Consider the following 233,600-nt stretch of genomic DNA (forward strand, 5'->3'; position numbering starts at 1 on the left):
ATAGTAAAATGATATGATATGTTCCAAAACTTTGTCAGTGGTTAATGAGAACTTGTCTTGAAGTGACGAAATTGAAACATCTTTAATTCAGGGTAAAGCGACGCCTTGTGAGGCGCTGTCAAAGGCTTAGTACAGACTAAATAGGAAGATAGAAGTCCTGCAAAGCCGAGTATAGTCAATTCTCGCTTGTCGTTCTCGAACTAGCCCCTAGTAGGTCTCCATCATTTATAAGTATAGGTTGTGTCATACTTATGGAGCATATCTTATTAACTTTTGGTATTATGTTATTAATCTGGGGAGACAATGGGTGGGGGTGAATCATAGACAGGAGTGCCAAGGTTCAAAATCAGTAAAGATTTACCTTCGATATCCTTAATCATTTTACTCTACAAATATAACAATCACTAAATGTAATAGTGGGGCTCTATTTCGGCCGTATTTGTGTGTGTCTGTTGTTACACCCCAGGGTGCCGCAATCCTAGTTTGCAAACTAAAGCAAACGTGTTCAACATTTATTTGTTGTATTAATTCGAATTAATCAGTTTTAAAGCACACATCTTTCACGCGCACCGATCCAACTATATAGAAATACGAGTCTGATTAATTAAGCTACAGTCAAAAACTGAACAATTATTATGCACATCGTTTAAGTGTATGTCTGCCAAAATACAAAAATAAATCCGAAAATATTCAAAGTTTGAAGTGCAAATCAACGGCACATCACTCGAAGGAACTATCTGTCAACGACGTTTTTCACTGCTACTCCAGTCTACGCTTGACACTATCCTTTAGGGCATGTACTTGCAACAGGGGTTTAATCACAAGACATTTCGAGCTCACCAACAATGCAGAACCTTGGTGTCTCAACTCAAAACTATTTTATATTAAGAAAATCCCGTCAGCCATTTTCTATTTATTTTTAATCCGAAATCGTAATGTTAATCTCTAACATTACATTCAATTCAAATCTAGCTCTCAAATTCACCATTTTATATTCTCAAATTAAGGTACGCGATTTTTCCAAAACCCCTTGGGCGTACTTTGGGAAATTTGGGTTTAATTGCGTAGTTAAAGCAATTGTTACAATTAGACATTTTACATCACAAACGGGTTTCGAGAAAAGGGAGCTCTTACTTTCATGAATGAAATCGTATAGAATCTGTTGTCGTAAAAACTTATCCTTTTCAAATAATTATGGCGAACAGAAACAAAATGAGCTTTTAGCCTTTTAATTATTCGGGGTGGAACAGATGAAAAGAAGAACACTTATTTCGAGAAAAATGTCGCTTGACTACTCCTAAAGTGAGATCCATCATTCTTATGTGTCGTATTTCTGACATTTATCATACATTCAGTACAGGTGTTCTTTATGTGTGTTGTTACACCCATTATGACTTTTAAACTTCAATTTGAATTCGAGTCTTCGTTGTTCTTGATTTTATCTCTTTGTTCCGAAAGGCCGCATTTATACCCGGTTTTGCTGTAAAATGTCTAATCATAACAATTGTTTGAACTACGCAATTAAAACCAATTTTCCCATATCAATTAAACTTAATTTCAAACTGCATTACACCAAGAGTTAATAATATGTTAGCTCCCTATAAGTTACTCAGGCTCCATAGGCGTAATGTATCCAGCGATTTCTTCTCATTTGGCCCGCGCGGGAAAAAAATCCGAATGTTGCGCTCTCTCTTGTCGAAAAAAAACCCCGCTCGTACGGCTCCTCGACCAAGGGAGTGTTTTAGTCGTGACTGTTTATGTTTTAACAATTTAACATTAAATCATGGCGTTTGTGTCAGTTCTGAGACAAAAAATGCAGGAACTCAATGCAATTTGCCGATATTGATAAAGAATACTAAAAATATGAGTTCTTATTGTGACTTGAAACCAGAAAATTATACAACTGAGCTAAATCTAATCCACTGATCTAGTCTTAACTGTTTTTTAACCGAGGCTAGTGAGCGAAATATTCGGCTGCTTAAATATCTCCGATATCATTGGCTAGCTTCCACTACACGCGCTTCCGGGGAGAAACCGGAAAGAAGAATAAATAAGATTTTCGTTCACGTGGCGCGTCGCATATAATTGGGAAGCCGGCGGCGCGGGAGAAAATGCTGGAATATAAAAATGAATTGCCTGAGTACCTTATAGGGAGCTAACATATTATTAACTCATGATTACACATAATAATTTCTAGCCCTTTTGGGGTTTGAAAAAGTGTCGTGAAGGATTGTGTTTAAATTCAGTTTTTTAAGGACTGCGAAGCAAAACTTGTTTTTGCGTAATTAGTCTATAATTAATCAAAGAAGATAATTAAACGCTTTTCGTTTACCTGTACAAATAAAGCCATTCACTAAATGTCCCGCTTTTTACCTCTCCGAGTGACGTATGTCACGGAGAGGTTTTGTTTTGGGCATAGTTGGGTGTGTTGTTACACTTCAGGGTACCGCGTTCGCAGTTTTGGACACAAATATCTACTTCTTGGCTTCCCACACCATCATCTTCTGGTTGTTGTTTATTCCAGATTGACACGGTAGATACGATTGATTTTTCATAATATGTGAATTACTAAGAGCAAAAGTATATAGATATAAATACAAAAAAGTGCACTTCGTTGAAACTTTCTCGCGCTGTGTAATATGAGAAGCCCTCCTTTATCCCAGAATAGTGTCGACCCCCTCTGCATATGATCACCTTTACCGACCGGAACACAGGGAACAAGCCGTGAGTAGGCTCGTAAAGTAGCAGATGCTAGCTCTAGCACCAAAAATTAATGTTTGGATCGCCAGTATTATGCACTACATTCTATAAACCTATGATGTCAAGAAGCTATTCCTGGTTTGATTAGTTCCTGTTTGAGGTTGAGCAGAGGGTAGTTTGCTTCTTAATTTACATGTCGCCTAGAGCCAAATTGTTAATGAAGTGTATTTTTTGTTTTCAAACTTGTATACTTTTGCTAAAAAGAACAGCAGGGCTTATATATTTCAATCCTACTATAACTTCGAGTAACTTCTTTGTATCGGAAGGATGGGACACTCGTGTAAGAGAAGCGTCTCTGAAACGAAGTTTGATATCCCCAAGGTGCCGACTGCCCCGTGTCCACTATTGGTGATTTGACCCCATCAACCCTTCCGTCACCTCCAAAGTAAAAATCGTTTCCTTACCCCTGTTCATAACCAATTACGAGGAATCTTTCCGCACTTGGCTCGTACACTATTACAATTAAAGTATGTAATTTTCATTCTAATTAGGCATATCGTAAAGACGTTTTGCTAGAATACGAAAGAAGATTCCAAAAAATGAATCGAAGAAAGGTAGACGATGACAACGTCTTCAATCAAGGGAACGCCGTCTACTTTGGCACCGTTCATCATTTGGAATTTATGTGCCTTCACGGTTACAAAGCGGGGAAAGACTTGCATTACGGTAGAGATCCTTTCGGCCAGTACGCCGTTGCTTTCCTAGTGTCCAAGGCGGCTTCGAATAGATTGAAAGACTTGATCAATCTGAGGTAAGAGACCATGTTATCGGTAAAATCATTTGCTGACATTTTCTTTACGCGACAGAATATTGAACTATTGGGAGTCTGGACATGATATCAGAGCCAACTTTCTGTTGAGCAAGAACGCCTGCTCAAAATACTTGAAAACGAAGCAGGGCTTAGCGTTTTCGAAGACGTCTCTTGATGATTTTGGAGCGATATTTCTCGTGTACATCTCTTCAATGGCCATTTCCTTTTTGGTAATGCTCGTGGAGCTACAACATGCTTTCAACAACTAACATCCGGAACGGAGTTCTTGAACTGAGTAACAATAGCATGAACTAAAAATTTTATTCTGAAATCGACTCTCCCTGTTGAAATTACGAAAAAAGGAAAAAATATTGGTTGTAATTTGTTGGGTAAAACCGTAACATACTTGTTACAATTTAAAATTTGTTTTCTACTGAAATAGAAGGCCTAAGACCGTGTTTTTCAAACACACGTTCTTGTGTCGTGAGACTTTTAGATCAACTTTTAATGTTACGTCAAAAAATTGATAAAATGTATTACTCTCAAACATGCCACAAGGTAGCTCATTATGTCAGTGCTGGATAACAAATAATTATGGACACACAGTCTCTAAATAGTCTAGTGAGGGTTTTTTAACACAGGCTATAACATTCATATTTTCACCACCATATATCGGTCGTTACAGCAGCAAAGTGAAATATAGAAAAGGTTTAAATTATAGCTCTCTCAACTTTAAACGAATAAATATAAGGTTTAAATATACTTATAATAGGACTAAAGATGTCACTTTGGGAAATAGTGAGGTAGAGTTATAATCCAGTCTCCTTTTCGCCCACTATTAAAAAAGGCCTCCCTCCTACCCTACCTATCGACATTTCAAAGTATATTCATTTAATATGGAAGTCTCTAGCTTAATGAACTAATCGTGTTATAATTAGAGCCATATTGTAATGTTTTAAATAGCTATGATTATATGAGACAAATTCCTTTTATTAAACATATCGTTTTTGAGTTACTTAAAAATACTGTTCTAGTAGACAAAGACATAAAAGTAAACGAAAAGCGGAAAAATGGATACTTTTGAAAACTTGATTACAATTTTCAATTATTTAAAAAAATAACTGCATTAGTTGTTTTTAATCCAAATTCCATTTTCCGGAAATATTTTATGATTAAATGATAACATAGAAGTTTCAGTGAAAACAGTTAATTGGCAGTTTGTTATTAGTATTTTTTAACGAATTTTCCACTAAATTAAGCGGAATTGTTTTTACAGTTCCTTGAAACGAGCTTTACCAAATTTGTTTTGAATAGAGGGACACCGCCAAAGATTGCGATTTTCAGTAATTCTCGCAATGCCATGTGATATGAACTTCTGACTAATGAAAGTGAAAGCTTTATAGATTGTACATATCGTATATTAAATAGTATTTATTTTGAAAATAACCCATCCAGCAAAAGCACGAGAAAAACACAGTTATATAGATAATAGTAACTAAGAATAGTCCTTTTCGAAAAATTGGAATCACGTGCGTATGAAGTAAATAAACCTGAGCGCGTGAGGCCTTTATCAATGAAATCAGGTTAGTTATATTATTTCAAATGTAAAACGAACTTTTAATTTGCCTAACTACGCAAACGATTGTAGCCATATGTCCAGTCACCCAGGATTCGTTACGTTTTATTCGGAAAGGCCTATTTCTTAACATGTACGGTAAGAAGTTTTACACGATTCAATACCGTTAACACAGGATTGAGATCTTTCAAACTGTTTTAATTCATAACACAAAACTTCACATGTAAAACTTAACGTGTCAAGATGCAGTTTTAAGTTATTATTGTTGTACCTTTTTAATTACCTAAATGTGGTTGTAATTGCTTCTGTGTAGGATTAATAAACATTTATGTAACGTAACGAAAATAAGTATGACCCTCGATTCAACAGACTTATGAAGGTATTTTTGCGGCAGCTTAGGCCTGCATGTTTTTTTGTTTTTCGCACACGACATCAAGAAGACGATTGCAAAGTTTACTCTATACGGAAAATTTGACGAGGGAAAAGCCACTCTGTAAAAAATTCTCTGAGGGTGTACGGTGGGAAGCGTATTACGCGGTATAACGCGTAAATACACTCGGGACTACTTTTAAAATTTTAATTTCATTATTAGAACGGATTGTAGGCATATTGCCGGAATTTACGGCATTAAAACCTCCAAAGAGGTAATACCGCGGAATACGCTAGTACCTAATCCCTCGAAAGACGTTCGGTGCTCGCGTCGTGCGGTTTTGCTGTCATTCGCCTAGGAGTCAAGCTATCACGGAGATTCAATATTAAATACTGTGGGACCATCGTATTTTCAGCTTGACAGGTTACTGAGAATCAAGGAAGGACATATCACCGCTGAAAAGAAGACCCACTCTCAGGGGTATCATATATTATGGACGTAAGAAGCCTCGTATTTTTAGCTGAGAATAAACTAAGGTGAGATTACATCTTTAAGCAGCGCCCGCTAACACGGGAACCTTTATTATGTACGGGGAACCTCGTATTTCCATTGGCGATTGAATAGCGGTGAGCGGCCGCAGTGATTATTTTTCTGTTGTTTACCCTTCAGAATCATTAGTGTGGTTTAGTAAGCAAAAGCTTAGAGCTGAATATCAAATCTTAACTGAATTTCCTACTTAGATTTAAATATTAATTTTCCAAGCTAACTATAATAATAAAGGCTTAAAGCCGATTGAATTATGGGTGTTAGTCTTAGTGAAAAAGTAGCTTCGTGAACCTTTATCGTAAATATCAAAGCTAAAATTTTCTACTTATATTCAAATATTAATTTTTCAAGGTAAGTATATTTTTTTGTGATCTAAGTGAGACCATTTTTCATATTATATTCTTTTATTAATAGCTCCATAAAAGGTTTCGTCAAGTGTTGTTTATTTACTGCTTTAAGATGAATTTTAACTTGACCATTCATGACGATGGTCAAGCACAACTGTAAGTGTCCTTTGCCCAACGTTGACTGAGCCGCTTCGTCGCATTATCTTTCATTATCACATATAATGGTAACTTAAACCTTGGATACACTGTTAGAAAAAAAGGGGTTTTATGGGTGTTCGGAAATACCTTTAGTTGTTTATATACTCTTTAACTAATATGGTATTTTCTCCGTAAAAAAGGTGCTAGTTGAATATTTTAAGGTATTTTTTAAGGAAATGGTGATGCACTGGTACAGACTGTTAAAAAAGTCTTTGCGCGTTGCATTTTTCGCACATATTTTACTATATTTCAAAAACTATTCAAGCTATTGCTCTGGAATAAAGTGCGATATAAAAGTTTTGCACTTCTCTTTTATATTCTACCCGCTCCACAGTTGTCCTTTGCATACTTATACCGGAAGCCGGAAATGTCAAAATAATCAACTTTGAAATTATTGGATTCTCGAGGGTATAAATGCGATTTTCGGATTCCTTGGGGTCGGTTCATATTTGAAAAGTTTTCACCTAATTCAATTCGGATGAATAGGTCATGAGTAATCAGCTTTTATTCAAAATATGGCAAACTTGGTTAGAGTGGCGATAAGTCATAATCGAGTATCAAATCTTTGTCGTAATAATGCTTTTTAGATGTTATGGCACTTTATGCGTATATATATGATTGGTCTTGTGGCGCAATACTTTGAAACATATCAGACGTTCATTAAAGGGATGGAGAAGTGGAAAATTAAGTTATTTTTTATTGGTTCTTCTACAAGACCAATCTGGTTAGTGAAACATCCAGGAAATAACACCGAACGATTTTTGAACGACAATTAGTTTGAAATTTCCGACCAATCGCGTAGTGCCCTGCCTTTTTATCAACAATTTTCTCTTGGCACGCTCCGTGTTGAATAAATTTATCGCGAGACTAGAAAAAATTTGCGCGATGTGAAAATTGTGGCGCGAGACACGGAGCGTGTCACGAGAATTTTGTTAACAAAAAGGCAGGGCGTTACGCGATTGGTCGGAGTTCCTTTTTTGAAATTATTCATAAAAACTTAACCTAATTTGAATATTAAAATCAATGGGAGGTATTTCCTCAATTTTTCATTATGCATACTGGTCTCATGATTAGTTGAAGAATGGATAAAAAACACTTTAATTTCCACTTCCCGCTCCCTTTTAGAGGAAACTCGCGTCTTTTGAATCGGAGAAGCGGTTTGAAAATAATGTTATTTGGGCCATGATATCGTAATATTTAGAACTCATATTAATTACGTCTAGGTCTTTAGCCCGACTCATTGCAGCCTAGTGAAAATGTCAATCATGATGGCATATGCGCTTCACGAGATCCCTTCAAATAGACAAATTCGACTATTCCATATAAGGAATAACTTCAGAGGAGATGGCTTCTATGCTAGGAACGTTCGCTACGCGATTGAGCTTCGGTAAACGGAGCCTGGGGTTGCCAATAGCCTCCCGCGTTAAGCGCAAATTTCAGGCCATTGAAAGATTTTTATTTTAGAAGCAGAAATAGGGAACAGAGTAATCTGGGCGCGCGTCAAAGTCCCGGACCCCCTTCCTCGGGACGGTAGGATAAAGAAGAGGCGGATCATAGCGACAGAGGTAAAAAGAAATTACGTATTTTTCGCCGTCCCAGTCAGCAAGTCATAAAAACCTACTTTAAGTGAGCCAATCTGAAATTTTAAACTTTTTATTACGTGTTCGAGGGAGGGGCTCTATACTGGGCTCTGAGTCGGACTGAATTAACGCTAACCGTTCTCTATTCCTACCTCTAAAATTAAATCTATCTCTGTTGAGGCTTAATAATAAAGCCGACCGCAACCAAAGCATAGGCAAAGGCGTATTTCACAACTTACGTTCAAAGCTACCGTAGAAAAAGCCTAAAATTAAATGAAAAAAATTAATGCCGATAACAATGATCACAACTGAAAATAACAGCTAACAGCTAAAACGAACCCGAACGGTAAACACTTGAAGTTGGTCTCTCTGCGCTGCTGGTCCGCTACTCCTTTCGTTTATTTTCAATGGCAAAAATACTAACTTTGGGAGGTATTGGGATATTAGGCCATTTTGTGTTTTATGATTTTATTGTGTAGGAAAGAAAACGACCCTGATTAAAGAAACTTTGGATAATTTTTAATATTTAGTTAAAAGTTGAAATTTATTTATAAAATTTGGACGAACATTTTTGAATAAAAAGACTTCCTTTGAGTTTCAAATTGAAGAATGTTCGTCTGCTTTATTATACATATCTATATAAGTCGAAGTCCTGACTGACTGACTGGTTATGAACGCCTGAAATTTTGCTGGAACGTTACTCCTAAACAACAAGCGAACTTTTTTCAATCCGCCGCCATTTTAAAAAATGTAGGCCAGAAATGAAAACAGTCTTCAACTAATAACCTTAGCCCATTTCAACCGATGTCTTTTCTATTTAGAAAACTGGTTCTTTACAGCCTATAGACGGGATTTATGGCTTTTCTGGTTCGATTGGACGCCATATTTAAAATAGCGACTAGGAATGAAAAAAAAACCCTTACGGAATAATGTGTGCGCGTTTCAAACGATTTCATTAAAGTTTAGTATACTGGTTATACAGACGGACTTTATAACCCTTGGGGCTCAGTTTCCAACAATTTTTTCAAATGTCCAGTTGAAAAATGTCCCGATGGGCAACGCCGGGTCCTTTTGGTGTTAGTAAATATAATAGATTTTAACATTCTGCTCATTTTCTCCAATATGCCACCAATTTCAGATTACAAAGTATTATATTAACGCAATCATTTATGTTGGTTTCTACCACCGCAGTAATAGACCATTCCTGTACTGCCAAAGAAGCAGTAAACAGAACAGGGGTCGGGCCGCCTTATTAGGCTATAGTTCCCTCGCGCCAAGAAGCACCGCAAGCGGCAGTGTAGGTCGACTAGCCTCCAGCGTGTAGCGAAAGCGAGCTTTACATGGTGTTGCCTCTTGGTGCGAGGGAACTCTCATCATATGGCGGCCCATCCCTGTGCGTTGATCCTTCGGCAAGTATATAATGGAATGGTCAATTGATCCCTATGTGTTCCTTAATAATAGTTTTTGTCGATCGAAAACATTTCTTCGATGAATACGAAGGTTGAAATAGAAAGACCAATTAGCCACAAGATTAGAGATCCACTGACAACTTTGATTGTCAAAGGGGACAATTCCTCCGGAGGTCTTCTCCATTTCGACATCTCATAAATGATTTTCTTCGGTATTGACTTAAAGTGGATAAAGTTGCGCTCCATAATATTCATGACCCTTTAAATGTTAAAATTAAATATTGGTTCACGATTTAAAAACGGAGTATGTATCTTAAGAGAGCCACTTTTAGAAATATTCATCTCGAAGCTCGGAGAGGCTTCTAATGTGAATTTCCGTGTAGCTTATAAATTTCTGATGTAATTTAATCTGTCTGAAAAGCACTTACGATCTGATGACCAATTCCTTGATATCTTGCCTGACACGGATGGACTTCATGTAAATGAAAAAAATTCTCTCCGGTAACTGTGTTCTCCAATGTAAAACTCCAACTTGTCCTTTTTGCGACAATAGTGTTCTGTCTTCATCAAATCATGCAGTTCATCTTTGGTAGTTAAGCCGAACCACGCCTTATTCTCGATGGGCCGATCGTATTCGCAATTATACACTTCAACGGAGTCTTCCGCCATTATGTTCTTCATGCAGATTCTCATTTCAGGATCTAAATATTTGAACGCGTTCGTGGGCTGGAACGGGAAATCATTAATCACATTTTAAATTATCTTGGTTTCTTTTCTTTTGTCTAACTGGTAATTCCGTGTTGCAAAAAAATGTCATCTCAGAGAAGTATGAATCAAAGGACAGATATATCCGTCTAGTCGTCATGTTTAAAACATCATTCAAGCTGTCAACTACCAAATATTCTTTGAAAGAGAAATTTGTTTTCATGTGCCCGGACATTTCGAAGGACAAATGAAGGGTTCCGAGTAGCCATGAACCGCACAAAATTATCCAAGGTAGGTTCTTAGAATGTCTGTTGAAAGCTGAAAATCCATATCGTCATATTGTAAAAACATTGCATTAATCATTCAACACATATTATTACGTTTTGCAAAAAATGTGGAAATAATTTCCAAAAGCAACAGAACCATTTCAGAAACTTGAAATGCTGTTCCCCTTTTGAAGTCACTCTTATCCTTGGTTTTCCACATCAAGAAACAAAAGAGAAAAATAGCGGATAGGAGAAGAATACCTGCCTGTTTCAATTAAACTTGTTGTAATTTAATACTTTTCAATCAAAAAATAGAAAATCTGATAGAAAAACGCTTTGAACGACGAATTCGAGTGTTCCCATGGAGCATGTATCCTTAAGATACAGGAACCATGGTGCCCCAATTTTCAAAACTCGGTTACGAAAATAATGTTTTTGGAAAACATTCAAAGTAATAATAATCGGGAACTAGCTACTTTCGACTCAATTTAGAACGCATATTTGGTGGCAAAGCTTTTTTCGCCTAGTGGGGAATGCATGAAACGTAGAATTTATACTAATCGTTACCTTCACTTTTAAAGCATTACCTTTAATGTTTTTACAATTAAATCGTTGAAGAAAAAATGTTAATTTTACTAACTTTCCAGTCTATCATTAGGAACTGCAGACTTGTGGTTTCTTTTATGACTGGATTAGAAATAGTGATGGCTTCTTCATAGTCAAAGAAAATTGGCTCGCTTATTCGAGTTTTCGAATACCGGTTTTCTAAAACTCTGCCAAGAGCTAGAGTTCTTCTGTCAATGTGTAAAATCTGAACAAAACATGTATGCACTTTTTAATAGTAATTTTCGGGTAAATAGATTTTTTGTTCGGTATTTTTAATTTATTTGTTGCTTTGTACTTACGTTGTCCGAGAGATTGGCATACTCCTTTACTGTTAAATCTCTGCATGCCTCAGTCTTGTTAAGGATTAAGTTATTTACCAATTCAGAATTTTCCTAACAGAAAATATCCTCAAACTTGGCATATTATCGCTTACACGAAACACGAGTTTAATCCTGTTGAGGCTTGTTTTATACCAAAATTGCAACTCAAAAGCCAGTTTTAAGTGGAACTTTGGTGCAAAAAAGCGTCCTAAAACCTAAAATATTACTAAAAGTACTTACAACGAATTTATGGGTTCTATCTCCAAATTTGCAACCGCATAAACAAATGAAGTTCCTAATTGAAAATATTCAGTTTTCTTTAAAATATTACTTTTTAAACAGTTTAGCACCTTTATATATAGGTTCATATTATTACCTAGCTCTTAAATAGTCGATAATAAATTCTCTCTCTTCAACGTAATACTTCATCTTCAGAGAATAGTTTGTAATCAGAATTCCAATGAATGTTCTGTCCACTCGTAAATTGATTGAGTTAGATTGCTAAACACTTAAATTAGCAAAAGTATTTGAACTATTCGCAGTTGTATTAATTTCTGATATTTCTAAATCATAGTAGTTTTCTGTGCGATGACCCTATTTGAAAGTAGTATTGATTGATAAAGCTTTTTAATTTTTGCAATATTATTTTAAAAGCAACTGTTAGGGGTTCTTCCCTTTTCGTGATTTATGGGTACTAGTCTATTAAAGGTATTAAAGAGTTAAGGGTTTTGATTTAACAAATTTTAAAGCAATAAAAAAACTGCTTTTACCATCAAAAATCACTAAACTACACACTGCAGGTCAGCTCCAAATCTCCCAAACTCGTCGCAATTTCATTGGACTACGTGTCAAATCTTTGAGAGTGCATTTAGGTTAGCAACAGTCCGGTTAAATTTATATCTTTGCAACACGTTTAACAATCATTAAATGGATTGCACTTAATCCCCGAGCCAAAGTGCGTATGAAATTTCGATCAATATCATACTGTTTTAAGTACCAAATAAAACTAGGCTAGTGCTTATATGATGTAAAACAAGAAATCGATGAAAAGTATACTTGATAAACATCTAGGCTCAGAAAAACCGTAAAACATTTGACACTGTTATTGACAGGTTGGGTTTTTGTTATTCTTGTTTTGAGTCTTAAATGTAAAAATTGACGTGTGGAAAATGGTTAAATTCCATTTAAAAGTCATTCGGTAACGTGGTTTATGGAATGGGTTCAGCTCATAGGTTGAATTTTTTTATCAACGAAAATTTGTACAAAATCTTGGAGTTTTCAGATTTGTACGAAATTTAAATGATTGATTATATGTCAGGAAGTTTTTATAATGAGATAAAACTAAATTCTACATTCACAGTTGTTAGTAAAATCGTTAAAATTATACGTAATATCTTCGAGAAAACATAGAAATAAGTTAATTTGAAAAACACTTAAATGATATATTTATATCGAATACATGCTTGAGATCAAAATTGTTATTGTTTCTATCACCCAATTGTGGAATTGTTCAAAACAATTGTTTCATGTATTTAAATGAATATGGTGCAACATCTTTTAAAAGGCAAAAGGCCAGATTCGAAACTGTTAATAATGAATTATAATGTTTCTTGATCAGTTCGTATCCCTTATCTCAGCAGCCATCGAATCTTTGCAGATCTATAAATTGTGAATTGATTTTCAATAGAAATGATTCACAGAATTTAGAGCACGACCAAATATTTAATTCTAACATTCAAATCCGCCGCCATTTTAAAATAATAAGGAATAGCGTTCGCCCATTTCAACCGTTTTTTCTCCGATATAGAACACTGATGTCCTATATCCCATTGACTGTCATTGTGGATTTTCGCGTTCGATGTGCCACCATGTTTTAAAATGGCGACCAGAAAAGTAAAAAAATACCTTTATGGAATAATTGTTTCACTAAAATTTAGCATACTGGTTCGCTACGTCTTAATTTCTATGTTTAATTAACCGCCATCTTGTAAAATGGCGGTCTGATCCATTACCCGATGGGAAACAAAATTTTTTTGCTGATAGTATAGTTTCTATCACAGCAGTAAAAATATTTGAATTCCACTGCGTCTCTTAGTAATAATTTTTGTTGATCGAAAAAAATTCTCCGATGAATACGATGGTTGAAATAGAAAGACCAATTAGCCACAAGATTAGAGATCCACTGACAACTTTGATTGTCAAAGGTGATAATTCCTCCGGAGGTCGTCTCCATCTTGACATCTCATAAATGATTTTCTTCGGTATTGATTTAAAGTGGATAAAGTTGCGCTCCATAATATTCATGACCCTGTGAATGTTAAAAATAAATACTGTTTCACGCTTTAACCATGATTTCTGCATCTGGAGAAGCAGTTAGCGAGCCATTTTTGGCCCTCGTGAAAGTTAAGCTGGGAGAGGCTTCTGATGTGAACTTCGGTGGGGCTCATTCTAGAGGGCCGGCCCTTCTAGATAAGATTCCACACCCTCCCGTAATGCTAAATGAAAATTCACAGATTTTCGCCGATTTTCCCATAGGAATAACATGGGGTTTTTGGTGCTCCAGCACATCGAATCATTTAAAAACTAAAGCGAAGTTACGTTTCGGAATACTTTTAAATTAACAAGTAACTATTCAAGGTGTGCCTTTTTCAAGTTTCATCCAAATTAATTAAGTCTAAGTATGTTAATTTAATTAAAAATGCAAGTACCTCAAAAGATTACCCTACAGCAGACGACGCTAATTGCTCTACAGTAGACGACGCTAAATTGACATTTCACCGCCTTGAAACTTTAACTGGATATTTTTCAATAACTATAACACTAAAGTTTTTAAAAACTTCACTGGTGGGTCTAATTTTTGTGTCTCGGTTGAAATTCTTTAATTAAGATACCTTCTTTTATTTATATTTTAGATGTTAGTTTCGACCAAAGCTTAAGTTGCCTTACTTAGGCAGATTAGTGAGTCCATGGATTAACTAACGCTATCCCTTAGTTAATCCATGGTGAGTATAATACAATGGGTGATTGTATAAGCTTGAATGATAGATGGATCAGTGTTGGAAATAAGGATTTTTTTAAAACTGGACCAGTGGCCTAGGTATTTTAATTAAAATAACTGGCCACGGCGCCACCCAGCTTGGGCAATATGGCGGTAGCCATGGGTAAATACTAGTTTAAAAATTGCCTGGACCAGTTTAAAAGCCAAATTGGAAGGAGTCAGTGGTCCTCGGAATACTTTCAATTTAACAAGTAACTATTCAAGGCGTGCCTTTTTCAGGTTTCATCAAAGTTAATTAAGTCTAAGTATGTTAATTTAATTAAAAATGCAAGTAATTCAAAAGATTACTCTACAGCAGACGACGCTAAATGCTCATTACTCTATAATTATATGTATTGCGTTCAAGTTGACAGCGGTAGGGAAGGCTGGAAAGGCGAGCATCTCTACAGGCTTCACTCTCCATTAATATTGTTGGACAAACAAAAAGTAAAAATGTCAGACAATAATTTAGAAAAATGTTTTAATATTGAATAAGGCTAAACTCAGATTAAATATGGGGTCAACAAAGCTTTAGTTATAACTTAAGGTTTGATTATGGATAAAACCACAGAATTTTAACTGTTGATTTCTTTAAATTATATGAAAACGATAATATTAAAGTTTTAGTGTCCTTTCTCTTTTGACGATAAAGAGGAGTTAAAAACTGACTTACTGGGGAGATGAAATGGAAACGGCATGGATATTTTGTTCTGACCCCTTAGGAAAAATTGAGGGGAGGCTGTCAATTTGGTTAACCATATTCTTCCCCTTAATTCATAAGGGTTTTTAGTGAAATAAATCAAATTGTTTTTATGAAGAATTGCAACAAACTTTGGAACAATATTCTCAAGTCTAATCATTGTAAGAACGTCATTTATTCAGGGAGTAATAAGCATACGTTAGAGCAAATATATGACAAATATGAAGGCTCACTGATTTTTGAAAAAAATCTCGAAAATTCAAAAAGGATGAAGTCGCTTTACCGTCCGAAAACAGAACTATTTCAAGACGTTGAAGACTTCTAGAGAACCTGTCGGCCAACTGTTGTCGAATATCTTAAAAAGTGTAGACGGAGTACTGTCGCATATCAGTTCGTAATTGAGGAGTGTCGAAACTCAATCTAGTCGGAGTAGGGTCGTATTGAAACACTTAAAATCAGGATATGGGCGACATTAAATAGTGCACTTCGCCGACTGCCTCATTTCTAGCCTATATATTGGGATAGGATCCGAGATCGTGTTACGAAGTTCTCTTCATTGAACAAAATTGAAACTCTTTACAGTAGAGTCGGGTCATTGTCGGATAACAACTCTTCATTGAAGAGTGCCAAACCCCTTAAAAGTGTAGTTAGAGTACGGTCGGATAACAACACTATATCCGGATATCGACTACTTTAAATAGTTAACTAACCGGACTGCCTGATTAAGAGCCCGAACCAAGTCCCTGCTGACTTTGATTACAATGGTCGGCCAACAAGTCCTTTTAATGTCCGAAAACTCGGAACACTTATCCAACACCTGGACCTTTTACCTACTACGACGACTGTAAATAGTTAGCTAACCCGACTGCCCGATTAAGAGCCCGAACCAAGTACCTGCTGACTTTTATTACAATGGTCGGCCAACAAGTCCTTGTGTCGGACCTTTTACCTACTACGACGACTTTAAATAGTTAACTAACCCGACTGCCCGATTAAGAGCCCGAACCAAGTACCTGGTGACTTTGATTACAATGGTCGGCCAACAAGTCCTTTTAATGTCCGAAAACTCGGAACACTTATCCGACACCTGGACCTTTTACCGACTACATTCTGGAGCATTTGTGCTACTGGGGAATAGACGATGCTAATTTGCCATTTCACCGCCTTGAAACTTTAACTTGATATTTTTCAATAAATATAACACTATATTTATTAAAAACTTCACTGGCAGGTCTAATTTTCGTTTAATTATCTGTCTCGGTTGAAATTCTTTACTTAATATACCTTTTTAATTTATATTTTAGATGTTTCTTTCGACCAAGGCTAAAGTTGCCTAACTTAGGCAGACTATTGAGTAAGTCCATAGATTAACTAACGCTATCCGTTAGTTAATCCATGGTGAGTCTATGCAATGGGTGATTGTAAAAGCTTTGAAGGACATATTTAAGGGTAACCAGAGTCCAGACATTAATTCAAATATTTTAATTATCCACTTCTTTAGTTTAGCAGACGCCTACCAATGGTGAGTTAATTTACCACTAGCCTATCAATGGTGAATTAAGTTACCAATCGCCTACCAAATTATTTAAACTTTCCCATAAAATTATGACTGACACTTGGTTTGAGCCAATATGCTCACGAACATCTTACTGAATCCTCGAATGAATGACGTTATAGAGGCAAAAAATTATTTTATAATAGATTAAAGACTGAAGGAACAGATATTATATAAAAAGGACTTGGTTTGCCCAAGCCTTGAAAACAAAACGATAAGAGTTTTTTCCAGTTGACTGAAGCGCGGATATTTTTTTTCCCATATAATTTTAAAGACAATCCGTATTTTACTACTCTTCAGAATTTAATTCAATCTCCTGATTTTACTGGTAATGGATTTATTTCCTATAAATTAATTGAAATAAAAAATTACTTATCTCAGATTTTTCAACAATTCCAGTTTCCTAAAACATTTTATCATGAAATTTATTTTTAAGTAATATCGTGTAAATTTAATCTAATTGACACATTCTTTTCTAATTTCTAAGGATTTTCCTCTCGAAAGGTTTCAAACCCAAGAAGTTTTCATAAACACGAACTTTTCTATTTCGTACCTCAAGGTTAAACAATATAAAATATTGGATCTTATGGATTACATGACTATTCAACTGTAATTAACCCAGGTCTCTTGAAAATAAATATTCTTTGGCTACTAAAGTTTGATTTCTAGTCATCTTTGACCCCCCAACTACAAAAACTCTATTTTAATTCATGTGTGCTTTACTCTCTTTGTTTCACCATTATGATGAATTATCTAAGCTATCCCATGTTGCTTTATGCAACTCAACCAACACTTCTATAATCTTCCCTAAACCATCCAATAATTGTGCCAGTGCATAAAGAAGAAACAAAACCCTTTATCAAATATATTAAAGGTTATAAAAGTCCTCCCTTTTGAAGTCGAATAGACCGCTTATAATGTTTTTAATGAGAGAATTATTTGAAAGTTAAACCCCTTCTCCCTTGAAAAAAAAATTAAATTTCATGATAAAATTTTTAGGAAAATCCAATTGTTGTTGAAAAATCTGAGATAAGTTATTTTTTATTTCAATTAATTTATAGGAAATAAATCCATTACCAGTAAAATCAGGAGACTGAATTAAATTCTAAAGAGTAGTAAAATACGGATTGTCTTTAAAATTATATGGAAAAAAAATATCCGCGCTTCAGTCAACTGGAAAAACTCTTATCATTTTGTTTTTTAGGCTTGGGCAAACCAAGTCCTTTTAATATAATAATTAAAGGACCATCTAGGTTACAGTTGTAGTTTTACCCCCGTAATTGAAACCATTACTATGAAGCTCCAACATTTCAATTATAAATGGCCCTAAATATTCGTCAAGAATACCAGGCTTAGACTCTCCACAAAGTACCCCTACAGGAAAAACACTCCCCACTATACCATTTGAGAAACAAAAAACACCGACTAAAATAGGCCAGAAGTCAATATTTGAGCTTTTGTAGAAGGGTAAATGTTGAAGTTTTAAAAACTGAACGCAATTATAAGTAACAAAAATAACGTTTATTATTACATCGCCAAAACATTTCTGAGAACGGAGAAAGAGCAAATTTTAGTTTATATACATGTATTAAAAAACTATTAGTTATAAAAAATAATAACATCAAGATCTATATGTTACATAATTAATCATAAAAAATAATAAAGGCAAACATAATTTTTTTCATAGCAACACTGTTTAGTTTTCTATAATCAATACAAAACCGATAGGGTTTTCCCCGTTTTTTTGATCAACTAAAACTACGGGCGAAGCCCAAGGAGATATGGAGGGTCCAATGATTCCGTCATCTAACATTTCCCTAACATCTTTTTCAATTATTTTTTTTTCTTCTGATCGTTAACGCGATAGGGTTGAGATTTTATGGGCGGACTATTTCCCGTGTGAATCTCGTGGAAGACTAGTCCTGTTCTTCGTACTTTATCCGAAAATAATTCAGGGAATTTTAATAATAGGGATTCTTATTAAAGACGTTGATCATCAGAATTAGGGGCTGCGGAAACCGCGTCCCTAATACTATTTACAATCTCCTTTTCTATTGGATCCTTTTCAGATGGAATTGAAAAAGGGATCTTTAGGTTACCCACTAAACATTGTGATGATTCGAAACCTAATTTGACCCTACTTTCTTCAAGAGAATCTTGTCAAAATATAAAATCACTAGTCAGGGAAGGAACAATAGAAAATTGAAATTTAAATTGTTTTTCAAGTCCATTAGACTTAAGAGAAAACTCTAATACATGAGAACCTTTCGTAAAAGTATAGCGGCCATCGCCCCAAATTATACAATCTAATTGGTCATCTTCAGGTAATTCTGAAGAGTTTCTAAATTTACAAATTTTTGCCATTGATCTAGACTAATAAAAGAAGCATCTGGCCCACTATCTAACTTGACGTGAACTGTCGCGTGTTCAAAAGTGACAGGGATAGTAACTTTTTTTTCTAATGTTGTTAATTTCAATAAGAACTGCAACTTCATGGATTAAATTTTATGTTTATTTAAAATTTAAAACTTTGGGAGCTTTCGGACCGCGGTCCTTCCTCAGCCAATTTTTAAAATGAACTATACAACATCCGCAAAGACAGCTTGGTGTCTTGTGAGCAGACGGCGGCTATAGTGAGGGAGTCGTGATAAGAAAAGTATACAATGACTAGGATAATGTTAACACAATAATAATAATGTTAATACCAATGAAAATTCTTAAGTAAAAATAATTGAAAGAATAACAAAATACGGGGATGCATCGGGGTTTAAATCATGTTGTTAAAATGTTCAGAGAGTTGGATACGAAACAGAGATTTGTTGGTAATGGCAAAAATGCTAGGGACAAGGAGTTCCAGTCATTAATTACAATATTGGAAACATGGGTCTGCCGAAAGGTGGTTAGGGCTCATGGTTTGACCAATTTTTGAGAGTGACCACGGGTATTTGCGCTCGTATTTCTGGTAAAAAAGAGGGAGAAGTCAATGTCGAGGTGACCGTTGATAAGGTTATGGACAAGACATAAGTTGTTAATTTTATGTCGTATGTGGACCGGGTCAATATTAAGTAAAGAGAGGCGTTGGGGTGCAGGAGAGGAACTGTGTTTGTTGGGAAGCTTAGTGTAAGCGTTTTGTGCCCTTTGTAAGGCATTAAGATCCAATTTAAGATGGGGAGACCAAATTGGGGAGCAAAAATCGAATATGGGGAGGACCAGAGAGTTGTATAATGTTTTGATAAGGGGTAAGGACCGGAAATTTAGGTTGCGGCGACTTTTGAACACTGGGTTGACATTTTGAGAAGGGGGTCTATTAGGATGCCTAGATCACGTTCGCAAAGAGACTTAGTTAAGGGAGCCGAATTAATGGAGTAATCGAAAGAGGGGTTCCTGCGGCCAAGGTGGAGTATCTTACACTTGCTAATATTAAAACTGAGCCCATGAGATGAGCCCCACCTAACGATAGCATCAAGGTCAGCCTGGAGGGCATCGCGATCAGCTGGAACACTAACCCGACGATAAAGTTTCGCGTCATCGGCAAAGAGGATCAGGGAAGAATTTTGGACTACTGATGGCATTGAGTTTATTAAGATGTTAAAGAGGAGTGGACCGAGTATAGAACCCTGAGGCACGCCCTGTTCTATATGTTTCCAAGCGGTAGTGACTCCTTGGAGGACTACACGCTGTTTACGGCCAGCAAGGTAGTGGGAAAGCCACTTAAACGCATTACCTACAATACCTGCTGAGTGAAGGGCAGCGAGAATGGCCGAATGGGGGAGGGAATCAAAAGTTTTAGTGAAATCTAGGTAAAGGACATCAACTGATTGACCAGAATCTAGCCAAGTTGTCCAATCGTTCGTGGCTAAGAGTAGGTTAGTTAAACAAGACCGACGAGGGAGAAAGCCATGTTTGGCTGGGGAAAAGAATTTATTAATCTCAAGGAAGGATCTTAATTGTCGGTGGACTAACTGTTCGCATACTTTGGATATCTGATTTAGAGTGCTTATGGGCCGATAATTGGATGGGTCAGCACGCGAGCCTTTTTTATGAATCGGCGTTAAATTCGCTTCCTTTCATATAGCCGGTACGGTGCACGAGGCAAAAGACTGGGATATGAGAAGGTGGATGGGTACAACTAGAAGGGGAGCTAGCATCTTCAAAAGATTGGGGTGGAGACCATCAGAACCAGGGGACTTATTGACATTTAAGTGAGAGAGGAGATGATGAATCTCAGGTAGGTCGCAAATGAAATGGTTGAAGGTATTGGGCGGATCAACGACAGAGGGAGGTACCAAGAGCAGTGGAGGGGTAAGTGGTGAGAGTTGCACAGTGGCCTCGAGCCAAGTGTTTAATAAGGACGCACTGTCTTGGATTGTGGTAGTGAGTGAAGCGTCAGGGAGCTTAAGTTGAAGGATATTGAAGCGAAACTTACGAAAACTATTGATGTGGGAATAAAAAGCTCTAGGGTTGGTACTAAACAGTGTCGTGAGTGAGGTTTCATAGCGTCGTCGAGTATTACGATAATGAGTCGTGTGGGCGTTGCGAGCATTGTTATAGTCTTGCCGAAGTCGAGCGAGGGTGGAGGATGGGGCTAACTTAGACTTAGCCTTGCACAAGCGGTGCCAGGCCTTCTTTTTGAAATTAAGACTAGCTTGAGTACGTTGGGCAATGGAGAGAGTGGCACGAGGTTTGGTGAGTGGAGAAAAGGAGCGTATACCAGTTTGCAGCAGGGCAAGGAGGGCGGAATAATTAGTATCAGGGTCACCTTGACTGAGCACTACTGACCAGTCGATGGTAGATAAAAAGTTACTAAACCGAACATAATCAGTTTTGAGGAAGTTAGGTTTAGGGACGTGGGTAGGCTTGGAGGCTGATAGGGCAACGTTAAATAGAATGGTGCCGTGGTCACTCGTACCTATGGGTGGTAACAATGATGGAGAATGAGCCACATTTGGGTCAGTTAGAAAGATTAGGTCCAGGGTATTATCTACACAACGAGCACCCCCGTCGCGCGTAGAAAAATTAACAATTTGTGTCAATGATGATCCACTGAGAGAAATGCTATCTTATGCTCTACCAAAAACTCACAGACTTTTAATTCTGCTCGTTTCACCGCATTAGACATATTTGGTTTAAAAAGAGTGACCACAGTTTGGCTTGCAGACCTTATATCCTTAATTTTCTGTGTATGCGTCTTACTTATCCTGTGGCTTTTAATAACATGAATTTGGACCAATACTTATGATACGTACTGAGCATTTAGCTTTCCTGGACGGAAGGGGTGGTGGGCTCAAGTCACCTCCGGCGGACACGGAGAAGTCGCCTCTAAGAAGCTTGACTTACACGTGTGCCCCACCCTCCCGATAGTATTGCTAAAGCTTATATTTTTCATCTCGACAGTACGTTAAATTATAAGTGTGTCGAGTTTTAGCTTTGGTAGCTGATTTCCAATATAATGGAAGGTCAATCGTATCTACCTTGTCTATCGGGAATAGACAACAACCAGAAGACGTTGGTGTTAGAAGCAAATGTTTTTAAATGCAGATGAAGGAATGGCGTCTAGAAAAAGAGTATTGATTTCAAGTGGAAAGACAACGTAGTGAAAAACAATTTACCTAATTTTTGTGATTGAACTGTGAATACGCTCTGGAAGAGGCGAACTCGATTGCATTCATTTTCGTACTGCGAACGCGGAGCTCTGAGGTGTATAACCAGACACAAACACACACACAGTTACGGCCGAAACACCATCTCTCCATGACATACGTCACTCGGAGATATAAAGAGCTAGACATTTAGTGCTTTGCATGGCTATATTTGTAGAGCTAAGGAATAACGAATAAATTATCTTCTTTGATTAATTACAGATTAATATAATGGTTCTGAGTTGGGAAGGAGCCCTATTATCTTGTGCTTAAACCCCTGCTCCAAGTACATGATTAAAGGATAGTGTCAAGCGTAGAATACAGTAGGGCAATGCAAAAGAGTCGTTGACAGGCAATTCTTTCAAGCGATGTTCCGTTGATTTGCAGTTCAAACTTCTAAAATTTTCGTTGCCTTGGCTTAAAAACGGATAAATTCGAGTATTTATACAACAATTAAATCATCTTGGATTTATGCACTAACGTTTAGAATACGAGAAACCTGGGAATTCTTGACTATGATACATATCGTTAGTCACCCCAAGGTTAGTAACATAATATTTATACCCGCAAATAATCCTGGCGGACATAGTAGTCATTCTGGAAAACAATACGCATGTTGGGGTATTTGAAGATATCATCGAGAAAATTTATGTTGCGATCAATGTCCACCGTCAGTTTTGTCGACAGGTTCGCTTTGAAGACTTCCGTCAAAATGAAGCAGCCGACGAAGTAGGTGGCCAATATAACCTTCTTGGCGGCTTCGTACGTGTTCCCCAAAAGTCTGGAGGATAATTGGGGAAACAATCATGAACTCTATGAGGAATGCTTGAAACTTTGCACAATGATGGATAACAGAAGTCCACACCCCCTCGAAGTACTAATATGTAACGGTTCCTACCTTGGCCGTCTTCAGCGAGGAAACTTTGTTCTCACCCCCGTTTTTCGACTAGTTTTGGGAAATCATTTTCCGCCCGGTTCAAGTCGGACTTGGCGGCAAAAATATTTTTCAGGGGTTTTTTTTTCGCGAACCGGATGATGTCAGGTAGGAACTCGATACGTTCCCACTTCTACCGTTTCCTCTTGCCATTACTACAAAAGAGGGTATAAAGGTAGAGAAAAGCTTGGCGGGAGAGTTCCTCAAGTGCCTTGTTTTTCCCTGTGTATAAAATAATAAATTTTGGACTTGGGTCAGTTTTCATTTACTGTTACCACTCGATTTTTCAATATGTCTCTCGTTTTCCCATGATTTAACTAACGGACGAAAAGAGGTTTTGTCGTCGTTTTTTTTCAAAATCTACTGGGTCCGAAACCCTAATATCTTGGCTTGCATCAGCGCCACCTTCTTGGAAATCTCCGTTGTCACTTTTTTTACAACCTGTCAATTCTCAAGTTCGCAAAACGCAAAGTACACAAGATGGCTCCGGCCATATAAACGTTTTGCCTGGCTTGCTAAATATTGTATGTTGACCCCGGCCTATATACTTTACGGGTTTTTTTTTTCATTCTAATGTGAAATATTTCTCTCCAATTATGAATATAATCTAGCTGGATTTTGGGTAATAGATTTTTGAAACAAGTAAATAACAAACTTCTGTCCTATGAACTGGAACAATTTTGTTGATATTTTTGTTGCAAACTTAATATTTGTGGGATAATAGATGTGTTTGGGTACTAAAACTAATCAGTTATTTCACGCAACAAGAGCTCGAGTTTCGTTTTATTCATGAATTCCATACTTCTGTTATCGTTGAGTTGTTGATTTAATTTTGTAATTATTTTTGAGCAATTCAAATGAATACATTCATAGTAACGTTATTTAAACCTTCAATACCTTTTTATTTATAGTTGAGCAGCATAGTTTTTAGAATGATATCTTAATTTAAGTATGTTGTCAGTTTGTAAATCTCGTTAATTGAATTCCCCCTTTCCCACAGAGAAGGTCTGAAATTTAAATAATGTGGCTGAGACTGGAGGTGTCAACGTTTAGTGAAAGACTCAATGGGCATTTAAAAAACTGGGATACATTTAAATTCAAATTCCAAATCATAGTTAAACACTTTTTGTTTGATACGTTGATATTAACGTAATCAATACTGGAATTCATATGTTAATTTCATTTGACATTAGTCAGAGTTTCGTTTTGTTCATGCATTTCATACTTCTGTTACCGTTGAGTTCTTAATTTAATTTTGTAATTATCGTTGAGCAATTCAAATGGAGCCATAAATTTTTCAAATAAACTTTAATTAAACCATGAGTATGTGGATTGCGTTTGTTATTAATGTTATGTCCGGAATTAAGTTACATTTAAACACCTGACTAATCTATCTAACACGATCGGCCGTTAAGCCTTAGACCTTGCCATGGGCAGACGACAATCTAGACTTAGTTTACTTTGCAGGGTATTTATGACAACTCTTTTTGCCCTCTATTGGATCTCTCAACACTATCGTTAAATTTATTACTTAAATAATTTATTTTTGAAATATAATAATCATATTAGCTTTTTATAATTAAATGTAAATGAGTATGTTTCATTGATTTAAATTACATTGCTAAAAATTATTAGGGGCGCGCCAGGCAGCCTAGGCTCTCTCCTCTGCCGATTGCAATATTCAGCTGCAGCTAATTGGCGCGCGTCGGCGAGGGGGCGGGTCCAGATCTTACCTCTCTCTTCCCTTGACTCTAGCTTAACTCAAACTATCTACTAAGCGACTGTGGCTGCTGTCTAGGGCAGGCGTCTTCACTGACGTCAAGTAAGGATCATAAGGTCGCGGGATCGGTTCCCGGTGTGGCATAAAAGTTATTTTTTTTAAATAAAATGCGTTACGCCACCTACGTGGTCTAGAGTGAACTAAGGGTGAAATTTGAATTGAAAATTCGTGGGAAATTCGAAATTCAAAATGTTCATTTATGACGAAGCTAATCAGGTCTAAACAAATCCAGTCCGCCGACCAGCCAACAGAGGTCGGAACAATCGTTTTCCAGCTCTAAAGAGTGGCAACACGAAAACGAAACACTCCCCTAGGGATAATGTTTTTCACTTGGGTCCGCCACTATCGCAAGGCTCAGTCATAGGCGAAAATTTGTGTTTCGGAGCTAGCGTTGCAGTGTCTGTACGGGCTGAAGAGGGTATGGGGTAAAACATTACTTTGGTACTCCGGTTCTGAACTGATGGACTCCTGTAAATTAGGGTATTTCTAATTATAATTTAAGATTGGAGCCCACCTCGTACTCGTTTGTGAAAGTTGTGAAAAGCTTTCAAAAGTTCCAATGAAGTTGCCAAAACTTCGTTGCAGTGCGAAAGGCATCCCGCGAAAATATACGTAATATCAAAAGTATATTGATACAAAAACTAAAAGTAAACTTCATTAACAATTCCCTGCCTATGGATGTAGACGACATGTAAACTGAGAAGAAAACTGCCCTTCGCTCAGCCGCCTACAGGAACTAACCAATTAGGTTAATTTTTGGTACTAGAGCTAGCATCTGCTACTTTATGAGCCTGTTCACGGCTTGTTACCTGTGCCACGGTCGGGAAGGTAATCAAACGCAGAGGGGGTCGACACTATTCTGGAATAAAGGAGGGCTTCTCATATTACACGGCGCGAGCAAGTTTTAATGAAGTGTAAAGCTAGATTCCCACTCGACCGAAAAAATACGGCGGAAATCTCACAACCGATGGAAGAAAATTTAACTTACGCCGGCGTCCGGCGGTAGACCGTTCACACTATGACTGAGTTTGGCGGTAGATATTTTTGTGTCACGTGAGAGATTTGAGTGGTTTCCACAACATCTATTTCGGACTCTGCATTGGTATCTTTGTCCATTTGTCGCTTTGATCGTACAAGATGGGATATTTTCTAACCCCTCAATATTGTCTTCCTTATTGACATCTAATCTCTCTTTACTTTCATTTTTGTTTCTTGGTGGCATGTTTCCGATAAGCCTTGGTTAACCACAAAAAAATGGCGGCTATCAATCTAACTCGCGTATGCGTGCGCTCTTGAAATTTATGACGTTGTCAGTGGGGTAATTTCATTGGCTGAGACACCGGCGTAACGCCGAACACGACCGAAAAAATAGAACACAACTTACGCCCGGCCGAACGGAAATTCCGTCGGGCTCGGCGTAAAGATTTTTCGGTCGAACCCCATTCTGCCGGGTTTCCGTCGTGTTTTCCGTCGAGTGGGAATCTAGCTTTACATTTTGCTTACTAGTACTTAAACCGAAATGTTATAAGGAACCGGTCGTTTTTTTAGTACTATCTGTCTATATCTATGTAAGTAGCTGACTAAATCGTAATCAATGCTCAGATCAAACCTCTTTAGTCGAAGTCCGAAAATGTTTTAGTAGGCACGCACTAAGAAAGATTTTGTTCAATCCGGGGCCATCTTGAAAAAATGGCGGCTAGAAATGTAATAACAAAGTTTCTTTATTAAATAATGGCCGCCCGTTTGAAACTATTACACTAATACACTGCACTGGTTCCCTTTATACTTTAGACGGGCTATTTGGTTTTTCAGGTTCAATTTGCCCCAACATTTAGAATCTCGCCGAGAAAAATAATAAAATGTGCAACGCCCGGTGTTTTATATATTTAACAAAGTGTTGCTTCGTTTGTTATCAAACATATTTCCAAAGTGCGTGGTTGAGTCAGCGAACTCCAGGTAGTAAGTCTTTTAAGAACGAGCCATAACGTTTTAACTTTGTGATGCACCCTCAATTAAGCATAGTTTCATTGAAGACAAAAGTTGAAAGACCAAAATAAATATCTCCGTAATCTACCCAATTAACAGGTTTTTCTTAAATATGGTTGATATTAATTATTTGAATCGTCATAAAATTGCCCTAATTCTACTCGGTCGTTTTAAGATACATTATTCGTAAAATCATTTTATACCTGTATTGTCGTTTGACTTCTAGTCAACAAATTTTTAACTTTAGTTGTAATTTTAGTGTACAAAATGCGATTGATTCACAGTCAATGGTAAGAAAAGCCGCTACTACGTTAACATTTTTTTGGAAAGCTTGTCGCAAATGAGTTAGTTTGGCTCCAATCTCAAGTTAATTAGAAATACCCTTAATTATCACTGGGCAAAGTTTCTAGCTTTTGATTGACTTGGGTTAAATTGTCATTATTCTCTAGCCTACAAGTTGTCGGAGACCCCGACAAGGAAACGGTGTACTCTCGGTAACAATCGCTTGGCAATCGTCAAGAAATTGAACAAGAAGAGAAAGAGAACAACCATCGTCCACACCTTCGAAAGACAGTGGTTTTAATATAAGAAGTCTCTTAAAGATAAAACGTGTACGCACCTTCGGCAGAAAGACTTCAATGATTCCACTCAGTGATAATTGGTACTCGGGTTTTTGGAAATAAGACAACATTTTATGTTCGTAGAACAGAAACGGGTGGCTAAAAGTAAAATTAAACTTTTCCATAGGAGCTAAATTCGCAGACCTCACAGGTATCATAGTAAATAAAACATCTCCTTTCTAAAACAGGGTAAGAAGCAAATTAAATTGTATTCTTCCTTTGTCAGTTCCTCCCTGCTCGACTAAAACCGTTCTAGTCCGAATTTATGACTTACCGTCTTACGCATAATATCGCTGGGAATGAACGTTACGTTAGTACTGCCAAAAAATATTCAACACTTAACCGAAACGCCTGTAAGCTCTTAACATATTCGAAATTTACCGGCCTTTCGTATATCCTATGAATTCTTCCAAGAGTTGACTTCCCAGAACGTACTTTCTCGTGTCAAAAGTTCTTTTCTTAAAGTCATACGAGTACTAAAATAAGACTTTCAATTTATTTTGGAGCTCAAGTCGCCAACAAAGTTAATGAGGTCGTCACGAGTAGATCTTATCGAAGCACGAGAAACAACGCGACCCTTACAAAAATCTTCTTAAGAGCTCTAACGGATTTTCTTTGGAACCCTACGGAGCCCTTGGGGTAATTTTCTAATGAAACGATTTCCAAAGAATTCCTTGAAATTTCCTAAAGAAATCTTGAGATAAATTTCCAAAGATGGTCTAGGGTTTGTTTTCCAAAGAAATTCTTTAGAAATTCTTGAGATAAATATCCAAAGAAGGTTTAGAGTTTATTTTCCAAAAGAAATTATTTAGGAATTCTAGAGATAAATTTCAAAAGAAGGTCTAGGGTTTATTTCCCTAGACATTCTTGTGATAAATTTCCAAAAAACGACTATGGAATATTTTCTAGGCCTGTGCGAGTACTCGAATGAAGGCGAGTACTCGACTCGAGACTCGAAAATCAAAATTTTAGGACTTGAAAATTATTTCGAGTCCTTAAAAATCTGCACAATTGGATTCGAGTAGGACTCGAACCGAAACTTCACGCCTTATCAAATCGAAAAACATTTACTTTGTGACCCGGAATTTTAAGTAGAGTGCCGCATCTAGTGGGCTTTAATCGATTTAAAGTTTAGAATAGACAGGTGGTTGGACAAAAATTTCACTTTAGCTAACCAGAACCAAAATTTAAAATTGTTGTTACTGCGCGTCATTTTCGTCGTGAGATTTATACTTTGTGAGTAAAATTTATTATAATTCTTGTATTATTAATTATGTAAAATTAAACTAAGTAAATTAATACTTTGTGAGTAAAATTTATTATAATTCTTGTATTATTAATTATGTAAAATTAAACCAAGTAAATTAAATAAAGTTAGTATTAATAAAATTAATTTAATAGGACTCGAGTGGGACTTGATATAATTTACCAGGACTCGAGTGGGACTTGATATAATTTACCACGACTCGACACTGGACTTGAAACCTAGTTCTTTCGCTGTCTTAAGGACTCGAGGACTCCAATTAAAAGACTCGACTCGCGATTCTATAAGAGCTTTTTTAAGGACTCGAGACTCGACTCGAACCCTAAAAAAATGGACTCGCACAGGCCTAATATTTTCCAACGAAATTCTTAAGGAGTCCTTGAGATAAGTTTCCAAAGAAGTTCTAGGGCTAATTTCCCAAAGAAATTCGATTGGAATTCTAGAGATAAATTTCCAAAGATGGTCAAGGGTTTATTTTACAATGAGATTCGTTAAGAATTCTAGAGATGAATTTCAAAGGGCCAGATATATTTGCAGCTATGCTTTACATCTCAAAATATTTTTACCCAAATTGTTTAGCTAAAGTTTTCCTACATATTAAGACATTGACTTGATGGCTAAAACATTAAAAAAGTTTCACTAAGGCTTGTCTCGTAAAAATCCGTGAGGTGTTTATGCAAAGGAAAAATTAGATTAAAAGAAAAATACTCTTAATTAAAATCGTGACGTTTAGATTGGCAGTCGAAACTTTCGCTTTTGAAAAGTAAAATTAACTTGAAATTAATTCTTTTGTGACATGTTTTACCTTTATTTCGAGCGTAATTAGAGTCCAAATTAAATATTTTTAAAAAATATTGTAGATAAAATTAGGTTAAACGCGTTTCTGGTACTCAAAAAACTCTCAGGGAAAATACATCATTAAATTTAACAACGACGTCTGTATCTACTGCTTGGTCATTGAAGCGTCCAAAACCGACTTAGTACTCCATAGGTTTGCAAAAGGTTAAAATTTTGCCGTTTTTGGATGTTTTTAGGTCGATTAAATATCTGACTTTATAAACAGTTTCGCACTGCAAGCGAGAACTCGGCAGCAGGGATGGATAATTTGCACTCAAAACCAATGAAGTACTGCTTGCCTCTTTTGGCCAAACCCTTAACATATTTGATTAATCTATCCTTTGCAAGTGGAGTATATCCTGGTAAACTAAAAAGGACTATCATAATCCCTATACATAAAAAAGGAAATCCACATGATGTTAGTAATTATCGACCTATTTCACTGCTCTCTTTCGTGGCTAAGATATTCGACAAAGCGTACTTTAACAGACTTAAAGATTTCTGTATAAAATTCAAACTACTGAGTGATAGACAATATGGCTTCCGTGCAAACAGAGGAACTATAGACGCAATCGCAAGCTCATACAATCAGATCCTCAACTCACTAGACGCGGGGAACAAATGCCTCGGATTATTTCTGGAGATTGGATAGAGAGCTATCTTACCAATAGACAATGTCATACAAGAGTGGGAAAGACTCTATCCTCTGACCGTACTTTGCTGGCCGGAGTACCACAAGGGTCGGTTATCTCTCCACTCTTATTTAATTTGTATATTAACGACCTAACCTCCATTACTGAACCAAGTTCAATTTTTCTATATGCTGATGATGCCCTATTATTATATTCGGGTAAATGCGTCAATGACATTGTCGAATCAACCAATACAAGCTTAGCTAAAATTTACACCTGGTTGCTACTAAATGGATTAGAACTCAACACAGACAAAACGGAATATATCATATTCTCGAACAACAGCAACGACAAAAACACTTACGAAAAGGTTACTATTAATAATCGTATTCTTAAACGAGTCACAAATTACAAATATTTGGGGATTTGGCTAAATGAAAACTTAAAATGGAATATTCAAGTCGACATGGTATGTAAGGGACTAGCTAAAGCCTGTGGACTAATACATCACTGCAAAAACTTAGTCCCGAGAGCTACATTATTTGAAATTTACTACTCCTTATTTTACTTAACCCTTACATACGGTATATCCATCTGGGGTTGGACTACTAATCATAACATTAAGAGAATATAAATTATCCAAAAACGCACCATAAGAAATATTTATGATGTTCCTTTCCTTGCTCATACGGAACCTCTCTTCGAAAAGTCTCGTCTGCTAAAAATAAGCGAAGTAGTAAACTTCGTAACACTAACGTTATTATATAGAGATTTATTAACGAATTCCTTCTTTACGATCAGAGCTAACAAATCGTTTATACTAGATCTAAAGACACACTTAGTGTAAGCAAGTGTAACACCTCGAAAAAATTAAATTCCGTGTTTTATATGGGTCCGATGTTGTTTAACACCCTTCCCCAAGAAATACGAGCTTTGGATAATATAAACTATTCAAATTCAAACTAAAAGAACTTTTATTATTAAAACTGATAAGAATTTAAATTGGGACCTCCTAGATAATAAACCCTTTATGATAATAACCCTTTTCAATTTGGATTAGCTGTTTAAGATTTAATTAATCGAAATAATATAATAGGCTCAACTTTTTTGATTTAAGCTTTGTTTTTATTATTAGTTTGTTTTTACATTAATTTATTTATTAATTTATTATCAGTTTTAACCACTAAAATATTATTATCTGTTTTGTTATTAAAACCTATGCGAAGCAGGGCTAAAAAGTCGCTAGTTGACTTAGGCCCTTATGAAATCGCTAATGTAATCATGAATTGAAAATAAATAAACTTTAAAACATTTACTTTTATTGTTATCATAAAAAGAAATTCAAACAACGACACACTAATTATGAAGTTGTTACGTATAGCTGAGGTTTAGTCAAAAGTAAACGGTGTCAATGTATTAACAAGTTGGGAAAGCCAAAATATTACCTCTCCGAGTGGATATGACTATCACTACCCCTTAAACAACCTAAATATATGCATCTATCGCTTTTTTTAATTCTTTGCAAGTGCAGGAATTCAATTTTAAAATAGTCAATTGTTCAAGCCTTTTCAATATCTCTCAATTGCTGTGGAAACTCTACTCTCTCGCTATACCTCAACCGTATTCTAAGTCTACCAGTATGATTTGTAACATTTGTCCATATCAAAGCTGAATCATACCTCGCCACACAAAAAGCAAATCTCCCCAAAACATGGAAGCCACAACCCAATCACACATAAGCTAGGCTCCCACTTAACCAAAATAATTATTAAACAGTTAAATACTCACAAAGATTGGCAAAATCAATCTCCTTCAGTAATACGTAGCGCTTAAATATATTATTTTCCGAACAAAATTAATCGAGCAAATTTAACGCTTAACTTCTTCTCTTGAAATTCTATCAAAGAGTGATTCAACTGTTTAAAAAAAGGTTTTTTTCGCAAATTGGGCGCTATCATATCAACCGCAATTCCGTCATATTTAAAAAATATACATTGCCAACACTTTTTTAGACACAATAGTGGAAGTTTTAGTCTCATTTAGAACATGTAAAACAATTATCTCATCTACAAATAGCTTACACATGTCTTTTTTACCAATACCTAGCCGTTTGGATTTTTCTAAAGCAATCCTAGCACCAAAATATTTTTTGATACAAAATAAATGTTCTATATTCTTCATTTTTGAAAATATATTTTTAAGCGTTTATAATGATTACTCTCTACACCTACACTAATCTTACACAAACAAGGAGTATAAATCCACTAGTGGAAGCGGTGTTTTTATTGAAAATATATATTTTTAAGCGTTTATCATGATTACGCTCTACAGCTACACTAATCTTACACAAACAAGGAGTACTATAAACCCACTACTGGAAGCGGTATTTTTATTCAAACGTAAAACAATTTCGCTTAAGTTTATCATCTCTAGACATCGGTAAAAATGTCTCTATCACTCCTAGGTAACTGTATGCAAAGGATTTTACGGCATTGTAACTCAAATTCATCTGATTATGTTTTAACAAGGTTAAATCTAACTGGGAGTAAGATGAAAGGAGTAGAAGCTTATCTGTCTTAGGAAGTATGAAATTTTATCTTCTCAGTTCGTTAAATCATAAGTTTATAACGAAAAAACGCGGAAGGGGAAACCGAGCAGACAAAAGCGATTTTTGGGGGTAGAAGGTTAAGAGCGCCATCTGTCGTCCGTGCCAAAGTTGAACTTCCTCTCGAAACGCAATGAGAAAGTGCATAAAATAATGCCATCAGCTATTTAACTGCGTCGATATATTTAACGACTTGACCCATGACATGCCCTTAACACTGGCTTCTATGAATCCTATTTATTCTTGGATGCTAGGAAACTTGGTAGACGTAACAGTCTGTACCAAGTACTCAAGCATCCTTCAATAAACGCCTGGCAACATTGTGGTACGCATGGTACAACTAAAATATAGGATGTGTATTTATCTTTCGACTCACTCAATCGCTTCAACACTTACAGAGAGACGAAGTATTGAAATCCATATTATGTAGTGAAATTAAAGGTTGCGTTTACGCTATATATAAATGTAGTAAAGCTGAATTAAAAAGTAAACACCAAATTTGAAATGTTAATATCAAAAGATGTTCTTGGAATATTGAGATGAAACAGAGCTTTATAGCTACACAACTACTAAAAGAATCGTAATGCCGAAAATTATTTAAAATATTTCCATTTAATATTCTGCAAAAAGGAAATGTTATCGTTTTGTAAGAGATCTTATCATCCTACTCGCTTTATATTAACTTTGATATGCGTGTAGTGTTTCGATTCAGATGTAATCTTCATTACTCGTTCTATATAAACTCTCACTTGTGTCACTTCAAAGAAATAAGTTTATCTTAAATAATTAATTAAATATAAATGATATTAATTATTTTAATCGCCAGTAAATAACTTTAAAAATAGTTAAATGCTTAAAATAAAGTTGTTCCTATTATCTTTCGAAACTTTGCTAATATTGACGTTCAAAGTGAAGGGTACCCCTCTTGCCCGCTTTCTTCAAATTTCGGGGTATATATACGATTCGTTTCCATTATAATAGATAGATAAAAACGCATTCGCGTGAACCGATGGTGGAAGCCCTGCCATTGGGAGGCTAGACGTTTCTCGTAACCCTAGCCGATCGCCGCGTATATCTTGAAACCAATAATAGATAAAAACGCATTCGCGTGAACCGATGGTGGAAGCCTTGCCATTGGGAGGCTAGACGTTTCTCGTAACCCTAGCCGATCGCCGCGTATATCTTGAAACCAAACGATGACGAAGGAAAAGAAGCCAGAATGGACAAAGACCTGAAGATGGTGGTGCATAGAAGCTAGTGTCAATGTGGAATTGACGAAGAACAGAAGATGGTGGTGCATAGAAGCTGGTGTCAATGTGGAATTGACGAAGAACAGAAGATGGTGGTGCATAGAAGCTGGTGTAAATGTGGAATTGACGAAGAACAGAAGATGGTGGTGCATAGAAGCTGGTGTCAAGGTGAAATTGACGAAGAACAGAAGTTGGTGGTGCTTGGAAGCAAGCACGTACAGACTAGTGTCCATGTGGGATGGACAAAGACTAGCAGATTGTGGTCCTTAGAAGCCAGTTAGTAAAGACTGGTGTTGGTAGATCAATGACCAAATTTCCGTGAATCGCGAACGCGTTCCGGAAATGGGGTATTTGTTTGCTCCGATTTGTAAACTGCGAACGCGGTCACGTGGGGTCTGACAGACAGACAGACACACAGACACACAGACAGACACGGCCGGTGTAATACCTCTCCGTGACATACGTCACTCGGAGAGGTAAAAATGTACAGTCGAGGGGTTATCACTTGAATAATCAGGTGTGGAAAACCGAAGAAATCGATTATTTGATTTCTAGAATTCTTTGAAACTCATCAGTCATTACAATCATTTTTGTGGATAATCACTGGAAATCAAATAAAATCTTGAAAAAATCCGAAATAATCACATGATTTACTAGTAATCATTTGTAATCACCTCGGTATTCACACATAATCAATCGAGGAGTTCGAAAATCCAAAATAAAAATCGTAAACAGTTGAAATAGAAATGAGTGCATTCATCGCAATCCACGAAGAATGCAGTGGTAATCATGGCATTCACCAAAAAATCACCGGAATTCATTGTACATTAAACAGAAATCTGAAATCTGGAGTAACAAAATTTTGGCGAATGACTAGCTCCTAGGGTACAGTTGAGAACACAATACCACGAAAAATCTCCATTGTTTTCGTGTATTTTGCATTAAAAACGGTGCGAAATTTCTAAAGTCCATTCCACCAGAAATCAAAAAACTGAACATAAGATTCCAAAAAGGTACACTTTGAAAATCGGTGATAGGAATCTCAGGCTCAATTCTTTCGCATCTTGTACATATTCCTTTCCAGCATGAAGAACTTCTCGGTGACCAAAGAAAACGTTTCTGTTTACGAGTTCCAGTTGTCGAGTTTCCATTATTCGTGAAACGCTATCAACAAGTAAATGCTTATTAAAAACAAGTTGGGAAACCAATAAAAAGCTCTCCTAGTCGAGACGCAATTGAAAGGTTTTTCTTAAATAGTTAAATAGATATAATTGTCTTTAATTATTTTAATCGTCATTAATTTACCTTAATTATAGTTAAATCGTTCTAATAAACTTTATTTCTGAAATAATTTTAAACATAGCTATGGTTGACGTATGAATTCAAGCTTAGACCTCGAACAATTTTGGGAAATTTAGGGTATAAAAGATGATTGATTCACAATTAATGATAAGGAAACCCGCAATAACATGAACCTTGGGTGGAAGCAAGGATTATTTAAAATGTCTAAGGATAAAACGCAGAGGGGGAAATATCGAAGGTAGATGTTCCAAACGGCACTTAGCAGGCACAATCGGCAAACCGGAAAGACATTTATTTGAAGCGTCAACACGTGATCGGGTTCTTGAAAGTTTTGTCTCTATCGTGCTCTAGCAGATCTACTCAAACCTTGCCTATTAAACTAAATTAGTGTAAACTCACCTCATATATTCTTGAACTGAATGTTTGCTTTAATCAAGGATTATCTTCAAATAATATTAATAAACTTTTAGCTTTGGTCTTGTCTATTATTAAAATTAAATTATGATTTTAGGACCTCATCTCATTCTTGAACCTTGAACTAAATGTTCTTAACGACCGTTAACAGTTCGAACAAAAACTATACAGCATGCTTTCGAAAACTACCTTTCTTTCGTCTTTGCTTTCGCGATAATAAGATAGGTGGCGCCAAATCGCTATTTGTTTTCCGTTTGACGCACCAAAACAGTAGGTGGAGAAGTGAGGGATGAGTTAAAATTTCGGATTAACTAGAGAACATTCCCTTACTATAGAGATCTGTGTGTGCGTTTTGTCCTTAGACATTTTAAATAATCCTTGGTGGAAGCCTTGCCATTGCGAGGCTAGACGTTTCTCGTAACCCTAGCCGATCGCCGCGTACTTCCTCATCCTAACGATGGGAGTAGAAGGCAAAAATTGCATCCTGCGAACCCGTTTACTCCGTCAGACACACACACAGACAAGTCGAGTGCAATAGAGAGCTTTCAGATGGGATAGTAGTACGTCACACCCTCCCAAGTCTTACCGCTGTTTTGGTAGCCATATCGGGTTTTCTCAGCTTCATTCCTGCTTTAATCCCACCAATATGGCGGCGTGAATTATGTCAGCTCCTCCTCCTCCAACTGAAGGCTCTCTATTTCTCTCCCTGACGACATCGTCACTTGAAGGGGTAACTAGGAGCGCAATATCCGGACCGCATTAGCAGAAAGCAGGAATTTATTCATTTAACATGAATATATATTTGCATTGACTAGTTAAACTACATATTCAGGGATGAGAGGGGCTTAGTTTGCGTGACGTCAGAGAATTTCCGGCGGTTTGTTGTTAAATCCAGAAGTTTATGACTTCTTATCCTGGGAAGTATTGGACACTAAGGCTTTATATAGTATCCATCCCTGCTAGTCAAAATTGTTTATGGCAATCGTAAAAGAGGGTCGAAAGTTTCCTCCCCACTAAGAAAACGATCTAATCTACTGAAAAAAATCCCATGCCGAGAGGCTGTGGCACTCAAACTGTGGGGTGTGGTCAAAACGTCTTCAGCGCCAATCGTTGAAAAGCCGTCTGTCTAGAACTCTATGAAAATCCATTGCAATCCGATACCGGAATTTCTAGCAAACTCTATTAAAACAGCTGTTCTTGTCACCGTTTCTTATTCGTTACCTCAAACCACAGGACACACCTTAAAGTTTCGTTACTTGCCCGCTGCTGGCGCGCAAATCGGCCTGCCAGCTCAAAATTTGAGAAATGCCGTAGGTGGCGCGGTGATCGGACCTAATAAGAAGTTGGCTAACAGAGATGGTTCCGGATATGGTTAGAGTCCAATGCTTCCCAGGATAAGAAGTCATAAACTTCTGTTAAAGCTAAAGGTCTTTTCACGCGAAAGGATATTTATGATTGTAAATTGATCAACTACCGCATTAATTTTACCTGCAACAGCAGGACAAGAAACCAGCATCATCAATTCCTATGATTTCAGATGTTGGTAGTTAATTTTCAACGTTTCATTTTCTCTTTGGCCAAGGCTTAGCACTTTGCCAACAGTTTTCAGTTTTAGATTAGGAAAAAAATTGCACGCACTTCTTACAATTTCCTTTAAAAGTTCAATATCACCTTCGGACATCGTGCTGAGATATTTATTCACGTATCGGCGATCATTTTTAATATTCAGTTGACGAAGTTTGTTAAACGTAACCGAAAATAATATCCCTCATACAATTTTCTTAAACTGGTCGTCTGCTGTTCGAACTTGCAGGTGCCTCGATTTTGATTGGCTACCGTGATGACGTTAAATGCGTGTGTAATAGAAAGGTCCCTCCCATCCCTGAATAACATGATAGAAAGGCAAATGATACACATTTGTCATTCAGAAAGCAATATTGGATTCTACTCCATTATCAACGTAGGGGTTACGAGAAACATCTAGCCTCCCAATGGCAGGGCTTCCGCTGAAGGTTCACGCAATTGTACTATTTCTTATCCCTTATCGGCTAACTTATATATCCTAAATTTCCCAAGAGGCATACGCAAGTATTCAAACGTCAACAATAGCTATGTTTAAAATTATTTTGAGAATAACGTTCCTTAGCACTACTTAACCAGAACTAAGGTAAATTACTGACAATTAAAATTATTAATATCGATTATATATATTTAATTATTTAAGAAAACTTCTTGACTATGTAAGCGATAGCCCTCGTCTTCATTCCGTGACGTTTATTTTGGTTTCCCAAATAGTTTTTAAATAGCAGTAACGCGTGAAGCAGTACTTTACACTAAAGATTGATCTTGAACTTACATATAGTTCAGATTTTCACGAACCTTCACCGGCAGTTTTTTGTTGAATAATATGTGCATATTAACTATGTTGTAATCGATTTTTCCTACGTGTAACAACCTTTTATGTTTAGCCAAAAACTGCAGCATACTTCCGGAGTAAGAAATCAATTTGGATCTTTGGATAAAATATAACAGACTTTAAATTGTAGGTATATTTCTGCGCTGACGATCTATCAACATAATGTCCGTTTAAATCCATTCTCTTTCGAAGCTTAATGTATCTTGCATCTGGTGATTTCTTCAATAAATGAATTATTCAAATTTGCTAAAGAAAGTTCTAGTACTTTTGTAATGTTACTCTTAATGATCATACCTTCACCGTGTTCTGAAACGGTCCGTTATAGATATAAGGCACAACATCGGGTTTTCTCAACAAATCTTCAAAGCTGTTAACATAATCTGAATTAGTAATGACCAGTTCTAACTTCACGGAATAATAAAAGTACGAAATTAGAACAAAAGACGCCAAAGTCCACGATCCAAGCAAAATCCGCGTTGAAAATCTCCGTCCCGAAACCGATAAGTCCGCTAAAATAACTAGAATAAAGTCAATCAATTAAAACAAAGTTACATCGACAGACAAGTTACCATGTCAAACTAAAATCAAAGTGTCTTACTAAATGCCATTTCAATTTTGCATTTACCTTCTTAATGGCGGATGTTAAAGTGTCCCAAAATAATATGGAAAAGAAAAAAGCTAGCAGACGATAAGGTCTTGGAGGAAGAGTCAGACGATACAATGTAAACAAGCAAAATGGCCACTAGGTCTCATTTCGCTAAGCCTTGGGACTAATGTTAATTTTTTTGCATCTATTTAAAAGCAGAGTTTAATAAAATAGTTAAAAATCGGAACAATAAAGATTTGCACGCATGCCAATGTTAGTGTACCGAGCTCTTAAGTGAATGTCAACACTAGGCCTATGATAAGTACTACTTCAGTGTTAGGACAACAGCCTGTGGTTACCACAAGTGCTTATCCTTCCACTAATCCATTTGCTAATATACCACCCATTTCAAACATTTCCTCAGTGTTAGGCCAACCAACAACCTCTGGTCCTTCACACTTTGTTCCTCAAGGAACTTTACCAGTAGCGGGTCGGGGTTCTGTAGCTTCCTATGGACCTTTAAATTCCACCCCTATTAATACATTTTTGCCTGTTCTGGCACCAGATCCATCATATGCCATGTTAAGCGCTAAGCTTACTGAATTAACAGACTTAGTATCTACTTATGTAGCTTCTAGTGCCACAAACAATTTGAATGCTACTGCAGCTTCAAACATCTCACATGGTGCTAGGGTATTAAAACCAGATTTTTGATTTAATGGTAATTGTGAAGAAGCTGCCAATTTCCTGTATCAATTAGACGGCTTCCAATGGCTACATTCTTTAAATGACATTGATCTTTTAAGATTAGTGCCTAATGGTGGATGGAGCACGAGTATGGTATCGGCAGGAGAGGATGGAAGAGGAAATGTCTTACTTAATTTTAAGTTATGATTTCAGGCTTACTTTATGTTCGAAGATAAACAACGGTTTATGACGACGGAAAAAATTACTACTAAACAAAGTCAGGATGAAAGTGTGGTTTCATTTATTGAAAGCATGCAAATTATGAATTTTGCTTTACGTAATCCTTTCAGGGAGTTGGAATTACTTCACTTGGTAGAAGAAAACTTACGTCCTGACATTAGTTTGTATTTACAAAGAAATTATAATACCATTTCTGAGCTAAGCTTACATGCTCAGACAGTAGAATCAAGACTGAGGGCTTGTAAATCTTGGGTAGCGTCTAATTATTCTAGAAGTGGTAGTTCCCGAAGTATGTCTGCCACTAGTCAGAGTACCCAAGCCACGTCTAATAGCTCTACTAAGCTAGTATGTCATAAATGTGGGAAGGCGGGACATATTAGACCTAATTGTCCGCATTCGAGGAGAAACAAGCCTGCTTCATTCTAAAACCAAGGCACCGCAACCTAGTAAGAAGAAAAGGGGAAACTAGATAGCAAGGAGGATAGTAAAGGGTCCCTTTCTTCCAATTTTAAAATCCCTCCTAATTCTTTTATGTTAGCTTCTTCTAGCGTTAACCTTCATACTAATTTATCATTTGCCTTGCCTTTAAACTTTCCCCATACTAGACTTATACTAGCTAGAGTAGACCAGGGTTCTGATACTAGTTTTATATCAACTAAGGCATACTCAGACATCCTTATGGACCTTCATGACACAGACCCTGATACATATACACAAAACACCGAAGATTGCATCTTTTTCCCAAACGGGCAGTACTTCTTTACTAGTGGTAGTGTAGAATTAGAATTCACTATTTGTGGGACTTCATTCAAATACTATTTTCACATTGTCCCTGATCTGTTCTGTGAGATCATTTTAGGCGCGGATTTCCTTATGAGAAATTTAGCTATCATAGACTTCCCTAGTGTAACGGTAACTTTGTTTGGTAAACACTTTTCCTTGTTTTACCAGCACCACCGATCTCAATTGGTACCATTGAATCGGCTAGTGAACAGCAAGACATTAGTCCTGCAGTAGCGGAAAGTACTATGACACCAATACAAATCCAGGAACTAAAACAGTTATTGTTGAAGTTTCCTGCGGTAACTACAGCTAAGCCTGGTCGAACTCACATGACTACACATACTAGAGATACAGGAGACAGTAAGCCTATAAGTACTCTTGCCTATAGATGCACAGAAGCAAAAAGAGCAATCACTAAGGAACATATAGACAAAATGTTGAAGGCAGGACAAATACGTCCTTCCCGAAGCCCCTGGTCCTCCGGAATTTGCCTCGTACCTAAAAAGGAAGGTGGATGGAGATTCTGTATTGATTACAGACCTCTTAATAAGGTTACTAAACCTGATCCCTATCCTCTTCCTAAGGTCGAAGACATTTTGTTAGGCCTAAATAAGCCAAGGTACATAACTTCGTTAGATTTAATGAGTGGGTACTTTCAGGTTCTTATGGGTCCTGATAGTATTTGCAAGACTGCCTTTGCTTCCCCTTTGGGAAAGTACGAATTTGTGGTGATGACCTTCGGCTTGTGCAATGCACCCACCACTTTCCAAAAACTTATGGATGAGGTGTTTAGGGACAAATCTAAATTTACTATATTTGTTTATTTAGATGATCTTATTGTTACTTCCCGTACTTGGAAAGAGCACCTTAATGCCTTAGAATATGTTTTTAGACAATTAAACAAGGCTGGTCTTACTCTCAACTTAACGAAGTGTCACTTTGCTAAACCGTCTACATTAATTTTAGGTCATGTAATAGATAGCACAGGTATACATGTAAACCCGGCTAAAACCATAGCTATTAAGCAGTTTCCTAGACCAACAGATGTTAAGTCTCTGTCGCGTTTCTTAGGCTGTTAAGTCTCTGTCGCGTTTCTTAGGCTTTACGGGATGGCATAGTAGGTTTGTACCCCATTATGCGGAGATAGTAGCTTCTTTGTACCGTCTTAAGCGTAAGATCATCCAATAGGTCTGGAGTGAGCAATGTGAAGAAGCCTTCTTAAAATTAAAAGCAGCTATAATACATGCTAATGAGCATCCTGTTTACCATTATGATCCCAGTAAACATACGTACCTAACCACAGATGCTAGCAACATTGGTTTGGGCGCTATGCTTAGTCAAAAAGAGGGAAAGGTAGAATATCCTTTATCTTACGCTTCTACCCTGCTTAATGCAGCGGAAAAGAATTATTCCACATATGAGAAAGAATGTTTAGCTATATTTTGGGCTATTAATCGATTTAAGCATTTCTTAGATGGGAAGGACTTCACAGTGATCACTGATCATAAAGCTTTACAATGGCTTTATACACGCACTGACCCTTCATATCGCATATTACGTTGGATTATGTATCTGAAGACTTATAAATTTAAGGTAGAATATCGTAAGGGCGTAGAAAACGTGGTCGCGGACGCGTTGTCCAGAGATATTCCTCCCGAAGGCTATGTGTTAGGAGCGATACTTAGGCCTAGACCTAATCAGAACGCTATTCCTCCTCCATTGCCTCCTCTCATGGATACCTTTAATTTAGCGGATATTGCGCGTGAACAGGCATTGCATCTCTCCATTCAAACTTTAAAGACGGACTTAGAGACTAACGATAGGGTCAATCCCCTATTCGAAGTTATTGATGGTTTAGTCTATAGGAGACGGTATGGTAACATGCTACGTAAAATATACCTGCCTACTAGCTTGAGACCTCAAGCCTTGAACCGATTCCATACACATATGACTGCGGGACATAGAGGTAGAGATAGCACTTATGAACGTGTTAGATTCAGATTCTATTGGCCTACACTACGTATGGATGTCGCCTTATTTGTTGCCACTTGTCTCATGTGTCAGCAATATAAGGGACGTAACCGAAAAACACCCGGTTTAATGCATTCCACCGTTGTAGCACAACCTTGGGATTTAGTAGGCGTAGATATCTTGGGTCCCTTACCACTAAGTCCTACGCATAATCGCTATATTTTAGTGTATGTGGATTACTACACACGCTATGTGCAACTAATTCCATTAAAGAACATCACAGCTGAGACAGTCAGTAAGACTCTCAAAAGTCTTATACTGCGTTGGGGAGCCCCTAAGGCTATGCTTTCTGACAATGGGACGCAGTTTGTGTCCCGGGTTTGGAAAGATATGTGAGCGCTCTTCAACATTACTTGCACCTACACTACCCCCTATCACCCTCAAACAAACGCTACAGAAAAAAAAGAGTCACAAAATCCATAGGCATTATGCTAGGTGTTTATGTAGGTAACGAACACCGCCATTGGGATCGAAATCTTGATCTCTTAGAGTTTTCTCTTAACACTACACCTCATGAAACGACAGGGCGCAAACCGTTCTATTTAAATCATGGTAGAGAAGCTCGCTTACCCTGGGAAATAGCTTTGGAGCCTTTTCATCCTCCTGATTTAACCCAGGTTGGAGATAATTTAGAGACTAGAGTTGCCCATTACAGGAGATGTTCAAGCCGTTAGGACTCACATAGATCGTATGCAAGCTAAACAACGATACTATTATAATCAGCGTAGGGAGGATTGGGACTTAGATGTAGGCATGTTTGTATGGAAAACCACACACCCCCTGTCCCATGGTGCTTCTTATTACTCAGCTAAGTTAGCTCCCAAATGGGATGGACCTTATCGCGTCATCGAACGGTTGGATGAATTACGCTACGTGCTGGAGGAAGTGGCTACTGGTAAACGATCGTTGGAAAATATAGCTCATCTTAAGCTATATAGGACAACCGATCAGTTCTTGCCGTCATCTACACAAGAACCCGACCAGGAAGATCCGCCTTCAGGAGCATTGCACCCGACTGACCCAGAACCTGATTCAGAAGGCATTCCTGATGAGCCAACACTTCCACAAGAGTCGTCTCATACCAGTCCACGATGTTACACTTTAAGAGACTTGGCCTGTGCTAGTCCTAGCCCTCCTCGTCCAACTGCTCCAGCGAAGACGCCTTCAGCACAACTTCGTCCACGTGCCAAGGCCCACACTGGTCCTTACGACGATCATGGTCCTGTTTCAGCACAGCCTGTTCGGCACCACAGTATGTTCCACCACCGGATCTGGGAGGACCTGCCCGGATTACACCCATCAGACTGAAACGAAAACGTCCTGCCACTTCTTCGTCGACTACTTCAACGGAATGGGAAGTTCCCTCTCCCAAGTTGGCTCAAGTTGGTAGTGTTTCTGATATATCGGAAGCCTTGGACGTTGCTAATGAAGATCCTGCACCTGAGGAAGACGTCTCGGCACCTGTCGCAGCGTCTACCTCTCAGCTTCTTCTACAACATCCTTTCCTTACTGCTCGAAACATCCGACCGTTTCGACATGGTTACACCAGAGAAGTAGTGCAGCGGCGGATAGTTCCGCCCGGTGGTCCGGAGCGAGATACATACTATTATGCACCTCAGCCTCACCGGATCAAGTTAAGATCACGGAACGACGTGGCGAAGTATCTACGGAGATTCCCGAACCCTCAACTAGCCATTGAGGACTTTGACTATTCAAGAAGAGCGATTTATGCGCCTCCTTGGGAAATAACCAGGATGGCTCGTTAAATTGCCTTTCTTACTTCCATTTTTTTATTACTTCCTTTTTTTCTACTTTAGGATGGACTACAGCTTCGCGTTAAAGATGGATGGATCCTTTCATCCATATTAAGCGTCCAGTAGGGATTAGGAATGTCCTTTTTTAATGTGTGGGGGGGATGTAGCGGATAGCTACATTTGGGCTTTCACAAACAACTTAATAACATTATAGACTTACCCATTCAGGCACCAAATTATATGAACTTAACCCTAGGCCTATATCCATCTCTAGCTAGAGGGAGCTCTATTGCACTACTTGAGCGCCTCCTTGTCTAGATAGGCGGAACTAGAGATAAGGGAAAGTATATATAGCCTGATCAGCCCCAAGAACTGAGTAGTAGTTGTTAGTTAGTTAGTCCGTAGAGGTACTTAGTCAAGAAGCTAGTCAGTGGAACTCCTATTCAACAACCCGAGTGGCTAACACCTGTCACCAGCAGCAAGATAGACAGTCGACTCTCCGACCCTCTAACGGTTTAAGTTCGAATTAGTGAATTCCCGCGCTTCTCACTCAAGTCGCGTACCGTTTCAATAAGCACAAAACACCAGTTCACATGGCTCTTAATATTTCTGTAACGGACATTCCCTACTGGCGCTTCCCAATTTAAGTACTCTACATTGTAAATAGTCATTATCATATTACTAAAGTCAACAAACCCCTAAATTAATAATTATTTTTGTACCACAATACAAACTTAACCATAACCTGGTCAATAAAGAGATAGAATTTATGGCACCTAACTTTGTCTCATTATTTCTTACCCTGCGAACCTCAGCTTTTAAGCGAATCGGTTACAAGGTTAGCAAAGGTAGAGTAAATAAAGAAGATTATCAGCCACTTTAATTTTTAGAAATATAAACGGGAAGATAATAAATCATAATTTTTAAGGGTGCAATAGTTTATAGAATTACAGTAATGGTTAAAAATATATAATTTGCAATGAAATTTAATAGCTTATTTTTCTAACCGACTTATAGTTTCATGGTTTGATGGCGCTGTACGCAGAAACTTAAGGAACGCGGCTATTAGTTTGCGCAATTCATCCAACATCCAAAGTTCCAAGACAGGGTTGATCTTCAATCTGGGGCTCTGGGGTGATAGAAACTTTTAAATTGACATGTAGTTAAGCGCATTAAACTTTAAAAAATATCAACACCATGCCACCGGAAGTTACTGGATGTACTTTAGATGAGAGGCAGTATAAATTCTTATCTTTGGCCCATTAATGGCATTAAAGATTCCTTAAAGTTATTAATTCCAAGGTAAATGAAAATGAGTAATGACTCGTTTATTTATTTTTTAAATAGCCACTAATTATTAATAAAATATTCGTTGTTTGAACCATGAGTCAGTTTGAAACTATATACCACAAGATTTGACCTATATAAATTTTAGCTATACAATAGGCCTACCAACAAAAAGTTCAGTTGAATTTTCCCGAAGAGCAAGTCACTATTTAATAATTCACCAAATTTACCTTCCTCAACTTCTGAACAATAAAAGATTAGTTTGAAAAGAGAGTTAGCGGACTTCAAACATTGACAACAGCAACTAAGCTATTTTGGGTGGATAACTGGCTAGTTTATAATCATATTATTTTGTGGGTTATGTGTAATTTTAAAGATTAAGATTGAGGGGAGATCAGTGGGATTAAGATTAAAATCATCACGTCAAATTATCGAAATCACGTAAAGTAAGGAATTTGTTCTGCAGTAGTTCACGATTTGTAGGCTAGCCCCTGCAGTTTTTTCCCCGGAGTTCAATTTGATATAGCGTTACTGCCGTTAGGTCCATTGACAAGATAACAATCGGACCTGTGGTACATATACTCTGTTCCAGCTTCGGTTGTCAGAACGCGTAAAGTTAGGTCTCTTTGTTGGAAGTAGTTAGGTCTCTATTTGGAAGTAGTTAGGGGTAATCTAAATCGTAGTTTTGTTACAGCAGACAAAAGCATTTTAAATCTCGATATTTTAAATACTGAAAACCTGTATTTTTTCGTCTTTTGTCACTACGCACAAAGCTACGTTTCGGAGAACTGGCTTTGCGTGTCCCGACAACCGAAGCTGGACAGAGTATTTATTGAATAAGCTACCTTTGTAGATAGTGAGAGACTGAGAGTTGCATGCCTCTAAGCGTGGAAACTAATTGAAATTTCTTCACGCACATCCTTTAACCATTTAAAAAAGAAGAAAAGTTGATTGAAGAGGGGAAAATACGAGCTAAAAGGGTATGCAAGTAACTTGTGGAACGCTTTAAACCTCTATGAAATTAAAATATTAGTACAATATTTGTAAAACGCTTTGCTTGAAACGAAACTTGGGAGAAACAGCAATTATTGTGAAGATGGTCCTTAATCGATATTAAAGTGGTTTGTTTGTTTGATCTTCATGCACAGTCAAGCTTCCTAATGGAATTTGACCAAACTAGAACACTACATTGTTGATATCAGTTAAAACTAGGGGAAGTTTTTGAACTGACTTAGTTTCTAAAAGGATTACGTCAAGATAAACAAAAGTGGCTGAACATCAAGCTCACAATTAATAAGATGAAATTCCATGAATTATAAGATTAATAAGTTGATACTTAATATTTAAATTTGAAATTTTATGCTTAATATTTAAATTTGTAATTTTATTCTTAATATTTAAATTTCAAATTTTATGCTTAATATTTAAATTTGGAATTTTATGCTTAATATTTAAATTTGTAACTTTATGTTTAATATTTAAATTTGAAATTTTATGCTTAATATATACCGAATTTTAAAGCTTAATACTAAAATGTTTAACTAAATTCACATATTGGCCTAGGTTTAATAATTTCATAACGGCAGAACGTTAGTAAGTACAATCAGTAGAAAGACCATAATTAAAATGACTACATACTATTGCTTAATAAATTGAGAATGTTCGGTAATCAACATCGATTCAACAAAATTCAAATCTCTCAAAGAAACATATTTCTTTGGTGGAATAACACCATTTACTGATAGTATCTCGTATTTGTATTTTAAAAAAAGAGCTTACCTATCATAACTTCTTTCCTAGTGAAAGAAGCCTTAAAACCTTCTGCGGGCTGTTCACATCACGCTTGAAAAAAAAACTTCCCTTCATTGGCAATGCCTATTCCCTGCCTGACCCAAAACTTTCCTACTTTGTCAATGTGCCTTCCCAAAAAAAGAAGGTAAACATCCTTCTCGAGCTAGTTGCCTTCTTTAATTCGGAATAGTAAGCGCTGCCATCAAAGAGGGTTACTGAACGTACTCAAGTACTTAAATGTCATGAGCAGATGATGGACCACACAAAGATACCACAATCTTGCAAGCAACAAAATCGAAGGCCTGAGGAATACCTTTCATTGACACCTTGGGAATTAAAGGAGCAACCATCGATTCAATGGGTGTCAATGGCTCAGAATCAGGTGTTCCCCATCCAGTTTTACAGGACTACCACATTATTTTTGCCACCTTCTTGCGAACCTCACTCTTTAAGGTGCTCCACTTTTTTAATTACTTGAGAAGTTAGGTATTGATGGTGGACTTCATTTACCCGATTTTTTACTTCTTGCCACATACTTCTCTCTTAGGGCGTCTTTCCAAAGTCATTGACCACCAATGAGCGTACGGCGTCCAACTGAGTAAGTAAGGTGTCTAACTCATCTAACAAATCACGGGGGCTAGTTGTTCTTTAACAACTATAAAATCCATCGTTTCTGAACCTATTTAATATCGTCCTGTAAAAAAATTCCTATACTTTTAAGTTTGTCCAATATTGTTTAAACAAAAATTTACCAAGTTATTAAAAACTGTCATGGGCCGTATTTTCAGGGTGAAAAGACAATTGCAAACTTGGCTCTATTGGAAACATGACATGATACTACAATGGGTTCTGAAAATCAGCTAGAGATTAGGTTATAAATTTAGAAGCAATGTTTTAATTTACTTGTGTGGTTACTTGAATCCTTAACTACAGAATTTAGTCTCTGAATCGTTGGTTAATTTTTTTGGTTTGAAAGGTTTTAACAGTTTTTATAAGCTTACAGAAATCGATATGTGAAAATCCAAGTTAAAAGCCATAAATATGGATGAGACACAAAAATGGGATTACAGTGAATGTGCTCAGTGATAAATTATTTCAATCGGTTTAACAAAAGAAGTTTTTATATCTTATGTGGGCGTCCAAGGTTAGCTTAACTTTGTCCAGAGTTAGCCTATGGTGTCAATAGTGGTTTTCAAAGTTAGACAGACTGTGTCCAATGTAAAACAAAAGTTTTCGTGAGTTGGTTAGACTGATGCTCATTGTATAGAAAGACACATTTTTTTTGCTAGAGAAGGTAGAAGCTTGAAACTTGATTTGTTTTAAAGAAAAATATTGGGTTTGCAGTAACGAGTGCTAAAATCTATTTGCAATAACCCAGAAGCATCTTGCGAAGGCTATTTGTAAAGTGTCCAACGTTAGAATTATTAACCCATACTTATGTTTTTACTGAAAGCGAAAGCATTGGAAAAGGCGCGAAATCTAAAGCTCGTCTAAAACTATGGAGTGAAATACTGAATGACCCTTACCAAAAAAGTGAGTCATTTTAGTATAAGGTGAGTCACAACCAGGGATCAAGGATTTTTAAGCCTTTTTTACGTCTCATTCTCGTCTTAAAAAACACATAAATATCTGAAGACTAAAAGGAGTTTAGTTTAAAATTCATATTTGACTCGAAAAGGGAGCTTCCTTTTTCGAGACTTATAAGTGATAAGATTTAGATTTAAACAAGGCTGAAAAGATAGGACTTCTTGAGAGATTCGTTTTAGACTAGTATAAAACCCGTATTAGACTCGGATAGGGAGCTTCATTTTTCAAGACTTGTAAGTGATTAGATTTAGGTTTAAACAAGGCTAAAAGATAAGACTTCTAACGAGATTCGTTTTAGGGTAGTTTAAGACAGGAAAAAACGGGCTTTTTTGTGAGACTCAATTAGGATTTGTTTCAAATTTGAAAATTCTTTAGGGTTTCCTTTTGGAATTAATTATGAGACTGTGCATGTGTATAATTTTTATTTTGCATTTTGATATACCATAAGATAAATTTACTTCATCATCTTTGAAATATTAACATTTGCGAATTATTAGTTTCCCTCTGTAAAATTACAGGGTTCAAATATGTATTGAGTTTGTTTAATTATAATGTTATAACAAATTTCAACGAGATTTTCAACGGGCACACCCGGTACAGCCAATATATCAGAATCATTTAAAACCTTTGTAATATACGGATTTGTCTGATTTGATAATGCACCAGTTGAGAACGTCGTGTCGCAGCAGTATTTTTGTACCACTGCGAAATATTTTGGTTGGCAAGTGCACTGAAGTTCATATAAACATTGTGGAATATGCTTAGTAAAAATTTCAATTCGGCCAAAACTTAGGTTATTTTCCTCTATGAAGGAGATGACCGTGCAATTATGTCTTTTTTCTCTGCTGTAGTTTTCGCAATATTAGAGCAGGTTATCTTTCTTTAACCTCAGGAATGTTTCATAAACATGAATTTTATCCACAACCTTGGATAAACTCTCTTGAACATATTGCAGTCTTAAATTTCTAGCGTATGTCCCAATAGAAAAAATATTTTCGGAAATCTGTTCAAGAATATTTCCAATTTTCCTCCCAGTAGCCCACATATCGTGGCAAAATGAAGAAATACTGGAATTCGGATCAAGTTTCTCCAAAAGCAATGGAATAATTAGTATTGTGCTAATTGAGTTGGCTATCTGTGTTTCCGAAGATCGCGTACCATGAACAAACTTAAGGATAGTTCCATTTAGGTCTTCGAATGAAAAGCAGCTTGTCACCCACAGGGGTCCAAAGTGTTTCACTGGTTCAACTAAATGGAGTAGTTGGTGTAAATTTGCGGACATATGACGCTTTCCATAAAGTGTTTCAAATTTCATGACATATTGAATCAGTAGATTTTTTGAGAGTAATAGTTCCTCTTCATATATACGTACTTTGTTTAAAATATGTACTGCTAAAACCAGGTGAAGAAAATGCTCAAAATATATTAGTGGCAATACGTCAAACAACAAGGGTACAGAATAATAAAAAAAAACCAATTGCGCCATTCGGTAGCTTTCCAATATTTGTTTTCTTCCATTGATCTGGGGACCCTTTAATAATAGTATTAATAATAATAATACTTTATTTAGTAACAGACGTTACAGGCAACCACAGAAGGCCTAGGCCTGTAAAGTGTGGTTCATTAGAGAGAAAGCTCTTCTCAATGAATACCAGTGAGGATTTTCCTCAAGGATGTTAAAATCCATTCTACATGGATTAAAAACGCAACATCTACTTCTTGTTTGATCCACCCCATTTGTTAAAAACCACCAGAAACTGTTTATTTACTAGTGAGCAGTTCTGCAAAGTTCGACTGATGTATAAAAATAGGTAAGATATAGTTTGGAAACCAGAGAGAGACGTTTTTGAAAATGAGAGACTAAAACCGGTGAATTTGAGAAAGGCTCATAAACTCACTGGCGACCACATTTATTTGAACTCTTATAGTAAAATGAAGGTGCGAGTCAAGTTTTGAGTGAAACAGTTGCTAACGCAATCAGCGAAAAATTTGGAAATGAATATAGTGAAACAGTGAAATTCTTAAGAACCTTTGATATTTTCGACACATCTAATTTCCAAGAAGCGTACTTTAAAAGAAAACCAAACAAAAGACCATTTAAATCTGTCCATGACCAATGGTTTCAGGTACGACTTGCATAAAGCTTCTTGCGCTTGCCAATCAGAATACTAATATTATACTTTCTTCCGTAGTGGTTGGAGGAAGATTTTTTGGTTATTTAGAAGAATGGGAAGGGGACGTACAAAATAGGCTGGGAAAATTCAAACCAGAAGAGAGAAAGAAAATGTTGCTTTCATCTGAAACATTATCAGGCTTGAGGCAAAGTAGTAAGATATCTAAGGATTTCACAAGTTGCGATGAAATAAAAAATAATTATTTTAGCGAAAGCTATCATTGACATAATTAGGTTTCTGTTGGGCAAGAAAGCTAGTTTTGTACTAACAGCTAACTTCAATCAAGACCCACTGGAAGTAGAGTTTTCTCGGCATCGCGCAGCCTGTGGGAGAATTGATAACCCCACAGTTGATGCGTTGAGTAATAACAGGGAAACCTTGCACATGTTGAAAAACGTTTTCAAACCCACAACACTACTGGAAATACGACTATTGGAAAAGATGACTCTTAAATATAACCACTTTAATAAATATTTTAGAAGCAGTTACGGCAAAATATAATAAATGGTATACTCTTGGAAATGCATAGGTTAAAACATCTCTAAAGTTCTATTTCATTTGATATGTAAATGAATAAGCATAGGTACTTATTTGGTACACCTGCCATTAGTTTCTTGAAGAATTCTTTTTCTCTGCCTGGCTTTAGAATCGGATTTTGACTTAATATTCTTTATTCTCAATTTAGCTTTAAATTCCTCTTTTAGTTTCTTCGGGTGCCCATTAGCTACTGTATTAATGAAATATTTGAGGTCGTGGTCAAAAAGTACTTTGTTTTAATCTAAAACACATCCTTTAACGCAGAAATTGTCCCAACTATCCATAATTTCAGAGTCTGCTTTGATCGCTTCTTTTAGCCCACATACACGATTTTCCATAAAGTTTTTCCCATAGAAAATGACAACGTGTCGGTAAATTAAAACGAAAAAATTATAAACTTCTTCAGTAGGGTATAACAGGCCTCCCCTGTCTTGGGCTTCAAACCAAGATTTTAACTTCGAAGGTACGTTTTCTTCGATCGTGTACATTTGCTTCACAATCAATCTTCCTTCTGTCGATTTTCTCATTAATTGTCGCAAAACCGCTCCAATGACATACATCAGCCTGCCAGGTTATTCATCCGCAGATGCATCAATAGCAATTTTTAATAATTAAGATTTCTTTTGCCTAGCTTCAACGATGAATTTTTTAAGGGCATTGATGCCACAGAATCTCCGATTTTCTTTGAGGTATTTATAGCCCTATTGAACAGTGAGGTACAAAATTTCAATGTATATAACTACCTTGTGAATGGAACAAACTTGGAACATTTCTTTAAGGGCTGTCACTCAAAAAATACCAAATTAAGCCTATATGGATGTTATTCAAAATAGGAAGAAACAGTTTAAAGTTTGCAAAGACGCGGAAGAAATAATAAATTGATTAAGAACAACTCACAGTTGCGTGTTTTAACGATTTTAAAACTCTGGTGGTTTTTTGTTGGCAATGAATTAAATTCATCATCTCCTTGGCAACTTTATCCTCTTTCGTCTGAGTCAAAATGGGCTGAATCATTTTTTTAAGTTCATTTAAATCTCTTTCATGAAGACTCGCAATCCACGCAAACATTTTTTTGGCAACATCTGTATGGTTCATAACTCGAAGTTCGAAATTTTTATTTCAGCTTTAACTTCTTTTAGGATCCCATTAAAGGCCGCATTAAAGTCTTGTACTAAAAAAGAAATGTTTTCTAAATTAAATAGTTTATATATATATTTAAATTTAAATAAGTAACAGAACTTGGAATCATATGAGGCCGTAAAACCTTTTGCTTCCACTTAGGTTTATCGTGTTTTTCAACGCTGAAATAATAACGCGAATTTCGGCAAAACTTAAATTCGTTCTTTCTGAAAATATATTTTGTCAATAGTACTGTGCTTTTGAGCTTTGCGGTTTGGACACGGTCTCAATACGCCCAGAAAGGACATTATCACTTAAGTTTATAATAGCTCTGTCCAGTTCTTCATCACATAACAAATCTTCATCCTCCAATTCGCTAAAATTTACATCATTAAATTCGTTTTCGTCTATATAAAAGAAAATCAATACATCAAAGATTTTCACATAAATAAATGCAGGCAACTGTAGCAATCCTTTTAGATATAATTTTACTTTAACAAGCACTTATTTAAATTGAAAATAAAGTCGATATTCACTTTCAACACCCTCAAATTAGTCAGAATCAATATAATTTGTACGTCGAAAATGTTTTTGTTCAATCGCGTTAAATTAGCTTTAATTTGTGCTTTTAAGCAATAGTCCTTTATTTCGTAACTGAATCGCCCGCGGTAAAGTCGTTACATATTTTATTGTTACTTACAAGGAGAAGGATCATCATAGACACTTAGGTCACTCTCATCTACATGTAAAAATCGATCTTATAAATTAAAATTGGCATTAATTCTAGGCCTATATCAGAAGATTCGTTTACAATATCTTGTTAGGAAATAGTATTTATTGAAAATGTGCTTGAGGCCAAAACGCCTAAGACATCATAGGTATTTACTGTGGCCCACATGCCTGAATTATTATTCAAAACTAATAGAAATATTTATTGTTTTTAAAAAATTACAAATTCTTTGTTGCTAATGTTTTTGAAAGACGGTGTCAGTCGCCGGGAGTGAGCATTGTTTTTAAAATTACAAAAGGTTGACATATTATTTTCTGGTATCAGGACCTTTTGCAATCTTGACTTCAACGAAGAGGATGGCACGGCTGCAGAACAAGTAAACATATTAATATGAAATACTACGTAACCTTAACTAAATACCATCATAAACCGGATTAATATTAGTAGATATTATCTTCTATTGCCTCTTGAAACCCAAAATGAGGATACTTCCCCAGCCCTGACCGAGCACGATCCCCAGCCCCCACCAACAAGATCTATTTCTAGTGGAAAGTGCCAGTTGACCGGTGGCAAGAACCAGTTCACCGGTGATAAGAGAAGCATCGCCAGTGACAAGAGCCAGTACATCGAAAACGACTTCAAAAAAGCGTAAAGATTCAGTTGAATCTAAAGATAATGTTGATGAACCTGCTTTAGAACAACAACGTTTTATTGTTTAATGCTTAACCCATGCGCAAATAATCAAGTCCGTTTTTGACTTTTTCTGTGTACTATTATATTATATATTTAGAACATACGGTAATGAAAACTTCCCGAGGTCGTGTTTTATTATCATCTTGTTGCATAGTCATCAAATGGTGGCGTTTCCAAGGCAGAAAAATGCATTTAAAACGCTTTCATTAAAAAACGAAATTATAGAAACTAAACTACTTATTATTTTTTGGGTCGCTTAATTCGACAAATAGCGTCGTTTGAATTGTATAGACCAAACACACGGTTGGGCTAAATCCATTTAAAACAATCGCAGGACTCGGTATAATGGAATTCTGAGCAATCGGAATATACCACTCAAATGTTTTAAGTACTGATCATAATTTTAAAAAACTAATTTGTTTAATCTTCGGGTTATATAAGGAATTCAATATATTTAATCAAACAAGTACCCTCGAAACTAATAGGCTCGTGATAGTGGCCACATCATACCTTACTTGACAGGAATGACGAAAATTTGTGTGAACAGCCCCTAAACATGATTGTATTGTTCTGGTTCTAACAAGAACGGAGTCGGGTTTTAGTTTAAAACGTAATGTTTATTACTCGCGGTCACAGAAAACTCTGATCGTTTATTACAGTTTTGGTTTATTAAGAAACCCCGTATTTTTAGGCCAAAGGTTTTTTATCATCTATTTTAACTAACCCCTTTATGAGTCTTTCTTTAGAGAGCTAGATAACATTGGTTTTTTAGCTATCGCTACATCTTCCCTTTTCAGTTAAGGTGGGTTTACATTAATATACATGATTGTTACACTAACATCAGTTTGACAGTTTAGAACAGCATAATTAATCTATCTGGACTTTTCCGGTGGCGCTGTGACCTTCTAACTATCGGATCTCTAGACTTCAAGTTCGGTGAATCCAAACGACCATCTTTTGACGAGGTGACGACTCTGGAGCCCGTTTGATTGTCGGGTTCGGGCATTGGTCTTGAAGTCGAACCCCCTGGAGCTGTGGCTGGATTTGGATGGCTTGACAACCCTGAGACTGTTGCCGCTTTGGGAGACCTTGGCGTTGAATATCTGGCTTTTGGACATCTGTATATTAGCGATTCATCTCCTGTGTTGTAATCGGTGTTTCTACTCGGCCTTCTTTCATTCGGTTCGTTTCTGTTGTTGCGAAACGATTCCTTGACCAATCTCAGATGTCTTCGGTTTCTACGCCATCTTCCTCCTTCCTCTAGCTCGACTTCGTATGATCTGGGTGCTACTTCACGTATCACTTGACCTTTCCTCCTCCAGACTCCGTGCTGATCCAGTATTCGCACTACACTTCCTGGAAGAAGTTTAGTTAGTTCTTTTCCTCGCTCCTGTTGTTTTTTCTTTGTCGGTCTGTTGCTTTGAGTTTCTCTATCTACCCTGGGTAGCCTTGTTCTAAGCACTCTACCCATTAGCAGTTCTGCTGGAGACTTGCCATGTTCAAGTGGGGTGTTTCTAAAGCTCAATAGTCCCAGATGAAAGTCTTCTTCGGAATTTATGGCTTTCTTTAGAAGTCGTTTCGCGATTTGTACTCCTTTTTCCGCTAGTCCGTTGTCTTCATTTACTCTGAACTCTTCCGGTTCTTCGGATAGATTTGGCTCTTCAGGTTTCACCATGTCTTCATTTACTTCGTAGATGAGTCTCACTAACCCCAGATTCACGCAAGTTTCTCGACTCAGTATTGGTCTCTCCCCATGACCAACCAGGATCATTTCAGTTGTCACCTTCGACGATTTTACTAAAGCTACTACTCGTATTGCGCCGAAAGTCTCGATTTTACTACCTCCATAGGCGCTGAGTCTAACAGCCGATCGCGTCACGGGTCTCGGAGACATCTTCTCGTAGTAACGTAGTGGCAACAGGTTCGTTTGAGCTCCTGTGTCTAACTTGTAGGGTAATGTGACTCCATTTACCTTGATTGGGACCACCCAATCAGCCGCGCTCTGTCGTGCCTCGACGGCGTCGATTATGAATTCCTCTTCACTGTCTGTCTCGCGCTGCACCTCATCGACCTCTGTTGCATTACAGGCTACGGCAAAATGATTCCGTCCTTCGCACCTGTTGCAGATCTTCCCATACGCCGGACATCTCCTTCGCTCATGTCTCCTTTTGCAGCGTTGGCAGTCGACCATATTGACCTCAGACTTCCGACTTCTCTGTCGACGACTGGCAGCCTCGTTAGGCTTGCTGTGTTTTCCTTGTCTGTGTCCACAGTGACCTTGACTTCTTGTGATGGCGTCGACGGTTTCTGCCTTGGACCCATCAGACCAGTGTTGCATTTGTACTAACATGGTTTCCGTTGCCTGACATAATTGTATGGCACGCTGCAATGTGAGGTTTTCTTCCGCTAAAAGCGTCCGTCGGATTTTGAGATCCTTGGAACCGTAGACGATTTGATCGCGGATGAGCGAGTCCTCCAGTTGCCCAAAGTTACATGACTTCGCCTTGAGGCGCAGGTCAACAACGTACTGTTCGACGGTCTCTTCTTTCTTCTACATTCTTTCGCGAAACACCAGCCTCTCGTAGGTTTCGTTCTTTTTGGGAGTGCAATAAGTCTCGAACTTGGCTACCACGTTGTCATAGGTTTTGGGAACGGCGACTGTGAAGACAAACGTGTTGAAAACGTCAATAGCTTCTTGTCCTGCAGCATGCAGCAACAAGGAGAGCTTCTGTCCGTCCGACCGGCCAGCGCTTGGAGCCGTGGCAACTTCGAAGAGTTCGAACCTTTGCCGAAATACACGCCATGCCGTGTCCGCATTGCCGGACAAGTGAAGTTCCGGCGGTGGTCTTAAACCTTCCATTGTATCCGATAAAGCTCGTTCGCGAAGACGTGAGTCACGATTCTGACACCATGTATTGTTCTGGTTCTAACAAGAACGGAGACGGGTTTTAGTTTAAAACGTAATGTTTATTACTCGCGGTCACAGAAAACTCTGATCGTTTATTACAGTTTTGGTTTATTAAGAAACCTCGTATTTTTAGGCCAAAGGTTTTTTATCATCTATTTTAACTAACCCCTTTATGAGTCTTTCTTTAGAGAGCTAGATAACATTGGTTTTTTTAGCTATCGCTACAATGATGCCTTTAAAAACAGCGCTAAAATTATTATCCGTAACCTCTGAATAGCCCTTATTTCCAATCCTGTCTAAAATTTTAATTGAGTAGTTCCTCGACACGTTACCTCACCAACTATGTTATTGTTGTTGAGGAGGGTACGCGCCCTAGCACCGATGCCAAAGGCATATTGTGCATCCTCATATTCAGGCCTTGAATAGGCCCGTAGCTGCGGCGTAGCGAAGAATTCGCTCCACCATAATAGAGGAGACCCTCGAGGGTTCCAAAGTATGTGAATCAAAATATTCTAGTCTAAGCGAGGCGAAGCAGTCGCACTCGCAAAGTACGTGAGCGGATGTTTCTTCCTTATCCTGACACGACCTACAGAGAGGGTCGTCGGCAAAACCCATCAGATGGAGGTGCCTATTAAGCCGACAGTGCCCGGTCAAAAGACCGGTGGCCAGCCTAATATCCCATCTGCTGAGCGAAATTAGGTCTCTGGCACGAGACCTGCAGGGACCATTGACAAAAGGTTTAGTCTGTCTCTGGCCCTCCATGTTATGCCAGAGCTGGTTTTGTATGACAGTCAACCTGTCATGCAGACACCATTTGACGTGCCTGTAGGGGATGGGGACGGCCGGCTCCGGCCCCAAGAGCTTGACCTCCGCACCCCTTTTCGCAAATCTATCGGCTTGCTCATTGCCATGATATCCGCTATGCCCTGGCACCCAGTACAACAGAACCCTGTTGCAGGATGCCAGTCGCGCTAGCAGATCAAGGCAGCTGCGCACCAGTTGAGAGGTAATCTGACACTGGTTCAGCGCGTTCAGGGCGGCCTGACTGTCAGAATAAATTCTCACAGTCCGTCCGGTTTACCCTTTGTTAATGCAGTAATCTGCGCAATAATAGATCGCGGCAATTTCCGCCTGGAACACACTAGCGAAGGTACCCAGGCAAGCAGAAAAGCCGACCCTTGTGGTTTGGCAGTAGTAGCCGGCGCCAGCGCCGGAATCGGTCTTGGAACCATCGGTGAACCAAATAGTTTCACCCCCAGTGCCAAGAGGTAGCAGGTTAGTCCACTCTGTCCGACTGGGAAAGTAGATGCTGAAAGGCTTAGTGAAATCAAAACTGGTAACGGTTTTGTCAGAGCACATCGTAAGCGACGGCTCAAGTGCGGCGCACTCCCGAAAGAGCTTCGTATGGCTGTAATCCCAAAGTCTTGGAACCCAGCAGCCACTAATGTTGAGCCTGTAGGCTCCCATGACAGCCTCCCCTTCAATGAAGAGATGAAGAGGAAGCATGTCAAGGAGCACCTCCAGGGAAGCAGTTCGGGTCGATCTCATGGCCCCCGTAACACCAATGCAGGCAAGCCTTTGAAGCTTGCGCAAGGCAGCCTGCAGCATCTTAAGCCGGACCCTTGTCCACCAGACAAGTGCCCCGTAAGATAGTATGGGTCTGATGATCCCAGTATAGAGCCAGTGTACAGCCAGTGTACAGCCTTGGGGTTGAGGCCCCAAGTCTAGCCGACAGAGCTCCCGGTCCTCCAGAAGAGCATCTTGGCCTTCTTAATACACCGATCAAGATGCGGCTTCCATGTGAGTCTGCAATCAAAGGTCACCCCCACGTATTTCACCTCGGGGGACTTTGTCAGGACCTGGCCAAAGAAAGAGATATCATTGAACAGATCCTTAGTATTCTTCCTCGTAAAAGGAACAAGGACAGTTTTATCAGGATTAACGGTGAAATTAACCGCCTGACACCATTGCTCCACGCTAGAGAGAGCAGAACTCATAAGCGCGGTAACAGTATCCGGGAACTTCCCGGTAAAGCCTATCGCTACATCGTCCGCATACCCGAAGAAGCTACAGCCCCCAGCACCCCCGAGCCTCCCCAAGAGTTCGTCCACCACCAGGCACCACAACAGGAGGGAGAGCACTCCACCCTGAGGGCAGCCCCTGCTGGTAGTCACCCCTAGAGAGTCCCCAAGGAGGGACGCCAACACCTCGCGGTCGGTAAGCATGGACTTGATCCAGCGGCCAAGAGTGTCGCTGATGCCAAATCTCTTGACAGCTTCAGTAATAACCGAGCTAGAGACCTTGTCAAAGGCCCCCTCAATATCGAGGAAGACGGCCAGTGAGATTTCCTGAAACTCGAATGCCCTATCCAGGCCGTCTCAGTGGATTTGCCTTTTTGGCAGGCAAATTGTGAAGAAGAGAGAAGAGTTACCGAAAGTACCTCGTTGCTAATGTACCTGTCCACCAGCTTCTCCAGAATTTTGAGGAAGAAGGCGGTCAGGCATATGGGCCTAAATGCCTTCGCCTCGGGCTTGGGAATAAAGATGACCCTAGAGCGTTTCTAGTCACGAGGTATGTGACCGAGAGCAATGCAGAGTCTGTAGATCTTGCAAAGCGGAGAGGCGATGTGGTCTAAGCCCTCCTGCAAAAGCAGAGGGAAGACCCCATCGGGTCCCGGAGACTTGTAGGGCTCAAAACAGTTGACAGCCCACCGAAGCTTGGGAATCGTGACAACCTGTCTGGCTACAAGCCAGTCTTCAATCTTAGCCCTGTCCCGGACAAGGTAGAGAGAGTCGGGGTTTGTTGGATTGATTAAAGTAGAGTCAGGAAAATGGACCTCCAGCAGGTGCTTGAGAGTCTCAGCCCCAGACTTAGTGTACACACCCTCCTGCAGATTAATACTATTAAGCCGATGTGTGTTGTCGTCCGCTAGGATATTCATGACCCTGTGGAAACTTGCTCACAGAAGGTCCGCCAGGAGTCCTTCTTAGCAGCTCTAATGGCCCTGTTGTAGGTGTTAAGGGACTGCCTGTATCCAGCCCAGTCACCCGTGCGCTTGGTTTTGTTAAAGAGCCTGCGCGTGCATTTACGAAGCCGGCTGAGATCCGCGTTCCACCAAGGGACAAGCCTCGAGCGTTTGACGGTCTTAAGTGGGCAGTTCCGGTGGAATGACTCCATAATGGAGCACTGTAAGTCACCAGCAGCCCTATCAAGATCCTTAGGTGAAGTAAGTTTAGGAGTGTGACCCCTTCCGTAGCGTAGGATTAGGTCTTCCCTATAGCCGGCCAATTGGTCCGTTTTGGATTGCGTATCTCCGTCCCCGCCGGGACAGAGGTAGTCGCGACAGTAAAGCAGATGTGCCTATGATCCGACAGAGACGGCTCATTAGACACATGCCAGTTAGACACGGAAGACACGAGGTTTTCCGTGGCTATCGTGAGGTCAATGACCTCCCTTCTATTAGAAGTAACAAAAGTAGGTTCATTGTTTTGATTAAGAATATGGGGTTTACAACCAACTAAATATTCTAGTAAATCATCACCTCTCCTGTTGCAGTCAGAACTGCCCCACGTGATGTGATGAGCATTGGCGTCGCAGCCAATGATTAGTTTGTACCCTCTCTTTTCACATTGATCGACCAAATTGATCACCTCAATTGTCCGGAGAGTCCGCGTCGTGGGCAGAGTATGCAGAGGCAGCCGTGATAGTCAACTTGGCATGCCCAGTGGCCAGGACTAGCTTCAAGGCCGCCGTGTCCTGGGACGTGTACAGCGGTAGAGAGATACAGCAAAGATCCCTCCGAACCAGAATACACGCCCTAGGTCTAGCAGCAGTTTGGTCATAAAATAGTGACCCCGCCGCGTCAAGACCGAGGATTTTGCCATGGCAAATCCACGGTTCTTGTATGAGGGCCAGATCAAGACCCTCTATAGCGAACCTCTTGCAGAGTACCGCAGAGGCCGCCTTACTATGGTGCAGATTGATTTGAATTGCACGTAGCGTCCCCATGGTCCTTAAGAGAGGGGTTCAGAAGGGACCTAGCTACACCTCATCGGTCCCGAGAGGGCTACTGGCACCTCCCCTCCCGACAGGCAAGTTCCCAGTTCTAGATCCTCCCCCTCACCAGGACCACTAGAACGCACATCGGCCGGATCCCGAAGGGTCCCATCCGATTCTTCCAGTAGGGTGGACTCATCCATGGAAGAACAAGCTTCCGAATGAGCCACCCCTTCCCCTTCTGTGCCTAGAGAAACACCAGTGAGCTCCACAGCGAGATCCCCCATCTCGCTAGTCCCACACCCCTGCCGTAGACTCGGCTACAGTGGTTTTGGTGGTTTCCGTGTTCTGAAGGAGTTTGAAGGAACCCTTGTCCACTCCAGTAAAGCCCACGAAACCAGCTTTCTTAATGGCTTCCAATGAGGAGCCATCAATGAGCAGTACCCAGTAACGTACGGCCCTGTCCACGTACGTCCGGATACATTTCCAACGTTCAGTAGCAAAACCTGCATTAAGGGCCTTTAGGCGCCGAAACAGCACCGCCGGCTCTTTGGTGATCTGGTCCTTGGTGCGAAACATTACCTTAAACGGCTTAGGGAGTTCGCTAGCTCTCATTACTGAGAGCACCGCATCCCCCACCACCGAGTAGGATAAGTTGTCCTTCAACCATTGCCCAGTGAACGAATCCTCACAGGAGTATACTGGGGCCCCGGTCGTCAGGCTAAAGTTCGCAAGGCGCGGTAGAGGGCTCCCCGAAGGGATCCCATCCAGCGCCCCTAGAATCGACTTCTGAATTGGGCGCACGTCTTCCTCCGTGATGACCGCCTTCGGATAGCCTTTTTTGACAATGGCCATCTTTTCTGAGCTGACGGCGTCACTATAGGACTTAGCCTTTTTCGACGCCACCTGCGAGATTCTGGGTGAGGGAGTCGAATCCTCCGCTCTGGGCCTCTTCATTGGATTGTCACGAGCCGCCGCAACCCAGCGGGGGTGGAGACCGTTTCAGACCCCGATTTGACCTTTTGCTGAGCAATCTCTCGTTTGAGACGACGACGCACGGTACGTTTCGAGGGCTTGCCAGACACACGCACCGATGAATCGGCACGAGCCGTATAAAGTGGTGTCAGTGAGGGTTCTGCCCTGAGCAGACCCCTGCACCAAAGTGCCCTTTAGTCTAGATTCCTTTTAAAAACACCAATGAAAAATTTCCATGAGTTAAAATTATCATGCATGCATAGCCCTCGACGAGCTACCTATCTAACCTAAAGTAATATACTCATAATCTTACCTAACCTTAACCTAGCTCGAAACTTTAACATTATCCCTAGAAAAATAATACCCCAAATTTAAAAATATTTAGTCAAAAGGTTTGAAAAACTTGGGTCTTTATTTCATAGAGGTGCATAGTTTTCCCTTACTTTCCCTTCCAGTGTTCGATCCACTGTCTGTCGTGTTCTATATACTAGCTTTTGGCCCCGGGATATTACAATTATATCCATAAGAAAATAATATATAGCTCCCTATAGCGAGTTATATAATTTTTTTTTACGTAAATGTTTTATGGTAAGGAGTACGGGTAATCATTTTTAGGGTGGGACATCAAGGGGGCTATCTACCCAGATTTTCTTAATGAAAAATAATTTTAGCACTCTAACTATAGGGCATGCGTTACGGTTAATCGTTTTACCACAATTAAAGGCTAAGCATCGTGGGGCTGGCTAATCACTCAAGTTTCCTGTTTGCGTCATACTATTACAATTAATTTAGTAAGGATTATGAGTAATCATTTTAGTTTTGTTAAAGGCTTCGATTCGAGGGGCTACTCTCTCATCTTTTCTGTTTCTGTGTCGAACTATTATAATTATAACAGTAATTAATTAATTGAAGTAAAGATCGTGGGTAATCATTTAAAAAAATTAAAGATCGCGCATCGAGAGGCTATTCAGTCAAAATATTCTGTACGTCTTTTAAGGGTCAGGCATTTGTTACTGGTAAAAGATACCTGAAGGATATTTTTTTCATGATGTAACATGGCTGCCAGAATTCTTGGAGCTTCCACTCCTTGGTTCTGGCAGGGCATATCTAGCCTCCATGTCACAAGCCACTCCCCCTTCCTCACATGTGATCTAGGATAATTTTAGTTTTGCTAATCAGTTCTGTTTATGATTTCTCCTAAGACGGATCGACTTTTGTATACCAGTTCGGTTACGGGTTTATCCCTATATCAGTTAACTGAAATAAAATTGTTGTTGAATTTGGATTAAACTGTAAGTTGTCCTTATTTTTACCTCTCCGAGTGACGATGACGTCACGGAGAGGTTTTACACTGGACGTGTCTGTGTGTGTGTGTTGCAATGTGTTTTCGGTTATGTATCATGGCAAATACAATTATTAAAGGATTTCCTTCTAATTCCGTATTTTTCATGACCATGAATGACGCGTAAAAGTTTCCGACCTCGAAAGTTGTTTCATATGATATAATTTGCTCCAAGTACGGATCTTCGGCGGAAGCTTTTAACAGTCTTTCAGCAAGGGTTAAAACTTCTGGTACGCTTAGTATGACGTAAAATTCGTCCAAAACAAGGCGTTCGTAAAAAAATAGTTTCTAAATGGAACAAACAATAAGTAAGTGAAATTCCCGTCTTTCTTAAAGATCGCGAGAGCCAGATTTTGGTCAAAACGACCAATGTAACAATAACAGAAATGTATTTAATTTTTCTTCTTTTCACTTTAAAGGAATATCACCTAACTTGCGAAGTTCTTTTACTTACCTTCATCCATTGTCAGAGAGACCAATTTTAGTAAAACAAGAAAATTTGTCAAACACAAAATCTCGGGAAAGCACAAGCTACAGAGTATAACGACGGACAACGCCCTGGAATTAGACTATCCAAAGACTATATGGTCATTCTTCTTAATCATAGGTACCAGTTTTCTATATCATTAGTCTTACAGGTGTTGCCTTTGTTCTTTAACCAATTAGAGTTCTTCAAAAGTGAAACTAGGTGTGAGGTATAGTGTTAGGAGGATCAAAATGATTCGGACACTAATCGTGTAATTAATAGCATCCTTTTCCGATGGCCCTTCAAGCAAGCCAACTTTCATTCAAATCACTAATAAATAACCAGTAAATTATTTCTGTGAAATTAGTGATGTCTAAGTTTGACCAACATAAAGGCTATACATCACACCCTATTTCATGTTTTAGACGCAATGACCGTCTCTATAAAATGAAATAGGGCGTGAGATATGGCCTTTGAATGGAAACTTGGCAAGCGGTTTTGTATTAACTGCTGTAACCCGGTAGTTTCCGTCTTTCTTGCATGGTCCTCCTGTCGAAGGTGGTGGAAAAAGCGCAGTTTTTCGTCCGTCATTTCTTTCCAATTTCCAACAAAAGCGACGTTAATTAGCCATGTCTTATTATTATAACGACCGAAAGCGGCGAAGGTTATCGAGCTATTCCGATGACAATTATCATGTGAATCGTAAGTGAAATAATTTCAATTTCAATAATTAGATAGGCCTTGGTAGTTGCCTCGTGGTCGTCCGGCTCTAGCACAGCACTCTGAAGACTTCCGTTAATGTATATTGTTGGGGTGAATATTTTGAAAATGGTTAACTATAGTTGCTCAAACTGCGGTTCAGACTTTCAAACCCACTATAGAATTTTTTTTCGGACTAATTTGATTTTTGAGACATTTAATGGAACTTCGTACTTTGACAAACCCAAGTTAATAAATCAATGACGTGTAGAGAAACCAACACACAGGGGCAAGGCCGCCATTGGGGTATCGTAGGGTTTATACCTCACGCCAAGAAGCACCACCAGAAGGAGCCCGAGTTACCAACTCTCTTGAGGCATGCCAGCTGGCGCACTACCTCAGACGGTGCTTTCTGGTGTGAGGAGAACTCTGCAAAATACTAATAAGTACGAAAAGCGTGGGATTTCAAGGGAAAAAAATTTAATGCTTATCGAAAAGAGGTTAAAAATTATGCGAAGTTAAAGTAGGGAGCCCAGCGGAGAAATGGCCTAGCATGACGCATAACTAAATAAAAATAAGGCGACGGCATTAGCTAACTTGAAAGAGCCATAGCACAATGATATTCTATTCTCCATTAAAGGGTGGATGGAAAGGAAAATAGTGATTTTCTATATTAATGTTAGAACAATTACTATAAAAATAAATACAAAAACCATAGGTTTTTCCTATTTACCCTCCCTTTAAGAGAAAGGATTTTGTGAGTCGTAAAACTGGATGTATTAATTAATATAAATTAATTTGTTTTAGGAAGATTTAGAGGGAGATTGCCGATGAAATGGAAAGTTCCAGTAAGGAAAAATCGTATTGCCATTCCTCATGCCAGAGGTGGATTAGGGGAAGTTATGAACGAGCCAGAGGGCTCACTGTGGGGGCATTTCATTTACGAGAGAGAGAGGAAGAGGAACGGCTGGGTGGGTTAAAATTTCTCCCCTCTATCAACGGAGTAAGATTAAGGTCTCTACCTGGTGGATGTTAAGAGAAGTAACACGGGAAGTTGAGAAAATGGCCTCCGAAGTCAAGCTTGAAAACTCTTCGCGACCTATTTTGAGTATTAACAGCTCTAAAAGTTATGAAGAAGCATCAACTCAATGTAATTTTTATTTAATGGTCAAACAAAATATGAGAAATAAGTCTGTAGGTTGTAACATAGATAAAAAACGACAAAAAGTAACGAAAAATCGGAAAAGATAGCTAACCCTTTGTCTCGCTTTAAATCAGTTTCAACCCAGTGCTTGACTTTAATAAACCCCGTCACAATACCACCAAAGAGATCTGATGTTAAACGGAAAGGTATTTCGACTGCTGACAAATCAACCAACGTCGACAGTAAAGTATTCAAGAATGTATCCACTTCAACAGAATCAGTGGTAGTTGGGACATTGCTTTGCGATACTTCAAAGCTGATTAATTTTTATTATCACGAAGAATTAAATTACGAAGTAAGTTAATTAGTCCTCGTTTTTGGGTTTGGGCTTTGGGCTTTGGCATTAAATTCAGTTTTTCTAGTGCACATTGCAAATACTTATGATTCGATTATTTAGGTTAAATGTGACAGTCGTTCTCAACCAATTTTAAAAGTCTGGGGAAAAATGCTATTGGACTGATTAATGAGGAATATAAAATAGAACCATTGGAGTTAGTGATTTCGGAAGGTGGGCAATGTAACCTTTACATCCTATTCAAAGCTGTGCAAAAATACGAACTCAAAACGGAGAATCAGGCATTCAACATGGAAAACCTAAGAAATTTACTTGACATTATATCAGGTCGAATTGGTCATACATTTTGCCCAGGTGTTAACGGAGATAAAATTGAAAGTGAAACTAGTTCCGCAAATATTGTTCTGCCAAAAGGTTTAAAAACCTTAAAGTACCCTTTTATGAGATACCAAGCAATTAGGTGTGAAATTTTTTATCAGCATAATTTTAACAACATTTCTAAACATCCTAAAAGCAAGCAGTGTCATTTTTGTGCTGTCATAACAAATCAAATTTTGAAAAGCAAGAAAAGAATGGCCTGTGAAACTGCTACTCGAAAATACAAGCGCCAAAGGATTAATAGTAACTATCCGATTAAATTTCTAATGCCTAAAAGCAAACAACAACGGCTGTCAAGGGTTCAAAAAGTAAGATTTAATTTGAAACGAAAGATTTCTAGCCTGGAGAACGAATTACAAATTCGGCAATTAGAATTATCCGATCCGTATTCTCATGAAATGTCTCAAATTGCTGATAAAATAAATCAAGAATTTAAAGACGATTTGGACAAAACCTTGGACTCAACAGATGGCTTTACAAAACGCCTCTTAAAGGAATCATGGGAACGAGATTCTCTTTTATAACACATGGCTGAACAAAAGGATTTTATGTTGGATCAGGCGAATTCTTTGAGTACCAAGAGAAAGAAGAAATGGAGTGCCATAACTTTGAGAATTGCCCTAGCCGTATATTGCCGTAGCCCAGCAGCTTACAAAGCTTTACGTGGTTTTAAAATTTTTAGTCTCTCTTGTGAGTCAAGTCTCAAACAGAAAACAAATAAATTAAACCTAAAACCAGGGGTTCAAGAACAGATTCTTGCCGCCGAGCAAAGGAAATATTGTCTTTTCAAGGAGGAGAAAGAATTAAGGGGTGAACCTGTACCTATGTGGGAGGGTATTTTAGTGATGGATGAAGTTAAAGTCATCAAAAAAGTAATGTGGAATTCCAAAAGCCACGAATTCGTAGGCTACGCAATGAATGAAGATGACTATAGTCAGCTTACCGATATATATAAAGCTGTCTCACCTATATCGCCCTCACCAACCCAATACGGTTTACAATTTTTATGGCGTGACTTGACCTCTGGATATGACGTAATTGGCCCTTATTTTACGTCAGCATACCATTTTGAACAAAAATTATTAGTTGTTTGTTTATACGATACTATAGAAGCTTTTCACATTTACGGTTTCAAGACAATGGCGATCGTATGTGATGGAGCCAGTGAAAACCTAGCGTTAATAAAACTTACAATGGGTGTTACTGGGGATTTTGGATTCGAACTCAAAGAAGAAAATTCAGCCGTGCTTTGAGAACCCCTTTTCCCAAGAGCAGAGGAAAATTCACTGGATTATATGCCCCTCACACCAGTTGAAAAATGTTATTGGTCAACTGTATCCATCGAGAACCGATGGACCAAAGGACTTTTCAAGGAATAACATTTACTTTGGGTGACGACATCTAGAGCTAGTAAGAGAAAGGGACAAAGAGAGGACCAGAGCCAGTCAGTTGCGTAGAGCGCGACGTTTGCTAGATAGTTATTTAGAAAGACATGCTTGGACCAAGCTGAATGTACAACCATCAAGAGAAATGCAACAAGAAGATGTGTTATGCGAATTATTTGAACATGCAATGGGTTATAAAGGAACAACCCAGAGTCGAGAGAGTGCAATGCAAACTTATAAGTTCCTACGAGCGTAAAAATCAACTTTTTGAAAATGGCTTTTTAACTGGAAAACGCATCGATGGTGGAAGCTCCCCAGTAATGGAATCAATTCTCCAAGGTTATAAATACTTTGAAGACTGGATTTTAAAAATTTTACACACAGATCCAGAATACAATTTTAATACTCCAAGGCAAGAATAATTTATTTCTTGGTAAACGTGGAATTTGTTAAGATTGGTAGTTCTTGGTTTTAAAAATTTGGTAAAGGATTTCTTTGAACGTTTTCCCAGTTACTTTTTATCGCCCGTTAGAATAAACGATAGCGCAATAGAAAGCCTTTTTTCTCAAATAAATATGCCACAGGTGGTAAAATTACTTCCTTGAGCTATGTATCTGGACTTAAAGCTAGGCTAACACGACGCAATGTGCATGGAAACCACCTTTGGAATAAAGATTACCGAGATCAAATGCTCTGTGAAAGAGATTATGAGTTTTAGAAAGTTAACTTAGAAGTTTAAGTGAGAAAAGCGCAAGTGATGCCACTAACCCGACTTGTTTTTTAACATAAAAGCACCAAATTGCCGAACATATTTTAAACATACTCTGAAAAAAGTGAAGCATTATCATTCAATTACTAAATAAGATTTCTATACTACTTTAAATCAAATGCCTTGACTAAATATGAATATTCTTTTGTTTTAAGGAAAAAGTATTACCTTTTTTTACCTACTCAAATAACGTTTTCATCATAAAAAAAGGATAACATAAATAATTTTCAAAAATTTAGAGTTTGTAACCAATTATGTTAGAAAAAATACAAATAATAAATGAATAGAATCGCTACTTTTTTATTTTTGCTTTAACATACTTAAGATTGTAAATTTATCAGGAACCTTTTTATGACTAACATTTGAAAAAATTTTAAGGTAGGGTGTTAATATACAAAATCGTGGAATACTTTGGCTTTCCTTTTTCGATGATTTCGCTTGACCTGATTGCATTTGTTATCATGAGAAATACCAGATTTTATACTTTTGGCATTCAATGAGTTATCACATTTACTAACGCCTGAGAAGGAGCCACTAGGGCTATTATCACGTTTAGGTACGGAGAAGAAGGATCCACTTAGGCCATTATTACATTTAAAGATGGCTGTGGTGGAGCCACTAGGATCATTATCACATTTTGAGATGACTGTGGAGGACCCATTAGGATCATTATCACATTTAGAGACGACTGTGGTGGACCCACTAGGGCCATTATCACATTTAGAGACGGCTGTGGAGGACTCATTGCAAATAATTGGAGAATACGATCCACGTTGACTTTGGTTGTCAGCGATGTTATTAATATTTTAGAAAATTCTTGGCTTTTTCATGCTAGAAGACTTGGTTTCAGGATTCACAAAGAGCTCTGCAGAAACTGATGTGGCAGGATAAATTCGTCTTCTTTTTGGAGGTCGTTTGACTGAAATGGGGGACGTCAGTACGGCGCAGCTTTCTGTAGTTTGGTTAATTTTGCATTTTTTAGCTACTTTTCCCTTAAAACTGGAAGTTTCGGAAGACTGATCGCCTTGGAATACTTCTGTTGCTTTGGGTTCTTTCCGTGTAATAGTTTTCATTTCCCCTTTTTCAGTAATCTTCTCTACTTTGGACAACTTTTCACTTTTTTTTTCGCCGTAACCTTTTTAGGCTCCTTCTTGTTTTTGGATTTTTTATCTTTTGAAGAATACAATTGATCCCGTAGTGTGTGTCCTCCCTTACCAGTTATCTTGTGACTAGAAAAGATCTCCTGAATGCGAGCGTGAACCATTTTACGAGGCAATCTTTATAGAAATGTTCTAAGTCAAAATTATCCATAGGTGTAGTTTGTGGAATCACATCGTAAAATAATTTCTTTTGGTCTTCCGTTTGGAGAAATTTGAAAGCTTCATCTGCACATTTCTATTAAATAACATAGGTAGTTTTTAAAATTAATGTTTGAGTTTTTACTCTTCTTACCTTGATCATTTTGGTCCCATATTTTGATAAGTCATTTTGGTTAGCAAGATTATCTTTATTAGTTGCCTAATAAATAGTAAAAAGCATTTCTTTGGAAAGCATAATTTCCCATTATCGCAATTTTTAATTTTTAATGGTAAATCCCTCTCTTTTTCCTCTACATTCATCCTCAGAAAGCTGACGCATTTCAACAATTTATGATATGCTAGCTTTTGTTTAGGGCTGATATTTACGGCTCTTTTCCATTTTTTCTTTCCTTTTCTCAGGGTACTCCCGTAAATTTCACCCATTGTTCCACCACCTAGCAAATATAGGCCAGCCGCCGTATTCTGCAGGCTTAGCCTTCCGCGCCCACTTGGATTCCCGTCGCTCATTGGTCCATAAAGGAACTGGATTCTGGCTTCTTATTGGCGGGTTAGGTTTCGACTTTCAAGACGAAATTGAATTGCGGATGTCCACCAAATTTGAAATACGGTTTTTCGAAGGGTAAATGGTTCAGCGTCATAAACCGGTTAACTAACCGGTGCTTTTGCTTTAGTTTCTGATGCTGAACGTAGCAGACTACACTTCATCATTGTTAATGGTGACTTGGGGAGTAGTACGGTTAATATTTGCGAAGTAAGGATGCCTATTTGAAGGAGGGCGATTTACTTATCGTCGCATAGGACGGGTATGTTTTTATTTAATTTATTGCAAATTATTTGTACCAATATTGTTAACTAAAAGTAAACGTAAATTTCTAGTGTAAAGCGTTTCAGCTCGTGATCGAAAATTACTTCAACCAAGGCTTAGATGTAAATTATATAATAAGGACTTGGTTTGCCCAAGCCTTAAAAACAAAATGATAAGAGTTTTTCTAGTTGACTGAAGCGCGGATATTTTTTTTACATATAACTTTAAAGACAATACGAATTTTACTACTCTTTAGAATTTAATTCAATCACCTGATTTTACTGGTAATGGATTTATTTCCTATAAATTAATTGAAATAAAAAATTACTTATCTCAGATTTTTCAACAACAATTCTATTTTCCTAAAACAGTCTATCTATCTCGATAACGGGTAACACGACGCAAGATGCAGAGGGCAGTGCAGCGTCCGTGAGCATGGATCGAGTGGGCTATGCCCTGCCTGGCCAAGTCAGCTGACTTAGGTAAAATATTTATTACTTCTATGCGATTTAATTCTAGACATTCTTGAACGAATCATCTTGTAAACATTTTATAAGACAGGCTTCTGCCGCTGGGTTTTTTTCTGAGCCAAATTTGCTTTTTAAATTTAAGAAAAATTAATTTCAACTTTTTTTTCCTCTCTTCAGAAATTTAATAATGATAGTGTGTTACATATTTATCCAAAATTTATATTTATTAATTAACACACTGTACATCGCCTTAATTTGTAATTTCGCGCTTGGAAGAGGCTGAATTAAAAATATTGATTTGGTGACAGGGTTTAGTGATCGTGTGATTTAATTATTCAGTTATATTACCATTAATTTAAACCAACATAGTGGTTATCGGTGGCACCAAATATAATCTGCACAGTTATCGTTGGAAAAAGGGCCATTGTTTACTGTTTTGAGGTTATGTTAGAATAAGCACTAAATAATTAAAATTTAAATTGTTAACCTATAAGAATTATTGGAAAAGCGTCATTTAAAAATAGTGTATGATTTGGTGACAGGGTTTTGTGATAGTGTGATTGAATCTATCATTTATTTTACCAGTAAAAAACGTATCTTCGTAGCGGTAACTGTTGGCTGGTGGCAACAGTCAAAAACCAGGGAACGAACCCTTGTGCGTCTTTTGCATTAATCTACTTTAAACAACAAAAATTGATTTAATTTAAACAAATTACCTAATTAGCGGCTATCGTGGGCCGATGGCACCAGGTGAAACACCTTAAAACGTACGCTACACGGCCAATTGGTCTCTAGTCTCTACATACAATCAGCTGTATTTAAATAAATTTTGACCGAGGCTTAGTGAAATCAGTCAATTTAAAAATTATCGGCTAAATCCTAAATTTAAATTCTTTTGTATTAAATTATAATAAGGTTTAACTTACGAAATTAAAATAAAATGAGGACGAATTAACCCCTTCTTTTATGTGAAAAGTTAAAAAATTCGCCTTAAGCTCGGCATAGCCACACGCGTTGTCTAAACAAAAATCTTCGCTCAGTCGCTCTATTAGCGGTAAAACAGCGTAAGTCCAACAGTACGTTTCTCTATGATTTTAGCTAGGATTAAACCACGTAAGTCCAACAGAATAAAAGGTTGTAAGTTTAAGTATGTGCTTAAAATACAAAAAGTAATACTTAATATTAATTGTTTTCAATAAAACTTTGAAAGGCACCAGAAAAATGTTCAACCTTTCATTTAAAACCATTTTCAGACTTATCGAATAAATAGTCTTCAAAAAATGCTCGAGTCAATTTGGCCATAACAGCAAACATTTCCCATGTTATTCCTATGGGAAAATTTCCCTTTTTTTGCCAAAATGTCTTAATTTTTTTATGAAAATGAAAACCACCCTTAGCAACTTTATTTTCTATGAAGAAAACTAATAGAGGGATCTCTTTGAAATTTTAACCACATATTAAGGGTCCGAATTTTAGTTCAGTGGAAGTTTTTCAAAGCAGTAACCATGATAGGAAAAAAGATACATCGAATCAAAAAACCACCCTTATACATTAAACGCAGTATGAGGTCTTATCTAAGAGAGCAACCGCTCTCTCAGAATTTTCATTATATACCTTATTTTTCCATAATACCTTTTTCGAAATCATTTAATACCCGCACTGTGAGACAACTAATGGAATACGTTCATGGGTACTAAAAAGGTCCCGGAGGTATTTTATTGTACCTTCAAAATACCTCTTTTTTAACAGTGTACCACTTCGAGACTATAGAAATCTCCCACTGGCTATTTGGGAGTTAAAATGTATGCTTAATCAAAAAAATGGAATTGCCGGGTGAACCGACTCCTCGAACTGCTTTGAGACTTATGAGATTTCATTCTGTCTTATCTTTGAAGATAAAAATGTGTTTAGTAGATAAATGAAAAGGGAGAGTGAAGATATTTTAATTTTTTTATTGTTTAGTATATAAATGAAAAGAGTGAAAAAAATTAATCCTCTTCAGGATCGGCCAATATCTGGGTCATAATCTCATCAAGATTGATTTGTTTTTGTAACTTGTCTGTCTCGATGATGGGCTTCTCCCTCCTTTTCTTTTTAGATCTCTCTGAACCTGTAGACTGAGGTCTTTTCCTCTGGCTGGCGGAACCTAATTCAGGGACAAACGAAGGTTCGGTTATAATCTCGACCCCTCGGATTTCGTGTGTAGGGGGGACTATTTCCGTCTCGCCGTCCACCGGCAACGGGATTTTCTCCACTGTACTGTCCTAGTCCACCTGTCATAACCTAGTTCTACTCAATGTATAATACTCCATGTTCCTATCTATCTTTAAAATGTTTATTACTCCATCTTATATTCAAGCAGACGCGATCAATAGTTTTGGTCAGGATGACGACGTTGTACAAATCCATTGTTATTAAATTTAAGTGTTCATTACCGGAGTCTATTAATCCATAGAAATACAAGTACACCAAAATCACGACGGTGCTCTCGTTTCTTCTTGGGAATGTATCATCTAATCTCAAGTCTGAATAACTTTAATCTACCTCGCTCTATTGACTATTGTTCACATCACCAAGGCTTAGCTGTCAGCTCTACCCACCGTTGCAACTAGAAATGGCCGATACCAGGCTTAACCCGATACCGATCGATACCGGTACAAATTATGAACCGATACCGATCGATACCGGTACAAATTATGAACCGATACCGATATTTACTCACTATGATCCAAAACCCGATGGTATCGGTTCATCCCTAGAGTAGTAGGCGCGTACTAAGAAAGATTTTCGCTTATTAGTTGTTAGATAAACTGAATTCAGGTACTTTTTATATAAATGAGAACTCGTCACGATTGAAATTAATAGAAATGAGATATTATCACCATCATTACGTTACTAAAAGACCTAAAAATGTCATGTAGCGCAATATGACGCATTTTAAACGAGTATCGGTATCGAACCAACCGATCCGATACTATCGGGAAACCTCGAGTATCGGTGCCGATACCGATATGGTATCGGTACCGGTTCATCCCTAGTTGCAACCGTTTGTTTTTATTAACCTACCATGGCATTATCTTTACCGCCAATTCTACCGTTTGATCTTCCCACCGATAATAACAACCTCAACGCCGCTTGGACCAAATGGTGCCCCCGATTTGAGAACTATCTTCTTGCTTCGGGAGTCAAGGATTCAGCTCGACAGAAAGCTCTTTTGCTACAATGTGTGGGTTATCCTGTCCAGGATATATTCTATGCGTTACCTGGCAGTGCTACAACAGTTGATTATCAAGATTCTAAAGCTTTGTTAACCAATCACTTTGCACCAAAACAAAACATCGACTACGAAATCTTCATGTTTCGAGAAGCAAAGCAAGAAGTAGCAACAGAGAATATAGATGCCTATCACGTTCGACTACGTACATTATCACAATTCTGCGCTTTTGATGATGTTGAATTGGAAATCAAACGCCATATCGTTCAAACCTGTCATTCAAAAAAGTTACGACGTGCCACATTACAGGATCCTTCCATCGACTTAGATAAGTTGGTACAAATGGCTCGCTTAATGGAAACGTCGAAAAGTCAAGCCACTACCATAGAGAGCACCAATCATCTACCATCGGCACCAACCACCATTTCTTATCTTAAGAACTCGACCGCAAAACACGCCTCAACTAATCTTTTCACCAAACGTGACGTATTCAATTCTCAACAATCACAATGTGGCTTATGTGTGCTCTTTTCATTGTCTCTTTGGCGGAAGCATCATTGGGTGCGATAGAGGTAGACGCGGGCTTTACGGAAAGCGACACAGATGGTAGTTTGATTTTGATACTTCGGCCAAACAGTCTAGTGGATGGAGGCTGTCCAGTAGAGCAATGAGGGGCGATACCATAATTGCGCAGAAAGCAAGTCAAAGCCTCCTTCTAATCTTGCCCACTGATTTCCGCAGCACGGATTGCTTTAGATAATGAGGCCATGAACCTTTCAGCTTTACCATTGGCTTGGAACCAGATTGGAGTAATTCGGCGGTGTCGAATGCCCAGATTGGTTAGGTAAGCGGTAAAGGCGTGAGCCTGAAACGGAGGTCCATTGTCAGATTTCAGCACGTCTGGTATGCCCAAAACAGAAAATATTTTGTCCAAAACCCGGACATTGACCTCAACGGAGGTTGACGAGATGATCTCGGCCAGTGGAAATCTCGAAAATTCATCCATAACTGCTAAGAGATATTGATCATTCTTAAAGGGTACGAGGTGATCAACGGCAAGTTCCGACCAAGGTCCTTTCGGTAAAGGGGTCATTCTTAGAGGTTCGGAGGATGAGTGAGGTGTGACTGCGAGGCAGGGTGTGGAGGATTTAATCACTTTCTCGACGCAGGCATCCATTTTAGGAAACCAAACTTTGGTTCGTAAGAGTTGCTTCGTCTTAACAATTCCTAGATGTCACTCGTGCGCGATAGCTATAACACGATTTTGTAAAGCGGCCGGGACGTAGATGCGATGATCCTTTAAGATCACACCGTCAATTACTGATAACTCGTGTTTGATTTGAGAGAAGGCCTTGAGAACGTCCCGGTCAACTTCAGACGGATGAATGTGCCAGTTATCCGTAATCAAGCGTTGGATGACGCGTGGTAACGTAGAATCTGCTTTGGATTCTTGCACGAGTTCCTCATAGGTGACGGCTTTCGGTATAGCCTGACGTAGTATCATGCATAAGTGATCTTCGGTGGCAGGTGAGAGCGGGAGGTACAGTACAAGTGTTTGGTGTCAAAGTGGCGATGGGGTGATGTGATAAGTAATCGGCGGAATTACGTTTGCCGGGCTTATACTCTAGTGATATGGCATAAGGCATCAGCCTTAAATTCCATCTTTCGATTCTAGCTGACGTTTTAGCTTTTGGGTTGCCTAACAGCGTCAGGAGAGGTAGGTGGTCTGTAATGACTTTAAACGCTGAGCCATAAAGGTACAGGTGATAATGTTCGCAACTCCACACAACGGCGAGCGCTTCTCGTTCCGTTTGCGAGTATCTTGATTCTACATCAGTGAGAGATTTACTTGCAAAGGAGATGATGTAAAGATTTCCCTTCGAGTCCAATTGCGATAAAATGGCGCCAAGGCCGGTGGGGCTGGCATCCACGTAAACAACGGTTTGCTTGGCGGGATCAAAGTATGAAAGACTGAAGTCTTCGGAGAGCTGAGCTTTTAAGGTTGCCAAGGCTGTCTCCTGATCGGTACCCAATGCCATGGGACATCTTTCTTAGTGAGAGCCCGTAGTTGAGATAGGACGGTCAGAACGATAGGGGTTTCATTTGAAGGACCGCTTAACTTGGGGAACCCAGAGTCTCGACTTTTCCCACGGTGTCACCGATAGATTTCGAAAGAAAGAGGTCAAGTTAGATACTTTCCGTAACGCTCTGATTTTCGAATCCCGATATTTTGGTTAAAATCTTAATTGGTTGACCATTTACAACAGTATCTCTTGGAAACCACAGAAATACGTACTTACGGGCAGAAATCAATATATCACGTTCATCAATTTCTCTGCGTTTACAAGTTCCGCATGCCATCATTCTTTGTCTCATATTTTCGACTAATAGTTTCCTATCAATTTTAGCGAGGTTTGGCAATGGAAGAGTGAAGATGTAGCTTTGGATAATGTTTCCGGAATTTTTTTCAAGGTGACAACTGGGTCATTTGGTAACATTTTGCGACTTTGTAAATAATAGTTCTTTCGCTAGTTTTGGCAATAGAAACCATAATAATTCACTAGCATCTTTTTGTAGGTTTTGGGTAAAAGGCAGACCAACAGTCGTTCGCAAATTGAAACCATCGTCATAAGAGCTCGTATTGGAATTTTCAACATGCTCAATAGTGTTACGAAGGCAAGTCAAAATAGGTTTATCGATCAATGATCCTTTATGCCCTTTAATTGTGTTTCTCAATTCCGGAATCAGTAACGGCAATTGTAAAACGTTACTCCACCTCCATTTTCAAATCCCTTCAAGGGAAAAATGTCTATACTCGGATTTTTTAGCCATATCGTAGTATACGATAGGCTCTTAGTTTGACCCGAGCCGTAGTAGTAGTAGTAGTAGTAGTAGTAGTAGTAGTAGTAGTAGTAGTAAGCCTAGTACTTGTGGCCGGAGTTTTCGCTTTCGTTATCGTCAGATTTTAGCTTAAAAGGAACTTTATATTACCACAACCATAAGTTTATAAGATATGGTCCCTAAGTATGTCACTACCCATACTTCGTAATGTTAGAGGCTGAATGAGAGCTAGTTCAAGAACGACGTGAGAATTGACTACAGTCGGTTTTGCAGTCCATCCTCCTCTTTAGTCTGTACTAAGCCTTTGACAAGGCCTCACTACGCGTCGCTTTACAAGAATTTATGACGTTTCACCTACGTCACTTCATGACAAGCCCTCAGTAACGAGTGACACACTTATGAAACATATCTTATAAACTTATGCCACAACCCACCCATTGGGGTAACTGGGCTCGGTTAGAGATTTAATTTTAATTAAAAGTTTTTCAGGTCAGACCCGGGAATCGAACCCGGGTCGCTGGCGCAATAGACAGATATTCTACCATTGAACCACAGAGACTTGATAAGAACCCCGAGTTTTTTATTATTTATTTTTATCTCTAAAATGTCGGGGTGATGTGGGGTGGGGTACCTCTTAATCTGTGGGGTCGGATACTTTTGAATTTTAATCTGTGGGGTCGGATACTTTTGAATTTTAATCTGTGGGGTCGGATACTTTTGAATTTTAATCTGTGGGGTCGGATACTTTTGAATTTTAATCTGTGGGGTCGGATACTTTTGAATTTTAATCTGTGGGGTCGGATACTTTTGAATTTTAATCTGTGGGGTCGGATACTTATGAATTTGTATGTTTGGGGTTTTTATATTTATTTTCTTTCTATTTATGTGCTAATTAAATAGATAACGATTTTCCCCTTTTCCTACCGCGCTCCTCATGTGTTTCGTTCTCGTTCGGTAGCTATCATCATCTATGTTATGTTTGACTGGAACGTTTTGGCGGTTAATTCAAATGTGGGTTTAGATAGAGCTAACATAGTGTTAAAAGAGCGTTATGCGTTTGATCATTTTAGCATTGCTAAAGGTAATTCGAGGGGATAATAACTAAAATGCGTAATCACTATAACTAAACTTTCTCTTTCAAAAGTTTCTGGGCATAAGTCCTTGTTAGAAATTTATAATATGCGATAAGTGTGAATCGGCATAAGTCTATGTTGTAAACTCATCGAGGGGATTATCACTAAAACTATCTGTTCTTCGATTCGCCGGAATATTAGAATTACAGCATAAGTAAATTTATTCGCTTATAATTTTATCACTGTTTAGAGTAGAGGGGACTCTGATTTTATGCACGGTACATCATTTAAGCATTGAAAAAGATAGCGCTATTCACTCATTAGGGTAAGGTATAGAGGGGTTATCCACTCATTAGGGTAGGGTATAGAGGGGCTGTTCACTCGTACGATATGGCTACTATTACGAGCCCTTGGGCCGTCTTGTTTGGTCTTTCTTTAGCCGTTTCATCAGATCTCCCTCCTTCAACTTCTAAAATACTCCTCGACGTCGGCCTTTTTGTACCTCTCTTTCCTTCGGACCCGACTATTTCTATAAGTGGCAGATCAAGTCTGTGTTTTTGACACAGCCTTTTATACTCCACGATGGCCCGTCCATCTGCAAAAGACAATCCGTATTTTACTACTCTTTAGAATTTATCTCAATCTCCTGATTTTACTGGTAATGGACTTATTTCCTATAAATTAATTGAAATAAAAAATTACTTATCTCAGATTTTTCAACAACAATTCCATTTTCGTAAAATTTTATCATGAAAAATCTGAGATAAGTAATTTTTTATTTCAATTAATTTATAGGAAATAAATCCATTACCAGTAAAATCAGGAGATTGAATTAAATTCTAAAGAGTAGTAAAACACGGATTGTCTTTAAAATTATTTAGAAAAATAAAATATCCAAGCTTCAGTCAACTGGACAAAACTCTTATCGTTTTGTTTCTTAGGCTTGGGCAAACCAAGTCCTATTTTATATAATATCTGTTCCTTCAGTCTGCATTTGTATTAATCTATTATAAAACAATTTTTTGCCTGAAATGCGAAATTTTTCACTTCTAGGACGAGGTTAAAAATGGTTCTACACTTCTACTAATTCTTATAAGATACGGCTCACAATTCGTTTTAGAACCCGAGCTTTATAGTCAACTTCAAAACCAACATCCTGCCACGATTTTTAAACTATCAAAGCCGTATCTTTTACAGTCCACTTTACGATTGCCATAATCAATGATATTGCGTTCACTGCCCTTGTACGTTACAGTGAGTGGCACCGTGGCCAGTTATTTTAATTAAAATACCTAGGCCACAGGTCCAGTTTTAAAAAAAATCCTTATTTCCAACACTGATCCATCTATCCTTTAAGCTTTTACAATCACCCATTGCATAGACTCACTCAATAGTCTGCCTAAGCATGGATTTATAATACAAGCTTACGCTTCCTTGATATTTCACTCACCTTAAAACGCGCACAACATTTATTCCTCGTCTGAAATAGTACCAGCCTGGCAAGCGCGTTTGTGACGTAGAATTTGAGGCAAATTCAGAGGGGAGTTAAAGTTTTTCACGTGATCGAGTAGTAATTTTTAATAGCGCGCGCGAAATTATTTTTAGAAAAGCGCGCGCGCACGCGCGCCGAAAGAAAAAGTTTGCCTCAATTTCTACGTCATCAGGCCCCCCCAGTCCCCACCCGCGCGAATTTTTATGACATAAATGTGTTTAAAATCAAAATGCCCTACTTAAGGCTACAGTGAAATATCCATGAAGCGTTAGCTTCTATTATAAATCCATGGCCTAAGTAAGGCAACTTAAGCCTTGGTCGAAACTAACATCTAAAATATAAATTAACAAGTTGGGAAAACCAAAATATTACCTCTCCGTGTCGAGAAGATTATATAAACTTAAGTATCCAATGAAAACGTCGACCTTTTTGCCCTCATCCTTTCCCGCGCTTTGCACTTCCGCATTTCATCCTTACTCTCAACATTTTCTTCCTCCATTTTACATACAAAAATGAAATACTCACAAAAAGAAGTGGCAAAAACCTGCTGGCTCTTTACAACCACTTAATTTGACTTAATATCCAATTTCCAACAACAATAATATACCGGTAGTTTAATTGACAACCTACTAGCATCGAAATTCTCATTAAGAATGGCTCCCGCGGGTAAAAAAGGCCAATTTTCAACTAGGTGGGCGTTATCTCATTAGATTTGAAAAATATCATTTGTCTTTTTTACCAATGCCTAACCGTTTGGATTTTTTAAAGCAATCTTAGTATCAAAAAATAAATGTTTTATATTATTATTAAGAATAAAACAAGAGGATAAAAAAGGTCTGTCCTCTCGTATTTTTTAAGCTTTTATCATGATTACTCTATACAACAGTAACAAGGAGTATAAACCCATTAGTGGAAGCAGTATTTTTTTTCGAAACAATTTCGCTTATGTTTATCCTCTCTAGACTTCGCTAAAAACGTATTACTCCTACGTAAAATATTAATAGACAGGCAAGGATTCATACCGTTAAAGAAGGAGCGCAATATTATCCATATTTTCATTTCATATACAGAGAAAAGAAATTATTATGTTTCTGAGAGGAGCTTCCCATTTTTGTTGTTGTTTTGAAAAATATATCGCAATGCACGGGCCTTGATAGATAAAGGAGGCAATGAATGAAATATATCACAATGCACGCGCCTTGATAGATATAGGAGGCAATGAATGAAATATATCACAATGCACGGGCCTTGAAAGATATAGGAGGCAATGAAGGAAATATATCGCATGCACGGGCCTTGGTAGATATAGGAGGCAATGATACTCTCTCTCTTTGCACGAGAGGTTTATCTTTAATAATTAAATAAATATAATTATTTTTAATTATTTTAATCTTCAAAAATTAACATTAATAATAGTTAAATTGTTTAAAATAAAGTTATACCTATTATCATCTCAAACTTGGCTAATATTGACGTTTAAAGGGAAGGGTACCCCTCTTGCCCGCTTTCTTCAGATTTTGGGGTATATATACGATTCTTTTCCATTATAATAGTAAGGAAAAAGCGCACTTGCGAAAACCTTTGGTGGCGATCCCACCTTAGGGAGGCTAGACGTTTCTCGTAACCCTAGCTGATCGCCGCGTATATCCTAAAACCAAACGATGATAATGGAGTAGAAGCCAATGATACAGATTGGTGTATATGTGGAATAGACGGAAGACCAGTGGATGGTGGTGTTAGAAGCCAATGATACAGATTGGTGTCTATGTGGAGTAGACGGAAGACCAGTGGATGGTGGTGTTTAGGAGCCAGTATGTACAGACTGGTGTCCAAGTGGGATGGACAAAGACCAGCAGAAGATGGTGGTGATTAGAAGCCAGTGTGTACAGACTGGTGTTCGTGTGGGATGGACAAAGACCAGAAGATGGTGGTGTGAGAACTCAAGTAGAGGAGCTATTTCCGTGACTGTGAAAGCAGTTCGGAAATGGCGAACACGTTTGCTCCGATACGCAAACTGCGAACGCGGTCACGTGGGTGTAACAACGGACAGACAGACACACAGACAGACACACACATACACACACAGACAGACAAACAGATACGGCCGTTACAGAACCTCTCCTGGACTACGTCACACGGAGAGGTAAAAAGGTATCTTAAGTATAGAATAAAAGTTATACCTATTATCATCTCAAACTTTGCTAATATTGACGTTTAAAGGGAAGGGTACCCCTCTTGCCCGCTTTCTTCAGATTTTGGGGTATATATACGATTCTTTTCCATTATAATAGTAAGGAAAAAGCGCACTTGCGAAAACCTTTGGTGGCGATCCCACCTTAGGGAGGCTAGACGTTTCTCGTAACCCTAGCTGATCGCCGCGTATATCCTAAAACCAAACGATGATAATGGAGTAGAAGCCAATGATACAGATTGGTGTATATGTGGAATAGACGGAAGACCAGTGGATGGTGGTGTTAGAAGCCAATGATACAGATTGGTGTCTATGTGGAGTAGACGGAAGACCAGTGGATGGTGGTGTTTAGGAGCCAGTATGTACAGACTGGTGTCCAAGTGGGATGGACAAAGACCAGCAGAAGATGGTGGTGATTAGAAGCCAGTGTGTACAGACTGGTGTTCGTGTGGGATGGACAAAGACCAGAAGATGGTGGTGTGAGAACTCAAGTAGAGGAGCTATTTCCGTGACTGTGAAAGCAGTTCGGAAATGGCGAACACGTTTGCTCCGATACGCAAACTGCGAACGCGGTCACGTGGGTGTAACAACGGACAGACAGACACACAGACAGACACACAGACACACACACAGACAGACAAACAGATACGGCCGTTACAGAACCTCTCCTGGACTACGTCACACGGAGAGGTAAAAAGGTATCTTAAGTATAGAATTTCAACCGAGACACATAATTAAACGAAAATTAGACCCGCCAGAGAAATTTTTAATAAATATAGTGTTATTTATATTGAAAAATATCAAGTTAAAGTTTCAAGGCAGTGAAATGGCAAATTAGCGTCGTCTACTGTAGAGTAATGAACAACTAGCGTCGTCTGCTGTAGAATAATCTTTTGAGGTACTTACATTTTTAATTAAATTAACTTACTTAGACTTAATTAATTTTGATGAAACTTGAAAAAGGCACACCTTGAATAGTTACTTGTTAATTTGAAAGTATTCCGAAACGTAACTTCGCTTTAGTTTTTAAACGATTCGATGTGCTGGAGCACCAAAAACCCCATGTTACTCCTATGGGAAAATCGGCAAAAATCTGTGAATTTTCATTTAACATTACGGGAGGTTGTGGGATCTTATCTAAAAGGGCCTACCGGCCCTCTAGAAAACTGACTAAGGATTTTAATGAATTCATCAACTTTTAAGACTCTTGACGACACTGAGCGCGGTTACATGGAAGCTTGAAAGCCGGTTTAAGGAAAGGCGGAGTAAAAGTGCGTTTGGGCAAAAGCGCTTTTAAAAAGATGTTTACTGTTACATGCGCGCTCTTAAGAAATCCCGGGAAATTTTCCGTTTTTCACACCTATATTTCTTCGGGGGGACGATTTTACTTTAGAAGTAGCTCTGTTGTCAGTCTGTTTCCTAGCTGTAGTTGCTTACAGTTGTGTTATTTTTCCTAATCGTAAAACATGGATGAATTAATTCAAATTTACGTAAAAGTGTTACTATTAGCAACCAATTTCATTTGTTAACTAAAATGAGAAGGAAAATCATGCTTGATCAAATTTTGAAACAAAGGGGGTCCGTTGTCAAGAGAATTTTAGAAATCGGCATTTTACCCACTTACGATTTTTCTTAATGAGTTCGATAAGCTCTGCTGAAATATCGAGTATATTGTTTCGTCAAAAGAAACAAAAGAGATTTTGGATGAAAATACGAAGTGGTGATTGGTGGAACCGCATTATCAATATTAACTTTGATGATGATGATTGGGTAGAAAACTTCCGCATGTCTAAAGAAAGCTTTGATCAGTTGTGTGATAAAGTGTGCGAAGGAATGAAACCATCAGAGTATTACGTGAGAGAACCCATTCCAGTGAGAAAACGTATTGGGATTGCTGTTTTCAAGCTAGCAAGCTGTTGTGAATTTCGAGTGGTTGCCAATCTTTTCGGAGTTCATAAGGCGAATGTTTTAAAAATATTTAGCATGTTTTGCCTGTTGATATCGCGCGAAATGCTATCGGAATTTATATCTTTCCCTAATGAGGAAGAAGCGATTCAAATTGCACGAGAGTAAGAATTGCTGTATGCAATCCCGCAAGTCTACGGTGCCATTGAAGGAACGCATATACCTATAACGGCTCCAGAGGAAGGACACAGGTACTGCTTAATTCGAGGGGCTAATCACTCTCGGATTCCGTGTACACCGATTACGGATTGCGCGTAATCATTTTAGCACTGTCAAAGGCAGGGATTTTAAAGATTGCGCGTAATCATTTTAGCACTGTCAAAGGCAGGGATTTTAAAGATTACGCGTAATCACTTTAGTACTGTCAAAGGCAGGGATTTTAAAGATTACGCGTAATCACTTTAGTACTGTCAAAGGTAGGGATTTTAAAGATTACGCGTAATCACTTTAGTACTGTCAAAGGCAGGGATTTTAAAGATTACGCGTAATCACTTTAGTACTGACAAAGGCAGGGATTTTAAAAATTACGCGTAATCACTTTAGTACTGTCAAAGGGAGGGATTTTAAAGATTACGCGTAATCACTTTAGTACTGTCAAAGGTACAGCGTGTACACCGATTACGCTAAGTGACTGGCCCCTCGGCTTAATTGAAAATTTATCCAACATTTGCACCTCAAAAAAATGTTTCTTCAACTTTCAGGGATTTCATAAACAGAAAACAGTATGCATCGTATGTTTTGCAAGCAGTCGTGGATAATAGATTACGGTACATTTATTTCTGATTTCCATCCCCCAATAATTTTTTTCTTAAGAAGTACTAGGCGTAATTAAATGTGATTTTACGAATTAAGAATTCGAAATATTAGCTGTAAATTGCCAGGTAGTGCCCATGATGCCCAAGTTTTGAAAGAATCTGAACTTTTCAAACAATCTCATCTCTTACCAAAGGTTTGTAATTTTAAATATCTTATAAATATATTAGAGGATTTGATAAATAAACGAATATTAAAAGATGGGTCGAAAGGTTGCCGCAGTAGACCGAAAGGAAGATACGAGGGGGTAGCCACTTAAAAAATCAGGTGTTCGAATAGCGAAAACTTTCGATAGACCAACATATATGTTGGTTAAATCTGATATAACTAGCTTTAGTTCATTAATATTTTAATATTCATTGAATCAGTTACTAAAACTGGCTATTTTTGCCATTTTTCTAGACTACCCGATTAATTAAGAGGTAAACGTTCCATTAATGATTTTGGGCGATCCAGCATACCCGTTGCTACCCTGGTTAATGAAAGCGTTTAAAAACGATGCTTCTTTAACAAAAGAGCATGAGTCGTTCAATGTGTATATGAGTTCTGCTCGCATGACAGTGGAAACTACATTCGGCAGACTAAAAGGAAGATGGAGGATGGTGATGAAAAGAATGGATGTGCATTATTCTCTGGCTCTTGACGTAATCGCCACGTGTTGTGCCCTTCACAATTTTGTGGAAGGATTGAAAAAGGATAAATTTCAACCAAGATGGCTTGATGAAATTGCAGAAATTGAAAAAAAGGTTTACCCTCAGCCCAAATGTACAGATGTCACTGCAGAAAACACTAATGCAATTCCTAGGATGTCTGGCTTTCACCCAGAAGGCCCGGGTTCGATTCCCGGTATCGGAGACTGTGATTTGAACCGCTTTTAAAGAATAAATTTAAAGACACATTTATAGGAATAATATCTAGGGTTTGCTCAAACCAGTCCGATATGGTCAAGTGGCTAGGATATCTGGCGCTCACCCTGGAGGCCCGGGTTCGATTCCCGGTAAAGGAGCGAGTGCTTTTGTACCGGTTTTGAAGAATAGACTTAAGGATTTAGGTTTATGAATAGAATGAAGACTGGGTTAAGCAAGTCCGATATGGTCTAATGGCTAGGATATCTGGCTTTCACCCAGAAGGCCCGGGTTCGATTCCCGGTAAAGGAGCGAGTGCTTTTGTAACGTTTTTGAAGAATAAACTTAAGGATATAAGTTTATGAATAGAATTAAGACTTGGTTGAGCAAGTCCGATATGGTCTTGTGGGTAGGATACCTGGCTTTCACCCAGAAGGCCCGGGTTCGATTCCCGGTATCGGAGACTGTGCTTTTTACCGCTTTTAAAGAAAAAAATTAAAGACACATTTATAGGAATAATATCTAGGGTTTGCTCAAACCAGTCCGATATGGTCTAGTGGCTAGGATATCTGGCTCTCACCCAGAAGGCCCGGGTTCGATTCCCGGTATGGGAGCGAGTGCTTTTGTACCGTTTTTGAAGAATGAATTTAAAGACACATTTATAGGAATAATATCTAGGGTTTGCTCAAACCAGTCCGAAATGATCTAATGGCTAGGATGTCTAGCTCTCACCCAGAAAGCCCGGGTTCGATTCCCGGTATCGAAGCGAGTGCTTTTGTACCGTTTTTGAAGAATAAATTTAAAGACACATATATAGGAATAATATCTAGGGTTTGCTCAAACCAGTCCGATATGATCTAATGGCTAGGATATCTGGCTTTCACCCAGAAGGCGCGGGTTCGATTCCCGGTATCGGAGACAGTGCTTTTGTACCGCTTTTAAAGAATAAAATTAAAGACACATTTATAGGAATAATATCTAGGGTTTGCTCAAACCAGTCCGATATGGTCTAGTGGCTAGGATATCTGGCTCTCACCCAGAAGGCCCGGGTTCGATTCCCGGAATCGGAGCGAGTGCATTTGTACCGTTTTGAAGAAAATATAAGACACATTTATAGGAATAATATCTAGGGTTTGCTCAAACCAGTCCAATATGATCTAATGGCTAGGATATCTGGCTTTCACCCAGAAGGCCCGGGTTCGATTCCCGGTATCGGAGACAGTGCTTTTGTACCGCTTTTAAAGAATAGACTTAAAGACACTTTTATAGGATTAATATTTAGGGTTTGCTCAAACCAGTCCGAGATGGTCTAGTGGCTAGGGTATCTGGCTTTCACCCAGAAGGCCCGGGTTCGAATCCCGGTATCGGAGCGAGTGCTTTTGTAACATTTTTGAAGAATAAATTTAAAGACACATTTATAGGAATAATATCTAGGGTTTGCTCAAACCAGTCCGATATGATCTAATGGGTAGGATATCTGGCTCTCACCCAGAAGGCCCGGGTTCGATTCCCGGTATCGGAGCGAGTGCATTTGTACCGTTTTTGAAGAAAATATAAGACACATTTATAGGAATAATATCTAGGGTTTGCTCAAACCAGTCCGATATGATCTAATGGGTAGGATATCTGGCTTTCACCCAGAAGGCCCGGGTTCGATTCCCGGTATCGGAGACAGTGCTTTTGTACCGCTTTTAAAGAATAAAATTAAAGACACATTTATAGGAATAATATCTAGGGTTTGCTCAAACCAATCCGATATGGTCAAGTGGCTAGGATATCTGGCTCTCACCTAGAAAGCCCGGGTTCGACTCCCGGTATCGGAGCGAGTGCTTTTGTACCGTTTTTGAAGAATAAATTTAAAGACACATTTAGAGGAATAATATCTAGGGTTTGCTCAAACAAGTCCGATATGAGCTAATGGCTAGGATATCTGGTTCTCACCCAGAAGGCCCGGGTTCGATTCCCGGTATCGGAGCAGGTGCTTTTGTACCGTTTTTGAAGAAAAATTTAAAGACACATTTATAGGAATAATATCTAGGGTTTGCTCAAACCAGTCCGATATGATCTAATGGCTAGGATATCTGGCTTTCACCCAGAAGGCCCGGGTTCGATTCTCGGTATCGGAGACAGTGCTTTTGTACCGCTTTTAAAGAATAAAATTAAAGACACATTTATAGGAATAATATCTAGGGTTCGCTCAAACAAGTCCGATATGATCTAATGGCTAGGATATCTGGTTCTCACCCAGAAGGCCCGGGTTCGATTCCTGGTATCGGAGCAGGTGCTTTTGTACCGTTTTTGAAGAAAAATTTAAAGACACATTTATAGGAATAATATCTAGGGTTTGCTCAAACCAGTCCGATATGATCTAATGGCTAGGATATCTGGCTTTCACCCAGAAGACCCGGGTTCGATTCCCGGTATCGGAGACAGTGCTTTTGTACCGCTTTTAAAGAATAAAATTAAAGACACATTTATAGGAATAATATCTAGAGTTTGCTCAAACCAGTCCGATATGGTCTATTGGCTAGGATATCTGGCTCTCACCTAGAAGGCCTGGGTTCGATTCCCGATATCGGAGCGAGTGCTTTTGTACCGTTTTTGAAGAATAAACTTAAGGATATAGGTTTATATTTAGAATTAAGATTTGGTTAAGCTAGTGCAATATGATCTAATGGCTAGGATATCTGGCTTTCACCCAGAAGGCCCGGGTTCGATTCCCGGTATCGGAGACAGTGCTTTTGTACCGCTTTTCAAGAATAGACTTAAAGACACATTTATAGGAATAATATTGAGGGTTTGCTCAAACCGGTCCGAGATGGTCTAGTGGATAGGGTATCTGGCTTTCACCCAGAAGGCCCGGGTTCGATTCCTGGTATCGGAGCAAGTGCTTTTGTACCGTTTTTGAAGCATAAATTTAAAGACACATTTATAGGAATAATATCTGGGGTTTGCTCAAACCAGTCCGATATGGTATAGTGGCTAGGATATCTGGCTGTCACGCAGAAGGCCCGGGTTTGATTCCCGGTATCGGAGACAGTGCTTTTGTACCGCTTTTAAAGAATAAAATTAAAGACACATTTATAGGAATAATATCTAGGGTTTGCTCAAACCAGTCCGATATGGCCTAGTGGCTAGGATATCTGGCTCTCACCCAGAAGGCCCGAGTTCTATTCCCGGTTTCGGAGCGAGTGCTTTTGAACCGTTTTTGAAGAATAAATTTAAAGAAACATTTATAGGATAATATCTAGGGTTTGCTCAAACCAGTCCGAAATGATCTAAAGGCTAGGATATCTGGCTCTCACCCAGAAGGCCCGGGTTCGATTCCCGGTATCGGAGCGAGTGCTTTTGTACCGTTTTTGAAGAATAAATTTAAAGACACATTTATAGGATAATATCTAGGGTTTGCCCAAACCAGTCCGATATGATCTAATGGCTAGGATATCTGGCTTTCAGCCAGAAGGCCCGGGTTCGATTCCCGGTATCGGAGCGAGTGCTTTTGTACCGATTTTAAAGAATAAATTTAAAGACACATTTATAGGAATAATATCTAGGGTTTGCTCAAACCAGTCCGATATGGTCTCATGGCTCTCACCCAGAAGGCCCGGGTTCGATTCCCGGTATCGGAGACTGTGCTTTGTACCGCTTTTAAAGAAAAAATTTAAAATTTAAAGACACATTTATAGGAATAATATCTAGGGTTTGCACAAACCAGTCCGATATGGTCTAGTGTCTAGTATATCTGGCTCTCACCCACAAGGCCCGGGTTCGATTCCCGGTAAAGGAGCGAGTGCTTTTGTACCAGTTTTGAATAGACTTAAGGATATAGGTTTATGAATAGAAATAAGACTTGGTTGAGCAAGTCCGATATAGTCTAGTGGCTAGGATATCTGGCTCTCACCCAAAAGGCCCCGGTTCGATTCCCGGTATCGGAGCGAGTGCTTTTGTACCGTTTTTGAAGAATAAACTTAAGGATATAGGTTTATATTTAGAATTAAGATTTGGTTAAGCTAGTGCAATATGGTCTAGTGGCAAGGATATCTGGCTTTCACCCAGAAGGCCCGGGTACGATTCCCGGTATCGGAGACAGTGCTTTTGTACCGCTTTTCAAGAATAGACTTAAAGACACATTTATAGGAATAATATTGAGGGTTTGCTCAAACCGGTCCGAGATGGTCTAGTGGATAGGGTATCTGGCTCTCACCTAGAAAGCCCGGGTTCGACTCCCGGTATCGGAGCGAGTGCTTTTGTACCGTTTTTGAAGAATAAATTTAAAGACACATTTAGAGGAATAATATCTAGGGTTTGCTCAAACAAGTCCGATATGAGCTAATGGCTAGGATATCTGGTTCTCACCCAGAAGGCCCGGGTTCGATTCCCGGTATCGGAGCAGGTGCTTTTGTACCGTTTTTGAAGAAAAATTTAAAGACACATTTATAGGAATAATATCTAGGGTTTGCTCAAACCAGTCCGATATGATCTAATGGCTAGGATATCTGGCTTTCACCCAGAAGGCCCGGGTTCGATTCTCGGTATCGGAGACAGTGCTTTTGTACCGCTTTTAAAGAATAAAATTAAAGACACATTTATAGGAATAATATCTAGGGTTCGCTCAAACAAGTCCGATATGATCTAATGGCTAGGATATCTGGTTCTCACCCAGAAGGCCCGGGTTCGATTCCTGGTATCGGAGCAGGTGCTTTTGTACCGTTTTTGAAGAAAAATTTAAAGACACATTTATAGGAATAATATCTAGGGTTTGCTCAAACCAGTCCGATATGATCTAATGGCTAGGATATCTGGCTTTCACCCAGAAGACCCGGGTTCGATTCCCGGTATCGGAGACAGTGCTTTTGTACCGCTTTTAAAGAATAAAATTAAAGACACATTTATAGGAATAATATCTAGAGTTTGCTCAAACCAGTCCGATATGGTCTATTGGCTAGGATATCTGGCTCTCACCTAGAAGGCCTGGGTTCGATTCCCGATATCGGAGCGAGTGCTTTTGTACCGTTTTTGAAGAATAAACTTAAGGATATAGGTTTATATTTAGAATTAAGATTTGGTTAAGCTAGTGCAATATGATCTAATGGCTAGGATATCTGGCTTTCACCCAGAAGGCCCGGGTTCGATTCCCGGTATCGGAGACAGTGCTTTTGTACCGCTTTTCAAGAATAGACTTAAAGACACATTTATAGGAATAATATTGAGGGTTTGCTCAAACCGGTCCGAGATGGTCTAGTGGATAGGGTATCTGGCTTTCACCCAGAAGGCCCGGGTTCGATTCCTGGTATCGGAGCAAGTGCTTTTGTACCGTTTTTGAAGCATAAATTTAAAGACACATTTATAGGAATAATATCTGGGGTTTGCTCAAACCAGTCCGATATGGTATAGTGGCTAGGATATCTGGCTGTCACGCAGAAGGCCCGGGTTTGATTCCCGGTATCGGAGACAGTGCTTTTGTACCGCTTTTAAAGAATAAAATTAAAGACACATTTATAGGAATAATATCTAGGGTTTGCTCAAACCAGTCCGATATGGCCTAGTGGCTAGGATATCTGGCTCTCACCCAGAAGGCCCGAGTTCTATTCCCGGTTTCGGAGCGAGTGCTTTTGAACCGTTTTTGAAGAATAAATTTAAAGAAAAATTTATAGGATAATATCTAGGGTTTGCTCAAACCAGTCCGAAATGATCTAAAGGCTAGGATATCTGGCTCTCACCCAGAAGGCCCGGGTTCGATTCCCGGTATCGGAGCGAGTGCTTTTGTACCGTTTTTGAAGAATAAATTTAAAGACACATTTATAGGATAATATCTAGGGTTTGCCCAAACCAGTCCGATATGATCTAATGGCTAGGATATCTGGCTTTCAGCCAGAAGGCCCGGGTTCGATTCCCGGTATCGGAGCGAGTGCTTTTGTACCGATTTTAAAGAATAAATTTAAAGACACATTTATAGGAATAATATCTAGGGTTTGCTCAAACCAGTCCGATATGGTCTCATGGCTCTCACCCAGAAGGCCCGGGTTCGATTCCCGGTATCGGAGACTGTGCTTTGTACCGCTTTTAAAGAAAAAATTTAAAATTTAAAGACACATTTATAGGAATAATATCTAGGGTTTGCACAAACCAGTCCGATATGGTCTAGTGTCTAGTATATCTGGCTCTCACCCACAAGGCCCGGGTTCGATTCCCGGTAAAGGAGCGAGTGCTTTTGTACCAGTTTTGAATAGACTTAAGGATATAGGTTTATGAATAGAAATAAGACTTGGTTGAGCAAGTCCGATATAGTCTAGTGGCTAGGATATCTGGCTCTCACCCAAAAGGCCCCGGTTCGATTCCCGGTATCGGAGCGAGTGCTTTTGTACCGTTTTTGAAGAATAAACTTAAGGATATAGGTTTATATTTAGAATTAAGATTTGGTTAAGCTAGTGCAATATGGTCTAGTGGCAAGGATATCTGGCTTTCACCCAGAAGGCCCGGGTACGATTCCCGGTATCGGAGACAGTGCTTTTGTACCGCTTTTCAAGAATAGACTTAAAGACACATTTATAGGAATAATATTGAGGGTTTGCTCAAACCGGTCCGAGATGGTCTAGTGGATAGGGTATCTGGCTTTCACCCGGAAGGCCCGGGTTCGATTCCCGGTATCGGAGCGAGTGCTTTTGTACCGTTTTTGAAGAATAAATTTAAAGACACATTTATAGGAATTATATCTAGGGTTTGCTGAAACCAGTCCGATATGGTCTAGTGGCTAGGATATCTGGCTCTCACCCAGAAGGCCCGGGTTCGATTCCCGGTATCGGAGCGAGTGCTTTTGTACCGTTTTTGAAGAATAAATTTAAAGACACATTTATAGGAATAATATCTAGGGTTTGCTCAAACCAGTCCGAAATGATCTAATGGCTAGGATATCTGGCTCTCACCCGGAAGGCCCGGGTTCGATTCCCGGTATCGGAGCGAGTGCTTTTGTACCGTTTTTGAAGAATAAATTTAAAGACACATTTATAGGAATAATATCTAGGGTTTGCTCAAACCAGTCCGATATGATCTAATGGCTAGGATATCTGGCTCTCACCTAGAAGGCCCGGATTCGATTCCCGATATCGGAGCGAGTGCTTTTGTACCGGTTTTGAAGAATAGACTTAAGGATATAGGTTAATCAATAGAATTAAGACTTGGTTAAGCAAGTCCGATATGGTTTAGTGGCTAGGATATCTGGCTCTCACCCAGAAGGCCCGGGTTCGATTCCCGGTATCGGAGACTGTGCTTTGTACCGCTTTTAAAGAAAAAATTTAAAGACACATTTATAGGAATAATATCTAGGGTTTGCACAAACCAGTCCGATATGGTCTAGTGTCTAGTATATCTGGCTCTCACCCAGAAAGCGCGGGTTCGATTCCCGGTATCGGAGCGAGTGCTTTTGTACCGTTTTTGAAGAATAAATTTAAAGACACATTTATAGGAATAATATCTAGGGTTTGCTCAAACCAGTCCGAAATGATCTAATGGCTAGGATATCTGGCTCTCACCCAGAAGGCCCGGGTTCGATTCCCGGTATCGGAGCGAGTGCTTTTGTACCGTTTTTGAAGAATAAATTTAAAGACACATTTATAGGAATATTATCTAGGGTTTGCTCAAACCAGTCCGATATGATCTAATGGCTAGGATATCTGGCTTTCAGCCAGAAGGCCCGGGTTCGATTCCCGGTATCGGAGCGAGTGCTTTTGTACCGATTTTAAAGAATAAATTTAAAGACACATTTATAGGAATAATATCTAGGGTTTGCACAAACCAGTCCGAAATGATCTAATGGCTAGGATATCTGGCTCTCACCCAGAAGGCCCGGGTTCGATTCCCAGTATCGGAGCGAGTGCTTTTGTACCGTTTTTGAAGAATGAATTTAAAGACACATTTATAGGAATAATATCTAGGGTTTGCTCAAACCAGTCCGATATGATCTAATGGCTAGGATATCTGGCTCTCACCTAGAAGGCCCGGGTTCGATTCCCGATATCGGAGCGAGTGCTTTTGTACCGGTTTTGAAGAATAGACTTAAGGATATAGGTTAATCAATAGAATTAAGACTTGGTTAAGCAAGTCCGATATGGTTTAGTGGCTAGGATATCTGGCTCTCACCCAGAAGGCCCGGGTTCGATTCCCGGTATCGGAGACTGTGCTTTGTACCGCTTTTAAAGAAAAAATTTAAAGACACATTTATAGGAATAATATCTAGGGTTTGCACAAACCAGTCCGATATGGTCTAGTGTCTAGTATATCTGGCTCTCACCCAGAAAGCGCGGGTTCGATTCCCGGTATCGGAGCGAGTGCTTTTGTACCGTTTTTGAAGAATAAATTTAAAGACACATTTATAGGAATAATATCTAGGGTTTGCTCAAACCAGTCCGAAATGATCTAATGGCTAGGATATCTGGCTCTCACCCAGAAGGCCCGGGTTCGATTCCCGGTATCGGAGCGAGTGCTTTTGTACCGTTTTTGAAGAATAAATTTAAAGACACGTTTATAGGAATATTATCTAGGGTTTGCTCAAACCAGTCCGATATGATCTAATGGCTAGGATATCTGGCTTTCAGCCAGAAGGCCCGGGTTCGATTCCCGGTATCGGAGCGAGTGCTTTTGTACCGATTTTAAAGAATAAATTTAAAGACACATTTATAGGAATAATATCTAGGGTTTGCACAAACCAGTCCGAAATGATCTAATGGCTAGGATATCTGGCTCTCACCGAGAAGGCCCGGGTTCGATTCCCGGTATCGGAGCGAGTGCTTTTGTACCGTTTTTGAAGAATGAATTTAAAGACACATTTATAGGAATAATATCTAGGGTTTGCTCAAACCAGTCCGATATGGTCTAATGGCTCTCACCCAGAAGGCCCGGGTTCGATTCCCGGTATCGGAGACTGTGCTTTGTACCATTTTTAAAGAAAAAATTTAAAATTTAAAGACACATTTATAGGAATAATATCTAGGGTTTGCACAAACCAGTCCGATATGGTCTAGTGTCTGGTATATCTGGCTCTCACCCACAAGGCCCGGGTTCGATTCCCGGTAAAGGAGCGAGTGCTTTTGTACCGGTTTTGAAGAATAGACTTAAGGATATAGGTTTATGAATAGAAATAAGACTTGGTTGAGCAAGTCCGATATAGTCTAGTGGCTAGGATATCTGGCTCTCACCCAAAAGGCCCCGGTTCGATTCCCGGTATCGGAGCGAGTGCTTTTGTACCGTTTTTGAAGAATAAACATAAGGATATAGGTTTATATTTAGAATTAAGATTTGGTTAAGCTAGTGCAATATGGTCTAGTGGCTAGGATATCTGGTTTTCACCCAGAAGACCCGGGTTCGATTCACGGTATCGGAGACTGTGATTTGTACCGATTTTAAAGAATAAATTTAAAGACACATTTATAGGAAAAATATCTAGGGTTTGCTCAAAACAGTCCGATATGATCTAATGGCTAGGATATCTGGCTTTCACCCAGAAGGCCCGGGTTCGATTCCCGGTATCGGAGACAGTGCTTTTGTACCGTTTTTGAAGAATAAACTTAAGGATATAGGTTTATATTTAGAATTAAGATTTGGTTAAGCTAGTGCAATATGGTCTAGTGGCAAGGATATCTGGCTTTCACCCAGAAGGCCCGGGTTCGATTTCCGGTATCGGAGACAGTGCTTTTGTACCGCTTTTCAAGAATAGACTTAAAGACACATTTATAGGAATAATATTGAGGGTTTGCTGAAACCGGTCCGATATGGTCTAGTGGCTAGGATATCTGGCTCTCACCCAGAAGGCCCGGGTTCGATTCCCGGTATCGGAGCGAGTGCTTTTGTACCGTTTTTGAAGAATAAATTTAAAGACACATTTATAGGAATAATATCTAGGGTTTGCTCAAACCAGTCCGAAATGATCTAATGGCTAGGATATCTGGCTCTCACCCGGAAGGCCCGGGTTCGATTCCCGGTATCGGAGCGAGTGCTTTTGTACCGTTTTTGAAGAATAAATTTAAAGACACATTTATAGGAATAATATCTAGGGTTTGCTCAAACCAGTCCGATATGATCTAATGGCTAGGATATCTGGCTCTCACCTAGAAGGCCCGGGTTCGATTCCCGATATCGGAGCGAGTGCTTTTGTACCGGTTTTGAAGAATAGACTTAAGGATATAGGTTAATTAATAGAATTAAGACTTGGTTAAGCAAGTCCGATATGGTTTAGTGGCTAGGATATCTGGCTCTCACCCAGAAGGCCCGCGTTCGATTCCCGGTATCGGAGCGAGTGCTTTTGTACCGTTTTTGAAGAATAAATTGAAAGACACATTTATAGGAATAATATCTAGGGTTTGCACAAACCAGTCCGATATGGTCTAGTGTCTAGTATATCTGGCTCTCACCCAGAAAGCGCGGGTTCGATTCCCGGTATCGGAGCGAGTGCTTTTGTACCGTTTTTGAAGAATAAATTTAAAGACACATTTATAGGAATAATATCTAGGGTTTGCTCAAACCAGTCCGAAATGATCTAATGGCTAGGATATCTGGCTCTCACCCAGAAGGCCCGGGTTCGATTCCCGGTATCGGAGCGAGTGCTTTTGTACCGTTTTTGAAGAATAAATTTAAAGACACGTTTATAGGAATATTATCTAGGGTTTGCTCAAACCAGTCCGATATGATCTAATGGCTAGGATATCTGGCTTTCAGCCAGAAGGCCCGGGTTCGATTCCCGGTATCGGAGCGAGTGCTTTTGTACCGATTTTAAAGAATAAATTTAAAGACACATTTATAGGAATAATATCTAGGGTTTGCACAAACCAGTCCGAAATGATCTAATGGCTAGGATATCTGGCTCTCACCGAGAAGGCCCGGGTTCGATTCCCGGTATCGGAGCGAGTGCTTTTGTACCGTTTTTGAAGAATGAATTTAAAGACACATTTATAGGAATAATATCTAGGGTTTGCTCAAACCAGTCCGATATGGTCTAATGGCTCTCACCCAGAAGGCCCGGGTTCGATTCCCGGTATCGGAGACTGTGCTTTGTACCATTTTTAAAGAAAAAATTTAAAATTTAAAGACACATTTATAGGAATAATATCTAGGGTTTGCACAAACCAGTCCGATATGGTCTAGTGTCTGGTATATCTGGCTCTCACCCACAAGGCCCGGGTTCGATTCCCGGTAAAGGAGCGAGTGCTTTTGTACCGGTTTTGAAGAATAGACTTAAGGATATAGGTTTATGAATAGAAATAAGACTTGGTTGAGCAAGTCCGATATAGTCTAGTGGCTAGGATATCTGGCTCTCACCCAAAAGGCCCCGGTTCGATTCCCGGTATCGGAGCGAGTGCTTTTGTACCGTTTTTGAAGAATAAACATAAGGATATAGGTTTATATTTAGAATTAAGATTTGGTTAAGCTAGTGCAATATGGTCTAGTGGCTAGGATATCTGGCTTTCACCCAGAAGACCCGGGTTCGATTCCCGGTATCGGAGACTGTGATTTGTACCGATTTTAAAGAATAAATTTAAAGACACATTTATAGGAAAAATATCTAGGGTTTGCTCAAAACAGTCCGATATGATCTAATGGCTAGGATATCTGGCTTTCACCCAGAAGGCCCGGGTTCGATTCCCGGTATCGGAGACAGTGCTTTTGTACCGTTTTTGAAGAATAAACTTAAGGATATAGGTTTATATTTAGAATTAAGATTTGGTTAAGCTAGTGCAATATGGTCTAGTGGCAAGGATATCTGGCTTTCACCCAGAAGGCCCGGGTTCGATTTCCGGTATCGGAGACAGTGCTTTTGTACCGCTTTTCAAGAATAGACTTAAAGACACATTTATAGGAATAATATTGAGGGTTTGCTGAAACCGGTCCGATATGGTCTAGTGGCTAGGATATCTGGCTCTCACCCAGAAGGCCCGGGTTCGATTCCCGGTATCGGAGCGAGTGCTTTTGTACCGTTTTTGAAGAATAAATTTAAAGACACATTTATAGGAATAATATCTAGGGTTTGCTCAAACCAGTCCGAAATGATCTAATGGCTAGGATATCTGGCTCTCACCCGGAAGGCCCGGGTTCGATTCCCGGTATCGGAGCGAGTGCTTTTGTACCGTTTTTGAAGAATAAATTTAAAGACACATTTATAGGAATAATATCTAGGGTTTGCTCAAACCAGTCCGATATGATCTAATGGCTAGGATATCTGGCTCTCACCTAGAAGGCCCGGGTTCGATTCCCGATATCGGAGCGAGTGCTTTTGTACCGGTTTTGAAGAATAGACTTAAGGATATAGGTTAATTAATAGAATTAAGACTTGGTTAAGCAAGTCCGATATGGTTTAGTGGCTAGGATATCTGGCTCTCACCCAGAAGGCCCGCGTTCGATTCCCGGTATCGGAGCGAGTGCTTTTGTACCGTTTTTGAAGAATAAATTGAAAGACACATTTATAGGAATAATATCTAGGGTTTGCACAAACCAGTCCGATATGGTCTAGTGTCTAGTATATCTGGCTCTCACCCAGAAAGCCCGGGTTCGATTCCCGGTATCGGAGCGAGTGCTTTTGTACCGTTTTTGAAGAATAAATTTAAAGACACATTTATAGGAATAATATCTAGGGTTTGCTCAAACCAGTCCGAAATGATCTAATGGCTAGGATATCTGGCTCTAACCCAGAAGGCCCGGGTTCGATTCCCGGTATCGGAGCGAGTGCTTTTGTACCGATTTTAAAGAATAAATTTAAAGACACATTTATAGGAATAATATCTAGGGTTTGCTCAAACCAGTCCGATATGGTCTAATGGCTAGGATATCTGGCTCTCACCTAGAAGGCCCGGGTTCGATTCCCGATATCGGAGCGAGTGCTTTTGTACCGGTTTTGAAGAATAGACTTAAGGATATAGGTTAATCAATAGAATTAAGACTTGGTTAAGCAAGTCCGATATGGTTTAGTGGCTAGGATATCTGGCTCTCACCCAGAAGGCCCGGGTTCGATTCCCGGTATCGGAGACTGTGCTTTGTACCGCTTTTAAAGAAAAAATTTAAAGACACATTTATAGGAATAATATCTAGGGTTTGCACAAACCAGTCCGATATGGTCTAGTGTCTAGTATATCTGGCTCTCACCCACAAGGCCCGGGTTCGATTCCCGGTAAAGGAGCGAGTGCTTTTGTACCGGTTTTGAAGAATAGACTTAAGGATATAGGTTTATGAATAGAAATAAGACTTGGTTGAGCAAGTGCGATATGGTCTAGTGGCTGGGATATCTGGCTCTCACCCAAAAGGCCCAGGTTCGATTCCCGGTATCGGAGCGAGTGCTTTTGTACCGTTTTTGAAGAATAAATTTAAAGACACATTTAGAGGAATAATATCTAGGGTTTGCTCAAACCAGTCCGATATGATCTAATGGCTAGTTTATCTGGCTTTCACCCAGAAGGCCCGGGTTCGATTCTCGGTATCGGAGACAGTGCTTTTGTACCGCTTTTAAAGAATAAAATTAAAGACACATTTATAGGAATAATATCTAGGCTTTGCTCAAACCAGTCCGATATGGTCTAGTGGCTAGGATATCTGGCTCTCACCCAAAAGGCCCCGGTTCGATTCCCGGTATCGGAGCGAGTGCTTTTGTACCGTTTTTGAAGAATAAACTTAAGGATATAGGTTTATATTTAGAATTAAGATTTGGTTAAGCTAGTGCAATATGGTCTAGTGGCTAGGATATCTGGCTTTCACCCAGAAGGCCCGGGTTCGATTCCCGGTATCGGAGACTGTGATTTGTACCGATTTTAAAGAATAAATTTAAAGACACATTTATAGGAATAATATCTAGGGTTTGCTCAAACCAGACCGATATGGTCTAGTGGCTAGGATATCTGGCTCTCACCCAGAAGGCCCGGGTTCGATTCCCGGTATCGGAGCGAGTGCTTTTGTACCGTTTTTGAAGAATAAATTTAAAGACACATTTATAGGAATAATATCTAGGGTTTGCTCAAACCAGTCCGAAATGATCTAATGGCTAGGATATCTGGCTCTCACCCGGAAGGCCCGGGTTCGATTCCCGGTATCTGAGCGAGTGCTTTTGTACCGTTTTTGAAGAATAAATTTAAAGACACATTTATAGGAATAATATCTAGGGTTTGCGCAAACCAGTCCGATATGATCTAATGGCTAGGATATCTGGCTTTCACCCTGAAGGCCCGGGTTCGATTCCCGGAATCGGAGACAGTGCTTTTGTACCGCTTTTAAAGAATAAAATTAAAGACACATTTATAGGAATAATATCTAGGGTTTGCTCAACCAATCCGATATGGTCTAGTGGCTAGGATATCTGGCTCTCACCCAGAAAGCCCGGGTTCGATTCCCGGTATCGGAGCGAGTGCTCTTGTACCGTTTTTGAAGAATAAATTTAAAGACACATTTATAGGAATAATATCTAGGGTTTGCTCAAACCAGTCCGATATGATCTAATGGCTAGAATATCTGGCTCTCACCCAGAAGGCCCGGGTTCGATTCCCGGTATCGGAGCGAGTGCTTTTGTACCGTTTTTGAAGAATAAATTTAAAGACACATTTATAGGAATAATATCTAGGGTTTGCTCAAACCAGTCCGAAATGATCTAATGGCTAGGATATCTGGCTCTAACCCAGAAGGCCCGGGTTCGATTCCCGGTATCGGAGCGAGTGCTTTTGTACCGATTTTAAAGAATAAATTTAAAGACACATTTATAGGAATAATATCTAGGGTTTGCTCAAACCAGTCCGATATGGTCTAATGTCTAGGATATCTGGCTCTCACCTAGAAGGCCCGGGTTCGATTCCCGATATCGGAGCGAGTGCTTTTGTACCGGTTTTGAAGAATAGACTTAAGGATATAGGTTAATCAATAGAATTAAGACTTGGTTAAGCAAGTCCGATATGGTTTAGTGGCTAGGATATCTGGCTCTCACCCAGAAGGCCCGGGTTCGATTCCCGGTATCGGAGACTGTGCTTTGTACCGCTTTTAAAGAAAAAATTTAAAGACACATTTATAGGAATAATATCTAGGGTTTGCACAAACCAGTCCGATATGGTCTAGTGTCTAGTATATCTGGCTCTCACCCACAAGGCCCGGGTTCGATTCCCGGTAAAGGAGCGAGTGCTTTTGTACCGGTTTTGAAGAATAGACTTAAGGATATAGGTTTATGAATAGAAATAAGACTTGGTTGAGCAAGTGCGATATGGTCTAGTGGCTGGGATATCTGGCTCTCACCCAAAAGGCCCAGGTTCGATTCCCGGTATCGGAGCGAGTGCTTTTGTACCGTTTTTGAAGAATAAATTTAAAGACACATTTAGAGGAATAATATCTAGGGTTTGCTCAAACCAGTCCGATATGATCTAATGGCTAGGATATCTGGCTTTCACCCAGAAGGCCCGGGTTCGATTCTCGGTATCGGAGACAGTGCTTTTGTACCGCTTTTAAAGAATAAAATTAAAGACACATTTATAGGAATAATATCTAGGGTTTGCTCAAACCAGTCCGATATGGTCTAGTGGCTAGGATATCTGGCTCTCACCCAAAAGGCCCCGGTTCGATTCCCGGTATCGGAGCGAGTGCTTTTGTACCGTTTTTGAAGAATAAACTTAAGGATATAGGTTTATATTTAGAATTAAGATTTGGTTAAGCTAGTGCAATATGGTCTAGTGGCTAGGATATCTGGCTTTCACCCAGAAGGCCGGGTTCGATTCCCGGTATCGGAGACTGTGATTTGTACCGATTTTAAAGAATAAATTTAAAGACACATTTATAGGAATAATATCTAGGGTTTGCTCAAACCAGACCGATATGGTCTAGTGGCTAGGATATCTGGCTCTCACCCAGAAGGCCCGGGTTCGATTCCCGGTATCGGAGCGAGTGCTTTTGTACCGTTTTTGAAGAATAAACTTAAAGACACATTTATAGGAATAATATCTAGGGTTTGCTCAAACCAGTCCGAAATGATCTAATGGCAAGGATATCTGGCTCTCACCCGGAAGGCCCGGGTTCGATTCCCGGTATCTGAGCGAGTGCTTTTGTACCGTTTTTGAAGAATAAATTTAAAGACACATTTATAGGAATAATATCTAGGGTTTGCGCAAACCGGTCCGATATGATCTAATGGCTAGGATATCTGGCTTTCACCCTGAAGGCCCGGGTTCGATTCCCGGTATCGGAGACAGTGCTTTTGTATCGCTTTTAAAGAATAAAATTAAAGACACATTTATAGGAATAATATCTAGGGTTTGCTCAACCAATCCGATATGGTCTAGTGGCTAGGATATCTGGCTCTCACCCAGAAAGCCCGGGTTCGATTCCCGGTATCGGAGCGAGTGCTCTTGTACCGTTTTTGAAGAATAAATTTAAAGACACATTTATAGGAATAATATCTAGGGTTTGCTCAAACCAGTCCGATATGATCTAATGGCTAGAATATCTGGCTCTCACCCAGAAGGCCCGGGTTCGATTCCCGGTATCGGAGCGAGTGCTTTTGTACCGTTTTTGAAGAATAAATTTAAAGACACATTTATAGGAATAATATCTAGGGTTTGCTCAAACCAGTCCGAAATGATCTAATGGCTAGGATATCTGGCTCTAACCCAGAAGGCCCGGGTTCGATTCCCGGTATCGGAGCGAGTGCTTTTGTACCGATTTTAAAGAATAAATTTAAAGACACATTTATAGGAATAATATCTAGGGTTTGCTCAAACCAGTCCGATATGGTCTAATGTCTAGGATATCTGGCTCTCACCTAGAAGGCCCGGGTTCGATTCCCGATATCGGAGCGAGTGCTTTTGTACCGGTTTTGAAGAATAGACTTAAGGATATAGGTTAATCAATAGAATTAAGACTTGGTTAAGCAAGTCCGATATGGTTTAGTGGCTAGGATATCTGGCTCTCACCCAGAAGGCCCGGGTTCGATTCCCGGTATCGGAGACTGTGCTTTGTACCGCTTTTAAAGAAAAAATTTAAAGACACATTTATAGGAATAATATCTAGGGTTTGCACAAACCAGTCCGATATGGTCTAGTGTCTAGTATATCTGGCTCTCACCCACAAGGCCCGGGTTCGATTCCCGGTAAAGGAGCGAGTGCTTTTGTACCGGTTTTGAAGAATAGACTTAAGGATATAGGTTTATGAATAGAAATAAGACTTGGTTGAGCAAGTGCGATATGGTCTAGTGGCTGGGATATCTGGCTCTCACCCAAAAGGCCCAGGTTCGATTCCCGGTATCGGAGCGAGTGCTTTTGTACCGTTTTTGAAGAATAAATTTAAAGACACATTTAGAGGAATAATATCTAGGGTTTGCTCAAACCAGTCCGATATGGTCTAGTGGCTAGGATATCTGGCTCTCACCCAAAAGGCCCCGGTTCGATTCCCGGTATCGGAGCGAGTGCTTTTGTACCGTTTTTGAAGAATAAACTTAAGGATATAGGTTTATATTTAGAATTAAGATTTGGTTAAGCTAGTGCAATATGGTCTAGTGGCTAGGATATCTGGCTTTCACCCAGAAGGCCGGGTTCGATTCCCGGTATCGGAGACTGTGATTTGTACCGATTTTAAAGAATAAATTTAAAGACACATTTATAGGAATAATATCTAGGGTTTGCTCAAACCAGACCGATATGGTCTAGTGGCTAGGATATCTGGCTCTCACCCAGAAGGCCCGGGTTCGATTCCCGGTATCGGAGCGAGTGCTTTTGTACCGTTTTTGAAGAATAAATTTAAAGACACATTTATAGGAATAATATCTAGGGTTTGCGCAAACCGGTCCGATATGATCTAATGGCTAGGATATCTGGCTTTCACCCTGAAGGCCCGGGTTCGATTCCCGGTATCGGAGACAGTGCTTTTGTACCGCTTTTAAAGAATAAAATTAAAGACACATTTATAGGAATAATATCTAGGGTTTGCTCAACCAATCCGATATGGTCTAGTGGCTAGGATATCTGGCTCTCACCCAGAAAGCCCGGGTTCGATTCCCGGTATCGGAGCGAGTGCTCTTGTACCGTTTTTGAAGAATAAATTTAAAGACACATTTATAGGAATAATATCTAGGGTTTGCTCAAACCAGTCCGATATGATCTAATGGCTAGAATATCTGGCTCTCACCCAGAAGGCCCGGGTTCGATTCCCGGTATCGGAGCGAGTGCTTTTGTACCGTTTTTGAAGAAAAATTTAAAGACACATTTATAGGAATAATATCTAGGGTTTGCTCAAACCAGTCCGATATGATCTAATGGCTAGGGTATCTGGCTTTCACCCAGAAGGCCCGGGTTCGATTCTCGGTATCGGAGACAGTGCTTTTGTACCGCTTTTAAAGAATAAAATTAAAGACACATTTATAGGAATAATATCTAGGGTTTGCTCAAACCAGTCCGATATGGTCTAGTGGCTAGGATATCTGGCTCTCACCTAGAAGGCCCGGGTTCCATTCCCGATATCGGAGCGAGTGCTTTTGTACCGGTTTTGAAGAATAGACTTAAGGATATAGGTTTATGAATAGAATTAAGACTTCGTTGTGCAAGTCCGATATGGTCTAGTGGCTAGGATATCTGGCTCTCACCCAAAAGGCCCCGGTATCGGAGCGAGTGCTTTTGTACCGTTTTTGAACAATAAACTTAAGGATATAGGTTTATATTTAGAATTAAGATTTGGTTAAGCTAGTGCAATATGGTCTAGTGGCTAGGATATCTGGCTTGCACCCAGAAGGCCCGGGTTCGATTCCCGGTATCGGAGCGAGTGCTTTTGTACCGTTTTTGAAGAAAATATAAGACACATTTATAGGAATAATATCTAGGGTTTGCTCAAACCAGTCCGATATGATCTAATGGCTAGGATATCTGGCTTTCATCCAGAAGGCCCGGGTTCGATTCCCGGTATCGGAGACAGTGCTTTTGTACCGCTTTCAAAGAATAAAATTAAAGACACATTTATAGGAATAATATCTTGGGTTTGCTCAAACCAGTCCGATATGGTCTAATGGCTAGGATATCTGGCTCTCACCCAGAAGGCCCGGGTTCGATTCCCGGTATCGGAGACTGTGCTTTGTACCGCTTTTAAAGAAAAAATTTAAAGACACATTTATAGGAATAATATCTAGGGTTTGCACAAACCAGTCCGATATGGTCTAGTGTCTAGTATATCTGGCTCTCACCCACAAGGCCCGGGTTCGATTCCCGGTAAAGGAGCGAGTGCTTTTGTACCGTTTTTGAAGAATAAACTTAAGGATATAGGTTTATATTTAGAATTAAGATTTGGTTAAGCTAGTGCAATATGGTCTAGTGGCTAGGATATCTGGCTTTCACCCAGAATGCCCGGGTTCGATTCCCGGTATCGGAGACAGTGCTTTTGTACCGCTTTTAAAGAATAAAATTAAAGACACATTTATAGGAATAATATCTAGGGTTTGCTCAAACCAATCCGATATGGTCTAGTGGCTAGGATATCTGGCTCTCACCTAGAAAGCCCGGGTTCGACTCCCGGTATCGGAGCGAGTGCTTTTGTACCGTTTTTGAAGAATAAATTTAAAGACACATTTAGAGGAATAATATCTAGGGTTTGCTCAAACAAGTCCGATATGAGCTAATGGCTAGGATATCTGGTTCTCACCCAGAAGGCCCGGGTTCGATTCCCGGTATCGGAGCAGGTGCTTTTGTACCGTTTTTGAAGAAAAATTTAAAGACACATTTATAGGAATAATATCTAGGGTTTGCTCAAACCAGTCCGATATGGTCTAATGGCTAGGATATCTGGCTTTCACCCAGAAGGCCCGGGTTCGATTCTCGGTATCGGAGACAGTGCTTTTGTACCGGTTTTGAAGAATAGACTTAAGGATATAGGTTTATGAATAGAATTAAGACTTCGTTGTGCAAGTCCGATATGGTCTAGTGGCTAGGATATCTGGCTCTCACCCAAAAGGCCCCGGTATCGGAGCGAGTGCTTTTGTACCGTTTTTGAACAATAAACTTAAGGATATAGGTTTATATTTAGAATTAAGATTTGGTTAAGCTAGTGCAATATGGTCTAGTGGCTAGGATATCTGGCTTGCACCCAGAAGGCCCGGGTTCGATTCCCGGTATCGGAGCGAGTGCTTTTGTACCGTTTTTGAAGAAAATATAAGACACATTTATAGGAATAATATCTAGGGTTTGCTCAAACCAGTCCGATATGATCTAATGGCTAGGATATCTGGCTTTCATCCAGAAGGCCCGGGTTCGATTCCCGGTATCGGAGACAGTGCTTTTGTACCGCTTTCAAAGAATAAAATTAAAGACACATTTATAGGAATAATATCTTGGGTTTGCTCAAACCAGTCCGATATGGTCTAATGGCTAGGATATCTGGCTCTCACCCAGAAGGCCCGGGTTCGATTCCCGGTATCGGAGACTGTGCTTTGTACCGCTTTTAAAGAAAAAATTTAAAGACACATTTATAGGAATAATATCTAGGGTTTGCACAAACCAGTCCGATATGGTCTAGTGTCTAGTATATCTGGCTCTCACCCACAAGGCCCGGGTTCGATTTCCGGTAAAGGAGCGAGTGCTTTTGTACCGTTTTTGAAGAATAAACTTAAGGATATAGGTTTATATTTAGAATTAAGATTTGGTTAAGCTAGTGCAATATGGTCTAGTGGCTAGGATATCTGGCTTTCACCCAGAATGCCCGGGTTCGATTCCCGGTATCGGAGACAGTGCTTTTGTACCGCTTTTAAAGAATAAAATTAAAGACACATTTATAGGAATAATATCTAGGGTTTGCTCAAACCAATCCGATATGGTCTAGTGGCTAGGATATCTGGCTCTCACCTAGAAAGCCCGGGTTCGACTCCCGGTATCGGAGCGAGTGCTTTTGTACCGTTTTTGAAGAATAAATTTAAAGACACATTTAGAGGAATAATATCTAGGGTTTGCTCAAACAAGTCCGATATGAGCTAATGGCTAGGATATCTGGTTCTCACCCAGAAGGCCCGGGTTCGATTCCCGGTATCGGAGCAGGTGCTTTTGTACCGTTTTTGAAGAAAAATTTAAAGACACATTTATAGGAATAATATCTAGGGTTTGCTCAAACCAGTCCGATATGGTCTAATGGCTAGGATATCTGGCTTTCACCCAGAAGGCCCGGGTTCGATTCTCGGTATCGGAGACAGTGCTTTTGTACCGCTTTTAAAGAATAAAATTAAAGACACATTTATAGGAATAATATCTAGGGTTCGCTTAAACAAGTCCGATATGATCTAATGGCTAGGATATCTGGTTCTCACCCAGAAGGCCCGGGTTCGATTCCCGGTATCGGAGCAGGTGCTTTTGTACCGTTTTTGAAGAAAAATTTAAAGACACATTTATAGGAATAATATCTAGGGTTTGCTCAAACCAGTCCGACATGATCTAATGGCTAGGATATCTGGCTTTCACCCAGAAGGCCCGGGTTCGATTCCCGGTATCGGAGACAGTGCTTTTGTACCGCTTTTAAAGAATAAAATTAAAGACACATTTATAGGAATAATATCTAGGGTTTGCTCAGACCAATCCGATATGGTCTAGTGGCTAGGATATCTGGCTCTCACCTAGAAAGCCCGGGTTCGACTCCCGGTATCGGAGCGAGTGCTTTTGTACCGTTTTTGAAGAATAAATTTAAAGACACATTTAGAGGAATAATATCTAGGGTTTGCTCAAACAAGTCCGATATGAGCTAATGGCTAGGATATCTGGTTCTCACCCAGAAGGCCCGGGTTCGATTCCCGGTATCGGAGCAGGTGCTTTTGTACCGTTTTTGAAGAAAAATTTAAAGACACATTTATAGGAATAATATCTAGGGTTTGCTCAAACCAGTCCGATATGGTCTAATGGCTAGGATATCTGGCTTTCACCCAGAAGGCCCGGGTTCGATTCTCGGTATCGGAGACAGTGCTTTTGTACCGCTTTTAAAGAATAAAATTAAAGACACATTTATAGGAATAATATCTAGGGTTCGCTTAAACAAGTCCGATATGATCTAATGGCTAGGATATCTGGTTCTCACCCAGAAGGCCCGGGTTCGATTCCCGGTATCGGAGCAGGTGCTTTTGTACCGTTTTTGAAGAAAAATTTAAAGACACATTTATAGGAATAATATCTAGGGTTTGCTCAAACCAGTCCGATATGATCTAATGGCTAGGATATCTGGCTTTCACCCAGAAGGCCCGGGTTCGATTCTCGGTATCGGAGACAGTGCTTTTGTACCGCTTTTAAAGAATAAAATTAAAGACACATTTATAGGAATAATATCTAGGGTTTGCTCAAACCAGTCCGACATGATCTAATGGCTAGGATATCTGGCTTTCACCCAGAAGGCCCGGGTTCGATTCCCGGTATCGGAGACAGTGCTTTTGTACCGCTTTTAAAGAATAAAATTAAAGACACATTTATAGGAATAATATCTAGGGTTTGCTCAAACCAATCCGATATGGTCAAGTGGCTAGGATATCTGGCTCTCACCTAGAAAGCCCGGGTTCGACTCCCGGTATCGGAGCGAGTGCTTTTGTACCGTTTTTGAAGAATAAATTTAAAGACACATTTAGAGGAATAATATCTAGGGTTTGCACAAACCAGTCCGATATGAGCTAATGGCTAGGATATCTGGTTCTCACACACAAGGCCCGGGTTCGATTCCCGGTAAAAGAGCGAGTGCTTTTGTACCGGTTTTGAAGAATAGACTTAAGGATATATTTTTATGAATAGAAATAAGACTTGGTTGAGCAAGTCTGATATGGTCTAGTGGCTAGGATATCTGGCTCTCACCCAAAAGGCCCAGGTTCGATTCCCGGTATCGGAGCGAGTGCTTTTGTACCGGTTTTGAAGAATAGACTTAAGGATATAGGTTAATCAATAGAATTAAGACTTGGTTAAGCAAGTCCGATATGGTTTAGTGGCTAGGATATCTGGCTCTCACCCAGAAGGCCCGGGTTCGATTCCCGGTATCGGAGACTGTGCTTTGTACCGCTTTTAAAGAAAAAATTTAAAGACACATTTATAGGAATAATATCTAGGGTTTGCACAAACCAGTCCGATATGGTCTAGTGTCTAGTATATCTGGCTCTCACCCACAAGGCCCGGGTTCGATTCCCGGTAAAGGAGCGAGTGCTTTTGTACCGGTTTTGAAGAATAGACTTAAGGATATAGGTTTATGAATAGAAATAAGACTTGGTTGATCAAGTGCGATATGGTCTAGTGGCTGGGATATCTGGCTCTCACCCAAAAGGCCCAGGTTCGATTCCCGGTATCGGAGCGAGTGCTTTTGTACCGTTTTTGAAGAATAAATTTAAAGACACATTTAGAGGAATAATATCTAGGGTTTGCTCAAACCAGTCCGATATGATCTAATGGCTAGGATATCTGGCTTTCACCCAGAAGGCCCGGGTTCGATTCTCGGTATCGGAGACAGTGCTTTTGTACCGCTTTTAAAGAATAAAATTAAAGACACATTTATAGGAATAATATCTAGGGTTTGCTCAAACCAGTCCGATATGGTCTAGTGGCTAGGATATCTGGCTCTCACCCAAAAGGCCCCGGTTCGATTCCCGGTATCGGAGCGAGTGCTTTTGTACCGTTTTTGAAGAATAAACTTAAGGATATAGGTTTATATTTAGAATTAAGATTTGGTTAAGCTAGTGCAATATGGTCTAGTGGCTAGGATATCTGGCTTTCACCCAGAAGGCCGGGTTCGATTCCCGGTATCGGAGACTGTGATTTGTACCGATTTTAAAGAATAAATTTAAAGACACATTTATAGGAATAATATCTAGGGTTTGCTCAAACCAGACCGATATGGTCTAGTGGCTAGGATATCTGGCTCTCACCCAGAAGGCCCGGGTTCGATTCCCGGTATCGGAGCGAGTGCTTTTGTACCGTTTTTGAAGAATAAACTTAAAGACACATTTATAGGAATAATATCTAGGGTTTGCTCAAACCAGTCCGAAATGATCTAATGGCTAGGATATCTGGCTCTCACCCGGAAGGCCCGGGTTCGATTCCCGGTATCTGAGCGAGTGCTTTTGTACCGTTTTTGAAGAATAAATTTAAAGACACATTTATAGGAATAATATCTAGGGTTTGCGCAAACCGGTCCGATATGATCTAATGGCTAGGATATCTGGCTTTCACCCTGAAGGCCCGGGTTCGATTCCCGGTATCGGAGACAGTGCTTTTGTACCGCTTTTAAAGAATAAAATTAAAGACACATTTATAGGAATAATATCTAGGGTTTGCTCAACCAATCCGATATGGTCTAGTGGCTAGGATATCTGGCTCTCACCCAGAAAGCCCGGGTTCGATTCCCGGTATCGGAGCGAGTGCTCTTGTACCGTTTTTGAAGAATAAATTTAAAGACACATTTATAGGAATAATATCTAGGGTTTGCTCAAACCAGTCCGATATGATCTAATGGCTAGAATATCTGGCTCTCACCCAGAAGGCCCGGGTTCGATTCCCGGTATCGGAGCGAGTGCTTTTGTACCGTTTTTGAAGAAAAATTTAAAGACACATTTATAGGAATAATATCTAGGGTTTGCTCAAACCAGTCCGATATGATCTAATGGCTAGGGTATCTGGCTTTCACCCAGAAGGCCCGGGTTCGATTCTCGGTATCGGAGACAGTGCTTTTGTACCGCTTTTAAAGAATAAAATTAAAGACACATTTATAGGAATAATATCTAGGGTTTGCTCAAACCAGTCCGATATGGTCTAGTGGCTAGGATATCTGGCTCTCACCTAGAAGGCCCGGGTTCCATTCCCGATATCGGAGCGAGTGCTTTTGTACCGGTTTTGAAGAATAGACTTAAGGATATAGGTTTATGAATAGAATTAAGACTTCGTTGTGCAAGTCCGATATGGTCTAGTGGCTAGGATATCTGGCTCTCACCCAAAAGGCCCCGGTATCGGAGCGAGTGCTTTTGTACCGTTTTTGAACAATAAACTTAAGGATATAGGTTTATATTTAGAATTAAGATTTGGTTAAGCTAGTGCAATATGGTCTAGTGGCTAGGATATCTGGCTTGCACCCAGAAGGCCCGGGTTCGATTCCCGGTATCGGAGCGAGTGCTTTTGTACCGTTTTTGAAGAAAATATAAGACACATTTATAGGAATAATATCTAGGGTTTGCTCAAACCAGTCCGATATGATCTAATGGCTAGGATATCTGGCTTTCATCCAGAAGGCCCGGGTTCGATTCCCGGTATCGGAGACAGTGCTTTTGTACCGCTTTCAAAGAATAAAATTAAAGACACATTTATAGGAATAATATCTTGGGTTTGCTCAAACCAGTCCGATATGGTCTAATGGCTAGGATATCTGGCTCTCACCCAGAAGGCCCGGGTTCGATTCCCGGTATCGGAGACTGTGCTTTGTACCGCTTTTAAAGAAAAAATTTAAAGACACATTTATAGGAATAATATCTAGGGTTTGCACAAACCAGTCCGATATGGTCTAGTGTCTAGTATATCTGGCTCTCACCCACAAGGCCCGGGTTCGATTCCCGGTAAAGGAGCGAGTGCTTTTGTACCGTTTTTGAAGAATAAACTTAAGGATATAGGTTTATATTTAGAATTAAGATTTGGTTAAGCTAGTGCAATATGGTCTAGTGGCTAGGATATCTGGCTTTCACCCAGAATTCCCGGGTTCGATTCCCGGTATCGGAGACAGTGCTTTTGTACCGCTTTTAAAGAATAAAATTAAAGACACATTTATAGGAATAATATCTAGGGTTTGCTCAAACCAATCCGATATGGTCTAGTGGCTAGGATATCTGGCTCTCACCTAGAAAGCCCGGGTTCGACTCCCGGTATCGGAGCGAGTGCTTTTGTACCGTTTTTGAAGAATAAATTTAAAGACACATTTAGAGGAATAATATCTAGGGTTTGCTCAAACAAGTCCGATATGAGGTAATGGCTAGGATATCTGGTTCTCACCCAGAAGGCCCGGGTTCGATTCCCGGTATCGGAGCAGGTGCTTTTGTACCGTTTTTGAAGAAAAATTTAAAGACACATTTATAGGAATAATATCTAGGGTTTGCTCAAACCAGTCCGATATGGTCTAATGGCTAGGATATCTGGCTTTCACCCAGAAGGCCCGGGTTCGATTCTCGGTATCGGAGACAGTGCTTTTGTACCGGTTTTGAAGAATAGACTTAAGGATATAGGTTTATGAATAGAATTAAGACTTCGTTGTGCAAGTCCGATATGGTCTAGTGGCTAGGATATCTGGCTCTCACCCAAAAGGCCCCGGTATCGGAGCGAGTGCTTTTGTACCGTTTTTGAACAATAAACTTAAGGATATAGGTTTATATTTAGAATTAAGATTTGGTTAAGCTAATGCAATATGGTCTAGTGGCTAGGATATCTGGCTTGCACCCAGAAGGCCCGGGTTCGATTCCCGGTATCGGAGCGAGTGCTTTTGTACCGTTTTTGAAGAAAATATAAGACACATTTATAGGAATAATATCTAGGGTTTGCTCAAACCAGTCCGATATGATCTAATGGCTAGGATATCTGGCTTTCATCCAGGAGGCCCGGGTTCGATTCCCGGTATCGGAGACAGTGCTTTTGTACCGCTTTCAAAGAATAAAATTAAAGACACATTTATAGGAATAATATCTTGGGTTTGCTCAAACCAGTCCGATATGGTCTAATGGCTAGGATATCTGGCTCTCACCCAGAAGGCCCGGGTTCGATTCCCGGTATCGGAGACTGTGCTTTGTACCGCTTTTAAAGAAAAAATTTAAAGACACATTTATAGGAATAATATCTAGGGTTTGCACAAACCAGTCCGATATGGTCTAGTGTCTAGTATATCTGGCTCTCACCCACAAGGCCCGGGTTCGATTCCCGGTAAAGGAGCGAGTGCTTTTGTACCGTTTTTGAAGAATAAACTTAAGGATATAGGTTTATATTTAGAATTAAGATTTGGTTAAGCTAGTGCAATATGGTCTAGTGGCTAGGATATCTGGCTTTCACCCAGAATGCCCGGGTTCGATTCCCGGTATCGGAGACAGTGCTTTTGTACCGCTTTTAAAGAATAAAATTAAAGACACATTTATAGGAATAATATCTAGGGTTTGCTCAAACCAATCCGATATGGTCTAGTGGCTAGGATATCTGGCTCTCACCTAGAAAGCCCGGGTTCGACTCCCGGTATCGGAGCGAGTGCTTTTGTACCGTTTTTGAAGAATAAATTTAAAGACACATTTAGAGGAATAATATCTAGGGTTTGCTCAAACAAGTCCGATATGAGCTAATGGCTAGGATATCTGGTTCTCACCCAGAAGGCCCGGGTTCGATTCCCGGTATCGGAGCAGGTGCTTTTGTACCGTTTTTGAAGAAAAATTTAAAGACACATTTATAGGAATAATATCTAGGGTTTGCTCAAACCAGTCCGATATGGTCTAATGGCTAGGATATCTGGCTTTCACCCAGAAGGCCCGGGTTCGATTCTCGGTATCGGAGACAGTGCTTTTGTACCGCTTTTAAAGAATAAAATTAAAGACACATTTATAGGAATAATATCTAGGGTTCGCTTAAACAAGTCCGATATGATCTAATGGCTAGGATATCTGGTTCTCACCCAGAAGGCCCGGGTTCGATTCCCGGTATCGGAGCAGGTGCTTTTGTACCGTTTTTGAAGAAAAATTTAAAGACACATTTATAGGAATAATATCTAGGGTTTGCTCAAACCAGTCCGACATGATCTAATGGCTAGGATATCTGGCTTTCACCCAGAAGGCCCGGGTTCGATTCCCGGTATCGGAGACAGTGCTTTTGTACCGCTTTTAAAGAATAAAATTAAAGACACATTTATAGGAATAATATCTAGGGTTTGCTCAAACCAATCCGATATGGTCTAGTGGCTAGGATATCTGGCTCTCACCTAGAAAGCCCGGGTTCGACTCCCGGTATCGGAGCGAGTGCTTTTGTACCGTTTTTGAAGAATAAATTTAAAGACACATTTAGAGGAATAATATCTAGGGTTTGCTCAAACAAGTCCGATATGAGCTAATGGCTAGGATATCTGGTTCTCACCCAGAAGGCCCGGGTTCGATTCCCGGTATCGGAGCAGGTGCTTTTGTACCGTTTTTGAAGAAAAATTTAAAGACACATTTATAGGAATAATATCTAGGGTTTGCTCAAACCAGTCCGATATGGTCTAATGGCTAGGATATCTGGCTTTCACCCAGAAGGCCCGGGTTCGATTCTCGGTATCGGAGACAGTGCTTTTGTACCGCTTTTAAAGAATAAAATTAAAGACACATTTATAGGAATAATATCTAGGGTTCGCTTAAACAAGTCCGATATGATCTAATGGCTAGGATATCTGGTTCTCACCCAGAAGGCCCGGGTTCGATTCCCGGTATCGGAGCAGGTGCTTTTGTACCGTTTTTGAAGAAAAATTTAAAGACACATTTATAGGAATAATATCTAGGGTTTGCTCAAACCAGTCCGACATGATCTAATGGCTAGGATATCTGGCTTTCACCCAGAAGGCCCGGGTTCGATTCCCGGTATCGGAGACAGTGCTTTTGTACCGCTTTTAAAGAATAAAATTAAAGACACATTTATAGGAATAATATCTAGGGTTTGCTCAAACCAATCCGATATGGTCTAGTGGCTAGGATATCTGGCTCTCACCTAGAAAGCCCGGGTTCGACTCCCGGTATCGGAGCGAGTGCTTTTGTACCGTTTTTGAAGAATAAATTTAAAGACACATTTAGAGGAATAATATCTAGGGTTTGCTCAAACAAGTCCGATATGAGCTAATGGCTAGGATATCTGGTTCTCACCCAGAAGGCCCGGGTTCGATTCCCGGTATCGGAGCAGGTGCTTTTGTACCGTTTTTGAAGAAAAATTTAAAGACACATTTATAGGAATAATATCTAGGGTTTGCTCAAACCAGTCCGATATGGTCTAATGGCTAGGATATCTGGCTTTCACCCAGAAGGCCCGGGTTCGATTCTCGGTATCGGAGACAGTGCTTTTGTACCGCTTTTAAAGAATAAAATTAAAGACACATTTATAGGAATAATATCTAGGGTTCGCTTAAACAAGTCCGATATGATCTAATGGCTAGGATATCTGGTTCTCACCCAGAAGGCCCGGGTTCGATTCCCGGTATCGGAGCAGGTGCTTTTGTACCGTTTTTGAAGAAAAATTTAAAGACACATTTATAGGAATAATATCTAGGGTTTGCTCAAACCAGTCCGATATGATCTAATGGCTAGGATATCTGGCTTTCACCCAGAAGGCCCGGGTTCGATTCTCGGTATCGGAGACAGTGCTTTTGTACCGCTTTTAAAGAATAAAATTAAAGACACATTTATAGGAATAATATCTAGGGTTTGCTCAAACCAGTCCGACATGATCTAATGGCTAGGATATCTGGCTTTCACCCAGAAGGCCCGGGTTCGATTCCCGGTATCGGAGACAGTGCTTTTGTACCGCTTTTAAAGAATAAAATTAAAGACACATTTATAGGAATAATATCTAGGGTTTGCTCAAACCAATCCGATATGGTCAAGTGGCTAGGATATCTGGCTCTCACCTAGAAAGCCCGGGTTCGACTCCCGGTATCGGAGCGAGTGCTTTTGTACCGTTTTTGAAGAATAAATTTAAAGACACATTTAGAGGAATAATATCTAGGGTTTGCACAAACCAGTCCGATATGAGCTAATGGCTAGGATATCTGGTTCTCACACACAAGGCCCGGGTTCGATTCCCGGTAAAAGAGCGAGTGCTTTTGTACCGGTTTTGAAGAATAGACTTAAGGATATATTTTTATGAATAGAAATAAGACTTGGTTGAGCAAGTCTGATATGGTCTAGTGGCTAGGATATCTGGCTCTCACCCAAAAGGCCCAGGTTCGATTCCCGGTATCGGAGCGAGTGCTTTTGTACCGTTTTTGAAGAATAAACTTAAGGATATAGGTTTATATTTAGAATTAAGATTTGGTTAAGCTAGTGCAATATGGTCTAGTGGCTAGGATATCTGGCTTTCACCCAGAAGGCCCGGGTTCGATTCCCGGTATCGGAGACTGTGATTTGTACCGCTTTTAAAGAATAAATTTAAAGACACATTTATAGGAATAATATCTAGGGTTTGCTCAAACCAGTCCGATATGGTCTAGTGGCTAGGATATCTGGCTCTCACCTAGAAGGCCCGGGTTCGATTCCCGATATCGGAGCAAGAGCTTTTGTACCGGTTTTGAAGAATAGACTTAAGGATATAGGTTAATGAATAGAATTAAGACTTGATTAAGAAAGTCCGAGATGGTCTAGTGGCTAGGATAATAGGCTCTCACCCAGAATGCCCGGGTTCGATTCCCGGTATCGGAGCGAGAGCTTTTGTACCGGTTTTGAAGAATAGACTTAAGGATATAGGTTAATGAATAGAATTAAGACTTGATTAAGCAAGTCCGAGATGGTCTAGTGGCTAGGATATCAGGCTCTCACCCAGAATGCCCGGGTTCGATTCCCGGTATCGGAGCGAGTGCTCTTGTACCGTTTTTGAAGAATAAATTTAAAGAAACATTTATAGGAATTATATCTAGGGTTTGCTAAAACCAGTCCGATATGGTCTAGTGGCTAGGATATCTGGCTCTCACCCAGAAGGCCCGGGTTCGATTCCCGGTATCGGAGCGAGTGCTCTTGTACCGTTTTTGAAGAATAAATTTAAAGACACATTTATAGGAATAATATCTAGGGTTTGCTCAAACCAGTCCGATATGATCTAATGGCTAGGATATCTGGCTTTCACCCAGAAGGCCCGGGTTCGATTCCCGGTATCGGAGACAGTGCTTTTGTACCGCTTTTAAAGAATAAAATTAAAGACACATTTATAGGAATAATATCTAGGGTTTGCTCAAACCAGTCCGATATGGTCTAGTGGCTAGGATATCTGGCTCTCACCTAGAAGGCCCGGGTTCGATTCCCGGTATCGGAACGAGAGCTTTTGTACCGGTTTTGAAGAATAGACTTAAGGATATAGGTTAATGAATAGAATTAAGACTTGATTAAGCAAGTCCGAGATGGTCTAGTGGCTAGGATATCTGGCTCTCACCCAGAAGGCCCGGGTTCGATTCCCGGTATCGGAGCGAGTGCTCTTGTACCGTTTTTGAAGAATAAATTTAAAGACACATTTATAGGAATAATATCTAGGGTTTGCTCAAACCAGTCCGAAATGATCTAATGGCTAGGATATCTGGCTCTCACCCAGAAGGCCCGGGTTCGATTCCCGGTATCGGAGCGAGTGCTTTTGTACCGTTTTTGAAGAATAAATTTAAAGACACATTTATAGGAATAATATCTAGGGTTTGCTCAAACCAGTCCGATATGATCTAATGGCTAGGATATCTGGCTCTCACCCAGAAGGCCCGGGTTCGATTCCCGGTATCGGAGACAGTGCTTTTGTACCGCTTTTAAAGAATAAAATTAAAGACACATTTATAGGAATAATATCTAGGGTTCGCTCAAACAAGTCCGATATGATCTAATGGCTAGGATATCTGGTTCTCACCCAGAAGGCCCGGGTTCGATTCCCGGTATCGGAGCAGGTGCTTTTGTACCGTTTTTGAAGAAAAATTTAAAGACACATTTATAGGAATAATATCTAGGGTTTGCTCAAACCAGTCCGAAATGATCTAATGGCTAGGATATCTGGCTTTCACCCAGAAGGCCCGGGTTCGATTCTCGGTATCGGAGACAGTGCTTTTGTACCGCTTTTAAAGAATAAAATTAAAGACACATTTATAGGAATAATATCTAGGGTTTGCTCAAACCAGTCCGACATGATCTAATGGCTAGGATATCTGGCTTTCACCCAGAAGGCCCGGGTTCGATTCCCGGTATCGGAGACAGTGCTTTTGTACCGCTTTTAAAGAATAAAATTAAAGACACATTTATAGGAATAATATCTAGGGTTTGCTCAAACCAATCCGATATGGTCAAGTGGCTAGTATATCTGGCTCTCACCTAGAAAGCCCGGGTTCGACTCCCGGTATCGGAGCGAGTGCTTTTGTACCGTTTTTGAAGAATAAATTTAAAGACACATTTAGAGGAATAATATCTAGGGTTTGCACAAACCAGTCCGATATGAGCTAATGGCTAGGATATCTGGCTCTCACCCAAAAGGCCCAGGTTCGATTCCCGGTATCGGAGCGAGTGCTTTTGTACCGTTTTTGAAGAATAAACTTAAGGATATAGGTTTATATTTAGAATTAAGATTTGGTTAAGCTAGTGCATTATGGTCTAGTGGCTAGGATATCTGGCTTTCACCCAGAAGGCCCGGGTTCGATTCCCGGTATCAGAGACTGTGATTTGTACCGCTTTTAAAGAATAAATTTAAAGACACATTTATAGGAATAATATCTAGGGTTTGCTCAAACCAGTCCGATATGGTCTAGTGGCTAGGATATCTGGCTCTCACCTAGAAGGTCCGGGTTCGATTCCCGATATCGGAGCAAAAGCTTTTGTACCGGTTTTGAAGAATAGACTTAAGGATATAGGTTAATGAATAGAATTAAGACTTGATTAAGAAAGTCCGAGATGGTCTAGTGGCTAGGATATCAGGCTCTCACCCAGAATGCCCGGGTTCGATTCCCGGTATCGGAGCGAGAGCTTTTGTACCGGTTTTGAAGAATAGACTTAAGGATATAGGTTAATGAATAGAATTAAGACTTTATTAAGCAAGTCCGAGATGGTCTAGTGGCTAGGATATCAGGCTCTCACCCAGAATGCCCGGGTTCGATTCCCGGTATCGGAGCGAGTGCTCTTGTACCGTTTTTGAAGAATAAATTTAAAGAAACATTTATAGGAATTATATCTAGGGTTTGCTAAAACCAGTCCGATATGGTCTAGTGGCTAGGATATCTGGCTCTCACCCAGAAGGCCCGGGTTCGATTCCCGGTATCGGAGCGAGTGCTCTTGTACCGTTTTTGAAGAATAAATTTAAAGACACATTTATAGGAATAATATCTAGGGTTTTCTCAAACCAGTCCGAAATGATCTAATGGCTAGGATATCTGGCTCTCACCCAGAAGGCCCGGGTTCGATTCCCGGTATCGGAGCGAGTGCTTTTGTACCGTTTTTGAAGAATAAATTTAAAGACACATTTATAGGAATAATATCTAGGGTTTGCTCAAACAAGTCCGATATGAGCTAATGGCTAGGATATCTGATTCTCACCCAGAAGGCCCGGGTTCGATTCCCGGTATCGGAGCAGGTGCTTTTGTACCGTTTTTGAAGAAAAATTTAAAGACACATTTATAGGAATAATATCTAGGGTTTGCTCAAACCAGTCCGATATGGTCTAATGGCTAGGATATCTGGCTTTCACCCAGAAGGCCCGGGTTCGATTCTCGGTATCGGAGACAGTGCTTTTGTACCGCTTTTAAAGAATAAAATTAAAGACACATTTATAGGAATAATATCTAGGGTTCGCTTAAACAAGTCCGATATGATCTAATGGCTAGGATATCTGGTTCTCACCCAGAAGGCCCGGGTTCGATTCCCGGTATCGGAGCAGGTGCTTTTGTACCGTTTTTGAAGAAAAATTTAAAGACACATTTATAGGAATAATATCTAGGGTTTGCTCAAACCAGTCCGACATGATCTAATGGCTAGGATATCTGGCTTTCACCCAGAAGGCCCGGGTTCGATTCCCGGTATCGGAGACAGTGCTTTTGTACCGCTTTTAAAGAATAAAATTAAAGACACATTTATAGGAATAATATCTAGGGTTTGCTCAAACCAATCCGATATGGTCTAGTGGCTAGGATATCTGGCTCTCACCTAGAAAGCCCGGGTTCGACTCCCGGTATCGGAGCGAGTGCTTTTGTACCGTTTTTGAAGAATAAATTTAAAGACACATTTAGAGGAATAATATCTAGGGTTTGCTCAAACAAGTCCGATATGAGCTAATGGCTAGGATATCTGGTTCTCACCCAGAAGGCCCGGGTTCGATTCCCGGTATCGGAGCAGGTGCTTTTGTACCGTTTTTGAAGAAAAATTTAAAGACACATTTATAGGAATAATATCTAGGGTTTGCTCAAACCAGTCCGATATGGTCTAATGGCTAGGATATCTGGCTTTCACCCAGAAGGCCCGGGTTCGATTCTCGGTATCGGAGACAGTGCTTTTGTACCGCTTTTAAAGAATAAAATTAAAGACACATTTATAGGAATAATATCTAGGGTTCGCTTAAACAAGTCCGATATGATCTAATGGCTAGGATATCTGGTTCTCACCCAGAAGGCCCGGGTTCGATTCCCGGTATCGGAGCAGGTGCTTTTGTACCGTTTTTGAAGAAAAATTTAAAGACACATTTATAGGAATAATATCTAGGGTTTGCTCAAACCAGTCCGACATGATCTAATGGCTAGGATATCTGGCTTTCACCCAGAAGGCCCGGGTTCGATTCCCGGTATCGGAGACAGTGCTTTTGTACCGCTTTTAAAGAATAAAATTAAAGACACATTTATAGGAATAATATCTAGGGTTTGCTCAAACCAATCCGATATGGTCTAGTGGCTAGGATATCTGGCTCTCACCTAGAAAGCCCGGGTTCGACTCCCGGTATCGGAGCGAGTGCTTTTGTACCGTTTTTGAAGAATAAATTTAAAGACACATTTAGAGGAATAATATCTAGGGTTTGCTCAAACAAGTCCGATATGAGCTAATGGCTAGGATATCTGGTTCTCACCCAGAAGGCCCGGGTTCGATTCCCGGTATCGGAGCAGGTGCTTTTGTACCGTTTTTGAAGAAAAATTTAAAGACACATTTATAGGAATAATATCTAGGGTTTGCTCAAACCAGTCCGATATGGTCTAATGGCTAGGATATCTGGCTTTCACCCAGAAGGCCCGGGTTCGATTCTCGGTATCGGAGACAGTGCTTTTGTACCGCTTTTAAAGAATAAAATTAAAGACACATTTATAGGAATAATATCTAGGGTTCGCTTAAACAAGTCCGATATGATCTAATGGCTAGGATATCTGGTTCTCACCCAGAAGGCCCGGGTTCGATTCCCGGTATCGGAGCAGGTGCTTTTGTACCGTTTTTGAAGAAAAATTTAAAGACACATTTATAGGAATAATATCTAGGGTTTGCTCAAACCAGTCCGACATGATCTAATGGCTAGGATATCTGGCTTTCACCCAGAAGGCCCGGGTTCGATTCCCGGTATCGGAGACAGTGCTTTTGTACCGCTTTTAAAGAATAAAATTAAAGACACATTTATAGGAATAATATCAAGGGTTTGCTCAAACCAATCCGATATGGTCTAGTGGCTAGGATATCTGGCTCTCACCTAGAAAGCCCGGGTTCGACTCCCGGTATCGGAGCGAGTGCTTTTGTACCGTTTTTGAAGAATAAATTTAAAGACACATTTAGAGGAATAATATCTAGGGTTTGCTCAAACAAGTCCGATATGAGCTAATGGCTAGGATATCTGGTTCTCACCCAGAAGGCCCGGGTTCGATTCCCGGTATCGGAGCAGGTGCTTTTGTACCGTTTTTGAAGAAAAATTTAAAGACACATTTATAGGAATAATATCTAGGGTTTGCTCAAACCAGTCCGATATGGTCTAATGGCTAGGATATCTGGCTTTCACCCAGAAGGCCCGGGTTCGATTCTCGGTATCGGAGACAGTGCTTTTGTACCGCTTTTAAAGAATAAAATTAAAGACACATTTATAGGAATAATATCTAGGGTTCGCTTAAACAAGTCCGATATGATCTAATGGCTAGGATATCTGGTTCTCACCCAGAAGGCCCGGGTTCGATTCCCGGTATCGGAGCAGGTGCTTTTGTACCGTTTTTGAAGAAAAATTTAAAGACACATTTATAGGAATAATATCTAGGGTTTGCTCAAACCAGTCCGATATGATCTAATGGCTAGGATATCTGGCTTTCACCCAGAAGGCCCGGGTTCGATTCTCGGTATCGGAGACAGTGCTTTTGTACCGCTTTTAAAGAATAAAATTAAAGACACATTTATAGGAATAATATCTAGGGTTTGCTCAAACCAGTCCGACATGATCTAATGGCTAGGATATCTGGCTTTCACCCAGAAGGCCCGGGTTCGATTCCCGGTATCGGAGACAGTGCTTTTGTACCGCTTTTAAAGAATAAAATTAAAGACACATTTATAGGAATAATATCTAGGGTTTGCTCAAACCAATCCGATATGGTCAAGTGGCTAGGATATCTGGCTCTCACCTAGAAAGCCCGGGTTCGACTCCCGGTATCGGAGCGAGTGCTTTTGTACCGTTTTTGAAGAATAAATTTAAAGACACATTTAGAGGAATAATATCTAGGGTTTGCACAAACCAGTCCGATATGAGCTAATGGCTAGGATATCTGGTTCTCACACACAAGGCCCGGGTTCGATTCCCGGTAAAAGAGCGAGTGCTTTTGTACCGGTTTTGAAGAATAGACTTAAGGATATATTTTTATGAATAGAAATAAGACTTGGTTGAGCAAGTCTGATATGGTCTAGTGGCTAGGATATCTGGCTCTCACCCAAAAGGCCCAGGTTCGATTCCCGGTATCGGAGCGAGTGCTTTTGTACCGTTTTTGAAGAATAAACTTAAGGATATAGGTTTATATTTAGAATTAAGATTTGGTTAAGCTAGTGCAATATGGTCTAGTGGCTAGGATATCTGGCTTTCACCCAGAAGGCCCGGGTTCGATTCCCGGTATCGGAGACTGTGATTTGTACCGCTTTTAAAGAATAAATTTAAAGACACATTTATAGGAATAATATCTAGGGTTTGCTCAAACCAGTCCGATATGGTCTAGTGGCTAGGATATCTGGCTCTCACCTAGAAGGCCCGGGTTCGATTCCCGATATCGGAGCAAGAGCTTTTGTACCGGTTTTGAAGAATAGACTTAAGGATATAGGTTAATGAATAGAATTAAGACTTGATTAAGACAGTCCGAGATGGTCTAGTGGCTAGGATAATAGGCTCTCACCCAGAATGCCCGGGTTCGATTCCCGGTATCGGAGCGAGAGCTTTTGTACCGGTTTTGAAGAATAGACTTAAGGATATAGGTTAATGAATAGAATTAAGACTTGATTAAGCAAGTCCGAGATGGTCTAGTGGCTAGGATATCAGGCTCTCACCCAGAATGCCCGGGTTCGATTCCCGGTATCGGAGCGAGTGCTCTTGTACCGTTTTTGAAGAATAAATTTAAAGAAACATTTATAGGAATTATATCTAGGGTTTGCTAAAACCAGTCCGATATGGTCTAGTGGCTAGGATATCTGGCTCTCACCCAGAAGGCCCGGGTTCGATTCCCGGTATCGGAGCGAGTGCTCTTGTACCGTTTTTGAAGAATAAATTTAAAGACACATTTATAGGAATAATATCTAGGGTTTGCTCAAACCAGTCCGATATGATCTAATGGCTAGGATATCTGGCTTTCACCCAGAAGGCCCGGGTTCGATTCCCGGTATCGGAGACAGTGCTTTTGTACCGCTTTTAAAGAATAAAATTAAAGACACATTTATAGGAATAATATCTAGGGTTTGCTCAAACCAGTCCGATATGGTCTAGTGGCTAGGATATCTGGCTCTCACCTAGAAGGCCCGGGTTCGATTCCCGGTATCGGAACGAGAGCTTTTGTACCGGTTTTGAAGAATAGACTTAAGGATATAGGTTAATGAATAGAATTAAGACTTGATTAAGCAAGTCCGAGATGGTCTAGTGGCTAGGATATCTGGCTCTCACCCAGAAGGCCCGGGTTCGATTCCCGGTATTGGAGCGAGTGCTCTTGTACCGTTTTTGAAGAATAAATTTAAAGACACATTTATAGGAATAATATCTAGGGTTTGCTCAAACCAGTCCGAAATGATCTAATGGCTAGGATATCTGGCTCTCACCCAGAAGGCCCGGGTTCGATTCCCGGTATCGGAGCGAGTGCTTTTGTACCGTTTTTGAAGAATAAATTTAAAGACACATTTATAGGAATAATATCTAGGGTTTGCTCAAACCAGTCCGATATGATCTAATGGCTAGGATATCTGGCTCTCACCCAGAAGGCCCGGGTTCGATTCCCGGTATCGGAGACAGTGCTTTTGTACCGCTTTTAAAGAATAAAATTAAAGACACATTTATAGGAATAATATCTAGGGTTCGCTCAAACAAGTCCGATATGATCTAATGGCTAGGATATCTGGTTCTCACCCAGAAGGCCCGGGTTCGATTCCCGGTATCGGAGCAGGTGCTTTTGTACCGTTTTTGAAGAAAAATTTAAAGACACATTTATAGGAATAATATCTAGGGTTTGCTCAAACCAGTCCGAAATGATCTAATGGCTAGGATATCTGGCTTTCACCCAGAAGGCCCGGGTTCGATTCTCGGTATCGGAGACAGTGCTTTTGTACCGCTTTTAAAGAATAAAATTAAAGACACATTTATAGGAATAATATCTAGGGTTTGCTCAAACCAGTCCGACATGATCTAATGGCTAGGATATCTGGCTTTCACCCAGAAGGCCCGGGTTCGATTCCCGGTATCGGAGACAGTGCTTTTGTACCGCTTTTAAAGAATAAAATTAAAGACACATTTATAGGAATAATATCTAGGGTTTGCTCAAACCAATCCGATATGGTCAAGTGGCTAGTATATCTGGCTCTCACCTAGAAAGCCCGGGTTCGACTCCCGGTATCGGAGCGAGTGCTTTTGTACCGTTTTTGAAGAATAAATTTAAAGACACATTTAGAGGAATAATATCTAGGGTTTGCACAAACCAGTCCGATATGAGCTAATGGCTAGGATATCTGGCTCTCACCCAAAAGGCCCAGGTTCGATTCCCGGTATCGGAGCGAGTGCTTTTGTACCGTTTTTGAAGAATAAACTTAAGGATATAGGTTTATATTTAGAATTAAGATTTGGTTAAGCTAGTGCAATATGGTCTAGTGGCTAGGATATCTGGCTTTCACCCAGAAGGCCCGGGTTCGATTCCCGGTATCAGAGACTGTGATTTGTACCGCTTTTAAAGAATAAATTTAAAGACACATTTATAGGAATAATATCTAGGGTTTGCTCAAACCAGTCCGATATGGTCTAGTGGCTAGGATATCTGGCTCTCACCTAGAAGGTCCGGGTTCGATTCCCGATATCGGAGCAAAAGCTTTTGTACCGGTTTTGAAGAATAGACTTAAGGATATAGGTTAATGAATAGAATTAAGACTTGATTAAGAAAGTCCGAGATGGTCTAGTGGCTAGGATATCAGGCTCTCACCCAGAATGCCCGGGTTCGATTCCCGGTATCGGAGCGAGAGCTTTTGTACCGGTTTTGAAGAATAGACTTAAGGATATAGGTTAATGAATAGAATTAAGACTTTATTAAGCAAGTCCGAGATGGTCTAGTGGCTAGGATATCAGGCTCTCACCCAGAATGCCCGGGTTCGATTCCCGGTATCGGAGCGAGTGCTCTTGTACCGTTTTTGAAGAATAAATTTAAAGAAACATTTATAGGAATTATATCTAGGGTTTGCTAAAACCAGTCCGATATGGTCTAGTGGCTAGGATATCTGGCTCTCACCCAGAAGGCCCGGGTTCGATTCCCGGTATCGGAGCGAGTGCTCTTGTACCGTTTTTGAAGAATAAATTTAAAGACACATTTATAGGAATAATATCTATGGTTTGCTCAAACCAGTCCGAAATGATCTAATGGCTAGGATATCTGGCTCTCACCCAGAAGGCCCGGGTTCGATTCCCGGTATCGGAGCGAGTGCTTTTGTACCGTTTTTGAAGAATAAATTTAAAGACACATTTATAGGAATAATATCTAGGGTTTGCTCAAACCAGTCCGATATGATCTAATGGCTAGGATATCTGGCTTTCACCCAGAAGGCCCGGGTTCGATTCCCGGTATCGGAGACAGTGCTTTTGTACCGTTTTTGAAGAATAAATTTAAAGACACATTTATAGGAATAATATCTAGGGTTGATCAAACCTGACCGATATGATCTAATGGCTAGGATATCTGGCTCTCACCCAGAAGGCCCGGGTTCGATTCCCGGTATCGGAGCAAATGCTTTTGTACCGTTTTTGAAGAAAATTTTAAAGACACATTTATAGGAATAATATCTAGGGTTTGCTCAAACCAGTCCGATATGATCTAATGGCTAGGATATCTGGCTTTCACCCAGAAGGCCCGGGTTCGATTCCCGGTATCGGAGACAGTGCTTTTGTACCGCTTTTAAAGAATAAAATTAAAGACACATTTATAGGAATAATATCTAGGGATTGCTCAAACCAGTCCGATATGGTCTAGTGGCTAGGATATCTGGCTCTCACCAAGAAGGCCCGGGTTCGATTCCCGATATCGGAGCAAGAGCTTTTGTACCGGTTTTGAAGAATAGACTTAAGGATATAGGTTAATGAATAGAATTAAGACTTGATTAAGAAAGTTCGAGATGGTCTAGTGGCTAGGATATCAGGCTCTCACCCAGAATGCCCGGGTTCGATTCCCGGTATCGGAGCGAGAGCTTTTGTACCGGTTTTGAAGAATAGACTTAAGGATATAGGTTAATGAATAGAATTAAGACTTGATTAAGCAAGTCCGAGATGGTCTAGTGGCTAGGATATCAGGCTCTCACCCAGAATGCCCGGGTTCGATTCCCGGTATCGGAGCGAGTGCTCTTGTACCGTTTTTGAAGAATAAATTTAAAGAAACATTTATAGGAATTATATCTAGGGTTTGCTAAAACCAGTCCGATATGGTCTAGTGGCTAGGATATCTGGCTCTCACCCAGAAGGCCCGGGTTCGATTCCCGGTATCGGAGCGAGTGTTCTTGTACCGTTTTTGAAGAATAAATTTAAAGACACATTTATAGGTATAATATCTAGGGTTTGCTCAAACCAGTCCGAAATGATCTAATGGCTAGGATATCTGGCTCTCACCCAGAAGGCCCGGTTTCGTTTCCCGGTATCGGAGCGAGTGCTTTTGTACCGTTTTTGAAGAATAAATTTAAAGACACATTTATAGGAATAATATCTAGGGTTTGCTCAAACCAGTCCGATATGATCTAATGGCTAGGATATCTGGCTCTCACCCAGAAGGCCCGGGTTCGATTCCCGGTATCGGAGACAGTGCTTTTGTACCGCTTTTAAAGAATAAAATTAAAGACACATTTATAGGAATAATATCTAGGGTTCGCTCAAACAAGTCCGATATGATCTAATGGCTAGGATATCTGGTTCTCACCCAGAAGGCCCGGGTTCGACTCCCGGTATCGGAGCGAGTGCTTTTGTACCGTTTTTGAAGAATAAATTTAAAGACACATTTAGAGGAATAATATCTAGGGTTTGCTCAAACCAGTCCGACATGATCTAATGGCTAGGATATCTGGCTTTCACCCAGAAGGCCCGGGTTCGATTCCCGTTATCGGAGACAGTGCTTTTGTACCGCTTTTAAAGAATAAAATTAAAGACACATTTATAGGAATAATATCTAGGGTTTGCTCAAACCAATCCGATATGGTCAAGTGGCTAGGATATCTGGCTCTCACCTAGAAAGCCCGGGTTCGACTCCCGGTATCGGAGCGAGTGCTTTTGTACCGTTTTTGAAGAATAAATTTAAAGACACATTTAGAGGAATAATATCTAGGGTTTGCACAAACTAGTCCGATATGAGCTAATGGCTAGGATATCTGGTTCTCACACACAAGGCCCGGGTTCGATTCCCGGTAAAAGAGCGAGTGCTTTTGTACCGGTTTTGAAGAATAGACTTAAGGATATAGGTTTATGAATAGAAATAAGACTTGGTTGAGCAAGTCTGATATGGTCTAGTGGCTAGGATATCTGGCTCTCACCCAAAAGGCCCAGGTTCGATTCCCGGTATCGGAGCGAGTGCTTTTGTACCGTTTTTGAAGAATAAACTTAAGGATATAGGTTTATATTTAGAATTAAGATTTGGTTAAGCTAGTGCAATATGGTCTAGTGGCTAGGATATCTGGCTTTCACCCAGAAGGCCCGGGTTCGATTCCCGGTATCGGAGACTGTGATTTGTACCGCTTTTAAAGAATAAATTTAAAGACACATTTATAGGAATAATATCTAGGGTTTGCTCAAACCAGTCCGATATGGTGTAGTGGCTAGGATATCTGGCTCTCACCTAGAGGGCCCGGGTTCGATTCCCGATATCGGAGCAAGAGCTTTTGTACCGGTTTTGAAGAATAGACTTAAGGATATAGGTTAATGAATAGAATTAAGACTTGATTAAGAAAGTCCGAGATGGTCTAGTGGCTAGGATATCAGGCTCTCACCCAGAATGCCCGGGTTCGATTCCCGGTATCGGAGCGAGAGCTTTTATACCGGTTTTGAAGAATAGACTTAAGGATATAGGTTAATGAATAGAATTAAGACTTGATTAAGCAAGTCCGAGATGGTCTAGTGGCTAGGATATCAGGCTCTCACCCAGAATGCCCGGGTTCGATTCCCGGTATCGGAGCGAGTGCTCTTGTACCGTTTTTGAAGAATAAATTTAAAGAAACATTTATAGGAATTATATCTAGGGTTTGCTAGAACCAGTCCGATATGGTCTAGTGGCTAGGATATCTGGCTCTCACCCAGAAGGCCCGGGTTCGATTCCCGGTATCGGAGCGAGTGCTGTTGTACCGTTTTTGAAGAATAAATTTAAAGACACATTTATAGGAATAATATCTAGGGTTTGCTCAAACCAGTCCGAAATGATCTAATGGCTAGGATATCTGGCTCTCACCCAGAAGGCCCGGGTTCGATTCCCGGTATCGGAGCGAGTGCTTTTGTACCGTTTTTGAAGAATAAATTTAAAGACACATTTATAGGAATAATATCTAGGGTTTGCTCAAACCAGTCCGATATGATCTAATGGCTAGGATATCTGGCTTTCACCCAGAAGGCCCGGGTTCGATTCCCGGTATCGGAGACAGTGCTTTTGTACCGTTTTTGAAGAATAAATTTAAAGACACATTTATAGGAATAATATCTAGGGTTGATCAAACCTGACCGATATGATCTAATGGCTAGGATATCTGGCTCGCACCCAGAAGGCCCGGGTTCGATTCCCGGTATCGGAGCAAATGCTTTTGTACCGTTTTTGAAGAAAAATTTAAAGACACATTTATAGGAATAATACCTAGGATTTGCTCAAACCAGTCCGATATGATCTAATGGCTAGGATATCTGGCTTTCACCCAGAAGGGCCGGGTTCGATTCCCGGTATCGGAGACAGTGCTTTTGTACCGCTTTTAAAGAATAAAATTAAAGACACATTTATAGGAATAATATCTAGGGTTTGCTCAAACCAGTCCGATATGGTCTAGTGGCTAGGATATCTGGCTCTCACCTAGAAGGCCCGGGTTCGATTCCCGATATCGGAGCAAGAGCTTTTGTACCGGTTTTGAAGAATAGACTTAAGGATATAGGTTAATGAATAGAATTAAGACTTGATTAAGAAAGTCCGAGATGGTCTAGTGGCTAGGATATCAGGCTCTCACCCAGAATGCCCGGGTTCGATTCCCGGTATCGGAGCGAGAGCTTTTGTACCGGTTTTGAAGAATAGACTTAAGGATATAGGTTAATGAATAGAATTAAGACTTGATTAAGCAAGTCCGAGATGGTCTAGTGGCTAGGATATCAGGCTCTCACCCAGAATGCCCGGGTTCGATTCCCGGTATCGGAGCGAGTGCTCTTGTACCGTTTTTGAAGAATAAATTTAAAGAAACATTTATAGGAATTATATCTAGGGTTTGCTAAAACCAGTCCGATATGGTCTAGTGGCTAGGATATCTGGCTCTCACCCAGAAGGCCCGGGTTCGATTCCCGGTATCGGAGCGAGTGTTCTTGTACCGTTTTTGAAGAATAAATTTAAAGACACATTTATAGGTATAATATCTAGGGTTTGCTCAAACCAGTCCGATATGATCTAATGGCTAGGATATCTGGCTCTCACCCAGAAGGCCCGGGTTCGATTCCCGGTATCGGAGACAGTGCTTTTGTACCGTTTTTGAAGAAAAATTTAAAGACACATTTATAAGAATAATATCTTGGGTTTGCTCAAACCAGTCCGATTTGATCTAATGGCTAGGATATCTGGCTTTCACCCAGAAGGCCCGGGTTCGATTCTCGGTATCGGAGACAGTGCTTTTGTACCACTTTTAAAGAATAAAATTAAAGACACATTTATAGGAATAATATCTAGGGTTTGCTCAAACCAGTCCGAGATGGTCTAGTGGCTAGGATATCAGGCTCTCACCCAGAATGCCCGGGTTCGATTCCCGGTATCGGAGCGAGTGCTCTTGTACCGTTTTTGAAGAATAAATTTAAAGAAACATTTATAGGAATTATATCTAGGGTTTGCTAAAACCAGTCCGATATGGTCTAGTGGCTAGGATATCTGGGTCTCACCCAGAAGGCCCGGGTTCGATTCCCGGTATCGGAGCGAGTGCTGTTGTACCGTTTTTGAAGAATAAATTTAAAGACACATTTATAGGAATAATATCTAGGGTTTGCTCAAACCAGTCCGATATGATCTAATGGCTAGGATATCTGGCTTTCACCCAGAAGGCCCGGGTTCGATTCCCGGTATCGGAGACAGTGCTTTTGTACCGTTTTTGAAGAATAAATTTAAAGACACATTTATAGGAATAATATCTAGGGTTGATCAAACCTGACCGATATGATCTAATGGCTAGGATATCTGGCTCGCACCCAGAAGGCCCGGGTTCGATTCCCGGTATCGGAGCAAATGCTTTTGTACCGTTTTTGAAGAAAAATTTAAAGACACATTTATAGGAATAATACCTAGGATTTGCTCAAACCAGTCCGATATGATCTAATGGCTAGGATATCTGGCTTTCACCCAGAAGGGCCGGGTTCGATTCCCGGTATCGGAGACAGTGCTTTTGTACCGCTTTTAAAGAATAAAATTAAAGACACATTTATAGGAATAATATCTAGGGTTTGCTCAAACCAGTCCGATATGGTCTAGTGGCTAGGATATCTGGCTCTCACCTAGAAGGCCCGGGTTCGATTCCCGATATCGGAGCAAGAGCTTTTGTACCGGTTTTGAAGAATAGACTTAAGGATATAGGTTAATGAATAGAATTAAGACTTGATTAAGAAAGTCCGAGATGGTCTAGTGGCTAGGATATCAGGCTCTCACCCAGAATGCCCGGGTTCGATTCCCGGTATCGGAGCGAGAGCTTTTGTACCGGTTTTGAAGAATAGACTTAAGGATATAGGTTAATGAATAGAATTAAGACTTGATTAAGCAAGTCCGAGATGGTCTAGTGGCTAGGATATCAGGCTCTCACCCAGAATGCCCGGGTTCGATTCCCGGTATCGGAGCGAGTGCTCTTGTACCGTTTTTGAAGAATAAATTTAAAGAAACATTTATAGGAATTATATCTAGGGTTTGCTAAAACCAGTCCGATATGGTCTAGTGGCTAGGATATCTGGCTCTCACCCAGAAGGCCCGGGTTCGATTCCCGGTATCGGAGCGAGTGTTCTTGTACCGTTTTTGAAGAATAAATTTAAAGACACATTTATAGGTATAATATCTAGGGTTTGCTCAAACCAGTCCGATATGATCTAATGGCTAGGATATCTGGCTCTCACCCAGAAGGCCCGGGTTCGATTCCCGGTATCGGAGACAGTGCTTTTGTACCGCTTTTAAAGAATAAAATTAAAGACACATTTATAGGAATAATATCTAGGGTTTGCTCAAACCAGACCGATATGGTCTAGTGGCTAGGATATCTGGCTCTCACCCACAAGGCCCGGGTTCGATTCCCGGTAAAGGAGCGAGTGCTTTTGTACCGGTTATGAAGAATAGACTTAAGGCTATAGGTTTATGAATAGAATTAAGACTTGATTGAGCTAGTCCGATATGATCTAATGGCTAGGATATCTGGCTTTCACCCAGAAGGGCCGGGTTCGATTCCCGGTATCGGAGACAGTGCTTTTGTACCGCTTTTAAAGAATAAAATTAAAGACACATTTATAGGAATAATATCTAGGGTTTGCTCAAACCAGTCCGATATGGTCTAGTGGCTAGGATATCTGGCTCTCACCTAGAAGGCCCGGGTTCGATTCCCGATATCGGAGCAAGAGCTTTTGTACCGGTTTTGAAGAATAGACTTAAGGATATAGGTTAATGAATAGAATTAAGACTTGATTAAGAAAGTCCGAGATGGTCTAGTGGCTAGGATATCAGGCTCTCACCCAGAATGCCCGGGTTCGATTCCCGGTATCGGAGCGAGAGCTTTTGTACCGGTTTTGAAGAATAGACTTAAGGATATAGGTTAATGAATAGAATTAAGACTTGATTAAGCAAGTCCGAGATGGTCTAGTGGCTAGGATATCAGGCTCTCACCCAGAATGCCCGGGTTCGATTCCCGGTATCGGAGCGAGTGCTCTTGTACCGTTTTTGAAGAATAAATTTAAAGAAACATTTATAGGAATTATATCTAGGGTTTGCTAAAACCAGTCCGATATGGTCTAGTGGCTAGGATATCTGGCTCTCACCCAGAAGGCCCGGGTTCGATTCCCGGTATCGGAGCGAGTGTTCTTGTACCGTTTTTGAAGAATAAATTTAAAGACACATTTATAGGTATAATATCTAGGGTTTGCTCAAACCAGTCCGATATGATCTAATGGCTAGGATATCTGGCTCTCACCCAGAAGGCCCGGGTTCGATTCCCGGTATCGGAGACAGTGCTTTTGTACCGTTTTTGAAGAAAAATTTAAAGACACATTTATAAGAATAATATCTTGGGTTTGCTCAAACCAGTCCGATTTGATCTAATGGCTAGGATATCTGGCTTTCACCCAGAAGGCCCGGGTTCGATTCTCGGTATCGGAGACAGTGCTTTTGTACCACTTTTAAAGAATAAAATTAAAGACACATTTATAGGAATAATATCTAGGGTTTGCTCAAACCAGTCCGAGATGGTCTAGTGGCTAGGATATCAGGCTCTCACCCAGAATGCCCGGGTTCGATTCCCGGTATCGGAGCGAGTGCTCTTGTACCGTTTTTGAAGAATAAATTTAAAGAAACATTTATAGGAATTATATCTAGGGTTTGCTAAAACCAGTCCGATATGGTCTAGTGGCTAGGATATCTGGGTCTCACCCAGAAGGCCCGGGTTCGATTCCCGGTATCGGAGCGAGTGCTGTTGTACCGTTTTTGAAGAATAAATTTAAAGACACATTTATAGGAATAATATCTAGGGTTTGCTCAAACCAGTCCGATATGATCTAATGGCTAGGATATCTGGCTTTCACCCAGAAGGCCCGGGTTCGATTCCCGGTATCGGAGACAGTGCTTTTGTACCGTTTTTGAAGAATAAATTTAAAGACACATTTATAGGAATAATATCTAGGGTTGATCAAACCTGACCGATATGATCTAATGGCTAGGATATCTGGCTCGCACCCAGAAGGCCCGGGTTCGATTCCCGGTATCGGAGCAAATGCTTTTGTACCGTTTTTGAAGAAAAATTTAAAGACACATTTATAGGAATAATACCTAGGATTTGCTCAAACCAGTCCGATATGATCTAATGGCTAGGATATCTGGCTTTCACCCAGAAGGGCCGGGTTCGATTCCCGGTATCGGAGACAGTGCTTTTGTACCGCTTTTAAAGAATAAAATTAAAGACACATTTATAGGAATAATATCTAGGGTTTGCTCAAACCAGTCCGATATGGTCTAGTGGCTAGGATATCTGGCTCTCACCTAGAAGGCCCGGGTTCGATTCCCGATATCGGAGCAAGAGCTTTTGTACCGGTTTTGAAGAATAGACTTAAGGATATAGGTTAATGAATAGAATTAAGACTTGATTAAGAAAGTCCGAGATGGTCTAGTGGCTAGGATATCAGGCTCTCACCCAGAATGCCCGGGTTCGATTCCCGGTATCGGAGCGAGAGCTTTTGTACCGGTTTTGAAGAATAGACTTAAGGATATAGGTTAATGAATAGAATTAAGACTTGATTAAGCAAGTCCGAGATGGTCTAGTGGCTAGGATATCAGGCTCTCACCCAGAATGCCCGGGTTCGATTCCCGGTATCGGAGCGAGTGCTCTTGTACCGTTTTTGAAGAATAAATTTAAAGAAACATTTATAGGAATTATATCTAGGGTTTGCTAAAACCAGTCCGATATGGTCTAGTGGCTAGGATATCTGGCTCTCACCCAGAAGGCCCGGGTTCGATTCCCGGTATCGGAGCGAGTGTTCTTGTACCGTTTTTGAAGAATAAATTTAAAGACACATTTATAGGTATAATATCTAGGGTTTGCTCAAACCAGTCCGATATGATCTAATGGCTAGGATATCTGGCTCTCACCCAGAAGGCCCGGGTTCGATTCCCGGTATCGGAGACAGTGCTTTTGTACCGCTTTTAAAGAATAAAATTAAAGACACATTTATAGGAATAATATCTAGGGTTTGCTCAAACCAGACCGATATGGTCTAGTGGCTAGGATATCTGGCTCTCACCCACAAGGCCCGGGTTCGATTCCCGGTAAAGGAGCGAGTGCTTTTGTACCGGTTATGAAGAATAGACTTAAGGCTATAGGTTTATGAATAGAATTAAGACTTGATTGAGCTAGTCCGATATGGTCTAGTGGCTAGGATATCTGGCTGTCACCCAAAAGACCCGGGTTCGATTCCCGGTATCGGAGCGAGTGCTTTTGTACCGTTTTTGAAGAAAAATTTAAAGACACATTTATAAGAATAATATCTTGGGTTTGCTCAAACCAGTCCGATTTGATCTAATGGCTAGGATATCTGGCTTTCACCCAGAAGGCCCGGGTTCGATTCTCGGTATCGGAGACAGTGCTTTTGTACCACTTTTAAAGAATAAAATTAAAGACACATTTATAGGAATAATATCTAGGGTTTGCTCAAACCAGTCCGATATGGTCTAGTGGCTAGGATATCTGGCTCTCACCCAAAAGGCCCCGGTTCGATTCCCGGTATCGGAGCGAGTGCTTTTGTACCGTTTTTGAAGAATAAACTTAAGGATATAGGTTTATATTTAGAATTAAGATTTGGTTAAGCTAGTGCAATATGGTCTAGTGGCTAGGATATCTGGCTTTCACCCAGAAGGTCCGGGTTCGATTCCCGGTATCGGAGACTGTGATTTGTACCGCTTTTAAAGAATAAATTTAAAGACACATTTATAAGAATAATACCTAGGGTTTGCTCAAACCAGTCCGATATGGTCAAGTGGCTAGTATATCTGTCTCTCACCCAGAAGGCCCGGGTTCGATTTCCGGTATCGGAGCGAGTGCTCTTGTACCGTTTTTGAAGAATAAATTTAAAGAAACATTTATAGGAATTATATCTAGGGTTTGCTAAAACCAGTCCGATATGGTCTAGTGGCTAGGATATCTGGCTCTCACCCAGAAGGCCCGGGTTCGATTCCCGGTATCGGAGCGAGTGCTCTTGTACCGTTTTTGAAGAATAAATTTAAAGACACATTTATAGGAATAATATCTAGGGTTTGCTCAAACCAGTCCGAAATGATCTAATGGCTAGGATATCTGGCTCTCACCCAGAAGGCCCGGGTTCGATTCCCGGTATCGGAGCGAGTGCTTTTGTACCGTTTTTGAAGAATAAATTTAAAGACACATTTATAGGAATAATATCTAGGGATTGCTCAAACCAGTCCGATATGATCTAATGGCTAGGATATCTGGCTTTCACCCAGAAGGCCCGGGTTCGATTCCCGGTATCGGAGACAGTGCTTTTGTACCGTTTTTGAAGAATAAATTTAAAGACACATTTATAGGAATAATATCTAGGGTTGATCAAACCTGACCGATATGATCTAATGGCTAGGATATCTGGCTCTCACCCAGAAGGCCCGGGTTCGATTCCCGGTATCGGAGCAAATACTTTTGTACCGTTTTTGAAGAAAAATTTAAAGACACATTTATAGGAATAATATCTAGGATTTGCTCAAACCAGTCCGATATGATCTAATGGCTAGGATATCTGGCTTTCACCCAGAAGGCCCGGGTTCGATTCCCGGTATCGGAGACAGTGCTTTTGTACCGCTTTTAAAGAATAAAATTAAAGACACATTTATAGGAATAATATCTAGGGTTTGCTCAAACCAGTCCGATATGGTCTAGTGGCTAGGATATCTGGCTCTCACCTAGAAGGCCCGGGTTCGATTCCCGATATCGGAGCAAGAGCTTTTGTACCGGTTTTGAAGAATAGACTTAAGGATATAGGTTAATGAATAGAATTAAGACTTGATTAAGAAAGTCCGAGATGGTCTAGTGGCTAGGATATCAGGCTCTCACCCAGAATGCCCGGGTTCGATTCCCGGTATCGGAGCGAGAGCTTTTGTACCGGTTTTGAAGAATAGACTTAAGGATATAGGTTAATGAATAGAATTAAGACTTGATTAAGCAAGTCCGAGATGGTCTAGTGGCTAGGATATCAGGCTCTCACCCAGAATGCCCGGGTTCGATTCCCGGTATCGGAGCGAGTGCTCTTGTACCGTTTTTGAAGAATAAATTTAAAGAAACATTTATAGGAATTATATCTAGGGTTTGCTAAAACCAGTCCGATATGGTCTAGTGGCTAGGATATCTGGCTCTCACCCAGAAGGCCCGGGTTCGATTCCCGGTATCGGAGCGAGTGTTCTTGTACCGTTTTTGAAGAATAAATTTAAAGACACATTTATAGGTATAATATCTAGGGTTTGCTCAAACCAGTCCGATACGATCTAATGGCTAGGATATCTTGCTCTCACCCAGAAGGCCCGGCTTCGATTCCCGGTATCGGAGACAGTGCTTTTGTACCTCTTTTAAAGAATAAAATTAAAGACACATTTATAGGAATAATATCTAGGGTTTGCTCAAACCAGACCGATATGGTCTAGTGGCTAGGATATCTGGCTCTCACCCACAAGGCCCGGGTTCGATTCCCGGTAAAGGAGCGAGTGCTTTTGTACCGGTTATGAAGAAAAGACTTAAGGCTATAGGTTTATGAATAGAATTAAGACTTGGTTGAGCTAGTCCGATATGGTCTAGTGGCTAGGATATCTGGCTGTCACCCAAAAGGCCCGGGTTCGATTCCCGGTATCGGAGCGAGTGCTTTTGTACCGTTTTTGAAGAAAAATTTAAAGACACATTTATAAGAATAATATCTTGGGTTTCCTCAAACCAGTCCGATTTGATCTAATGGCTAGGATATCTGGCTTTCACCCAGAAGGCCCGGGTTCGATTCTCGGTATCGGAGACAGTGCTTTTGTACCACTTTTAAAGAATAAAATTAAAGACACATTTATAGGAATAATATCTAGGGTTTGCTCAAACCAGTCCGATATGGTCTAGTGGCTAGGATATCTGGCTCTCACCCAAAAGGCCCCGGTTCGATTCCCGGTATCGGAGCGAGTGCTTTTGTACCGTTTTTGAAGAATAAACTTAAGGATATAGGTTTATATTTAGAATTAAGATTTGGTTAAGCTAGTGCAATATGGTCTAGTGGCTAGGATATCTGGCTTTCACCCAGAAGGTCCGGGTTCGATTCCCGGTATCGGAGACTGTGATTTGTACCGCTTTTAAAGAATAAATTTAAAGACACATTTATAAGAATAATACCTAGGGTTTGCTCAAACCAGTCCGATATGGTCAAGTGGCTAGTATATCTGTCTCTCACCCAGAAGGCCCGGGTTCGATTTCCGGTATCGGAGCGAGTGCTCTTGTACCGTTTTTGAAGAATAAATTTAAAGAAACATTTATAGGAATTATATCTAGGGTTTGCTAAAACCAGTCCGATATGGTCTAGTGGCTAGGATATCTGGCTCTCACCCAGAAGGCCCGGGTTCGATTCCCGGTATCGGAGCGAGTGCTCTTGTACCGTTTTTGAAGAATAAATTTAAAGACACATTTATAGGAATAATATCTAGGGTTTGCTCAAACCAGTCCGAAATGATCTAATGGCTAGGATATCTGGCTCTCACCCAGAAGGCCCGGGTTCGATTCCCGGTATCGGAGCGAGTGCTTTTGTACCGTTTTTGAAGAATAAATTTAAAGACACATTTATAGGAATAATATCTAGGGTTTGCTCAAACCAGTCCGATATGATCTAATGGCTAGGATATCTGGCTTTCACCCAGAAGGCCCGGGTTCGATTCCCGGTATCGGAGACAGTGCTTTTGTACCGTTTTTGAAGAATAAATTTAAAGACACATTTATAGGAATAATATCTAGGGTTGATCAAACCAGTCCGATATGATCTAATGGCTAGGATATCTGGCTCTCACCCAGAAGGCCCGGGTTCGATTCCCGGTATCGGAGCAAATGCTTTTGTACCGTTTTTGAAGAAAAATTTAAAGACACATTTATAGGAATAATATCTAGGGTTTGCTCAAACCAGTCCGATATGATCTAATGGCTAGGATATCTGGCTTTCACCCAGAAGGCCCGGGTTCGATTCCCGGTATCGGAGACAGTGCTTTTGTACCGCTTTTAAAGAATAAAATTAAAGACACATTTATAGGAATAATATCTAGGGTTTGCTCAAATCAGTCCGATATGGTCTAGTGGCTAGGATATCTGGCTCTCACCTAGAAGGCCCGGGTTGATTCCCGATATCGGAGCAAGAGCTTTTGTACCGTTTTTGAAGAATAGACTTAAGGATATAGGTTAATGAATAGAATTAAGACTTGATTAAGAAAGTCCGAGATGGTCTAGTGGCTAGGATATCAGGCTCTCACCCAGAATGCCCGGGTTCGATTCCCGGTATCGGAGCGAGAGCTTTTGTACCGGTTTTGAAGAATAGACTTAAGGATATAGGTTAATGAATAGAATTAAGACTTGATTAAGCAAGTCCGAGATGGTCTAGTGGCTAGGATATCAGGCTCTCACCCAGAATGCCCGGGTTCGATTCCCGGTATCGGAGCGAGTGCTCTTGTATCGTTTTTGAAGAATAAATTTAAAGAAACATTTATAGAAATTATATCTAGGGTTTGCTAAAACCAGTCCGATATGGTCTAGTGGCTAGGATATCTGGCTCTCACCCAGAAGGCCCGGGTTCGATTCCCGGTATCGGAGCGAGTGCTCTTGTTCCGTTTTTGAAGAATAAATTTAAAGACACATTTATAGGAATAATATCTAGGGTTTGCTCAAACCAGTCCGAAATGATCTAATGGCTAGGATATCTGGCTCTCACCCAGAAGGCCCGGGTTCGATTCCCGGTATCGGAGCGAGTGCTTTTGTACCGTTTTTGAAGAATAAATTTAAAGACACATTTATAGGAATAATATCTAGGGTTTGCTCAAACCAGTCCGATATGATCTAATGGCTAGGATATCTGGCTCTCACCCAGAAGGCCCGGGTTCGATTCCCGGTATCGGAGACAGTGCTTTTGTACCGCTTTTAAAGAATAAAATTAAAGACACATTTATAGGAATAATATCTAGGGTTTGCTCAAACCAGACCGATATGGTCTAGTGGCTAGGATATCTGGCTCTCACCCACAAGGCCCGGGTTCGATTCCCGGTAAAGGAGCGAGTGCTTTTGTACCGGTTATGAAGAATAGACTTAAGGCTATAGGTTTATGAATAGAATTAAGACTTGGTTGAGCTAGTCCGATATGGTCTAGTGGCTAGGATATCTGGCTGTCACCCAAAAGGCCCGGGTTCGATTCCCGGTATCGGAGCGAGTGCTTTTGTACCGTTTTTGAAGAAAAATTTAAAGACACATTTATTGGAATAATATCTAGGGTTTGCTCAACCCAGTCCGATATGATCTAATGGCTAGGATATCTGGCTTTCACCCAGAAGGCCCGGGTTCGATTCCCGGTATCGGAGACAGTGCTTTTGTACCGCTTTTAAAGAATAAAATTAAAGACACATTTATAGGAATAATATCTAGGGTTTGCTCAAACCAGACCGATATGGTCTAGTGGCTAGGATATCTGGCTCTCACCCAGAAGGCCCGGGTTCGATTCCCGGTATCGGAGCAAGTGCTTTTGTACCGTTTTTGAAGAATAAATTTAAAGACACATTTATAGGAATAATATCTAGGGTTTGCTCAAACCAGTCCGATATGATCTTATGGCTAGGATATCTGGCTTTCACCCAGAAGGCCCGGGTTCGATTCCCGGTATCGGAGACAGTGCTTTTGTACCGCTTTTAAAGAATAAAATTAAAGACACATTTATAGGAATAATATCTAGGGTTTGCTCAAACCAGTCCGATATGGTCTAGTGGCTAGGATATCTGGCTCTCACCTAGAAGGCCCGGGTTCGATTCCCGATATCGGAGCGAGTGCTTTTGTACCGGTTTTGAAGAATAGACTTAAGGATATAGGTTAATGAATAGAATTAAGACTTGGTTAAGCAAGTCCGAGATGGTCTAGTGGCTAGGATATCTGGCTCTCACCCAGAATGCCCGGGTTCGATTCCCGGTATCGGAGACTGTGCTTTGTACCGCTTTTAAAGAAAAAATTTAAAGACACATTTATAGGAATAGTATCTAGGGTTTGCACAAACCAGTCCGATGTGGTCTAGTGTCTAGGATTTCTGGCTCTCACCCACAAGGCCCGGGTTCTATTCCCGGTAAAGGAGCGAGTGCTTTTGTACCGGTTTTGAAGAATAGACTTAAGGCTATAGGTTTATGAATAGAATTAAGACTTGGTTGAGCAAGTCCGATATGGTCTAGTGGCTAGGATATCTGGCTGTCACCCAAAAGGCCCGGGTTCGATTCCCGGTATCGGAGCGAGTGCTTTTGTACCGTTTTTGAAGAATAAATTTAAAGACACATTTATAGGAATAATATCTAGGGTTTGCTCAAACCAGTCCGATATGGTCTAGTGCTAGGATATCTTGCTCTCACCTAGAAGGCCCGGGTTCGATTCCCGATATCGGAGCGAGTGCCTTTGTACCGGTTTTGAAGAATAGACTTAAGGATATAGGTTAATGAATAGAATTAGGACTTGGTTAAGCAAGTCCGAGATGGTCTAGTGGCTAGGATATCTGGCTCTCACCCAGAATGCCCGGGTTCGATTCCCGGTATCGGAGACTGTGCTTTGTACCGCTTTTAAAGAAAAAATTTAAAGACACATTTATAGGAATAGTATCTAGGGTTTGCACAAACCAGTCCGATATGGTCAAGTGGCTAGGATATCTGGCTCTCACCCAGAAGGCCCGGGTTCGATTCCCGGTATCGGAGCGAGTGCTCTTGTACCGTTTTTGAAGAATAAATTTAAAGACACATTTATAGGAATAATATCTAGGGTTTGCTCAAACCAGTCCGATATGATCTAATGGCTAGGATATCTGGCTTTCACCCAGAAGGCCCGGGTTCGATTCCCGGTATCGGAGACAGTGCTTTTGTACCGCTTTTAAAGAATAAAATTAAAGACACATTTATAGGAATAATATCTAGGGTTTGCACAAACCAGTCCAATATGGTCTAGTGTCTACGATATCTGGCTGTCACCCACAAGGCCCGGGTTCGATTTCCGGTAAAGGAGCGAGTGCTTTTGTACCGGTTTTGAAGAATAGACTTAAGGATATAGGTTTATGAATAGAATTAAGACTTGGTTGAGCAAGTCCGATATGGTCTAGTGGCTAGGATATCTGGCTCTCACCCAAAAGGCCCGGGTTCGATTCCCGGTATCGGAGCGAGTGCTTTTGTACCGTTTTGAAGAATAAACTTAAGGATATAGGTTTATATTTAGAATTAAGATATGGTTAAGCTAGTGCAATATGGTCTAGTGGCTAGGATATCTGGCTTTCACCCAGAAGGCCCGGGTTCGATTCCCGGTATCGGAGACTGTGATTTGTACCGCTTTTAAAGAATAAATTTAAAGACACATTTATAGGAATAATATCTAGGGTTTGCTCAAACCAGTCCGATATGGTCAAGTGGCTAGGATATCTGGCTCTCACCCAGAAGGCCCGGGTTCGATTCCCGGTATCGGAGCGAGTGCTCTTGTACCGTTTTTGAAGAATAAATTTAAAGACACATTTATAGGAATTATATTGTCACGTCAGTGGAAGTACGAAGCAAATATTTATAAGTAAAAATATCTTTATTCAGTCTTTAAACGTAGGTATGTAAGTACCGGCTGCAAGTCGTACTTGACGCGGGGAGATGTTCTCTTAGTAGGGGCTGAGCCTTGGGCCTTATCCCTCTACTAAGAGCGGAGAAGCTAGAAAGTATAGCAGGGGCTGGACCTTAGGTCTTATCCCTCTGCTAGCTATCAGCTAATGCTTCCCTCAAGCCAGGGTGAAGCGGCCTTTTATACCCTCCTCGTATGCCGAGGGCAATTTAGGAAACTAGAGGACACGTTCGCACTGGCTTCTCAATCTATTCCCGACAGCTCCCCATATAAAAGAGCGCCGGCCCGGCGATCAACATAAAAACAGTAAAAATACAAATATACATGGAAAATACAAATATACAATATGAGCATGCGAACACAAAATTTAAAATGGGAATGATTAAGTGTATTTAATTACGCGATATTATTAACTTAAAATGAGAATGATTAAAATAGTTACTCAGTATTGTTTATAGTTTTGCAGTTTATGGTATTTATTTACATGGTTGTTGAGCGAAGACTCAGCACTGTAAGTTCGTCGCGAATACGTTGGCGAATGGTCAGCATGTCGTTAGCGGAGAAGGAGAAGTCGCGGTCAGTGATCGCGTGTCGCGCAAATTCGATGCAAAAAACACCGCTGTCGACGCCGTTCATCTGTCGCGGTAAAGTCGGCGGAATGGTATCGAAGTCCTCAAAATTGAGGCCGAGAATCCCGCGTTTGGAAGATTCGACCCGGAGAAACGACGAAAGTTCGTTAAGTAGTTTGTGGTTGGGGGGAAAGGAATCTAATTGAAGGAATTGTTGTCTGTCGATGTCGATAAAAATGAGACTCCAATTGTTGAAGCGTCGTACCGGGATAAAGAGCATAGAGACACCGAATAAATCTTCCACGTGTGACACGCATAGTGAAGCTTTGTTGATGCCATGTTGATGGAGAACGGAGTAGAAACTGGACGGGAAGAAGTAGGATGGTCTAGGCGAGTGTGAACGGAGCAACTGGAAGTATTGGTCAATAATTTCCGGCGTGAGGCAGTGATCGTTAATGTTGTCACAGTTTTGATGATTGATAGGTCGTAAAAATTTAAGGTCCAGATGAATTGCAGAAGATGATGGTAATACCGGGATGATTTTCATGATTCTTCGAATTAGTTGTTTTCGTTGGCGTTTGGCGTATCTCATTTTAATAGTAACTACTTGTACCGTATCGGTCAGGAGATGTGCGGAAGCGAGTCGATCGGCGAAGTGTCGGTGAAGAAGTGATGGTTGGAGAAATGGAGCTGGTGCCGGTCGTGGGACAACTGTATGGTATTGAAGATGGTTCAATTGCAGGAGCGTCATTTACCGTAATTGGAGAAGCTGGCGAACCCTCTGTACAATAGAAGTGGGTGACTGGCGAATCGTCAAAGTGCACCCTCTTTGTCGGTTTTGGCATTGAAGTTGGCAATTCTTCTCGCGGATGGTATGGTTTCAGTCTTACGGCAGATACGAGATCGGTTTTCGTGCCGGTGGAATCCATTATCTCAAAGTTATTGGGCGCGGTACGGCGTAAGATACGGTAGGGTCCGCTGTATTGATGAAGCAGTTTTTCAGAGCGACCCGGAATCCGTCGGGGGGTGCGCAGAAACACCAGGTCCCCTTCAGTAAAAGTGACTTCTCGGCGGTGTTTGTCAAAGCGGTCCTTGTCCTTTGACTGGGCTAATTGTTGTCGTTCGGCGGCGACATTTCGAGCCCGCTGGGCATAAAGGATGTTATGGAAGCCGAATGGAGTGTTTAACTTTGCCGCAGGTAGTTCGAGGGCGGTATCCACGTGTAGATCGGCTTCGTAGCCGTGCAAGAGAAAGAAGGGAGAGTATCCCGTAACGATGTGTATGGAGGTATTATAGGCGAAGACCAGGTGGGGTAAAAATTGGTCCCAGTCGTTGTGTTTTTCCGACACATATTGAGACATCATGTCAGCGAGAGTTTTGTTAAAACGTTCCGTGAGGCCATTAGTTCGAGGATGGTACGCTGTAGTTGTTTGATGTTTCACGCTAAAAAGGAGAGTGATTTCTTTCAATAGGTTGTTTAAGAATTCTTTTCCTCTGTCTGTAATGAGTTCTTTTGGGGTTCCGAATTTTAAAAATACGTTTTTCATTAGAAAAGATGCTGCCTCCTCCGCCGTTCCCCTTGGGACCGCGGCCGCTACTACCGTCTTCGTACAATAGTCCGTGCAGACGAATACGTGCTTGTTCCCACTAGTAGACTCGGGAAAGGGGCCAAGCTTATCTATTCCGCATCTTTCAAAGGGTTTGGTCGTTGGCGGGATTGATTGAAGGAATCCCGCTGGGCGAAATGGATATATTTTTTGAGAGTTGCATGGTATGCAGGAACTAACGTAGTTTGATATCTGATTGAGCATTTTAGGCCAAAAGAAGCGTTGTCTAATTTTTTCTCATGTGCGGCGGAAGCCTAAGTGGCCTGCGGTGACGTCATCGTGTAGTGCGTGTAGGATTTCTTTTCTGATTTCTTTAGGGACAACCATTACAAGTTTTAACCCGTCTTCGGTTTTTACGCGGCGATGAAGAATGTTACCTAGGATCTCGTAGCATTTTGCCATTTTCTTAACGTCTTTAGAAGGCGAAGAATCGGGGCTCTCTAGGCAATTTATTATCTTTGAAAAAACGGGGTCCTTTTGTTGAAGGTTACGGATATTGAAATTTCGGAAACGCTTGAGTGTTTCGGCTTGGTTTACTGCGGCAAGCAGGATAGGTATTTCTTCCTTGGGGGCTGGATCGAGCATCCATATGTTTACGTCCATTCTTATGGGTTATCAGAACATCGAATTCTTGTAATTGCAGGGCCCAACGGGCCAGCCTCCCATTTGGGTTCTTTACCGATTTTAAATATCAGAGGGCGTGATGGTCTGTTACGACTTTGAAGGGTCGTCCATAAAGGTATGGTCGAAATTTCTGGGTGCCGTATATGATCGCAAGGCATTCTCTGTCAGTAGGGCTGTAGTTTTGTTCAGCTTTGTTTAATAGGCGGCTAGTGTATCCAATTACATGCTCACGCCCATCTCGTCTTTGTTTCAAGATGGCACCGATGCCGTATGCGGAAGCGTCGCTATGTAATTCGAATGGTTCTTCAAATACGGGATGAGAGAGAATCGGCGATGAAATTAGACGTTCTCTTAGCGTTTGAAACGCTTCTTCTGCTTCGGGGGTCCATTCAAAAAGTGAGTCTTTTGTGGTAAGGTCTGAGAGAGGTTTTGCGATGGATGAAAAGTTATGGATGAATCGACGATAATACCCAGCGAGTCCCAAAAAGCGTTGTATTTCCTTGACGTTGTTTGGTTTGGGAAATTTCTCAACAGCTTCGATTAATCGTGGGTCGGGATAAACCCCCTCTCCGTCGATCACGTGACCCAGGTAGCGAATTCGGGTTTTAGCGAAGGAGCATTTCTCTGGTTTTATTTTTAGTCCTGCCGTTTGGAGACATTTAAAGACTTTTTCCAAATGGTGTAAGTGTTCCTCGAAAGTACGGGAAAATATAATGATGTCGTCTAAATAAGCGAGGGCTACTTTCCACATGAGAGCACCAAGTACTTTGTGCATGAGACGTTGGAAAGTACTGGGAGCGTTGCATAGGCCCATTCCCAGTACGTTAAACTCATATTGGCCATCGGGGGTGACGAAAGCGGTTTTTTCTTTGTCATCCTCGTGTAACTCGACTTGAAAATAGCCTTGAGCCAAATCAAGCGTTGTGAACAGGTTTGATCCGAAAAGGCGATCCAGCGTATCGTCAATGCGTGGTATGGGATGGACATCTTTCTTGGTTACGGAGTTTAATTTCCGCCAGTCTACGCAGAATCTTATACCCCCGTCCTTGTTTTTGACCATTATTACTGGAGCGGCCCAGGGCGAACAAGATTCCCTGATGATGTTGTTGTGGAGCATTTTGTCTACTTCCTTTTTGATAGTATCTCGTTCCGTGATAGACTTACGATAAGGTTGGGATCTGACTGGTGATGCGTCCCCCGTGTTGATTCGGTGCCGGACCAACGACGTACGTCCGAGATCTCCGTTGTGACGGGAGAAAACCGTGTGATATTTTTGAAGCATACTTTTTAAGGATGATAATTGCGACTCGTTAAGGTGGTCTCCGAAATCCAAGTTATCAGGCAGGGTTTCATCCGGGCTAAAGGTCTCGTCAAGGTAGTTTATGTCAAGAACCGGGTAGCCTTCACCCACAAGTGTTTTTTCAGGGAGAATTATCGGTTGTTTACCGAGATTTGCGACTCGCAGAACGCCTTTACCCTCGTTGAAAGCGGTTATGGTTTTACAAACTAAAAGTTTATATCGGTCAGCGGTGTCGCGGGCTTGTTCTACGAGTAGTGTTAAGTCGTCGTGCTTGCACGTAACGTCCAATACTATTTCTGATTCAGGTGGTATCACAGTATCCTGTGCCAGCCTTATTTGTACTGGACCTTCAATAGTGGGTGTAGTTGCAAAGGAGAGGAGTTCGTCCTGAATTTGAACCGTAGATTCTCCAAAGTCTATTACGATTTTATTGTTTATGCAAAATTCTAGCCCGAGTAGTAGGTCATACGCGAAGTCTTCAATCACGTAAACGTCAATCATTTGTGTGGACTGCCCGAGCTGGACAGATGTTTGAGTTTTCCCGAGAGGTTTAATGTTCTGACCATTGGCGACTCGGAACACGATATCGGTTGCAGGGCTGACGGTCAGCCCCAGGGACGCGGCTTTTTCTCGACTTATTATGTTTTTAACGCTTCCCGTATCGAAAATAATGTTGACCGGGTGATGAGAAATGTCTAATGATGCTGAAAGTTGAACTAACTGATGTGATGATTGAATAAAAAGTGGGAATTCTTCTGGGGTCGACAAAGGGTACTTCCCTACATCCTCCGCCGGCGGTCGTTTCCCGAACCGTTATTCGCGTTTTGGGTGTGATGTCCCGGTTCACTGCGATAGGGTGAGTCCGAGCGATTTCTGTTTCCGGGGTTTGGGGAAGCTGATCGCTGGCTCGCGGTGTACGGCGAGGGGCTACGGCCCCTATTAAATTGTCGGCTGTTATTTCTGTTATTATAGGGCGAGGGGCTACGACCTCTATTAAACACTTGACTACTTGTTCTATTAAAGTCCTTTCTTTGTTGGAACGAAAGTCCGCTACCCCGAATATCGCGTGCTGGGGATGGATCTCGCCACGAGCGGTGCGTGGTTTGGCGTTGGTCTTGGCAATAAGAAGCCCTGTGGTCATTACGTCCACACTGTGAACAATTGAGGCTTTTCTGCATCTTTTCTATATCTGTATTAAGATGCCGATTTTCATCTCTCAATCTACGTTTTTCTTGGTTAATTTCGAGAATTTCGTCACGTAGCTGTTCATTCTCGTTTGTTAGTTGACGTACTTCCCTACGTAATTGGGCCAGCTCCTGCTGGTCAGCGGAATTATAGGGAAATGCAGTCGTCGCGGCCGATGAACTAGGGACGTTGCCAGCTAGGGCCGTAGCAAGGACGTCGATTATTTTGTGGTCACCATGAGACAGGCTGTCCATGGGCGATGATAGGAGTTGTATATTGCCGAGAAAGTCAGCAGTCGATGCGGGTTGCATGAGAACAATTTTCTCACGTAAATGAGGTAAAATACCTCGCAAAAGATGGTGGAGTTTCTCCGTCTCGGACATAGAGGGGTTCACCCTCGAACAGAGATCGATGACATTTCGATAATACGTGACCGGAGATTCACCGGGCATTTGTTTGCGAGACAGGAGTTCGTTGAACGTGGCTAGTGAATTTTGGCCAAATTCAGCCTTTAAGGCGGCTTCCCAGTCGGGCCAGGTGAGAGCGCCTTGTGAGGAAGCGGCACTCTGAAGGCGTATTCTCGCAGAATACCAGGAAATCGCTTTTCCCTGAAGAACAGTTGGCAAAATGGCTATTTTTCATCATCATTTTTGCCCGCCAGTACTTGTTTAAAAATGGTCAACCAATCGTGAACATCGTGAATAGCGGGATCGAATTTCGGGGCATCCCGAGCGAGATTGATGGCAGCAACGGCAGCGGCTACGGCTTGAGCGATATCGGCGGAAGTCGCCATACTGGAAAGTATCGTTTCTGCAGCAGGGGTTGATTGCAACGGCAAATGTATCTTTTGCGCCGGTGCTGAGGTTGAACGACGAGCGCGTGGCGGTTTAGTGTAACCGTAGAATTCGGGTACCAATTTTCGGCACCTCCGTGAGCTGCGGGGAACTGGATCAGTCGGCCGGAGATTCCCGAGAGTTACCGTTGAAATATTGTCCGCGAATTTAGCTTCGAAATCGGCAGTTAACGGTAAGCTTAAAAGCGAAGTGTTGTCCGGATACCAATAAATTTCAGTGTCCGAAGAAACGGTGACGGAGCTAGAGCTCATAAGCCAAAAATGCCGATATAAGGACGGGCGCATACGGACCGCGCCTCCACCACTTGTCACGTCAGTGGAAGTACGAAGCAAATATTTATAAGTAAAAATATCTTTATTCAGTCTTTAAACGTAGGTATGTAAGTACCGGCTGCAAGTCGTACTTGAGCGGGGAGATGTTCTCTTAGTAGGGGCTGAGCCTTGGGCCTTATCCCTCTACTAAGAGCGGAGAAGCTAGAAAGTATAGCAGGGGCTGGACCTTAGGTCTTATCCCTCTGCTAGCTATCAGCTAATGCTTCCCTCAAGCCAGGGCGAAGCGGCCTTTTATACCCTCCTCGTATGCCGAGGGCAATTTAGGAAACTGGAGGACACGTTCGCACTGGCTTCTCAATCTATTCCCGACAATATCTAGAGTTTGCTCAAACCAGTCCGATATGGTCTAGTGGTTAGGATATCTGGCTCTCACCCCGAAGGCCCGGGTTCGATTCCCGGTATCGGAGCGAGTGCTTTTGTACCGTTTTTGAAGAATAAATTTAAAGACACATTTATAGGAATAATATCTAGGGTTTGCTCAAATCAGTCCGATATGATCTAATGGCTAGGATATCTAGCTCTCACCCAGAAGGCCCGGGTTCGATTCCCGGTATCGGAGACAGTGCTTTTGTACCGCTTTTAAAGAATAAAATTAAAGACACATTTATAGGAATAATATCTAGGGTGTGCTCAAACCAGTCCGATATGGTCTAGTGGAGATATATCTGGCTCTCACCAAGAAGGCCCGGGTTCGATTTCCGATATCTGAGCGAGTGCTTTTGTACCGGTTTTGAAGAATAGACTTAAGGATATAGGTTAATGAATAGAATTAAGACTTGGTTAAGCAAGTCCGAGATGGTCTAGTGGCTAGGATATCTGGCTCTCACCCAGAATGCCCGAGTTCGATTCCCGGTATCGGAGACTGTGCTTTGTACCGCTTTTAAAGAAAAAATTTAAAGACACATTTATAGGAATAATATCTAGGGTTTGCACAAACCAGTCCGATATGGTCTAGTGTCTACGATATCTGGCTCTCAGCCACAAGGCCCGGGTTCGATTTCTGGTAAAGGAGCGAGTGCTTTTGTACCGGTTTTGAAGAATAGACTTAAGGATATAGGTTTATGAATAGAATTAAGACTTGGTTGAGCAAGTCCGATATGGTCTAGTGGCTAGGATATCTGGCTCTCACCCAAAAGGCCCGGGTTCGATTCCCGGTATCGGAGCGAGTGCTTTTGTACCGTTTTTGAAGAATAAACTTAAGGATATAGGTTTATATTTAGAATTAAGATTTGGTTAAGCTAGTGCAATATGGTCTAGTGGCTAGGATATCTGGCTTTCACCCAGAAGGCCCGGGTTCGATTCCCGGTATCGGAGACTGTGATTTGTACCGCTTTTAAAGAATAAATTTAAAGACACATTTATAGGAATAATATCTAGGGTTTGCTCAAACCAGTCCGATAAGGTCAAGTGGCTAGGATATCTGGCTCTCACCCAGAAGGCCCGGGTTCGATTCCCGGTATCGGAGCGAGTGCTCTTGTACCGTTTTTGAAGAATAAATTTAAAGACACATTTATAGGAATTATATCTAGAGTTTGCTCAAACCAGTCCGATATGGTCTAGTGGCTAGGATATCTGGCTCTCACCCAGAAGTCCCGGGTTCGATTCCCGGTATCGGAGCGAGTGCTTTTGTACCGTTTTTGAAGAATAAATTTAAAGACACATTTATAGGAATAATATCTAGGGTTTGCTCAAACCAGTCCGAAATGATCTAATGGCTAGGATATCTGGCTCTCACCCAGAAGGCCCGGGTTCGACTCCCGGTATCGGAGCGAGTGCTTTTGTACCGTTTTTGAAGAATAAATATAAAGACACATTTATAGGAATAATATCTAGGGTTTGCTCAAACCAGTCCGATATGATCTAAGGGCTAGGATATCTAGCTCTCACCCAGAAGGCCCGGTTTCGATTCCCTGTATCGGAGACAGTGCTTTTGTACCGCTTTTAAAGAATAAAATTAAAGACACATTTATAGGAATAATATCTAGGGTGTGCTCAAACCAGTCCGATATGGTCTAGTGGCTAGGATATCTGGCTCTCACCCAGAAGGCCCGCGTTCGATTCCCGGTATCGGAGCGAGTGCTTTTGTACCGTTTTTGAAGAATAAATTGAAAGACACATTTATAGGAATAATATCTAGGGTTTGCTCAAACCAGTCCGATATGATCTAATGGCTAGGATATCTGGCTCTCACCCAGAAGGCCCGGGTTCGATTCCCGGTATCGGAGCGAGTGGTTTTGTACCGTTTTTGAAGAAAAATTTAAAGACACATTTATAGGAATAATATCTAGGGTTTCCTCAAACCAGTCCGATATGATCTAATGGCTAGAATATCTGGCTTTCACCCAGAAGGCTCGGGTTCGATTCCCGGTATCGGAGACAGTGCTTTTGTACCGCTTTTAAAGAATAAAATTAAAGACACATTTATAGGAATAATATCTAGGGTTTGCTCAAACCAGTCCGATATGGTCTAGTGGCTAGGATATCTGGCTCTCACCTAGAAGAACCGGGTTCGATTCCCGATATCGGAGCGAGTGCTTCTGTACCGGTTTTGAAGAATAGACTTAAGGATATAGGTTAATGAATAGAATTAAGACTTGGTTAAGCAAGTCCGAGATGGTCTAGTGGCTAGGATATCTGGTTCTCACCCAGAAGGCCCGGGTTCGATTCCCGGTATCGGAGACTGTGCTTTGTTCCGCTTTTAAAGAAAAAATTTAAAGACACATTTATAGGAATAATATCTAGGGTTTGCACAAACCAGTCCGATATGGTCTAATGTCTAGGATATCTGGCTCTCACCCAGAAGGCCCGGGTTCGATTCCCGGTATCGGAGCGAGTGCTTTTGTACCGTTTTTGAAGAATAAACTTAAGGATATAGGTTTATCTTTAGAATTAAGATTTGGTTAAGCTAGTGCAATATGGTCTAGTGGCTAGGATATCTGGCTTTCACCCAGAAGGTCCGGGTTCGATTCCCGGTAACGGAGACTGTGATTTGTACCACTTTTAAAGAATAAATTTAAAGACACATTTATAAGAATAATATCTAGGGTTTGCTTAAACCAGTCCGATATGGTCAAGTGGCTAGGATATCTGGCTCTCACCCAGAAGGCCCGGGTTCGATTCCCGGTATCGTAGCGAGTGCTTTTGTACCGTTTTTGAAGAATTAATTTAAAGACACATTTATAGGAATAATATCTAGGTTTTGCTCAAACCAGTCCGAAATGATCTAATGGCTGGGATATCTGGCTCTCACCCAGAAGGCCCGGGTTCGATTCCCGGTATCGGAGCGAGTGCTTTTGTACCGTTTTTGAAGAATTAATTTAAAGACACATTTATAGGAATAATATCTAGGGTTTGCTCAAACCAGTCCGATATGATCTAATGGCTAGGATATCTGGCTTTCACCCAGAAGGCCCGGGTTCGATTCCCGGTATCGGAGACAGTGCTTTTGTACCGCTTTCAAAGAATAAAATTAAAGACACATTTATAGGAATAATATCTAGGGTTTGCTCAAACCAGTCCGATATGGTCTAGTGGCTAGGATATCTGGCTCTCACCCAGAAGGCCCGGGTTTGATTCCCGGTATCGGAGCGAGTGCTTTTGTACCGTTTTTGAAGAATAAACTTAAGGATATAGGTTTATATTTAGAATTAAGATTTGGTTAAGCAAGTCCGATATGGTCTAGTGGCTAGGATATCTGGCTCTCACCCAAAAGGCCCGGGTTCGATTCCCGGTATCGGAGCGAGTGCTTTTGTACCGTTTTTGAAGAATAGATTTAAAGACACATTTATAGGAATAATATCTAGGGTTTGCTCAAACCAGTCCGATATGGTCTAGTGGCTAGGATATCTGGCTCTCACCCAGAAGGCCCGGGTTCGATTCCCGGTATCGGAGCGAGTGCTTTCGTACCGCTTTTAAAGAATAAAATTAAAGACACATTTATAGGAATAATATCTAGGGTTTGCTCAAACCAGTCCGATATGATCTAGTGGCTAGGATATCTGGCTCTCACCTAGAAGGCCCGGGTTCGTTTCCCGATATCGGAGCGAGTGCTTTTGTACCGGTTTTGAAGAATAGACTTAAGGATATAGGTTTATGAATAGAATTAAGACTTTGTTGAGCAAGTCCGATATGGTCTAGTGGCTAGGATATCTGGCTTTCACCCAGAAGGTCCGGGTTCGATTCCCGGTGTCGGAGACTGTGATTTGTACCGCTTTTAAAGAATAAATTTAAAGGCACATTTATAGGAATAATATCTAGGGTTTGCTCAAACCAGTCCGATATGATCTAATGGCTAGGATATCTGGCTTTCACCCAGAAGGCTCGGGTTCGATTCCCGGTATCGGAGACAGTGCTTTTGTACCGGTTTTGAATAGTAAAATTAAAGACACATTTATAGGAATAATATCTAGGGTTTGCTCAAACCAGTCCGATATGGTCTAGTGGCTAGGATATCTGGCTCTCACCTAGAAGGCCCGGGTTCGATTCCCGATATCGGAGCGAGTGCTTCTGTACCGGTTTTGAAGAATAGACTTAAGGATATAGGTTAATGAATAGAATTAAGACTTGGTTAAGCAAGTCCGAGATGGTCTAGTGGCTAGGATATCTGGTTCTCACCCAGAAGGCCCGGGTTCGATTCCCGGTATCGGAGACTGTGCTTTGTACCGCTTTTAAAGAAAAAATTTAAAGACACATTTATAGGAATAATATCTAGGGTTTGCACAAACCAGTCCGATATGGTCTAGTGTCTAGGATATCTGGCTCTCACCCACAAGGCCCGGGTTCGATTCCCGGTCAAGGAGCGAGTGCTTTTGTACCGGTTTTGAAGAATAGACTTAAGGATATAGGTTTATGAATAGAATTAAGACTTGGTTGAGCAAGTCCGATATGGTCTAGTGGCTAGGATATCTGGCTCTCATCCAAAAGGCCCGGGTTCGATTCCCGGTATCGGAGCGAGTGCTTTTGTACCTTTTTTGAAGAATAAACTTAAGGATATAGGTTTATCTTTAGAATTAAGATTTGGTTAAGCTAGTGCAATATGGTCTAGTGGCTAGGATATCTGGCTTTCACCCAGAAGGTCCGGGTTCGATTCCCGGTAACGGAGACTGTGATTTGTACCACTTTTAAAGAATAAATTTAAAGACACATTTATAAGAATAATATCTAGGGTTTGCTTAAACCCGTCCGATATGGTCAAGTGGCTAGGATATCTGGCTCTCAACCAGAAGGCCCGGGTTCGATTCCCGGTATCGGAGCGAGTGCTCTTGTACCGTTTTTGAAGAATAAATTTAAAGAAACATTTATAGGAATTATATCTAGGGTTTGCTAAAACCAGTCCGATATGGTCTAGTGGCTAGGATATCTGGCTCTCACCCAAAAGGCCCGGGTTCGATTCCCGGTATCGGAGCGAGTGCTTTTGTACCGTTTTTGAAGAATAGATTTAAAGACACATTTATAGGAATAATATCTAGGGTTTGCTCAAACCAGTCCGAAATGATCTAATGGCTAGGATATCTGGCTCTCACCCAGAAGGCCCGGGTTCGATTCCCGGTATCGGAGCGAGTGCTTTTGTACCGCTTTTAAAGAATAAAATTAAAGACACATTTATAGGAATAATATTTAGGGTTTGCTCAAACCAGTCCGATATGATCTAGTGGCTAGGATATCTGGCTCTCACCTAGAAGGCCCGGGTTCGATTCCCGATATCGGAGCGAGTGCTTTTGTACCGGTTTTGAAGAATAGACTTAAGGATATAGGTTTATGAATAGAATTAAGACTTGGTTGAGCAAGTCCGATATGGTCTAGTGGCTAGGATATCTGGCTCTCACCCAGAAGGCCCGGGTTCGATTCCCGGTATCGGAGCGAGTGCTTTTGTACCGTTTTTGAAGAATAAATTTAAAGACACATTTATAGGAATAATATCTAGGGTTTGCTCAAACCAGTCCGATATGATCTAATGGCTAGGATATCTGGCTTGCACCCAGAAGGCTCGGGTTCGATTCCCGGTATTGGAGACAGTGCTTTTGTACCGCTTTTAAAGAATAAAATTAAAGACACATTTATAGGAATAATATCTAGGGTTTGCTCAAATCAGTCCGATATGGTCTAGTGGCTAGGATATCTGGCTCTCACCCAGAAGGCCCGGGTTCAATTCCCGGTATCGGAGTGAGTGCTTTTGTACCGTTTTTGAAGAATAAATTTAAAGACACATTTATAGGAATAATATCTAGGGTTTGATCAAACCAGTCCGATATGATCTAATGGCTAGGATATCTGGCTCTCACCCAGAAGGCCCGGGTTTGATTCCCGGTATCGGAGCGAGTGCTTTTGTACCGTTTTTGAAGAAAAATTTAAAGACACATTTATAGGAATAATATCTAGGGTTTGCTCAAACCAGTCCGATATGATCTAATGGCTAGGATATCTGGCTTTCACCCAGAAGGTCCGGGTTCGATTCCCGGTATCGGAGACTGTGATTTGTACCGCTTTTAAAGAATAAATTTAAAGACACATTTATAACAATAATATCTAGGGTTTGCTCAAACCAGTCCGATATGGTCAAGTGGCTAGGATATCTGGCTCTCACCCAGAAGGCCCGGGTTCGATTCCCGGTATCGGAGCGAGTGCTCTTATACCGTTTTTGAAGAATAAATTTAAAGAAACATTTATAGGAATTATATCTAGGGGTTGCTAAAACCAGTCCGACGTGGTCTAGTAGCTAGGATATCTGGCTCTCTCCCAGAAGGCCCGGGTTCGATTCCCGGTATCGGATCGAGTGCTTTTGTACCGTTTTTGAAGAATAAATTTAAAGACACATTTATAGGAATAATATCTAGGGTTTGCTCAAACCAGTCCGAAATGATCTAATGGCTAGGATATCTGGCGCTCACCCAGAAGGCCCGGGTTCGATTCCCGGTATCGGAGCGAGTGCTTTTGTACCGTTTTTGAAGAATAAATTTAAAGACACATTTATAGGAATAATATCTAGGGTTTGCTCAAACCAGTCCGAAATGATCTAATGGCTAGGATATCTGGCGCTCACCCAGAAGGCCCGGGTTCGATTCCCGGTATCGGAGCGAGTGCTTTTGTACCGTTTTTGAAGAATAAATTTAAAGACACATTTATTGGAATAATATCTAGGGTTTGCTCAAACCAGTCCGATATGGTCTAGTGGCTAGGATATCTGGCTCTCACCCAGAAGGCCCGGGTTCGATTCCCGGTATCGGAGCGAGTGCTTTTGTACCGTTTTTGAAGAATAAACTTAAGGATATAGGTTTATATTTTGAATTAAGATTTGGTTAAGCTAGTGCAATATGGTCTAGTGGCTAGGATATCTGGCTTTCACCCAGAAGGTCCGGGTTCGATTCCCGGTATCGGAGAATGTGATTTGTACCGCTTTTAAAGAATAAATTTAAAGACACATTTATAAGAATAATATCTAGGGTTTGCTCAAACCAGTCCGATATGGTCAAGTGGCTAGGATATCTGGCTCTCACCCAGAAGGCCCGGGTTCGATTCCCGGTATCGGAGCGAGTGCTCTTGTACCGTTTTTGAAGAATAAATTTAAAGAAACATTTATAGGAATAATATCTAGGGTTTACTCAAACCAGTCCGAAATGATCTAATGGCTAGGATATCTGGCTCTCACCCAGAAGGCCCGGGTTCGATTCCCGGTATCGGAGCGAGTGCTTTTGTACCGTTTTTGAAGAATAAATTTAAAGACACATTTATAGGAATAATATCTAGGGTTTGCCCAAACCAGTCCGATATGATCTAATGGCTAGGATATCTGGCTTTCACCCAGAAGGCCCGGGTTCTATTCCCGGTATCGGAGACAGTGCTTTTGTACCGCTTTTAAAGAATAAAATTAAAGACACATTTATAGGAATAATATCTAGGGTTTGCTCAAACCAGTCCGATATGGTCTAGTGGCTAGGATATCTGGCTCTCACACAGAAGGCCCGGGTTCGATTCCCGGTATCGGAGACAGTGCTTTTGTACCGCTTTTAAAGAATAAAATTAAAGACACATTTATAGGAATAATATCTAGGGTTTGCTCAAACCAGTCCGATATGGTCTAGTGGCTAGGATATCTGGCTCTCACCCAGAAGGCCCGGGTTCGATTCCCGGTATCGGAGCGAGTGCTTTTGTACCGTTTTTGAAGAATAAATTTAAAGACACATTTATAGGAATAATATCTAGGGTTTGAACAAACCAGTCCGATATGGTCAAGTGGCTAGGATATCTGGCTCTCACCCAGAAGGCCCGGGTTCGATTTCCGGTATCGGGGCGAGTGCTTTTGTACCGTTTTTGAAGAATAAATTTAAAGACACATTTATAGGAATAATATCTAGGGTTTGCTCAAACCAGTCCAATATGATCTAATGTCTAGGATATCTGGCTTTCACCCAGAAGGCCCGGGTTCGATTCCCGGTATCGGAGACAGTGCTTTTGTACCGCTTTTAAAGAATAAAATTAAAGACACATTTATAGGAATAATATCTAGGGTTTGCTCAAATGAGTCCGATATGGTCTAGTGGCTAGGATATCTGGCTCTCACCCAGAAGGCCCGGGTTCAATTCCCGGTATCGGAGTGAGTGCTTTTGTACCGTTTTTGAAGAATAAATTTAAAGACACATTTATAGGAATAATATCTAGGGTTTGATCAAACCAGTCCGATATGATCTAATGGCTAGGATATCTGGCTCTCACCCAGAAGGCCCGGGTTTGATTCCCGGTATCGGAGCGAGTGCTTTTGTACCGTTTTTGAAGAAAAATTTAAAGACACATTTATAGGAATAATATCTAGGGTTTGCTCAAACTAGTCCGATATGATCTAATGGCTAGGATATCTGGCTTTCACCCAGAAGGCCCGGGTTCGATTCCCGGTATCGGAGCGAGTGCTTTTGTACCGCTTTTAAAGAATAAAATTAAAGACACATTTATAGGAATAATATCTAGGGTTTGCTCAAACCAGTCCGATATGGTCTAGTGGCTAGGATATCTGGCTCTCACCCAGAAGGCCCGGGTTCGATTCCCGGTATCGGAGCGAGTGCTTTTGTACCGTTTTTGAAGAATAAACTTAAGGATATAGGTTTATATTTAGAATTAAGATTTGGTTAAGCAAGTCCGATATGGTCTAGTGGCTAGGATATCTGTTTCTCACCCAAAAGGCCCGGGTTCGATTCCCGGTATCGGAGCGAGTGCTTTTGTACCGTTTTTGAAGAATAGATTTAAAGACACATTTATAGGAATAATATCTAGGGTTTGCTCAAACCAGTCCGAAATGATCTAATGGCTAGGATATCTGGCTCTCACCCAGAAGGCCCGGGTTCGATTCCCGGTATCGGAGCGAGTGCTTTTGTACCGCTTTTAAAGAATAAAATAAAAGACACATTTATAGGAATAATATCTAGGGTTTGCTCAAACCAGTCCGATATGATCTAGTGGCTAGGATATCTGGCTCTCACCTAGAAGGCCCGGGTTCGATTCCCGATATCGGAGCGAGTGCTTTTGTACCGGTTTTGAAGAATAGACTTAAGGATATAGGTTTATGAATAGAATTAAGACTTGGTTGAGCAAGTCCGATATGGTCTAGTGGCTAGGATATCTGGCTCTCACCCAAAAGGCCCGGGTTCGATTCCCGGTATCGGAGCGAGTGCTTTTGTACCGTTTTTGAAGAATAAACTTAAGGATATAGGTTTATGTTTAGAATTAAGATTTGGTTAAGCTAGTGCAATATGGTCTAGTGGCTAGGATATCTGGCTTTCACCCAGAAGGTCCGGGTTCGATTCCCGGTATCGGAGACTGAGATTTGTACCGCTTTTAAAGAATAAATTTAAAGACACATTTATAAGAATAATATCTAGGGTTTGCTCAAACCAGTCCGATATGGTCAAGTGGCTAGGATATCTGGCTCTCACCCAGAAGGCCCGGGTTCGATTCCCGGTATCGGAGCGAGTGCTTTTGTACCGTTTTTGAAGAATAAATTTAAAGACACATTTATAGGAATAATATCTAGGGTTTGCTCAAACCAGTCCGATATGATCTAATGGCTAGGATATCTGGCTCTCACCCAGAAGGCCCGGGTTCGATTCCCGGTATCGGAGACAGTGCTTTTCTACCGCTTTTAAAGAATAAAATTAAAGACACATTTATAGGAATAATATCTAGGGTTTGCTCAAACTAGTCCGATATGGTCTAGTGGCTAGGATATCTGGCTCTCACCCAGAAGGCCCGGGTTCGATTCCCGGTATCGGAGCGAGTGCTTTTGTACCGTTTTTGAAGAATAAATTTAAAGACACATTTATAGGAATAATATCTAGGGTTTGAACAAACCAGTCCGATATGGTCAAGTGGCTAGGATATCTGGCTCTCACCCAGAAGGCCCGGGTTCGATTTCCGGTATCGGGGCGAGTGCTTTTGTACCGTTTTTGAAGAATAAATTTAAAGACACATTTATAGCAATAATATCTAGGGTTTGCTCAAACCAGTCCGAAATGATCTAGTGGCTAGGATATCTGGCTCTCACCCAGAAGGCCCGGGTTCGATTCCCGGTATCGGAGCGAGTGCTTTTGTACCGTTTTTGAAGAATAAATTTAAAGACACATTTATAGGAATAATATCTAGGGTTTGCTCAAACCAGTCCAATATGATCTAATGGCTAGGATATCTGGCTTTCACCCAGAAGGCCCGGGTTCGATTCCCGGTATCGGAGACAGTGCTTTTGTACCGCTTTTAAAGAATAAAATTAAAGACACATTTATAGGAATAATATCTAGGGTTTGCTCAAATCAGTCCGATATGGTCTAGTGGCTAGGATATCTGGCTCTCACTAAGAAGGCCCGGGTTCAATTCCCGGTATCGGAGTGAGTGCTTTTGTACCGTTTTTGAAGAATTAATTTAAAGACACATTTATAGGAATAATATCTAGGGTTTGATCAAACCAGTCCGATATGATCTAATGGCTAGGATATCTGGCTCTCACCCAGAAGGCCCGGGTTTGATTCCCGGTATCGGAGCGAGTGCTTTTGTACCGTTTTTGAAGAAAAATTTAAAGACACATTTATAGGAATAATATCTAGGGTTTGCTCAAACTAGTCCGATATGATCTAATGGCTAGGATATCTGGCTTTCACCCAGAAGGCCCGGGTTCGATTCCCGGTATCGGAGCGAGTGCTTTTGTACCGTTTTTGAAGAAAAATTTAAAGACACATTTATAGGAATAATATCTAGGGTTTGCTCAAACTAGTCCGATATGATCTAATGGCTAGGATATCTGGCTTTCACCCAGAAGGCCCGGGTTCGATTCCCGGTATCGGAGACAGTCCTTTTGTACCGCTTTTAAAGAATAAAATTAAAGACACATTTATAGGAATAATATCTAGGGTTTGCACAACTAAGTCCGATATGGTCTAGTGTCTAGGATTTCTGGCTCTCACCCACAAGGCCCGGGTTCGATTCCCGGTAAAGGAGCGAGTGCTTTGTACCGGTTTTGAAGGATAGACTTAAGGATATAGGTTTATGAATAGAATTAAGACTTGGTTGAGCAAGTCCGATATGGTCTAGTGGCTAGGATATCTGGCTCTCACCCAAAAGGCCCGGGTTCGATTCCCGGTATCGGAGCGAGTGCTTTTGTACCGTTCTTGAAGAATAAACTTAAGGATATAGGTTTATATTTAGAATTAAGATTTGGTTAAGCTAGTGCAATATGGTCTAGTGGCTAGGATATCTGGCTTTCACCCAGAAGGTCCGGGTTCGATTCCCGGTATCGGAGACTGTGCTTTGTACCGCTTTTAAAGAAAAAATTTAAAGACACATTTATAGGAATAATATCTACGGTTTGCACATACCAGCCCGATATGGTCTAGTGTCTTGGATTTCTGGCTCTCACCCACAAGGCCCGGGTTCGATTCCCGTTAAAGGAGCGAGTGCTTTTGTACCGGTTTTGAAGAATAGATTTAAGGCTATAGGTTTATGAATAGAGTTAAGACTTGGTTGAGCAAGTCCGTTATGGTCTAGTGGCTAGGATATCTGGCTCTCACCCAAAAGGCCCGGGTTCGATTCCCGGTATCGGAGCGAGTGCTTTTGTACCGTTTTTGAAGAATAAATTTAAAGAAAAATTTATAGGAATTATATCTAGGGTTTGCTAAAACCAGTCCGACATGGTCTAGTAGCTAGGATATCTGGCTCTCTCCCAGAAGGCCTGGGTTCGATTCCCGGTATCGGAGCGAGTGCTTTTGTACCGTTTTTGAAGAATAAATTTAAAGACACATTTATAGGAATAATATCTAGGGTTTGCTCAAACCAGTCCGAAATGATCTAATGGCTAGGATATCTGGCTCTCACCCAGAAGGCCCGGGTTCGATTCCCGGTATCGGAGCGAGTGCTTTTGTACCGTTTTTGAAGAATAAATTTAAAGACACATTTATAGGAATAATATCTAGGGTTTGCTCAAACCAGTCCGATATGATCTAATGGCTAGGATATCTGGCTTTCACCCAGAAGGCCCGGGTTCGATTCCCGATATCGGAGCGAGTGCTTTTGTACCGGTTTTGAAGAATAAATTTAAAGACACATTTATAGGAATAATATCTAGGGTTTTATCAAACCAGTCCGATATGATCTAATGGCTAGGATATCTGGCTCTCACCCAGAAGGCCCGGGTTCGATTCCCGGTATCGGAGCGAGTGCTTTTGTACCGTTTTTGAAGAAAAATTTAAAGACACATTTATAGGAATAATATCTAGGGTTTGCTCAAACCAGTCCGATATGATCTAGTGGCTAGGATATCTGGCTCTCACCTAGAAGGCCCGGGTTCGATTCCTGATATCGGAGCGAGTGCTTTTGTACCGGTTTTGAAGAATAGACTTAAGGATATAGGTTAATGAATAGAATTAAGACTTGGTTAAGCAAGTCCGAGATGGTCTAGTGGCTAGGATATCTGGCTCTCACCCAGAATGCCCGGGTTCGATTCCCGGTATCGGAGACTGTGCTTTGTACCGCTTTTAAAGAAAAAATTTAAAGACACATTTATAGGAATAATATCTACGGTTTGCACATACCAGCCTGATATGGTCTAGTGTCTTGGATTTCTGGCTCTCACCCACAAGGCCCGGGTTCGATTCCCGTTAAAGGAGCGAGTGCTTTTGTACCGGTTTTGAAGAATAGATTTAAGGCTATAGGTTTATGAATAGAGTTAAGACTTGGTTGAGCAAGTCCGTTATGGTCTAGTGGCTAGGATATCTGGCTCTCACCCAAAAGGCCCGGGTTCGATTCCCGGTATCGGAGCGAGTGCTTTTGTACCGTTTTTGAAGAATAAATTTAAAGACACATTTATAGGAATAATATCTAGGGTTTGCTCAAACCAGTGCGGTATGATCTAATGGCTAGGATATCTGGCTCTCACCCAGAAGGCCCGGGTTCGATTCCCGGTATCGGAGCGAGTGCTTTTGTACCGTTTTTGAAGAATAAATTTAAAGACACATTTATAGGAATAATATCTAGGGTTTGCTCAAACCAGTCCGAAATGATCTAATGGCTAGGTTATCTGGCTCTCACCCAGAAGGCCCGGGTTCGATTCCCGGTACCGGAACGAGTGCTTTTGTACCGTTTTTGAAGAATAAATTTAAAGACACATTTATAGGAATAATATCTAGGGTTTGCTCAAACCAGTCCGATATGATCTAATGGCTAGGATATCTGGCTTTCACACAGAAGTCCCGGGTTCGATTCCCGGTATCGGAGACAGTGCTTTTGTACCGCTTTTAAAGAATAAAATTAAAGACACATTTATAGGAATAATATCTAGGGTTTGCTCAAACCAGTCCGATATGGTCTAGTGGCTAGGATATCTGGCTCTCACCCAGAATGCCCGAGTTCGTGTCCCGGTATCGGAGACTGTGCTTTGTACCGCTTTTAAAGAAAAAATTTAAAGACACATTTATAGGAATAATATCTAGGGTTTGCAAAAACCAGTCCAATATGGTCTAGTGTCTACGATATCTGGCTCTCACCCACAAGGCCCGGGTTCGATTTCCGGTAAAGGAGCGAGTGCTTTTGTACCGGTTTTGAAGAATAGACTTAAGGATATAGGTCTATGAATAGAATTAAGACTTGGTTGAGCAAGTCCGATATGGTCTAGTGGCTAGGATATCTGGCTCTCACCCAAAAGGCCCGGGTTCGATTCCCGGTATCGGAGCGAGTGCTTTTGTACCGTTTTTGAAGAATAAACTTAAGGATATAGGTTTATATTTAGAATTAAGATTTGGTTAAGCTAGTGCAATATGGTCTAGTGGCTAGGATATCTGGCTATCACCCAGAGGGTCCGGGTTCGATTCCCGGTATCGGAGACTGTGATTTGTACCGCTTTTAAAGAATAAATTTAAAGACACATTTATAGGAATAAGATCTAGGGTTTGCACAAACAAGTCCGATATGGTCTAGTGTCTAGGATATCTGGCTCTCACCCACAAGGCCCGGGTTCGATTCCCGGTAAAGGAGCGAGTGCTTTTGTACCGGTTTTGAAGAATAGACTTAAGGATATAGGTTTATGAATAGAATTAAGACTTGGTTGAGCAAGTCCGATATGGTCTAGTGGCTAGGATATCTGGCTCTCACCCCAAAGGCCCGGCTTCGATTCCCGGTATCGGAGCGAGTGCTTTTGTACCGTTTTGAAGAATAAACTTAAGGATATAGGGTTATATTTAGAATTAAGATTTGGTTAAGCTAGTGCAATATGGTCTAGTAGCTAGGATATCTGGCGTTCACCCAGAAGGCCCGGGTTCGATTCCCGGTATCCGAGACTGTGATTTGTACCGCTTTTAAAGAATAAATTTAAAGACACATTTATTGGAATAATATATAGGGTTTGCTCAAACCAGTCCGATATGGTCAAGTGGCTAGGATATCTGGCTCTCACCCAGAAGGCCCGGGTTCGATTCCCGGTATCGGAGCGAGTGCTCTTGTACCGTTTTCGAAGAATAAATTTAAAGACACATTTATAGGAATTATATCTAGAGTTTGCTCAAACCAGTCCGATATGGTCTAGTGGCTAGGATATCTGGCTCTCACCCAGAAGGCCCGGGTTCGATTCCCGGTATCGGAGCGAGTGCTTTTGTACCGTTTTTGAAGAATAAACTTAAGGATATAGGTTTATATTTAGAATTAAGATTTGGTTAAGCAAGTCCGATATGGTCTAGTGGCTAGGATATCTGGCTTTCACCCAGAGGGTCCGGGTTCGATTCCCGGTATCGGAGACTGTGATTTGTACCGCTTTTAAAGAATAAATTTAAAGACACATTTATAGGAATAAGATCTAGGGTTTGCACAAACAAGTCCGATATGGTCTAGTGTCTAGGATATCTGGCTCTCACCCACAAGGCCCGGGTTCGATTCCCGGTAAAGGAGCGAGTGCTTTTGTACCGGTTTTGAAGAATAGACTTAAGGATATAGGTTTATGAATAGAATTAAGACTTGGTTGAGCAAGTCCGATATGGTCTAGTGGCTAGGATATCTGGCTCTCACCCCAAAGGCCCGGGTTCGATTCCCGGTATCGGAGCGAGTGCTTTTGTACCGTTTTGAAGAATAAACTTAAGGATATAGGTTTATGTTTAGAATTAAGATTTGGTTAAGCTAGTGCAATATGGTCTAGTAGCTAGGATATCTGGCGTTCACCCAGAAGGCCCGGGTTCGATTCCCGGTATCCGAGACTGTGATTTGTACCGCTTTTAAAGAATAAATTTAAAGACACATTTATTGGAATAATATCTAGGGTTTGCTCAAACCAGTCCGATATGGTCAAGTGGCTAGGATATGTGGCTCTCACCCAGAAGGCCCGGGTTCGATTCCCGGTATCGGAGCGAGTGCTCTTGTACCGTTTTTGAAGAATAAATTTAAAGACACATTTATAGGAATTATATCTAGAGTTTGCTCAAACCAGTCCGATATGGTCTAGTGGCTAGGATATCTGGCTCTCACCCAGAAGGCCCGGGTTCGATTCCCGGTATCGGAGCGAGTGCTTTTGTACCGTTTTTGAACAATAAATTTAAAGACACATTTATAGGAATAATATCTAGGGTTTAATCAAACCAGTCCGATATGATCTAATGGCTAGGATATCTGGCTCTCACCCGGAAGGCCCGGGTTCGATTCCCGGTATCGGAGCGAGTGCTTTTGTACCGTTTTTGAAGAAAAATTTAAAGACACATTTATAGGAATAATATCTAGGGTTTGCTCAAACCAGTCCGATATGATCTAATGGCTAGGATATCTGGCTTTCACCCAGAAGGCCCGGGTTCGATTCCCGGTATCGGAGACAGTGCTTTTGTACCGCTTTTAAAGAATAAATTTAAAGACACATTTATAAGAATAATATCTAGGGTTTGCTCAAACCAGTCCGATATGGTCAAGTGGCTAGGATATCTGGCTCTCACCCAGAAGGCCCGGGTTCGATTCCCGGTATCGGAGCGAGTGCTTTTGTACCGTTTTTGAAGAATAAACTTAAGGATATAGGTTTATGTTTAGAATTAAGATTTGGTTAAGCTAGTGCAATATGGTCTAGTAGCTAGGATGTGAGGCGTTCACCCAGAACGCCCGGGTTCGATTCCCGGTATCCGAGACTGTGATTTGTACCGCTTTTAAAGAATAAATTTAAAGACACATTTATTGGAATAATATCTAGGGTTTGCTCAAACCAGTCCGATATGGTCAAGTGGCTAGGATATCTGGCTCTCACCCAGAAGGCCCGGGTTCGATTCCCGGTATCGGAGCGAGTGCTCTTGTACCGTTTTTGAAGAATAAATTTAAAGACACATTTATAGGAATTATATCTAGAGTTTGCTCAAACCAGTCCGATATGGTCTAGTGGCTAGGATATCTGGCTCTCACCCAGAAGGCCCGGGTTCGATTCCCGTTATCGGAGCGAGTGCTTTTGTACCGTTTTTGAACAATAAATTTAAAGACACATTTATAGGAATAATATCTAGGGTTTAATCAAACCAGTCCGATATGATCTAATGGCTAGGATATCTGGCTCTCACCCGGAAGGCCCGGGTTCGATTCCCGGTATCGGAGCGAGTGCTTTTGTACCGTTTTTGAAGAAAAATTTAAAGACACATTTATAGGAATAATATCTAGGGTTTGCTCAAACCAGTCCGATATGATCTAATGGCTAGGATATCTGGCTTTCACCCAGAAGGCCCGGGTTCGATTCCCGGTATCGGAGACAGTGCTTTTGTACCGCTTTTAAAGAATAAATTTAAAGACACATTTATAAGAATAATATCTAGGGTTTGCTCAAACCAGTCCGATATGGTCAAGTGGCTAGGATATCTGGCTCTCACCCAGAAGGCCCGGGTTCGATTCCCGGTATCGGAGCGAGTGCTTTTGTACCGTTTTTGAAGAATAAACTTAAGGATATAGGTTTATGTTTAGAATTAAGATTTGGTTAAGCTAGTGGAATATGGTCTAGTGGCTAGGATATCTGGCTTTCTCCCAGAAGGTCCGGGTTCGATTCCAGGTATCGGAGACTGTGATTTGTACCGCTTTTAAAGAATAAATTTAAAGACACATTTATAAGAATAATATCTAGGGTTTGCTCAAACCAGTCCGATATGGTCAAGTGGCTAGGATATCTGGCTCTCACCCAGAAGGCCCGGGTTCGATTCCCGGTATCGGAGCGAGTGCTCTTGTACCGTTTTTGAAGAAAAATTTAAAGACACATTTATAGGAATAATATCTAGGGTTTGCTCAAACCAGTCCGATATGATCTAATGGCTAGGATATCTGGCTTTCACCCAGAAGGCCCGGGTTCGATTCCCGGTATCGGAGACTGTGCTTTTGTACCGCTTTTAAAGAATAAATTTAAAGACACATTTATAAGAATAATATCTAGGGTTTGCTCAAACCAGTCCGATATGGTCAAGTGGCTAGGATATCTGGCTCTCACCCAGAAGGCCCGGGTTCGATTCCCGGTATCGGAGCGAGTGCTTTTGTACCGTTTTTGAAGAATAAACTTAAGGATATAGGTTTATGTTTAGAATTAAGATTTGGTTAAGCTAGTGGAATATGGTCTAGTGGCTAGGATATCTGGCTTTCACCCAGAAGGTCCGGGTTCGATTCCCGGTATCGGAGACTGTGATTTGTACCGCTTTTAAAGAATAAATTTAAAGACACATTTATAAGAATAATATCTAGGGTTTGCTCAAACCAGTCCGATATGGTCAAGTGGCTAGGATATCTGGCTCTCACACAGAAGGCCCGGGTTCGATTCCCGGTATCGGAGACAGTGCTTTTGTACCGCTTTTAAAGAATAAAATTAGAGACACATTTATAGGAATAAAATCTAGGGTTTGCTCACACCAGTCCGATATGGTCTAGTGGCTAGGATATCTGGCTCTCACCCAGAAGGCCCGGGTTCGATTCCCGGTATCGGAGCGAGTGCTTTTGTACCGTTTTTGAAGAATAAACTTAAGGATATAGGTTTATATTTAGAATTAAGATTTGGTTAAGCTAGTGCAATATGGTCTAGTGGCTAGGATATCTGGCTTTCACCCAGAGGGTCCGGGTTCGATTCCCGGCATCGGAGACTGTGATTTGTACCGCTTTTAAAGAATAAATTTAAAGACACATTTATAGGAATAATTTCTAGGGTTTGCTCAAACCAGTCCGATATGGTCAAGTGGCTAGGATATCTGGCTCTCACCCAGAAGGCCCGGGTTCGATTCCCGGTATCGGAGCGAGTGCTCTTGTACCGTTTTTGAAGAATAAATTTAAAGAAACATTTATAGGAATTATATCTAGGGTTTTCTAAAACCAGTCCGATATGGTCTAGTGGCTAGGATATCTGGCTCTCACCCAGAAGGCCCGGGTGCGATTCCCGGTATCGGAGCGAGTGCTTTTGTACCGTTTTTGAAGAATAAATTTAAAGACACATTTATAGGAATAATATCTAGGGTTTGCTCAAACCAGTCCGAAATGATCTAATGGCTAGGATATCTGGCTCTCACCCAGAAGGCCCGGGTTCGATTCCCGGTATCGGAGCGTGTGCTTTTGTACCGTTTTTGAAGAATAAATTTAAAGACACATTTATAGGAATAATATCTAGGGGTTGCTCAAACCAGTCCGATATGATCTAATGGCTAGGATATCTGGCTTTCACCCAGAAGGCCCGGGTTCGATTCACGGTATCGGAGCGAGTGCTTTTGTACCGTTTTTGAACAATAAATTTAAAGACACATTTATAGGAATAATATCTAGGGTTTGATCAAACCAGTCCGATATGATCTAATGGCTAGGATATCTGGCTCTCACCCGGAAGGCCCGGGTTCGATTCCCGGTATCCGAGCGAGTGCTTTTGTACCGTTTTTGAAGAAAAATTTAAAGACACATTTATAAGAATAATATCTAGGGTTTGCTCAAACCAGTCCGATATGGTCAAGTGGCTAGGATATCTGGCTCTCACCCAGAAGGCCCGGGTTCGATTCCCGGTATCGGAGCGAGTGCTTTTGTACCGTTTTTGAAGAATAAATTTAAAGACACATTTATAGGAATAATATCTAGGGTTTGCTCAAACCAGTCCGAAATGATCTAATGGCTAGGTTATCTGGCTCTCACCCAGAAGGCCCGGGTTTGATTCCCGGTACCGGAGCGAGTGCTTTTGTACCGTTTTTGAAGAATAAATTTAAAGACACATTTAAAGGAATAATATCTAGGGTTTGCTCAAACCAGTCCGATATGATCTAATGGCTAGGATATCTGGCTTTCACACAGAAGGCCCGGGTTCGATTCCCGGTATCGGAGACAGTGCTTTTGTACCGCTTTTAAAGAATAAAATTTAAGACACATTTATAGGAATAATATCTAGGGTTTACTCAAACCAGTCCGATATGGTCTAGTGGCTAGGATATCTGGCTCTCACCCAGAAGGCCCGGGTTCGATTCCCGGTATCGGAGCGAGTGCTTTTGTACCGTTTTTGAAGAATAAATTTAAAGACACATTTATAGGAATAATATCTAGGGTTTGCTCAAACCAGTCCGAAATGATCTAATGGCTAGGTTATCTGGCTCTCACCCAGAAGGCCCGGGTTCGATTCCCGGTACCGGAGCGAGTGCTTTTGTACCGTTTTTGAAGAATAAATTTAAAGACACATTTAAAGGAATAATATCTAGGGTTTGCTCAAACCAGTCCGATATGATCTAATGGCTAGGATATCTGGCTTTCACACAGAAGGCCCGGGTTCGATTCCCAGTATCGGAGACAGTGCTTTTGTACCGCTTTTAAAGAATAAAATTTAAGACACATTTATAGGAATAATATCTAGGGTTTACTCAAACCAGTCCCATATGGTCTAGTGGCTAGGATATCTGGCTCTCACCCAGAAAGCCCGGGTTCGATTCCCGGTATCGGAGCGAGTACTCTTGTACCGTTTTTGAAGAATAAATTTAAAGAAACATTTATAGGAATTATATCTAGGGTTTGCTCAAACCAGTCCGAAATGATCTAATGGCTAGGATATCTGGCTCTCACCCAGAAGGCCCGGGTTCGATTCCCGGTATCGGAGCGAGTGCTTTTGTACCGTTTTTGAAGAATAAACTTAAGGATATAGGTTTATATTTAGACTTAAGATTTGGTTAAGCTAGTGCGATATGGTCTAATGGCTAGGATATCTGGCTTTCACCCAGAGGGTCCGGGTTCGATTCCCGGTATCGGAGACTGGGATTTGTACCGCTTTTAAAGAATAAATTTAAAGACACATTTATAGGAATAATATCTAGGGTTTGCTGAAACCAGTCCGATATGGTCTAGTGGCTAGGATATCTGGCTCTCACCCAGAAGGCCCGGGTTCGATTCCCGGTATCGGAGCGAGTGCTTTTGTACCGTTTTTGAAGAATAAATTTAAAGACACATTTATAGGAATAATATCTAGGGTTTGCTCAAACCAGTCCGAAATGATCTAATGGCTAGGATATCTGGCTCTCAACCAGAAGGCCCGGGTTCGATTCCCGGTATCGGAGCGAGTGCTTTTGTACCGTTTTTGAAGAATAAATTTAAAGACACATTTATAGGAATAATATCTAGGGGTTGCTCAAACCAGTCCGATATGATCTAATGGCTAGGATATCTGGCTTTCACCCAGAAGGCCCGGGTTCGATTCCCGGTATCGGAGCGAGTGCTTTTGTACCGTTTTTGAACAATAAATTTAAAGACACATTTATAGGAATAATATCTAGGGTTTGATTAAACCAGTCCGATATGATCTAATGGCTAGGATATCTGGCTCTCACCCGGAAGGCCCGGGTTCGATTCCCGGTATCGGAGCGAGTGCTTTTGTACCGTTTTTGAAGAAAAATTTAAAGACACATTTATAGGAATAATATCTAGGGTTTGCTCAAACCAGTCCGATATGATCTAATGGCTAGGATATCTGGCTTTCACCCAGAAGGCCCGGGTTCGATTCCCGGTATCGGAGACAGTGCTTTTGTACCGCTTATAAAGAATATATTTAAAGACCCATTTATAAGAATAATATCTAGGGTTTGCTCAAGCCAGTCCGATATGGTCAAGTGGCTAGGATATCAGGCTCTCACCCAGAAGGCCCGGGTTCGATTCCCGGTATCGAAGCGAGTGCTCTTGTACCGTTTTTGAAGAATAAATTTAAAGAAACATTTATAGGAATTATATCTAGGGTTTGCTAAAACCAGTCCGATATGGTCTAGTGGCTAGGATATCTGGCTCTCACCCAGAAGGCCCGGGTTCGATTCCCGGTATCGAAGCGAGTGCTTTTGTACCGTTTTTGAAGAATAAACTTAAGGATATAGGTTTACGTTTAGAATTAAGATTTGGGTAAGCTAGTGCAATATGGTCTAGTGGCTAGGATATCTGGCTTTCACCCAGAAGGTCCGGGTTCGATTCCCGGTATCGGAGACTGTGATTTGTACCGCTTTTAAAGAATAAATTTAAAGACACATTTATAAGAATAATATATAGGGTTTGCTCAAACCAGTCCGATATGGTCAAGTGGCTAGGATATCTGGCTCTCACCCAGAAGGCCCGGGTTCGATTCCCGGTACCGGAGCGAGTGCTCTTGTACCGTTTTTGGAGAATAAATTTAAAGAAACATTTATAGGAATTATATGTAGGGTTTGCAAAAACCAGTCCGATATGTTCTAGTGGCTAGGATATCTGGCTCTCACCCAGAAGGCCCGGGTTCGATTCCCGGTATCGGAGCGAGTGCTTTTGTACCGTTTTTGAAGAATAAATTTAAAGACACATTTATAGGAATAATATCTAGGGTTTGCTCAAACCAGTCCGAAATGATCTAATGGGTAGGTTATCTGGCTCTCACCCAGAAGGCCCGGGTTCGATCCCCGGTACCGGAGCGAGTGCTTTTGTACCGTTTTTGAAGAATAAATTTAAAGACACATTTATAGGAATAATATCTAGGGTTTGGTCGAACCAGTCCGATATGGTCTAGTGGCTAGGATATCTGGCTCTCACCCAGAAGGCCCGGGTTCGATTCCCGGTATCGGAGCGAGTGCTTTTGTACCGTTTTTGAAGAATAAACTTAAGGATATAGGTTTATATTTAGAATTAAGATTTGGTTAAGCTAGTGCAATATGGTCTAGTGGCTAGGATATCTGGCTTTCACCCAGAAGGTCCGGGTTCGATTCCCGGTATCGGAGACTGTGATTTGTACCGCTTTTAAAGAATAAATTTAAAGACACATTTATAAGAATAATATCTAGGGTTTGCTCAAACCAGTCCGATATGGTCAAGTTGCTAGGATATCTGGCTCTCACCCAGAAGGCCCGGGTTCGATTCCCGGTACCGGAGCGAGTGCTCTTGTACCGTTTTTGGAGAATAAATTTAAAGAGACATTTATAGGAATTATATCTAGGGTTTGCAAAAACCAGTCCGATATGGTCTAGTGGCTAGGATATCTGGCTCTCACCCAGAAGGCCCGGGTTCGATTCCCGGTATCGGAGCGAGTGCTTTTGTACCGTTTTTGAAGAATAAATTTAAAGACACATTTATAGGAATAATATCTAGGGTTTGCTCAAACCAGTCCGAAATGATCTAATGGCTAGGTTATCTGGCTCTCACCCAGAAGGTCCGGGTTCGATTCCCGGTATCGGAGACTGTGATTTGTACCGCTTTTAAAGAATAAATTTAAAGACACATTTATAAGAATAATATCTAGGGTTTGCTCAAACCAGTCCGATATGGTCAAGTGGCTAGGATATCTGGCTCTCACCCAGAAGGCCCGGGTTCGATTCCCGGTATCGGAGCGAGTGCTCTTGTACCGTTTTTGAAGAATAAATTTAAAGAAACATTTATAGGAATTATATCTAGGGTTTGCTAAAACCAGTCCGATATGGTCTAGTGGCTAGGTTATCTGGCTCTCACCCAGAAGGCCCGGGTTCGATTCCCGGTATCGGAGCGCGTGCTTTTGTACCGTTTTTGAAGAATAAATTTAAAGACACATTTATAGGAATAATATCTAGGGGTTGCTCAAACCAGTCCGATATGATCTAATGGCTAGGATATCTGGCTTTCACCCAGAAGGCCCGGGTTCGATTCCCGGTATCGGAGCGAGTGCTTTTGTACCGTTTTTGAACAATAAATTTAAAGACACATTTATAAGAATAATATCTAGGGTTTGCTCAAACCAGTCCGATATGGTCAAGTGGCTAGGATATCTGGCTCTCACCCAGAAGGCCCGGGTTCGATTCCCGGTATCGGAGCGAGTGCTCTTGTACCGTTTTTGAAGAATAAATTTAAAGAAACATTTATAGGAATTATATCTAGGGTTTGCAAAAACCAGTCTGATATGGTCTAGTGGCTAGGATATCTGGCTCTCACCCAGAAGGCCCGGGTTCGATTCCCGGTATCGGAGCGAGTGCTTTTGTACCGTTTTTGAAGAATAAATTTAAAGACACATTTATAGGAATAATATCTAGGGTTTGCTCAAACCAGTCCGAAATGATCTAATGGCTAGGTTATCTGGCTCTCACCCAGAAGGCCCGGGTTCGATTCCCGGTACCGGAGCGAGTGCTTTTGTACCGTTTTTGAAGAATAAATTTAAAGACACATTTATAGGAATAATATCTAGGGTTTGCTCAAACCAGTCCGATATGATCTAATGGCTAGGAAATCTGGCTTTCACACAGAAGGCCCGGGTTCGATTCCCGGTATCGGAGACAGTGCTTTTGTACCGCTTTTAAAGAATAAAATTAAAGACACATTTATAGGAATAATATCTAGGGTTTGCTCACACCAGTCCGATATGGTCTAGTGGCTAGGATATCTGGCTCTCACCCAGAAGGCCCGGGTTCGATTCCCGGTATCGGAGCGAGTGCTTTTGTACCGTTTTTGAAGAATAAACTTAAGGATATAGGTTTATATTTAGAATTAAGATTTGGTTAAGCTAGTGCAATATGGTCTAGTGGCTAGGATATCTGGCTTTTACCCAGAGGGTCCGGGTTCGATTCCCGGCATCGAGACTGTGATTTGTACCGCTTTTAAAGAATAAATTTAAAGACACATTTATAGGAATAATATCTAGGGTTTGCTCAAACCAGTCCGATATGGTCAAGTGGCTAGGATATCTGGCTCTCACCCAGAAGGCCCGGGTTCGATTCCCGGTATCGGAGCGAGTGCTCTTGTACCGTTTTTGAAGAATAAATTTAAAGACACATTTATAGGAATAATATCTAGGGTTTGCTCAAACCAGTCCGAAATGATCTAATGGCTAGGATATCTGGCTCTCACCCAGAAGCCCCGGGTTCGATTCCCGGTATCGGAGCGCGTGCTTTTGTACCGTTTTTGAAGAATAAATTTAAAGACACATTTATAGGAATAATATCTAGGGTTTGCTCAAACCAGTCCGAAATGATCTAATGGCTAGGATATCTGGCTCTCACCCAGAAGGCCCGGGTTCGATTCCCGGTATCGGAGCGCGTGCTTTTGTACCGTTTTTGAAGAATAAATTTAAAGACACATTTATAGGAATAATATCTAGGGGTTGCTCAAACCAGTCCGATATGATCTAATGGCTAGGATATCTGGCTCTCACCCAGAAGGCCCGGGTTCGATTCCCGGTATCGGAGCGAGTGCTTTTGTACCGTTTTTGAAGAATAAATTTAAAGACACATTTATAGGAATAATATCTAGGGTTTGCTCAAACCAGTCCGAAATGATCTAATGGCTAGGTTATCTGGCTCTCACCCAGAAGGCCCGGGTTCGATTCCCGGTACCGGAGCGAGTGCTTTTGCACCGTTTTTGAAGAATAAATTTAAAGACACATTTATGGGAATAATATCTAGGGTTTGCTCAAACCAGTCCGATATGATCTAATGGCTAGGAAATCTGGCTTTCACACAGAAGGCCCGGGTTTGATTCCCGGTATCGGAGACAGTGCTTTTGTACCGCTTTTAAAGAATAAAATTAAAGACACATTTATAGGAATAATATCTAGGGTTTGCTCACACCAGTCCGATATGGTCTAGTGGCTAGGATATCTGGCTCTCACCCAGAAGGCCCGGGTTCGATTCCCGGTATCGGAGCGAGTGCTTTTGTACCGTTTTTGAAGAATAAACTTAAGGATATAGGTTTATATTTAGAATTAAGATTTGGTTAAGCTAGTGCAATATGGTCTAGTGGCTAGGATATCTGGCTTTCACCCAGAGGGTCCGGGTTCGATTCCCGGCATCGAGACTGTGATTTGTACCGCTTTTAAAGAATAAATTTAAAGACACATTTATAGGAATAATATCTAGGGTTTGCTCAAACCAGTCCGATATGGTCAAGTGGCTAGGATATCTGGCTCTCACCCAGAAGGCCCGGGTTCGATTCCCGGTATCGGAGCGAGTGCTCTTGTACCGTTTTTGAAGAATAAATTTATAGAAACATTTATAGGAATTATATCTAGGGTTTGCTAAAACCAGTCCGATATGGTCTAGTGGCTAGGATATCTGGCTCTCACCCAGAAGGCCCGGGTGCGATTCGCGGTATCGGAGCGCGTGCTTTTGTACCGTTTTTGAAGAATAAATTTAAAGACACATTTATAGGAATAATATCTAGGGGTTGCTCAAACCAGTCCGATATGATCTAATGGCTAGGATATCTGGCTTTCACCCAGAAGGCCCGGGTTCGATTCCCGGTATCGGAGCGAGTGCTTTTGTACCGTTTTTGAACAATAAATTTAAAGACACATTTATAAGAATAATATCTAGGGTTTGCTCAAACCAGTCCGATATGGTCAAGTGGCTAGGATATCTGGCTCTCACCCAGAAGGCCCGGGTTCGATTCCCGGTATCGGAGCGAGTGCTCTTGTACCGTTTTTGAAGAATAAATTTAAAGAAACATTTATAGGAATTATATCTAGGGTTTGCAAAAACCAGTCTGATATGGTCTAGTGGCTAGGATATCTGGCTCTCACCCAGAAGGCCCGGGTTCGATTCCCGGTATCGGAGCGAGTGCTTTTGTACCGTTTTTGAAGAATAAATTTAAAGACACATTTATAGGAATAATATCTAGGGTTTGCTCAAACCAGTCCGAAATGATCTAATGGCTAGGTTATCTGGCTCTCACCCAGAAGGCCCGGGTTCGATTCCCGGTACCGGAGCGAGTGCTTTTGTACCGTTTTTGAAGAATAAATTTAAAGACACATTTATAGGAATAATATCTAGGGTTTGCTCAAACCAGTCCGATATGATCTAATGGCTAGGAAATCTGGCTTTCACACAGAAGGCCCGGGTTCGATTCCCGGTATCGGAGACAGTGCTTTTGTACCGCTTTTAAAGAATAAAATTAAAGACACATTTATAGGAATAATATCTAGGGTTTGCTCAAACCAGTCCGATATGGTCAAGTGGCTAGGATATCTGGCTCTCACCCAGAAGGCCCGGGTTCGATTCCCGGTATCGGAGCGAGTGCTCTTGTACCGTTTTTGAAGAAAAATTTAAAGACACATTTATAGGAATAATATCTAGGGTTTGCTCAAACCAGTCCGATATGATCTAATGGCTAGGATATCTGGCTTTCACCCAGAAGGCCCGGGTTCGATTCCCGGTATCGGAGACTGTGCTTTTGTACCGCTTTTAAAGAATAAATTTAAAGACACATTTATAAGAATAATATCTAGGGTTTGCTCAAACCAGTCCGATATGGTCAAGTGGCTAGGATATCTGGCTCTCACCCAGAAGGCCCGGGTTCGATTCCCGGTATCGGAGCGAGTGCTTTTGTACCGTTTTTGAAGAATAAACTTAAGGATATAGGTTTATGTTTAGAATTAAGATTTGGTTAAGCTAGTGGAATATGGTCTAGTGGCTAGGATATCTGGCTTTCACCCAGAAGGTCCGGGTTCGATTCCCGGTATCGGAGACTGTGATTTGTACCGCTTTTAAAGAATAAATTTAAAGACACATTTATAAGAATAATATCTAGGGTTTGCTCAAACCAGTCCGATATGGTCAAGTGGCTAGGATATCTGGCTCTCACACAGAAGGCCCGGGTTCGATTCCCGGTATCGGAGACAGTGCTTTTGTACCGCTTTTAAAGAATAAAATTAAAGACACATTTATAGGAATAATATCTAGGGTTTGCTCACACCAGTCCGATATGGTCTAGTGGCTAGGATATCTGGCTCTCACCCAGAAGGCCCGGGTTCGATTCCCGGTATCGGAGCGAGTGCTTTTGTACCGTTTTTGAAGAATAAACTTAAGGATATAGGTTTATATTTAGAATTAAGATTTGGTTAAGCTAGTGCAATATGGTCTAGTGGCTAGGATATCTGGCTTTCACCCAGAGGGTCCGGGTTCGATTCCCGGCATCGGAGACTGTGATTTGTACCGCTTTTAAAGAATAAATTTAAAGACACATTTATAGGAATAATATCTAGGGTTTGCTCAAACCAGTCCGATATGGTCAAGTGGCTAGGATATCTGGCTCTCACCCAGAAGGCCCGGGTTCGATTCCCGGTATCGGAGCGAGTGCTCTTGTACCGTTTTTGAAGAATAAATTTAAAGAAACATTTATAGGAATTATATCTAGGGTTTTCTAAAACCAGTCCGATATGGTCTAGTGGCTAGGATATCTGGCTCTCACCCAGAAGGCCCGGGTGCGATTCCCGGTATCGGAGCGAGTGCTTTTGTACCGTTTTTGAAGAATAAATTTAAAGACACATTTATAGGAATAATATCTAGGGGTTGCTCAAACCAGTCCGAAATGATCTAATGGCTAGGATATCTGGCTCTCACCCAGAAGGCCCGGGTTCGATTCCCGGTATCGGAGCGTGTGCTTTTGTACCGTTTTTGAAGAATAAATTTAAAGACACATTTATAGGAATAATATCTAGGGGTTGCTCCAACCAGTCCGATATGATCTAATGGCTAGGATATCTGGCTTTCACCCAGAAGGCCCGGGTTCGATTCACGGTATCGGAGCGAGTGCTTTTGTACCGTTTTTGAACAATAAATTTAAAGACACATTTATAGGAATAATATCTAGGGTTTGATCAAACCAGTCCGATATGATCTAATGGCTAGGATATCTGGCTCTCACCCGGAAGGCCCGGGTTCGATTCCCGGTATCCGAGCGAGTGCTTTTGTACCGTTTTTGAAGAAAAATTTAAAGACACATTTATAAGAATAATATCTAGGGTTTGCTCAAACCAGTCCGATATGGTCAAGTGGCTAGGACATCTGGCTCTCACCCAGAAGGCCCGGGTTCGATTCCCGGTATCGGAGCGAGTGCTTTTGTACCGTTTTTGAAGAATAAACTTAAGGATATAGGTTTATGTTTAGAATTAAGATTTGGTTAAGCTAGTGGAATATGGTCTAGTGGCTAGGATATCTGGCTTTCACCCAGAAGGTCCGGGTTCGATTCCCGGTATCGGAGACTGTGATTTGTACCGCTTTTAAAGAATAAATTTAAAGACACATTTATAAGAATAATATCTAGGGTTTGCTCAAACCAGTCCGATATGGTCAAGTGGCTAGGATATCTGGCTCTCACCCAGAAGGCCCGGGTTCGATTCCCGGTATCGGAGCGAGTGCTCTTGTACCGTTTTTGAAGAATAAATTTAAAGAAACATTTATAGGAATTATATCTAGGGTTTGCTAAAAACCAGTCCGATATGGTCTAGTGGCTAGGTTATCTGGCTCTCACCCAGAAGGCCCGGGTTCGATTCCCGGTATCGGAGCGAGTGCTCTTGTACCGTTTTTGAAGAATAAATTTAAAGAAACATTTATAGGAATTATATCTAGGGTTTGCAAAAACCAGTCCGATATGGTCTAGTGGCTAGGATATCTGGCTCTCACCCAGAAGGCCCGGGTTCGATTCCCGGTATCGGAGCGAGTGCTTTTGTACCGTTTTTGAAGAATAAATTTAAAGACACATTTATAGGAATAATATCTAGGGTTTGCTCAAACCAGTCCGAAATGATCTAATGGCTAGGTTATCTGGCTCTCACCCAGAAGGCCCGGGTTTGATTCCCGGTACCGGAGCGAGTGCTTTTGTACCGTTTTTGAAGAATAAATTTAAAGACACATTTAAAGGAATAATATCTAGGGTTTGCTCAAACCAGTCCGATATGATCTAATGGCTAGGATATCTGGCTTTCACACAGAAGGCCCGGGTTCGATTCCCGGTATCGGAGACAGTGCTTTTGTACCGCTTTTAAAGAATAAAATTTAAGACACATTTATAGGAATAATATCTAGGGTTTACTCAAACCAGTCCGATATGGTCTAGTGGCTAGGATATCTGGCTCTCACCCAGAAGGCCCGGGTTCGATTCCCGGTATCGGAGCGAGTGCTTTTGTACCGTTTTTGAAGAATAAATTTAAAGACACATTTATAGGAATAATATCTAGGGTTTGCTCAAACCAGTCCGAAATGATCTAATGGCTAGGTTATCTGGCTCTCACCCAGAAGGCCCGGGTTCGATTCCCGGTACCGGAGCGAGTGCTTTTGTACCGTTTTTGAAGAATAAATTTAAAGACACATTTAAAGGAATAATATCTAGGGTTTGCTCAAACCAGTCCGATATGATCTAATGGCTAGGATATCTGGCTTTCACACAGAAGGCCCGGGTTCGATTCCCAGTATCGGAGACAGTGCTTTTGTACCGCTTTTAAAGAATAAAATTTAAGACACATTTATAGGAATAATATCTAGGGTTTACTCAAACCAGTCCCATATGGTCTAGTGGCTAGGATATCTGGCTCTCACCCAGAAAGCCCGGGTTCGATTCCCGGTATCGGAGCGAGTACTCTTGTACCGTTTTTGAAGAATAAATTTAAAGAAACATTTATAGGAATTATATCTAGGGTTTGCTCAAACCAGTCCGAAATGATCTAATGGCTAGGATATCTGGCTCTCACCCAGAAGGCCCGGGTTCGATTCCCGGTATCGGAGCGAGTGCTTTTGTACCGTTTTTGAAGAATAAACTTAAGGATATAGGTTTATATTTAGACTTAAGATTTAGTTAAGCTAGTGCGATATGGTCTAATGGCTAGGATATCTGGCTTTCACCCAGAGGGTCCGGGTTCGATTCCCGGTATCGGAGACTGGGATTTGTACCGCTTTTAAAGAATAAATTTAAAGACACATTTATAGGAATAATATCTAGGGTTTGCTGAAACCAGTCCGATATGGTCTAGTGGCTAGGATATCTGGCTCTCACCCAGAAGGCCCGGGTTCGATTCCCGGTATCGGAGCGAGTGCTTTTGTACCGTTTTTGAAGAATAAATTTAAAGACACATTTATAGGAATAATATCTAGGGTTTGCTCAAACCAGTCCGAAATGATCTAATGGCTAGGATATCTGGCTCTCAACCAGAAGGCCCGGGTTCGATTCCCGGTATCGGAGCGAGTGCTTTTGTACCGTTTTTGAAGAATAAATTTAAAGACACATTTATAGGAATAATATCTAGGGGTTGCTCAAACCAGTCCGATATGATCTAATGGCTAGGATATCTGGCTTTCACCCAGAAGGCCCGGGTTCGATTCCCGGTATCGGAGCGAGTGCTTTTGTACCGTTTTTGAACAATAAATTTAAAGACACATTTATAGGAATAATATCTAGGGTTTGATTAAACCAGTCCGATATGATCTAATGGCTAGGATATCTGGCTCTCACCCGGAAGGCCCGGGTTCGATTCCCGGTATCGGAGCGAGTGCTTTTGTACCGTTTTTGAAGAAAAATTTAAAGACACATTTATAGGAATAATATCTAGGGTTTGCTCAAACCAGTCCGATATGATCTAATGGCTAGGATATCTGGCTTTCACCCAGAAGGCCCGGGTTCGATTCCCGGTATCGGAGACTGTGATTTGTACCGCTTTTAAAGAATAAATTTAAAGACACATTTATAAGAATAATATATAGGGTTTGCTCAAACCATTCCGATATGGTCAAGTGGCTAGGATATCTGGCTCTCACCCAGAAGGCCCGGGTTCGATTCCCGGTACCGGAGCGAGTGCTCTTGTACCGTTTTTGGAGAATAAATTTAAAGAAACATTTATAGGAATTATATCTAGGGTTTGCAAAAACCAGTCCGATATGGTCTAGTGGCTAGGATATCTGGCTCTCACCCAGAAGGCCCGGGTTCGATTCCCGGTATCGGAGCGAGTGCTTTTGTACCGTTTTTGAAGAATAAATTTAAAGACACATTTATAGGAATAATATCTAGGGTTTGCTCAAACCAGTCCGAAATGATCTAATGGCTAGGTTATCTGGCTCTCACCCAGAAGGCCCGGGTTCGATCCCCGGTACCGGAGCGAGTGCTTTTGTACCGTTTTTGAAGAATAAATTTAAAGACACATTTATAGGAATAATATCTAGGGTTTGGTCGAACCAGTCCGATATGGTCTAGTGGCTAGGATATCTGGCTCTCACCCAGAAGGCCCGGGTTCGATTCCCGGTATCGGAGCGAGTGCTTTTGTACCGTTTTTGAAGAATAAACTTAAGGATATAGGTTTATATTTAGAATTAAGATTTGGTTAAGCTAGTGCAATATGGTCTAGTGGCTAGGATATCTGGCTTTCACCCAGAAGGCCCGGGTTCGATTCCCGGTATCGGAGCGAGTGCTTTTGTACCGTTTTTGAAGAATAAATTTAAAGACACATTTATAGGAATAATATCTAGGGGTTGCTCAAACCAGTCCGATATGATCTAATGGCTAGGATATCTGGCTTTCACCCAGAAGGCCCGGGTTCGATTCCCGGTATCGGAGCGAGTGCTTTTGTACCGTTTTTGAACAATAAATTTAAAGACACATTTATAGGAATAATATCTAGGGTTTGATTAAACCAGTCCGATATGATCTAATGGCTAGGATATCTGGCTCTCACCCGGAAGGCCCGGGTTCGATTCCCGGTATCGGAGCGAGTGCTTTTGTACCGTTTTTGAAGAAAAATTTAAAGACACATTTATAGGAATTATATCTAGGGTTTGCTCAAACCAGTCCGAAATGATCTAATGGCTAGGATATCTGGCTCTCACCCAGAAGGCCCGGGTTCGATTCCCGGTATCGGAGCGAGTGCTTTTGTACCGTTTTTGAAGAATAAACTTAAGGATATAGGTTTATATTTAGACTTAAGATTTAGTTAAGCTAGTGCGATATGGTCTAATGGCTAGGATATCTGGCTTTCACCCAGAGGGTCCGGGTTCGATTCCCGGTATCGGAGACTGGGATTTGTACCGCTTTTAAAGAATAAATTTAAAGACACATTTATAGGAATAATATCTAGGGTTTGCTGAAACCAGTCCGATATGGTCTAGTGGCTAGGATATCTGGCTCTCACCCAGAAGGCCCGGGTTCGATTCCCGGTATCGGAGCGAGTGCTTTTGTACCGTTTTTGAAGAATAAATTTAAAGACACATTTATAGGAATAATATCTAGGGTTTGCTCAAACCAGTCCGAAATGATCTAATGGCTAGGATATCTGGCTCTCAACCAGAAGGCCCGGGTTCGATTCCCGGTATCGGAGCGAGTGCTTTTGTACCGTTTTTGAAGAATAAATTTAAAGACACATTTATAGGAATAATATCTAGGGGTTGCTCAAACCAGTCCGATATGATCTAATGGCTAGGATATCTGGCTTTCACCCAGAAGGCCCGGGTTCGATTCCCGGTATCGGAGCGAGTGCTTTTGTACCGTTTTTGAACAATAAATTTAAAGACACATTTATAGGAATAATATCTAGGGTTTGATTAAACCAGTCCGATATGATCTAATGGCTAGGATATCTGGCTCTCACCCGGAAGGCCCGGGTTCGATTCCCGGTATCGGAGCGAGTGCTTTTGTACCGTTTTTGAAGAAAAATTTAAAGACACATTTATAGGAATAATATCTAGGGTTTGCTCAAACCAGTCCGATATGATCTAATGGCTAGGATATCTGGCTTTCACCCAGAAGGCCCGGGTTCGATTCCCGGTATCGGAGACTGTGATTTGTACCGCTTTTAAAGAATAAATTTAAAGACACATTTATAAGAATAATATATAGGGTTTGCTCAAACCATTCCGATATGGTCAAGTGGCTAGGATATCTGGCTCTCACCCAGAAGGCCCGGGTTCGATTCCCGGTACCGGAGCGAGTGCTCTTGTACCGTTTTTGGAGAATAAATTTAAAGAAACATTTATAGGAATTATATCTAGGGTTTGCAAAAACCAGTCCGATATGGTCTAGTGGCTAGGATATCTGGCTCTCACCCAGAAGGCCCGGGTTCGATTCCCGGTATCGGAGCGAGTGCTTTTGTACCGTTTTTGAAGAATAAATTTAAAGACACATTTATAGGAATAATATCTAGGGTTTGCTCAAACCAGTCCGAAATGATCTAATGGCTAGGTTATCTGGCTCTCACCCAGAAGGCCCGGGTTCGATCCCCGGTACCGGAGCGAGTGCTTTTGTACCGTTTTTGAAGAATAAATTTAAAGACACATTTATAGGAATAATATCTAGGGTTTGGTCGAACCAGTCCGATATGGTCTAGTGGCTAGGATATCTGGCTCTCACCCAGAAGGCCCGGGTTCGATTCCCGGTATCGGAGCGAGTGCTTTTGTACCGTTTTTGAAGAATAAACTTAAGGATATAGGTTTATATTTAGAATTAAGATTTGGTTAAGCTAGTGCAATATGGTCTAGTGGCTAGGATATCTGGCTTTCACCCAGAAGGCCCGGGTTCGATTCCCGGTATCGGAGCGAGTGCTTTTGTACCGTTTTTGAAGAATAAATTTAAAGACACATTTATAGGAATAATATCTAGGGGTTGCTCAAACCAGTCCGATATGATCTAATGGCTAGGATATCTGGCTTTCACCCAGAAGGCCCGGGTTCGATTCCCGGTATCGGAGCGAGTGCTTTTGTACCGTTTTTGAACAATAAATTTAAAGACACATTTATAGGAATAATATCTAGGGTTTGATTAAACCAGTCCGATATGATCTAATGGCTAGGATATCTGGCTCTCACCCGGAAGGCCCGGGTTCGATTCCCGGTATCGGAGCGAGTGCTTTTGTACCGTTTTTGAAGAAAAATTTAAAGACACATTTATAGGAATAATATCTAGGGTTTGCTCAAACCAGTCCGATATGATCTAATGGCTAGGATATCTGGCTTTCACCCAGAAGGCCCGGGTTCGATTCCCGGTATCGGAGACTGTGATTTGTACCGCTTTTAAAGAATAAATTTAAAGACACATTTATAAGAATAATATATAGGGTTTGCTCAAACCAGTCCGATATGGTCAAGTGGCTAGGATATCTGGCTCTCACCCAGAAGGCCCGGGTTCGATTCCCGGTACCGGAGCGAGTGCTCTTGTACCGTTTTTGGAGAATAAATTTAAAGAAACATTTATAGGAATTATATCTAGGGTTTGCAAAAACCAGTCCGATATGGTCTAGTGGCTAGGATATCTGGCTCTCACCCAGAAGGCCCGGGTTCGATTCCCGGTATCGGAGCGAGTGCTTTTGTACCGTTTTTGAAGAATAAATTTAAAGACACATTTATAGGAATAATATCTAGGGTTTGCTCAAACCAGTCCGAAATGATCTAATGGCTAGGTTATCTGGCTCTCACCCAGAAGGCCCGGGTTCGATCCCCGGTACCGGAGCGAGTGCTTTTGTACCGTTTTTGAAGAATAAATTTAAAGACACATTTATAGGAATAATATCTAGGGTTTGGTCGAACCAGTCCGATATGGTCTAGTGGCTAGGATATCTGGCTCTCACCCAGAAGGCCCGGGTTCGATTCCCGGTATCGGAGCGAGTGCTTTTGTACCGTTTTTGAAGAATAAACTTAAGGATATAGGTTTATATTTAGAATTAAGATTTGGTTAAGCTAGTGCAATATGGTCTAGTGGCTAGGATATCTGGCTTTCACCCAGAAGGTCCGGGTTCGATTCCCGGTATCGGAGACTGTGATTTGTACCGCTTTTAAAGAATAAATTTAAAGACACATTTATAAGAATAATATCTAGGGTTTGCTCAAACCAGTCCGATATGGTCAAGTGGCTAGGATATCTGGCTCTCACCCAGAAGGCCCGGGTTCGATTCCCGGTACCGGAGCGAGTGCTCTTGTACCGTTTTTGGAGAATAAATTTAAAGAAACATTTATAGGAATTATATCTAGGGTTTGCAAAAACCAGTCCGATATGGTCTAGTGGCTAGGATATCTGGCTCTCACCCAGAAGGCCCGGGTTCGATTCCCGGTATCGGAGCGAGTGCTTTTGTACCGTTTTTGAAGAATAAATTTAAAGACACATTTATAGGAATAATATCTAGGGTTTGCTCAAACCAGTCCGAAATGATCTAATGGCTAGGTTATCTGGCTCTCACCCAGAAGGCCCGGGTTCGATCCCCGGTACCGGAGCGAGTGCTTTTGTACCGTTTTTGAAGAATAAATTTAAAGACACATTTATAGGAATAATATCTAGGGTTTGGTCGAACCAGTCCGATATGGTCTAGTGGCTAGGATATCTGGCTCTCACCCAGAAGGCCCGGGTTCGATTCCCGGTATCGGAGCGAGTGCTTTTGTACCGTTTTTGAAGAATAAACTTAAGGATATAGGTTTATATTTAGAATTAAGATTTGGTTAAGCTAGTGCAATATGGTCTAGTGGCTAGGATATCTGGCTTTCACCCAGAAGGTCCGGGTTCGATTCCCGGTATCGGAGACTGTGATTTGTACCGCTTTTAAAGAATAAATTTAAAGACACATTTATAAGAATAATATCTAGGGTTTGCTCAAACCAGTCCGATATGGTCAAGTGGCTAGGATATCTGGCTCTCACCCAGAAGGCCCGGGTTCGATTCCCGGTATCGGAGCGAGTGCTCTTGTACCGTTTTTGAAGAATAAATTTAAAGAAACATTTATAGGAATTATATCTAGGGTTTGCTAAAACCAGTCCGATATGGTCTAGTGGCTAGGTTATCTGGCTCTCACCCAGAAGGCCCGGGTTCGATTCCCGGTATCGGAGCGCGTGCTTTTGTACCGTTTTTGAAGAATAAATTTAAAGACACATTTATAGGAATAATATCTAGGGGTTGCTCAAACCAGTCCGATATGATCTAATGGCTAGGATATCTGGCTTTCACCCAGAAGGCCCGGGTTCGATTCCCGGTATCGGAGCGAGTGCTTTTGTACCGTTTTTGAACAATAAATTTAAAGACACATTTATAAGAATAATATCTAGGGTTTGCTCAAACCAGTCCGATATGGTCAAGTGGCTAGGATATCTGGCTCTCACCCAGAAGGCCCGGGTTCGATTCCCGGTATCGGAGCGAGTGCTCTTGTACCGTTTTTGAAGAATAAATTTAAAGAAACATTTATAGGAATTATATCTAGGGTTTGCAAAAACCAGTCTGATATGGTCTAGTGGCTAGGATATCTGGCTCTCACCCAGAAGGCCCGGGTTCGATTCCCGGTATCGGAGCGAGTGCTTTTGTACCGTTTTTGAAGAATAAATTTAAAGACACATTTATAGGAATAATATCTAGGGTTTGCTCAAACCAGTCCGAAATGATCTAATGGCTAGGTTATCTGGCTCTCACCCAGAAGGCCCGGGTTCGATTCCCGGTACCGGAGCGAGTGCTTTTGTACCGTTTTTGAAGAATAAATTTAAAGACACATTTATAGGAATAATATCTAGGGTTTGCTCAAACCAGTCCGATATGATCTAATGGCTAGGAAATCTGGCTTTCACACAGAAGGCCCGGGTTCGATTCCCGGTATCGGAGACAGTGCTTTTGTACCGCTTTTAAAGAATAAAATTAAAGACACATTTATAGGAATAATATCTAGGGTTTGCTCACACCAGTCCGATATGGTCTAGTGGCTAGGATATCTGGCTCTCACCCAGAAGGCCCGGGTTCGATTCCCGGTATCGGAGCGAGTGCTTTTGTACCGTTTTTGAAGAATAAACTTAAGGATATAGGTTTATATTTAGAATTAAGATTTGGTTAAGCTAGTGCAATATGGTCTAGTGGCTAGGATATCTGGCTTTCACCCAGAGGGTCCGGGTTCGATTCCCGGCATCGAGACTGTGATTTGTACCGCTTTTAAAGAATAAATTTAAAGACACATTTATAGGAATAATATCTAGGGTTTGCTCAAACCAGTCCGATATGGTCAAGTGGCTAGGATATCTGGCTCTCACCCAGAAGGCCCGGGTTCGATTCCCGGTATCGGAGCGAGTGCTCTTGTACCGTTTTTGAAGAATAAATTTAAAGACACATTTATAGGAATAATATCTAGGGTTTGCTCAAACCAGTCCGAAATGATCTAATGGCTAGGATATCTGGCTCTCACCCAGAAGGCCCGGGTTCGATTCCCGGTATCGGAGCGCGCGCTTTTGTACCGTTTTTGAAGAATAAATTTAAAGACACATTTATAGGAATAATATCTAGGGTTTGCTCAAACCAGTCCGAAATGATCTAATGGCTAGGATATCTGGCTCTCACCCAGAAGGCCCGGGTTCGATTCCCGGTATCGGAGCGCAGGCTTTTGTACCGTTTTTGAAGAATAAATTTAAAGACACATTTATAGGAATAATATCTAGGGGTTGCTCAAACCAGTCCGATATGATCTAATGGCTAGGATATCTGGCTCTCACCCAGAAGGCCCGGGTTCGATTCCCGGTATCGGAGCGAGTGCTTTTGTACCGTTTTTGAAGAATAAATTTAAAGACACATTTATAGGAATAATATCTAGGGTTTGCTCAAACCAGTCCGAAATGATCTAATGGCTAGGTTATCTGGCTCTCACCCAGAAGGCCCGGGTTCGATTCCCGGTAACGGAGCGAGTGCTTTTGTACCGTTTTTGAAGAATAAATTTAAAGACACATTTATAGGAATAATATCTAGGGTTTGCTCAAACCAGTCCGATATGATCTAATGGCTAGGAAATCTGGCTTTCACACAGAAGGCCCGGGTTCGATTCCCGGTATCGGAGACAGTGCTTTTGTACCGCTTTTAAAGAATAAAATTAAAGACACATTTATAGGAATAATATCTAGGGTTTGCTCACACCAGTCCGATATGGTCTAGTGGCTAGGATATCTGGCTCTCACCCAGAAGGCCCGGGTTCGATTCCCGGTATCGGAGCGAGTGCTTTTGTACCGTTTTTGAAGAATAAACTTAAGGATATAGGTTTATATTTAGAATTAAGATTTGGTTAAGCTAGTGCAATATGGTCTAGTGGCTAGGATATCTGGCTTTCACCCAGAGGGTCCGGGTTCGATTCCCGGCATCGAGACTGTGATTTGTACCGCTTTTAAAGAATAAATTTAAAGACACATTTATAGGAATAATATCTAGGGTTTGCTCAAACCAGTCCGATATGGTCAAGTGGCTAGGATATCTGGCTCTCACCCAGAAGGCCCGGGTTCGATTCCCGGTATCGGAGCGAGTGCTCTTGTACCGTTTTTGAAGAATAAATTTATAGAAACATTTATAGGAATTATATCTAGGGTTTGCTAAAACCAGTCCGATATGGTCTAGTGGCTAGGATATCTGGCTCTCACCCAGAAGGCCCGGGTGCGATTCCCGGTATCGGAGCGAGTGCTTTTGTACCGTTTTTGAAGAATAAATTTAAAGACACATTTATAGGAATAATATCTAGGGTTTGCTCAAACCAGTCCGAAATGATCTAATGGCTAGGATATCTGGCTCTCACCCAGAAGGCCCGGGTTCGATTCCCGGTATCGGAGCGCGTGCTTTTGTACCGTTTTTGAAGAATAAATTTAAAGACACATTTATAGGAATAATATCTAGGGGTTGCTCAAACCAGTCCGATATGATCTAATGGCTAGGATATCTGGCTTTCACCCAGAAGGCCCGGGTTCGATTCCCGGTATCGGAGCGAGTGCTTTTGTACCGTTTTTGAACAATAAATTTAAAGACACATTTATAAGAATAATATCTAGGGTTTGCTCAAACCAGTCCGATATGGTCAAGTGGCTAGGATATCTGGCTCTCACCCAGAAGGCCCGGGTTCGATTCCCGGTATCGGAGCGAGTGCTCTTGTACCGTTTTTGAAGAATAAATTTAAAGAAACATTTATAGGAATTATATCTAGGGTTTGCAAAAACCAGTCTGATATGGTCTAGTGGCTAGGATATCTGGCTCTCACCCAGAAGGCCCGGGTTCGATTCCCGGTATCGGAGCGAGTGCTTTTGTACCGTTTTTGAAGAATAAATTTAAAGACACATTTATAGGAATAATATCTAGGGTTTGCTCAAACCAGTCCGAAATGATCTAATGGCTAGGTTATCTGGCTCTCACCCAGAAGGCCCGGGTTCGATTCCCGGTACCGGAGCGAGTGCTTTTGTACCGTTTTTGAAGAATAAATTTAAAGACACATTTATAGGAATAATATCTAGGGTTTGCTCAAACCAGTCCGATATGATCTAATGGCTAGGAAATCTGGCTTTCACACAGAAGGCCCGGGTTCGATTCCCGGTATCGGAGACAGTGCTTTTGTACCGCTTTTAAAGAATAAAATTAAAGACACATTTATAGGAATAATATCTAGGGTTTGCTCACACCAGTCCGATATGGTCTAGTGGCTAGGATATCTGGCTCTCACCCAGAAGGCCCGGGTTCGATTCCCGGTATCGGAGCGAGTGCTTTTGTACCGTTTTTGAAGAATAAACTTAAGGATATAGGTTTATATTTAGAATTAAGATTTGGTTAAGCTAGTGCAATATGGTCTAGTGGCTAGGATATCTGGCTTTCACCCAGAGGGTCCGGGTTCGATTCCCGGCATCGAGACTGTGATTTGTACCGCTTTTAAAGAATAAATTTAAAGACACATTTATAGGAATAATATCTAGGGTTTGCTCAAACCAGTCCGATATGGTCAAGTGGCTAGGATATCTGGCTCTCACCCAGAAGGCCCGGGTTCGATTCCCGGTATCGGAGCGAGTGCTCTTGTACCGTTTTTGAAGAATAAATTTATAGAAACATTTATAGGAATTATATCTAGGGTTTGCTAAAACCAGTCCGATATGGTCTAGTGGCTAGGATATCTGGCTCTCACCCAGAAGGCCCGGGTGCGATTCCCGGTATCGGAGCGAGTGCTTTTGTACCGTTTTTGAAGAATAAATTTAAAGACACATTTATAGGAATAATATCTAGGGTTTGCTCAAACCAGTCCGAAATGATCTAATGGCTAGGATATCTGGCTCTCACCCAGAAGGCCCGGGTTCGATTCCCGGTATCGGAGCGCGTGCTTTTGTACCGTTTTTGAAGAATAAATTTAAAGACACATTTATAGGAATAATATCTAGGGGTTGCTCAAACCAGTCCGATATGATCTAATGGCTAGGATATCTGGCTTTCACCCAGAAGGCCCGGGTTCGATTCCCGGTATCGGAGCGAGTGCTTTTGTACCGTTTTTGAACAATAAATTTAAAGACACATTTATAGGAATAATATCTAGGGTTTGATCAAACCAGTCCGATATGATCTAATGGCTAGGATATCTGGCTCTCACCCGGAAGGCCCGGGTTCGATTCCCGGTATCCGAGCGAGTGCTTTTGTACCGTTTTTGAAGAAAAATTTAAAGACACATTTATAGGAATAATATCTAGGGTTTGCTCAAACCAGTCCGATATGATCTAATGGCTAGGATATCTGGCTTTCACCAAGAAGGCCCGGGCTCGATTCCCGGTATCGGAGACAGTGCTTTTGTACCGCTTTTAAAGAATAAATTTAAAGACACATTTATAAGAATAATATCTAGGGTTTGCTCAAACCAGTCCGATATGGTCAAGTGGCTAGGATATCTGGCTCTCACCCAGAAGGCCCGGGTTCGATTCCCGGTATCGGAGCGAGTGCTTTTGTACCGTTTTTGAAGAATAAACTTAAGGATATAGGTTTATGTTTAGAATTAAGATTTGGTTAAGCTAGTGGAATATGGTCTAGTGGCTAGGATATCTGGCTTTCACCCAGAAGGTCCGGGTTCGATTCCCGGTATCGGAGATTGTGATTTGTACCGCTTTTAAAGAATAAATTTAAAGACACATTTATAAGAATAATATCTAGGGTTTGCTCAAACCAGTCCGATATGGTCAAGTGGCTAGGATATCTGGCTCTCACCCAGAAGGCCCGGGTTCGATTCCCGGTATCGGAGCGAGTGCTCTTGTACCGTTTTTGAAGAATAAATTTAAAGAAACATTTATAGGAATTATATCTAGGGTTTGCTAAAACCAGTCCGATATGGTCTAGTGGCTAGGTTATCTGACTCTCACCCAGAAGGCCCGGGTTCGATTCCCGGTATCGAAGCGAGTGCTTTTGTACCGTTTTTGAAGAATAAACTTAAGGATATAGGTTTACGTTTAGAATTAAGATTTGGTTAAGCTAGTGCAATATGGTCTAGTGGCTAGGATATCTGGCTTTCACCCAGAAGGTCCGGGTTCGATTCCCGGTATCGGAGACTGTGATTTGTACCGCTTTTAAAGAATAAATTTAAAGACACATTTATAAGAATAATATCTAGGGTTTGCTCAAACCAGTCCGATATGGTCAAGTGGCTAGGATATCTGGCTCTCACCCAGAAGGCCCGGGTTCGATTCCCGGTATCGGAGCGAGTGCTCTTGTACCGTTTTTGAAGAATAAATTTAAAGAAACATTTATAGGAATTATATCTAGGGTTTGCAAAAACCAGTCCGATATGGTCTAGTGGCTAGGATATCTGGCTCTCACCCAGAAGGCCCGGGTTCGATTCCCGGTATCGGAGCGAGTGCTTTTGTACCGTTTTTGAAGAATAAATTTAAAGACACATTTATAGGAATAATATCTAGGGTTTGCTCAAACCAGTCCGAAATGATCTAATGGCTAGGTTATCTGGCTCTCACCCAGAAGGCCCGGGTTCGATTCCCGGTACCGGAGCGAGTGCTTTTGTACCGTTTTTGAAGAATAAATTTAAAGACACATTTAAAGGAATAATATCTAGGGTTTACTCAAACCAGTCCGATATGGTCTAGTGGCTAGGATATCTGGCTCTCACCCAGAGGGCCCGGGTTCGATTCCCGGTATCGGAGCGAGTGCTTTTGTACCGTTTTTGAAGAATAAATTTAAAGACACATTTATAGGAATAATATCTAGGGTTTGCTCAAACCAGTCCGAAATGATCTAATGGCTAGGTTATCTGGCTCTCACCCAGAAGGCCCGGGTTCGATTCCCGGTACCGGAGCGAGTGCTTTTGTACCGTTTTTGAAGAATAAATTTAAAGACACATTTAAAGGAATAATATCTAGGGTTTGCTCAAACCAGTCCGATATGATCTAATGGCTAGGATATCTGGCTTTCACACAGAATTCCCGGGTGCGATTCCCGGTATCGGAGACAGTGCTTTTGTACCGCTTTTAAAGAATAAAATTTAAGACACATTTATAGGAATAATATCTAGGGTTTACTCAAACCAGTCCGATATGGTCAAGTGGCTAGCATATCTGGCTCTCACCCAGAAGGCCCGGGTTCGATTCCCGGTATCGGAGCGAGTACTCTTGTACCGTTTTTGAAGAATAAATTTAAAGAAACATTTATAGGAATTATATCTAGGGTTTGCTCAAACCAGTCCGAAATGATCTAATGGCTAGGATATCTGGCTCTCACCCAGAAGGCCCGGGTTCGATTCCCGGTATCGGAGCGAGTGCTTTTGTACCGTTTTTGAAGAATAAACTTAAGGATATAGGTTTATATTTAGAATTAAGATTTGGTTAAGGTAGTGCGATATGGTCTAATGGCTAGGATATCTGGCTTTCACCCAGAGGGTCCGGGTTCGATTCCCGATATCGGAGACTGTGATTTGTACCGCTTTTAAAGAATAAATTTAAAGACACATTTATAGGAATAATATCTAGGGTTTGCTGAAACCAGTCCGATATGGTCTAGTGGCTAGGATATCTGGCTCTCACCCAGAAGGCCCGGGTTCGATTCCCGGTATCGGAGCGAGTGCTTTTGTACCGTTTTTGAAGAATAAATTTAAAGACACATTTATAGGAATAATATCTAGGGTTTGCTTAAACCAGTCCGAAATGATCTAATGGCTAGGATATCTGGCTCTCAACCAGAAGGCCCGGGTTCGATTCCCGGTATCGGAGCGAGTGCTTTTGTACCGTTTTTGAAGAATAAATTTAAAGACACATTTATAGGAATAATATCTAGGGGTTGCTCAAACCAGTCCGATATGATCTAATGGCTAGGATATCTGGCTTTCACCCAGAAGGCCCGGGTTCGATTCGCGGTATCGGAGCGAGTGCTTTTGTACCGTTTTTGAACAATAAATTTAAAGACACATTTATAGGAATAATATCTAGGGTTTGATTAAACCAGTCCGATATGATCTAATGGCTAGGATATCTGGCTCTCACCCGGAAGGCCCGGGTTCGATTCCCGGTATCGGAGCGAGTGCTTTTGTACCGTTTTTGAAGAAAAATTTAAAGACACATTTATAGGAATAATATCTAGGGTTTGCTCAAACCAGTCCGATATGATCTAATGGCTAGGATATCTGGCTTTCACCCAGAAGGCCCGGGTTCGATTCCCGGTATCGGAGACAGTGCTTTTGTACCGCTTATAAAGAATATATTTAAAGACCCATTTATAAGAATAATATCTAGGGTTTGCTCAAGCCAGTCCGATATGGTCAAGTGGCTAGGATATCAGGCTCTCACCCAGAAGGCCCGGGTTCGATTCCCGGTATCGAAGCGAGTGCTATTGTACCGTTTTTGAAGAATAAATTTAAAGAAACATTTATAGGAATTATATCTAGGGTTTGCTAAAACCAGTCCGATATGGTCTAGTGGCTAGGATATCTGGCTCTCACCCAGAAGGCCCGGGTTCGATTCCCGGTATCGAAGCGAGTGCTTTTGTACCGTTTTTGAAGAATAAACTTAAGGATATAGGTTTACGTTTAGAATTAAGATTTGGGTAAGCTAGTGCAATATGGTCTAGTGGCTAGGATATCTGGCTTTCACCCAGAAGGTCCGGGTTCGATTCCCGGTATCGGAGACTGTGATTTGTACCGCTTTTAAAGAATAAATTTAAAGACACATTTATAAGAATAATATCCAGGGTTTGCTCAAACCAGTCCGATATGGTCAAGTGGCTAGGATATCTGGCTCTCACCCAGAAGGCCCGGGTTCGATTCCCGGTACCGGAGCGAGTGCTCTTGTACCGTTTTTGGAGAATAAATTTAAAGACACATTTATAGGAATAATATCTAGGGTTTGGTCGAACCAGTCCGATATGGTCTAGTGGCTAGGATATCTGGCTCTCACCCAGAAGGCCCGGGTTCGATTCCCGGTATCGGAGCGAGTGCTTTTGTACCGTTTTTGAAGAATAAACTTAAGGATATAGGTTTATATTTAGAATTAAGATTTGGTTAAGCTAGTGCAATATGGTCTAGTGGCTAGGATATCTGGCTTTCACCCAGAAGGTCCGGGTTCGATTCCCGGTATCGGAGACTGTGATTTGTACCGCTATTAAAGAATAAATTTAAAGACACATTTATAAGAATAATATCTAGGGTTTGCTCAAACCAGTCCGATATGGTCAAGTGGCTAGGATATCTGGCTCTGACCCAGAAGGCCCGGGTTCGATTCCCGGTACCGGAGCGAGTGCTCTTGTACCGTTTTTGGAGAATAAATTTAAAGAAACATTTATAGGAATTATATCTAGGGTTTGCAAAAACCAGTCCGATATGGTCTAGTGGCTAGGATATCTGGCTCTCACCCAGAAGGCCCGGGTTCGATTCCCGGTATCGGAGCGAGTGCTTTTGTACCGTTTTTGAAGAATAAATTTAAAGACACATTTATAGGAATAATATCTAGGGTTTGCTCAAACCAGTCCGAAATGATCTAATGGCTAGGTTATCTGGCTCTCACCCAGAAGGCCCGGGTTCGATCCCCGGTACCGGAGCGAGTGCTTTTGTACCGTTTTTGAAGAATAAATTTAAAGACACATTTATAGGAATAATATCTAGGGTTTGCTCAATCCAGTCCGAAATGATCTAATGGCTAGGATATCTGGCTCTCACCCAGAAGGCCCGGGTTCGATTCCCGGTATCGGAGCGAGTGCTTTTGTACCGTTTTTGAAGAATAAATTTAAAGACACATTTATAGGAATAATATCTAGGGGTTGCTCAAACCAGTCCGATATGATCTAATGGCTAGGATATCTGGCTCTCACCCAGAAGGCCCGGGTTCGATTCCCGGTATCGGAGCGAGTGCTTTTGTACCGTTTTTGAAGAAACATTTAAAGACACATTTATAGGAATAATATCTAGGGTTTGTTCAAACCAGTCCGATATGATCTAATGGCTAGGATATCTGGCTTTCACCCAGAAGGCCCGGGTTCGATTCCCGGTATCGGAGACAGTGCTTTTGTACCGCTTTTAAAGATTAAAATTAAAGACCCATTTATAGGAATAATATCTAGGGTTAGCTCAAACCAGTCCGATATGGTCTAGTGTCTACGATATCTGGCTCTCACCCACAAGGCCCGGGTTCGATTCCCGGTATCGGAGCGAGTGCTTTTGTACCGTTTTTGAAGAATAAATTTAAAGACACATTTATAGGAATAATATCTAGGGGTTTCTCAAACCAGTCCGATATGATCTAATGGCTAGGATATCTGGCTTTCACCCAGAAGGCCCGGGTTCGATTCCCGGTATCGGAGCGAGTGCTTTTGTACCGTTTTGAAGAATAAACTTAAGGATATAGGTTTATATTTAGAATTAAGATTTGGTTAAGCTAGTGCAATATGGTCTAGTGGCTAGGATATCTGGCTTTCACCCAGAAGGCCCGGGTTCGATTCCCGGTATCGGAGACTGTGATTTTGTACCGCTTTTAAAGATTAAAATTAAAGACACATTTATAGGAATAATATCTAGGGTTTGCTCAAACCAGTCCGATATGGTCTAGTGTCTACGATATCTGGCTCTCACCCACAAGGCCCGGGTTCGATTCCCGGTATCGGAGCGAGTGCTTTTGTACCGTTTTTGAAGAATAAATTTAAAGACACATTTATAGGAATAATATCTAGGGTTCGCTCAAACCAGTCCGATATGATCTAATGGCTAGGATATCTGGCTCTCACCCAGAAGGCCCGGGTTCAATTCCCGGTATCGGAGCGAGTGCTTTTGTACCGTTTTTGAAGAATTAATTTAAAGACACATTTATAGGAATAATATCTAGGGGTTGCTCAAACCAGTCCGATATGATCTAAAGGCTAGGATATCTGGCTTTCACCCTGAAGGCCCGGGTTCGATTCCCGGTGTCGGAGACAGTGCTTTTGTACCGCTTTTAAAGAATAAAATTAAAGACACATTTATAGGAATAATATCTAGGGTTTGCTCAAACCAGTCCGATATGGTCTAGTGGCTAGGATATCTGGCTCTCACCCAGAAGGCCCGGGTTCGATTCACGGTATCGGAGCGAGTGCTTTTGTACCGTTTTTGAAGAATAAATTTAAAGACACATTTATAGGAATAATATCTAGGGTTTGCTCAAACCAGTCCGATATGATCTAATGGCTAGGATATCTGGCTTTCACCCAGAAGGCCCGGGTTCGATTCCCGGTATCGGAGACAGTGCTTTTGTACCGCTTTTAAAGAATAAAATTAAAGACACATTTATAGGAATAATATCTAGGGTTTGCTCAAACCAGACCGATATGGTCTAGTGGCTAGGATATCTGGCTCTCACCTAGAAGGCCCGGGTTCGATTCCCGATATCGGAGCGAGTGCTTTTGTACCGGTTTTGAAGAATAGACTTAAGGATATAGGTTAATGAATAGAATTAAGACTTGGTTAAGTAAGTCCGAGATGGTCTAGTGGCTAGGATATCTGGCTCTCACCCAGAAGGCCCGGGTTCGATTCACGGTATCGGAGCGAGTGCTTTTGTACCGTTTTTGAAGAATAAATTTAAAGACACATTTATAGGAATAATATCTAGGGTTTGCTCAAACCAGTCCGATATGATCTAATGGCTAGGATATCTGGCTTTCACCCAGAAGGCCCGGGTTCGATTCCCGGTATCGGAGACAGTGCTTTTGTACCGCTTTTAAAGAATAAAATTAAAGACACATTTATAGGAATAATATCTAGGGTTTGCTCAAACCAGACCGATATGGTCTAGTGGCTAGGATATCTGGCTCTCACCTAGAAGGCCCGGGTTCGATTCCCGATATCGGAGCGAGTGCTTTTGTACCGGTTTTGAAGAATAGACTTAAGGATATAGGTTAATGAATAGAATTAAGACTTGGTTAAGTAAGTCCGAGATGGTCTAGTGGCTAGGATATCTGGCTCTCACCCAGAATGCCCGAGTTCGATTCCCGGTATCGGAGACTGTGCTTTGTACCGTTTTTGAAGAATAAATTTAAAGACACATTTATAGGAATAATATCTAGGGTTTGCTCAAACCAGTCCGATATGATCTAATGGCTAGGATATCTGGCTCTCACCCAGAAGGCCCGGGTTCGATTCCCGGTATCGGAGCGAGTGCTTTTGTACCGTTTTTGAAGAAAAATTTAAAAACACATTTATAGGAATAATATCTAGGGTTTGCTCAAACCAGTCCGATATGATCTAATGGCTAGGATATCTGGCTTTCGCCCAGAAGGCCCGGGTTCGATTCCCGGTATCGGAGCGAGTGCTTTTGTACCGTTTTTGAAGAATAAACTTAAGGATATAGGTTTATATTTAGAATTAAGATTTGGTTAAGCTAGTGCAATATGGTCTAGTGGCTAGGATATCTGGCTTTCACCCAGAAGGTCCGGGTTCGATTCCCGGTATCGGAGACTGTGATTTGTACCGCTATTAAAGAATAAATTTAAAGACACATTTATAAGAATAATATCTAGGGTTTGCTCAAACCAGTCCGATATGGTCAAGTGGCTAGGATATCTGGCTCTGACCCAGAAGGCCCGGGTTCGATTCCCGGTACCGGAGCGAGTGCTCTTGTACCGTTTTTGGAGAATAAATTTAAAGAAACATTTATAGGAATTATATCTAGGGTTTGCAAAAACCAGTCCGATATGGTCTAGTGGCTAGGATATCTGGCTCTCACCCAGAAGGCCCGGGTTCGATTCCCGGTATCGGAGCGAGTGCTTTTGTACCGTTTTTGAAGAATAAATTTAAAGACACATTTATAGGAATAATATCTAGGGTTTGCTCAATCCAGTCCGAAATGATCTAATGGCTAGGATATCTGGCTCTCACCCAGAAGGCCCGGGTTCGATTCCCGGTATCGGAGCGAGTGCTTTTGTACCGTTTTTGAAGAATAAATTTAAAGACACATTTATAGGAATAATATCTAGGGGTTGCTCAAACCAGTCCGATATGATCTAATGGCTAGGATATCTGGCTCTCACCCAGAAGGCCCGGGTTCGATTCCCGGTATCGGAGCGAGTGCTTTTGTACCGTTTTTGAAGAAACATTTAAAGACACATTTATAGGAATAATATCTAGGGTTTGTTCAAACCAGTCCGATATGATCTAATGGCTAGGATATCTGGCTTTCACCCAGAAGGCCCGGGTTCGATTCCCGGTATCGGAGACAGTGCTTTTGTACCGCTTTTAAAGATTAAAATTAAAGACCCATTTATAGGAATAATATCTAGGGTTAGCTCAAACCAGTCCGATATGGTCTAGTGTCTACGATATTTGGCTCTCACCCACAAGGCCCGGGTTCGATTCCCGGTATCGGAGCGAGTGCTTTTGTACCGTTTTTGAAGAATAAATTTAAAGACACATTTATAGGAATAATATCTAGGGGTTTCTCAAACCAGTCCGATATGATCTAATGGCTAGGATATCTGGCTTTCACCCAGAAGGCCCGGGTTCGATTCCCGGTATCGGAGCGAGTGCTTTTGTACCGTTTTGAAGAATAAACTTAAGGATATAGGTTTATATTTAGAATTAAGATTTGGTTAAGCTAGTGCAATATGGTCTAGTGGCTAGGATATCTGGCTTTCACCCAGAAGGCCCGGGTTCGATTCCCGGTATCGGAGACTGTGATTTTGTACCGCTTTTAAAGATTAAAATTAAAGACACATTTATAGGAATAATATCTAGGGTTTGCTCAAACCAGTCCGATATGGTCTAGTGTCTACGATATCTGGCTCTCACCCACAAGGCCCGGGTTCGATTCCCGGTATCGGAGCGAGTGCTTTTGTACCGTTTTTGAAGAATAAATTTAAAGACACATTTATAGGAATAATATCTAGGGTTCGCTCAAACCAGTCCGATATGATCTAATGGCTAGGATATCTGGCTCTCACCCAGAAGGCCCGGGTTCAATTCCCGGTATCGGAGCGAGTGCTTTTGTACCGTTTTTGAAGAATAAATTTAAAGACACATTTATAGGAATAATATCTAGGGTTTGCTCAAACCAGTCCGATATGATCTAATGGCTAGGATATCTGGCTTTCACCCAGAAGGCCCGGGTTCGATTCCCGGTATCGGAGACAGTGCTTTTGTACCGCTTTTAAAGAATAAAATTAAAGACACATTTATAGGAATAATATCTAGGGTTTGCTCAAACCAGACCGATATGGTCTAGTGGCTAGGATATCTGGCTCTCACCTAGAAGGCCCGGGTTCGATTCCCGATATCGGAGCGAGTGCTTTTGTACCGGTTTTGAAGAATAGACTTAAGGATATAGGTTAATGAATAGAATTAAGACTTGGTTAAGTAAGTCCGAGATGGTCTAGTGGCTAGGATATCTGGCTCTCACCCAGAAGGCCCGGGTTCGATTCACGGTATCGGAGCGAGTGCTTTTGTACCGTTTTTGAAGAATAAATTTAAAGACACATTTATAGGAATAATATCTAGGGTTTGCTCAAACCAGTCCGATATGATCTAATGGCTAGGATATCTGGCTTTCACCCAGAAGGCCCGGGTTCGATTCCCGGTATCGGAGACAGTGCTTTTGTACCGCTTTTAAAGAATAAAATTAAAGACACATTTATAGGAATAATATCTAGGGTTTGCTCAAACCAGACCGATATGGTCTAGTGGCTAGGATATCTGGCTCTCACCTAGAAGGCCCGGGTTCGATTCCCGATATCGGAGCGAGTGCTTTTGTACCGGTTTTGAAGAATAGACTTAAGGATATAGGTTAATGAATAGAATTAAGACTTGGTTAAGTAAGTCCGAGATGGTCTAGTGGCTAGGATATCTGGCTCTCACCCAGAATGCCCGAGTTCGATTCCCGGTATCGGAGACTGTGCTTTGTACCGTTTTTGAAGAATAAATTTAAAGACACATTTATAGGAATAATATCTAGGGTTTGCTCAAACCAGTCCGATATGATCTAATGGCTAGGATATCTGGCTCTCACCCAGAAGGCCCGGGTTCGATTCCCGGTATCGGAGCGAGTGCTTTTGTACCGTTTTTGAAGAAAAATTTAAAAACACATTTATAGGAATAATATCTAGGGTTTGCTCAAACCAGTCCGATATGATCTAATGGCTAGGATATCTGGCTTTCGCCCAGAAGGCCCGGGTTCGATTCCCGGTATCGGAGACAGTGCTTTTGTACCGCTTTTAAAGAATAAATTTAAAGACACATTTATAGGAATAATATCTAGGGTTTGCACAAACCAGTCCGATATGGTCTAGTGTCTAGGATATCGGGCTCTCACCCACACGGCCCGGGTTCGATTCCCGGTAAAGGCGCGAGTGCTTTTGTACCGGTTTTGAAGAATAGAATTAATGATATAGGTTTATGAATAGAATTAAGACTTGGTTGAGCAAGTCCGATATGGTCTAGTGGCTACGATATCTGGCTCTCACCCAGAAGGCCCGGGTTCGATTCCCGGTGTCGGAGACAGTGCTTTTGTACCGCTTTTAAAGAATAAAATTAAAGACACATTTATAGGAATAATATCTAGGGTTTGCTCAAACCAGTCCGATATGGTCTAGTGGCTAGGATATCTGGCTCTCACCCAGAAGGCCCGGGTTCGATTCCCGGTATCGGAGCGAGTGCTTTTGTACCGTTTTTGAAGAATAAATTTAAAGACACATTTATAGGAATAATATCTAGGGCTTGCTCAAACCAGTCCGATATGATCTAATGGCTAGGATATCTGGCTCTCACCCAGAAGGCCCGGGTTCGATTCCCGGTATCGGAGCGAGTGCTTTTGTACCGTTTTTGAAGAAAAATTTAAAGACACATTTATAGGAATAATATCTAGGGTTTGCTCAAACCAGTCCGATATGGTCAAGTGGCTAGGATATCTGGATCTCACCCAGAAGGCCCGGGTTCGATTCCCGGTATCGGAGCGAGTGCTCTTGTACCGTTTTTGAAGAATAAATTTAAAGAAACATTTATAGGAATTATATCTAGGGTTTGCTAAAACCAGTCCGATATGGTCTAGTGGCTAGGATATCTGGCTCTCACCCAGAAGGCCCGGGTTCGATTCCTGGTATCGGAGCGAGTGCTTTTGTACCGTTTTTGAAGAATAAATTTAAAGACACATTTATAGGAATAATATCTAGGGTTTGTTCAAACCAGTCCGATATGATCTAATGGCTAGGATATCTGGCTTTCACCCAGAAGGCCCGGGTTCGATTCCCGGTATCGGAGACAGTGCTTTTGTACCGCTTTTAAAGATTAAAATTAAAGACCCATTTATAGGAATAATATCTAGGGTTTGCTCAAACCAGTCCGATATGGTCTAGTGTCTACGATATCTGGCTCTCACCCACAAGGCCCGGGTTCGATTCCCGGTATCGGAGCGAGTGCTTTTGTACCGTTTTTGAAGAATAAATTTAAAGACACATTTATAGGAATAATATCTAGGGGTTGCTCAAACCAGTCCGATATGATCTAATGGCTAGGATATCTGGCTTTCACCCAGAAGGCCCGGGTTCGATTCCCGGTATCGGAGCGAGTGCTTTTGTACCGTTTTGAAGAATAAACTTAAGGATATAGGTTTATATTTAGAATTAAGATTTGGTTAAGCTAGTGCAATATGGTCTAGTGGCTAGGATATCTGGCTTTCACCCAGAAGGCCCGGGTTCGATTCCCGGTATCGGAGACTGTGATTTTGTACCGCTTTTAAAGATTAAAATTAAAGACACATTTATAGGAATAATATCTAGGGTTTGCTCAAACCAGTCCGATATGGTCTAGTGTCTACGATATCTGGCTCTCACCCACAAGGCCCGGGTTCGATTCCCGGTATCGGAGCGAGTGCTTTTGTACCGTTTTTGAAGAATAAATTTAAAGACACATTTATAGGAATAATATCTAGGGTTTGCTCAAACCAGTCCGATATGATCTAATGGCTAGGATATCTGGCTCTCACCCAGAAGGCCCGGGTTCAATTCCCGGTATCGGAGCGAGTGCTTTTGTACCGTTTTTGAAGAATTAATTTAAAGACACATTTATAGGAATAATATCTAGGGTTTGCTCAAACCAGTCCGATATGGTCTAGTGGCTAGGATATCTGGCTCTCACCCAGAATGCCCGAGTTCGATTCCCGTTATCGGAGACTGTGCTTTGTACCGCTTTTAAAGAAAAAATTTAAAGACACATTTATAGGAATAATATCTAGGGTTTGCGCAAACCAGTCCGATATGGTCTAGTGGCTAGGATATCTGGCTCTCACCCAGAATGCCCGAGTTCGATTCCCGTTATCGGAGACTGTGCTTTGTACCGCTTTTAAAGAAAAAATTTAAATACACATTTATAGGAATAATATCTAGGGTTTGCACAAACCAGTCCGATATGGTCTAGTGTCTACGATATCTGGCTCTCACCCACAAGGCCCGGGTTCGATTCCCGGTATCGGAGCGAGTGCTTTTGTACCGTTTTTGAAGAATAAATTTAAAGACACATTTATAGGAATAATTTCTAGGGGTTGCTCAAACCAGTCCGATATGATCTAATGGCTGGGATATCTGGCCTTCACCCAGAAGGCCCGGGTTCGATTCCCGGTATCGGAGACAGTGCTTTTGCACCGCTTTTAAAGAATAAAATTAAAGACACATTTATAGGAATAATATCTAGGGTTTGCTCAAACCAGTCCGATATGGTCTAGTGGCTAGGATATCTGGCTCTCACCCAGAAGGCCCGGGTTCGATTCACGGTATCGGAGCGAGTGCTTTTGTACCGTTTTTGAAGAATTAATTTAAAGACACATTTATAGGAATAATATCTAGGGTTTGCTCAAACCAGTCCGATATGGTCTAGTGGCTAGGATATCTGGCTCTCACCCAGAATGCCCGAGTTCGATTCCCGTTATCGGAGACTGTGCTTTGTACCGCTTTTAAAGAAAAAATTTAAAGACACATTTATAGGAATAATATCTAGGGTTTGCTCAAACCAGTCCGATATGGTCTAGTGGCTAGGATATCTGGCTCTCACCCAGAATGCCCGAGTTCGATTCCCGTTATCGGAGACTGTGCTTTGTACCGCTTTTAAAGAAAAAATTTAAATACACATTTATAGGAATAATATCTAGGGTTTGCACAAACCAGTCCGATATGGTCTAGTGTCTACGATATCTGGCTCTCACCCACAAGGCCCGGGTTCGATTCCCGGTATCGGAGCGAGTGCTTTTGTACCGTTTTTGAAGAATAAATTTAAAGACACATTTATAGGAATAATTTCTAGGGGTTGCTCAAACCAGTCCGATATGATCTAATGGCTAGGATATCTGGCCTTCACCCAGAAGGCCCGGGTTCGATTCCCGGTATCGGAGACAGTGCTTTTGCACCGCTTTTAAAGAATAAAATTAAAGACACATTTATAGGAATAATATCTAGGGTTTGCTCAAACCAGTCCGATATGGTCTAGTGGCTAGGATATCTGGCTCTCACCCATAAGGCCCGGGTTCGATTCACGGTATCGGAGCGAGTGCTTTTGTACCGTTTTTGAAGAATAAATTTAAAGACACATTTATAGGAATAATATCTAGGGTTTGCTCAAACCAGTCCGATATGATCTAATGGCTAGGATATCTGGCTTTCACCCAGAAGGCCCGGGTTCGATTCCCGGTATCGGAGACAGTGCTTTTGTACCGCTTTTAAAGAATAAAATTAAAGACACATTTATAGGAATAATATCTAGGGTTTGCTCAAACCAGACCGATATGGTCTAGTGGCTAGGATATCTGGCTCTCACCTAGAAGGCCCGGGTTCGATTCCCGATATCGGAGCGAGTGCTTTTGTACCGGTTTTGAAGAATATACTTAAGGATATAGGTTAATGAATAGAATTAAGACTTGGTTAAGTAAGTCCGAGATGGTCTAGTGGCTAGGATATCTGGCTCTCACCCAGAAGGCCCGGGTTCGATTCACGGTATCGGAGCGAGTGCTTTTGTACCGTTTTTGAAGAATAAATTTAAAGACACATTTATAGGAATAATATCTAGGGTTTGCTCAAACCAGTCCGATATGATCTAATGGCTAGGATATCTGGCTTTCACCCAGAAGGCCCGGGTTCGATTCCCGGTATCGGAGACAGTGCTTTTGTACCGCTTTTAAAGAATAAAATTAAAGACACATTTATAGGAATAATATCTAGGGTTTGCTCAAACCAGACCGATATGGTCTAGTGGCTAGGATATCTGGCTCTCACCAAGAATGCCCGAGTTCGATTCCCGGTATCGGAGACTGTGCTTTGTACCGTTTTTGAAGAATAAATTTAAAGACACATTTATAGGAATAATATCTAGGGTTTGCTCAAACCAGTCCGATATGATCTAATGGCTAGGATATCTGGCTCTCACCCAGAAGGCCCGGGTTCGATTCCCGGTATCGGAGCGAGTGCTTTTGTACCGTTTTTGAAGAAAAATTTAAAAACACATTTATAGGAATAATATCTAGGGTTTGCTCAAACCAGTCCGATATGGTAAAGTGGCTAGGATATATGGCTCTCACACAGAAGGCACGGGTTCGATTCCCGGTATCGGAGCGAGTGCTCGTGTACCGTTTTAGAAGAATAAATTTAAAGACACATTTATAGGAATAATATCTAGGGTTTGCTCAGACCAGTCCGATATGATCTAATGGCTAGGATATCTGGCTTTCACTTAGAAGGCCCGGGTTCGATTCCCGGTATCGGAGCGAGTGCTTTTGTACCGCTTTTAAAGAAAAAATTTAAAGACACATTTAAAGGAATAATATCTAGGGTTTGCTCAAACCAGTCCGATATGGTCTAGTGGCTAGGATATCTGGCTCTCACCCAGAAGGCCCGGGTTCGATTCCCGGTATCGGAGCGAGTGCTTTTGTACCGTTTTTGAAGAATAAATTTAAAGACACATTTATAGGAATAATATCTAGGGGTTGCTCAAACCAGTCCGATATGATCTAATGGCTAGGATATCTGGCTTTCACCCAGAAGGCCCGGGTTCGATTCCCGGTATCGGAGCGAGTGCTTTTGTACCGTTTTGAAGAATAAACTTAAGGATATAGGTTTATATTTAGAATTAAGATTTGGTTAAGCTAGTGCAATATGGTCTAGTGGCTAGGATATCTGGCTTTCACCCAGAAGGCCCGGGTTCGATTCCCGGTATCGGAGACTGTGATTTTGTACCGCTTTTAAAGATTAAAATTAAAGACACATTTATAGGAATAATATCTAGGGTTTGCTCAAACCAGTCCGATATGGTCTAGTGTCTACGATATCTGGCTCTCACCCACAAGGCCCGGGTTCGATTCCCGGTATCGGAGCGAGTGCTTTTGTACCGTTTTTGAAGAATAAATTTAAAGACACATTTATAGGAATAAATCTAGGGTTTGCTCAAACCAGTCCGATATGATCTAATGGCTAGGATATCTGGCTCTCACCCAGAAGGCCCGGGTTCAATTCCCGGTATCGGAGCGAGTGCTTTTGTACCGTTTTTGAAGAATTAATTTAAAGACACATTTATAGGAATAATATCTAGGGTTTGCTCAAACCAGTCCGATATGGTCTAGTGGCTAGGATATCTGGCTCTCACCCAGAATGCCCGAGTTCGATTCCCGTTATCGGAGACTGTGCTTTGTACCGCTTTTAAAGAAAAAATTTAAAGACACATTTATAGGAATAATATCTAGGGTTTGCGCAAACCAGTCCGATATGGTCTAGTGGCTAGGATATCTGGCTCTCACCCAGAATGCCCGAGTTCGATTTCCGTTATCGGAGACTGTGCTTTGTACCGCTTTTAAAGAAAAAATTTAAATACACATTTATAGGAATAATATCTAGGGTTTGCACAAACCAGTCCGATATGGTCTAGTGTCTACGATATCTGGCTCTCACCCACAAGGCCCGGGTTCGATTCCCGGTATCGGAGCGAGTGCTTTTGTACCGTTTTTGAAGAATAAATTTAAAGACACATTTATAGGAATAATTTCTAGGGGTTGCTCAAACCAGTCCGATATGATCTAATGGCTAGGATATCTGGCCTTCACCCAGAAGGCCCGGGTTCGATTCCCGGTATCGGAGACAGTGCTTTTGCACCGCTTTTAAAGAATAAAATTAAAGACACATTTATAGGAATAATATCTAGGGTTTGCTCAAACCAGTCCGATATGGTCTAGTGGCTAGGATATCTGGCTCGCACCCAGAAGGCCCGGGTTCGATTCACGGTATCGGAGCGAGTGCTTTTGTACCGTTTTTGAAGAATTAATTTAAAGACACATTTATAGGAATAATATCTAGGGTTTGCTCAAACCAGTCCGATATGGTCTAGTGGCTAGGATATCTGGCTCTCACCCAGAATGCCCGAGTTCGATTCCCGTTATCGGAGACTGTGCTTTGTACCGCTTTTAAAGAAAAAATTTAAAGACACATTTATAGGAATAATATCTAGGGTTTGCTCAAACCAGTCCGATATGGTCTAGTGGCTAGGATATCTGGCTCTCACCCAGAATGCCCGAGTTCGATTCCCGTTATCGGAGACTGTGCTTTGTACCGCTTTTAAAGAAAAAATTTAAATACACATTTATAGGAATAATATCTAGGGTTTGCACAAACCAGTCCGATATGGTCTAGTGTCTACGATATCTGGCTCTCACCCACAAGGCCCGGGTTCGATTCCCGGTATCGGAGCGAGTGCTTTTGTACCGTTTTTGAAGAATAAATTTAAAGACACATTTATAGGAATAATTTCTAGGGGTTGCTCAAACCAGTCCGATATGATCTAATGGCTAGGATATCTGGCCTTCACCCAGAAGGCCCGGGTTCGATTCCCGGTATCGGAGACAGTGCTTTTGCACCGCTTTTAAAGAATAAAATTAAAGACACATTTATAGGAATAATATCTAGGGTTTGCTCAAACCAGTCCGATATGGTCTAGTGGCTAGGATATCTGGCTCTCACCCATAAGGCCCGGGTTCGATTCACGGTATCGGAGCGAGTGCTTTTGTACCGTTTTTGAAGAATAAATTTAAAGACACATTTATAGGAATAATATCTAGGGTTTGCTCAAACCAGTCCGATATGATCTAATGGCTAGGATATCTGGCTTTCACCCAGAAGGCCCGGGTTCGATTCCCGGTATCGGAGACAGTGCTTTTGTACCGCTTTTAAAGAATAAAATTAAAGACACATTTATAGGAATAATATCTAGGGTTTGCTCAAACCAGACCGATATGGTCTAGTGGCTAGGATATCTGGCTCTCACCTAGAAGGCCCGGGTTCGATTCCCGATATCGGAGCGAGTGCTTTTGTACCGGTTTTGAAGAATATACTTAAGGATATAGGTTAATGAATAGAATTAAGACTTGGTTAAGTAAGTCCGAGATGGTCTAGTGGCTAGGATATCTGGCTCTCACCCAGAAGGCCCGGGTTCGATTCACGGTATCGGAGCGAGTGCTTTTGTACCGTTTTTGAAGAATAAATTTAAAGACACATTTATAGGAATAATATCTAGGGTTTGCTAAAACCAGTCCGATATGATCTAATGGCTAGGATATCTGGCTTTCACCCAGAAGGCCCGGGTTCGATTCCCGGTATCGGAGACAGTGCTTTTGTACCGCTTTTAAAGAATAAAATTAAAGACACATTTATAGGAATAATATCTAGGGTTTGCTCAAACCAGACCGATATGGTCTAGTGGCTAGGATATCTGGCTCTCACCAAGAATGCCCGAGTTCGATTCCCGGTATCGGAGACTGTGCTTTGTACCGTTTTTGAAGAATAAATTTAAAGACACATTTATAGGAATAATATCTAGGGTTTGCTCAAACCAGTCCGATATGATCTAATGGCTAGGATATCTGGCTCTCACCCAGAAGGCCCGGGTTCGATTCCCGGTATCGGAGCGAGTGCTTTTGTACCGTTTTTGAAGAAAAATTTAAAAACACATTTATAGGAATAATATCTAGGGTTTGCTCAAACCAGTCCGATATGGTAAAGTGGCTAGGATATATGGCTCTCACACAGAAGGCACGGGTTCGATTCCCGGTATCGGAGCGAGTGCTCGTGTACCGTTTTAGAAGAATAAATTTAAAGACACATTTATAGGAATAATATCTAGGGTTTGCTCAGACCAGTCCGATATGATCTAATGGCTAGGATATCTGGCTTTCACTTAGAAGGCCCGGGTTCGATTCCCGGTATCGGAGCGAGTGCTTTTGTACCGCTTTTAAAGAAAAAATTTAAAGACACATTTAAAGGAATAATATCTAGGGTTTGCTCAAACCAGTCCGATATGGTCTAGTGGCTAGGATATCTGGCTCTCACCCAGAAGGCCCGGGTTCGATTCCCGGTATCGGAGCGAGTGCTTTTGTACCGGTTTTGAAGAATAGACTTAAGGATATAGGTTAATAAATAGAATTAAGACTTGGATAAGCAAGTCCGATATGGTCTAGTGGCTAGGAAATCTGGCTCTCACCCAAAAGCCCAGGGTTCGATTCCCGGTATCGGAGCGAGTGCTTTTGTACCGTTTTTGAAGAATAAATTTAAAGACACATTTATAGGAATAATATCTAGGGTTTGCTCAAAACAGTCCGATATGGTCAAGTGGCTAGGATATCTGGCTCTCACCCAGAAGGCCCGGGTTCGATTCCCGGTATCGGAGCGAGTGCTTTTGTACCGTTTTTGAAGAATAAATTTAAAGACACATTTATAGGAATAATATCTAGGGTTTGGTCAAACCAGTCCGAAATGATCTAATGGCTAGGATATCTGGCTGTCACCCAGAAGGCCCGGGTTCGATTCCCGGTATCGGAGCGTTTGCTTTTGTACCGTTTTTGAAGAATAAATTTAAAGACACATTTATAGGAATAATATCTAGGGTTTGCTCAAACCAGTCCGATATGATCTAAAGGCTAGGATATCTGGCTTTCACCCTGAAGGCCCGGGTTCGATTCCCGGTGTCGGAGACAGTGCTTTTGTACCGCTTTTAAAGAATAAAATTAAAGACACATTTATAGGAATATTATCTAGGGTTTGCTCAAACCAGGCCGATATGGTCTAGTGGCTAGGATATCTGGCTCTCACCCAGAAGGCCCGGGTTCGATTCCCGGTATCGGAGCGAGTGCTTTTGTACCGTTTTTGAAGAATAAATTTAAAGACACATTTATAGGAATAATATCTAGGGCTTGCTCAAACCAGTCCGATATGATCTAATGGCTAGGATATCTGGCTCTCACCCAGAAGGCCCGGGTTCGATTCCCGGTATCGGAGCGAGTGCTTTTGTACCGTTTTTGAAGAAAAATTTAAAGACACATTTATAGGAATAATATCTAGGGTTTGCTCAAACCAGTCCGATATGATCTAATGGCTAGGATATCTGGCTTTCACCCAGAAGGCCCGGTTTCGATTCCCGGTATCGGAGACAGTGCTTTTGTACCGCTTTTAAAGAATAAATTTAAAGACACATTTATAGGAATAATATCTAGGGTTTGCACAAACCAGTCCGATATGGTCTAGTGTCTAGGATATCTGGCTCTCACCCAAAAGGCCCGGGTTCGATTCTCGGTATCGGAGCGAGTGCTTTTGTACCGTTTTTGAAGAATAAACTTAAGGATATAGGTTTATATTTAGAATTAAGATTTGGTTAAGCTAGTGCAATATGGTCTAGTGGCTAGGATATCTGGCTTTCACTCAGAAGGCACGGGTTCGATTCCCGGTATCGGAGCGAGTGCTTTTGTAACGCTTTTCAAGAATAGATTTAAGACTTGGTTGAGCATGTCCGATATGGTCTAGTGGCTAGGATATCTGATTCTCACCCAAAAGGCCCGGGTTCGATTCCCGGTATCAGAGCGAGTGCTTTTGTACCGTTTTTGAGGAATAAACTTAAGGATATAGGTTTATATTTAGAATTAAGATTTGGTTAAGCAAGTCCGAGATGGTCTAGTGGCTAGGATATCTGGCTCTCACCCAGAATGCCCGAGTTCGATTCCCGGTATCGGAGACTGTGATTTGTACCGCTTTTAAAGAATAAATTTAAAGACACATTTATAGGAATAATATCTAGGGTTTGCTCAAACCAGTCCGATATGGTAAAGTGGCTAGGATATCTGGCTCTCACCCAGAAGGCCCGGGTTCGATTCCCGGTATCGGAGCGAGTGCTTTTGTACCGTTTTTGAAGAAAAATTTAAAAACACATTTATAGGAATAATATCTAGGGTTTGCTCAAACCAGTCCGATATGGTAAAGTGGCTAGGATATATGGCTCTCACACAGAAGGCACGGGTTCGATTCCCGGTATCGGAGCGAGTGCTCGTGTACCGTTTTAGAAGAATAAATTTAAAGACACATTTATAGGAATAATATCTAGGGTTTGCTCAGACCAGTCCGATATGATCTAATGGCTAGGATATCTGGCTTTCACTTAGAAGGCCCGGGTTCGATTCCCGGTATCGGAGCGAGTGCTTTTGTACCGCTTTTAAAGAAAAAATTTAAAGACACATTTAAAGGAATAATATCTAGGGTTTGCTCAAACCAGTCCGATATGGTCTAGTGGCTAGGATATCTGGCTCTCACCCAGAAGGCCCGGGTTCGATTCCCGGTATCGGAGCGAGTGCTTTTGTACCGGTTTTGAAGAATAGACTTAAGGATATAGGTTAATAAATAGAATTAAGACTTGGATAAGCAAGTCCGATATGGTCTAGTGGCTAGGAAATCTGGCTCTCACCCAAAAGCCCAGGGTTCGATTCCCGGTATCGGAGCGAGTGCTTTTGTACCGTTTTTGAAGAATAAATTTAAAGACACATTTATAGGAATAATATCTAGGGTTTGCTCAAAACAGTCCGATATGGTCAAGTGGCTAGGATATCTGGCTCTCACCCAGAAGGCCCGGGTTCGATTCCCGGCATCGGAGCGAGTGCTTTTGTACCGTTTTTGAAGAATAAATTTAAAGACACATTTATAGGAATAATATCTAGGGTTTGGTCAAACCAGTCCGAAATGATCTAATGGCTAGGATATCTGGCTGTCACCCAGAAGGCCCGGGTTCGATTCCCGGTATCGGAGCGTTTGCTTTTGTACCGTTTTTGAAGAATAAATTTAAAGACACATTTATAGGAATAATATCTAGGGTTTGCTCAAACCAGTCCGATATGATCTAAAGGCTAGGATATCTGGCTTTCACCCTGAAGGCCCGGGTTCGATTCCCGGTGTCGGAGACAGTGCTTTTGTACCGCTTTTAAAGAATAAAATTAAAGACACATTTATAGGAATATTATCTAGGGTTTGCTCAAACCAGTCCGATATGGTCTAGTGGCTAGGATATCTGGCTCTCACCCAGAAGGCCCGGGTTCGATTCCCGGTATCGGAGCGAGTGCTTTTGTACCGTTTTTGAAGAATAAATTTAAAGACACATTTATAGGAATAATATCTAGGGCTTGCTCAAACCAGTCCGATATGATCTAATGGCTAGGATATCTGGCTCTCACCCAGAAGGCCCGGGTTCGATTCCCGGTATCGGAGCGAGTGCTTTTGTACCGTTTTTGAAGAAAAATTTAAAGACACACTTATAGGAATAATATCTAGGGTTTGCTCAAACCAGTCCGATATGATCTAATGGCTAGGATATCTGGCTTTCACCCAGAAGGCCCGGTTTCGATTCCCGGTATCGGAGACAGTGCTTTTGTACCGCTTTTAAAGAATAAATTTAAAGACACATTTATAGGAATAATATCTAGGGTTTGCACAAACCAGTCCGATATGGTCTAGTGTCTAGGATATCTGGCTCTCACCCAAAAGGCCCGGGTTCGATTCTCGGTATCGGAGCGAGTGCTTTTGTACCGTTTTTGAAGAATAAACTTAAGGATATAGGTTTATATTTAGAATTAAGATTTGGTTAAGCTAGTGCAATATGGTCTAGTGGCTAGGATATCTGGCTTTCACTCAGAAGGCACGGGTTCGATTCCCGGTATCGGAGCGAGTGCTTTTGTAACGCATTTCAAGAATAGATTTAAGACTTGGTTGAGCATGTCCGATATGGTCTAGTGGCTAGGATATCTGATTCTCACCCAAAAGGCCCGGGTTCGATTCCCGGTATCAGAGCGAGTGCTTTTGTACCGTTTTTGAGGAATAAACTTAAGGATATAGGTTTATATTTAGAATTAAGATTTGGTTAAGCAAGTCCGAGATGGTCTAGTGGCTAGGATATCTGGCTCTCACCCAGAATGCCCGAGTTCGATTCCCGGTATCGGAGACTGTGATTTGTACCGCTTTTAAAGAATAAATTTAAAGACACATTTATAGGAATAATATCTAGGGTTTGCTCAAACCAGTCCGATATGGTAAAGTGGCTAGGATATCTGGCTCTCACCCAGAAGGCCCGGGTTCGATTCCCGGTATCGGAGCGAGTGCTTTTGTACCGTTTTTGAAGAAAAATTTAAAAACACATTTATAGGAATAATATCTAGGGTTTGCTCAAACCAGTCCGATATGGTAAAGTGGCTAGGATATATGGCTCTCACACAGAAGGCACGGGTTCGATTCCCGGTATCGGAGCGAGTGCTCGTGTACCGTTTTAGAAGAATAAATTTAAAGACACATTTATAGGAATAATATCTAGGGTTTGCTCAGACCAGTCCGATATGATCTAATGGCTAGGATATCTGGCTTTCACTTAGAAGGCCCGGGTTCGATTCCCGGTATCGGAGCGAGTGCTTTTGTACCGCTTTTAAAGAAAAAATTTAAAGACACATTTAAAGGAATAATATCTAGGGTTTGCTCAAACCAGTCCGATATGGTCTAGTGGCTAGGATATCTGGCTCTCACCCAGAAGGCCCGGGTTCGATTCCCGGTATCGGAGCGAGTGCTTTTGTACCGGTTTTGAAGAATAGACTTAAGGATATAGGTTAATAAATAGAATTAAGACTTGGATAAGCAAGTCCGATATGGTCTAGTGGCTAGGAAATCTGGCTCTCACCCAAAAGCCCAGGGTTCGATTCCCGGTATCGGAGCGAGTGCTTTTGTACCGTTTTTGAAGAATAAATTTAAAGACACATTTATAGGAATAATATCTAGGGTTTGCTCAAAACAGTCCGATATGGTCAAGTGGCTAGGATATCTGGCTCTCACCCAGAAGGCCCGGGTTCGATTCCCGGTATCGGAGCGAGTGCTTTTGTACCGTTTTTGAAGAATAAATTTAAAGACACATTTATAGGAATAATATCTAGGGTTTGGTCAAACCAGTCCGAAATGATCTAATGGCTAGGATATCTGGCTGTCACCCAGAAGGCCCGGGTTCGATTCCCGGTATCGGAGCGTTTGCTTTTGTACCGTTTTTGAAGAATAAATTTAAAGACACATTTATAGGAATAATATCTAGGGTTTGCTCAAACCAGTCCGATATGATCTAAAGGCTAGGATATCTGCCTTTCACCCTGAAGGCCCGGGTTCGATTCCCGGTGTCGGAGACAGTGCTTTTGTACCGCTTTTAAAGAATAAAATTAAAGACACATTTATAGGAATATTATCTAGGGTTTGCTCAAACCAGTCCGATATGGTCTAGTGGCTAGGATATCTGGCTCTCACCCAGAAGGCCCGGGTTCGATTCCCGGTATCGGAGCGAGTGCTTTTGTACCGTTTTTGAAGAATAAATTTAAAGACACATTTATAGGAATAATATCTAGGGCTTGCTCAAACCAGTCCGATATGATCTAATGGCTAGGATATCTGGCTCTCACCCAGAAGGCCCGGGTTCGATTCCCGGTATCGGAGCGAGTGCTTTTGTACCGTTTTTGAAGAAAAATTTAAAGACACATTTATAGGAATAATATCTAGGGTTTGCTCAAACCAGTCCGATATGATCTAATGGCTAGGATATCTGGCTTTCACCCAGAAGGCCCGGTTTCGATTCCCGGTATCGGAGACAGTGCTTTTGTACCGCTTTTAAAGAATAAATTTAAAGACACATTTATAGGAATAATATCTAGGGTTTGCACAAACCAGTCCGATATGGTCTAGTGTCTAGGATATCTGGCTCTCACCCAAAAGGCCCGGGTTCGATTCTCGGTATCGGAGCGAGTGCTTTTGTACCGTTTTTGAAGAATAAACTTAAGGATATAGGTTTATATTTAGAATTAAGATTTGGTTAAGCTAGTGCAATATGGTCTAGTGGCTAGGATATCTGGCTTTCACTCAGAAGGCACGGGTTCGATTCCCGGTATCGGAGCGAGTGCTTTTGTAACGCTTTTCAAGAATAGATTTAAGACTTGGTTGAGCATGTCCGATATGGTCTAGTGGCTAGGATATCTGATTCTCACCCAAAAGGCCCGGGTTCGATTCCCGGTATCAGAGCGAGTGCTTTTGTACCGTTTTTGAGGAATAAACTTAAGGATATAGGTTTATATTTAGAATTAAGATTTGGTTAAGCAAGTCCGAGATGGTCTAGTGGCTAGGATATCTGGCTCTCACCCAGAATGCCCGAGTTCGATTCCCGGTATCGGAGACTGTGATTTGTACCGCTTTTAAAGAATAAATTTAAAGACACATTTATAGGAATAATATCTAGGGTTTGCTCAAACCAGTCCGATATGGTAAAGTGGCTAGGATATATGGCTCTCACACAGAAGGCACGGGTTCGATTCCCGGTATCGGAGCGAGTGCTCGTGTACCGTTTTAGAAGAATAAATTTAAAGACACATTTATAGGAATAATATCTAGGGTTTGCTCAGACCAGTCCGATATGATCTAATGGCTAGGATATCTGGCTTTCACTTAGAAGGCCCGGGTTCGATTCCCGGTATCGGAGCGAGTGCTTTTGTACCGGTTTTGAAGAATAGACTTAAGGATATAGGTTAATAAATAGAATTAAGACTTGGATAAGCAAGTCCGATATGGTCTAGTGGCTAGGAAATCTGGCTCTCACCCAAAAGCCCAGGGTTCGATTCCCGGTATCGGAGACTGTGCTTTGTACCGCTTTCAAAGAAAAAATTTAAAGACACATTTATAGGAATAATATCTAGGGTTGTACAAACCAGTCCGATATGGTCTAGTTGCTAGGATATCTGGCTCTCACCCAGAAAGCCCGGGTTCGATTCCCGGTCTCAGAGCGAGTGCTTTTGTACCGGTTTTGATGAATAGACTTAAGGATATAGGTTTATGAATAGAATTAAGACCTGGTTAAGCATGTCCGATATTGTCTAGTGGCTAGGATATCTGGCTTTCACCCAGAAGGCCCGGGTTCGATTCCCGGTTTCGGAGCAAGTGCTTATGTACCGCATTTCAAGAATAGACTTAAGGATATAGATTTATGAATAGAATTATGACTTCGTTAAGTAAGTCCGATATGGTCTAGTGGCTAGGATATCTGGCTCTCACCCAGAAGACCCGGGTTCGATTCCCGGTATCGGAGCAAGTGCTTTTGTACCGGTTTTGAAGAATAAATTTAAAGACACATTTATAGGAATAATATCTAGGGTTTGCACAAACCAGTCCGATATGGTCCAGTGGCTAGGATATCTGGCTCTCACCTAGAAGGCCCGGGTTCGATTCCCGGTGTCGGAGCGAGTGTTTTTGTACCGGTTTTGAAGAATAGACTTTAGGATATAGGTTTATGAATAGAATTAAGACCTGGTTAAAAGAGTCCGATATGGTCTAGAGGCTAGGATATCTGGCTCTCACCCAGAAGGCCCGGGTTCGATTCCCGGTATCGGAGCGAGTGCTTTTGTACCGTTTTTGAAGAATAAACTTAAGGATATAGGTTTATATTTAGAATTAAGATTTGGTTAAGGTAGTGCAATATGGTCTAGTGGCTAGGATATCTGGCTTTCACACAGAAGGTCCGGGTTCGATTCCCGGTATCTGAGACTGTGATTTGTACCGCTTTTAAAGAATAAATTTAAAAACACATTTATAGGAATAATATCTAGGGTTTGCTCAAACCAGTCCGATATGGTCAAGTGGCTAGGATATCTGGCTCTCACCCAGAAGGCCCGGGTTCGATTCCCGGTATCGGAGCGAGTGCTCTTGTACCGTTTTTGAAGAATAAATTTAAAGAAACATTTATAGGAATTATATCTAGGGTTTGCTAAAACCAGTCCGATATGGTCTAGTGGCTAGGATATCTGGCTCTCACCCAGAAGGCCCGGGTTCGATTCCTGGTATCGGAGCGAGTGCTTTTGTACCGTTTTTGAAGAATAAATTTAAAGACACATTTATAGGAATAATATCTAGGGTTTGCTCAATCCAGTCCGAAATGATCTAATGGCTAGGCTATCTGGCTCTCACCCAGAAGGCCCGGGTTCGATTCCCGGTATCGGAGCGAGTGCTTTTGTACCGTTTTTGAAGAATAAATTTAAAGACACATTTATAGGAATAATATCTAGGGGTTGCTCAAACCAGTCCGATATGATCTAATGGCTAGGATATCTGGCTTTCACCCAGAAGGCCCGGGTTCGATTCCCGGTATCGGAGCGAGTGCTTTTGTACCGTTTTTGAAGAAACATTTAAAGACACATTTATAGGAATAATATCTAGGGTTTGTTCAAACCAGTCCGATATGATCTAATGGCTAGGATATCTGGCTTTCACCCAGAAGGCCCGGGTTCGATTCCCGGTATCGGAGACAGTGCTTTTGTACCGCTTTTAAAGATTAAAATTAAAGACCCATTTATAGGAATAATATCTAGGGTTTGCTCAAACCAGTCCGATATGGTCTAGTGTCTACGATATCTGGCTCTCACCCACAAGGCCCGGGTTCGATTCCCGGTATCGGAGCGAGTGCTTTTGTACCGTTTTTGAAGAATAAATTTAAAGACACATTTATAGGAATAATATCTAGGGGATGCTCAAACCAGTCCGATATGATCTAATGGCTAGGATATCTGGCTTTCACCCAGAAGGCCCGGGTTCGATTCCCGGTATCGGAGCGAGTGCTTTTGTACCGTTTTGAAGAATAAACTTAAGGATATAGGTTTATATTTAGAATTAAGATTTGGTTAAGCTAGTGCAATATGGTCTAGTGGCTAGGATATCTGGCTTTCACCCAGAAGGCCCGGGTTCGATTCCCGGTATCGGAGACAGTGCTTTTGTACCGCTTTTAAAGAATAAAATTAAAGACACATTTATAGGAATAATATCTAGGGTTTGCTCAAACCAGACCGATATGGTCTAGTGGCTAGGATATCTGGCTCTCACCTAGAAGGCCCGGGTTCGATTCCCGATATCGGAGCGAGTGCTTTTGTACCGGTTTTGAAGAATAGACTTAAGGATATAGGTTAATGAATAGAATTAAGACTTGGTTAAGTAAGTCCGAGATGGTCTAGTGGCTAGGATATCTGGCTCTCACCCAGAATGCCCGAGTTCGATTCCCGGTATCGGAGACTGTGCTTTGTACCGTTTTTGAAGAATAAATTTAAAAACACATTTATAGGAATAATATCTAGGGTTTGCTCAAACCAGTCCGATATGATCTAATGGCTAGGATATCTGGTTTTCGCCCAGAAGGCCCGGGTTCGATTCCCGGTATCGGAGACAGTGCTTTTGTACCGCTTTTAAAGAATAAATTTAAAGACACATTTATAGGAATAATATCTAGGGTTTGCACAAACCAGTCCGATATGGTCTAGTGTCTAGGATATCTGGCTCTCACCCACACGGCCCGGGTTCGATTCCCGGTAAAGGAGCGAGTGCTTTTGTACCGGTTTTGAAGAATAGAATTAAGGATATAGGTTTATGAATAGAATTAAGACTTGGTTGAGCAAGTCCGATATGGTCTAGTGGCTAGGATATCTGGCTCTCACCCCAAAGGCCCGGGTTCGATTCCCGGTATCGGAGCGAGTGCTTTTGTACCGTTTTGAAGAATAAACTTAAGGATATAGGTTTATATTTAGAATTAAGATTTGGTTAAGCTAGTGCAATATGGTCTAGTGGCTAGGATATCTGGCTTTCACCCAGAAGGCCCGGGTTCGATTCCCGGTATCGGAGCGAGTGCTTTTGTACCGCTTTTAAAGAATAAATTTAAAGACACATTTATAGGAATAATATCTAGGGTTTGCTCAAAACAGTCCGATATGGTCAAGTGGCTAGGATATCTGGCTCTCACCCAGAAGGCCCGGGTTCGATTCCCGGTATCGGAGCGAGTGCTTTTGTACCGTTTTTGAAGAATAAATTTAAAGACACATTTATAGGAATAATATCTAGGGTTTGGTCAAACCAGTCCGAAATGATCTAATGGCTAGGATATCTGGCTCTCACCCAGAAGGCCCGGGTTCGATTCCCGGTATCGGAGCGTTTGCTTTTGTACCGTTTTTGAAGAATAAATTTAAAGACACATTTATAGGAATAATATCTAGGGTTTGCTCAAACCAGTCCGATATGATCTAAAGGCTAGGATATCTGGCTTTCACCCTGAAGGCCCGGGTTCGATTCCCGGTGTCGGAGACAGTGCTTTTGTACCGCTTTTAAAGAATAAAATTAAAGACACATTTATAGGAATAATATCTAGGGTTTGCTCAAACCAGTCCGATATGGTCTAGTGGCTAGGATATCTGGCTCTCACCCAGAAGGCCCGGGTTCGATTCCCGGTATCGGAGCGAGTGCTTTTGTACCGTTTTTGAAGAATAAATTTAAAGACACATTTATAGGAATAATATCTAGGGCTTGCTCAAACCAGTCCGATATGATCTAATGGCTAGGATATCTGGCTCTCACCCAGAAGGCCCGGGTTCGATTCCCGGTATCGGAGCGAGTGCTTTTGTACCGTTTTTGAAGAAAAATTTAAAGACACATTTATAGGAATAATATCTAGGGTTTGCTCAAACCAGTCCGATATGATCTAATGGCTAGGATATCTGGCTTTCACCCAGAAGGCCCGGTTTCGATTCCCGGTATCGGAGACAGTGCTTTTGTACCGCTTTTAAAGAATAAATTTAAAGACACATTTATAGGAATAATATCTAGGGTTTGCACAAACCAGTCCGATATGGTCTAGTGTCTAGAATATCTGGCTCTCACCCACAAGGCCCGGGTTCGATTCCCGGTAAAGGAGCGAGTGCTTTTGTACCGGTTTTGAAGAATAGACTTAAGGATATAGGTTTATGAATAGAATTAAGACTTGGTTGAGCAAGTCCGATATGGTCTAGTGGCTAGGATATCTGGCTCTCACCCAAAAGGCCCGGGTTCGATTCTCGGTATCGGAGCGAGTGCTTTTGTACCGTTTTTGAAAAATAAACTTAAGGATATAGGTTTATATTTAGAATTAAGATTTGGTTAAGCTAGTGCAATATGGTCTAGTGGCTAGGATATCTGGCTTTCACTCAGAAGGCACGGGTTCGATTCCCGGTATCGGAGCGAGTGCTTTTGTAACGCTTTTCAAGAATAGATTTAAGACTTGGTTGAGCATGTCCGATATGGTCTAGTGGCTAGGATATCTGATTCTCACCCAAAAGGCCCGGGTTCGATTCCCGGTATCAGAGCGAGTGCTTTTGTACCGTTTTTGAGGAATAAACTTAAGGATATAGGTTTATATTTAGAATTAAGATTTGGTTAAGCAAGTCCGAGAAGGTCTAGTGGCTAGGATATCTGGCTCTCACCCAGAATGCCCGAGTTCGATTCCCGGTATCGGAGACTGTGATTTGTACCGCTTTTAAAGAATAAATTTAAAGACACATTTATAGGAATAATATCTAGGGTTTGCTCAAACCAGTCCGATATGGTAAAGTGGCTAGGATATATGGCTCTCACACAGAAGGCACGGGTTCGATTCCCGGTATCGGAGCGAGTGCTCGTGTACCGTTTTAGAAGAATAAATTTAAAGACACATTTATAGGAATAATATCTAGGGTTTGCTCAGACCAGTCCGATATGATCTAATGGCTAGGATATCTGGCTTTCACTTAGAAGGCCCGGGTTCGATTCCCGGTATCGGAGCGAGTGCTTTTGTACAGCTTTTAAAGAAAAAATTTAAAGACACATTTAAAGGAATAATATCTAGGGTTTGCTCAAACCAGTCCGATATGGTCTAGTGGCTAGGATATCTGGCTCTCACCCAGAAGGCCCGGGTTCGATTCCCGGTATCGGAGCGAGTGCTTTTGTACCGGTTTTGAAGAATAGACTTAAGGATATAGGTTAATAAATAGAATTAAGACTTGGATAAGCAAGTCCGATATGGTCTAGTGGCTAGGAAATCTGGCTCTCACCCAAAAGCCCAGGGTTCGATTCCCGGTATCGGAGACTGTGCTTTGTACCGCTTTCAAAGAAAAAATTTAAAGACACATTTATAGGAATAATATCTAGGGTTGTACAAACCAGTCCGATATGGTCTAGTTGCTAGGATATCTGGCTCTCACCCAGAAAGCCCGGGTTCGATTCCCGGTCTCAGAGCGAGTGCTTTTGTACCGGTTTTGATGAATAGACTTAAGGATATAGGTTTATGAATAGAATTAAGACCTGGTTAAGCATGTCCGATATTGTCTAGTGGCTAGGATATCTGGCTTTCACCCAGAAGGCCCGGGTTCGATTCCCGGTTTCGGAGCAAGTGCTTATGTACCGCATTTCAAGAATAGACTTAAGGATATAGATTTATGAATAGAATTATGACTTCGTTAAGTAAGTCCGATATGGTCTAGTGGCTAGGATATCTGGCTCTCACCCAGAAGACCCGGGTTCGATTCCCGGTATCGGAGCAAGTGCTTTTGTACCGGTTTTGAAGAATAAATTTAAAGACACATTTATAGGAATAATATCTAGGGTTTGCACAAACCAGTCCGATATGGTCCAGTGGCTAGGATATCTGGCTCTCACCTAGAAGGCCCGGGTTCGATTCCCGGTGTCGGAGCGAGTGTTTTTGTACCGGTTTTGAAGAATAGACTTTAGGATATAGGTTTATGAATAGAATTAAGACCTGGTTAAGAGAGTCCGATATGGTCTAGTGGCTAGGATATCTTGCTCTCACTCAGAAGGCCCGGGTTCGTTTCCTGGTATCGGTGACTGTGCTTTGTACCGCTTTTAAAGAAAAAATTTTAAGACACATTTATAGGAATAATATCTAGCGTTTGCACAAACCAGTAATTAAGAGAAAGAATAATTCCAAAATCCAATTGGCTAATTAGTTAATCCTAAATCTAATTAAATTTTAATTAGATAATTACCTTTCCGATTCATACTAATTAATTAGAATTACTTCTCAGTTAGCACTAAGGTAATTAAAATTCAATTACCATTTTCAATTAGTAAATGTTGCTAATTAATTAGAAATTCAATTAGCTAACTAATTAATTAGCACAGCTCTGAATTGTAGCTAGACGCACTAATAGTCAATGCGCACCATAAAGAGAATAATAAGTCTGTAGTTACTACCCGTTTACCATTATCCCTTTCACTACTCTTATTATTATTATTTAAGAGTGTATTTAACTTTCGGCTCACTCTGAACCGTTGATGTCTGTTCATTTCAGACACGAAAATCAAAGCCAAAAGTTTACTTCACCTCAGGCCTCAATTATATACTCTTTGTTTCACTAAGCCTATTGCGGATAATACTTGTTATACGCGCCGGAGTCTAGGTCTTAGTTTTCTTCATGAATTCACTAAACCAAGGATTATTCTATATACAGATGTAGTATAGCTTAAGCAATATATAAACAGCCATTTCAAATAACAATATTAAAAACAATCTTTGGAATATCAAAATGAAACGGAGCTTTAAAGCTACAAAAGTACTAAATGCATCATAATTACGAAAAATACTTCCACATATTCACTTAATATTATGGAGAAAGGGAATATTAAGGTTCTGTATGATTTCTTAACACATCAACACAAGGCTAACTGCTAACGCGACGCACTAGTGTAACAATGGACGGACACACACAGACAACAAGAGTAACAAGGAGTATAAACCCATTAGTGGAAGCAGTATTTTTTTGCCGAAACAATCTCGCTTATGTTTATCCTCTCTAGACTTCGCTAAATACGTATTACTACTACGTAAAATATTAATAGACAGGCAAGGATTGATACCATTAAAGAAGGAGCGCAATATTATCCATATTTTCATTTCATATACAGAGAAAAGAAATTATTATGTTTCTGAGAGGAGCTTCCCATTTTGGTTGTTGTTTTGAAAAATATATCGCAATGCACGGGCCTTGATAGATATAGGAGGCAATGAATGAAATATATCGCATGCACGGGCCTTGGCAGATATAGGAGGCGATGAAAATCTCTCTCTTTGCACGAGAGGTTTATCTTTAATATTTAAATAAATATAATTATTTTTAATTATTTTAATCTTCAATAATTAACACTAATAATAGTTAAATCGTTGAAAATAACGTTATACCTATTATCATCTGAAACTTTGCTAATATTGACGTTTAAAGTGAAGGGTACCCCTCATGCCCACTTTCTTCAAATTTTGGGGTATATATACGATTCGTTTCCATTATAATAGTAAGGAAAAAGCGCAATTGCGAAAACCTTTGTTGGCGATCCCACCTTAGGGAGGCTAGACGTTTCTCGTAACCCTAGCTGATCGCCGCGTATATCCTAAAACCAAACGATGATAATGGAGTAGAAGCCAATGAGACAGATTGGTGTCTATGTGGAATAGACGGAAGACCAGTGGATGGTGGTGTTAGAAGCCAATGATGCAGATTGGTGTCTATGCAGAATAGACGGAAGACCAGTGGATGGTGGTGTTAGAAGCCAATGATACAGATTGGTGTCTATGTGGAATAGACGGAAGACCAGTGGATGGTGGTGTTAGAAGCCAATGATATAGATTGGTGTTTATGTGGAATAGACGGAAGACCAGTGGATGGTGGTGTTAGAAGCCAATGATACAGATTGGTGACTATGTGGAATAGACGGAAGACCAGTGGATGGTGGTGTTAGAAGCCAATGATACAGATTGGTGTCTATGTGGGATTGACAACGAATAGAAGATGGTGGTGGTGGAAGCCAGAAAAGTACCAGACTGGTGTTCATATGGGATGGACGAATACCAAACATGTTGGTGTGAGAACTCAAGTATAGAGTAGCCAACGGAGAGAAATACAATTTTCCAAATTTCTGTGAACTGTCAATGCGGTCCGGAAATTGGGAACACGTTTGCTCCGATACGCAAACTGCGAACGCGGTCACGTGGGTGTAACAACGGACAGACAGACACACAGACAGACACACAGACACACAGACAGACACAGCCGTTACAGAACCTCTCCTGGACTACGTCACACGGAGAGGTAATTAAAGACACATTTATAGGGATAATATCTAGGGTTTGCTCAAACCAGTCCGATTTGGTCTAGTGGCTAGGATATCTGGCTCTCACCCAGAAGGCCCGGGTTCGATTTCCGGTATCGGAGACTGTGCTTTTGTACCGCTTTTTACCTCTCCGAGTGACGTATGTCACGGAGAGGTTCTAATTTCGACGTGTCTGTGTGTCTGTCTGTGTGTCAGTGTGTCTGTCTGTCCGTTGTTACACCCACGTGACCGCGTTCGCAGTTTGCAAATCGGAGCAAACGTGTATTCAATTTCCAGACCGCATTTACAGCCCCGGAAATTGTATTTGACTTAAAGGCTATTACTCCATTGCCTGTTTAACAACTCTGTTCATTTGTCCACCCCACATGGACACCAGTCTGAACTTATTGTCTTCTAAACACCACCATCTTCTAGTCTTTCGCCCATTCCACATGGACACCAGTCTGTACTTACTGGCTTCTAAACACCACCACCTTCTCGTCTTTGTATATTCCACATGGACACCAGTCTGTACTTACTGGCTTCTAAACACCACCATCTTCTATTCTTTGTCCATCCCACATGGACACCAGTCTGCACACCTGGCTTCTAACACCACCATCATCCTTAAGGTTAAGACATACGCGGCGATCGGCTAGGGTTACGAGAAACGTCTTGCCTTCCATTGACGGGGTCTTCCGCCAAGGTTCACGCAATTGCGATGTTCTTATCCATAGCTGCGATTCGATACCCTTATATACTACCTATTTTAGTAAGGCGAAGCAGCAGTCATATCCTTCAATTCAAACGTCAATATTAGTCAAGTCTCTCAAGGTTGTTTAATTATTCTTTTTAAAACGATGTAACGCACAATATTAAGGCGAACAACTAACGAAGAAAATATTTAATATTAATTATATTTATTTTAATATTTAAGATAATCTCTTTTCTCAATTCAAAATTAATACGGAAAGAGTTAAAAAGCAGTCTATTTTTGTTGATGTTAAGAAATCCTACAGAACCTTAATATTCACTTTTTCCATAATATAAAGTGAATATGTGGAAATCGTTTTCGTAGTTACGATGCATTTAGTACTTTTGTAGGTTTAAAGCTCTGTTTCATTTTGATATTCCAAGGATGTTTTTTAATATTATTATTTGAAATGGCTGTTTATATATTACTTAAGCTATACTACATCTGTATATAGAATAATCCTTGGTTTAGTTTTTTCATGAAGAAAGCTAAGGCCTGGATTCTGTCTGATAAATCAAGTTCGATCCGCAATAGGCTTAGACCTGAGGTGGAGTAAACTTTGGGTTTTGATTATCGTGTCTGTAATGAAGGGACATTAACGGTTCAGAGTGAGCCGAAAATTAAATACACGTTTAAATAATCAGATTTAGATTTTATAACAGAAGAAAGCATCATGGTAGCAATTAGATCAGTGAAAGGGCTAATCGTTATCGGGTCATAGCTTTGAAGTTTTCATTCTTGTGTCAAAGTTAATATAGAACGAGTATTGATACCGTTAGTTATTTAAAACAGAATTGTATGTTTGTTTGCGATAAATGATAATATAAAGTTTCAAGTGTGTGACTCTCTGAAATACGGTAGGGGGTAGAGACGAGTGCTTTTTATTGATATCGTTAGTTACTAAATTCAATGTAGAGAAGTTTATTTTGGGATAAATGACAAGCGCAGGCTCTCTTTCAAATGACCGTAAACAATTGATCTTTCATAATACGGGAAATCAACGACAAAGTGTATCATGCAACACAATGCAAAAAGGTCAAAGGTTATATTCTTCCGTCCATACTCCGTGATTGTTTTAACTTGTGTTTTTATTTTACGTGCCTTATCTCCAAAAAAATAGCGACATATGCCTTTTTCCATTGCCATTTTCTTTGGAGTAATGTCACTGGAGTGAGAACGAAAATGTCATTAGAAATCTTATTTATTTTAATAATAACTCCTTAAATATTGCTCTATAATGGTAGATTGCTAGCAGGCAATGGAAAACCGAATAACTTTAATCGTTTCTGTGTGAATCTAAAAAATATAGGCCGTTGCTTTTTTAGCCTGTTTCTCGGGCCAAAATGGACTTTCTTTATTAAAAAAATGATATGAATTTTAGTTACAAGATTGCTTTGCGAAACTGTGCAAGCTGTTAGCCAGCGTTAAAAAAGACATTTTGAAGCTATTTGTAGACGTTATATTGTAAGCAAAATTGTTTTATATGAATTAAATATTAGTAAAGCTTCTACTGATGTGTTTATGCTTCTTGTTTGTTTGACTAAAAATCATCTATCTGTAGACCAAAAATATAAAAAAATATTTTTTAAATTTAACGAGACGGCAGGGTTGATACGCCCACCTAGTTGTAAATAGATCTTTTTAATCCGCCGGAGCTATTCTTAATAAGAATTTCTATGCTAGTAGGTTGTCAATAAAACTACTAGTAAATTATTGTTAATGAAAGTTGGAATTATTGTTGTTGAAAGTTGGAAGTACTGTGGATTTAAGTGAGTATTTGACGTTTTTTATATAGAATGGAGGAAGATAATGTTGAAAGTAAGGATGAAATGCGAAAGCGTAAAGCGAGGGAAAGGATGAGGGCAAAAAGGTCAGACCCTGAGTTTAAGAAGAGAGAAAATGAAAGGAGAAGAGTTTTAGCAGCTCAGAAAAAAGCTAAGGCTGAAGGTGAAGCTTCTAGTACTTCTAGTCTTAATTTGTTTGTTAGTTCTATTGAGTCGCCTGTTGGCCACGGTAGTACTAAGGATAATGTATTAGACGTAAGTTCAGGTGAAAGCACTGTAAGAGTCGGGGTAATTACTACCGACGAACCTATGAATTTGGTTAATAATAAATCGGTTAGTTCTATAATGGTAGCGAAAGATGAACAATTACCTTCTACGTCTCATGGCAATGTGTATCCGTTAGAGAGAATGAGAATTTTGAGACAAAATGAAGAGTTTAGAATGAAGGAGGCGCGATCTATGGCAAAGAAGCGAGAGAATGAGTCATATCTTGAAAGGGAAAATCAGGTTGGTGTACTTACCAAGCGAATGAAAAGGCTTGATGAATGGTATAGAGCAGGCGAAAGAGTTAAGGATCAATTAAGTAAGGCTAATAAACGCCAAGATTTAGAGTATGTTGAAGCAGAACGTGAGAGAAATCAGTTGGGTATGGCTAGTAAACGCCAAGATTTAGAGTACGTTGAAGCTGAACGTGTTAGAAATCAGTTGAATAAGGCTAATAAACGCCAAGATTTAGATTATATTGAAGCAGAACGTGAGAGAAATCAGTTGGGTATGGCTAGAAAACGCCAAGATTTAGAGTATGTTGAAGCAGAACGTGAGAGAAATCAGTTGGGTATGGCTAGAAAACGCCAAGATTTAGAGTATGTTGAAGCAGAACGTGAGAGAAATCAGTTGGGTATGGCTAGAAAACGCCAAGATTTAGAGTATGTTGAAGCAGAACGTAAGAGAAATCAGTTGGGTATGGCTAGAAAACGCCAAGATTTAGAGTATGTTGAAGCAGAACGTAAGAGAAATCAGTTGGGTATGGCTAGAAAACGCCAAGATTTAGAGTATGTTGAAGCAGAACGTGAGAGAAATCAGTTGAGTAAGGCTAGTAAACGCCAAGATTTAGATTATATTGAAGCAAAACGTGAGAGAAATCAGTTGGGTATGGCTAGAAAACGCCAAGATTTAGATTTTTGGGACATTGCTAAGTGGGAGCTTCGTAATATTGATGGGCGTTGTGCTAAAAATCCGTCTAAATTGTTTTACACTTTTGTTAAGTTGGAAACTATGAAAGTTAGAGATTCCATACAAGTTTGTATGAGAAAAACCAAGAGAAAAGATGGCTCAAACTACACTGCTGGGTTTTTATCGTCTGCTGGTCACTCGATTCAATTGTTAAGCAGGATGATGGTTTTAGAGTATTAGAAAATTTGCAGTCCTCGCCTTCATATTGGCAGCATAGGCAGAAAGAGTTAATGGCTATGATTAGACAGCTTGGTACGGCTACCTTTTTTTATAACATTTTCAGCTGCGGAAGGCAAATGGCCTGAGCTTTTGAACATATTGAGGGTGACTTCGGGTCAGGATCGCTTAGCGAATGATGATATTGGCAATTTAAGTTTTTCAAAAAAGGCAAAGTTGATTCAGGATGATCCTGTTACTTGTGCTAGATATTTTGACCACCGTTTTCGGGCTCTTCTTAAAGCTCTGCAAAAGCTAGGCCCTCTTGGTGTTATTGAAGATTATTTCTTCAGAGTTGAAATATAGCAAAGAGGCTCTCCTCATCAACATGGGTTGATTTGGATTAAAGATGCGCCGAAGCTTAAAGGTGACTTGTCAAATGTTAAAGAGGTAGAGGAATATATTGATAAAGTTATTTCTTGCGCTGGTAAATTGAACGATGATAATGGGGATTTGTTAACGTCATTGCAAATGCATAAACACACGACAACGTGTAGGAAGAAGGTTAATGATAGTTCCATTTCCTCCCATGCCTAGAACTATTATTTATGATCCAAGTTTAAGAGAACCCGGTTTTCTTGACGAAGAACTTCAGTGTAAGAACAATTCCAAGAAATTCCGTGAGCTTTTGCAATCAAAAGAAAAAGAATTGTGGGTAGATAGTTTTGAGGAGTTGTTGGAAAAGTCCACGTGCCACGGCTCATACTGGTCCTTACGACGATCATGGTCCTGTCTCACCACAGCCTGGTCCGAGTTCGGCACCACAGTATGTTCCGCCACCGGATATGGCAGGATCTGCCCGGATTACACCCCTCAGTCTGCAACGAAAACGTCCTGCCACTTCTTCGTCGACTTCAAGGGAACGGGAAGTTCCCTATCCCAAGTTGGCTCGTGTTGGTAGGGTTTCTGATATATCGGAAGCCTTGGATATTGTTAACGAAGATCCTGCACCTGAGCAAGACGTCTCGGCACCTGTCGCAGCGTCTCCCCTCAGCTTCTTCTACAATATCCTTTCCTTACTGCTCGAACCATACGACCGTTTCGACTTAATTACACTAGAGAAGTAGTGCAGCGGCGGATAGTTGAGCCTGGTGGTCGGGAGCGAGACATATTTTATTATACACCTCTGCCTCACCGGATCAAGTTAAGATCACGGAATGACGTGGCGAAGTATCTGCGAATTCACCCGAACCCTCAACTAACCATTGAGGACTTTGACTATTCTCGAAAAGCGATTTATGCGCCTCCTTGAAAAATAACCCGGATGGCTCGTTAAATTGCCCTTATTTATTCAATATTTTATACAAATTTAGGACGTGCTGCATCTTCATGATGACGAAGACTTAGATGATGGACCCGTGTCCGTAAGAACGGACATATTAACGGTAGCAACAAGACCACCGGTTTCGACACGTGAAGTGTCGGTAACCACTTCTACCGCCCCGAATGTGAAGACCGTCCAGGTCCGTCGACGCTTCTCAGCCAACCGTCATCCCCGAAACCAATCAGCATCACCGCCACTGCCCCTTCTTGTTTCAAATGAAACACTGGATGCACCCGCCATACCATCTGCAGAGCAGGAACAGCCACCTGTTAGGCGGGAACGACCACCTACAAGACGAGAACGTCCTTACCCAGTGCGGATAGCTCTTAGTGGACGCCGATTGGCGGAAAGAGGAACATCTGTGGGTCCTGCAGTACAACCTAGTCCTGGTGTCGCTCCAACCCTTGCTGGGGTGCCTTCTCGGGGTATTTCTCGAGGGGCACTCCTGCGACGGTTAGCGACACCATCTTCACCACCTCAACCATCTTCTTCGGTTGCCTTATTTGCCGACGCCTCCTCCTCCGTCAGGCCAGGGTCGGTCATTGTTGCCTACCCCGGCAACACCGTTTAATCTAACGGCCCATTTAACCCCCCGAACCGCTGCGGGTGGGTTAACGTGTTACCGATGTGGGTGCCCGCACCACGTGCGGGATTGCCCGTATAGGAGGAGGGTTGATCGAAAGACTGTATTCCTTCCCTCGGGAAGAAAATTCTTTCACCCCTATTAAGTATATTAAGCGCCAGTGGGGAGTAGGAATGCCCTTTTTTGATGTGCGGGGGGATGTAGCGGACAGCTACATTTGGGCCTTCACAAACAACATAATAACATTATAGACTTACTCATTCAGGCACCAAATTATATGAACTTAACCCTAGGCCTATGTCCATCCAAATAAAATGAAGTCTCTAGCCAGAGGGAGCTCTATTGCACTACTTGAGCGCCCCCTGGTCTAGATAGGCCGAACTAGAGATAAGGGAATAGCATATATAGCCTGAATAGCCTAGGGAACGGTGTTAGTTAGTCCGTGTTTATTTAGTCAAGAGGCTAGTCAGTGGGAATCCTATCAACACCCGAGTGGCTAACATCTGTCACCGGCAGCAAGATAGACGGTCGACCTTCCGACCCTCTAACGGTTTAAGTTTGCATTAATAGTGAATTCCCGCGCTCTCACTCAAGTCGCGTACCGTTTTCAAGACCAAAGACACAGTTCACATGGCTCTAAATATCACTGTAAGTGTTTTGTTTATTTAGTACGGACATTCCCTACTGGCGCTTCCCCAATTAAGTACTCGACATTGTAAATAATCATCATCATAATTTATTACTAAAGTTAACTAACCCCTAAATTTAATTATTTTTGTACTATAAAACTAACCTAACCAGAACCTGGTTTAATAAAGAGATAGAATTTTTGTCACCTAATTTTTGTCTCATTATTTCTGGCTCTGTGAACCTCAGCTTTTTAAGCAAATCGGTTACAGGCTAATTAACCATGCACCTTGGCATCTTGCCTTTGGTGGAAATACTAATGAAAGATGGGATTTTTGGTTGGATTTATTTTGGTCTTGTGTGGAAGACGCTTTCCCTCAAATATCGTTTATTCAAGAAGGTCCAGGCAGCCTTGCATTTCTGGAGACATTGTTCACCTCGCCAATCTCAAGCGAACTTTGTTCAAATTATACAGATCAAAACCAACTAATGTCAATAGATACAAGTATAGAAGAGTTTGCAACAGGATTTAACTCAAATTGACAGTCTAAGACTGTCAATTTGAGTTACTAAGCCTCGGACTTAAGCAGCCGAACTAGACCGTTGAAAATCTCTCCCGCCCAAGTAGGCACTACCCACTTTTAAAACGGGGAAATTTGGAGATTCGATTGGGAAATATTTTCTAGGAAAATACGCTAAATCTATGGCAGCTCTGTGTCTCAGTTTTGTCATAGATTCTCACCTTGCCTCGAACAGGGGGGGAAAACACTTCTGCCGCATTTTATGGATCGAGCTATTAAAGTATAAATATTAAAAACTTTGTCAATATTTTTACATAATATTTTGAAATATCTAACATTTCGTTCATTGTGATGAGAATTTTGTCATATTAAATGCACAATTTAAAATAACCTTCTTCTTTTGGCTGCTTCAATTAATTTTTGTTTGTCAGGCCACGGGATTGGAGCTATATTAGCTCTCTTACGATAGCTTTTCATTAAATTTGCAAGTGGAATTTTATCTTCATCGCTTAGTTTACGTTTTATGATATTTTTGATGATATCATAGATAAATTCATACGTTTTTGGCTCTTTTTGAGGCCTAGCATGCCATTCACAAGTAGCTTTGGAAAAGAAAAATTCAAAATCTTCTTTATTTCTGTCTCGGGTTGTCGAGTCTTTTTCTTTTTCAAAATTAAATTTTCGGTCTACATTAAAATTATGATCAAGTGCTGCTAACATTGTACGAGCTTCTTGGTCAAATTCTTGTTGTTTTGGACAATATTTTAGCAGTAGGCTGTGATAAGATTCCAACTTGGAAGTATGAGAAAATGCGCAAATTTGTTTTAAATATCGTAAGATGCTCTTCTTGTTTATGAAGTCATTTAAAACGTCATAAGGGATGGTGTCAGGTTTAAGCCATGTTTTCTCCTTCCTGCTTCTGCTGGAATAGGATCGTGGATGCAACGTTTGTGGAGGGTAAAACTTGGAAATGAATGGACATTAGTGACATGACAAATAACAGATTTCCACATTTCAAGTAAAACATCTGGGTTTCCATCGCAATTTTCAGCAGCGAACCAAACGTGGCGGCTATCTTATTGTCTTTTTTTATTACTTATGGCAGAAATGTTTTTGGCCACACTCTTAGCAAAATGCCATACGTCGAATTGATGGTCAATATTGGGATAACTATCATTTAAAAAGGCTCGAATCTGAATGTTTCGATCAGTTGTGATTCTAAAAACACAAAGTCCACATTTCTCCAATTTTGTCAGACACCTTTTCTATCCTTCCAATTCCATATTACTGGACTTGTATTGTACCTCAATTTTGTTTACGAGCTCAAAATGGACACATTTGTTTGTCTCTTGATCAAGGAAAGTGTACCAACAATATTTTGCAGAATGTCCTGGTGAATCATAATGCCCGTCAGCGGAAATGGTAACTTGGCTAGAACTTTAAATTTCTGCATAATATCATTTTGTTCATTTTTCCATGCAACCCGAATTTCTGGAATCACATAGTTTTTCTGAATAGTAATATGAAATTGAGAATATGAGATAACGGGGGTCTGGGTTCCGTTTACCGAGACCCCAAATTGGCTACCGGCGTGTCAGTGGTCTTTTTACGGCGATACTCTCGAACCCAAACAATTCACCGAAAAATCAAAAATTTCAACGCCGTGATAATTCTTCGCAGATACCGATAACACTTTGTCAACAAAATACGTAAAATCATCCCCTTATGTTTCCCGCGAGTCGAAGGACTAAGCACTTGCGGGGATGTATTGACTTCCGTCGAATTTCGATAGACCGGGTGAACGGGGTGTAGAAATCCCGTAGAAATAACATGAGGTTATCACCCTGACGGCAGATTTCTACCGTCGATTTCAAGTGATCAGTTAACATGAGGATCAATGGGAGAACTTCGAAATTTCGTATTAATTCTTAGCAACAAGAGGTATAAAAGGAGTGTAAAGTTTCGGGTTATATTCATTCTCTCGTGGTCTTTAAACGGATTCGAAATATGTAAGTATAGGGGAATTTCTTTGTAAGGATGGAACTTGCCCTAATTTTATTTCATTTAGGCTCGCCACCAAAATATTCCCGATTTCCTCCCGAAGATAACGGGGGTCTGGGGCTCGTTTACCGAGGCCCCAAAATGGCTACCGTTTTGTCAGTGGTCTTTTTACGGCGATACTCTCGAATCCCAAACCGTGCTTTTAGTCAAAACATGAACTCTAAAACTTCACCGGGGAGTCAAAAAAATTTCAACGCCGTGATTGTTCTTAACAAATACCGATAACACTTTTTCAGCCAAATACATAAAATAAAACCCCTTGGGTTTCCCGCGAGTCGGAGGCCTAAGCACGGGCGGAAATGTATTGACTTCCGTCGTATTTCGATTGATGGGGTAGTTCATATTGTCCCGGTTTTACGAACGCGAATACGTTGGGTGGAGTTTCCACCGTCGATTTCTAGTGGTGAGTTAACACGGGGTTCTATGGGAGTATAATAACGCGACGGGAGATTTTAGTGGTACTTTAAATTGGTGGGGATAGGAAAAGCAAGCAAGGTCGTGCGCTTCCAAATGCTTATCTCTCAAATATAACGTATATTTGCATGCTCAATTCCCACGATATTCTGAACGGGGAAGGTTTTTTTCAAGATAAGCCCATTAATAATTTAACGTTTAATATCTACAAATGAATTGAGGTGTTGGAAAGGATGAAACATTTTGTATAGGCCTACCCTATATGTATAATTTATATAAGTGGGCGAGCGGTACACCTATTTAAGCCAATGGTGTTCAAAACATAACTCTATTTTCACATTATATATGAACACCTTTTATATGGGCCTTGCGAATGTGTTATTTTATATCGTTTAGGAATCATTTGTGCGCCTTTTCATGAATGAGACTTTTTCAACCCTTTTTCACACCGTTTATTTAAGCGAATGGCGTTTAAAAATTATCGCATTAATTCTATGCCATTAGACCACCTTTTAATGGGGTATTCGATGGGGTTATATTATATAATTAAGGTATCATTTGCACACCTTTAAAGAATTTTGTTTTATAAACACATTTCTACACCATTCGTTTAAGCTAATGGTGTTTTTAAAATATCGAACTAATTTGGTACTATTTCAGCACCTTGTTAAGGTGTAACAATAGTGCACATTGTTTTAACACCATTATGACACTATTTAGACAACACAATTTTTTGCAGTGCAGGACTTTCTATAGAACCCTAAAATCAATCCATTTTTGAATCCTCGATCGATTCCGAGGTATGCACTAACCGTAATACGTCAGGGAAAGCACCGGTGATTAGGCAGATAATTGTCGTACAATTAATTCGGTCTCACCCCGTACTCTGAAACGTCAACAATCCAATCCCCTCGTCGATATGTGTAGGGACCCTCCGTACTACCTTTGACGGCCTCTGCGGTGCTATGAAACCCAAAATTTGAAAACAATCCCTATTTCCCCTTATCCAGAACTCTTATATACTATTGATACAAAATTTGCATTTTCAAATCTTGAATGTTATTAAGTTATTCCAGTTCTTGAAGATTAAATTGTACCAAAGTCTAAATTGTATAAATAAAAACTACCATCATTATTTTGCCAAATCAATATAAAGTTAGAAGTACAAATTCGTTACCTACAGATGTCAGAAATTCCCAAGTTCTACCTTTACGATAATTGCAGAAAAGCGCCGAAGCATTAGGCTGTTTCCAGCCTTAGAAGAAACAAAATTAGTTTAGAAAATCCGTTCGTATCTATATTTATCTCTACTCCTTCTAGCGTTGTAATAGCCTTTAGTTACTATACAAAAAGTTAAAAACCTTATTGATCATATTGTCTGGTTGCAAGTAAACATATGACATGAATTTACTACCACATTGAGTGTAGCCACATTTCTCCAAATAGCATATCTTGATACATAATCCAGCAGACGCTTTTTAATGTTCGGAAAGAGAATGGTTAAGGACAAACACAGTTAGCAGGTTGTTAATGACGGATTACCCAAATTTGGA

At 40.9% G+C, this 233,600-nt stretch overlaps 1 protein-coding gene, 1 long non-coding RNA gene and 433 other non-coding genes across 435 annotated transcripts; 433 read left to right on the forward strand and 2 right to left on the reverse strand.

Annotated features, from left to right (window-relative positions):
• Window positions 1–71,842: 71,842 nt before the first annotated feature.
• On the reverse strand, window positions 71,843–72,543 carry LOC149613540 (uncharacterized). Its single transcript, XR_016376243.1, has 3 exons — window positions 72,342–72,543; window positions 71,998–72,227; window positions 71,843–71,874 (listed from the first exon to the last, which is right to left on the reverse strand). It is a non-coding gene; the product is annotated as an uncharacterized LOC149613540 (long non-coding RNA).
• Window positions 72,544–86,391: 13,848 nt separating this feature from the next.
• TRNAE-CUC (transfer RNA glutamic acid (anticodon CUC)) lies at window positions 86,392–86,463 on the forward strand. The gene has a single exon. It is a non-coding gene; the product is annotated as a tRNA-Glu (tRNA).
• Window positions 86,464–86,847: 384 nt separating this feature from the next.
• Window positions 86,848–86,919, forward strand: TRNAE-CUC (transfer RNA glutamic acid (anticodon CUC)). Its single transcript has one exon. It is a non-coding gene; the product is annotated as a tRNA-Glu (tRNA).
• A 76-nt stretch (window positions 86,920–86,995) lies between these two features.
• TRNAE-UUC (transfer RNA glutamic acid (anticodon UUC)) lies at window positions 86,996–87,067 on the forward strand. The gene has a single exon. It is a non-coding gene; the product is annotated as a tRNA-Glu (tRNA).
• Window positions 87,068–87,299: 232 nt separating this feature from the next.
• TRNAE-CUC (transfer RNA glutamic acid (anticodon CUC)) lies at window positions 87,300–87,371 on the forward strand. Its single transcript has one exon. It is a non-coding gene; the product is annotated as a tRNA-Glu (tRNA).
• Window positions 87,372–87,448: 77 nt separating this feature from the next.
• Window positions 87,449–87,520, forward strand: TRNAE-UUC (transfer RNA glutamic acid (anticodon UUC)). Its single transcript has one exon. It is a non-coding gene; the product is annotated as a tRNA-Glu (tRNA).
• Window positions 87,521–88,055: 535 nt separating this feature from the next.
• Window positions 88,056–88,127, forward strand: TRNAE-CUC (transfer RNA glutamic acid (anticodon CUC)). Its single transcript has one exon. It is a non-coding gene; the product is annotated as a tRNA-Glu (tRNA).
• Window positions 88,128–88,206: 79 nt separating this feature from the next.
• Window positions 88,207–88,278, forward strand: TRNAE-UUC (transfer RNA glutamic acid (anticodon UUC)). Its single transcript has one exon. It is a non-coding gene; the product is annotated as a tRNA-Glu (tRNA).
• Window positions 88,279–90,470: 2,192 nt separating this feature from the next.
• TRNAE-CUC (transfer RNA glutamic acid (anticodon CUC)) lies at window positions 90,471–90,542 on the forward strand. Its single transcript has one exon. It is a non-coding gene; the product is annotated as a tRNA-Glu (tRNA).
• Window positions 90,543–90,621: 79 nt separating this feature from the next.
• Window positions 90,622–90,693, forward strand: TRNAE-UUC (transfer RNA glutamic acid (anticodon UUC)). Its single transcript has one exon. It is a non-coding gene; the product is annotated as a tRNA-Glu (tRNA).
• A 1,889-nt stretch (window positions 90,694–92,582) lies between these two features.
• Window positions 92,583–92,654, forward strand: TRNAE-CUC (transfer RNA glutamic acid (anticodon CUC)). Its single transcript has one exon. It is a non-coding gene; the product is annotated as a tRNA-Glu (tRNA).
• Window positions 92,655–93,037: 383 nt separating this feature from the next.
• TRNAE-CUC (transfer RNA glutamic acid (anticodon CUC)) lies at window positions 93,038–93,109 on the forward strand. The gene has a single exon. It is a non-coding gene; the product is annotated as a tRNA-Glu (tRNA).
• A 231-nt stretch (window positions 93,110–93,340) lies between these two features.
• TRNAE-CUC (transfer RNA glutamic acid (anticodon CUC)) lies at window positions 93,341–93,412 on the forward strand. The gene has a single exon. It is a non-coding gene; the product is annotated as a tRNA-Glu (tRNA).
• Window positions 93,413–93,947: 535 nt separating this feature from the next.
• On the forward strand, window positions 93,948–94,019 carry TRNAE-CUC (transfer RNA glutamic acid (anticodon CUC)). Its single transcript has one exon. It is a non-coding gene; the product is annotated as a tRNA-Glu (tRNA).
• A 231-nt stretch (window positions 94,020–94,250) lies between these two features.
• Window positions 94,251–94,322, forward strand: TRNAE-CUC (transfer RNA glutamic acid (anticodon CUC)). The gene has a single exon. It is a non-coding gene; the product is annotated as a tRNA-Glu (tRNA).
• Window positions 94,323–95,304: 982 nt separating this feature from the next.
• TRNAE-UUC (transfer RNA glutamic acid (anticodon UUC)) lies at window positions 95,305–95,376 on the forward strand. The gene has a single exon. It is a non-coding gene; the product is annotated as a tRNA-Glu (tRNA).
• A 231-nt stretch (window positions 95,377–95,607) lies between these two features.
• TRNAE-CUC (transfer RNA glutamic acid (anticodon CUC)) lies at window positions 95,608–95,679 on the forward strand. Its single transcript has one exon. It is a non-coding gene; the product is annotated as a tRNA-Glu (tRNA).
• A 383-nt stretch (window positions 95,680–96,062) lies between these two features.
• On the forward strand, window positions 96,063–96,134 carry TRNAE-CUC (transfer RNA glutamic acid (anticodon CUC)). Its single transcript has one exon. It is a non-coding gene; the product is annotated as a tRNA-Glu (tRNA).
• A 232-nt stretch (window positions 96,135–96,366) lies between these two features.
• On the forward strand, window positions 96,367–96,438 carry TRNAE-CUC (transfer RNA glutamic acid (anticodon CUC)). Its single transcript has one exon. It is a non-coding gene; the product is annotated as a tRNA-Glu (tRNA).
• A 982-nt stretch (window positions 96,439–97,420) lies between these two features.
• Window positions 97,421–97,492, forward strand: TRNAE-UUC (transfer RNA glutamic acid (anticodon UUC)). The gene has a single exon. It is a non-coding gene; the product is annotated as a tRNA-Glu (tRNA).
• A 231-nt stretch (window positions 97,493–97,723) lies between these two features.
• TRNAE-CUC (transfer RNA glutamic acid (anticodon CUC)) lies at window positions 97,724–97,795 on the forward strand. Its single transcript has one exon. It is a non-coding gene; the product is annotated as a tRNA-Glu (tRNA).
• A 383-nt stretch (window positions 97,796–98,178) lies between these two features.
• On the forward strand, window positions 98,179–98,250 carry TRNAE-CUC (transfer RNA glutamic acid (anticodon CUC)). The gene has a single exon. It is a non-coding gene; the product is annotated as a tRNA-Glu (tRNA).
• A 384-nt stretch (window positions 98,251–98,634) lies between these two features.
• Window positions 98,635–98,706, forward strand: TRNAE-CUC (transfer RNA glutamic acid (anticodon CUC)). Its single transcript has one exon. It is a non-coding gene; the product is annotated as a tRNA-Glu (tRNA).
• Window positions 98,707–98,785: 79 nt separating this feature from the next.
• On the forward strand, window positions 98,786–98,857 carry TRNAE-CUC (transfer RNA glutamic acid (anticodon CUC)). The gene has a single exon. It is a non-coding gene; the product is annotated as a tRNA-Glu (tRNA).
• Window positions 98,858–99,693: 836 nt separating this feature from the next.
• On the forward strand, window positions 99,694–99,765 carry TRNAE-CUC (transfer RNA glutamic acid (anticodon CUC)). Its single transcript has one exon. It is a non-coding gene; the product is annotated as a tRNA-Glu (tRNA).
• A 383-nt stretch (window positions 99,766–100,148) lies between these two features.
• TRNAE-CUC (transfer RNA glutamic acid (anticodon CUC)) lies at window positions 100,149–100,220 on the forward strand. The gene has a single exon. It is a non-coding gene; the product is annotated as a tRNA-Glu (tRNA).
• An 80-nt stretch (window positions 100,221–100,300) lies between these two features.
• Window positions 100,301–100,372, forward strand: TRNAE-CUC (transfer RNA glutamic acid (anticodon CUC)). Its single transcript has one exon. It is a non-coding gene; the product is annotated as a tRNA-Glu (tRNA).
• Window positions 100,373–100,755: 383 nt separating this feature from the next.
• Window positions 100,756–100,827, forward strand: TRNAE-CUC (transfer RNA glutamic acid (anticodon CUC)). Its single transcript has one exon. It is a non-coding gene; the product is annotated as a tRNA-Glu (tRNA).
• Window positions 100,828–101,662: 835 nt separating this feature from the next.
• TRNAE-CUC (transfer RNA glutamic acid (anticodon CUC)) lies at window positions 101,663–101,734 on the forward strand. Its single transcript has one exon. It is a non-coding gene; the product is annotated as a tRNA-Glu (tRNA).
• Window positions 101,735–101,966: 232 nt separating this feature from the next.
• Window positions 101,967–102,038, forward strand: TRNAE-UUC (transfer RNA glutamic acid (anticodon UUC)). The gene has a single exon. It is a non-coding gene; the product is annotated as a tRNA-Glu (tRNA).
• Window positions 102,039–102,117: 79 nt separating this feature from the next.
• On the forward strand, window positions 102,118–102,189 carry TRNAE-CUC (transfer RNA glutamic acid (anticodon CUC)). The gene has a single exon. It is a non-coding gene; the product is annotated as a tRNA-Glu (tRNA).
• An 80-nt stretch (window positions 102,190–102,269) lies between these two features.
• Window positions 102,270–102,341, forward strand: TRNAE-CUC (transfer RNA glutamic acid (anticodon CUC)). The gene has a single exon. It is a non-coding gene; the product is annotated as a tRNA-Glu (tRNA).
• A 383-nt stretch (window positions 102,342–102,724) lies between these two features.
• Window positions 102,725–102,796, forward strand: TRNAE-CUC (transfer RNA glutamic acid (anticodon CUC)). The gene has a single exon. It is a non-coding gene; the product is annotated as a tRNA-Glu (tRNA).
• Window positions 102,797–103,479: 683 nt separating this feature from the next.
• Window positions 103,480–103,551, forward strand: TRNAE-CUC (transfer RNA glutamic acid (anticodon CUC)). The gene has a single exon. It is a non-coding gene; the product is annotated as a tRNA-Glu (tRNA).
• Window positions 103,552–103,631: 80 nt separating this feature from the next.
• On the forward strand, window positions 103,632–103,703 carry TRNAE-UUC (transfer RNA glutamic acid (anticodon UUC)). Its single transcript has one exon. It is a non-coding gene; the product is annotated as a tRNA-Glu (tRNA).
• Window positions 103,704–103,782: 79 nt separating this feature from the next.
• On the forward strand, window positions 103,783–103,854 carry TRNAE-CUC (transfer RNA glutamic acid (anticodon CUC)). Its single transcript has one exon. It is a non-coding gene; the product is annotated as a tRNA-Glu (tRNA).
• Window positions 103,855–103,934: 80 nt separating this feature from the next.
• TRNAE-CUC (transfer RNA glutamic acid (anticodon CUC)) lies at window positions 103,935–104,006 on the forward strand. The gene has a single exon. It is a non-coding gene; the product is annotated as a tRNA-Glu (tRNA).
• A 521-nt stretch (window positions 104,007–104,527) lies between these two features.
• On the forward strand, window positions 104,528–104,599 carry TRNAA-UGC (transfer RNA alanine (anticodon UGC)). The gene has a single exon. It is a non-coding gene; the product is annotated as a tRNA-Ala (tRNA).
• A 77-nt stretch (window positions 104,600–104,676) lies between these two features.
• On the forward strand, window positions 104,677–104,748 carry TRNAE-UUC (transfer RNA glutamic acid (anticodon UUC)). The gene has a single exon. It is a non-coding gene; the product is annotated as a tRNA-Glu (tRNA).
• An 80-nt stretch (window positions 104,749–104,828) lies between these two features.
• TRNAE-CUC (transfer RNA glutamic acid (anticodon CUC)) lies at window positions 104,829–104,900 on the forward strand. Its single transcript has one exon. It is a non-coding gene; the product is annotated as a tRNA-Glu (tRNA).
• A 382-nt stretch (window positions 104,901–105,282) lies between these two features.
• TRNAE-CUC (transfer RNA glutamic acid (anticodon CUC)) lies at window positions 105,283–105,354 on the forward strand. The gene has a single exon. It is a non-coding gene; the product is annotated as a tRNA-Glu (tRNA).
• Window positions 105,355–105,585: 231 nt separating this feature from the next.
• TRNAE-UUC (transfer RNA glutamic acid (anticodon UUC)) lies at window positions 105,586–105,657 on the forward strand. Its single transcript has one exon. It is a non-coding gene; the product is annotated as a tRNA-Glu (tRNA).
• Window positions 105,658–105,875: 218 nt separating this feature from the next.
• On the forward strand, window positions 105,876–105,947 carry TRNAA-UGC (transfer RNA alanine (anticodon UGC)). Its single transcript has one exon. It is a non-coding gene; the product is annotated as a tRNA-Ala (tRNA).
• Window positions 105,948–106,024: 77 nt separating this feature from the next.
• On the forward strand, window positions 106,025–106,096 carry TRNAE-UUC (transfer RNA glutamic acid (anticodon UUC)). The gene has a single exon. It is a non-coding gene; the product is annotated as a tRNA-Glu (tRNA).
• Window positions 106,097–106,176: 80 nt separating this feature from the next.
• On the forward strand, window positions 106,177–106,248 carry TRNAE-CUC (transfer RNA glutamic acid (anticodon CUC)). The gene has a single exon. It is a non-coding gene; the product is annotated as a tRNA-Glu (tRNA).
• Window positions 106,249–106,630: 382 nt separating this feature from the next.
• Window positions 106,631–106,702, forward strand: TRNAE-CUC (transfer RNA glutamic acid (anticodon CUC)). Its single transcript has one exon. It is a non-coding gene; the product is annotated as a tRNA-Glu (tRNA).
• A 231-nt stretch (window positions 106,703–106,933) lies between these two features.
• TRNAE-UUC (transfer RNA glutamic acid (anticodon UUC)) lies at window positions 106,934–107,005 on the forward strand. Its single transcript has one exon. It is a non-coding gene; the product is annotated as a tRNA-Glu (tRNA).
• Window positions 107,006–107,085: 80 nt separating this feature from the next.
• On the forward strand, window positions 107,086–107,157 carry TRNAE-CUC (transfer RNA glutamic acid (anticodon CUC)). Its single transcript has one exon. It is a non-coding gene; the product is annotated as a tRNA-Glu (tRNA).
• A 231-nt stretch (window positions 107,158–107,388) lies between these two features.
• On the forward strand, window positions 107,389–107,460 carry TRNAE-CUC (transfer RNA glutamic acid (anticodon CUC)). The gene has a single exon. It is a non-coding gene; the product is annotated as a tRNA-Glu (tRNA).
• Window positions 107,461–107,691: 231 nt separating this feature from the next.
• On the forward strand, window positions 107,692–107,763 carry TRNAE-UUC (transfer RNA glutamic acid (anticodon UUC)). Its single transcript has one exon. It is a non-coding gene; the product is annotated as a tRNA-Glu (tRNA).
• Window positions 107,764–107,843: 80 nt separating this feature from the next.
• TRNAE-CUC (transfer RNA glutamic acid (anticodon CUC)) lies at window positions 107,844–107,915 on the forward strand. Its single transcript has one exon. It is a non-coding gene; the product is annotated as a tRNA-Glu (tRNA).
• An 837-nt stretch (window positions 107,916–108,752) lies between these two features.
• On the forward strand, window positions 108,753–108,824 carry TRNAE-CUC (transfer RNA glutamic acid (anticodon CUC)). The gene has a single exon. It is a non-coding gene; the product is annotated as a tRNA-Glu (tRNA).
• An 835-nt stretch (window positions 108,825–109,659) lies between these two features.
• On the forward strand, window positions 109,660–109,731 carry TRNAE-CUC (transfer RNA glutamic acid (anticodon CUC)). Its single transcript has one exon. It is a non-coding gene; the product is annotated as a tRNA-Glu (tRNA).
• Window positions 109,732–109,963: 232 nt separating this feature from the next.
• On the forward strand, window positions 109,964–110,035 carry TRNAE-UUC (transfer RNA glutamic acid (anticodon UUC)). Its single transcript has one exon. It is a non-coding gene; the product is annotated as a tRNA-Glu (tRNA).
• A 79-nt stretch (window positions 110,036–110,114) lies between these two features.
• On the forward strand, window positions 110,115–110,186 carry TRNAE-CUC (transfer RNA glutamic acid (anticodon CUC)). The gene has a single exon. It is a non-coding gene; the product is annotated as a tRNA-Glu (tRNA).
• Window positions 110,187–110,266: 80 nt separating this feature from the next.
• TRNAE-CUC (transfer RNA glutamic acid (anticodon CUC)) lies at window positions 110,267–110,338 on the forward strand. The gene has a single exon. It is a non-coding gene; the product is annotated as a tRNA-Glu (tRNA).
• Window positions 110,339–110,859: 521 nt separating this feature from the next.
• On the forward strand, window positions 110,860–110,931 carry TRNAA-UGC (transfer RNA alanine (anticodon UGC)). Its single transcript has one exon. It is a non-coding gene; the product is annotated as a tRNA-Ala (tRNA).
• Window positions 110,932–111,008: 77 nt separating this feature from the next.
• TRNAE-UUC (transfer RNA glutamic acid (anticodon UUC)) lies at window positions 111,009–111,080 on the forward strand. The gene has a single exon. It is a non-coding gene; the product is annotated as a tRNA-Glu (tRNA).
• Window positions 111,081–111,160: 80 nt separating this feature from the next.
• On the forward strand, window positions 111,161–111,232 carry TRNAE-CUC (transfer RNA glutamic acid (anticodon CUC)). Its single transcript has one exon. It is a non-coding gene; the product is annotated as a tRNA-Glu (tRNA).
• A 382-nt stretch (window positions 111,233–111,614) lies between these two features.
• TRNAE-CUC (transfer RNA glutamic acid (anticodon CUC)) lies at window positions 111,615–111,686 on the forward strand. Its single transcript has one exon. It is a non-coding gene; the product is annotated as a tRNA-Glu (tRNA).
• A 231-nt stretch (window positions 111,687–111,917) lies between these two features.
• Window positions 111,918–111,989, forward strand: TRNAE-UUC (transfer RNA glutamic acid (anticodon UUC)). The gene has a single exon. It is a non-coding gene; the product is annotated as a tRNA-Glu (tRNA).
• A 218-nt stretch (window positions 111,990–112,207) lies between these two features.
• Window positions 112,208–112,279, forward strand: TRNAA-UGC (transfer RNA alanine (anticodon UGC)). Its single transcript has one exon. It is a non-coding gene; the product is annotated as a tRNA-Ala (tRNA).
• A 77-nt stretch (window positions 112,280–112,356) lies between these two features.
• Window positions 112,357–112,428, forward strand: TRNAE-UUC (transfer RNA glutamic acid (anticodon UUC)). Its single transcript has one exon. It is a non-coding gene; the product is annotated as a tRNA-Glu (tRNA).
• An 80-nt stretch (window positions 112,429–112,508) lies between these two features.
• TRNAE-CUC (transfer RNA glutamic acid (anticodon CUC)) lies at window positions 112,509–112,580 on the forward strand. Its single transcript has one exon. It is a non-coding gene; the product is annotated as a tRNA-Glu (tRNA).
• A 382-nt stretch (window positions 112,581–112,962) lies between these two features.
• Window positions 112,963–113,034, forward strand: TRNAE-CUC (transfer RNA glutamic acid (anticodon CUC)). The gene has a single exon. It is a non-coding gene; the product is annotated as a tRNA-Glu (tRNA).
• A 231-nt stretch (window positions 113,035–113,265) lies between these two features.
• Window positions 113,266–113,337, forward strand: TRNAE-UUC (transfer RNA glutamic acid (anticodon UUC)). The gene has a single exon. It is a non-coding gene; the product is annotated as a tRNA-Glu (tRNA).
• An 80-nt stretch (window positions 113,338–113,417) lies between these two features.
• On the forward strand, window positions 113,418–113,489 carry TRNAE-CUC (transfer RNA glutamic acid (anticodon CUC)). Its single transcript has one exon. It is a non-coding gene; the product is annotated as a tRNA-Glu (tRNA).
• Window positions 113,490–113,720: 231 nt separating this feature from the next.
• TRNAE-CUC (transfer RNA glutamic acid (anticodon CUC)) lies at window positions 113,721–113,792 on the forward strand. The gene has a single exon. It is a non-coding gene; the product is annotated as a tRNA-Glu (tRNA).
• Window positions 113,793–114,023: 231 nt separating this feature from the next.
• TRNAE-UUC (transfer RNA glutamic acid (anticodon UUC)) lies at window positions 114,024–114,095 on the forward strand. The gene has a single exon. It is a non-coding gene; the product is annotated as a tRNA-Glu (tRNA).
• An 80-nt stretch (window positions 114,096–114,175) lies between these two features.
• TRNAE-CUC (transfer RNA glutamic acid (anticodon CUC)) lies at window positions 114,176–114,247 on the forward strand. Its single transcript has one exon. It is a non-coding gene; the product is annotated as a tRNA-Glu (tRNA).
• A 231-nt stretch (window positions 114,248–114,478) lies between these two features.
• On the forward strand, window positions 114,479–114,550 carry TRNAE-CUC (transfer RNA glutamic acid (anticodon CUC)). The gene has a single exon. It is a non-coding gene; the product is annotated as a tRNA-Glu (tRNA).
• A 231-nt stretch (window positions 114,551–114,781) lies between these two features.
• TRNAE-UUC (transfer RNA glutamic acid (anticodon UUC)) lies at window positions 114,782–114,853 on the forward strand. Its single transcript has one exon. It is a non-coding gene; the product is annotated as a tRNA-Glu (tRNA).
• An 80-nt stretch (window positions 114,854–114,933) lies between these two features.
• TRNAE-CUC (transfer RNA glutamic acid (anticodon CUC)) lies at window positions 114,934–115,005 on the forward strand. The gene has a single exon. It is a non-coding gene; the product is annotated as a tRNA-Glu (tRNA).
• Window positions 115,006–115,993: 988 nt separating this feature from the next.
• Window positions 115,994–116,065, forward strand: TRNAE-CUC (transfer RNA glutamic acid (anticodon CUC)). Its single transcript has one exon. It is a non-coding gene; the product is annotated as a tRNA-Glu (tRNA).
• A 382-nt stretch (window positions 116,066–116,447) lies between these two features.
• TRNAE-CUC (transfer RNA glutamic acid (anticodon CUC)) lies at window positions 116,448–116,519 on the forward strand. Its single transcript has one exon. It is a non-coding gene; the product is annotated as a tRNA-Glu (tRNA).
• An 80-nt stretch (window positions 116,520–116,599) lies between these two features.
• Window positions 116,600–116,671, forward strand: TRNAE-UUC (transfer RNA glutamic acid (anticodon UUC)). The gene has a single exon. It is a non-coding gene; the product is annotated as a tRNA-Glu (tRNA).
• Window positions 116,672–116,751: 80 nt separating this feature from the next.
• TRNAE-CUC (transfer RNA glutamic acid (anticodon CUC)) lies at window positions 116,752–116,823 on the forward strand. Its single transcript has one exon. It is a non-coding gene; the product is annotated as a tRNA-Glu (tRNA).
• Window positions 116,824–116,902: 79 nt separating this feature from the next.
• Window positions 116,903–116,974, forward strand: TRNAE-CUC (transfer RNA glutamic acid (anticodon CUC)). Its single transcript has one exon. It is a non-coding gene; the product is annotated as a tRNA-Glu (tRNA).
• Window positions 116,975–117,054: 80 nt separating this feature from the next.
• Window positions 117,055–117,126, forward strand: TRNAE-CUC (transfer RNA glutamic acid (anticodon CUC)). The gene has a single exon. It is a non-coding gene; the product is annotated as a tRNA-Glu (tRNA).
• Window positions 117,127–117,206: 80 nt separating this feature from the next.
• On the forward strand, window positions 117,207–117,278 carry TRNAE-CUC (transfer RNA glutamic acid (anticodon CUC)). The gene has a single exon. It is a non-coding gene; the product is annotated as a tRNA-Glu (tRNA).
• An 80-nt stretch (window positions 117,279–117,358) lies between these two features.
• On the forward strand, window positions 117,359–117,430 carry TRNAE-CUC (transfer RNA glutamic acid (anticodon CUC)). Its single transcript has one exon. It is a non-coding gene; the product is annotated as a tRNA-Glu (tRNA).
• Window positions 117,431–118,267: 837 nt separating this feature from the next.
• On the forward strand, window positions 118,268–118,339 carry TRNAE-CUC (transfer RNA glutamic acid (anticodon CUC)). The gene has a single exon. It is a non-coding gene; the product is annotated as a tRNA-Glu (tRNA).
• Window positions 118,340–118,721: 382 nt separating this feature from the next.
• On the forward strand, window positions 118,722–118,793 carry TRNAE-CUC (transfer RNA glutamic acid (anticodon CUC)). The gene has a single exon. It is a non-coding gene; the product is annotated as a tRNA-Glu (tRNA).
• Window positions 118,794–118,873: 80 nt separating this feature from the next.
• On the forward strand, window positions 118,874–118,945 carry TRNAE-CUC (transfer RNA glutamic acid (anticodon CUC)). The gene has a single exon. It is a non-coding gene; the product is annotated as a tRNA-Glu (tRNA).
• A 231-nt stretch (window positions 118,946–119,176) lies between these two features.
• TRNAE-UUC (transfer RNA glutamic acid (anticodon UUC)) lies at window positions 119,177–119,248 on the forward strand. The gene has a single exon. It is a non-coding gene; the product is annotated as a tRNA-Glu (tRNA).
• Window positions 119,249–119,328: 80 nt separating this feature from the next.
• TRNAE-CUC (transfer RNA glutamic acid (anticodon CUC)) lies at window positions 119,329–119,400 on the forward strand. The gene has a single exon. It is a non-coding gene; the product is annotated as a tRNA-Glu (tRNA).
• Window positions 119,401–119,631: 231 nt separating this feature from the next.
• On the forward strand, window positions 119,632–119,703 carry TRNAE-CUC (transfer RNA glutamic acid (anticodon CUC)). The gene has a single exon. It is a non-coding gene; the product is annotated as a tRNA-Glu (tRNA).
• A 231-nt stretch (window positions 119,704–119,934) lies between these two features.
• TRNAE-UUC (transfer RNA glutamic acid (anticodon UUC)) lies at window positions 119,935–120,006 on the forward strand. Its single transcript has one exon. It is a non-coding gene; the product is annotated as a tRNA-Glu (tRNA).
• Window positions 120,007–120,086: 80 nt separating this feature from the next.
• TRNAE-CUC (transfer RNA glutamic acid (anticodon CUC)) lies at window positions 120,087–120,158 on the forward strand. Its single transcript has one exon. It is a non-coding gene; the product is annotated as a tRNA-Glu (tRNA).
• Window positions 120,159–120,389: 231 nt separating this feature from the next.
• On the forward strand, window positions 120,390–120,461 carry TRNAE-CUC (transfer RNA glutamic acid (anticodon CUC)). Its single transcript has one exon. It is a non-coding gene; the product is annotated as a tRNA-Glu (tRNA).
• A 231-nt stretch (window positions 120,462–120,692) lies between these two features.
• On the forward strand, window positions 120,693–120,764 carry TRNAE-UUC (transfer RNA glutamic acid (anticodon UUC)). Its single transcript has one exon. It is a non-coding gene; the product is annotated as a tRNA-Glu (tRNA).
• An 80-nt stretch (window positions 120,765–120,844) lies between these two features.
• TRNAE-CUC (transfer RNA glutamic acid (anticodon CUC)) lies at window positions 120,845–120,916 on the forward strand. Its single transcript has one exon. It is a non-coding gene; the product is annotated as a tRNA-Glu (tRNA).
• A 231-nt stretch (window positions 120,917–121,147) lies between these two features.
• On the forward strand, window positions 121,148–121,219 carry TRNAE-CUC (transfer RNA glutamic acid (anticodon CUC)). The gene has a single exon. It is a non-coding gene; the product is annotated as a tRNA-Glu (tRNA).
• A 231-nt stretch (window positions 121,220–121,450) lies between these two features.
• TRNAE-UUC (transfer RNA glutamic acid (anticodon UUC)) lies at window positions 121,451–121,522 on the forward strand. Its single transcript has one exon. It is a non-coding gene; the product is annotated as a tRNA-Glu (tRNA).
• An 80-nt stretch (window positions 121,523–121,602) lies between these two features.
• TRNAE-CUC (transfer RNA glutamic acid (anticodon CUC)) lies at window positions 121,603–121,674 on the forward strand. The gene has a single exon. It is a non-coding gene; the product is annotated as a tRNA-Glu (tRNA).
• Window positions 121,675–122,662: 988 nt separating this feature from the next.
• On the forward strand, window positions 122,663–122,734 carry TRNAE-CUC (transfer RNA glutamic acid (anticodon CUC)). The gene has a single exon. It is a non-coding gene; the product is annotated as a tRNA-Glu (tRNA).
• Window positions 122,735–123,116: 382 nt separating this feature from the next.
• Window positions 123,117–123,188, forward strand: TRNAE-CUC (transfer RNA glutamic acid (anticodon CUC)). Its single transcript has one exon. It is a non-coding gene; the product is annotated as a tRNA-Glu (tRNA).
• Window positions 123,189–123,268: 80 nt separating this feature from the next.
• Window positions 123,269–123,340, forward strand: TRNAE-UUC (transfer RNA glutamic acid (anticodon UUC)). Its single transcript has one exon. It is a non-coding gene; the product is annotated as a tRNA-Glu (tRNA).
• Window positions 123,341–123,420: 80 nt separating this feature from the next.
• TRNAE-CUC (transfer RNA glutamic acid (anticodon CUC)) lies at window positions 123,421–123,492 on the forward strand. The gene has a single exon. It is a non-coding gene; the product is annotated as a tRNA-Glu (tRNA).
• Window positions 123,493–123,571: 79 nt separating this feature from the next.
• On the forward strand, window positions 123,572–123,643 carry TRNAE-CUC (transfer RNA glutamic acid (anticodon CUC)). The gene has a single exon. It is a non-coding gene; the product is annotated as a tRNA-Glu (tRNA).
• An 80-nt stretch (window positions 123,644–123,723) lies between these two features.
• Window positions 123,724–123,795, forward strand: TRNAE-CUC (transfer RNA glutamic acid (anticodon CUC)). The gene has a single exon. It is a non-coding gene; the product is annotated as a tRNA-Glu (tRNA).
• An 80-nt stretch (window positions 123,796–123,875) lies between these two features.
• Window positions 123,876–123,947, forward strand: TRNAE-CUC (transfer RNA glutamic acid (anticodon CUC)). Its single transcript has one exon. It is a non-coding gene; the product is annotated as a tRNA-Glu (tRNA).
• Window positions 123,948–124,027: 80 nt separating this feature from the next.
• TRNAE-CUC (transfer RNA glutamic acid (anticodon CUC)) lies at window positions 124,028–124,099 on the forward strand. The gene has a single exon. It is a non-coding gene; the product is annotated as a tRNA-Glu (tRNA).
• Window positions 124,100–124,936: 837 nt separating this feature from the next.
• TRNAE-CUC (transfer RNA glutamic acid (anticodon CUC)) lies at window positions 124,937–125,008 on the forward strand. Its single transcript has one exon. It is a non-coding gene; the product is annotated as a tRNA-Glu (tRNA).
• A 382-nt stretch (window positions 125,009–125,390) lies between these two features.
• Window positions 125,391–125,462, forward strand: TRNAE-CUC (transfer RNA glutamic acid (anticodon CUC)). The gene has a single exon. It is a non-coding gene; the product is annotated as a tRNA-Glu (tRNA).
• Window positions 125,463–125,542: 80 nt separating this feature from the next.
• TRNAE-CUC (transfer RNA glutamic acid (anticodon CUC)) lies at window positions 125,543–125,614 on the forward strand. Its single transcript has one exon. It is a non-coding gene; the product is annotated as a tRNA-Glu (tRNA).
• An 80-nt stretch (window positions 125,615–125,694) lies between these two features.
• TRNAE-UUC (transfer RNA glutamic acid (anticodon UUC)) lies at window positions 125,695–125,766 on the forward strand. Its single transcript has one exon. It is a non-coding gene; the product is annotated as a tRNA-Glu (tRNA).
• A 79-nt stretch (window positions 125,767–125,845) lies between these two features.
• Window positions 125,846–125,917, forward strand: TRNAE-CUC (transfer RNA glutamic acid (anticodon CUC)). The gene has a single exon. It is a non-coding gene; the product is annotated as a tRNA-Glu (tRNA).
• A 79-nt stretch (window positions 125,918–125,996) lies between these two features.
• TRNAE-UUC (transfer RNA glutamic acid (anticodon UUC)) lies at window positions 125,997–126,068 on the forward strand. Its single transcript has one exon. It is a non-coding gene; the product is annotated as a tRNA-Glu (tRNA).
• Window positions 126,069–126,602: 534 nt separating this feature from the next.
• TRNAE-CUC (transfer RNA glutamic acid (anticodon CUC)) lies at window positions 126,603–126,674 on the forward strand. The gene has a single exon. It is a non-coding gene; the product is annotated as a tRNA-Glu (tRNA).
• A 232-nt stretch (window positions 126,675–126,906) lies between these two features.
• TRNAE-CUC (transfer RNA glutamic acid (anticodon CUC)) lies at window positions 126,907–126,978 on the forward strand. The gene has a single exon. It is a non-coding gene; the product is annotated as a tRNA-Glu (tRNA).
• An 80-nt stretch (window positions 126,979–127,058) lies between these two features.
• TRNAE-CUC (transfer RNA glutamic acid (anticodon CUC)) lies at window positions 127,059–127,130 on the forward strand. Its single transcript has one exon. It is a non-coding gene; the product is annotated as a tRNA-Glu (tRNA).
• Window positions 127,131–128,421: 1,291 nt separating this feature from the next.
• TRNAE-CUC (transfer RNA glutamic acid (anticodon CUC)) lies at window positions 128,422–128,493 on the forward strand. Its single transcript has one exon. It is a non-coding gene; the product is annotated as a tRNA-Glu (tRNA).
• An 80-nt stretch (window positions 128,494–128,573) lies between these two features.
• On the forward strand, window positions 128,574–128,645 carry TRNAE-CUC (transfer RNA glutamic acid (anticodon CUC)). Its single transcript has one exon. It is a non-coding gene; the product is annotated as a tRNA-Glu (tRNA).
• An 80-nt stretch (window positions 128,646–128,725) lies between these two features.
• On the forward strand, window positions 128,726–128,797 carry TRNAE-UUC (transfer RNA glutamic acid (anticodon UUC)). Its single transcript has one exon. It is a non-coding gene; the product is annotated as a tRNA-Glu (tRNA).
• Window positions 128,798–128,876: 79 nt separating this feature from the next.
• On the forward strand, window positions 128,877–128,948 carry TRNAA-CGC (transfer RNA alanine (anticodon CGC)). The gene has a single exon. It is a non-coding gene; the product is annotated as a tRNA-Ala (tRNA).
• Window positions 128,949–129,027: 79 nt separating this feature from the next.
• TRNAE-UUC (transfer RNA glutamic acid (anticodon UUC)) lies at window positions 129,028–129,099 on the forward strand. Its single transcript has one exon. It is a non-coding gene; the product is annotated as a tRNA-Glu (tRNA).
• An 80-nt stretch (window positions 129,100–129,179) lies between these two features.
• Window positions 129,180–129,251, forward strand: TRNAE-CUC (transfer RNA glutamic acid (anticodon CUC)). Its single transcript has one exon. It is a non-coding gene; the product is annotated as a tRNA-Glu (tRNA).
• Window positions 129,252–129,633: 382 nt separating this feature from the next.
• On the forward strand, window positions 129,634–129,705 carry TRNAE-CUC (transfer RNA glutamic acid (anticodon CUC)). Its single transcript has one exon. It is a non-coding gene; the product is annotated as a tRNA-Glu (tRNA).
• An 80-nt stretch (window positions 129,706–129,785) lies between these two features.
• On the forward strand, window positions 129,786–129,857 carry TRNAE-CUC (transfer RNA glutamic acid (anticodon CUC)). Its single transcript has one exon. It is a non-coding gene; the product is annotated as a tRNA-Glu (tRNA).
• A 383-nt stretch (window positions 129,858–130,240) lies between these two features.
• Window positions 130,241–130,312, forward strand: TRNAE-CUC (transfer RNA glutamic acid (anticodon CUC)). The gene has a single exon. It is a non-coding gene; the product is annotated as a tRNA-Glu (tRNA).
• Window positions 130,313–130,392: 80 nt separating this feature from the next.
• Window positions 130,393–130,464, forward strand: TRNAE-UUC (transfer RNA glutamic acid (anticodon UUC)). The gene has a single exon. It is a non-coding gene; the product is annotated as a tRNA-Glu (tRNA).
• A 79-nt stretch (window positions 130,465–130,543) lies between these two features.
• On the forward strand, window positions 130,544–130,615 carry TRNAA-CGC (transfer RNA alanine (anticodon CGC)). The gene has a single exon. It is a non-coding gene; the product is annotated as a tRNA-Ala (tRNA).
• A 79-nt stretch (window positions 130,616–130,694) lies between these two features.
• TRNAE-UUC (transfer RNA glutamic acid (anticodon UUC)) lies at window positions 130,695–130,766 on the forward strand. The gene has a single exon. It is a non-coding gene; the product is annotated as a tRNA-Glu (tRNA).
• An 80-nt stretch (window positions 130,767–130,846) lies between these two features.
• Window positions 130,847–130,918, forward strand: TRNAE-CUC (transfer RNA glutamic acid (anticodon CUC)). The gene has a single exon. It is a non-coding gene; the product is annotated as a tRNA-Glu (tRNA).
• Window positions 130,919–131,300: 382 nt separating this feature from the next.
• On the forward strand, window positions 131,301–131,372 carry TRNAE-CUC (transfer RNA glutamic acid (anticodon CUC)). The gene has a single exon. It is a non-coding gene; the product is annotated as a tRNA-Glu (tRNA).
• An 80-nt stretch (window positions 131,373–131,452) lies between these two features.
• Window positions 131,453–131,524, forward strand: TRNAE-CUC (transfer RNA glutamic acid (anticodon CUC)). Its single transcript has one exon. It is a non-coding gene; the product is annotated as a tRNA-Glu (tRNA).
• A 231-nt stretch (window positions 131,525–131,755) lies between these two features.
• On the forward strand, window positions 131,756–131,827 carry TRNAE-UUC (transfer RNA glutamic acid (anticodon UUC)). The gene has a single exon. It is a non-coding gene; the product is annotated as a tRNA-Glu (tRNA).
• Window positions 131,828–131,907: 80 nt separating this feature from the next.
• On the forward strand, window positions 131,908–131,979 carry TRNAE-CUC (transfer RNA glutamic acid (anticodon CUC)). Its single transcript has one exon. It is a non-coding gene; the product is annotated as a tRNA-Glu (tRNA).
• A 382-nt stretch (window positions 131,980–132,361) lies between these two features.
• On the forward strand, window positions 132,362–132,433 carry TRNAE-CUC (transfer RNA glutamic acid (anticodon CUC)). The gene has a single exon. It is a non-coding gene; the product is annotated as a tRNA-Glu (tRNA).
• An 80-nt stretch (window positions 132,434–132,513) lies between these two features.
• On the forward strand, window positions 132,514–132,585 carry TRNAE-CUC (transfer RNA glutamic acid (anticodon CUC)). Its single transcript has one exon. It is a non-coding gene; the product is annotated as a tRNA-Glu (tRNA).
• A 383-nt stretch (window positions 132,586–132,968) lies between these two features.
• TRNAE-CUC (transfer RNA glutamic acid (anticodon CUC)) lies at window positions 132,969–133,040 on the forward strand. The gene has a single exon. It is a non-coding gene; the product is annotated as a tRNA-Glu (tRNA).
• Window positions 133,041–133,120: 80 nt separating this feature from the next.
• On the forward strand, window positions 133,121–133,192 carry TRNAE-UUC (transfer RNA glutamic acid (anticodon UUC)). Its single transcript has one exon. It is a non-coding gene; the product is annotated as a tRNA-Glu (tRNA).
• A 79-nt stretch (window positions 133,193–133,271) lies between these two features.
• TRNAA-CGC (transfer RNA alanine (anticodon CGC)) lies at window positions 133,272–133,343 on the forward strand. The gene has a single exon. It is a non-coding gene; the product is annotated as a tRNA-Ala (tRNA).
• A 79-nt stretch (window positions 133,344–133,422) lies between these two features.
• On the forward strand, window positions 133,423–133,494 carry TRNAE-UUC (transfer RNA glutamic acid (anticodon UUC)). Its single transcript has one exon. It is a non-coding gene; the product is annotated as a tRNA-Glu (tRNA).
• An 80-nt stretch (window positions 133,495–133,574) lies between these two features.
• On the forward strand, window positions 133,575–133,646 carry TRNAE-CUC (transfer RNA glutamic acid (anticodon CUC)). Its single transcript has one exon. It is a non-coding gene; the product is annotated as a tRNA-Glu (tRNA).
• A 382-nt stretch (window positions 133,647–134,028) lies between these two features.
• On the forward strand, window positions 134,029–134,100 carry TRNAE-CUC (transfer RNA glutamic acid (anticodon CUC)). The gene has a single exon. It is a non-coding gene; the product is annotated as a tRNA-Glu (tRNA).
• An 80-nt stretch (window positions 134,101–134,180) lies between these two features.
• Window positions 134,181–134,252, forward strand: TRNAE-CUC (transfer RNA glutamic acid (anticodon CUC)). Its single transcript has one exon. It is a non-coding gene; the product is annotated as a tRNA-Glu (tRNA).
• A 231-nt stretch (window positions 134,253–134,483) lies between these two features.
• TRNAD-GUC (transfer RNA aspartic acid (anticodon GUC)) lies at window positions 134,484–134,555 on the forward strand. The gene has a single exon. It is a non-coding gene; the product is annotated as a tRNA-Asp (tRNA).
• A 685-nt stretch (window positions 134,556–135,240) lies between these two features.
• Window positions 135,241–135,312, forward strand: TRNAE-CUC (transfer RNA glutamic acid (anticodon CUC)). The gene has a single exon. It is a non-coding gene; the product is annotated as a tRNA-Glu (tRNA).
• Window positions 135,313–135,392: 80 nt separating this feature from the next.
• On the forward strand, window positions 135,393–135,464 carry TRNAE-CUC (transfer RNA glutamic acid (anticodon CUC)). The gene has a single exon. It is a non-coding gene; the product is annotated as a tRNA-Glu (tRNA).
• An 80-nt stretch (window positions 135,465–135,544) lies between these two features.
• TRNAE-UUC (transfer RNA glutamic acid (anticodon UUC)) lies at window positions 135,545–135,616 on the forward strand. Its single transcript has one exon. It is a non-coding gene; the product is annotated as a tRNA-Glu (tRNA).
• A 79-nt stretch (window positions 135,617–135,695) lies between these two features.
• Window positions 135,696–135,767, forward strand: TRNAE-CUC (transfer RNA glutamic acid (anticodon CUC)). The gene has a single exon. It is a non-coding gene; the product is annotated as a tRNA-Glu (tRNA).
• Window positions 135,768–135,846: 79 nt separating this feature from the next.
• On the forward strand, window positions 135,847–135,918 carry TRNAE-UUC (transfer RNA glutamic acid (anticodon UUC)). The gene has a single exon. It is a non-coding gene; the product is annotated as a tRNA-Glu (tRNA).
• An 80-nt stretch (window positions 135,919–135,998) lies between these two features.
• On the forward strand, window positions 135,999–136,070 carry TRNAE-CUC (transfer RNA glutamic acid (anticodon CUC)). Its single transcript has one exon. It is a non-coding gene; the product is annotated as a tRNA-Glu (tRNA).
• Window positions 136,071–136,452: 382 nt separating this feature from the next.
• Window positions 136,453–136,524, forward strand: TRNAE-CUC (transfer RNA glutamic acid (anticodon CUC)). The gene has a single exon. It is a non-coding gene; the product is annotated as a tRNA-Glu (tRNA).
• A 383-nt stretch (window positions 136,525–136,907) lies between these two features.
• On the forward strand, window positions 136,908–136,979 carry TRNAD-GUC (transfer RNA aspartic acid (anticodon GUC)). Its single transcript has one exon. It is a non-coding gene; the product is annotated as a tRNA-Asp (tRNA).
• Window positions 136,980–137,664: 685 nt separating this feature from the next.
• TRNAE-CUC (transfer RNA glutamic acid (anticodon CUC)) lies at window positions 137,665–137,736 on the forward strand. The gene has a single exon. It is a non-coding gene; the product is annotated as a tRNA-Glu (tRNA).
• An 80-nt stretch (window positions 137,737–137,816) lies between these two features.
• TRNAE-CUC (transfer RNA glutamic acid (anticodon CUC)) lies at window positions 137,817–137,888 on the forward strand. Its single transcript has one exon. It is a non-coding gene; the product is annotated as a tRNA-Glu (tRNA).
• An 80-nt stretch (window positions 137,889–137,968) lies between these two features.
• Window positions 137,969–138,040, forward strand: TRNAE-UUC (transfer RNA glutamic acid (anticodon UUC)). The gene has a single exon. It is a non-coding gene; the product is annotated as a tRNA-Glu (tRNA).
• A 79-nt stretch (window positions 138,041–138,119) lies between these two features.
• TRNAE-CUC (transfer RNA glutamic acid (anticodon CUC)) lies at window positions 138,120–138,191 on the forward strand. The gene has a single exon. It is a non-coding gene; the product is annotated as a tRNA-Glu (tRNA).
• Window positions 138,192–138,270: 79 nt separating this feature from the next.
• TRNAE-UUC (transfer RNA glutamic acid (anticodon UUC)) lies at window positions 138,271–138,342 on the forward strand. Its single transcript has one exon. It is a non-coding gene; the product is annotated as a tRNA-Glu (tRNA).
• A 533-nt stretch (window positions 138,343–138,875) lies between these two features.
• Window positions 138,876–138,947, forward strand: TRNAE-CUC (transfer RNA glutamic acid (anticodon CUC)). Its single transcript has one exon. It is a non-coding gene; the product is annotated as a tRNA-Glu (tRNA).
• Window positions 138,948–139,027: 80 nt separating this feature from the next.
• Window positions 139,028–139,099, forward strand: TRNAE-CUC (transfer RNA glutamic acid (anticodon CUC)). Its single transcript has one exon. It is a non-coding gene; the product is annotated as a tRNA-Glu (tRNA).
• Window positions 139,100–139,179: 80 nt separating this feature from the next.
• TRNAE-CUC (transfer RNA glutamic acid (anticodon CUC)) lies at window positions 139,180–139,251 on the forward strand. The gene has a single exon. It is a non-coding gene; the product is annotated as a tRNA-Glu (tRNA).
• A 231-nt stretch (window positions 139,252–139,482) lies between these two features.
• TRNAD-GUC (transfer RNA aspartic acid (anticodon GUC)) lies at window positions 139,483–139,554 on the forward strand. Its single transcript has one exon. It is a non-coding gene; the product is annotated as a tRNA-Asp (tRNA).
• Window positions 139,555–139,633: 79 nt separating this feature from the next.
• Window positions 139,634–139,705, forward strand: TRNAE-UUC (transfer RNA glutamic acid (anticodon UUC)). The gene has a single exon. It is a non-coding gene; the product is annotated as a tRNA-Glu (tRNA).
• An 80-nt stretch (window positions 139,706–139,785) lies between these two features.
• On the forward strand, window positions 139,786–139,857 carry TRNAE-CUC (transfer RNA glutamic acid (anticodon CUC)). Its single transcript has one exon. It is a non-coding gene; the product is annotated as a tRNA-Glu (tRNA).
• A 232-nt stretch (window positions 139,858–140,089) lies between these two features.
• Window positions 140,090–140,161, forward strand: TRNAE-CUC (transfer RNA glutamic acid (anticodon CUC)). The gene has a single exon. It is a non-coding gene; the product is annotated as a tRNA-Glu (tRNA).
• A 79-nt stretch (window positions 140,162–140,240) lies between these two features.
• TRNAE-CUC (transfer RNA glutamic acid (anticodon CUC)) lies at window positions 140,241–140,312 on the forward strand. The gene has a single exon. It is a non-coding gene; the product is annotated as a tRNA-Glu (tRNA).
• A 230-nt stretch (window positions 140,313–140,542) lies between these two features.
• On the forward strand, window positions 140,543–140,614 carry TRNAD-GUC (transfer RNA aspartic acid (anticodon GUC)). Its single transcript has one exon. It is a non-coding gene; the product is annotated as a tRNA-Asp (tRNA).
• Window positions 140,615–140,844: 230 nt separating this feature from the next.
• TRNAE-CUC (transfer RNA glutamic acid (anticodon CUC)) lies at window positions 140,845–140,916 on the forward strand. The gene has a single exon. It is a non-coding gene; the product is annotated as a tRNA-Glu (tRNA).
• Window positions 140,917–140,995: 79 nt separating this feature from the next.
• Window positions 140,996–141,067, forward strand: TRNAE-CUC (transfer RNA glutamic acid (anticodon CUC)). The gene has a single exon. It is a non-coding gene; the product is annotated as a tRNA-Glu (tRNA).
• An 80-nt stretch (window positions 141,068–141,147) lies between these two features.
• Window positions 141,148–141,219, forward strand: TRNAE-UUC (transfer RNA glutamic acid (anticodon UUC)). Its single transcript has one exon. It is a non-coding gene; the product is annotated as a tRNA-Glu (tRNA).
• Window positions 141,220–141,450: 231 nt separating this feature from the next.
• On the forward strand, window positions 141,451–141,522 carry TRNAE-CUC (transfer RNA glutamic acid (anticodon CUC)). The gene has a single exon. It is a non-coding gene; the product is annotated as a tRNA-Glu (tRNA).
• A 229-nt stretch (window positions 141,523–141,751) lies between these two features.
• On the forward strand, window positions 141,752–141,823 carry TRNAE-CUC (transfer RNA glutamic acid (anticodon CUC)). Its single transcript has one exon. It is a non-coding gene; the product is annotated as a tRNA-Glu (tRNA).
• Window positions 141,824–142,442: 619 nt separating this feature from the next.
• On the reverse strand, window positions 142,443–143,123 carry LOC149613706 (sentrin-specific protease 3-like). Its single transcript, XM_089858062.1, has one exon. The coding sequence runs from the start codon at window positions 143,121–143,123 to the stop codon at window positions 142,443–142,445; it is 681 nt and encodes a 226-aa protein (XP_089714188.1).
• A 5,645-nt stretch (window positions 143,124–148,768) lies between these two features.
• Window positions 148,769–148,840, forward strand: TRNAE-CUC (transfer RNA glutamic acid (anticodon CUC)). The gene has a single exon. It is a non-coding gene; the product is annotated as a tRNA-Glu (tRNA).
• Window positions 148,841–148,920: 80 nt separating this feature from the next.
• Window positions 148,921–148,992, forward strand: TRNAE-CUC (transfer RNA glutamic acid (anticodon CUC)). The gene has a single exon. It is a non-coding gene; the product is annotated as a tRNA-Glu (tRNA).
• Window positions 148,993–149,524: 532 nt separating this feature from the next.
• Window positions 149,525–149,596, forward strand: TRNAE-CUC (transfer RNA glutamic acid (anticodon CUC)). The gene has a single exon. It is a non-coding gene; the product is annotated as a tRNA-Glu (tRNA).
• Window positions 149,597–149,978: 382 nt separating this feature from the next.
• Window positions 149,979–150,050, forward strand: TRNAE-CUC (transfer RNA glutamic acid (anticodon CUC)). Its single transcript has one exon. It is a non-coding gene; the product is annotated as a tRNA-Glu (tRNA).
• An 80-nt stretch (window positions 150,051–150,130) lies between these two features.
• Window positions 150,131–150,202, forward strand: TRNAE-CUC (transfer RNA glutamic acid (anticodon CUC)). The gene has a single exon. It is a non-coding gene; the product is annotated as a tRNA-Glu (tRNA).
• A 232-nt stretch (window positions 150,203–150,434) lies between these two features.
• Window positions 150,435–150,506, forward strand: TRNAE-CUC (transfer RNA glutamic acid (anticodon CUC)). Its single transcript has one exon. It is a non-coding gene; the product is annotated as a tRNA-Glu (tRNA).
• An 80-nt stretch (window positions 150,507–150,586) lies between these two features.
• TRNAE-CUC (transfer RNA glutamic acid (anticodon CUC)) lies at window positions 150,587–150,658 on the forward strand. Its single transcript has one exon. It is a non-coding gene; the product is annotated as a tRNA-Glu (tRNA).
• A 382-nt stretch (window positions 150,659–151,040) lies between these two features.
• Window positions 151,041–151,112, forward strand: TRNAE-CUC (transfer RNA glutamic acid (anticodon CUC)). Its single transcript has one exon. It is a non-coding gene; the product is annotated as a tRNA-Glu (tRNA).
• A 79-nt stretch (window positions 151,113–151,191) lies between these two features.
• Window positions 151,192–151,263, forward strand: TRNAE-CUC (transfer RNA glutamic acid (anticodon CUC)). The gene has a single exon. It is a non-coding gene; the product is annotated as a tRNA-Glu (tRNA).
• Window positions 151,264–151,797: 534 nt separating this feature from the next.
• On the forward strand, window positions 151,798–151,869 carry TRNAE-UUC (transfer RNA glutamic acid (anticodon UUC)). Its single transcript has one exon. It is a non-coding gene; the product is annotated as a tRNA-Glu (tRNA).
• Window positions 151,870–151,949: 80 nt separating this feature from the next.
• TRNAE-CUC (transfer RNA glutamic acid (anticodon CUC)) lies at window positions 151,950–152,021 on the forward strand. The gene has a single exon. It is a non-coding gene; the product is annotated as a tRNA-Glu (tRNA).
• A 79-nt stretch (window positions 152,022–152,100) lies between these two features.
• TRNAE-CUC (transfer RNA glutamic acid (anticodon CUC)) lies at window positions 152,101–152,172 on the forward strand. The gene has a single exon. It is a non-coding gene; the product is annotated as a tRNA-Glu (tRNA).
• An 80-nt stretch (window positions 152,173–152,252) lies between these two features.
• Window positions 152,253–152,324, forward strand: TRNAE-CUC (transfer RNA glutamic acid (anticodon CUC)). Its single transcript has one exon. It is a non-coding gene; the product is annotated as a tRNA-Glu (tRNA).
• A 231-nt stretch (window positions 152,325–152,555) lies between these two features.
• Window positions 152,556–152,627, forward strand: TRNAE-UUC (transfer RNA glutamic acid (anticodon UUC)). Its single transcript has one exon. It is a non-coding gene; the product is annotated as a tRNA-Glu (tRNA).
• A 231-nt stretch (window positions 152,628–152,858) lies between these two features.
• Window positions 152,859–152,930, forward strand: TRNAE-CUC (transfer RNA glutamic acid (anticodon CUC)). Its single transcript has one exon. It is a non-coding gene; the product is annotated as a tRNA-Glu (tRNA).
• Window positions 152,931–153,009: 79 nt separating this feature from the next.
• On the forward strand, window positions 153,010–153,081 carry TRNAE-CUC (transfer RNA glutamic acid (anticodon CUC)). Its single transcript has one exon. It is a non-coding gene; the product is annotated as a tRNA-Glu (tRNA).
• A 230-nt stretch (window positions 153,082–153,311) lies between these two features.
• On the forward strand, window positions 153,312–153,383 carry TRNAE-CUC (transfer RNA glutamic acid (anticodon CUC)). Its single transcript has one exon. It is a non-coding gene; the product is annotated as a tRNA-Glu (tRNA).
• A 230-nt stretch (window positions 153,384–153,613) lies between these two features.
• Window positions 153,614–153,685, forward strand: TRNAE-CUC (transfer RNA glutamic acid (anticodon CUC)). The gene has a single exon. It is a non-coding gene; the product is annotated as a tRNA-Glu (tRNA).
• An 80-nt stretch (window positions 153,686–153,765) lies between these two features.
• Window positions 153,766–153,837, forward strand: TRNAE-CUC (transfer RNA glutamic acid (anticodon CUC)). The gene has a single exon. It is a non-coding gene; the product is annotated as a tRNA-Glu (tRNA).
• Window positions 153,838–153,917: 80 nt separating this feature from the next.
• TRNAE-CUC (transfer RNA glutamic acid (anticodon CUC)) lies at window positions 153,918–153,989 on the forward strand. Its single transcript has one exon. It is a non-coding gene; the product is annotated as a tRNA-Glu (tRNA).
• Window positions 153,990–154,069: 80 nt separating this feature from the next.
• On the forward strand, window positions 154,070–154,141 carry TRNAE-CUC (transfer RNA glutamic acid (anticodon CUC)). Its single transcript has one exon. It is a non-coding gene; the product is annotated as a tRNA-Glu (tRNA).
• A 79-nt stretch (window positions 154,142–154,220) lies between these two features.
• Window positions 154,221–154,292, forward strand: TRNAE-CUC (transfer RNA glutamic acid (anticodon CUC)). The gene has a single exon. It is a non-coding gene; the product is annotated as a tRNA-Glu (tRNA).
• An 80-nt stretch (window positions 154,293–154,372) lies between these two features.
• TRNAA-UGC (transfer RNA alanine (anticodon UGC)) lies at window positions 154,373–154,444 on the forward strand. The gene has a single exon. It is a non-coding gene; the product is annotated as a tRNA-Ala (tRNA).
• Window positions 154,445–154,524: 80 nt separating this feature from the next.
• Window positions 154,525–154,596, forward strand: TRNAE-CUC (transfer RNA glutamic acid (anticodon CUC)). Its single transcript has one exon. It is a non-coding gene; the product is annotated as a tRNA-Glu (tRNA).
• An 80-nt stretch (window positions 154,597–154,676) lies between these two features.
• Window positions 154,677–154,748, forward strand: TRNAE-CUC (transfer RNA glutamic acid (anticodon CUC)). Its single transcript has one exon. It is a non-coding gene; the product is annotated as a tRNA-Glu (tRNA).
• A 79-nt stretch (window positions 154,749–154,827) lies between these two features.
• TRNAE-UUC (transfer RNA glutamic acid (anticodon UUC)) lies at window positions 154,828–154,899 on the forward strand. Its single transcript has one exon. It is a non-coding gene; the product is annotated as a tRNA-Glu (tRNA).
• Window positions 154,900–154,978: 79 nt separating this feature from the next.
• On the forward strand, window positions 154,979–155,050 carry TRNAE-CUC (transfer RNA glutamic acid (anticodon CUC)). Its single transcript has one exon. It is a non-coding gene; the product is annotated as a tRNA-Glu (tRNA).
• Window positions 155,051–155,586: 536 nt separating this feature from the next.
• Window positions 155,587–155,658, forward strand: TRNAE-CUC (transfer RNA glutamic acid (anticodon CUC)). The gene has a single exon. It is a non-coding gene; the product is annotated as a tRNA-Glu (tRNA).
• Window positions 155,659–155,888: 230 nt separating this feature from the next.
• On the forward strand, window positions 155,889–155,960 carry TRNAE-CUC (transfer RNA glutamic acid (anticodon CUC)). Its single transcript has one exon. It is a non-coding gene; the product is annotated as a tRNA-Glu (tRNA).
• Window positions 155,961–156,040: 80 nt separating this feature from the next.
• TRNAE-CUC (transfer RNA glutamic acid (anticodon CUC)) lies at window positions 156,041–156,112 on the forward strand. Its single transcript has one exon. It is a non-coding gene; the product is annotated as a tRNA-Glu (tRNA).
• A 232-nt stretch (window positions 156,113–156,344) lies between these two features.
• Window positions 156,345–156,416, forward strand: TRNAE-CUC (transfer RNA glutamic acid (anticodon CUC)). The gene has a single exon. It is a non-coding gene; the product is annotated as a tRNA-Glu (tRNA).
• Window positions 156,417–156,496: 80 nt separating this feature from the next.
• TRNAE-CUC (transfer RNA glutamic acid (anticodon CUC)) lies at window positions 156,497–156,568 on the forward strand. Its single transcript has one exon. It is a non-coding gene; the product is annotated as a tRNA-Glu (tRNA).
• A 384-nt stretch (window positions 156,569–156,952) lies between these two features.
• On the forward strand, window positions 156,953–157,024 carry TRNAE-CUC (transfer RNA glutamic acid (anticodon CUC)). The gene has a single exon. It is a non-coding gene; the product is annotated as a tRNA-Glu (tRNA).
• Window positions 157,025–157,104: 80 nt separating this feature from the next.
• TRNAE-CUC (transfer RNA glutamic acid (anticodon CUC)) lies at window positions 157,105–157,176 on the forward strand. Its single transcript has one exon. It is a non-coding gene; the product is annotated as a tRNA-Glu (tRNA).
• Window positions 157,177–157,255: 79 nt separating this feature from the next.
• TRNAE-UUC (transfer RNA glutamic acid (anticodon UUC)) lies at window positions 157,256–157,327 on the forward strand. The gene has a single exon. It is a non-coding gene; the product is annotated as a tRNA-Glu (tRNA).
• An 80-nt stretch (window positions 157,328–157,407) lies between these two features.
• Window positions 157,408–157,479, forward strand: TRNAE-CUC (transfer RNA glutamic acid (anticodon CUC)). Its single transcript has one exon. It is a non-coding gene; the product is annotated as a tRNA-Glu (tRNA).
• A 231-nt stretch (window positions 157,480–157,710) lies between these two features.
• TRNAE-CUC (transfer RNA glutamic acid (anticodon CUC)) lies at window positions 157,711–157,782 on the forward strand. The gene has a single exon. It is a non-coding gene; the product is annotated as a tRNA-Glu (tRNA).
• An 80-nt stretch (window positions 157,783–157,862) lies between these two features.
• TRNAE-CUC (transfer RNA glutamic acid (anticodon CUC)) lies at window positions 157,863–157,934 on the forward strand. Its single transcript has one exon. It is a non-coding gene; the product is annotated as a tRNA-Glu (tRNA).
• Window positions 157,935–158,013: 79 nt separating this feature from the next.
• On the forward strand, window positions 158,014–158,085 carry TRNAE-CUC (transfer RNA glutamic acid (anticodon CUC)). Its single transcript has one exon. It is a non-coding gene; the product is annotated as a tRNA-Glu (tRNA).
• A 230-nt stretch (window positions 158,086–158,315) lies between these two features.
• Window positions 158,316–158,387, forward strand: TRNAE-CUC (transfer RNA glutamic acid (anticodon CUC)). The gene has a single exon. It is a non-coding gene; the product is annotated as a tRNA-Glu (tRNA).
• Window positions 158,388–158,467: 80 nt separating this feature from the next.
• TRNAE-CUC (transfer RNA glutamic acid (anticodon CUC)) lies at window positions 158,468–158,539 on the forward strand. Its single transcript has one exon. It is a non-coding gene; the product is annotated as a tRNA-Glu (tRNA).
• An 80-nt stretch (window positions 158,540–158,619) lies between these two features.
• On the forward strand, window positions 158,620–158,691 carry TRNAE-CUC (transfer RNA glutamic acid (anticodon CUC)). Its single transcript has one exon. It is a non-coding gene; the product is annotated as a tRNA-Glu (tRNA).
• A 232-nt stretch (window positions 158,692–158,923) lies between these two features.
• On the forward strand, window positions 158,924–158,995 carry TRNAE-CUC (transfer RNA glutamic acid (anticodon CUC)). Its single transcript has one exon. It is a non-coding gene; the product is annotated as a tRNA-Glu (tRNA).
• Window positions 158,996–159,075: 80 nt separating this feature from the next.
• Window positions 159,076–159,147, forward strand: TRNAE-UUC (transfer RNA glutamic acid (anticodon UUC)). The gene has a single exon. It is a non-coding gene; the product is annotated as a tRNA-Glu (tRNA).
• An 80-nt stretch (window positions 159,148–159,227) lies between these two features.
• Window positions 159,228–159,299, forward strand: TRNAE-CUC (transfer RNA glutamic acid (anticodon CUC)). Its single transcript has one exon. It is a non-coding gene; the product is annotated as a tRNA-Glu (tRNA).
• Window positions 159,300–159,379: 80 nt separating this feature from the next.
• On the forward strand, window positions 159,380–159,451 carry TRNAE-CUC (transfer RNA glutamic acid (anticodon CUC)). The gene has a single exon. It is a non-coding gene; the product is annotated as a tRNA-Glu (tRNA).
• A 79-nt stretch (window positions 159,452–159,530) lies between these two features.
• On the forward strand, window positions 159,531–159,602 carry TRNAE-UUC (transfer RNA glutamic acid (anticodon UUC)). The gene has a single exon. It is a non-coding gene; the product is annotated as a tRNA-Glu (tRNA).
• Window positions 159,603–159,681: 79 nt separating this feature from the next.
• On the forward strand, window positions 159,682–159,753 carry TRNAE-UUC (transfer RNA glutamic acid (anticodon UUC)). Its single transcript has one exon. It is a non-coding gene; the product is annotated as a tRNA-Glu (tRNA).
• A 230-nt stretch (window positions 159,754–159,983) lies between these two features.
• On the forward strand, window positions 159,984–160,055 carry TRNAE-CUC (transfer RNA glutamic acid (anticodon CUC)). Its single transcript has one exon. It is a non-coding gene; the product is annotated as a tRNA-Glu (tRNA).
• A 381-nt stretch (window positions 160,056–160,436) lies between these two features.
• Window positions 160,437–160,508, forward strand: TRNAE-CUC (transfer RNA glutamic acid (anticodon CUC)). The gene has a single exon. It is a non-coding gene; the product is annotated as a tRNA-Glu (tRNA).
• Window positions 160,509–160,740: 232 nt separating this feature from the next.
• On the forward strand, window positions 160,741–160,812 carry TRNAE-CUC (transfer RNA glutamic acid (anticodon CUC)). The gene has a single exon. It is a non-coding gene; the product is annotated as a tRNA-Glu (tRNA).
• Window positions 160,813–161,044: 232 nt separating this feature from the next.
• On the forward strand, window positions 161,045–161,116 carry TRNAE-CUC (transfer RNA glutamic acid (anticodon CUC)). The gene has a single exon. It is a non-coding gene; the product is annotated as a tRNA-Glu (tRNA).
• Window positions 161,117–161,346: 230 nt separating this feature from the next.
• On the forward strand, window positions 161,347–161,418 carry TRNAE-CUC (transfer RNA glutamic acid (anticodon CUC)). The gene has a single exon. It is a non-coding gene; the product is annotated as a tRNA-Glu (tRNA).
• A 230-nt stretch (window positions 161,419–161,648) lies between these two features.
• TRNAE-CUC (transfer RNA glutamic acid (anticodon CUC)) lies at window positions 161,649–161,720 on the forward strand. The gene has a single exon. It is a non-coding gene; the product is annotated as a tRNA-Glu (tRNA).
• An 80-nt stretch (window positions 161,721–161,800) lies between these two features.
• Window positions 161,801–161,872, forward strand: TRNAE-CUC (transfer RNA glutamic acid (anticodon CUC)). Its single transcript has one exon. It is a non-coding gene; the product is annotated as a tRNA-Glu (tRNA).
• A 686-nt stretch (window positions 161,873–162,558) lies between these two features.
• Window positions 162,559–162,630, forward strand: TRNAE-CUC (transfer RNA glutamic acid (anticodon CUC)). The gene has a single exon. It is a non-coding gene; the product is annotated as a tRNA-Glu (tRNA).
• Window positions 162,631–162,709: 79 nt separating this feature from the next.
• Window positions 162,710–162,781, forward strand: TRNAD-AUC (transfer RNA aspartic acid (anticodon AUC)). Its single transcript has one exon. It is a non-coding gene; the product is annotated as a tRNA-Asp (tRNA).
• Window positions 162,782–163,312: 531 nt separating this feature from the next.
• Window positions 163,313–163,384, forward strand: TRNAE-CUC (transfer RNA glutamic acid (anticodon CUC)). Its single transcript has one exon. It is a non-coding gene; the product is annotated as a tRNA-Glu (tRNA).
• Window positions 163,385–163,464: 80 nt separating this feature from the next.
• Window positions 163,465–163,536, forward strand: TRNAE-CUC (transfer RNA glutamic acid (anticodon CUC)). The gene has a single exon. It is a non-coding gene; the product is annotated as a tRNA-Glu (tRNA).
• A 79-nt stretch (window positions 163,537–163,615) lies between these two features.
• On the forward strand, window positions 163,616–163,687 carry TRNAE-UUC (transfer RNA glutamic acid (anticodon UUC)). Its single transcript has one exon. It is a non-coding gene; the product is annotated as a tRNA-Glu (tRNA).
• A 230-nt stretch (window positions 163,688–163,917) lies between these two features.
• Window positions 163,918–163,989, forward strand: TRNAE-CUC (transfer RNA glutamic acid (anticodon CUC)). Its single transcript has one exon. It is a non-coding gene; the product is annotated as a tRNA-Glu (tRNA).
• A 381-nt stretch (window positions 163,990–164,370) lies between these two features.
• Window positions 164,371–164,442, forward strand: TRNAE-CUC (transfer RNA glutamic acid (anticodon CUC)). The gene has a single exon. It is a non-coding gene; the product is annotated as a tRNA-Glu (tRNA).
• An 80-nt stretch (window positions 164,443–164,522) lies between these two features.
• On the forward strand, window positions 164,523–164,594 carry TRNAE-CUC (transfer RNA glutamic acid (anticodon CUC)). The gene has a single exon. It is a non-coding gene; the product is annotated as a tRNA-Glu (tRNA).
• A 79-nt stretch (window positions 164,595–164,673) lies between these two features.
• On the forward strand, window positions 164,674–164,745 carry TRNAE-UUC (transfer RNA glutamic acid (anticodon UUC)). The gene has a single exon. It is a non-coding gene; the product is annotated as a tRNA-Glu (tRNA).
• An 80-nt stretch (window positions 164,746–164,825) lies between these two features.
• TRNAE-CUC (transfer RNA glutamic acid (anticodon CUC)) lies at window positions 164,826–164,897 on the forward strand. The gene has a single exon. It is a non-coding gene; the product is annotated as a tRNA-Glu (tRNA).
• A 230-nt stretch (window positions 164,898–165,127) lies between these two features.
• Window positions 165,128–165,199, forward strand: TRNAE-CUC (transfer RNA glutamic acid (anticodon CUC)). The gene has a single exon. It is a non-coding gene; the product is annotated as a tRNA-Glu (tRNA).
• An 80-nt stretch (window positions 165,200–165,279) lies between these two features.
• TRNAE-CUC (transfer RNA glutamic acid (anticodon CUC)) lies at window positions 165,280–165,351 on the forward strand. The gene has a single exon. It is a non-coding gene; the product is annotated as a tRNA-Glu (tRNA).
• Window positions 165,352–165,431: 80 nt separating this feature from the next.
• Window positions 165,432–165,503, forward strand: TRNAE-CUC (transfer RNA glutamic acid (anticodon CUC)). The gene has a single exon. It is a non-coding gene; the product is annotated as a tRNA-Glu (tRNA).
• Window positions 165,504–165,582: 79 nt separating this feature from the next.
• On the forward strand, window positions 165,583–165,654 carry TRNAE-UUC (transfer RNA glutamic acid (anticodon UUC)). Its single transcript has one exon. It is a non-coding gene; the product is annotated as a tRNA-Glu (tRNA).
• Window positions 165,655–165,734: 80 nt separating this feature from the next.
• On the forward strand, window positions 165,735–165,806 carry TRNAE-CUC (transfer RNA glutamic acid (anticodon CUC)). The gene has a single exon. It is a non-coding gene; the product is annotated as a tRNA-Glu (tRNA).
• Window positions 165,807–166,036: 230 nt separating this feature from the next.
• On the forward strand, window positions 166,037–166,108 carry TRNAE-CUC (transfer RNA glutamic acid (anticodon CUC)). The gene has a single exon. It is a non-coding gene; the product is annotated as a tRNA-Glu (tRNA).
• Window positions 166,109–166,187: 79 nt separating this feature from the next.
• TRNAE-UUC (transfer RNA glutamic acid (anticodon UUC)) lies at window positions 166,188–166,259 on the forward strand. Its single transcript has one exon. It is a non-coding gene; the product is annotated as a tRNA-Glu (tRNA).
• Window positions 166,260–166,339: 80 nt separating this feature from the next.
• TRNAE-CUC (transfer RNA glutamic acid (anticodon CUC)) lies at window positions 166,340–166,411 on the forward strand. The gene has a single exon. It is a non-coding gene; the product is annotated as a tRNA-Glu (tRNA).
• Window positions 166,412–166,793: 382 nt separating this feature from the next.
• Window positions 166,794–166,865, forward strand: TRNAE-CUC (transfer RNA glutamic acid (anticodon CUC)). Its single transcript has one exon. It is a non-coding gene; the product is annotated as a tRNA-Glu (tRNA).
• Window positions 166,866–167,095: 230 nt separating this feature from the next.
• Window positions 167,096–167,167, forward strand: TRNAE-CUC (transfer RNA glutamic acid (anticodon CUC)). The gene has a single exon. It is a non-coding gene; the product is annotated as a tRNA-Glu (tRNA).
• An 80-nt stretch (window positions 167,168–167,247) lies between these two features.
• Window positions 167,248–167,319, forward strand: TRNAE-CUC (transfer RNA glutamic acid (anticodon CUC)). Its single transcript has one exon. It is a non-coding gene; the product is annotated as a tRNA-Glu (tRNA).
• An 80-nt stretch (window positions 167,320–167,399) lies between these two features.
• TRNAE-CUC (transfer RNA glutamic acid (anticodon CUC)) lies at window positions 167,400–167,471 on the forward strand. The gene has a single exon. It is a non-coding gene; the product is annotated as a tRNA-Glu (tRNA).
• Window positions 167,472–167,854: 383 nt separating this feature from the next.
• TRNAE-CUC (transfer RNA glutamic acid (anticodon CUC)) lies at window positions 167,855–167,926 on the forward strand. The gene has a single exon. It is a non-coding gene; the product is annotated as a tRNA-Glu (tRNA).
• Window positions 167,927–168,310: 384 nt separating this feature from the next.
• Window positions 168,311–168,382, forward strand: TRNAE-CUC (transfer RNA glutamic acid (anticodon CUC)). The gene has a single exon. It is a non-coding gene; the product is annotated as a tRNA-Glu (tRNA).
• A 384-nt stretch (window positions 168,383–168,766) lies between these two features.
• On the forward strand, window positions 168,767–168,838 carry TRNAE-CUC (transfer RNA glutamic acid (anticodon CUC)). The gene has a single exon. It is a non-coding gene; the product is annotated as a tRNA-Glu (tRNA).
• An 80-nt stretch (window positions 168,839–168,918) lies between these two features.
• TRNAE-CUC (transfer RNA glutamic acid (anticodon CUC)) lies at window positions 168,919–168,990 on the forward strand. The gene has a single exon. It is a non-coding gene; the product is annotated as a tRNA-Glu (tRNA).
• Window positions 168,991–169,220: 230 nt separating this feature from the next.
• Window positions 169,221–169,292, forward strand: TRNAE-CUC (transfer RNA glutamic acid (anticodon CUC)). The gene has a single exon. It is a non-coding gene; the product is annotated as a tRNA-Glu (tRNA).
• An 80-nt stretch (window positions 169,293–169,372) lies between these two features.
• Window positions 169,373–169,444, forward strand: TRNAE-CUC (transfer RNA glutamic acid (anticodon CUC)). Its single transcript has one exon. It is a non-coding gene; the product is annotated as a tRNA-Glu (tRNA).
• An 80-nt stretch (window positions 169,445–169,524) lies between these two features.
• Window positions 169,525–169,596, forward strand: TRNAE-UUC (transfer RNA glutamic acid (anticodon UUC)). The gene has a single exon. It is a non-coding gene; the product is annotated as a tRNA-Glu (tRNA).
• An 80-nt stretch (window positions 169,597–169,676) lies between these two features.
• Window positions 169,677–169,748, forward strand: TRNAE-CUC (transfer RNA glutamic acid (anticodon CUC)). The gene has a single exon. It is a non-coding gene; the product is annotated as a tRNA-Glu (tRNA).
• A 79-nt stretch (window positions 169,749–169,827) lies between these two features.
• On the forward strand, window positions 169,828–169,899 carry TRNAE-UUC (transfer RNA glutamic acid (anticodon UUC)). The gene has a single exon. It is a non-coding gene; the product is annotated as a tRNA-Glu (tRNA).
• A 232-nt stretch (window positions 169,900–170,131) lies between these two features.
• On the forward strand, window positions 170,132–170,203 carry TRNAE-CUC (transfer RNA glutamic acid (anticodon CUC)). The gene has a single exon. It is a non-coding gene; the product is annotated as a tRNA-Glu (tRNA).
• A 230-nt stretch (window positions 170,204–170,433) lies between these two features.
• On the forward strand, window positions 170,434–170,505 carry TRNAE-CUC (transfer RNA glutamic acid (anticodon CUC)). Its single transcript has one exon. It is a non-coding gene; the product is annotated as a tRNA-Glu (tRNA).
• Window positions 170,506–170,585: 80 nt separating this feature from the next.
• On the forward strand, window positions 170,586–170,657 carry TRNAE-CUC (transfer RNA glutamic acid (anticodon CUC)). Its single transcript has one exon. It is a non-coding gene; the product is annotated as a tRNA-Glu (tRNA).
• A 232-nt stretch (window positions 170,658–170,889) lies between these two features.
• Window positions 170,890–170,961, forward strand: TRNAE-CUC (transfer RNA glutamic acid (anticodon CUC)). The gene has a single exon. It is a non-coding gene; the product is annotated as a tRNA-Glu (tRNA).
• Window positions 170,962–171,191: 230 nt separating this feature from the next.
• On the forward strand, window positions 171,192–171,263 carry TRNAE-CUC (transfer RNA glutamic acid (anticodon CUC)). The gene has a single exon. It is a non-coding gene; the product is annotated as a tRNA-Glu (tRNA).
• Window positions 171,264–171,343: 80 nt separating this feature from the next.
• TRNAE-CUC (transfer RNA glutamic acid (anticodon CUC)) lies at window positions 171,344–171,415 on the forward strand. Its single transcript has one exon. It is a non-coding gene; the product is annotated as a tRNA-Glu (tRNA).
• Window positions 171,416–171,646: 231 nt separating this feature from the next.
• TRNAE-CUC (transfer RNA glutamic acid (anticodon CUC)) lies at window positions 171,647–171,718 on the forward strand. Its single transcript has one exon. It is a non-coding gene; the product is annotated as a tRNA-Glu (tRNA).
• An 80-nt stretch (window positions 171,719–171,798) lies between these two features.
• Window positions 171,799–171,870, forward strand: TRNAE-CUC (transfer RNA glutamic acid (anticodon CUC)). Its single transcript has one exon. It is a non-coding gene; the product is annotated as a tRNA-Glu (tRNA).
• An 80-nt stretch (window positions 171,871–171,950) lies between these two features.
• Window positions 171,951–172,022, forward strand: TRNAE-UUC (transfer RNA glutamic acid (anticodon UUC)). The gene has a single exon. It is a non-coding gene; the product is annotated as a tRNA-Glu (tRNA).
• Window positions 172,023–172,102: 80 nt separating this feature from the next.
• On the forward strand, window positions 172,103–172,174 carry TRNAE-CUC (transfer RNA glutamic acid (anticodon CUC)). Its single transcript has one exon. It is a non-coding gene; the product is annotated as a tRNA-Glu (tRNA).
• An 80-nt stretch (window positions 172,175–172,254) lies between these two features.
• TRNAE-CUC (transfer RNA glutamic acid (anticodon CUC)) lies at window positions 172,255–172,326 on the forward strand. The gene has a single exon. It is a non-coding gene; the product is annotated as a tRNA-Glu (tRNA).
• A 384-nt stretch (window positions 172,327–172,710) lies between these two features.
• TRNAE-CUC (transfer RNA glutamic acid (anticodon CUC)) lies at window positions 172,711–172,782 on the forward strand. The gene has a single exon. It is a non-coding gene; the product is annotated as a tRNA-Glu (tRNA).
• A 229-nt stretch (window positions 172,783–173,011) lies between these two features.
• TRNAE-CUC (transfer RNA glutamic acid (anticodon CUC)) lies at window positions 173,012–173,083 on the forward strand. The gene has a single exon. It is a non-coding gene; the product is annotated as a tRNA-Glu (tRNA).
• Window positions 173,084–173,163: 80 nt separating this feature from the next.
• TRNAE-CUC (transfer RNA glutamic acid (anticodon CUC)) lies at window positions 173,164–173,235 on the forward strand. The gene has a single exon. It is a non-coding gene; the product is annotated as a tRNA-Glu (tRNA).
• An 80-nt stretch (window positions 173,236–173,315) lies between these two features.
• Window positions 173,316–173,387, forward strand: TRNAE-CUC (transfer RNA glutamic acid (anticodon CUC)). Its single transcript has one exon. It is a non-coding gene; the product is annotated as a tRNA-Glu (tRNA).
• Window positions 173,388–173,467: 80 nt separating this feature from the next.
• TRNAE-CUC (transfer RNA glutamic acid (anticodon CUC)) lies at window positions 173,468–173,539 on the forward strand. The gene has a single exon. It is a non-coding gene; the product is annotated as a tRNA-Glu (tRNA).
• Window positions 173,540–173,923: 384 nt separating this feature from the next.
• Window positions 173,924–173,995, forward strand: TRNAE-CUC (transfer RNA glutamic acid (anticodon CUC)). The gene has a single exon. It is a non-coding gene; the product is annotated as a tRNA-Glu (tRNA).
• Window positions 173,996–174,224: 229 nt separating this feature from the next.
• TRNAE-CUC (transfer RNA glutamic acid (anticodon CUC)) lies at window positions 174,225–174,296 on the forward strand. The gene has a single exon. It is a non-coding gene; the product is annotated as a tRNA-Glu (tRNA).
• A 232-nt stretch (window positions 174,297–174,528) lies between these two features.
• TRNAE-UUC (transfer RNA glutamic acid (anticodon UUC)) lies at window positions 174,529–174,600 on the forward strand. The gene has a single exon. It is a non-coding gene; the product is annotated as a tRNA-Glu (tRNA).
• Window positions 174,601–174,680: 80 nt separating this feature from the next.
• TRNAE-CUC (transfer RNA glutamic acid (anticodon CUC)) lies at window positions 174,681–174,752 on the forward strand. The gene has a single exon. It is a non-coding gene; the product is annotated as a tRNA-Glu (tRNA).
• Window positions 174,753–174,832: 80 nt separating this feature from the next.
• TRNAE-CUC (transfer RNA glutamic acid (anticodon CUC)) lies at window positions 174,833–174,904 on the forward strand. Its single transcript has one exon. It is a non-coding gene; the product is annotated as a tRNA-Glu (tRNA).
• A 384-nt stretch (window positions 174,905–175,288) lies between these two features.
• TRNAE-CUC (transfer RNA glutamic acid (anticodon CUC)) lies at window positions 175,289–175,360 on the forward strand. Its single transcript has one exon. It is a non-coding gene; the product is annotated as a tRNA-Glu (tRNA).
• A 79-nt stretch (window positions 175,361–175,439) lies between these two features.
• TRNAE-UUC (transfer RNA glutamic acid (anticodon UUC)) lies at window positions 175,440–175,511 on the forward strand. The gene has a single exon. It is a non-coding gene; the product is annotated as a tRNA-Glu (tRNA).
• An 80-nt stretch (window positions 175,512–175,591) lies between these two features.
• On the forward strand, window positions 175,592–175,663 carry TRNAE-CUC (transfer RNA glutamic acid (anticodon CUC)). The gene has a single exon. It is a non-coding gene; the product is annotated as a tRNA-Glu (tRNA).
• A 382-nt stretch (window positions 175,664–176,045) lies between these two features.
• On the forward strand, window positions 176,046–176,117 carry TRNAE-CUC (transfer RNA glutamic acid (anticodon CUC)). The gene has a single exon. It is a non-coding gene; the product is annotated as a tRNA-Glu (tRNA).
• A 230-nt stretch (window positions 176,118–176,347) lies between these two features.
• Window positions 176,348–176,419, forward strand: TRNAE-CUC (transfer RNA glutamic acid (anticodon CUC)). The gene has a single exon. It is a non-coding gene; the product is annotated as a tRNA-Glu (tRNA).
• An 80-nt stretch (window positions 176,420–176,499) lies between these two features.
• On the forward strand, window positions 176,500–176,571 carry TRNAE-CUC (transfer RNA glutamic acid (anticodon CUC)). The gene has a single exon. It is a non-coding gene; the product is annotated as a tRNA-Glu (tRNA).
• Window positions 176,572–176,651: 80 nt separating this feature from the next.
• Window positions 176,652–176,723, forward strand: TRNAE-CUC (transfer RNA glutamic acid (anticodon CUC)). Its single transcript has one exon. It is a non-coding gene; the product is annotated as a tRNA-Glu (tRNA).
• Window positions 176,724–177,106: 383 nt separating this feature from the next.
• TRNAE-CUC (transfer RNA glutamic acid (anticodon CUC)) lies at window positions 177,107–177,178 on the forward strand. The gene has a single exon. It is a non-coding gene; the product is annotated as a tRNA-Glu (tRNA).
• A 230-nt stretch (window positions 177,179–177,408) lies between these two features.
• TRNAE-CUC (transfer RNA glutamic acid (anticodon CUC)) lies at window positions 177,409–177,480 on the forward strand. The gene has a single exon. It is a non-coding gene; the product is annotated as a tRNA-Glu (tRNA).
• An 81-nt stretch (window positions 177,481–177,561) lies between these two features.
• On the forward strand, window positions 177,562–177,633 carry TRNAE-CUC (transfer RNA glutamic acid (anticodon CUC)). The gene has a single exon. It is a non-coding gene; the product is annotated as a tRNA-Glu (tRNA).
• Window positions 177,634–177,713: 80 nt separating this feature from the next.
• TRNAE-CUC (transfer RNA glutamic acid (anticodon CUC)) lies at window positions 177,714–177,785 on the forward strand. Its single transcript has one exon. It is a non-coding gene; the product is annotated as a tRNA-Glu (tRNA).
• Window positions 177,786–178,169: 384 nt separating this feature from the next.
• Window positions 178,170–178,241, forward strand: TRNAE-CUC (transfer RNA glutamic acid (anticodon CUC)). Its single transcript has one exon. It is a non-coding gene; the product is annotated as a tRNA-Glu (tRNA).
• Window positions 178,242–178,625: 384 nt separating this feature from the next.
• TRNAE-CUC (transfer RNA glutamic acid (anticodon CUC)) lies at window positions 178,626–178,697 on the forward strand. The gene has a single exon. It is a non-coding gene; the product is annotated as a tRNA-Glu (tRNA).
• An 80-nt stretch (window positions 178,698–178,777) lies between these two features.
• TRNAE-CUC (transfer RNA glutamic acid (anticodon CUC)) lies at window positions 178,778–178,849 on the forward strand. The gene has a single exon. It is a non-coding gene; the product is annotated as a tRNA-Glu (tRNA).
• Window positions 178,850–179,079: 230 nt separating this feature from the next.
• TRNAE-CUC (transfer RNA glutamic acid (anticodon CUC)) lies at window positions 179,080–179,151 on the forward strand. The gene has a single exon. It is a non-coding gene; the product is annotated as a tRNA-Glu (tRNA).
• Window positions 179,152–179,231: 80 nt separating this feature from the next.
• Window positions 179,232–179,303, forward strand: TRNAE-CUC (transfer RNA glutamic acid (anticodon CUC)). Its single transcript has one exon. It is a non-coding gene; the product is annotated as a tRNA-Glu (tRNA).
• Window positions 179,304–179,383: 80 nt separating this feature from the next.
• Window positions 179,384–179,455, forward strand: TRNAE-UUC (transfer RNA glutamic acid (anticodon UUC)). Its single transcript has one exon. It is a non-coding gene; the product is annotated as a tRNA-Glu (tRNA).
• An 80-nt stretch (window positions 179,456–179,535) lies between these two features.
• TRNAE-CUC (transfer RNA glutamic acid (anticodon CUC)) lies at window positions 179,536–179,607 on the forward strand. The gene has a single exon. It is a non-coding gene; the product is annotated as a tRNA-Glu (tRNA).
• Window positions 179,608–179,686: 79 nt separating this feature from the next.
• Window positions 179,687–179,758, forward strand: TRNAE-UUC (transfer RNA glutamic acid (anticodon UUC)). The gene has a single exon. It is a non-coding gene; the product is annotated as a tRNA-Glu (tRNA).
• Window positions 179,759–179,837: 79 nt separating this feature from the next.
• On the forward strand, window positions 179,838–179,909 carry TRNAE-CUC (transfer RNA glutamic acid (anticodon CUC)). Its single transcript has one exon. It is a non-coding gene; the product is annotated as a tRNA-Glu (tRNA).
• An 80-nt stretch (window positions 179,910–179,989) lies between these two features.
• On the forward strand, window positions 179,990–180,061 carry TRNAE-CUC (transfer RNA glutamic acid (anticodon CUC)). Its single transcript has one exon. It is a non-coding gene; the product is annotated as a tRNA-Glu (tRNA).
• Window positions 180,062–180,293: 232 nt separating this feature from the next.
• TRNAE-CUC (transfer RNA glutamic acid (anticodon CUC)) lies at window positions 180,294–180,365 on the forward strand. The gene has a single exon. It is a non-coding gene; the product is annotated as a tRNA-Glu (tRNA).
• A 231-nt stretch (window positions 180,366–180,596) lies between these two features.
• On the forward strand, window positions 180,597–180,668 carry TRNAE-UUC (transfer RNA glutamic acid (anticodon UUC)). The gene has a single exon. It is a non-coding gene; the product is annotated as a tRNA-Glu (tRNA).
• Window positions 180,669–180,748: 80 nt separating this feature from the next.
• Window positions 180,749–180,820, forward strand: TRNAE-CUC (transfer RNA glutamic acid (anticodon CUC)). The gene has a single exon. It is a non-coding gene; the product is annotated as a tRNA-Glu (tRNA).
• Window positions 180,821–180,899: 79 nt separating this feature from the next.
• Window positions 180,900–180,971, forward strand: TRNAE-CUC (transfer RNA glutamic acid (anticodon CUC)). The gene has a single exon. It is a non-coding gene; the product is annotated as a tRNA-Glu (tRNA).
• A 230-nt stretch (window positions 180,972–181,201) lies between these two features.
• Window positions 181,202–181,273, forward strand: TRNAE-CUC (transfer RNA glutamic acid (anticodon CUC)). The gene has a single exon. It is a non-coding gene; the product is annotated as a tRNA-Glu (tRNA).
• Window positions 181,274–181,353: 80 nt separating this feature from the next.
• On the forward strand, window positions 181,354–181,425 carry TRNAE-CUC (transfer RNA glutamic acid (anticodon CUC)). The gene has a single exon. It is a non-coding gene; the product is annotated as a tRNA-Glu (tRNA).
• An 80-nt stretch (window positions 181,426–181,505) lies between these two features.
• TRNAE-UUC (transfer RNA glutamic acid (anticodon UUC)) lies at window positions 181,506–181,577 on the forward strand. Its single transcript has one exon. It is a non-coding gene; the product is annotated as a tRNA-Glu (tRNA).
• Window positions 181,578–181,657: 80 nt separating this feature from the next.
• On the forward strand, window positions 181,658–181,729 carry TRNAE-CUC (transfer RNA glutamic acid (anticodon CUC)). Its single transcript has one exon. It is a non-coding gene; the product is annotated as a tRNA-Glu (tRNA).
• A 79-nt stretch (window positions 181,730–181,808) lies between these two features.
• Window positions 181,809–181,880, forward strand: TRNAE-UUC (transfer RNA glutamic acid (anticodon UUC)). Its single transcript has one exon. It is a non-coding gene; the product is annotated as a tRNA-Glu (tRNA).
• Window positions 181,881–181,959: 79 nt separating this feature from the next.
• On the forward strand, window positions 181,960–182,031 carry TRNAE-CUC (transfer RNA glutamic acid (anticodon CUC)). The gene has a single exon. It is a non-coding gene; the product is annotated as a tRNA-Glu (tRNA).
• Window positions 182,032–182,111: 80 nt separating this feature from the next.
• On the forward strand, window positions 182,112–182,183 carry TRNAE-CUC (transfer RNA glutamic acid (anticodon CUC)). Its single transcript has one exon. It is a non-coding gene; the product is annotated as a tRNA-Glu (tRNA).
• A 232-nt stretch (window positions 182,184–182,415) lies between these two features.
• Window positions 182,416–182,487, forward strand: TRNAE-CUC (transfer RNA glutamic acid (anticodon CUC)). Its single transcript has one exon. It is a non-coding gene; the product is annotated as a tRNA-Glu (tRNA).
• A 231-nt stretch (window positions 182,488–182,718) lies between these two features.
• Window positions 182,719–182,790, forward strand: TRNAE-UUC (transfer RNA glutamic acid (anticodon UUC)). Its single transcript has one exon. It is a non-coding gene; the product is annotated as a tRNA-Glu (tRNA).
• An 80-nt stretch (window positions 182,791–182,870) lies between these two features.
• TRNAE-CUC (transfer RNA glutamic acid (anticodon CUC)) lies at window positions 182,871–182,942 on the forward strand. Its single transcript has one exon. It is a non-coding gene; the product is annotated as a tRNA-Glu (tRNA).
• A 79-nt stretch (window positions 182,943–183,021) lies between these two features.
• On the forward strand, window positions 183,022–183,093 carry TRNAE-UUC (transfer RNA glutamic acid (anticodon UUC)). Its single transcript has one exon. It is a non-coding gene; the product is annotated as a tRNA-Glu (tRNA).
• Window positions 183,094–183,172: 79 nt separating this feature from the next.
• TRNAE-CUC (transfer RNA glutamic acid (anticodon CUC)) lies at window positions 183,173–183,244 on the forward strand. The gene has a single exon. It is a non-coding gene; the product is annotated as a tRNA-Glu (tRNA).
• An 80-nt stretch (window positions 183,245–183,324) lies between these two features.
• Window positions 183,325–183,396, forward strand: TRNAE-CUC (transfer RNA glutamic acid (anticodon CUC)). Its single transcript has one exon. It is a non-coding gene; the product is annotated as a tRNA-Glu (tRNA).
• Window positions 183,397–183,628: 232 nt separating this feature from the next.
• TRNAE-CUC (transfer RNA glutamic acid (anticodon CUC)) lies at window positions 183,629–183,700 on the forward strand. Its single transcript has one exon. It is a non-coding gene; the product is annotated as a tRNA-Glu (tRNA).
• Window positions 183,701–183,930: 230 nt separating this feature from the next.
• On the forward strand, window positions 183,931–184,002 carry TRNAE-CUC (transfer RNA glutamic acid (anticodon CUC)). Its single transcript has one exon. It is a non-coding gene; the product is annotated as a tRNA-Glu (tRNA).
• Window positions 184,003–184,082: 80 nt separating this feature from the next.
• On the forward strand, window positions 184,083–184,154 carry TRNAE-CUC (transfer RNA glutamic acid (anticodon CUC)). Its single transcript has one exon. It is a non-coding gene; the product is annotated as a tRNA-Glu (tRNA).
• A 232-nt stretch (window positions 184,155–184,386) lies between these two features.
• TRNAE-CUC (transfer RNA glutamic acid (anticodon CUC)) lies at window positions 184,387–184,458 on the forward strand. The gene has a single exon. It is a non-coding gene; the product is annotated as a tRNA-Glu (tRNA).
• Window positions 184,459–184,688: 230 nt separating this feature from the next.
• TRNAE-CUC (transfer RNA glutamic acid (anticodon CUC)) lies at window positions 184,689–184,760 on the forward strand. The gene has a single exon. It is a non-coding gene; the product is annotated as a tRNA-Glu (tRNA).
• An 80-nt stretch (window positions 184,761–184,840) lies between these two features.
• TRNAE-CUC (transfer RNA glutamic acid (anticodon CUC)) lies at window positions 184,841–184,912 on the forward strand. The gene has a single exon. It is a non-coding gene; the product is annotated as a tRNA-Glu (tRNA).
• Window positions 184,913–184,992: 80 nt separating this feature from the next.
• TRNAE-UUC (transfer RNA glutamic acid (anticodon UUC)) lies at window positions 184,993–185,064 on the forward strand. Its single transcript has one exon. It is a non-coding gene; the product is annotated as a tRNA-Glu (tRNA).
• An 80-nt stretch (window positions 185,065–185,144) lies between these two features.
• TRNAE-CUC (transfer RNA glutamic acid (anticodon CUC)) lies at window positions 185,145–185,216 on the forward strand. The gene has a single exon. It is a non-coding gene; the product is annotated as a tRNA-Glu (tRNA).
• An 80-nt stretch (window positions 185,217–185,296) lies between these two features.
• Window positions 185,297–185,368, forward strand: TRNAE-CUC (transfer RNA glutamic acid (anticodon CUC)). Its single transcript has one exon. It is a non-coding gene; the product is annotated as a tRNA-Glu (tRNA).
• A 384-nt stretch (window positions 185,369–185,752) lies between these two features.
• Window positions 185,753–185,824, forward strand: TRNAE-CUC (transfer RNA glutamic acid (anticodon CUC)). The gene has a single exon. It is a non-coding gene; the product is annotated as a tRNA-Glu (tRNA).
• A 229-nt stretch (window positions 185,825–186,053) lies between these two features.
• TRNAE-CUC (transfer RNA glutamic acid (anticodon CUC)) lies at window positions 186,054–186,125 on the forward strand. Its single transcript has one exon. It is a non-coding gene; the product is annotated as a tRNA-Glu (tRNA).
• An 80-nt stretch (window positions 186,126–186,205) lies between these two features.
• On the forward strand, window positions 186,206–186,277 carry TRNAE-CUC (transfer RNA glutamic acid (anticodon CUC)). Its single transcript has one exon. It is a non-coding gene; the product is annotated as a tRNA-Glu (tRNA).
• An 80-nt stretch (window positions 186,278–186,357) lies between these two features.
• On the forward strand, window positions 186,358–186,429 carry TRNAE-CUC (transfer RNA glutamic acid (anticodon CUC)). Its single transcript has one exon. It is a non-coding gene; the product is annotated as a tRNA-Glu (tRNA).
• An 80-nt stretch (window positions 186,430–186,509) lies between these two features.
• Window positions 186,510–186,581, forward strand: TRNAE-CUC (transfer RNA glutamic acid (anticodon CUC)). Its single transcript has one exon. It is a non-coding gene; the product is annotated as a tRNA-Glu (tRNA).
• Window positions 186,582–186,965: 384 nt separating this feature from the next.
• TRNAE-CUC (transfer RNA glutamic acid (anticodon CUC)) lies at window positions 186,966–187,037 on the forward strand. The gene has a single exon. It is a non-coding gene; the product is annotated as a tRNA-Glu (tRNA).
• A 229-nt stretch (window positions 187,038–187,266) lies between these two features.
• Window positions 187,267–187,338, forward strand: TRNAE-CUC (transfer RNA glutamic acid (anticodon CUC)). The gene has a single exon. It is a non-coding gene; the product is annotated as a tRNA-Glu (tRNA).
• An 80-nt stretch (window positions 187,339–187,418) lies between these two features.
• Window positions 187,419–187,490, forward strand: TRNAE-CUC (transfer RNA glutamic acid (anticodon CUC)). The gene has a single exon. It is a non-coding gene; the product is annotated as a tRNA-Glu (tRNA).
• Window positions 187,491–187,570: 80 nt separating this feature from the next.
• On the forward strand, window positions 187,571–187,642 carry TRNAE-CUC (transfer RNA glutamic acid (anticodon CUC)). The gene has a single exon. It is a non-coding gene; the product is annotated as a tRNA-Glu (tRNA).
• An 80-nt stretch (window positions 187,643–187,722) lies between these two features.
• TRNAE-UUC (transfer RNA glutamic acid (anticodon UUC)) lies at window positions 187,723–187,794 on the forward strand. The gene has a single exon. It is a non-coding gene; the product is annotated as a tRNA-Glu (tRNA).
• Window positions 187,795–187,874: 80 nt separating this feature from the next.
• On the forward strand, window positions 187,875–187,946 carry TRNAE-CUC (transfer RNA glutamic acid (anticodon CUC)). Its single transcript has one exon. It is a non-coding gene; the product is annotated as a tRNA-Glu (tRNA).
• Window positions 187,947–188,026: 80 nt separating this feature from the next.
• On the forward strand, window positions 188,027–188,098 carry TRNAE-CUC (transfer RNA glutamic acid (anticodon CUC)). Its single transcript has one exon. It is a non-coding gene; the product is annotated as a tRNA-Glu (tRNA).
• Window positions 188,099–188,482: 384 nt separating this feature from the next.
• Window positions 188,483–188,554, forward strand: TRNAE-CUC (transfer RNA glutamic acid (anticodon CUC)). The gene has a single exon. It is a non-coding gene; the product is annotated as a tRNA-Glu (tRNA).
• A 229-nt stretch (window positions 188,555–188,783) lies between these two features.
• TRNAE-CUC (transfer RNA glutamic acid (anticodon CUC)) lies at window positions 188,784–188,855 on the forward strand. The gene has a single exon. It is a non-coding gene; the product is annotated as a tRNA-Glu (tRNA).
• An 80-nt stretch (window positions 188,856–188,935) lies between these two features.
• On the forward strand, window positions 188,936–189,007 carry TRNAE-CUC (transfer RNA glutamic acid (anticodon CUC)). Its single transcript has one exon. It is a non-coding gene; the product is annotated as a tRNA-Glu (tRNA).
• An 80-nt stretch (window positions 189,008–189,087) lies between these two features.
• On the forward strand, window positions 189,088–189,159 carry TRNAE-CUC (transfer RNA glutamic acid (anticodon CUC)). Its single transcript has one exon. It is a non-coding gene; the product is annotated as a tRNA-Glu (tRNA).
• Window positions 189,160–189,239: 80 nt separating this feature from the next.
• TRNAE-UUC (transfer RNA glutamic acid (anticodon UUC)) lies at window positions 189,240–189,311 on the forward strand. Its single transcript has one exon. It is a non-coding gene; the product is annotated as a tRNA-Glu (tRNA).
• Window positions 189,312–189,694: 383 nt separating this feature from the next.
• Window positions 189,695–189,766, forward strand: TRNAE-CUC (transfer RNA glutamic acid (anticodon CUC)). The gene has a single exon. It is a non-coding gene; the product is annotated as a tRNA-Glu (tRNA).
• Window positions 189,767–189,996: 230 nt separating this feature from the next.
• TRNAE-CUC (transfer RNA glutamic acid (anticodon CUC)) lies at window positions 189,997–190,068 on the forward strand. Its single transcript has one exon. It is a non-coding gene; the product is annotated as a tRNA-Glu (tRNA).
• Window positions 190,069–190,450: 382 nt separating this feature from the next.
• Window positions 190,451–190,522, forward strand: TRNAE-CUC (transfer RNA glutamic acid (anticodon CUC)). The gene has a single exon. It is a non-coding gene; the product is annotated as a tRNA-Glu (tRNA).
• An 80-nt stretch (window positions 190,523–190,602) lies between these two features.
• On the forward strand, window positions 190,603–190,674 carry TRNAE-CUC (transfer RNA glutamic acid (anticodon CUC)). The gene has a single exon. It is a non-coding gene; the product is annotated as a tRNA-Glu (tRNA).
• A 232-nt stretch (window positions 190,675–190,906) lies between these two features.
• TRNAE-CUC (transfer RNA glutamic acid (anticodon CUC)) lies at window positions 190,907–190,978 on the forward strand. Its single transcript has one exon. It is a non-coding gene; the product is annotated as a tRNA-Glu (tRNA).
• Window positions 190,979–191,362: 384 nt separating this feature from the next.
• TRNAE-CUC (transfer RNA glutamic acid (anticodon CUC)) lies at window positions 191,363–191,434 on the forward strand. The gene has a single exon. It is a non-coding gene; the product is annotated as a tRNA-Glu (tRNA).
• An 80-nt stretch (window positions 191,435–191,514) lies between these two features.
• On the forward strand, window positions 191,515–191,586 carry TRNAE-CUC (transfer RNA glutamic acid (anticodon CUC)). Its single transcript has one exon. It is a non-coding gene; the product is annotated as a tRNA-Glu (tRNA).
• A 230-nt stretch (window positions 191,587–191,816) lies between these two features.
• TRNAE-CUC (transfer RNA glutamic acid (anticodon CUC)) lies at window positions 191,817–191,888 on the forward strand. The gene has a single exon. It is a non-coding gene; the product is annotated as a tRNA-Glu (tRNA).
• Window positions 191,889–191,968: 80 nt separating this feature from the next.
• TRNAE-CUC (transfer RNA glutamic acid (anticodon CUC)) lies at window positions 191,969–192,040 on the forward strand. Its single transcript has one exon. It is a non-coding gene; the product is annotated as a tRNA-Glu (tRNA).
• A 232-nt stretch (window positions 192,041–192,272) lies between these two features.
• On the forward strand, window positions 192,273–192,344 carry TRNAE-CUC (transfer RNA glutamic acid (anticodon CUC)). The gene has a single exon. It is a non-coding gene; the product is annotated as a tRNA-Glu (tRNA).
• A 79-nt stretch (window positions 192,345–192,423) lies between these two features.
• Window positions 192,424–192,495, forward strand: TRNAE-UUC (transfer RNA glutamic acid (anticodon UUC)). Its single transcript has one exon. It is a non-coding gene; the product is annotated as a tRNA-Glu (tRNA).
• Window positions 192,496–192,727: 232 nt separating this feature from the next.
• Window positions 192,728–192,799, forward strand: TRNAE-CUC (transfer RNA glutamic acid (anticodon CUC)). The gene has a single exon. It is a non-coding gene; the product is annotated as a tRNA-Glu (tRNA).
• Window positions 192,800–193,029: 230 nt separating this feature from the next.
• On the forward strand, window positions 193,030–193,101 carry TRNAE-CUC (transfer RNA glutamic acid (anticodon CUC)). The gene has a single exon. It is a non-coding gene; the product is annotated as a tRNA-Glu (tRNA).
• An 80-nt stretch (window positions 193,102–193,181) lies between these two features.
• On the forward strand, window positions 193,182–193,253 carry TRNAE-CUC (transfer RNA glutamic acid (anticodon CUC)). Its single transcript has one exon. It is a non-coding gene; the product is annotated as a tRNA-Glu (tRNA).
• Window positions 193,254–193,483: 230 nt separating this feature from the next.
• TRNAQ-CUG (transfer RNA glutamine (anticodon CUG)) lies at window positions 193,484–193,555 on the forward strand. The gene has a single exon. It is a non-coding gene; the product is annotated as a tRNA-Gln (tRNA).
• Window positions 193,556–193,635: 80 nt separating this feature from the next.
• Window positions 193,636–193,707, forward strand: TRNAE-CUC (transfer RNA glutamic acid (anticodon CUC)). Its single transcript has one exon. It is a non-coding gene; the product is annotated as a tRNA-Glu (tRNA).
• Window positions 193,708–193,939: 232 nt separating this feature from the next.
• TRNAE-CUC (transfer RNA glutamic acid (anticodon CUC)) lies at window positions 193,940–194,011 on the forward strand. Its single transcript has one exon. It is a non-coding gene; the product is annotated as a tRNA-Glu (tRNA).
• An 80-nt stretch (window positions 194,012–194,091) lies between these two features.
• TRNAE-CUC (transfer RNA glutamic acid (anticodon CUC)) lies at window positions 194,092–194,163 on the forward strand. The gene has a single exon. It is a non-coding gene; the product is annotated as a tRNA-Glu (tRNA).
• Window positions 194,164–194,242: 79 nt separating this feature from the next.
• TRNAE-UUC (transfer RNA glutamic acid (anticodon UUC)) lies at window positions 194,243–194,314 on the forward strand. The gene has a single exon. It is a non-coding gene; the product is annotated as a tRNA-Glu (tRNA).
• A 232-nt stretch (window positions 194,315–194,546) lies between these two features.
• Window positions 194,547–194,618, forward strand: TRNAE-UUC (transfer RNA glutamic acid (anticodon UUC)). Its single transcript has one exon. It is a non-coding gene; the product is annotated as a tRNA-Glu (tRNA).
• A 382-nt stretch (window positions 194,619–195,000) lies between these two features.
• Window positions 195,001–195,072, forward strand: TRNAE-CUC (transfer RNA glutamic acid (anticodon CUC)). The gene has a single exon. It is a non-coding gene; the product is annotated as a tRNA-Glu (tRNA).
• Window positions 195,073–195,304: 232 nt separating this feature from the next.
• TRNAE-CUC (transfer RNA glutamic acid (anticodon CUC)) lies at window positions 195,305–195,376 on the forward strand. Its single transcript has one exon. It is a non-coding gene; the product is annotated as a tRNA-Glu (tRNA).
• Window positions 195,377–195,456: 80 nt separating this feature from the next.
• TRNAE-UUC (transfer RNA glutamic acid (anticodon UUC)) lies at window positions 195,457–195,528 on the forward strand. The gene has a single exon. It is a non-coding gene; the product is annotated as a tRNA-Glu (tRNA).
• Window positions 195,529–195,911: 383 nt separating this feature from the next.
• TRNAE-UUC (transfer RNA glutamic acid (anticodon UUC)) lies at window positions 195,912–195,983 on the forward strand. The gene has a single exon. It is a non-coding gene; the product is annotated as a tRNA-Glu (tRNA).
• A 382-nt stretch (window positions 195,984–196,365) lies between these two features.
• On the forward strand, window positions 196,366–196,437 carry TRNAE-CUC (transfer RNA glutamic acid (anticodon CUC)). Its single transcript has one exon. It is a non-coding gene; the product is annotated as a tRNA-Glu (tRNA).
• A 79-nt stretch (window positions 196,438–196,516) lies between these two features.
• Window positions 196,517–196,588, forward strand: TRNAE-UUC (transfer RNA glutamic acid (anticodon UUC)). Its single transcript has one exon. It is a non-coding gene; the product is annotated as a tRNA-Glu (tRNA).
• A 230-nt stretch (window positions 196,589–196,818) lies between these two features.
• Window positions 196,819–196,890, forward strand: TRNAQ-CUG (transfer RNA glutamine (anticodon CUG)). The gene has a single exon. It is a non-coding gene; the product is annotated as a tRNA-Gln (tRNA).
• Window positions 196,891–196,970: 80 nt separating this feature from the next.
• TRNAE-CUC (transfer RNA glutamic acid (anticodon CUC)) lies at window positions 196,971–197,042 on the forward strand. Its single transcript has one exon. It is a non-coding gene; the product is annotated as a tRNA-Glu (tRNA).
• An 80-nt stretch (window positions 197,043–197,122) lies between these two features.
• TRNAE-CUC (transfer RNA glutamic acid (anticodon CUC)) lies at window positions 197,123–197,194 on the forward strand. The gene has a single exon. It is a non-coding gene; the product is annotated as a tRNA-Glu (tRNA).
• An 80-nt stretch (window positions 197,195–197,274) lies between these two features.
• On the forward strand, window positions 197,275–197,346 carry TRNAE-CUC (transfer RNA glutamic acid (anticodon CUC)). The gene has a single exon. It is a non-coding gene; the product is annotated as a tRNA-Glu (tRNA).
• A 79-nt stretch (window positions 197,347–197,425) lies between these two features.
• TRNAE-UUC (transfer RNA glutamic acid (anticodon UUC)) lies at window positions 197,426–197,497 on the forward strand. The gene has a single exon. It is a non-coding gene; the product is annotated as a tRNA-Glu (tRNA).
• Window positions 197,498–197,729: 232 nt separating this feature from the next.
• Window positions 197,730–197,801, forward strand: TRNAE-UUC (transfer RNA glutamic acid (anticodon UUC)). Its single transcript has one exon. It is a non-coding gene; the product is annotated as a tRNA-Glu (tRNA).
• Window positions 197,802–198,183: 382 nt separating this feature from the next.
• Window positions 198,184–198,255, forward strand: TRNAE-CUC (transfer RNA glutamic acid (anticodon CUC)). Its single transcript has one exon. It is a non-coding gene; the product is annotated as a tRNA-Glu (tRNA).
• An 80-nt stretch (window positions 198,256–198,335) lies between these two features.
• Window positions 198,336–198,407, forward strand: TRNAE-UUC (transfer RNA glutamic acid (anticodon UUC)). The gene has a single exon. It is a non-coding gene; the product is annotated as a tRNA-Glu (tRNA).
• A 383-nt stretch (window positions 198,408–198,790) lies between these two features.
• On the forward strand, window positions 198,791–198,862 carry TRNAE-UUC (transfer RNA glutamic acid (anticodon UUC)). Its single transcript has one exon. It is a non-coding gene; the product is annotated as a tRNA-Glu (tRNA).
• Window positions 198,863–199,244: 382 nt separating this feature from the next.
• On the forward strand, window positions 199,245–199,316 carry TRNAE-CUC (transfer RNA glutamic acid (anticodon CUC)). The gene has a single exon. It is a non-coding gene; the product is annotated as a tRNA-Glu (tRNA).
• Window positions 199,317–199,395: 79 nt separating this feature from the next.
• TRNAE-UUC (transfer RNA glutamic acid (anticodon UUC)) lies at window positions 199,396–199,467 on the forward strand. The gene has a single exon. It is a non-coding gene; the product is annotated as a tRNA-Glu (tRNA).
• A 231-nt stretch (window positions 199,468–199,698) lies between these two features.
• On the forward strand, window positions 199,699–199,770 carry TRNAE-CUC (transfer RNA glutamic acid (anticodon CUC)). The gene has a single exon. It is a non-coding gene; the product is annotated as a tRNA-Glu (tRNA).
• Window positions 199,771–199,850: 80 nt separating this feature from the next.
• Window positions 199,851–199,922, forward strand: TRNAE-CUC (transfer RNA glutamic acid (anticodon CUC)). Its single transcript has one exon. It is a non-coding gene; the product is annotated as a tRNA-Glu (tRNA).
• An 80-nt stretch (window positions 199,923–200,002) lies between these two features.
• Window positions 200,003–200,074, forward strand: TRNAE-CUC (transfer RNA glutamic acid (anticodon CUC)). Its single transcript has one exon. It is a non-coding gene; the product is annotated as a tRNA-Glu (tRNA).
• A 231-nt stretch (window positions 200,075–200,305) lies between these two features.
• TRNAE-CUC (transfer RNA glutamic acid (anticodon CUC)) lies at window positions 200,306–200,377 on the forward strand. The gene has a single exon. It is a non-coding gene; the product is annotated as a tRNA-Glu (tRNA).
• Window positions 200,378–200,457: 80 nt separating this feature from the next.
• On the forward strand, window positions 200,458–200,529 carry TRNAE-UUC (transfer RNA glutamic acid (anticodon UUC)). Its single transcript has one exon. It is a non-coding gene; the product is annotated as a tRNA-Glu (tRNA).
• Window positions 200,530–200,761: 232 nt separating this feature from the next.
• On the forward strand, window positions 200,762–200,833 carry TRNAE-UUC (transfer RNA glutamic acid (anticodon UUC)). Its single transcript has one exon. It is a non-coding gene; the product is annotated as a tRNA-Glu (tRNA).
• Window positions 200,834–201,215: 382 nt separating this feature from the next.
• On the forward strand, window positions 201,216–201,287 carry TRNAE-CUC (transfer RNA glutamic acid (anticodon CUC)). Its single transcript has one exon. It is a non-coding gene; the product is annotated as a tRNA-Glu (tRNA).
• Window positions 201,288–201,973: 686 nt separating this feature from the next.
• Window positions 201,974–202,045, forward strand: TRNAE-CUC (transfer RNA glutamic acid (anticodon CUC)). The gene has a single exon. It is a non-coding gene; the product is annotated as a tRNA-Glu (tRNA).
• Window positions 202,046–202,579: 534 nt separating this feature from the next.
• On the forward strand, window positions 202,580–202,651 carry TRNAE-UUC (transfer RNA glutamic acid (anticodon UUC)). Its single transcript has one exon. It is a non-coding gene; the product is annotated as a tRNA-Glu (tRNA).
• Window positions 202,652–202,731: 80 nt separating this feature from the next.
• Window positions 202,732–202,803, forward strand: TRNAE-CUC (transfer RNA glutamic acid (anticodon CUC)). The gene has a single exon. It is a non-coding gene; the product is annotated as a tRNA-Glu (tRNA).
• Window positions 202,804–202,883: 80 nt separating this feature from the next.
• On the forward strand, window positions 202,884–202,955 carry TRNAE-UUC (transfer RNA glutamic acid (anticodon UUC)). Its single transcript has one exon. It is a non-coding gene; the product is annotated as a tRNA-Glu (tRNA).
• Window positions 202,956–203,338: 383 nt separating this feature from the next.
• On the forward strand, window positions 203,339–203,410 carry TRNAE-UUC (transfer RNA glutamic acid (anticodon UUC)). The gene has a single exon. It is a non-coding gene; the product is annotated as a tRNA-Glu (tRNA).
• A 231-nt stretch (window positions 203,411–203,641) lies between these two features.
• TRNAE-CUC (transfer RNA glutamic acid (anticodon CUC)) lies at window positions 203,642–203,713 on the forward strand. Its single transcript has one exon. It is a non-coding gene; the product is annotated as a tRNA-Glu (tRNA).
• Window positions 203,714–204,096: 383 nt separating this feature from the next.
• TRNAE-CUC (transfer RNA glutamic acid (anticodon CUC)) lies at window positions 204,097–204,168 on the forward strand. Its single transcript has one exon. It is a non-coding gene; the product is annotated as a tRNA-Glu (tRNA).
• Window positions 204,169–204,248: 80 nt separating this feature from the next.
• Window positions 204,249–204,320, forward strand: TRNAE-UUC (transfer RNA glutamic acid (anticodon UUC)). The gene has a single exon. It is a non-coding gene; the product is annotated as a tRNA-Glu (tRNA).
• Window positions 204,321–204,701: 381 nt separating this feature from the next.
• Window positions 204,702–204,773, forward strand: TRNAE-CUC (transfer RNA glutamic acid (anticodon CUC)). Its single transcript has one exon. It is a non-coding gene; the product is annotated as a tRNA-Glu (tRNA).
• A 534-nt stretch (window positions 204,774–205,307) lies between these two features.
• TRNAE-UUC (transfer RNA glutamic acid (anticodon UUC)) lies at window positions 205,308–205,379 on the forward strand. The gene has a single exon. It is a non-coding gene; the product is annotated as a tRNA-Glu (tRNA).
• Window positions 205,380–205,459: 80 nt separating this feature from the next.
• On the forward strand, window positions 205,460–205,531 carry TRNAA-CGC (transfer RNA alanine (anticodon CGC)). Its single transcript has one exon. It is a non-coding gene; the product is annotated as a tRNA-Ala (tRNA).
• A 534-nt stretch (window positions 205,532–206,065) lies between these two features.
• TRNAE-UUC (transfer RNA glutamic acid (anticodon UUC)) lies at window positions 206,066–206,137 on the forward strand. The gene has a single exon. It is a non-coding gene; the product is annotated as a tRNA-Glu (tRNA).
• Window positions 206,138–206,217: 80 nt separating this feature from the next.
• TRNAE-CUC (transfer RNA glutamic acid (anticodon CUC)) lies at window positions 206,218–206,289 on the forward strand. The gene has a single exon. It is a non-coding gene; the product is annotated as a tRNA-Glu (tRNA).
• Window positions 206,290–206,369: 80 nt separating this feature from the next.
• On the forward strand, window positions 206,370–206,441 carry TRNAE-UUC (transfer RNA glutamic acid (anticodon UUC)). Its single transcript has one exon. It is a non-coding gene; the product is annotated as a tRNA-Glu (tRNA).
• Window positions 206,442–206,824: 383 nt separating this feature from the next.
• TRNAE-UUC (transfer RNA glutamic acid (anticodon UUC)) lies at window positions 206,825–206,896 on the forward strand. Its single transcript has one exon. It is a non-coding gene; the product is annotated as a tRNA-Glu (tRNA).
• Window positions 206,897–207,127: 231 nt separating this feature from the next.
• On the forward strand, window positions 207,128–207,199 carry TRNAE-CUC (transfer RNA glutamic acid (anticodon CUC)). The gene has a single exon. It is a non-coding gene; the product is annotated as a tRNA-Glu (tRNA).
• A 383-nt stretch (window positions 207,200–207,582) lies between these two features.
• Window positions 207,583–207,654, forward strand: TRNAE-CUC (transfer RNA glutamic acid (anticodon CUC)). The gene has a single exon. It is a non-coding gene; the product is annotated as a tRNA-Glu (tRNA).
• A 231-nt stretch (window positions 207,655–207,885) lies between these two features.
• TRNAE-CUC (transfer RNA glutamic acid (anticodon CUC)) lies at window positions 207,886–207,957 on the forward strand. Its single transcript has one exon. It is a non-coding gene; the product is annotated as a tRNA-Glu (tRNA).
• An 80-nt stretch (window positions 207,958–208,037) lies between these two features.
• TRNAD-GUC (transfer RNA aspartic acid (anticodon GUC)) lies at window positions 208,038–208,109 on the forward strand. The gene has a single exon. It is a non-coding gene; the product is annotated as a tRNA-Asp (tRNA).
• Window positions 208,110–208,341: 232 nt separating this feature from the next.
• On the forward strand, window positions 208,342–208,415 carry TRNAE-CUC (transfer RNA glutamic acid (anticodon CUC)). The gene has a single exon. It is a non-coding gene; the product is annotated as a tRNA-Glu (tRNA).
• A 78-nt stretch (window positions 208,416–208,493) lies between these two features.
• TRNAE-CUC (transfer RNA glutamic acid (anticodon CUC)) lies at window positions 208,494–208,565 on the forward strand. The gene has a single exon. It is a non-coding gene; the product is annotated as a tRNA-Glu (tRNA).
• An 809-nt stretch (window positions 208,566–209,374) lies between these two features.
• Window positions 209,375–209,446, forward strand: TRNAE-CUC (transfer RNA glutamic acid (anticodon CUC)). Its single transcript has one exon. It is a non-coding gene; the product is annotated as a tRNA-Glu (tRNA).
• A 383-nt stretch (window positions 209,447–209,829) lies between these two features.
• Window positions 209,830–209,901, forward strand: TRNAE-CUC (transfer RNA glutamic acid (anticodon CUC)). Its single transcript has one exon. It is a non-coding gene; the product is annotated as a tRNA-Glu (tRNA).
• Window positions 209,902–210,132: 231 nt separating this feature from the next.
• On the forward strand, window positions 210,133–210,204 carry TRNAE-CUC (transfer RNA glutamic acid (anticodon CUC)). Its single transcript has one exon. It is a non-coding gene; the product is annotated as a tRNA-Glu (tRNA).
• An 80-nt stretch (window positions 210,205–210,284) lies between these two features.
• On the forward strand, window positions 210,285–210,356 carry TRNAD-GUC (transfer RNA aspartic acid (anticodon GUC)). The gene has a single exon. It is a non-coding gene; the product is annotated as a tRNA-Asp (tRNA).
• Window positions 210,357–210,588: 232 nt separating this feature from the next.
• TRNAE-CUC (transfer RNA glutamic acid (anticodon CUC)) lies at window positions 210,589–210,660 on the forward strand. The gene has a single exon. It is a non-coding gene; the product is annotated as a tRNA-Glu (tRNA).
• Window positions 210,661–210,740: 80 nt separating this feature from the next.
• On the forward strand, window positions 210,741–210,812 carry TRNAE-CUC (transfer RNA glutamic acid (anticodon CUC)). Its single transcript has one exon. It is a non-coding gene; the product is annotated as a tRNA-Glu (tRNA).
• An 809-nt stretch (window positions 210,813–211,621) lies between these two features.
• On the forward strand, window positions 211,622–211,693 carry TRNAE-CUC (transfer RNA glutamic acid (anticodon CUC)). The gene has a single exon. It is a non-coding gene; the product is annotated as a tRNA-Glu (tRNA).
• Window positions 211,694–212,076: 383 nt separating this feature from the next.
• TRNAE-CUC (transfer RNA glutamic acid (anticodon CUC)) lies at window positions 212,077–212,148 on the forward strand. Its single transcript has one exon. It is a non-coding gene; the product is annotated as a tRNA-Glu (tRNA).
• Window positions 212,149–212,379: 231 nt separating this feature from the next.
• Window positions 212,380–212,451, forward strand: TRNAE-CUC (transfer RNA glutamic acid (anticodon CUC)). The gene has a single exon. It is a non-coding gene; the product is annotated as a tRNA-Glu (tRNA).
• An 80-nt stretch (window positions 212,452–212,531) lies between these two features.
• On the forward strand, window positions 212,532–212,603 carry TRNAD-GUC (transfer RNA aspartic acid (anticodon GUC)). Its single transcript has one exon. It is a non-coding gene; the product is annotated as a tRNA-Asp (tRNA).
• Window positions 212,604–212,835: 232 nt separating this feature from the next.
• TRNAE-CUC (transfer RNA glutamic acid (anticodon CUC)) lies at window positions 212,836–212,907 on the forward strand. The gene has a single exon. It is a non-coding gene; the product is annotated as a tRNA-Glu (tRNA).
• Window positions 212,908–212,987: 80 nt separating this feature from the next.
• Window positions 212,988–213,059, forward strand: TRNAE-CUC (transfer RNA glutamic acid (anticodon CUC)). The gene has a single exon. It is a non-coding gene; the product is annotated as a tRNA-Glu (tRNA).
• Window positions 213,060–214,472: 1,413 nt separating this feature from the next.
• TRNAE-UUC (transfer RNA glutamic acid (anticodon UUC)) lies at window positions 214,473–214,544 on the forward strand. The gene has a single exon. It is a non-coding gene; the product is annotated as a tRNA-Glu (tRNA).
• Window positions 214,545–214,623: 79 nt separating this feature from the next.
• TRNAE-CUC (transfer RNA glutamic acid (anticodon CUC)) lies at window positions 214,624–214,695 on the forward strand. Its single transcript has one exon. It is a non-coding gene; the product is annotated as a tRNA-Glu (tRNA).
• Window positions 214,696–214,775: 80 nt separating this feature from the next.
• TRNAE-CUC (transfer RNA glutamic acid (anticodon CUC)) lies at window positions 214,776–214,847 on the forward strand. Its single transcript has one exon. It is a non-coding gene; the product is annotated as a tRNA-Glu (tRNA).
• Window positions 214,848–214,926: 79 nt separating this feature from the next.
• On the forward strand, window positions 214,927–214,998 carry TRNAE-CUC (transfer RNA glutamic acid (anticodon CUC)). Its single transcript has one exon. It is a non-coding gene; the product is annotated as a tRNA-Glu (tRNA).
• A 230-nt stretch (window positions 214,999–215,228) lies between these two features.
• On the forward strand, window positions 215,229–215,300 carry TRNAE-CUC (transfer RNA glutamic acid (anticodon CUC)). Its single transcript has one exon. It is a non-coding gene; the product is annotated as a tRNA-Glu (tRNA).
• Window positions 215,301–215,380: 80 nt separating this feature from the next.
• On the forward strand, window positions 215,381–215,452 carry TRNAE-CUC (transfer RNA glutamic acid (anticodon CUC)). Its single transcript has one exon. It is a non-coding gene; the product is annotated as a tRNA-Glu (tRNA).
• Window positions 215,453–215,684: 232 nt separating this feature from the next.
• Window positions 215,685–215,756, forward strand: TRNAE-UUC (transfer RNA glutamic acid (anticodon UUC)). Its single transcript has one exon. It is a non-coding gene; the product is annotated as a tRNA-Glu (tRNA).
• Window positions 215,757–215,835: 79 nt separating this feature from the next.
• TRNAE-UUC (transfer RNA glutamic acid (anticodon UUC)) lies at window positions 215,836–215,907 on the forward strand. Its single transcript has one exon. It is a non-coding gene; the product is annotated as a tRNA-Glu (tRNA).
• A 232-nt stretch (window positions 215,908–216,139) lies between these two features.
• Window positions 216,140–216,211, forward strand: TRNAE-UUC (transfer RNA glutamic acid (anticodon UUC)). Its single transcript has one exon. It is a non-coding gene; the product is annotated as a tRNA-Glu (tRNA).
• A 532-nt stretch (window positions 216,212–216,743) lies between these two features.
• On the forward strand, window positions 216,744–216,815 carry TRNAE-UUC (transfer RNA glutamic acid (anticodon UUC)). The gene has a single exon. It is a non-coding gene; the product is annotated as a tRNA-Glu (tRNA).
• Window positions 216,816–217,046: 231 nt separating this feature from the next.
• On the forward strand, window positions 217,047–217,118 carry TRNAE-CUC (transfer RNA glutamic acid (anticodon CUC)). Its single transcript has one exon. It is a non-coding gene; the product is annotated as a tRNA-Glu (tRNA).
• Window positions 217,119–217,348: 230 nt separating this feature from the next.
• TRNAE-CUC (transfer RNA glutamic acid (anticodon CUC)) lies at window positions 217,349–217,420 on the forward strand. Its single transcript has one exon. It is a non-coding gene; the product is annotated as a tRNA-Glu (tRNA).
• An 80-nt stretch (window positions 217,421–217,500) lies between these two features.
• On the forward strand, window positions 217,501–217,572 carry TRNAE-CUC (transfer RNA glutamic acid (anticodon CUC)). The gene has a single exon. It is a non-coding gene; the product is annotated as a tRNA-Glu (tRNA).
• Window positions 217,573–217,804: 232 nt separating this feature from the next.
• On the forward strand, window positions 217,805–217,876 carry TRNAE-CUC (transfer RNA glutamic acid (anticodon CUC)). Its single transcript has one exon. It is a non-coding gene; the product is annotated as a tRNA-Glu (tRNA).
• An 80-nt stretch (window positions 217,877–217,956) lies between these two features.
• Window positions 217,957–218,028, forward strand: TRNAE-CUC (transfer RNA glutamic acid (anticodon CUC)). Its single transcript has one exon. It is a non-coding gene; the product is annotated as a tRNA-Glu (tRNA).
• A 382-nt stretch (window positions 218,029–218,410) lies between these two features.
• TRNAE-CUC (transfer RNA glutamic acid (anticodon CUC)) lies at window positions 218,411–218,482 on the forward strand. Its single transcript has one exon. It is a non-coding gene; the product is annotated as a tRNA-Glu (tRNA).
• An 810-nt stretch (window positions 218,483–219,292) lies between these two features.
• Window positions 219,293–219,364, forward strand: TRNAE-CUC (transfer RNA glutamic acid (anticodon CUC)). Its single transcript has one exon. It is a non-coding gene; the product is annotated as a tRNA-Glu (tRNA).
• A 380-nt stretch (window positions 219,365–219,744) lies between these two features.
• Window positions 219,745–219,816, forward strand: TRNAE-UUC (transfer RNA glutamic acid (anticodon UUC)). The gene has a single exon. It is a non-coding gene; the product is annotated as a tRNA-Glu (tRNA).
• A 79-nt stretch (window positions 219,817–219,895) lies between these two features.
• On the forward strand, window positions 219,896–219,967 carry TRNAE-CUC (transfer RNA glutamic acid (anticodon CUC)). The gene has a single exon. It is a non-coding gene; the product is annotated as a tRNA-Glu (tRNA).
• An 80-nt stretch (window positions 219,968–220,047) lies between these two features.
• TRNAE-CUC (transfer RNA glutamic acid (anticodon CUC)) lies at window positions 220,048–220,119 on the forward strand. Its single transcript has one exon. It is a non-coding gene; the product is annotated as a tRNA-Glu (tRNA).
• The last annotated feature ends 13,481 nt before the right edge of the window (window positions 220,120–233,600 follow it).

Source organism: Phalangium opilio, unplaced genomic scaffold, assembly GCF_054372755.1.
Source record: "Phalangium opilio isolate 3A_F unplaced genomic scaffold, DU_Popi_V2 ptg000230l_1, whole genome shotgun sequence".
In the NCBI taxonomy this organism is placed as follows: Eukaryota; Metazoa; Arthropoda; class Arachnida; order Opiliones; family Phalangiidae; genus Phalangium; species Phalangium opilio.

Coding starts and splice junctions, on each gene's coding strand:
- LOC149613706 (XM_089858062.1), bottom strand. CDS start 143,123: ATGAGATACGCCAAACGCCAACGAAAACAACTAATTCGAAGAATCATG.